General features: G+C 45.3%; 5 protein-coding genes and 1 long non-coding RNA gene across 11 annotated transcripts; 2 read left to right on the top strand and 4 right to left on the bottom strand.

Annotated features, from left to right (window-relative positions):
• Nucleotides 1-1,687: 1,687 nt before the first annotated feature.
• Nucleotides 1,688-10,863, bottom strand: SCNN1A (sodium channel epithelial 1 subunit alpha). Its single transcript, XM_074983596.1, has 13 exons — nt 10,578-10,863; nt 9,633-10,030; nt 9,126-9,381; nt 8,083-8,270; nt 7,073-7,173; nt 6,457-6,620; nt 5,735-5,833; nt 5,455-5,572; nt 5,094-5,172; nt 4,572-4,629; nt 4,378-4,433; nt 2,679-2,754; nt 1,688-2,458 (listed from the first exon to the last, which is right to left on the bottom strand). Exons 2-13 carry the CDS (start codon nt 10,019-10,021, stop codon nt 2,132-2,134), a joined length of 1,911 nt encoding a protein of 636 aa, XP_074839697.1. The 5' UTR covers nt 10,022-10,030; nt 10,578-10,863; the 3' UTR covers nt 1,688-2,131.
• A 45,964-nt stretch (nt 10,864-56,827) lies between these two features.
• On the bottom strand, nt 56,828-96,814 carry FBXO40 (F-box protein 40). 3 transcript variants are annotated; one of them, XM_075001263.1, is made up of 5 exons: nt 96,685-96,787; nt 81,363-81,548; nt 77,898-77,927; nt 66,256-68,142; nt 56,828-62,614 (listed from the first exon to the last, which is right to left on the bottom strand). In XM_075001263.1, exons 1-5 carry the CDS (start codon nt 96,691-96,693, stop codon nt 62,417-62,419), a joined length of 2,310 nt encoding a protein of 769 aa, XP_074857364.1. In that variant the 5' UTR covers nt 96,694-96,787; the 3' UTR covers nt 56,828-62,416. The 3 variants fall into 3 exon arrangements, with proteins under 3 accessions (XP_074857364.1, XP_074857374.1, XP_074857382.1); XM_075001273.1 differs by lacking the exon at nt 81,363-81,548 and having other exon boundaries at nt 56,829-62,614; nt 96,685-96,802; XM_075001281.1 differs by lacking the exons at nt 77,898-77,927; nt 81,363-81,548 and having other exon boundaries at nt 56,829-62,614; nt 96,685-96,814.
• LOC142016872 (uncharacterized) lies at nt 89,015-92,611 on the bottom strand. Of its 2 annotated transcripts, none has more exons than XR_012646404.1 (5): nt 92,121-92,611; nt 91,924-92,045; nt 91,733-91,821; nt 91,557-91,650; nt 89,015-91,466 (listed from the first exon to the last, which is right to left on the bottom strand). It is a non-coding gene; the product is annotated as an uncharacterized LOC142016872 (long non-coding RNA). The 2 variants fall into 2 exon arrangements; XR_012646405.1 differs by having other exon boundaries at nt 91,955-92,045.
• A 19,565-nt stretch (nt 96,815-116,379) lies between the features above and the next one.
• KPNA1 (karyopherin subunit alpha 1) lies at nt 116,380-188,835 on the top strand. Of its 2 annotated transcripts, none has more exons than XM_075001250.1 (14): nt 116,380-116,514; nt 133,028-133,169; nt 136,595-136,702; nt 139,336-139,435; nt 143,960-144,054; nt 146,699-146,830; nt 152,943-153,031; nt 155,760-155,859; nt 162,876-163,039; nt 164,727-164,805; nt 165,964-166,089; nt 179,026-179,153; nt 179,759-179,937; nt 186,645-188,835. In XM_075001250.1, exons 2-14 carry the CDS (start codon nt 133,041-133,043, stop codon nt 186,830-186,832), a joined length of 1,617 nt encoding a protein of 538 aa, XP_074857351.1. In that variant the 5' UTR covers nt 116,380-116,514; nt 133,028-133,040; the 3' UTR covers nt 186,833-188,835. The 2 variants fall into 2 exon arrangements, with proteins under 2 accessions (XP_074857351.1, XP_074857340.1); XM_075001239.1 differs by lacking the exon at nt 116,380-116,514 and adding an exon at nt 131,620-131,637.
• Nucleotides 188,836-197,582: 8,747 nt separating this feature from the next.
• FAM162A (family with sequence similarity 162 member A) lies at nt 197,583-212,530 on the bottom strand. Its single transcript, XM_075001225.1, has 5 exons — nt 212,372-212,530; nt 211,216-211,347; nt 206,587-206,695; nt 203,901-204,009; nt 197,583-197,817 (listed from the first exon to the last, which is right to left on the bottom strand). The coding sequence occupies exons 1-5, from the start codon at nt 212,397-212,399 to the stop codon at nt 197,722-197,724; spliced, it is 474 nt and encodes a 157-aa protein (XP_074857326.1). The 5' UTR covers nt 212,400-212,530; the 3' UTR covers nt 197,583-197,721.
• Nucleotides 212,531-219,772: 7,242 nt separating this feature from the next.
• Nucleotides 219,773-237,060, top strand: MIX23 (mitochondrial matrix import factor 23). 2 transcript variants are annotated; one of them, XM_075001200.1, is made up of 6 exons: nt 219,773-219,839; nt 226,421-226,546; nt 227,862-228,008; nt 232,532-232,591; nt 235,314-235,470; nt 236,771-237,060. In XM_075001200.1, exons 1-6 carry the CDS (start codon nt 219,789-219,791, stop codon nt 236,776-236,778), a joined length of 549 nt encoding a protein of 182 aa, XP_074857301.1. In that variant the 5' UTR covers nt 219,773-219,788; the 3' UTR covers nt 236,779-237,060. The 2 variants fall into 2 exon arrangements, with proteins under 2 accessions (XP_074857301.1, XP_074857312.1); XM_075001211.1 differs by lacking the exon at nt 235,314-235,470.
• Nucleotides 237,061-239,397: the final 2,337 nt, after the last annotated feature.

Genomic DNA, 239,397 nt, shown 5'->3' with positions numbered 1-239,397 from the left:
AGAAATGAATGCAAACCCTTGGCATTTTTCACATGCTGCTCACAGAGCTGGGCTGGCACAGCAGCCTGCCCTCCCCATGCAGCAGTCTGTGGTTGGACAGATGAAGGACATGTGGCAGAACAGAGCTGTGGCAGACCTGTGCCATTCTAGGTCTGTGCTGCAGCACCTCAGGGGAGCCACTGAAGCAGCATCACGGCTTAGGGCAGCTCTGCAGGCTTTGCATCACTGAGGCTACTCTGACACCCACAGCTCCTGAATATGGGAGATACAATCGCCTGCTGAGATGAATTTGGCCCGGAGTGTTCAGAAAAGAGATGAGAGGCTGCAGGGAGAGTCAGATTGAGGCATATGTTATGTTGCAAAGAAGGATCTTAGTAGTGGCCTAAGAGTTCCAGGTAGCCTCTGGAGATGTTGAAAATACTCCAGACCTTAGGTCATGTGAGAATCCTTGCAGGAAGCCCCCCAAGTCTATGCCTCTTAGGTCAACACCTAGCAGCTGGAAGTCTTGACACTCCTCCCTGGTTTCTAGCCTGTGGAGGCTCCCAAAACAGGTGCTCCCAGCCTCCTCCCTCAAGTCTTGTGCAGAAAAGGGAGTTTCCAGCCTGACCGTGGCATCAGGGACAGTGACTGAAAGTGGGGAATCAGCATCTAGCCCAGAGATCGGCAACCTGCAGCTCCAGAGCTGTATGTGGCTCTTTAAGGAGTCATTTGCAGCTCCAGATGCTGACGCTGCTGACTCCTCTGTGGCTCCCTGCCATGCCACTGTTGAAACAGTAGAACAAATTTAATTAACAGCCAGCAGGGTGGCAGGAGGGATCAGGCTGTTAAACCAACTGAATTTAGTTCCTTTGTTTCAGGAGTGGGAGAGCAGGGAGACCCTCACTTGCCCTGACTCCTGAGCGGCAACACTCCTCTGGTGGGCATGGCTCAGCTCACCCCTGCCAGCAAACACCTCCATGCCAGCCTTCCTTCTGTTGGGCATCCATGGTCACCCAGCATAGGCTCCCCAGCCAGAGCTACAGATAGGTTAGCCCCAGGGCTGGTTTGTGGCTGAGGTGGGTTAATCCTGGGGATAGGGGGGCAGATTTAAAGTTGAGAAGGGTTTAGCCTGGGGATGGGGGGGCACGATTGCGGGATGGGGGTAAAGCTTTGGGATAGGGGGACAGATCTGTGGGTGAGGCGGGTAACGCCAGGAGATGGGGGGCAGCTTTAGGGGCTCAGGTGGGGTAGAGCCTGAGAACTGGGGGTGGGGGCACAGAGAGTTGATGCAAACATTGCTCCTTCCTCCTTAACAGCCTATTCCCAGGTGCAGAGTTTTCCTTGTCCTCATTTGCTCTCCAATCCAGGGGTGAAAGTAATTAAAACTTTCTAACTGGTACAAATAATTGTGTGTGCGCTGTTCTGAACATAGGGGTTACAAAAAGTACTGTTTGACGGTACTTATTAAGGACTGTCTCATATTCACACACATTGCAGCTACTGAATTACTGAGTTTTTTACCAAATTGGAAAAGAAGGGCTCTTCTTGCTATTTTGGTTGTAGACCCCTGATCTAGTGTCTGGCCAGAGAATTTGTCCTGCAGAGGGTGAGGTATTTGTGCATGGTAGTACCCTATATACAGCCCAGCCTGGCCTGCTGTCAGGAACACACACAGAAGAACCTTGTTTTTCCTGGTCACACCCCAAGCCCTTTTTAATTAGCTTTTATTCTCAAACCGTTAGACTGGCCAAGTTACTGGGTGCAGAGAAGTGGAATGAAGTTTAGTCAATATCACCCACGTATGCTGTCTCTTCCTCTCGCTGCTGATTCCACAGCAAACACAGACAAGGGCACTGACATCTGTATCATGGGAGATGACCGCAGGGTTCACCAACAGTAGAAAACATAAACTAACACCACCATCTCTCCCCCATAATACAGCAGTCAGCTGCCTCTTGCCTGAGTCCCGCGATCCAGGTGATGGAAGATGTGCACTAGCATGATGGAAATGCGGCTGAGCTGCAAGTGCTGTAGCACCAAACAGGAAATCAGTCCCTGCTCCAACCTGTTGCACGTCTTCAGACCCCAGGAGATGGTGTGTGGTGTGGGACATGAAACTCCTAGACCTCAGTGCGGTGCCTCACCACAGTCCTCACTCCAGTCCAATCTCCACACCCCTGTCCTGTCCACACAGTTCCAGGCTGCTGTAGGAGGGCAGTGTGGTTACTACAGCCTCGACAGTGAAGCGGTGGGGAGCACCGGGACTAGAGGCCTCAGGCTGGAAGGCAGTGTTGTCATGAGCACCTGGAGGTGCCTCCACAGGGGCCGGTAGCTGACGAGAGCGGAGCTGCTGGAAGGCCACGATAAAGGTGATGGCAACGAAATCCAGAATCAGCTCAGCAAGCTCCACCACAGAAAGAACAGAGGAACCAAACCAGAGACTCCATTGATTGCCCAACTGGGAAAGCAGTGTCACCACCTGTGAGAGAGAGAGATCGTGGGAGAGTGAAACTGTGTCTGCGAGAGGACACTCCTATTCCCTCTTGCTGTCAGGATTGCCCACTGAAAGCACCCACAGCTGGGGCATCAGTCACATCTCCTGCCCTGCCACGGGAGGAGAAATGCAGCACTCAGGGAAGCTTTTGGCTGGCAGAGGAGCATGACCGGGGGGAGGGGTAGCTGGAGGATGAGATTTATACCGAGAGGGCCGGAGACTCCCCGTTGGTTTTATACTTCCATTCGTCAAAAAATATGTTCACTTTGGCCACTCCATTCCTGTTAATAAGAGAAAGACATGAGCGACTCTAAATCCACAACCCCTGTACTGCCACATAAGACACCTCATCCTGCACCCTCACCAAACACGTAATGCTTGAAGCCTGCAGTTCCTCCACCCGGCAGCCCACTTAAATCCAGTCCAGCGCTCAAACCTGCAGCCTTCCCCACACCCAGGGCAGCGTTCCTCGGAGATGCTGGTGTGGTATCCCAGATTTAAGATCCCCCAAATTGACCATACACACAACCTCCCACCTAACCCATAAGCCTTCATCACTCCCATACGCTTCAGCATGGGGCATGTGCAGGAGTTTAAACTTGACCCCTTTGGTCAGGGCACAGAAGCTGGCTCTCCCCACCTCCAGCACCAAGTGTAGCTTGTTGCCCCCGCAGCCCTGTCTGAGGAGGAGCTCGCTGCCTTCCCTCTCCACCTAGCAGCTGGGAGGTGCTTCCTATTCTTCTCCCTACCCAGCTCCCGGGGAGAGAGGACTACCCCAGCTCCAGGGCTGCAGCCCTCTCCCTGCCACTGCCCGGGAACTTGGACAGTCCATCTTCTCCACTGCAGCCCAAGGGCTGGGGGAGTACTGTGTCCCTTGCTGATTAATAGGGAGGCCTATGCCCCTGCTTGCCCCATCTTTACTCACAGCCCCAGCTCAGTGCAACAAACCCAAACTTACTACTGAACCAAACTCACGTCCAAGCTCCCAAGCTTATAGAATACCTCCACACTGGGAGTTTGATTCCCTAAGTTCACAATCCGTGCCGGAGACCTCAGCTCCAGCATTACATCAGCGTAGGGTGACCATATCTCCCGGTCCCAAATACGGGACCGGGAGATATGGGGGGGAGGGGCAGCTCCTCCTGGCTGCACCAAGTCCCAGAGAAGCAGCAGCCACGGGCGTTCCCAGCCCTGGAGCCCCAAGGGAATGGCAGCCGCAGGGGCTCCCGCCCCCGCCCCCAGGCCCCAAGGGCCTAAATATGGGACAATTTGTACCTTTTAAAAAATAATTTGGGACACCTTTTTGGCATCCCAAATGCGGGACTGTCCGCCCAGTACGGGACAGATGGTCACCCTACATCAGCCCCTTGTTGGGGACCCTCAAATACTATTTGCTTCATATAACTGAATACTTTGTATGGGAAACCAAACTCTCACCATTTAGTCAGTCATTCTGCCACTTTATAGACCTGGACCCCTAAACTGCTCCCCAGATCTCAACTTCTCATTGGATCAGATCCATTGGTCTGGTCCCAGACCCCTGACAACACTCCTGCCCCATTACTAGGCCACATTTTGGGCCTGCTCCTAGGGGTTCCTGAAGCCTTTTGTCTTCCCTCTCACTAGGTCTAGCCCTGGGCCCCTAAACATGTTCCCCTATCTCCATGGCCAGGTAAGTCCCGCATCTCCCCATCATTCTGTCTATCTGGTCCTGCACTCCTAGTCCCCTGCTTCTCTCCCCATCACAGGTTTGATCTCTGTGCCTGGCCCCAGGCCCTTAACTGCCCCCACTCTCCATTTCTACCCCTCTTTGGTTCGTCTGAGACCAGGGCACAAACCACTGACCCAGAAGCAGATCACTGGGTCCCCTCTCTGACCCTGAGCCCCAGTTCAGGAGCTCTCACCTCTTGGATGTGATATTGTACTCGTTCTGTCGGGTCAGCATGTGGAACACCCAGTCCTGAAAGGCGAACACAAAAAGCAACATAGCTGTACACCACTCTGCGATCCTAGCCTCCCCTTGTTGGGACTTAGTATATGGTGGGATGGGTCTGTCTCCTGGATCTCGTGGGATTACCACAGGAAACCATATACATACCTCAGAGACAGTGGAAGGCCAGTCGGAGTATCCAGCTGACAGCTGATAGTTGGTAACCCTAGAAAAAGACAGACATATTCTTAACCAGAAAGGCTATGGGATCCACAAGGTCCAATCTCAGCACAGCAACCTTGGCACTGGGAACTTTCCCCATATCTAGCACATCTGCCCTACTCCTTACATGGCTGCTGCCTGGAAGTAGCCAAACTGCAGAATCCAGGAGGCGCCCCCCAGACAGCATTTCTGCTTACAACCAGCGTTGCTTCCAGCTGGGAGAGAGGAGGGGGACGTATCCATCTAGATGATAGTTGCTCAAACACTATTTGCCACATACAATTGAATACTCTGTTTGGCAGATCAAAGTCTCAGCCTTTAGCCAGCTCTAGGAATGAGACACTCATAGGCACATAGTGACCTGGAAGTGACCTAGTGGGCCATCAAGTCCAGACCCCTGGTATCTGAGAAAACTATGCTACATAATGGTGCTCATAACACTCTAGTTTTTATCCTGCTGAGACTTACTCGCACGGTTTCCGACATTTGCTGAAACAGCCCAGAACGTTGGTTTTGAATTCCACCTGGAGCTTGTAGTAACAGTGGCCTGAACAGGGGGGAGAGAGATCCACAGTGAGCTCATCCTATCAGTACAGGGAGGAGAATCTCTCGGGTACGTATGTGGGAGCTGCATGCCCAGAACAAGACAGTGCCCTCGGAGGGGCTGAGGCCTCCAGAGAAGGAATCCTCTGGAGGACTTAAGCAGGAGGCTTGGGGAGCTGACAGCAGGGGATGCTGGGAGTGTTTCAGTTTCTAGGGGTTGAAATGGGTAGGTTCAGAAGGGCTTGGGGGTTCAGTACATAATTCCTTCCGCCCTGTCAGCACTTACCCCATGCTATGTGCTTAGTATAGTCACAGTACTCCGCTCCAGGGGGTAAAGGGTAGAAGTAATATGCACAGCCACAGCGCTTCACCATATTGATTTGAAAACAGGAACGAATGCAGACCTGCAAGGATGAGAGGAGACGAGAGGAGAGCTCAGCAAGGGATTCCACCCACCTCAGCATAATCAGGCCCAGCAGAGATCCACTCACAGCTGGAAGTGGCTGAGATTATATCTCACGGAGGGCAGGGACAGGACTGGGATAGTACTAGTGGTGATGGATTACCTGCTCCGTGTAACGGGATGAGTACAGGTTCGGCACTGGCACATCACTGCCATCTTCGGTGCAGTCACTGTAGCTACCCCCAAGGAGCACTGTCATCTCCTGGCAAAGAAGAGCAGCTTGTCAGTCATAGAGTCATAGAACTGAAGGCCAGACAGGACCACCAGATCATCATCCGACTGACCGCAGATCACAGGCCACTAAACACCACCTGGCACCCCCACACTGAACCCAACAACTGCAACTGGGACATCACAACTCTTAGAAGACTGAGCGATTATGTGCCTCATGCCTAGGTAGCAGGGACCAAGATGTCCCAATGTCTGAAGCCCCTACAGCTGCAGGAACCAATGAAGTGACACACACTCACAGCCGTGGTGCCTCCTCTTCCTGCTTGCCACCTTCTAGTACCATCCACCCCCAAAAAGCAACAGATACAATGGTAACCTCCCACTCCTCACTCCTGTCTCATGCCCCAGCTCCTGCCTGCTCTCCACCTCTACCAGCCCTTCCCTGACTAGTAAGGGCTCCCAAGGTAATGTCCTTCCCCTCAGTCCAACCCACTGTTGCTCCCCTCCACAGCTGATGTTCCTGTTCTCTACACGTAATTCCACGGCAACCCCTCCGCTCCTCTCCTGACCCATCTCACCCTGACACTCGGCTGCCCACAGGTGCTCAGTGAAGCCCATGCCGCCTCCCCGCTTGATCGACTCTCTCCCCCTCACCTTTTTCATGCTGATGGAGGTCTCTATACCCGGACGTACGTTGAAACCCCCATCGTCCATGAAGGCTGGTTCGTTCTGCTCATGGACCATCACTCGGGCTCCTGTCACTGTGGACAGCAGTGGGATATAGTCGTGCTGCTCTGTGCGCACTAGCAGAGAGAGGCCTGTAGAGGTTTCAGATAGTGAGTGGGGGATCAGGGCCAGTCACTGGGGTGGGGGAGACAGATCACAACTGGGCTAGTGCGGGGAGAGGCAGAGAGCAGGGCGGGTCACAGCTGGGCCAGAAAAGGGGATCATGGCTGGGCCTGAATTGAGCACGGAGTAAAGGGGCCAGGCCTTGGGGGAGGCAGAGTGCTGGGAATCAGGGCTGGAATCTCTGGAGGCTGCAGAGACATGGGATTGCAAAATCAGGCCTGGAGAAAGCAGACTTTGGGGAGGCATGAGCTTTCGTCAATCCAGACTCACATGGACCAGAGTGGGGGATGCAACCCGCCATCACAAAGGGGAAAAAGCAGAGTAGGATCTTGGTGCTCACAGTTCTGTCCCACTTCCCAGACCCTCCTATTTTAGATATACAGCTGAATGCGTTCTCCCCACCTGCCACAGGGACTCTCACCGTTATTGATCCCAGGCAGTGATGATGTCCATATGCTGTTATTGCCATCATTGAATGTGTAGCAGTTCCCATATATAGGGTGATGGAAATGGGTGTAATTCCTGGAAGAGAAATGAAAAAAATTCAGATTTATGGTGTCCAGGCATGTGGGGCAAAAATTCCTTGAGATGATCAGGGACAGGTATTCTAAAAGGAACCATTCTTTTCACCACTCCATAGAGACGAACAGAAAGCAAAAAAGAAGAAAAGTGTTTGCAGTGTAAACAAGCCCTGAGACTTGGGTCAGAGCAAGGTTATTTGGCATGGTACTGAAACGACTCTTGGAACTAAAGGGCTCTTTGCATGTTAACTGAGAAGGAGCAGAACTGACGTTTGCAGCAGTGGGATACAGGTTTATAAAAACCCCATAATGTAGGCCTGGCTTTAAATTTTCCTGCCTCATCTCCAACCTCTCGGATAAGATATTAATTTAATTGTCTCTTTGGAATCATTTGAATGTAAACTAGAACACCAAGAACTTGCTTTTGTCTTATTATTCTTTCTTCAGCAGCTGCCCCTTTTTCCCCTTCCTGCAAGGGTATGTGTCTGTGGGCTTGTTTACACCCAAATATTGCACCACTCTCAACTGTACCAGTACAGTTAAAGCAGTACAGTCCTGCAGTGGGGACCCAGGTATGCCCATATAAAGATATATAAATGGGCCCACTCTGTTGCATGTACCCATATAACTATTTCAATTACTATTTCAGAAATGAAGGGAAAAGAGCACAGGAATGATCCCATAGCACTAAGGGGGTCAGTGAACCTGAGGAGGCAGGACCCCAAGGGTAGGATCCAGAGCCCATCACTTGAGATTATGGGATCCAGGAGCCCCAGAAATTGAACAAGGGAGAATACCCCAGTTTCAGGCTCAGACAGTGGGCCTAGCAGTGTTCTCCAGTGGTATTTTCCTGTTTTTAGTTTTGTGCCCAGCAAGAAATAGGGAGGTTATTAGCTCCCTCAGCACTCACGCCTTATCACAGGTAACTTCATTGAAGCGGCAAGCATAGATGAAATTCTCAAAATTGGATTCGTCCAGGGCCTTTGTGTTAGGTATCCGTGCCAAGATGTTAATGTAGTGGAAGCTGTACCATTCACGCACAGCATCCACACCTGATGAATACGTCTGGTGGAAACAATCCTCATTGGTCTCGTTGCACTGCAAGAGAAACATCAGCTATCTGAAGGAATCCAGGAGAGAAGGGATGCGGGGGTATACTGCCCTCCTGATCATACCCAGGAAACAAATTCAGATTCGACTTGACAAGTGCAGCTAACAGACACAAGGGGAACACCTCCTCCCCAGCCTGTGATCTGCAACAGGAGGGCAACTTACAGTACAAACTAAGGAGGCAGCAAATCCCAGTGACATTATTGCAGTGGGCTGTGCAGCAAAGGAGACTGTGGAGTATACACAGGAACTTTCAATTCTGGCAGAGGCAGCTCCTCTCTGGGGCTGTATTTCGACTCTGGTCTAAACTTAACATTTAGATCAAACTAGTGACATCACTCAGAGATGGGAAAAATTCAAACCCAGAGTGCTGTGGTTAAACTGACTTAGCTCCAGTGTGCACATGGCTACTTCGAGACAAATTCTTCAACAGATGTAGCTGCTACCACTCAGGAAGGGCAACTACCTACAGTGACAGGAAAACTCCTTCTATCGATGTAGGAAGCTTGTATACTACGCTGCTACAGCAGCGTAGCTGCACTTATGCTATCGTAGCACCTGCTGTGTAGACATGCACTTGCCTAGGTTGCTCCTGCTGGAACTCCACTTAGTTGACTGACTGTGGAGTACACAATACAGGATGGATGGAGAAGGGTGACAATTCTTCCCTAGATCTCTCAAGAGGAGGCTGGGCCTTAAAAGCCTTTTTTTCACTTACATCTTTCATTAGCAGCAGCAACAACTTTTGTCAGACAGTGGTGAGTGGAGACTAGAAGGTTTAATGAAAGAATAGGAGCTAGGCAGAGTCTACAGGATACTGGAGCGAGAGGTATCTGTTCTCACCAGGATGAAGCCAATTTTCCAGTCACTTTTGTCCACGGGAGGACTATTCCCCTTCAGGCTGGCTGGCTCATCACGCTTGTGTCTCCTCAGTGGGTGGCGCTGGACATGGTGCGACAGGCTCCTTTGGCTACGTTTCCAGGTGGACTGAGCTGCCCGATTGCTTTGTACCCGAGACATGCTGTAGTTATACAGGTCCATTAGTGTCTGATGGGTGATACGATCCAGTTCATCCAGTTCCTTCTGGACAGCACTGTATCTGTGAGATGGGGAGAGTGGACACCAGTGTTAGGGCTTGTCTATATTGAGAATTATCCCACCACAGCTATACTTACACCATAATATCATATTTTGCTGTAGCTATACAGGTATATGTCCCCATGTGGACACCATTCTGAAAAACAGTGACTTTCTTCAGGTATAATTACTCTGTTTCCAAATGGTATAGCTATGTGGGGACATCTAAATACCAAATATTTATCCCTGAGGCCCTTGGAGTTTGTCTCATACCTGTAGGGGTTGAGAGTGCACAATGTGACAGCAGGGAAGGTCAGTCTGTCGGAGTTGAGGTTAAGGTTCAGATTGACAGGGAAGCTGAAGTATTGCCTGTAAAGGATCCCAAATTGCCAGTACATTAGGCCAAAAGTGAGGAAGAAGAGCACAGACCAGAAGGCTGTCTTCATTTTGTTCCTTTTGGAGCAGACTAAGCGGATAGCGCCATGGATGGTTGTGTTGTTACAGAAGAACTGAAAGAGTTCATGGTATGACTTGTAGAATTCAATGAGGCCCTCTTGTTCCTTCTCCAGCTTCTCTGCCACTTCCTCCACCTTCTGCTTTTTCTCTGCTTCCTGCTTACACCTCCTCAGCCTCTCCCCCACTGCCACCTTCTCTGCCTTCATGGTTACAACCTAGGACACAATCAGCTTGGAATCAGACAGCATAAAAACCATTTATGTCTACCACAACCCACCTCCCTCAGGTAGCCTCTGCCTGCTAGGACCCTTCATCTGCTCCTCCTCCACACTCTAGCCCTTACACACACGTCCACCTCTTTCCTGCTCCATGCATGAGTCTTCACATGCGTTCACCTTCCTGCCTTAGACCCCGGCTCCCCAGCAGACACCTGTGTTCCTCCCCTTCACCCTGGCTCCTCAACACACACACACCTCGCCAGTTCCCCAATCACTGCACACCCACCAGCTGTCCTCCCCCACAATCCAGCCTCTCTACGTGCCTCATTCCCTATATCCCACCCCTTACACACACACCCCCTCAGCACTCCTACACATGCCCCTACCTCCCCATATCCCAGTCCCTGCATACAGGCACCTGATCCTCCCTCCCAGCCCCTCCCCCTCCTGTACCCCAGCATCCACTCCGGGAAACCCCAGGCTCTGCTGGAGAAGTTGGTGTTTAAAAGCAAGAGCCGAGGCAAGGGAGCAGAAATACACTAACTTGATGCACGTTGGCCTACGCTGCCGTCTCCTCTGAGCTCTCTGGAGCCGGCTCTCCTGGGCAAGGAGGGCTCCCTTTGGTGCTGTCGACCTGCAGCAGTTTCTCTCTGACTTCCAGGCGAGATCTGGTCTCAGACTCCTGGCTCTGCCTCCTGGCAGCTGCTTGGCCTCCTTGGTGGTTAGGATTAGACTGGTTTCTTTCCAGCTCAGTCTAGCAACCTGTCCTGCTCCTGCAGCTTCCAGCAGCTCCCCGCCCCCGCAGCTCGGGGTGGGGGGGGGAAAGAAAAGCCTCGTTAACATCTCAAATCTCTTGGTTCCTAGAGAAGAAGGACAAGGGCGGGCCGGGGCGGGGCAGTGAGAGGGAACGGGCAAGGGGGTGGCCAATGGACTCTAGCAAAGGCCGGGTCTGGCTCGTGTTTGAGAGCTGCTGCTCTGCAGGACAGGAGGTGGCTGGGGCTGGAGGACGCACGTGCGCAGCCCTCGGGGCCTCTCTGTGCCGAACCGCCCGGGCGGGGCCGTGTGACATAGCTGAGCCTTCCCAGGCAAGGACACACGCACACCCCACCCCGGCGGCCGCCTCCCCGGGCTGCAGCAAACCGGTACTGACCCCCACGAGCCAGCTGGCGGCCTGGCGTGCACTTCCCGCGCGCTCCCTGCAGAGGCGGGAGGGGTAAGCGGCGCTGGCGGCGCCCGGGTAGGGCTGCCTTACAATACCACCCCCCCCGCCCCGCCGGGAACACAGTGTCCCAGCGGCGGCAGGAGGAGGGCAGGGCAGGAGAGGACAGAACAGAACAGAACAAGCTGGCGGCACAGCGGTGTCTCACGGACGCGCTGCAGCAGCGCCCTGAGCTGGGCACTCGCGCCTCGACCCCACCAAGCTGGGTTCAGGCCTTGCTCGGGACAGGTACTGCGCTGGTCTCCTCAGTTCCCAGGCCCTTCCTGGGGCTGAGCGCCTCGGCTGGGCCCGGGGAGCTCTCGGCCTCTTCAGTGCTGCTCAGCCCCAAGAGACGCTTACCTGAGGGAGCCAGTGGCACGCAGGACCTGAAAGCCCCGGGAACCCAGCATTGCCTGTCATGCATCGCTAGTGTCAGGAGGGCCCAGTGGTCTAAGGCACCAGACTCACCTCTCACCTGGCTGTTCTGGGCCCCAAAGGGAGGTGTGTGTTCAAATCCCACTCCTGACATGAACACCAACTCTGGCCTGGGAGGCAGCAGTATGCTAATAGCTGAGCTGGGAGTGTGGTGCTAGGTACTGTACAACTGTTCAAGAGTAACAGGAAGGGAGCATTGTTAGTCTGTATTGTAACCAACCAAGCCAGCAGTCATGTAGTACTTTAAAGACTAACAATTTACGTGGTGAGGAGCTTTTGTGGGACAGACCCACTTCTGTCCCACGAAAGCTGATGAAATATTTCAGAGGTTACACTGGAGAAGACAGAATTATTTTCCCTAGTGACAGAGAGGTAGCCATGTTAGTCTGTATTCTATCAAAACAAAAAAGCAGTCACACAGCACTTTAAAGACTAACAAAATATTTTATTAGATGATACATAGTTATTTTCGCTGGTTTGCAGGTGGGGAATTGAGGCACAGAGATTAAATTTGTGCCTGGAACAAGCCTACAACCTCACCTAAATCTGAGTGCAGTGTTTTAATCACACAGGCATCTTTCCTCTGAGAAATCAGTGCCTTCTGGTCCCAGCTGTGGGAAGGGAATATCATCCATTGGGCTAGAGGTGGGTAGATTTGGCCTTCGGACTCCCAAGCTATGTTAACGCTCTACAGCTAACATTGGTAGAGCTACGTCACCACAGCCATGCCATTGTACGGCACACACTGCAGCTGTTGTTTGTTGGCTGGACAGAAAAGAGCCAATAAAATAAAGCCGTGCTCAACAAGGGACAGCAGCATCTCCCACCAATAAAGCACAGTTCATACTGGCACTTTTCATCAGGAAAACTTTTATTGGTCAAAAGATGTGGGGTTTTTTCCCCAGACAAAAGTTTAACTGATGAAAATGCAGTGTAGACAGCCTGCAGTTTGCCACAAAGGCTCTTTTTAGACAGGTGGATTTTTTATTTTCAGTCTATTCCAAGGTGTGTATTTAAACTTATGCAGAGATGTGGATATAACTTTTGGTATTGACACTGTTATTCTGCTGCCTGTTTTTCCATTTGTTTTATGTTATCTGGGAAGGAGTTAAGCTGTACAGAAAAATGCCACTTTTATACCAAGTGTGTCCACACCAGGGAAACGTGATGGAAGCATTACAACTGCATCACTATATTGGTGATATAATCAGTAAAGCTTTCACATATAGACAAGCCCTAACTCACCGTGGCTTGATGGAGTCACTCACTCTCCCCATACCTCAGTTTCCCCGTCTAGCTAATCTTCTCTTCCCAGGAAGCTGCGGTGATTAATGAATTACTGTTTGTGTCCAACTAGAATTTTGTCAGGGGTGATAATAATGACAGTGATTGAAAAGTGCAGCAGGTTTTGAGATACAAAGAATTATTCATTCAGGAAATGTACAGTACTGTGGAATTCTGCCCTTTAGTGTAAATAACTTTCTGTAATCCCAGGTTCATGAATCTTCACTTCTGATGTATTCCACTTTTAGTTCAACAGTGAAGTAAAAGGACATCAAATCTGTGTTGAATGGGCGTTGTTTTGGAACTATAATGAGTAGTGTTCCTGGCAACACATGGCTTTAAGAGGTGTGACAGTGAAGGCTGGGGCTTGTGTGTACTTAGAGCTGTAAAGTGTTGGCTTGACAATGCTGGTGCTGCTGTTAATCTACAAGGAAGCATCAGGGGATGACTTCCTTTAGGGCAGTGGCTCTTAATCTGGGGTGCAAGGCATGCCAGATTTTTTTATCAGGTAAAAAAAACAAATGAAAACAAAATTGAAAACAAATTGAGCACAGGCATGTAAGTACAACTACTTTGTTTCATGAAACCTGCGTATGAAGTCAGTTAGCTGCTAACTGTTAGCAAGTAGGTTACAGTTTACTTCCACAACAAAACTCCACAACACCTCTGGGTAGTACTCGTGTATTTTTGTATGCCTACTGTACTATTATTTGTGGTGAGTAATAACATAAAACTATTTTACATATATTTAATACGCATTTAAAAGAGTATAGACCCACCCATCTCCATTTCTCATTTTTGATCAGGGGTGCAAGAACATTTTGAGAACCGAAGGGGTTCAGGCTGCAGTAAAGGTTAAGAACCACTGCTTTAGGGCAATAGGGATAATTACAGGCCTTCACAAGATTGCATTCAGCTCCCACTTATACCAAAATAACATTGGTGTTTGGATATTAAAAGGTTTTTGTTGTGTCAGATGAACCAGTCTCTATTACTTCCTGGTAGCGAGAACTGTCCAAAATTGTCTGAGTCTTCTGACTCTGAGTTTTTTATTCAGACCTTCTTCTACCATCAGGATGAACACTTATCTCACCCCCTAGTATGTGCTGACAATGAATCTTTGAGTAATATTTTGGTTCAGGGGTCTCCCAGTCTATTCTGAGAGAATGGAAGAGGGATAACTGTCTACGTGGGGTGACCAACAGCAGATGCCTCCTCCCTTGTCTTCTGTGCCCTCCATCTCCCCTAGTGGCCTTCTTGGGACCCCTGAGCCTTGTACTGCCAATGGTTCCTCAGGTTTGCAAATCACTCCTAAAGGGAGTATAGGCAGACCCATGACCCCAAGCATTCATTCTCAGTTCCCCAGGTCAGAGCTCCTAGCAGAGACCTTTGAGGAACATGAGGCAAGGGCTGACGAGGAGGTAACACTTCACACTCTACTTTTCATTGCCGGGTGAGGCTGTACATGCCTCCACGACTTCCATGGCAGATGACTTTAGACAATCCCAAGAGCTGATGAAGCATATTGCTGACACATTTCAAATTGTTTTAGAAAAGCTCCAGGACTCCTGGACACTTTACGTAACTCAGCTTCTACTTGAGTGGCTGTTCCTATAAAAGAGGCTTTACTAGATCCTGCTAAGACCATCTAGCTAGAGCACCTCCTACTTGAAAACATGCTGTCAGAAATATTATGCTCTGGCTAAAGATTTGTAGTTTTTATATTTCACACCTGCTTCACGCCCAAGTCTCTGGTTATAGAAGCAGTTACAGTGTGGTAGACAGCACAGAACAAGACCAACCTCTTTCAGCAAGGGCCAGAACCAACTCAGTCTCTTCGGTCACAAGAGTTACTTCTCAGCAACATTGCACTTCAGAAGAGCAACCCTCCCAGCAGACGGGTCAAAGTGTAACTGTCTGAATTACAGTAAATTCAGCACCTTTACAGAAGCTATGCCAGAGGAACACAGCAGACAATTTAAATGCCATTATAAACTAAGGGCAATTCTTAGAGCATCATTGCAGGGCTCCTTAGGTGCAGCCAGTGCTGCAGTCTGGTCCTTTTCTTCTGTGATCAGGGTGTGATGAGCCTCTTGGCTCCAGCTGTCCAGCTTCCCAAGGAATCTTCAGAGTACAGCTGAGGGCCTCTTTTGATGGCCACAAGTTGGACCTTAGGAGAACGGTGAGTCACTTCACACCTTGAAGGACTCAAGGCCGGGTTTTGGAGGTCTTAGCATCCAGCTATTCCCCCCATTTCACTTCCATCCCTCCCTCCTGCCCACTCTCCCAATGTTTTTCAACGATCCATCTCATGATCAGTTGAGACAGGAGGTTGCTGCTCTCTACACTTAGTCTGTGGCCACACTTGGCCAAACCTTCAAAATGGCCTTGCTAATGGCGAAATCGAAGAATACTGATGAGGCGGTGAATTGAATATTCAGCACCTTGTTAGTAGTCGCACGCTTCCGGCTGCGGCACTTCGAAAGCACCGCTTTCAAACATGCGTGGCTCGGCGCAGCTACACAGAGGTCTTTTTTGAAAGGGCCCCGCACATTTCAAAATGTCTTCATTTCTCGCTTTCGAAGCACTGCAGCCAGAAGTGTGTGAATGCTAATGAGGCACTGAATATTCAATTCAGCGCCTCATTAGTATTCTTCGATTTGGCTATTAGCATGGCTGTTTCAAAGTTTTGGCCAAGTGTGTCCACAGCCCTAGGAACCATACAGCCAGTCACAGTGTAACATAGTGGAATGGGTCTCTATCCTAAGTACTCTCTGGTCCCCAAAACGAACAGGGGAGAGAGACCAATATTAGATCCCAGATATCTGAGCAACTATGTGAAATAACAGATATTCAGGGATGTGACCCTTGCAGTGATAAATCCTTCCCTAGGTTCTGGGGTTTGCATGTGACTAGATTTTCAGAATGTGTATTTATATGTCATGATTTTTCCTTCTTTACAAGAGATTTCTTTTTTTTACAGTTGACCATGATCACTTCCAGTATGGCTTCTCCTGTGCCCTAAGGATATTCTCAGATTATGACAGTCACAGTTGTGCACCTATGTCAGTTGGGGATAATTGTTTTCCCTTATCTTGATGGTTAGCTATGCAGAGGCTTATCTTACCAAGTCATCCTAGTGGCAGTACAAGTGACAAGATCTCTGTTTCAGAATTTAAGTTTCCAACTCAACTTCAAAAAATCTGCTTTGACCCAGATTTCCCAGGGACTTTTCTGGATTCTGTGACAGCCAAGGCTTGCCTGCCCACAAGTAGGTTTGTGAGCCTAAAAAGTCTGATTTTAAGGATTCAGATTAGTCTTCAAGTCTTAGCACTCAAAGACAATTTCTTGTCATGTCATGAGGCAGCTTGCATCTTCATAACCCAACACACCACGTTACATCTTCAGGGTTTCTGGGGAAGCTCAAGACTGTTTCTGTAGCAAACAAGTACAATCTGGGCAAGCAGGTGTCTGTTCTCTTTAGGGTTCTGGAGCCAGTCAGTTAGTGAAAGGACCCTTCCAGAATTTATTGAAACCTCTTCTACCATTGCTATGAGTGCTGTCAAGATGCACTTAGCAGCTATAACAGTTTTTTGTTGAGCTGTCAAAGGCTTTTATTTTTTTCCCCACTCCACAATGTCAAGATTCTTCAGAGGACTGATGAATCTTTGCCTACAAATTAGAGAACCTACTAAAAAATGAAGCTTGAACTCTGTCCTTAATCGCGTTATAAAACAGCCTTTCCAGCCATTAGCTTGGGGGCAGGCAAGATACAGCCTCTGGGCCAGATCCAGTCTGCCAAGCCTTTTAATCTGGCCCACAATCAGCTTCTGTGGTTGCAGAGGGGACACCCTGGGTGCTACCCCCTGTCCCTAGCAAAATCTCTCAGCTCTCATTGGCTGGAACCTGCCAATGGGAGCTGAGAGATTTTGCTGGGGATGGGGACAGAACAGCACAATTTCTCAGCTCCCATTGGCTGGTTTCCAACCAATAGGAGCTGAGAGATTTTGCTGGAGGCAGGTGCAGCACATGAAGCCCTGCCCTGCCCTCCCCTCCCCCCACAGCTCCGTGAGCCACATGGAACAGCCAGTGGGCTGGGGCTGATGGCAGGGGTGAAGCCTGCCTGAGAGTGCTGCTAGCTAGGAGCTGCTTAGGAAAGTATGTCCCAGCCACAGCCTTCTTCAGGCACCGCACCCCAACTCCCTCCCAGACTCTATACCCCTCCCCCAGGCCAGAATCCTCTCCTGCACCCACACCCCCTCCCAGACCCTGCACCTCAATACACTGCCTGAGGTCACAACCCCCTCCTTCAACCAAACCCCCTTAGACCCTTTCTTGCACCCCAGTCCCATACTCCAAGCTCCCTTCTGTACCCAACCTCCACCCCAGTTCCCACACACATTCCATTGAAAAGTGTGGCCCTTGACCATTTACCAACACCTTGGAGCAGCCCCACTTCAAAGATTATTGCCCACCCTGCATTAACTATATGTTCATTGCTGCATCAGCAGTCCATGAAGACATCTTTCTTGATAGCCATCACTTCCGTCAGAAGGGTTGGAGAACTGGGGGCTTTCATGGCAGATTCCCCCTTTAAAAGGGTTTTCAAGGAAGAAGTCTCATTCTGACCCCCATCCTAAATTTATGTCTAAGGTGTCTTCTGAATTTCATATTAACCAGATCAGTCATCTCCTGGTCCTCTCCCACTTGCTCCCCCAAAGCACATCAGATGAGGCAAGAAGGCGTCTTCCATGCCTTTGGGACATAAGAAGGGTGTTAGCCTTCCACCTGGGAGAGACCCAACCTATTTGGAAAGTCTCCTAGACTCTTGAATTCAATTGTTGACAGACTCAAAGGGCCTACAGTCTCCACCCAAAGACTCTTGAGGTGGATCTCTGTGTGTGTTAGTTTTCTTTCATCAGTTTGCCGACATTCAGCCTCCTTCTTAGGCTGCGTCTACACGTGCACGCTACTTCGAAGTAGCGGCAGTAACTTCGAAATAGCGCCCGTCACGTCTACACGTGTTGGGCGCTATTTCGAAGTTGAAATCGACGTTAGGCGGCGAGACGTCGAAGTCGCTAACCCCATGAGGGGATGGGAATAGCGCCCTACTTCGACGTTCAACATCGAAGTAGGGACGTGTAGACGATCCGCGTCCCGCAACATCGAAATAGCGGGGTCCTCCATGGCGGCCATCAGCTGGGGGGTTGAGAGATACTCTCTCTCCAGCCCTTGCGGGGCTCTGTGGTCACCGTGGGCAGCAGCCCTTAGCCCAGGACTTCTGGCTGCTGCTGCTGCAGCTGGGGGTCCGTGCTGCATATACAGGGTCTGCAACTAGTTGTTGGCTCTGTGTATCTTGCACTGTTTAATGAAAGTGTGTCTGGGAGGGGCCCTTTAAGGGAGCGACTTGCTGTTGAGTCCGCCCCGTGACCCTGTCTGCAGCTGTGTCTGGCTCCCTTATTTCGATGTGTGCTACTTTGGTGTGTAGACGTTCCCTCGCTGTGCCTATTTCGATGTTGGGCTGAGCAATGTCGAAGTTGAACATCGACGTTGCCAGCCCTGGAGGACGTGTAGACGTTATTCATCGAAATAGCCTATTTCGATGTCGCAACATCGAAATAAGCTATTTCAAAGTTGGGTGCACGTGTAGACGTAGCCTTAGAGTGACTGAGATTTTGTAAAATGGGTTGTTTCGATGGCATTTTTCAGGAATCTTCCAACAAGAACTTTACAGATCTGTGACATGAATTTTAGTACATAGTTTCAGTAAGCACTAAGGTTTGATTCATATATGTATAGATCAGATACTGCAGTTTGCCGTGTAGTTCAGTCTTCATAGTAGACTTTTCTCTGAAGCTCTCTCCTTTCTGTGGGCACACTGCTTGGGCATCACCTGAAGCGAAGTATCCACAGTGGCACTGTTCAAAGGACACATGCAATAACTAGAGTTCTCTGAGGTGGCCATTTCTATGGGTGCTCCACTACCCATCCCACTTCCCCTCTGCTTGATGTTTCCTCCGCAGGGCTTTTCTGTAGAGAAGGACATGAGTGTGATTCGCCTGTGCACCCGTGTATATCTTTGGTGAGGGGCATGAAGGAGATGTGCAGGGCACATGCATGGGCCACATGTGTACTGATATTGAAATTCTCTGGTTAAAGGAGGGAGAAGATGAAAATGGGCAGGAAGAGGTGGGGTGGTAGTGAAGTGGGGCTTGGGAGAAGGGGCAGGGTACAGCCTGGGGCAGAGCAGCAATGGGAAGAGGTAGGGCTAGGGCTGGAGCTAGGGAGGCAGGGCTTGAGGCTGATCATGGTTTTGAGCACCCTTGGGGCCCAGAGAACGGCAGCTCCTTTGAATCTCTCGTTCTTTGAATAATGCCCTTCCAGGCGCACACTCTTCATCTCACCTCTCCTTGTCTTGCTAAGTCTACACTCTCTAGTGCGACCTCAAGGAACCATATTTTAGATTCTAAACTTCCTTATCAGCCCAAGCAAGTTGGCCTAATAGAGGCTGTAACTTTAAGATATTGCTTTTGATACTCTGCAATTGTGCCTTTTGGACAAATCCATTCAAACACACTTAAAAGTGCTTTACAGACAAGTGCATCTTTGAAAGTATGATAGATACATTAGGTACTAAAGAATTAAGAATTGATGATCATAAGTAAATGTAACAAGAACTCTTGGTAATTTGTAGTGTTCCTTGGTATAACTGCCGAGTCTTCACTCCAGTCTGTGAAAATTGCTTACCAGCCTTCTCTTAAGTGATTCCTACTTACCTGGAAATGTAGAGTAGATACAGTCACCTAGGAGCAGTTCTAGCTTCCTCTTCCACTGCTCCTGCTGCATCCTGGTTCACAGAGAAGGCACACACTTAAGCAGAAGGACTAAGCAGCAACCACCCATAAAGAAAAAGCCTCACCTAATTATGGTCAGTGGAATCTTTTGCATACTGGGGCAGATGCCAGCTTCTCCCCATCTGGGTTGTGGCTAAAACAATATAGTTAATGCTTAACTGAGTGTTTTGACAATGTATTGCTAAATCTCCATCTGAGACAGGTCTCGCCCCTTTTTGGCAATTCCACATGCCTGGGCAACGGGCCCAGGAAAGACTGTGCAGTTTACCTCTCATTCTCTCAGCTCTGCAACTGGTGCAGTTCTCATTCAGTGGTGATACAGGGTTGAGATTGTGTCCGAGTGAAAGCGAAATAGTCATAGGGAATTACTTCTTAAAGGATCAGTTCAATGAGGGATGCTAGTGATTAGCTGGTAAACCTCACCCTAAACAGGTGAGGCTTATTGGTTATGGTTAATTGGTGGGGGCGGGCAGGGGCTGTAGCAGCCCCCTCCACTTGTCAGAGGCAGTGGGTTGTTCCAGCCCTGTGTGGCCCATTGCAGCTGGGGGCACTCTGGCATGGCTGGAGCAGCCCTCGTCCACAGCAGACCCGGCCTGGGAGTGCCGCAGAGAGGGGCGCTCCAACCCACTTCACCCCACCCAACTTGTTTAATTGGTTAACTGGTTAAACTTAATGTTTAACCGGCAAACTAACTAAACAGAATTTTATATCCCTAAATTCAACAGTACACCCCAGTTTCTAATTTTCCCTTCAGAGCTGTAGCCCCCTCGACTGGATCAACGGGAAAGGGCCGACGTGGGATAATTTGACTAATCTATGCAGCTTTTCTTCAGCTACTAAGGGTTAAAAATGGTAAATGAAGCTGTTCCTCACCATGACGCTATTCCAACACCGCCTTAGTGTAACCCTTCTGTTAACGCCAGATGCCTGCCAGAAGGGCCGGGTTCAACTCTTGTGAGGTTTTCCTATCAAGGATACAACCAACCGGCTCGAGCCCCCACCCAGTGGCCTGGGACAATTTCACCCCCGTGCTGGGTGCCTGTAAGGCGGTTCTCCCTCCCCCCGCCCCCCAAGCACAGAGTCTGAGATAGAAATGGCTTGTTTAATGACCGTAACCTACCCCAAGGTTACAGCGACAGATGCAGTATATCTCAGCACAGAAGAGACAAAACCCCTTTTACCCAGATACCATCCCCATATGCAGTAGAACCCAGCCTCTTGCTGGGGCTCTTGGCCCTTTTCCACCCACACACAGTTACAGGGTGTACCCTCTTGCGGTGCAGTCCCAAACTCAAAGCCCACAGATACATCACCAGGGCAATACTAGCTGTCTACTTGTCTGTAGCCTCCCCTTGCTGTCACCAGCCGTCTGCCAGTCGCTGTCGTCTGCCGCCGCTCCTACCAGCCGCCCGCCATCGTCTACCGCCGCCGCCGCCGCCCCTACCAGCCGCCCGCCAGTCGCTGTCGTCTGCCACCGCTCCTACCAGCCGCCCACCGTCGCCCCTACCAGCCGCCCGCCGTCATCTACCACCGCCCCTACCAGCTGCCCGCCGTCATCTACCGCCACTCCTACAGGCCGCCAGCCAGTCCTGCTGTTGTCCACCAGTCCTAACCCCACTGCTTGGGACTGCCCTAAGGCAGAACCCAGTGATTGTAGCTCTGTGTGGCCTCAGCTGCCACTCTGTGATTTCAGCTCTTGGTATCTCTAGTGTGGGGTTTCACAAACACCCTAGTAGCCAGCTCTATCTTTTAACAGGTGGGGAGGGTTAGTCAAGCCAGGCTTATAACTATATGGCCAAGGCATAGGGAGAGCCAAGGCACTCAGCAAGCTGGCTCAACCAGTACCCCTCCCCTTTTCTCTCACAATGCTTTAAACCAGGGAGCCCTGTGTAATCAATGTCTTACACAGCTAAGGCGACTGCCCTGTCCCACACAACAACCCAGAGCATTGGTGAGATCTCACAACTCCCACCTTAAGTGTCAGCTTAAATTGTGATTTTACAACTACATGTTTACAATAGACCAAATCTCATGGCTTACTTGCTACCCATTAGGCTTTGCCTGAAAAGGTATCACACATGCACACCTTTTGCATTCTTATGCAGATGACCTCTGGGAGACTCATTCCTCCCAGCCTTCAGCAGCACTGCATTCCTTCTGCCACATTCCCTACATCCGCCCCCCAGCTGAGAATTTGACATCCCAGCAAAACACTGTTTTGATTATAACATCCACATGAATTCCCCTCTAATGGCCTGAGAAAGCTCACTATGGCTTTTACAAGTCTGTGTGCCAGATGTATTACATCCTCCCCAACTACTCCAGGTGCCTTATAAGTTAGTCTGTTTATGGGCTTTATGGCTCTATCTCGCCTATTGCGGATGGGGATAACAGGGGCAGGGTCCTCCTCTGGCAGCAGGGGCAAGGGGCATCCACCCGGGGACTTCCCCTCCACCCGCGTTGGTCCTTGTGTCTCTTGCTCACAGACTGGGATATCCTGGACAAAAATGTCCCCGTCAGCTAATGGGGGTGTATCTGCACATGCCTGGTTCTCCTCCAAATTGTCGGCAGTTGGGGCAGGTTCATTATCCCAGACTAGTCTTGTTGTGGAAGGAGGGTCCCCAGGCTGGGGCCTAAACACTTTTGCTCTGGGATTCAGTGCCAAAGGTGTTGCCCTTTTCCCAGGTTCCTGCAATAGACTCTGGGATCTGGTTCCCACTCTAGGGTGTTTCATGGGAATTTCATTCTCTTTAGAATCACTCTCGAAGGTGCTGTATAAGGAAAGATCATCTCCACTGCACCCACTGCCTGTGTTGGGTGATGGATGTGACGTTGCACCTGGTCGTATGTTATAGTCCATCTCTGCAGATACACCAACCAACTCTCCCACAGGCAGTAGGAGATTTCTATGTACGGTCTTCATTGGCCCTGATCCGCTCTCAGGTTTAATCTTGTAAACAGGTAGGTCCTTAAGTCTTTCCACCACCAGGTAGGGTGTTGCCTTCCATCTATCGGCAATCTTGTGTTTACCAGCAACCCCTAGATTCCGCAGGAGAACTCGGTCCCCAGGTTGGAGCTCCTGAGGGCGCACTCTTGCATCATACCGGTGTTTGTTACGATCTGTGTTCCTGCGGGCAGCTGCCGTAGCCAAACGGTAGGCATCCCGCAGCTTTTCCTTTAGTCGGGAAACATACTGCAAATGTGTCTCATAGCCTTCCCCATCCCCTGACACCCCGAAACACAAGTCTATTGGTAGTCTGGGCTCTCGTCCAAACATTAGCAAATACGGGGTGGTTCCCGTAGCATCATTCTTTGTGGCATTGTAGGCATGCACCAAAAAAGCAACATGTTGACTCCAGGCCGCTTTCTGCTCCGGGCGCAATGTCCCCAGCATATCCAATAAGGTTCGGTTAAACCGTTCTGGCTGAGGGTCCCCTTGCGGGTGGTAAGGGGTTGTTCTGGACTTCTTTATTCCTGCCACTCTTAGCACCTTCTTTAAGAGTTGACTTTCAAAGTCTCGCCCTTGGTCAGAGTGTATTCGAGTTGGGAGTCCAAACACTGAGAAGTACTTTTCCCACAATACCAGTGCCACAGTGGTGGCTCTCTGGTCCCGTGTGGGGTAGGCCTGAGCATATCGGGTAAAGTGATCAGTTACCGCTAAGATGTTTCCAATATTCTTCCTATCCAGCTCCAGAGACAAGAAGTCAATGCATACCAGTTCCAAGGGTTTGCTGGTCGTGATGCTCTGCAGATAGGCTGCTCTAGTGGGCAGAGTTTTGCATTGAACACATTGAGCACACGTCTCACATTTCCTGCGTACATCCTCAGCCATCCAGGGCCAATAGAACCTATTACGGAGAAGCTCAAGTGTTCGTTCCATACCCAAATGTCCGAAATTATCATGCAGAGCCCTCGTGGCCAGAACCCTGTACTCGGTCGGTAGTACCAGTTGTGTTCATCAATTTTGCAATGGATCTACGGTGACCCGGTGCAGCACGCCTTGTATCAGTCTCAGTTTGTTTCACTCCCTTAGTAGTATTTTACTTCCCGGAGTGGAGGGAACAATGGTTCGAGGGTCTTGCCCCTCTCTTTTTGCGAGTAGGGTGTCACGGATGTCGGCATCTTGCAACTGGGCTTTTTGCCAGTCCACTGCATTGAGCCTAGGCAATGGCGATTGATCCAACGCAATATAGTTCACAGAGGCCGACGGCACACTCTCGGGTGGTAAACCTAGAGTTTCAGCAATGCAACTCTCAGGGGCCTGGGGCTTGTGATAACTTCCATTGCAAATGGCTCTTACTCCATCTAGAGGAATCTCAGCAATCTCTTGTGGCTGCGGGCGTCGTGACAATGCATCGGCGTCAATGTTGCTTCTGCCCGATCGGTACTGTAGGCTGAACTCATAGCTGGCCAAGGCAGCCACCCATCTCTGCCCAGTGGCGTCCAGCTTAGCACTTGTCAATACATATGTCAATGGATTGTTGTCTGTCCATACTTGGAACTTAGCACCATATAGGTAGTCACGAAACTTCTCAGTGATGGCCCACTTCAAGGCCAAGAACTCCAGCTTGTGGATTGGGTAACGGGTCTCACTGTCAGACAATCCTCGGCTAGCGAAGGCCACAGGCCTATGTTTGCCGTCCACGTCTTGGTATAACACCGCCCCTAACCCTTCCAAGCTGGCATCCGTATGCAAGATAAAGGGTTTGTTTGGGTCAGCAAACACGAGGACTGGAGCATGAGTTAGGCAGTTAATGATTTCTCGGAAAGCTTTCTCACACCTCTCATCCCATTGTGATCCAAAAGGCTCTAGAGGGCCATGGCACTTCTGCCCTGGCAGTCTTGAGGGCCCCCCCTTACCCTTGGTCTTAGCCTTGCTCTTGTTGAGCGGGTATCCACGAGTGAGATAATTTAAAGGCTTGATAATGGACGCATGTTCCACAAATCTACGGTAATATCCACTAAATCCAAGAAAGGTTTTAAGCTCTCGGTAATTGTTGGGACGTGGCCATGTGACCAGTGCCTCTATTTTGTCTGGATCAGTACTCACACCTTCCTGGGACACAATGTGACCCACATACTTCACCGATGTTCTACAAAACTGGCATTTGTCAATAGAAAGTTTCAACCCATAGGCCTCCAACCGGTTGAGGACCTTAAGAAGTCTTTATTCATGCTCCTCCAATGTTCTTCCAAATACGATCAGGTCATCCAAGTAAACCAAGACTTGCAGTAGGTTCATGTCTCCTACAACTTTCTCCATAAGACGCTGGAATGTGGCTGGTGCCCCGGAAATCCCTTGCAGCATGTGTTCGAACTGGTAGAACCCTAATGGGCAGATGAAGGCTGTCTTCTCTTTATCTTCTTCCCCCAAAGGAATCTGATAGTATCCACTTCGAAGGTCTAAAACTGAGAACCACTGGCTTCCTAGCAGGCAGTCTAAGGCATCTTGGATCCGAGGCATAGTGTACTGGTCAGTCACCGTACGGCTGTTTAGGGTGTGGTAATCAATACACATCTGGATTTTTCCATTCTTTTTACGGACCACAACAATGGGTGAAGCATATGGGCTGCGGGACTCTGTAATGATGCCATTCTCTGCCAGCTCTTGAAGATGCTGTTGCACATCTTCCATCTCAGAAAGGGCGATCTTCCTAGATCTCTCCCAGAAGGGTCGAGAATCATGCAGCCTGATGTTATGTTCAACCCCTTTTGCACATCCCACTCATGCAGTGAGAATACCTTTGTTCTCTTGCAAAGCTTTTCCCTTAACCGCGTCTTCCATTCCTCAGACAGTGGTGAATCTCCAAAGTCGAATTTTTCTGGATCTATCGTTGGGGCTGGAGTACCACACTGGGTCTTTACCACTGCATCGGGCTCAAAAAGGTCTGCTATCTTTTGCCCTCGCTTTACAACAATATCACGACTCGTCTCATTAGCGATTAGTATAGTCACCTCTTCCTGGGCTTCAGCGGGTAAGGCTATAACTCCACTGGGAACCAGCACTCCTTCAGGAAGGCCTCCATCAGCTGGTTGCTCTACCATAGCTAGAGTCCCTCCGCTGCTCTTTAGCCAGGTACTCCTAGTGAGCACCTCTTGCTCTGTCCTTGCAGGCACTACTATGGGAGTTGTGCCCGCATACCTCAGGGTACCCACTGGTAGTTCAGGCAACTCCTGTTTAGAATCCTCAAATTTTTTGTAGGCTTCAGCACAAAGTGCATGAATCATCAGGGTGCTCAGGTATTGGTCCCCGGCCCGTCGTCTGCAATATTCTGCCAGTACTTTAAAGAGACTGGAGTTGGTCCCTATGAGCACCGACACGTCAGAGATCCCCTTGGGGTCAGGGCATATTAAGGCAACTGTGTCCACCTCCTCTCTTACCCCCGCCACATCTTCTGGAAACTCTAGGTGCACGATGATATACCCCGCATAGGGGTATTCATTCAGGCTGAGTCCACACAGGCCGAGGCCTGTCAATGGCTGGATAGGCAGGTGCCCAAGCCTTTGTTGATAGAATGACTGGAATATGATCGTCACTTGAGACCCTGTATCAAGGACGGCTGTACATTCCACCCCTTCTATTTTCACATTGACTTCTGCTCTAGGTCCTATTAGTCCTCTTGGGAAAGCCGTGGGTCGGTCTCTTCTAGGGGAGCCCTTGCTTCCCAAGGGTGTGGGCAGCTTCTTTCCCAGACCCTGTAGCCGTTTCCCGACTTTTCCCAGGTGGCCCTCAGCTTTTGGTACACCAGTGTTGGATTTTCCTTATTTCGACAGCTTGCTGCAGTGTGTCCTTCCTGACCACATTTGTAGCAGAAGAAGGATCCTATACTTGGCCGGCCTGCAGAAGTAGCTGTCCTGAGCTCAGTCTTATGGACCGCTGCTGCTAGCTGTTCACCACTCCCTGGTGCCCAGGCTGAACCTACAGCACCCCTCAGTTCGTCCACCTGCACCATCAGGTCTTGCACTCTTTGGGCAAGCTCCTCTCCACCGTTCACCATCAATGTTTTGGGGAGTTGCGAGGGGGCCGTGCTGCCATGTTTGGATGGTTGAGTGTCCCCGCTCTCACTGGTGGCCTGCCTTTCTTCCTCTTCTCGGATCTCTTTAATCAATCGCGAATAGCTGGGTGGGGCCGCCAGTCGTTCCCTTAACCGAAGGTGGAGTAGGATTGGGTGCTGGTATTGCGCTCCCCTCACAATTTGGGACACTCGAGTTTGATCCATTTGCTCCGCTGTGATGGCTCCATGCAAGACAACTCTCTGCAGTAGTTTCTCCAACCTCTGAACATAGGTTGATAACTTTTTGCCTCTCTGTTGTCTGGTGCTCAAGAATTTGCAATAAACTTCCTCCGAATCTTCAGTCCTCCCAAAGGCATGATTGAGAGCTTTTAAGCAGTCATTTGCACTAGCCTCCGGATTACCCAGCTTCAACGTGCGAATGACATCCAGCGTGGGACCCCGGAGACTCTCTATCAGTCGCCTTCTCTTCTCAGCTTCAGGTACTGCCCACTCTCGGAGCATTTCAGTGGTATGTTTTAACCAGGGTTCAAACGCTTCTTCCCCGGGTATTGGGACCGCACCACCCAAACATAAGCATAACTTATGGTATGAACTAGATTTATGATGAGGTTGCAGGACCTTCTCCAATGCTTGTCCCAAAGCTTTGGCCCATACATCCATAGAAGGGCCAGGGGCCGATGGTTCAGCACTCAGTAGACTTGACACGTCAGCCATGGTCTTTCCTTCCTGTGTCAAAAAGGCTGTCATCTTCTCCTCAAATACAGCATGTGAAACGGGGCCTGTTGCAAAGGCCTTGGCGATCACAACTTTCAAAGTGCCAGTGGGAATCTTTATCTCACTTGGGATCTGCAAAGAGTCCACAGCTACTGGCAATTCACATAGCACCACAAATGCTTTGTTGTCTACTTGAGGTCTACGCCCCCGTATGCGACACCTCGTTAGAGAATCAATGGCTTTTGTTAGAAGGGCCTCAATTGGGCCATCTTCCATACCCTCAGGTATCGCTAAAACTAATAGACAATTTTTAGGGTCAATACCCAACTCCTTACACCACTCTTCTAGCATACGGCCAGCCATGGTATAAACTCTAACTTATCCCGCAACAACAACTGCTTCTTACAATGTCATATATATATATATAATGTGTGCTTGCGAGGGGTACTACCCAGCAAAAGATATCCCGGACGAGCCCCCACTTATGTAACCCTTCTGTTAATGCCAGATGCCTGCCAGAAGGGCCGGGTTCAACTCTTGTGGGGTTTTCCTATCAAGGATACAACCAACCGGCTCGAGCCCCCACCCAGTGGCCTGGGACAATTTCACCCACGTGCTGGGTGCCTGTAAGGCGGTTCTCCCCCCCGCCCCCCGCCTCGCAAGCACAGAGTCTGAGATAGAAATGGCTTGTTTAATGACCGTAACCTACCCCAAGGTTACAGCGACAGATGCAGTATATCTCAGCACAGAAGAGACAAAACCCCTTTTACCCAGATACCATCCCCATATGCAGCAGAACCCAGCCTCTTGCTGGGGCTCTTGGCCCTTTGCCACACACACACAATTACAGGGTGTACCCTCTTGCGGTGCAGTCCCAAACTCAAAGCCCACAGATACATCACCAGGGCAATACTAGCTGTCCACTTGTCTGTCGCCTCCCCTTGCTGGCACCAGCCGTCTGCCAGTTGCTGTCGTCTACCACCGCTCCTACCAGCCGCCCGCCGTCATCTACCGCCACTCCTACAGGCCACCCACTGGTCCTGCTGTTGTCCGCTGGTCCTAACCCCACTGCTTGGGACTGCCCTAAGGCAGAACCCAGTGATTTTAGCTCTGTGTGGCCTCAGCTGCCACTCTGTGATTTCAGCTCTTGGTATCTCTAGTGTGGGGTTTCATAAACACCCTAGTATCCAGCTCTATCTTTTAACAGGTGGGAAGAGTTAGTCAAGCCAGGCTTATAGCTATATGGCCAAGGCATAGGCAGGGCCAAGGCACTCAGCAAGCTAACTCAACCAGTACCCCCCTCCTCCCTTTTCTCTCACAATGCTTTAAACCAGGGAGCCCTGTGTAATCAATGTCTTACACAGCTAAGGCGACTGCCCTGTCCCACACAACAACCCAGAGCACTGGTGAGATCTCACAACTCCCACCTTAAGTGTCAGCTTAAATTGTGATTTTACAACTACATGTTTACAATAGACCAAATCTCATGGCTTACTTGCTACCCATTAGGCTTTGCCTGAAAAGGTATCACACATGCACACCTTTTGCATTCGCATGCAGATGACCTCTGGGAGACTCATTCCTCCCAGCCTTCAGCAGCACTGCATTCCTTCTGCCACATTCCCTACATTAGGAAACGGGATGGGCTTTAAGGCCTAGCAAATGGGACAAGGGCTCTTCCCTTCTGGCACAGTGGCTCCAGCTTGGATTTTAGTGGTTGATTCCGGCCAGAAGGGACCATGAGGTCATCTAGCCCGAACTTCTACATACCAGCAGCCACCAAATGTCTCCCAGTTCCCCCACATGGAGCCCAATTGCTTGCATACCTGTAGCACGCCTTCCTGAAAGGCTTCCAATCCTGACTGAAGACCCAAGAGAAGGCAAATCCATCACTTCCTTTGGTACCTTGTTTCACTGTTTAATCACCCTCCTGCTTAACAATTTGTGCCTTATTCTAATTTGCATTTCTCTTGTATCAGCTTTCCTCTCCCCCTCCCCCTCTGCATAGGTTCCTGTTCTGTTTTTCTCTGTTCAGTTAAATAGCCCTTTAGCCAGGGGTATTCTCTCCCTGTGAAGGTACTTATGTTCTTTAACCAAGGCCCATGTCAATATTCTTTCTGATAAATGAGAAGAGAATGGCTGCTCTGTGGCAAATATGGTTGCTCTGCTCTCCTTAAGCTGGTGTGCTGAAATATCAGCGTGGTGGTCACAGAAGCACGGGCACATAGGCAGTGGGCTTAGGGTGATCTTGTGTGGGGAACTAGCCCAAGCTACCCCCTCAGAGACTGCAGCCATGCTGCCAATTTTACTAGAAGCATCTGCCCAGCTGCCCTGGAGACATACCCACACTTGCTCACAGTACAGCATTTTCTCCAGTCTGCAAATTGTTTTCCTGCCTTTCCCCTGCACCTTTCTAGTTTTTCAACATGCTTTCTAAAAATACAGACACTGGAACTGGATACATCATTTCAGTACTGAATTCTCCAGTGCCAGAAACAGGACTAAACTCAACCTTCCAATTTCTCTATGCTACTCCACTGGTTATACATATAAGAATGTAATTAGTTCTTTTTGCTACAGCATCACATTGGGAAATCATGTTCCACTGTTTGTCTCCTATGACTCCTAATCTTTCTCAGTCTCTGCTGTCCAGGCTACAGTCTCCCTCTTCATAAGTAGGGCTTGCATTTTTACTTCCTATAGGTATAATTTTTATGTGGCTGTTGTGATGTTCTGTACCTTCTGGGGAGCATCCTGTAACTCCCAAATTCCTCAATTTTATATCATTGTGATTCTACATTAAAAGCATGATGTGTAAGGTATCAGTGGAAAGGTTAGGCATGGCATTAATTGCTCTGTCTGTATATCAGTGGTTTGAGCATTGGCCTGTTAAACTCAGGGTTGTGAGCTCAATCACTGAAGAGGCCATTTAGGGATCTGGGGCAAATAGATTTAAAAAAAAAAAGATGGGCTAAATTCGATGTCCTCCTGAGATCCCTTCCAGCTCTGTGACATGTGTATCGCCATATATTACATTATATTATATCCATATATATATGTATATAATCAATGCATATAAAATTGTGTTTTGTGGTTGTTATTAAAACATGCTGTAAGTTGGTCAATCAGCCAGATTTTAACTCCCCAGAGACAAACGCAAGGAGAGTAGCCAATGCCCAGGTGGGATGTCAAGCAGCTATCAACAGCCATTTTCCAGCAAGGGAAATGTAAGGATATGACCTCACCTGCATGAGGCCCAACCAGGACAATTGCTGAACTTTGCCTGGAAGCTCAGCAGTGACCCCAAACATGCCTGGACTTTCATTCTCCAAGCAAATGGGGCTGAGGGTATAAAAACCAAACACAGGGGTCCATGCTTTGCCTTTCTCCTTCCTCCCAATCCTGCAAGAAACAAGTGCGCTCTGAAGATGCCAACCAAATGGACTGGTACAGATTTCAGAGGCGAAATCTGTATACTATGGTTTGCAACACCCAAAGGGGTGAGAAAAACTGTTTGACCTAGTTGTTACCTAGTCTAATAAGATTGAGAGTTTAGACTGCATATTTACATTTTATTTTATTTTGGTAACTATTCTGCCTAACACAGTCACTTAAAATTCTATTGCTGTAGTCAATATACTTCTTCTACTGTTTACTTGTATCAGTGAATTTGTATGAAGTGTCTGGCAAATCTGCTCAGGTTTTTACAAAAGCTGACATACATCCGTTTTCCACTGATGAAATGACCAGCCAATTAATAAATTAGATGGTGTATTACTGAGGTACATTACTGGGAATTGGGGAGTGGATTTGGGTGGTGCCTTACAATGAAAGATTCATGAATGGTGTTGGAGGCATTCATGCAATCTGGCCAGGTGCTGGGCTCTGCATGTGGTTGGGCTAGGTGATAACAGGGCCTGGAGTGGTTTGCTGCTGACATTGAGAGAGACAGCCCAGACTGAAGAGAGTCAAGGGAGCACAGCAGTGTCACAATATGGTACTGCTGCACGGTTGATCAGGCTGGCAGCAGTCCCATAAGAACTATAAGAACTTAGAGAATGACTGATTTCACAGCAAACACTGCTTTATTGCATGCCATTAAGACACCAGTTTGAAAACCATGTTCAAACTGAACAGGTGGCAGTTAGAAAACAGGGTAAAAGTAATGTACAGCTTGAATGGTTAATGGTCCAATTTAACAGCCTAATTCTTAACCCAGTTTAGCACACGCTCTCATAAGCACACTCACCCTTTTGGCTGGCCAGACCCCAGGTAACGTTAGTTGATTGAGGCAAGAGTCCAACATGCACGACACCCTATTATGCCAAAGTGATGGACTCTGACTTGTGTGGCAAATTGAGGTAACATTTATCTTCTTGGTAGGAGGCAGTGATGTTCAGTTCATTGGTTGTACCCCTCACTTTGGGTGGCGTGCTTGCCCATGACCAATGTTGGAACATCCTGCTTACATCACCCCAGTTCTGCTTGCTGCAGCCATGAGTGATGAACAACAGAGTGTCCTTGGTGTTTGTTTCTTCCTTGTTAACTTTTTATCTGGAAACTGGCCTTCATTTGTGCCGTTCTGCTTTCCTCAGCATAAGAGGGAGGGAGAGGGAGGAGCTATCAGGGAGGCCGAGCACTTAAACCGCGCTAGTAAGCGACCAGGGAGCTTTGCGACCGGGTGCTCGCGAACAGGGTGCGTGCTAACAGGAGGGAGTTTTGAGAGGCTCTCCTGGAGGAGGAGAAGGAAGGAGCAAACTAAAGCACCTTGGGGTAAGTGGCTGCTTATATTTGGGGGTTTTGGGCTTGTGTGTGTTTGTTTGTTTGTTTGGAGTTTGGAGTGCTGAGCTGAGTGTTTGTTTGAAAGGCCGTGTGCTCAGGCAGGCAGTTGGAAGCTGTGAGTCTTGATTAGGTTTGAATTGAAACACCGTGTGCTGATTGGCTGAGCTGTAGGCAGAGGGAGGAGCTATCAGGGAGGCCGAGCACTTAAACCGCGCTAGTAAGCGACCAGGGAGCTTTGCGACCGGGTGCTCGCGAACAGGGTGCGTGCTAACAGGAGGGAGTTTTGCGAGGCTCTCCTGGAGGAGGAGAAGGAAGGAGCAAAATCCTAAAGGAATCAAAATGTTCCATAGAATCATTATGGATAACAATTCATTCCTCTAATATGAATATGGCATTAGGAATATATTACCGACCACCTAACCAGGACAGTGATAGTGATGCTGAAATGTTAAGGGAGATTAGAGAGGCTATCAAAATAAAAAACACAGTAATAATAGGAGATTTCAATTATCCCCATATTGATTGGGTGCATGTCACCTCAGGACGGGATTCAGAGATTAAATTTCTTGATGCCTTAAATGACTGCTTCTTGGAGCAGCTAGTACAGGAACCCACAAGGGGAGAGTCAGTTCTCGATCTAGTCTTGACTGGAACGCAGGACCTGGTCCAAGAGGTAACTGTTACTGGACCGCTTGGAAATAGTGACCACAATATAATAACTTTTAATGTTCCTGTGTTGGGAAGAACACCACAGCGGTCAAACACTCTGGCATTTAATTTAAAAAAGGGGAATTACACTAAAATGAGGAAGCTAGTTAAACAGAAACTAAAAGGTAGAGTAATTAAACTAAAATCCCTGGAAGCTGCATGGAAACTGTTTAAAGACACCATACTAGAGGCCCAACTTAAATGTATGCCCCAAATAAAAAAACACAGTAAGAGAGCTAACAAAGAACCACCATGGCTAAACAGCCATGTTAAAAAGGCAGTGAGAGAGAAAAGGGCAGCTTTTAAAAAGTGGAAGTCAAATCCTAGTGAGGAAAATAGAAAGGAACATAAACACTCCCAAATTAAGTGTCATAATGTAATAAGAAAAGCCAAAAAAGATTTTGAGGAACAGCTAGCCAAAAATTCAAAAAACGATAGTAAAATGTTTTTTAAATACATTAGAAGCAGGAAGCCCGCTAAAAAAGCAGTGGGGCCCTTGGACGATAAAGATATAAAAGGAGCGATCAAGGAAGCCAGTGCCATTGCGGAGCGATTAAATGATTTCTTTGCTTCAGTCTTCACGGCTGAGGATGTTACAGAGGTTCCTAAATCTGAGCCAGCCTTTTTAGGTGACAAATCTGAGGAACTCACTCAGATTGAAGTGACATTAGAGGAGGTTTTGGAGTTAACTGATAAGCTGAATAGTAACAAGTCTCCAGGACCAGACGGTATTCACCCAAGGGTTCTGAAAGAACTCAAATGTGAAATTGCGGAGTTAACAACAGTGGTTTGTAACCTATCCTTTAAATCCACTTTGGTACCAAATGACTGGAAGACGGCCAATATAACGCCAATATTTTAAAAAGGCTCTAGAGGAGACCCTGGCAATTATAGACCGATAAGTTTAACATCAGTACCAGGCAAATTAGTAGAAACACTAGTAAAGAATAAAATTGCAAGGCACGTAGAAGAGCACGAATTGTTGGGCAAAAGTCAGCATGGTTTCTGCAGAGGGAAGTCGTGCCTGTCTAATCTATTAGAATTCTTTGAAGGGGTTAATAAACATGCGGACAAGGGGCACCCAGTGGACATAATATACCTAGATTTCCAGAAAGCCTTTGACACGGTCCCACACCAAAGGCTTTTATGTAAATTAGGTGGTCATGGGATAGGAGGAAAGATCCTTTCATGGATCGGGAATTGGTTAAAAGACAGAAAACAAAGGGTGGGAATAAATGGTAAATTTTCACAATGGAGGAGGGTAACTAGTGGTGTTCCCCAGGGGTCAGTCCTGGGACCGATCCTGTTCAACTTGTTCATCAATGATCTAGAAAAGGAGGTAAGCAGTGAGGTGGCAAAGTTTGCAGATGACACCAAGTTGTTCAGGACAGTCAAAACCAAAACAGATTGTGAAGAACTACAAAAAGATCTCAGCAAACTGAGTGATTGGGCAGCAAAATGGCAAATGAAATTTAATGTGGGTAAGTGTAAGGTAATGCATGTTGGAAAAAATAACCCAAATTACACGTACTACATGATGGGGTCAAATTTAGCTACGACAGATCAGGAAAGGGATCTTGGAGTTATAGTGGATAGTTCTCTGAAGACATCCACGCAGTGTGCAGCGGCAGTTAGTAAGGCAAATAGGATGTTAGGAATTATTAAAAAAGGGATCGATAATAAGACAAAAGATATCATACTTCCCCTATATAAAACTATGGTACGCCCGCATCTTGAGTACTGCATGCAGATGTGGTCTCCTCACCTCAAAAAAGATATATTGGCATTAGAAAAGGTTCAGAAAAGGGCGACTAAGATGATTAGGGGCTTGGAACGGGTCCCATATGGGGAGAGGCTAGAGAGACTGGGACTTTTCAGTTTGGAAAAGAGGCGATTGAGGGGCGATATGATAGAGGTATATAAAATCATGAATGGTGTGGAGAAAGTGAATATAGAAAAATTATTTACCTTTTCCCATAATACAAGAACTAGGGGACACCAAATGAAATTGATGGGTAGTAGGTTCAAAACTAATAAAAGGAAATTTTTCTTCACACAGCGCACAGTCAACCTGTGGAACTCCTTGCCCGAGGAGGCTGTGAAGGCCAGGACTCTATTAGGGTTTAAAAAAGAGCTTGATAAATTTTTGCAGGTTAGGTCCATAAATGGCTATTAGCCAGGGATAAAATATGGTGCCCTAGCCTTCAGAACAAGGGCAGGAGATGGATGGCAGGAGATAAATCACTTGATCATTGTCTTCTGTTCTCCTTCTCTGGGGCACCTGGCATTGGCCACCGTCGGCAGATGGGATGCTGGGCTGGATGGACCTTTGGTCTGACCCAGTATGGCCATTCTTATGTTCTTATGTTCTTAAGAGTCTGGGTTAGTTTTCTTGCCCCATTCAAGAAGCATCCAGCTCCCTTGGATGGTACCTTCAAATGGTCACTTGATCAGAACAGTAGTCCTCAGAACAGCCTTTGTCTGTAATTTATCTTACTGTAGGACTTTCTTCAAGTGAGTTTGTGACAGTCAGGCTCCAGACATCCTGAGGTTTAGACCTGCAAAATGAGCAGTTGAACCAGCAGTTGATTGCATATAAAAGTGTATTGAGTAATGGTCCTTCATAAAACCTTGTGCAAATAGACCATGGTTATGAATTTGTCTTCAAGCATACAAAACAGTGTTTATAACCTTTACTGCAACTTCAGGTACACTTTACACCAGGGCGGAGCATCTCCCAAGGCAGGTGTGTACACACACCTGGCTCCAATTAACTATTCATTATGCAGCCCAGGAAAAGAGAATGAAGGGCCATGAAAATTATTTGAAAGACACTGAGCCATCAACTCAAAAGAGAATTTTCCCCATTCTGAATAATGAGGGGTTGCAATGCCAGCAAAGAAGAGGCTCTTTAAAAGGAGGCTTGAAGCCAGTGTTCCCTGGAAGCTGAGTGCTTGGCTGGACACCCAGGAGAGATTCAGCTGCTGCCCAGCTGATTAGCACAATTCCTACCGCCAGCAGCCTGTGTTTCTATGTTGGTTCACATCTGCATATACACTGGTGCACATAACAAAATTTATTCCAGCCACAGATGGAAAAAATTAGAAGACGCACTTCCTGAAACTGTGATTCTCACCTAGAAACTTAGGGACAGGCTCTGGGCAAAAAGCTACCTCTGACTGCTGGGTCCACGGGTGCGGTTAGGGGCACATAGGAAACTGTTCAAAGCAACAGGTAATTTGTGTTAGATTCTTTTCAAATATGCAAGGGTAAAGCCTGATGTGCACGCCTGGACTGAGGTGGAGACGGATGCAGGAGACAACGATGTCAGAAGCTTCTGAGTTAGAGTAAAAGCAGTAAAAACAAGGGTGATGTCGTAATACTACAGATCACCCAGCCCAGTAGCAGAGGTGGATGAGGCTTTCTCTAAACAACTAACAAACTCATTCAAAACACAGAATTTGTTGGTGATGTGGGACTTTAACTGTCCTGATGTATGTTGAGAAACTAACACAGCGAGGCACAGGCTATCCAGAAAGTTCTTGGACTGTATGGATGAAAATTTTTTATTTCAGAAGGTGGCAGAAGTCACGGAGGAAGCAGTTGTACATTTCATTTTAACAAGTAGGGAGGAGCTTGTTGAGAATTTGAAAGTGGAATGTAGCTTGTGAGAAAGTGACCATGAAATCATAGAGTTCATGATTCTAAGAAACAGTGAAAGGGAGAACAGCAAAATAGAGACAATGGATTTCAGGAAAGGAAATTTTGGTAAACTCAGCGAGCTGGTAGGTAAGATGCCATGGGAAGCAATACTAAGATTAAAAACAACTGAAGAGAGTTGGCAGTTTTTCAAAGGGACATTATTAATGGCCAAAAAGCAAGCTATTCCGCTGCATGGGAAAGATAAAATGTATGGTAAAAGACTGCCTTGGCTTAGCCAGGAAATCTTGCAGGATCTCAGAATCAAAAAGATCATATAGGCTGCGTCTACACGTGCACGCTACTTCGAAGTAGCGGCACTAACTTCGAAATAGCGCCCGTCACGTCTACACGTGTTGGGCGCTATTTCGAAGTTGAAATCGACGTTAGGCGGCGAGACGTCGAAGTCGCTAACCCCATGAGCGGATGGGAATAGCGCCCTACTTCGACGTTCAACATCGAAGTAGGGACGTGTAGACGATCCGCGTCCCGCAACATCGAAATAGCGGGGTCCTCCATGGCGGCCATCAGCTGGGGGGTTGAGAGATACTCTCTCTCCAGCCCTTGCGGGGCTCTGTGGTCACCGTGGGCAGCAGCCCTTAGCCCAGGGCTTCTGGCTGCTGCTGCTGCAGCTGGGGGTCCGTGCTGCATATACAGGGTCTGCAACTAGTTGTTGGCTCTGTGTATCTTGCACTGTTTAATGAAAGTGTGTCTGGGAGGGGCCCTTTAAGGGAGCGACTTGCTGTTGAGTCCGCCCCGTGACCCTGTCTGCAGCTGTGCCTGGCTCCCTTATTTCGATGTGTGCTACTTTGGCGTGTAGACGTTCCCTCGCTGTGCCTATTTCGATGTTGGGCTGAGCAACGTCGAAGTTGAACATCGACGTTGCCAGCCCTGGAGGACGTGTAGACGTTATTCATCGAAATAGCCTATTTCGATGTCGCAACATCGAAATAAGCTATTTCGAAGTTGGGTGCACGTGTAGACGTAGCCATAAAAATGTAAATTAGGAGAATTACAAAAGATGAATTTAAGCAAACACCACATGAATGCAGGGGCAAGATTAGAAAGGCCAAGGCACAAAACAAGCTTAAACTAGCTAGAGACATAAAGGGTAACAAGAAGTCATTCTATAAATATATCAGAAGCAAGAAGAAGACCAAGGAGAGCGTAGGCCCACTACTCAGTGAAGAGGGAGAAACAATATCAGGAAACTTGGAAATGGCTGAGGCACTTAATAACTTCTTTGTTTTGGTCTTCACCAAGAAGGCCAATGCAGAAATGCCTAACGTAAATGTATGCTAGTGGGAAGGGGATAGGTTTAGGGAATAAAATAAAAAAGAACAAGTTAAAAATTACTTAGAAAAATCAGATGTCAAGAAGTCACCAGGGCCTGATGAAATGCTTCCTAGAATACTTAAGAAGCTGATAGAGGAGGTTTCCGAGCCTTTAGCTATCGTCTTTCAAAAGTCCTGGAAGTCAGGAGAGATTTCAGAGGTCTGCAAAAGGGCAAATATATTGTCCATCTATAAATAGGGGAAAAAAAGCACCCCAGGAAACTACAGGCCAGTCAGTTTAATTACTGCACCGGGAAAGATAATGGAGCAAATAATTAAGGAATTCATCTGCAAACATCTGGAAGAAAATAAGGTGTTAGATAACATCCAGTATGGATTTGTAAAGAAAAACCATGCAAGACCAATCTGATAGCTTTTTTTGACAGGATAACAAGTCTTGTGGATAAGGGAAAAGCGGTGGATGTGGTATACCTAGACGTTAGTAAGGCATTTGACATGGTCTCGCTTGCTCTTCTTATCAATAAACTAAGCAAATACAACCTACATGGGGCCGCTATGAGTTAGATGCATAACTGGCTGGATAACTATTCTCAAAGAGTAGTTATTAATGGTTTGCCATCATGCTGGAAGGGTGTAACAAGTGGAGTTCCTCAGGGATCTGTTTTGGGACTGATTCTGTTCAATATCTTCATCAACAATTTAGATACTGGCATAGAGAGAACACCTGTTAAGTTTGCAGATGATCCCAAGCTGGGAGGGGTTGCAACTGCTATTGAGTATAGGGTCATAATTCAAAGTTATCTGGACAAACTGGGTAAATGGTCTGAGGTAAACAGGATGAAGTTTAATAAGGACAAATGCAAAGTACTCCACTTAGGAAGGACCAATCAGCATCATACATATAGAATGAGAAGCAACTGCCTAGAAAGGAGTACTGCAGAGATGGATTTATGGACCACAGGCTAAATATGAGTCAACAGTGTGATACTGTTGCAAAAAAGCAAACAAGATTCTGAGATGCGTTAACACGAGTGTCAAGAGCAAGACGCGAGAAGTCATCTTCATCTCTCCTCTGTGCTGATCAGGCCTCAGTTGAAGTATTGTGTCCAGTTCTGGGTATGACATTTTAAGAAAGATGTGGAGAAACTGGAGAAGGTCCAGAGATGAGCAACAAAAATGATCAAAGGTCTAGAGAGCATGAGCTATGGGGGAACACTGAAAGAACTGGGCTTGTTTAGGTTAGAAAAGAGAAGACTGACAGGGGACATGATAGCAGTTTTCAAGTACCTCGAAGAGGGTTACAAGGAGGAGGGAGAAAAATTGTCCTCCTTGGCCTCTGAGGATGGGACAAGGAGCAAGGGGCTTAAACTGCAGCAAGGGAGGTTTAAGTTGGACATTAGGAAAAACTTCCTAACTGTCAGGGTGGTTAAATGCTGGACTAAATTACCTAGGGAGCTTGTGGAATTTCCATTACTGGAGATTTTTAAGAGCAGATTAGATAGATAACGTACTGGGGATGGTCTGGATCAGTGGTTCTTAACCTGGGATGCACACATCCCCTGGAGGTGCATGATGCCCTTTCTGGAGCTGCAAGACATTCCAGAGCTTTTTTGAAGGTAAATCATCAAAAACACAAATTAAGCACAAGCATGTAACTGCAACTACTTTGTTTCATGAAACCTATGTATTTATTAACATTATACATTTTCAACGATTACTGTAATATACAAACAAAACATGTATTTTCAAGTTTTTAAGTTAATTGTAGTGAAATTATCTGGCAACAAAATACAGTTTACTGCCACGTTGTGGGGTCTTTCTTGACGCGTGCGGAGATGGTGGTGTGGCAGTGCAGCAGCTTTGTTTGAATTCAGTTAGCTGCTAACAGTTAACATGTAGGTTACAGTTTACTTCCACAACAAAACTCCACAACAACTCTGGGTAGTATTTGAGTATTTTTGTATGCCTACTGTACTAGTATTTGTGGTGAGTAATAACATAAAACTATTTAAAATATATTTAATATGCATTTCAAAGTGTATAGGCCCCCCCATCTCCATTTTTGATCAGGGATGCGAGAACATATATTTGAGAACCAAAGGGTTGCAGGCTGCAGTAAAGGTTAAGAGCCGCTGGTCTAGACGGTGCTTGGTCCTGCTGAGGGTGCAGGGAACTGGACTCAATGGCCTCTTGAGGTCCCTTCCAGTTCTAGGCTACGTCTACACGTGAAGCCTACATCGAAGTAGCTTATTTCGATGTTGCGACATCGAAATAGCCTATTTCGATGAATAGCGTCTACACGTCCTCCAGGGCCGGCAACATCAATGTTCAACTTCGACGTTGCTCAGCCCAACATCGAAATAGGCACAGCGAGGGAATGTCTACACGTCAAAGTAGCACACATCGAAATAGGGATGCCAGGCACAGCTGCAGACAGGGTCAACGGGCGGACTAGCACTTCCGGGGCAACAGCTAGCCGCTCCCTTAAAGGGCCCCTCCCACATACACTCAGCCTGCACAGCACGCGGTCTGAGGAGCCATAGGCACACAGACCCCGGGCGCCGCAGTCATGGACCCCCAGCAGCAGCAGCAGCAGCAGCAGCAGCAGCAGCTAGAGGTCCACCCAGCCCTCCCGGCAGGAGCAGGGCTTGCCCTGGCCCATGCCATGTGGGAGGTAGCTGAGTACCTCCTTGCCCCAGGGGAGGAGATGCCCCCAGGGCAGCAGGGCTCAACCCCTACCCCTGCAGCACCCCGCCCCCGCCCCCGCCTCACACGCCGGCGTCTGTGGAGCTACCCCACCAGCACCGACTGGTGGGAGCGGCTGGTGCTTGGGGAGTGGGACGATGACCACTGGCTCAGGAACTTCAGGATGAGCCGGCAGACATTCCTGGAGCTGTGCCAGTGGCTCACCCCCGCACTCAGGCACCGGGACACTGCCATGCGGCGTGCCCTCACAGTGCAGAAACGGGTCGGCATCGCTGTCTGGAAGCTGGCCACTCCGGACAGCTACCGATCCATGGGGCAGCAGTTTGGTGTCGGCAAGGCCACCGTCGGGGCTGTCTTCATGGAGGTAAGAGAACCCACAGGGGGAGGCCAGGGCAGGGCAGGGGGGCCAGAGCAGGGCAGGGGGGCCAGGGCAGGGCAGGGCAGGGCAGGGCAGGGGGGCCAGAGCAGGGCAGGGCAGGGCAGGGCAGGGGGGCCAGGGCAGGGCCACGCACACCCTGCTCACCCCTCATTGGTGCTGTCCCATGTGCTTTCTCTGCAGGTTGTGCGTACCATCAACACCATGCTCCTGCACAGGCTCGTGAGGCTGGGGGACCCACATGCCACTGTCGCCGCCTTTGCCACCCTGGGCTTCCCCAACTGCTTTGGGGCTCTGGATGGGACTCACATCCCCAACCGCGCCCCGCATCACAGTGGAGGACGATACCTCAATTGGAAGGGCTACCATTCTGTCGTCCTGCAGGCCTTGGTGGCCAGCCGGGGACGTTTCCAGGACATTTATGTGGGCTGGCCTGGCAACACCCACGACGCCCAGGTTTTCCAGAACTCGGGCCTGTGCCGCCGGCTGGAGGCAGGGACCTATATCCCCCAGCGGGAGATCCCTCTGGGGGACACCACCATGCCCTTCTGCGTCATCGCAGATGCGGCATACCCCCTCCAGCCGTGGCTCATGCACCCCTACACGGGCCACCTCTCCGCCAGCCAGGAGCGCTTCAACGAGTGCCTGAACCGTGCGCGCCAGGTGGTGGAGCGCTCATTTGGCCACCTCAAGGGACGCTGGAGATGTCTCCTGACCCGCCTGGATGCAGGCCCCAACAACATCCCCCAGATTGTGGGTGCCTGCTGCGCCCTGCACAACCTCGTGGAGAGCAAGGGGGAGACCTTTCTGCAGGGCTGGGCCGCGGAGGCCGGCAGGGCACACGTGCAGCCACCTGCTGCCCCCAGTCGGCAGGTGGACCCCGAGGGGACCCAGGTCCGGGAGGCCCTGCGGGCCTACTTCAACCAACAGGCCGCGGGGTGAACTCTGCCCAGGCCCCCTACTGCCCGCCCCTTCCTCCCCCACACTCCTGCCCCAACGCCCACACCATGGAGCACCCCACCGCCCCCCCCCCCACTTGTCCTGGACAAATGACAGCACGAACTTGTGGCTGAACGTAAATTTTTTTTTTTCTGGCCGAACCTTTTTTTTGGGGTGTAAATAAATATGTGAAGCACAAACAGAAAACTAAGTACAAACGTTCAACCAAAGCAATATGTACACAAATAAAACAAACCAAAGAAACAACTGTGTGGCATACATAATAAAAAGAAAACCAGGGAGGAGAAAGGGGAGAACTATTTACATGGGGGGGACGGGGCAAACGGGGGCACCAAAAAAACAGGGTCCAACTATATACAACAAGGGGGGGGTCACCTCCCGGGCCCCTCGCCCCTATAGCCCGGCACTGGGCGTGCCCGGCCGGGAGCCCCGCCGCGCCTGCAGTCTGGTCCGCGGCTGGGTGGGAGCGGGCTGGACCGGAAGGTATCGGTGCCGGCGAGTCTCAGGTGGCTCCAGGGGTCCCTCGGTGCTCTGGCCCTCGCGGGTGGGTGGTGGGGCGACGGCGGACGGGCCGGCGACGGCCGGAGCAGCTGGTGGTGGGGCTGCAGGAGCAGGCAGGGCGGGCGATGGCTCGGCCGGCGCGGCATGGGGGGCCAGGTAGTCCACGAGCCGGTTAAATGTCTGCATATAGGCCCCCCATGCCTCCTGGCGCCAGGCCAGCGCCCGCTCCTGCAGCTGGAGGTGCTGCTCCAAGACCTCCAGCTGCCGGCGGAGGATGGCCAGCAGCTGGGGGTCCGTCGCCGTCGGCGGTAGTAGGCGCGGGGTCCGCCGTCTAGCCCTCCGCGGGGCCGGTCGTTCCTCGGCCGAGGGGCTGCCCTGGAGTGATGGTCCTGGAGGGCTCTCTGGGACAACTGAGGCCTCGCCGGCGCTCTCTTCCGGTCCTTCTGATGGTGCAGGTGCAGGTGCAGGACACAGGAGAGGAGGGGGAGAAGAAGAATGGAGACAGGCGTTAGTGTGGGCCCCGAGCCGTGGCCTCTGTCCCCCCCGCCCTGTGCTGCAGGTTCCCCATCCCCGTCCCCGGGAGATGCTGCTGTGATGGATGGCGTTCAGGGGTCCCCCTGCCCTGCACCCCGTCCCCTGGTGGGAGCGACTCTCACTTCACCCCGCAGGGTCTGAGAGCAGGAGAGGTTTCTTAGGCCACAGATGGCCAGTTTCTGCCAGGAGTGACAGCACCAGCTGTCGGAAGAGACAGTCCTTCCAACCCGTCGTGGGGAGAAGACCCCAAGGGGGGCCCCTCTGGGATGCAGCTTTCCCCCTCCTCAGGCTGGCTGCCTACCAGCTCTCCCTTCCCCTAGCCTCTACCTGTGGCCCCCGCCCTCGCCCCCCAATTCCAAGCCAGCTCGGCTCCTCCCTCCTGTTGGTTCAGGGCAGAGGTGTCACCTGCCAGCTGTAGCGCCAGGATCCTCCTTTGGCCCTGGGACCTCTTCGGCTCTTGTGGCTCATATGTAGCCTGAGTCTCCCTTTGGCACTCCCCCCACTCCATCACATGCTGCTGCTGCGGGGTGTCCGACCCCCTCCGCCCGGGGGCCCCTCGAGGTTCCACTCCCCCCTGGCCCGGGGATGGGGCATGGCACTGTCATGCAGGGTGGGGGGGGCAGGGGCTGATGGCTGCAGTGCTGTGAGGGCCAGGCCCTGGTGTCCTTGGGGCCATGGCCATGTGAGCGTGTGGGGGGCCCTGGACACATCTCTGTTACCCCCGCCCCTCAAGCCCAGGGGTGTCCACCAGAGAGGGGTACCTACCTGTGGGTCCGCTCCCACGGTCCGGAGATCCCCGGGGGTTGGAGGCCCTGCTGCTGCTCCGGGATGGCAGGAGGAGGATCTGCAGGCTGGATTCTGCAGAGGAGGAGCCCCCCTCCTCCTCCTCCTCCTCCTCCTCCTCCTGCCGCGATGTCCCGGGGATGGCCTCCGGGGGGGGCCCCCGGGGTGTGGGGCTTGCCTCCGGGGCAGGCTCCGGCTGCAGGGCCTGCTGGGGCTCGTCAGCCGAGGTGTCAAGGGTGGCCGGAGGGGAGGAGGTGTGCCGGGAGCCCAGGATGTCCCTGAGCTCCCTGTAAAAGGGGCAAGTGACGGGGGCGGCCCCAGATCAGCTGGCCGCATCCCGGGCCCGGGCATAACCCTGCCGCAGCTCCTTCACCTTACTCCTCACATGATCCGGAGTGCGGGCAGGGTGACCCCAGGCAGCCAGGCCATCGGCCAGCCGAGCGAACGCATCCGCGTTCCGCCTCTTGCTCCCCATTACCTGGAGCACCTCCTCCTCGCTCCAGAGCCCCAGCAGGTCCCGCAGCTCGGCCTCCGTCCAGGAGGGGCCCCGCTGCCACTTCCCAGACTGGGTGGCCCTCTGGCTGGGCTGGCTGCCCTGGCTCCCCTTGGGGGGGGTCCCCTGGGGGCGCTGGGGGGGCTGCTGGCTCGCCATCGCTGCTGGCTGGGTGGCTGAGGGCTGTGCAGGCTGCCTGTGTGTGCAGGCTGCAGCCTGCACGTTGCCTCAGCTTCCTGCAGAGTCAGGGAGGGGGAGGGGACCTTTAAGGGGCCGCTCCACGCGGCCACCAGTGAGCTGAGGGGCTGGAGAGAGCGTCTCTCAACCCCCCAGCTGATGGCCGCCATGGAGGACCCGGCAATTTCGACGTTGCGGGACGCGGATCATCTACACTGTCCCTACTTCGACGTTGAACGTCGAAGTAGGGCGCTATTCCTATCTCCTCATGGGGTTAGCGACTTCGACGTCTCGCCGCCTAACGTCGAAGTTAACTTCGAAATAGCGCCCGACGCTTGTAGCCGCGACGGGCGCTATTTCGAAGTTAGTGCCGCTACTTCGAAGTAGCGTGCACGTGTAGACACAGCTCTAGTGTTCTATGATTCTGTGATGTGTCTTTCTGTTTACTTTCTGTGTAACTTGTATGTATTTGCTTTCCTGCCATCTATGAATCTGTGGGTTTTCTATTAATTTTTTTATTATATAAACCTTTTAATTTTTATGCCAAGCAATCTCTGGTGTGCAATCTACGGTTAGCAAAGTGAACTGAATATAGGGTGCCTGGGCTTGCAGCATTGGGGGTGACAGAACTGATGGGAACAGTTCAAGTGTTGGGTAATTAAGAACTCAGGGGGGACAGATTTGGGGAGACTTGGAACTGGAGGGGCTGTTGGCATACTAAGAAGTAACTCAGCTGGTGAGAACCAAAGTGAGACAAGAGTTGTGGGCTGGCTGCAGGTGCGAGAGATCTGAACTAGAGCTGCCTGGCACCAAGACACCTCGAAGTTACAAAGCAGGTGGGGACAGAGTCTGTTACTAGTCTCCCAAAAGTGAGACCAGCCCCATTAGTTCTCAGAGGGCTAAGCAGCAGGTAGCTCAGTAGGTAGCTCCTCTTGCTGGTGTCTGCTGTGGATAATATGTAGGAGGAGACAGCATTTAAGGAAGGGGACCAGCATAAAACTCCTCTTGATTGGTTGGCTGAAGGAAACCTTGCCATGCCCTCTCTGCGGGGCTCCTGGCCTTAAAGAAACAGTGATAGGATTTCCTTCCCAGCACCCCAAGAGCTTTTCAGTTATCTCTTTTTTCCCATTCCATCTTTTATGCTATGTTTGCACTACAGAGTTATTTCGAAATAACTTTGCGAGCATCTACACTACATGCACACTAGGTTGAAATAAATTTGAAATAGTGAGACCATTATTTTGAAATTGGTAAACCTCATGGCTGTGTCTACACTAGAGAGTTTTGTCAACAAAAGGGGCCTTCTGTTGATATAACTCAGGGAGCATCTACACCCATAAAGCGTTCTGTCAACAGAGTCTCGACAGAACTCTGCTTTTGCCTTGACAGTGCTATCCCTCAAAAATTTGAGGCATAACACTCTGTCAACAGAACACTCTTGAGGGCTTCCGGTTTCTGGTCAGCCTTGTTTGCAGAGCTGCCATGACGCTTTCTGTTGTCAGGGGGCAGTGCAGTCTGGCAGTTCTCTGTTGACAGAACAAGTTGGATGTGTCTACATGAGCCCCCTCCTTTCTGAAGGGGCATGTTAATGAGGGAGTTCTGAATATGCTAATGAGGTGCACCATGAATATGCAGCACCTGATTAGTATAAGTGCAGCTGCAGCTATTAGAAAGTGCCACTTTCAAATGGCACACTGCCCGTGTAGACAGGGGCCTATCAAAACAACCCCCAGGACTTCAAAAGCTACTTCTTCCCATTTGATTTTGGGAAGAAGGGGCTTTGGAAGTCTGGGGGGTCCTTTCGAAAGGCCCCTGTCTACATGGGTGGTGTGTGTTTAGAAAGCGGCACTTTGGAAATATGCATGACTCCCATTATGGTAATGAGGCACTGTGTATTCATGGCAGCACCTCATTAGCATCTGCTGAAGTGGCTCATTAGCATACCTCTTGCGAAAGATGAGGGCTACTGTATCCATGGCCACTATATCTAAACTACAGAGCTCTTTCAAAAGAAACTCTTCCAGAAGATCTCTTCTGAAAGAGCTTCATTTAAAAGAGTGCGTCCACACAAGAAAAGCGGATCAGAAGAGCGATCTGCTGTTTTGAAAGAGAGAATCCACACAGCCCCCCAACCTGTTTTGGAAGAGCAGGGCAGGGATTGAAAATGAAGTCTGTTCTTTCGAAAGAAGGGCCCTGTGGAGCATCTACAAGTTTTCTTTCCAAAGAAGCTTTCAAAGGGGGCGCTTTTCTTGATACAGGAAAGGAAGAGTGATTTTGAAAGGAGCGCTTCATTCTTTCGATTTACTTTTGAAAGAACGCTTTTTGTGTGTAGATGCTCTGTGGGATCTTTCAAAAGAGCCCCCTTCTTTTGAAAAATCTTTCAAAAGAACTTGCTAGTTTAGACACAGCCTTTGTGTGTAGCTGTGTTATAGCTGTTTTGAAATATCTTATTTCAAAATAACTCTGTAGTGTATACATAGCTTTAATGACCTGGTGTTTCTGCACCCACTGTCTTGTGGCCTCTTGTCCTCAGCTGATTGATGTATCCAAGGATTGGATATGGGGCACTATACGAGGACGGTTAGGACTGGGAGAGGTAGGAGTCCCCTTGTTAGGACTGGAGTTATGGCAGGTAGGTTACCCTAATTTAAGGATAGGTTTAGGGGAGGAAGGTCAACCTGTGCTGGGTTTAGGACAAGTGGCAGGATTCAGGTTAGGGAAGGTAGAACACTTTTTGTTCATGTGAGGTTTGTGGCACACATGTGGCACCATGAACTTACAGGAGGTTTGGGACACCAGGGACAATAGGAGTAAGGCTGTTGCAGGAAGGGCCGCCTGACTTTCGGTTAGAATGAGAGGATGGGCTGTGGTTAGAGTGCTTGTCACAGTTCTGGGTGCTAGGTTAAAAAAGAGGTGGTGAGTGTGTTATAGGTCGCTGTAATAAGCCATAAATCCAGTGTCTCCTTTCAGTTGCTGATTTTTAGTGCTAATAGAGCTATAAATGTAAGCTCTCCGGCTTGTCTTTTGACAGCATTATGCAGGTTTCCTGGTAGGCCAGAAATAGAGGGATCATTGTGAAGTGTTCACCATGGGTGTTTTTGGCTTTTATCATTTTCCCATTCAGTTTCATTTGAGAGCATAGGTGTTGGCTGGTTTCACCCTCAGAGTTCTTATTGGGGTGTTTAATGCATTTGTATAGACCCTCCATATGTTGCACTAGGCATGTGTAAGATCAGCGGATCTTGAAAGCAGAATGTCCAGGTAGCAAGTGTTAAAAATTGAGATGCTCTTTCCCTTGGGGATGGTGACTAGTATTCTCTGTAAGCTGTGTGCATGTGCAGCCTCCCAGGAGAGATTCAGATGCCACCCAGCAGATGGGCAGAGCACCCAGAGCTGGCAGCACGTCTTTCTGCTGGTGGTGCACATCCACACATGCATGGGGGTACGTTGCAAAATTTATTCTGCACCTGCACGGAAGAGATTAGAGGTGGTGAGTGACATACAGTTGCATATGCAAGACAAAGCCCCTGACACTGGGATATCTGGTCATCCTACCTGAGAGGGGTTGTGTTGATCATGGTAGCAGTGGAGATGTGTTTACATGCAGAGTTTGTATCTACTGTTCTGGCAGGGTCTCTCTCACCAACAGAAGCTGGTCCAGTAAAAGATAAAGATCCCACCCACCTTGTCTCTCTAATACGCTGGGACTGACGTGGCAATAACTACACTGCATGTTTTTCTGCATGATCCACTCCCTGTGCCTGGGCCAAAGATTTGAATCCAGGAAACCAAAAGGTGAGACTGCAGGTTTCAGTGAATGTGTAAATAGGAAGACTGGCTGGCAGGAGAGGTGTTTCCTTGTTGCTAATAACAGGACTGCTAAGCACAGGACACCTGTCTGTAAACAGACACCTGTAGCCCCAGGGAACAGAGGGATGGTCTTCGCCCATCTCTACACACAAGAGCTGCGTCTACACGTGCACGCTACTTCGAAGTAGCGGCACCAACTTCGAAATAGCGCCCGTCGCGTCTACACGCGTCGGGCGCTGTTTCGAAGTTAACTTCGACGTTAGGCGGCGAGACGTCGAAGTCACTAACCTCATGAGGAGATAGGAATAGCGCCCTACTTCGATGTTCAACGTCGAAGTAGGGACCGTGTAGACGATCCGCGTCCCGCAACGTCGAAATTGCTGGGTCCTCCATGGCTGCCATCAGCTGGGGGGTTGAGAGATGCTCTCTCTCCAGCCCCTGCGGGGCTCTATGGTCACCGTGGGCAGCAGCCCTTAGCCCAGGGCTTCTGGCTGCTTCTGCGGCAGCTGGGGATCTATGCTGCAGGCACAGGGTCTGCAACCAGTTGTCAGCTCTGTGTATCTTGTGTTGTTTAGTGCAACTGTGTCTGGGAGGGGCCCTTTAAGGGAGCGGCTGGCTGTTGAGTCCGCCCTGTGACCCTGTCTGCAGCTGTGCCTGGCATCCCTATTTCGATGTGTGCTACTTTGGCGTGTAGACGTTCCCTCGCTGCGCCTATTTCGATGTTGGGCTGAGCAACATCGAAGTTGAACATCGACGTTGCCGGCCCTGGAGGACGTGTAGACGTTATTCATCGAAATAGACTATTTCGATGTTGGCTGCATGTGTAGACGTAGCCAAGATGACTCACGCTGGCTTTGATGCTGCAATCGAGACAGTGAGTGCTCATTGCCTCCCCGGGAAAGCAAAGGCAGATATGAGTAGGGTGGGAGCTGAGACCCCAGCTGAGCCGGCTGGCGAGACCTAGGCAAGGCAGACAACCAGTGCCAGATTAACTCTTCTGGGGGCCTGGGACTATTAAGTTTTGTCTGGGCTCGAGGCTCTGAGGTGGGGCCAAAAATGAGGAGTTCAGAGAAGGGGCCATGTGTGTCCGTGCACAGGGGGTCACAGGCATCTCCCATCATCGTCCCCCCCACTGCACTCATCATCTGCTCTGTGCTGCTTCTGGTGAGCGTGGGGGCATTTAGCCCCTCCCCCGGAGAGGCACGGCCCGAGCCCAGCACACGGTTTCTAGCTCACACTGCTCTCAGGCTGCACAGCTCCCGGGCCGGGACAGGGAGGGGCGGCGCATGTGAGAGGAAGGGCGGGGGCATGGGCGGAGCAGGGAGTACGTGGTTGGTGCCTCCTCCCTAGAGCCCCCTCTGCAGTCACCGCTGGCTCAGCCTATGGGAGAGGGCTATGGATTGAGGCAGGTGGCCGGGTGTGGGAGGGGGCTCAGGGCTGGGCTGGGGCGCAGGGTGTGGGGGGGGAGTTGGAGTGCAGGGAGGAGCTCAGGCCTGGGGCAGGGGGTTGGAGTGGGAGTGGGAGTCTGAGGGGGCAGTGAGGGTGTGGGAGGGGGCCCAGGGCTGAGGCAGAGGGTTAGGGGGGAAGCTTACCTGGGACATCTCCCCTTAGTTACACCGGCCCTGGGGAGAGAGGGGACAGGTGGTTCTGTGCTCTGCACTGTGCTCACCTGCGGGCATAGGGCCCCACAGCTCCCCTTGGTGGCAATTCTCTGCAGCAGGAGCTGCAGGACAGAGCCTGCAGGCGAGGGAAGCCTGCAGACAGAGCTTCCCAGGGCTTGCTGCTCCAGTCCCGCTGGGGGAGGTGGGAATGGCAGCATGCAGAGCCATGTGCCCCACACACACCCACGTACCAGACAGGGCCAGAATGCAGGGGCTTTTGTGGCTGCAGCCGAAAGCCCTGGGCTAAGGGGACCCCACAAAAAGTGCTGCACCTCTGGCAGCCCAGAGATCTTTTGGCAGCCCACTTAGCCTGGGGCCCTGGGCAGCAGCCACGAAATCGTCTTTCTTAATCCAGCCTGGAGGACAACTGCCAGGCATGCTTGCCTTGTCCAGCAGTGAAAGAGGCCCAGGGAAGGGTGAAGCAGCTGGAAGGTCACTGCTTGTAACAGACACCTGCTCAGAGTGGGGGCTCTGGTGCTTGGTTTTTTTTTTTAATCAAGACCCTCAAGTGCAATGCTCCAAGAAGGCAGGGCTGGAAGGTGACTCCATCCTGGGCAACAGGTTGAGCCCGGGATGGGAGATGGGCTCCTTGCACATGCACGGTGCTGGGACTGAGGTACAGCTGCAGAGGGGCCTGCCAATGTGTGGCAGCACCCTGGATCCTTTGCCAGATGCTGGGATACCAGAACCCACAGAGATGTGACTCACTAAGGCCCGCAGATCACTCCTTGTTCCACCCTGGGGGTAAGGACACCCCAGGTGCTGACCAAGATGGATGACACACAGAGGGATGTGGGATCACTAAGCTCCTCAGACCCTGGCAGACAAGTGAGAGGAGGCAGGGGAAGGATCCCGCCCAGTTTCAGACCCAAAGGTTTCGGGCAGGCAAAAGGGCTGGGCAGGAGTCGGGGGCTGTGCTCCCAGGGACACCCAGCTAGTAGCACTGAACAGACCAGTCCCAGGGACGATGTGAAGCTGCTCTGTGCTGGATAGCAGAAGTCGTGAGTGTCAAGGATTAGTAGAGAGCTAAAAGCAACATGGACGTGTCTGGTGGAAAAACATTTCTACCTCTGTCAAAAGATGCTGTGACATCGGTAGGTAGCACTTGTGGGGACAAACTTGCCCAGTTGGTGCGTGCCTCAGTTTCCCCGATGTGCTGCACGGTGATGGGAAAAGGCTGTTTACACTCGAGCAGGTGACAAAGATGCCTTGTTGACTCAGGTTTGTCTTCCAGGTCAGTGGAGGTTCCATGGAGACAATGGCAAATGAATCGCTGGGACATTTGGTACCTAGGAACTGATGAGATGAATGGCCTCTGCAGGAAGCCAGCCAGGTTTGACAAACAGCAAAAGACTGAGGTGGGACTAGGTCTGACTCACGTCAGAATGGGGACTGAGGTCCCCGCAGATGCCCTCCCATCCTGCTCCCCATTCAGCAAGGAACCGCGGTGGAGAAAGGAGCAACACAAAAGGCAGCTGTTCTGGCACAGCTCTACTGCCGCCCAGGCCTGTCCTCCAGCGGTGCTGTAGAGACCCCAGACAGGAGATGCAGCTGTGTGGAAGGGCTGCTTCTTTCCCGCTCCGGTTCCTAGGTGAACCTGTGGTTCAGAACTCAGTTGTCACTGAAATTGGTATCCGGCGCGGCTGTAGGACAGAGCCCTCCCCAGGTAACGTGGGATGGGGAAGGGACAAGGAGGGCACAGGGGCCCCAGGGCTAGGGACGAGGCAGAGTCATGTGGAGAAATCACACGCCGCTCCTTTAGCTGGTGCCCCCTTTTGTGCCCCTCCCATGTGTCAGGGCCTATCAGAATGGATCAGGCTGCAACTTCCTGCTCTCTGTGCTAGCCAAGGGCTTTGTGCGCTATGTTCCAGACATCTGCTTCTGCAACACTGGCTGAGACACTGCAGACCAAGAGGGTCAGGGTGTGTGTGCTTGTTTCCCTCTGAGCATACAGGTCTTCCTTAGGTGCCTACTTCATGCAGTGTGACTGAAGGGAGCTCGGGATGTGACACAGGGAGGCGATGAAGCTGAGTGGCTTATCTAGTGAAAGAGTGCTGACGCATTGATGGTGCCCTGCCAGGGGTAGGTCCAGAGCTGTCCTAGAGCACCGGGTCTGTGGATCCGTGACAAGGGCCCCCTGACCCAGGGCTGTGTTGGTGGCAGGTTAGAGTTAGGGCAGGTAGTGAATCCATGGTTACGTTTGGGATTGTGGCAGGTAGGGTCCCCGGGCACAGGGTTAAGGAAGGGCGCTCTATCCTGGGGTTACAGTGGGGGACGTTAAGCCCCATCACATAAGGCAGGCATTAGGAAAGCTAGGGCCAAGGTCATCCTTAGGATTTATGGGGCCCTGCACAGGATTATAAAATGGTGCCCCACTGACCCCAATGTGTTGAGGGGGCACAGCTCCTGGACAACACTTGTGCAGGGGCTGGATTGCTCTGCAACACCCTGCCCGTTCACCCACCCCAGAGAGCAGGGAGTGGGGTGGGGAAACATCATGGGGGGGCCCTGCTATCCGTGACGTGTGGCAACCACCCCCCCACCCGCCCTGGACCTGCCACTGAGCTTTCTACTCCATCCCTCCCCCCTCATTCTGTGAAATTGTACAAGCCTCTCTTGGGCAGGGAGGAAATGGAGCTGGAGCAGCCACAGCAGTTGAGCAGGGCTCCTCTCAGTTGGCACCTGACAGAGACGAGCCAGGGTGGGATGGTAGCCCAGCCCCGCCCCACCCCGCCTCCCTCCTTCCCAGAGCAGCCCAGGGCACACACAGCACACAGCTATATGGGGCACCCAAACATTTGTTGCTCCACGTTTTCAGGTGCTTCAGCAGCTGCGTATTTCGTGTATGCGTAGGGATGGTCCTGGATAGGGCATTTGGTGTTAGGGTGAGGGTTGTGGCCAGTAGGGTCCCCGACTTAGGTTTAGGCAGTGTCTGAAGAAGTGGGTCTGTCCCACGAAAGCTCACCTAATAAACTATTTTGCTAGTCTTTAAAGTGCTACTTGACTGCTTTTTGTTTTGCTTTTCTAGGGTGAGGCTTGAGTCAGGTAGATTCCTTACCTTAGGGTGAGGGGAGGTAAGGCACCTGGCGATGGAGTTCATGTGACAGATAAGGCACCTGCACATCGGGTTATGGTTTTGACAACAAGGGGCCCACTTGTGTTGTGGCAGGTAGGGCCTTCTAGGCTAGCATTAGGGGTGGATTAGGTAGGGCTGCCCTGACCAGTGTTAGCTGTGTGAAAGATGCAGGTCCCTGATTTCAAGGTAGGGACAAAGGAGGTAGCGCATCCTGGCTGTGGATAGGGCGGTGCCAGGTGGGGTCATCTCACTGAAGGTTAGGGAAGGGGAGGTAGGGCACCCAGTGCTCAGGTAGTCTTGTTGCAGGTCTTGCTCCCAGACATGGGGTTCAGATTAGGTTACCTCTCTTAAGGCTTCTTGTCCGAGCATTAAGAGAGAGATGGAGTGGCCTCCTTTCAAGTACAGAGCCGTACACACCCACAAGATGGCTCCATCTAGCGTTGGCTGGCTCCATCTAGAGTTCTGTTTGAGATTTAAGGTTGCCGCTTATTAAGTAGGGTCCAATTAAAATATTCAGGCTGTGGGTCTCCCTGTGAATGATAGGGTGTGGTCCCAGATTTTTGTTTACACTTACCGTGGTTACAAATTGCAGAATTAATCAGCTGTGGAAGTCCTGTTTTTCAGCTGAGTGCCTCCACTGGGGCTGCCCATAATGCACACAGTCCTTACCAACTAAATCCACAGGGTCTTCACTGTGAAGGTGAAACCGTGGAGCACCTCTTGTGGGTAAAGTCTTCCGCTGTGTATGCTGTGCATAAGTATTACAATACTGTTCCCCATCAGTTTTCTCGGTGGCCAGCAGAATCTGGCTCGTAGATGCACATAGATCTTATCCAACCCAAGATGTCAGAGGTCCTCATGTTTCATTTTAATACAACTATGAAATCGTTGAGGTAAAACAAATTGCTTTCTGATGTGGGGGTTAGGCTGCTAGTAATTCTGTGTAAAAGTCAGTATGCTGGGGAAAGTCACCCAAACTAATTTCCTTAAAAACAACAGGACCGTAGCTGCTAAGTGGCCTCAAGATTCTGACATGACCAACGTTAGCACTGGGATATTGAGGATCTCCTTTACTATTGACAACATGAGGCACCTGGGACGCCAGGTGGGTGTTGCCTGCTCCCGGGTAGCTCAAGCAGGAAAGGGGAGGGGAAATTAAATTTTTAGAGGTACTCCTGGGCTCCTTCTGCCACCCCAAATTCTGCAGCAAGAAAGCATTCATATCCAGGTTTCATGTTATTGAAATATGGATTATTTATCTGAGCCCTACTGAGACTATTTCTAAATGAGCTATTCCAAAAGAGCTATTCCAAAACAGCTTATTTCAAAACAACGATGCTACACACAAAAATGCATTTCAAAATAGCTCTTAGCTGTTTGGAAATAGCATGTCGGATACTTATTGCCTATTTTGGAATAGTCCCACTGGAGCCCATTCTGGCTTATTTCAAAATAGCATTATTCCGTGTTTTAACAGCACCTATTTCAAAATAGACATTAGTTCTCCTGCAATGAGGGTTACCAATTTCGAAACAATGCACCTGCTATTTTGAATTTATTTCGAAACAGCACGTGTGTCGTGTAGATGCTCACAAAGTGATTTTGAAATAACAGCTATTATTTCGAAATAACTCAGTAGTGTAGACGTAACCTCAAGGAGTTTGTTAAGCTCATGGTCTAACGTAAACCCAACCACACTCTTGTACCAGCTAAGGGGTCAGGGTTCTGACGTGAAGATTGCGGGTACCACTATCTATCAAGTGCTATGAACAGTGAAAATCATCAGGAATAGCATAATTTTCAGTCAGTGAGGTGACTCCCCTTAAACGCAGTGTCTATGTTTATGAGAGTAACTAGAGACTTTGATGCGCAGTATATCCCCAAGGGAGTTGATACTCTGCGTGAAATTTGCTGCAGCCTGTGTTTCTGCCGGGCAGTTACCCAACGGTGGGGACTACCCCAGCTAGGACCTTGGTTTTACAGCTAAACTGAATGCTTTGTTGAAACAAAAGGAAAGACGCTAGTAGAAGATATGACAGCCATTATTACACCAACAGCTGCTCAGCTGCCACCATTCAGTCTGTAGTATGATGTACTTAGTCATCCTGTGAGAGAGTTGGAGACCCTAAATTCTTCCCTGGGATTCCTCTCTGGGATGAAACCTCTCCCTTATGTGAGTGACTGGGATCTCTGCCCCAACATCTGCAAGGCTTACAAAACTTCGAGGGAGGAGCACCTCCACCTCTGATGAAGATGCTGATAGACGGGGCACACTACGGCATGCAGAAAAGGAACATTACTTTACTCCCTAGAGGTGTTTGCCAAGGAACTGGATCTGTAAGTTCCCTTTTTGCCCTGCCAATTAGCTGTTCCTAGTAGACAGCCCCAGGAGAAATCTGTTTCTGCATAAAAAAGGACAAATATTTTTTGAAAAAAATCAATATGTACACAATCAAAAATTTAAAAGGAAAATAATTGATAAATTTTTGCAAAAGAGAGAAATGGGGTCTTTTGAAAAAAAACAAAACTTTTGGCATAAAAATAAATACATGTTAGATTTATGATGGATTTATGTTAGAAGCCATACAAAAGAAATATTTTTGGAAAGAAATGCTTTATAAAAAACTAACAAATATTTTGAAACAATTTCTATATTAACATTTTTATTTAAAAAGCCTATAAAATTCAGTTCAAAATAAGGGAAAATCAATTATATGTAAAAAAAAATCCCTTAATTTTTTTTTAAAAAGTGCCCTTCTTTAGAAAAAGCTTTCAATCTAAAAACAAATTTCCCCTTTGTGTTAAAATATGTCTCATGTTAAAAATATATTTATTACTCATGTAAAAGCAAAAAAAAATTTACTGTGTTAAAATATTTTTCCATTACCTAAAAATCACATCAGTTAAAAAAATGCCATCATATAAAGTAATTTTTGGTATATTAAAAGTCCACTTTTAAAAAATCTTTTCCTACTCATGTTAAAAATAAAATTCTGTCATATTCAATATACCTTCTGTAATTAAAGTTTTCCTCCATAATAACAATTTTCCCTCTTATAAAGGAAAATATTTTTGTCTCTTATTATTAAAAAAGTTCTCCCTCATGCAAAAATATTTTCTCTCATGTATTAGGTGAACTAAATTTTCCTTTGTAATCAACGTTTTTTTTCTTCAATTGAAAAAACAAATGTCCATCCAGAAAATTAAAACGTGTAAAACAAATAATTTTTAAAAATCTTCTGTCATTTAGAAGAAATTTCACTTGGTTTAAATGCATTTTTCTCACATAAAAGATTGTTTTCTCTTGCATCAAAAACAATTTTCCCAAATGTAAAATCCATAATTTTTTCTCCCTCATGTAAAAATAAAATTTCTATCATTATCTCTATATACATTTCCCCTCTTGTAAAAGAGTGCTGTTGCATAGCACATTTTTTCTTCATGTAAAAATACCGTCGTGTTAAAAAAAATTCTTCCTTTATTAATATTTTTGCACATCAGAAAAATTATTTTACCCTCATGTCAAAAATAACAAAACAATTTTCACTAGTGTTCAAAAAGAAACACAAATAATAAAAATACCTGAAAACAAAATCATCTAAAAATCTTAAGAAACAAAATTTCCCTCATGTAAAAATATTTTATTTTGTAAATGCATAACCATTTCCATTGTGTACATTTTTTGTTGTGTAAAAATAGTTTATTTATAATAAAAAAGAAATTGGAATATAAAAATATTTTTCCATGTGTTAAACAAATACCCCATGTGTAAAAATAAAATATTTTTTTCTCTCATATAAAAGAAATATACATTTTTCCCTCCTTAAAAAGCAACAGTAAATAAATAAACATATTATCTTCGGTAAAATAAATAAACAAATTATCCCACATAGAAAAAAAAAATTCCCCATGTGTAACCCTAGATACTTCACTGTGTAATGCAATAGAAGTCAGCAGATGAGAGATCTGAGAAATTATTGGGATGACTAAAGCCCCAGTGCATAGGAGCTAGGGGGAATTAAAAGGCATGGAAGAAGTGGAAGCAGGGGTGCTGAAACAATCTTTATAGTGGGGGTGCTGAAAGCAGAAAGCCGGTATTTGGGTTGGTATTGCCAGGGGTAGTGACCAGCATCTCTGGGAGGAAAAGGATGTGATTTAAAAGGAGATTTGAAGAAATGAGAGAGCTAAAGGGTTCAGGGTGAGGCCCCAGACACCTTGCAACCTGTATTCCTACCACACATGTAAAAGAACATGGGGCGCTTGTCAGAGGAACAGCTTTGTTGTTCACAAACTGTAACATTCTATTAGCTATAAAAAATAATACAAAACTTAGAAATGTCTTCACAATGGTGCCTTTCCTTTTGACAACCATCCCCATCTTACGACGGCCTGAACAGAACATCTTCCTTTTCTAGTGGGGGAGACCAATACATTTTTGAAGTGTTGTACCTAAACTATAGACTGAAAAAGAATTGTGCAACCTTTGTATAATGGGAGAACTGGACCATTGGTTAAAGAGGAAAGTTCCTAAAGGTCCCTTGATTAGAACTTGCCAACATTTACACTCAAGCAGATGAACACTTCTCAATACCAAATTTCTTTTCTGAAGCTAGTACTTCTACAGCATCTCTTTCTCTTAACGTCTTGCTGAGCATCTGGTTTTGGCAGTGGGCAGAGCCAAATCAGGCCTACTCCTTTTGCTCCTACAGGAGCAAAGAGACATTAGATGAGTAAAGTTTTGGGAACTGAAGGAAGAAAACACCCCCATCAGCTGGTGGTTGAGACGTAAGTATGCCATGGGAGCAAGGTCGTGGAGATAACTTCTGATAAGTGAGATAAGTTCAGTGCAGAGGAGAATTATGAAATCAGGCTGCTGATTCATGATTTGTTGGGCATGCTGCACTCTGACCAGGAGACCCCAAAAGAATTAAATAGAGAGTTGTACTGAGACTAGTCACAGATAATTGTTACGTAGGAGCATTTAAGGGATTGGAGTACAAGCCGAAGAGCACGAGCACCATAAATGTGCATATGATCAAAAATGATCTCGAAGGGCCCCAGAAAGGGAAAAAAGGGGGTGGGGAGAGGGGAACTTCCTGAGGAATGCAAACTGCTCATTAGCGAACATAAGAGCTGGGGCTAAAGGAGAGGCACTAACATGGCTCCTTTCTGACCACAGGGCATGGCAGGGGTGTTGAGACTTGTCAAAATCATAGGGTGTTGGAAAGTGTCAAACTTATACCACTCACTCACCCCAACTACTTTTTTTCTCCTGACCTCGCCATTCAAATTACCTCTTCCCAAACTTCCGACTCACACTCCCCTTTCTTAAAAAACAAACAGTCTCGTAGCACCTTAAAGACTAACAAATTTATTTATTAGGTAACAAGCTTTCGTGGGTAAGACTGACTTCTTCTTCCCCTTTCCTGAACTCTGTGCCCACCTGACTCTTTCCACGCCATCCATGCTCCTTCAGCTTTTGTGTATCCATTTCCCTTTCCTACCTCCAACCCCACCCCCTACCTTTCCTGTCACTCCTTGCTACCTCCACGACTGCTCTGACTTTTATTCATTCACGTTTCCTAAATCCCACCACTTCATATTTACCAAGTCCCATTCCCCAGTGAGAAGAAACTTCTGTCACAGCCTCAGGGCAACTACATCTGTCTCTCGTCCCCTCCATGGTAAACTCCAGGAGTTCCTCGTCAGGTCTCTAGTCTCCTGTTATTACCATGAGCATTGTCCCACTGCCTTCTGACAACAGGCTTTAAGGCTGCACGTCTCCTTGCTTTGCCCTGTGAAATCCCCAGCAAGCCAGTTTGTCTAAAGGCCAGTGCGTGTGGTTTGCTTTCTTTCTCAGGGCTATGAACAGTGAGGCCTGGTCAGAACCTAAAACTTAATTCAACCTTGCTGCTTCACTCCGGGGTGTGAAAAATCCATGCCCCTCAGAGATGTCGCTAAGTTGACGTAAGCTCTGTCAACTTAGCTACCCATCTATATGTCCAGTGGATTTAGTACAGCAATAGAAGAAAATCTATCCATTGCTGCAATGAGCATCAATACTAGATGTTACCATGATATAGCAGTAGCTGCTGTAGCATCTGCAGTATAAATATACACTATATTGCAGTGGTTCCCAAACAGTGGGTCACAGCCCCAAGTGGAGCAGCACCATCAGCTGCCAAATAGGTAGATGATGCCATATCCTCCGCCCAGGGTAATAGCACACACTGTATGTGTAAAGTCAAGCCACACACACAAAGAATGCCATTTTGCTTACAAAATGCTGCGATTCGTACAGTGTGACCTCGTGTGCTCCATACATGTTCGAGTTCTTGCTGCACAGAGGACTCCATGTTGTAAGGCACTTTTAAAAGGCGTGTTCCATGCTATATGGGAAAATGGGAAACAACATATGTGAAGATGGGATCATGCAGGGAAAATGTTTGGGAACCACTGCTGTATTTTCAGTACTTACAGAGAAAACATATAAAACAATAAAAGAATGTATATGCGTACTAAAAGCTTACCAGAGGTCACCCCCAGGACTCAGGTAAATGTCAGTCTTTCAATGCTCACAGTTGGGCTTGTCCTCTAGGGTTCATGTTCATGTTAGTTTGCAGATCAGGCACCAGAACCCCAGCTGGACAATTCGCCCGATGCTTTACAAAGCTTGGGACTTTGATTGCTATTCTCTGGGAACAGGTAATGACCAGTTGATGGCCCTCTCCTCAGGGCCTACTTGAAAAGGCTGGATTTTTGCATAACTGCAGTAGCTGAATTTACATGAACCACTCCTAGCTAACACCTCTGGGAGAGACGTGTTTGTTAAAGCATCGGAGAAAAAATCCTCTTTTGTCACTGGAGTGAATTCTATATACACATTACTGTGGCACAGATGCAGCACTTTGGTGTTGTCATGCCTGAACCTGCATTGCAGTAGCTGCAAGTCACCACACAACCCTTTCTAAGCAAGCACATTTATTGCTAAGGTAGAAATCATTACAGAGAAAACCTACACAAAAGAAGAAAAGCACCCACATGCTTACAAATAATGCATTAGTGATCACCCTAAGTCCAATTTACAGGTCAGTCTCTCAAATCTCACAGCTGGATTTCCCCCGGGCTACACGTTCATGTCAGTTTTTAGATCAGGCACAAGCACCCCAACTGGAAGGTTCAGCTGTTTCTTTCTACAGCTTGGGCCATTGATCTCCAGTCTCTGTCAACAGGTGATCACCAGTTGATAGCCTGCTCCTCAGGGCATAGCTTTGACAAGACCAGGTTTTTGCATAACTAGTGTGGTGGAATTTACATTAACCGCTCTCCATGGATTTCTCAGGAAACCCACTTACTACACTTTTAAATACATTCCTTATTCGTCCCAGATCTCACCTATGCCATAACTTCAATGGGACCGACACACATTTCAGTCAAGACCCAGAACAGACTGCGACTTTTGCTCTTTTGAAATAATACAGGTGATTAAAATGGGCTCAGGACTTGAAACCCAACATTCAGATTCAGTCTTCCTATTTGAATCCCTTTGTAGCAGACAAGTTGTCTTACAAAAGCAGCAGGTGCTCAGCTTCTCACAACAGATATGGAGTGGGGGGACACTGATGTCAGAAGTCCTGTGGCACCTTATAAACTAACAGATATTTTGGAGCATAAGCTATTGTGGGCAAAGACCCACCTTTGCCCACGAAAGCTTATGCTCCAAAATATCTGTTAGTCTATAAGGTGCCACTGGACTTCTAGTTGTTTTTGAAGATACCAACTTGGCTACCCCTCTGACACTGATGTCACAATGTCTCTGTATAATGAGAGGTAGAGCGGCAATGTTCTCTGGACTTAATGCAAGCAGATCAAAGCTGGAATAATATCAACACCATTGGTCAGATCCTGAAAAGATATAAACTGCCTTTCATGGTGCTATTTGACTTTGAACCCGCTGGTCAAATGAGAATCATTTGGAAGTTTGAGTATAGAAACCAGGAATTCATGTTTCTAATGCTGCTGGCTCACTGCATGACATTAAATATAGTATGTCATTTAGGGCAAATTTCTCAAAAAGAGACTTTAATTTTTGCTGTAATTTTGTATAACATTTTTTGCTTTAAGTATGCACTTAAATGCAGTCCAGAATAGGGATACTGGCCTGAAATAGGACCTCAAATCCTTCTTCCTCAAATCTGTGTTTGTTACGGTTTGATGCATTCCTGCATCTTTGAAAAAACACCTATACAGCTGTAACTGATTTACCAACTTGGAGCTTGCTGTCCTGTGCTTTTGCAACCCACTACCCTTGCTATCGCCACATCTGTCAGTACTGAGGCAGTCTACCAAGTTCACACTGAAGGGGTTTGTCTGTGTGCTAGTAGTTGTGGATGCTTCTACTTATGAACAGGGATGAGATCTATCCAAACTAGGTACTCTACCTGCTTTCCTCCTTGAGCCACAAAGTATGGTGACAATAGTTTTTGTCTGACTTCCACACTGCCAAGCTGGCTGCTATAAACTACTACTACTACTACGTAACCCTTGTACTCAGCATGGAGCAGAGGTCATCTACAAGTCTCCTCCACTTCACTCTGTCTTGGGACAAAACTTATAGATAGCTCCAGGAGTACCCAGTTGTTGTCCTTCAGTCTCAGTAGATCTTGTCCACGTTGTCTGAGGTCTTCCTCTTTTTGAATTTTCCTTGCGAGTTCCATGTGAGAGCTTGATGGACTATGCTGGATGATGGTTTTCTGAGAGTGTGGCCTAGTCATGCCACTTTCTTCTCTTGATTTCAGTGTCGATTGGTTCTTGTCCTGCTCTGTTCCAAAGCTCCTCATTTGTGATGAAGTCTTGCCATTTGATGCAAAGGATGTACCTCAGGCATCTGTTTATGAATGTCAGTAGCTGGTGATTTGAAGACTATTTAGTACACCAGGTCTCGCATCCATACAAGAGCACCTCTTCACATTTGTGTTGAAGATGGACAGTTTTGTCTTTGCGAACATTATGTGTGAACTCCATACGGGATGGAGAGCGTTGACTCTTATCACTGCTTTCTCCAGGTGGCTCTACTGACAAGCAGGCATGTAACACAGAAATAAATAGAAAGTCTGTGATATCAGCCAGCAGCTGAGTGAAGTAATGCATTTTTGTAATATTGCTAAAATACTGAAGGAGGATGATGCACCATATTCTAAACAGAACAGCAAAAGGCATTTCCATAGAGAATTTTCTTATGTGGTGCCCACGTAATAATCTCCATATCCTAGATTCCAATACTCCTCTGAGTGACCTGGGGGAGGAAGCTGGGGGATGTATTCAGGATCCATGCTTGAAAGTTGAGACCAAGCTATTTTGAGCCCGCTTTTGGGTTCCACTCATGCTGGCCAGCAAGAATGGGTCCTTCTTGTGTTCCACATCATAGAATGGACAAATCTTCAGGTGTTCAGACATGGAGGGAATGTCACTGAACTGCCAGTTGTGAACAGGGGCAAACAGGCTGCTAAACTGCCAGATCTAGTAAGTGGGAATAAAAGAGAGAATACAGGAGTGTTAATGAAAATGCAAGGAGGTTTTACAAATACATCTTTGTTCAGACATTAAAACGGACAGTCATTACCCTTAATTGACTGGACTAAATAGTGGTGTCATGACAGCATAGGTTGGTGCAATGGTGGAACAATCAGATCCTGTATCTTTATATACACGGTCATGTTACACTCTCCTTTTTGTGAAAATATACATAATTTTCCCAAACAAAAAGTATATTAAAATGGCAGTAAGCTTGGGAGTGTGCATGAGTAACATATAGGTAAAAAAATTAGATCAGTACTACAAGTATTCCTAAACTCTGCATTATAGATCTATGAACTTCAGAATTAACATGTTACAGAAATCCAAATATATTTGAATTATTAACCGATATATGTATGATGGAAGTAGTACACATCTCATAGTATTATGCATATGGTGTGTGTGTGTGTGTGTGCGTTTGTAAAAATAAAATTGGGAAATATGTTAACAGAATGTATCCTACTCCTCCCATCCTCTCTTCACCCATGTCAAATATCTTACAAGGCTTTGCAGAGATCTTCCATCTGCTTCGAGTATTTTTGCCAGTCAGTGTAAATCTGTAGCACAGACCTGCCTTTACTCTGTTATTCAAAGAGTCAACACTCTAAATTTGGGGAGAATATGTTGTATTTTTCATACCAGACAAAACCATGCTCTAAGTGCAAAATGGAATTCCACAGTACATGACTTCTTGAGCTGTTTCTTTGTGGGATACAGTTTCTGAGACACACTGCTCCACTTATTCTTCTCATTCAGTGCAGACCCACTTTGGTACAATGTCCCTAGTGTACAGGCCAGAAATGTTTTCTCTTCCAGGGACACTGAACAAGAGCAGTATTGACCTAGCACAACTATATCCCTTCAAATCCAATCGGAAACCTGAGGGAGCAGAAGGTAGAAGGGCTTCTCAAGAGAGGCCATGAAAAACCTAACTCTCACCACCTTTAATTTGTGCAGTAAAACTTCTGTCTTGCAAACAGCATTTCCTCAAGAACCACAAGAGCAGGCAGGCTGACACTCTCATAAAAGTAAAACCGAAGGCATGACAGTGAACTTAACACCATACTCAAAATCAGTGGCCTGAGATGATATCTAGAAAAGGGTTGAAAAATGACTTTGTCATTTTTGTTATTTCTCACTGTGTTTCATTTTTTTGCTTTTTCTCTTAATCGCTAGGTATGCTGGCAACAGAGACTTTTGAAATGACCAGAGTAGATTGAACACCAAACTATTGTTCTATTGAATCTTTTCTTTACCCCTGTGGTCAGAGATGGAACACTAGACCAAGCAGCCCATTGCTCTGTCCTAGTTCATCCATTCCTGTGTTCTGGAACTCATAGACTCAGATTCTAAGGCCAAAAACGGACCATCAGGATCATCTAGTCTGAGGTCCTGCCTGTTGTAGGCCACAGAACCTCACCCACTCACTTTCGTAACAGACCCCTAACCTCTGGGTGAGTTATTAAAGCCCCAAATCATGATTGAAAGGCTTAAAGTTACAGAGAATCTGCCATTGACTCTAGTTCCAAGCAGCAAGTGACCCATGCTGGGGGATCGGGGGGAGACTTCCCTCACGCTCCCTGGAAGCATTGTGGCGCTTCCCAGGAAGAGGCAGGCGGGAGCAGAGGGCAGGAGGGGATGGAGTACGGGCAGGGAAAGGGTGGGATACAGGTGGAGTAAGCATAGGAGAAAGAGGGGCATGGGTGGGGAGAGACTGGAGCAAAGGTGGAGAGGGAGCAGGACAGGGACACATGGCCGGCACCCCTCCAGAACTCCCACACCAGTTGCCTCTGCATGTGGCACATGGCCCTGCCCCTGCTCCTCCCTGCTCTGTCCCTTCTCTGCGAGGCCCCCACTGCCTGCTGCTGCTGCTGCTGCTGCTGCTGCTGCTGCCTAGTAAATTTTACTTCTCTCCTCCACTCCACCCCAAGATACATGCGACTCACTGTATCACTCCTTACCCCCGTCCCTGTGGAGGCAGGGGAGTGAGGAGGGATAGGGTGAGTCAGAAGCAGGCAGAGGGGTGAGGGTTTGGCAGGGGAGTGAGGAGGCAAGTGACAAGCCAGCTGGGGCGTGTCTGGTGGTGGACAGGAGGGGTAAGAAGGTAGGCAGGGGTGGGGTCTCATGGCTGGTGGGGGAGTGAGGAGGAATGAGGCAAGCCAGTAGCAGGTGAGGTAGATGGTAGTCCCCTGACATCCCTATTCCTACTCAATATTTCTTTTCTTATATATCCAAAGCTCGTATTCGTTTGGTTATGTTCTCACTGAAAGTCCTTTTCAGAGTCGCTGCTCTTTGTGATACTGTCCTCCATTCTTTGTGACCCCCAATCTTTTTCTGTCCAGATGTGACCTTGTACATGTAGTCACAATGAAGAGCTTGTCTACACCATGTGTTAGCCTGCACTGGGGGACAGAAGTTCTAATGGGCACCAGCATGTTTGCACACACTAGCCCATGGGCACCCTGCTAAGGACACACAAAACAGTTCCCTCGATGTAGTCCAGTTTCAAACAGTAATACGTTAATGCACGTGAGGGCGCCTTTTGTGTACGCCAGCTGGTGCCATTGGAATTTACATGACAATGCACTAATTTATCACATAGACAAGCCCAAAATCTCCAAGCCTGTTCAGTCCTTGACCTCTTGTGAGAGTAACAACAAAATCAGTATCATGCTGTGATGGTGAATTTGTGATGGTGACACCAGTTGACTGGTGAAGCGCAAGACTTCTCTGCGGTTAGGCGGCTAACATTCAGCTTTATTGAATTCAATAAGGCAACAGATGAGCCAAACTGGACACTGGTAAAACCAGGTCCAGCAAGGCTGCTTGATGCAGCTAACTCTAGTATTTTATACCCTTACGCAAACAAAGCCCAGTGCCAGAGGCAATTAGTTAGAGAATCGTAAATCACTTCTCAAGGGGAAACCGTTATCAGCAAAGAGAAACAGGTACTGGGGAGCTGGAACCTTAACTCCAAACAGTCCATTAACGCATTCCATAGAGCTCATCCTGCCTGCCATTCCCAAACGGGTCAAGGAAAGTACAGGCTCTTGTGTGCATGCAGAAGTGAGGGATGTGAAATGGCTTCTTATACAAGATGGTTTCCACATGACTGTGAGCCAGAGTAAGACCTGCCAACACATGTCACTTAGAGCACCAAGTAGGTAGCAGGTGGAAGTTTCAGCCATTACCAGCCTGAGCTAGTTTTAAACTTAGAGATGAAGGACTTCCTGTCCCATGCCTGACACCTTAAGCAGACAACAAAGCAAAATTTCATGATAACCCTGTAAATTACCAATCTGTGAAAACATTAGGAGTTGATGTGAAAATCTGGGCTCCCTTCACAATCACCATTACTTGCAAATATTTCACTTTTGCCTTAAAAAATAAGAAGTGGTCATTTCAGGTGATCTGTAAATGCTGAACAGAACCCAAAAGAAGTAGAAGCCTAATTTCAAAAAAGTTCTTTGTGAGTTTTATATGTCAGGAAAGCCTAGTTCACACCAAATAAGAGTTTGTGTGTTATATTTGAATGAGACTTTCCCGCAAATACCTTTTGTGTCACAAACACTACTGCCACTTGCCTTTTTGCGAGCTCTCCATGAAGTACCTCCATGAGAATATCTTTTTTTCTCCCACAGCAGGAAGACCATCCCTCTCTCTTGAAGTAGAGTGGCACAGATATCCCTCATCAGGAAAGACACTTGGGACAGCTGAGATAAGCTGAAGCTGTCCAAGAAGCCAGCAATATACTGTAAAATTTCCAGTGGAAGACTGCTCAAGGAGTCTTTATTTTTTTGTTGCTTATTTGCTGCAAAATTGCATTTCTGTATTTCAGAAAGTGTGGAATCAACTTCTGGTTTCATAGCTAATGTATCAAGGTGTTGGCTGTAGATAAACTTTGCCTTATGACCAACAGGATAGAAGCGGTTTTGAACAAAAGTACATCCCAAGTAGGCAAGTGGACAGCGATGCTGGAACCAGCCACTTAGACAGGACTGGATATCAGCATGGACATTCTTGAAATGTGAAGGAAACTCGTCTCTTCTAAAGAAGTGATTGCAAGTGAATGTGAAGGCTGAGCAGCTTTTGTTATGTCTTCTGGTCACACACTCAGTATGAAGCTCCACATGGAGTTCTGGTGGACTTATTATATCTAGAACATCTGCTAGGACAGCGCTAGAGGAGAAGGGTTCCACCTGAAAGTTGTATGTCTGCGTCCCAAAATCCATGAACAGTCCATCAATACTCTTTGCTTCTGAGATCTCGTGACCTTTCAGTTCCTTTTCCAATGCACACAATAGTGTGGCTTTGGCTATATCTGCCTGAGGACATTCCTCCAGGCTCATCTCCAAGTCTGAGGTATCCACTGACTTGTCCATCGTTGGTATCTTGTATGCCTGGGTGTCTCTTAGGCGTGCTCTTTTACCATGATAGCTAACAGGCACTTTGAATGTGCAGACAGTCTTCACTTCATGAGCCTCCAGGTTCCCATATACAAAGTCTTTCTCTCTTGGTGTGCAGGCAGCTAACTGACCAAAATGGATGAGCATTCTCCCATGATGTACCAGATACATGTTATAATCCCCTACGTTAACTTCTTTTTTCAACCTCTCCAGGATCCCGTCTTGCCAAGGAGCCAGGCCTGTCTTTTCTGCACCTGTAATCACTTGGTTGTCTTTTCCTTTTGGTTCTTCCACAGGAGCGGCTTCCTTTTTTTTCTCTGTTGGGTTGCCACTGCAAAGAATCTGTCCTGTTTTCTTGTAACTGCCCTCACCCCTTTTTTCAGAGTTCGCTGACAAGCCTGTTGCCTTCAAGGCTGAAAGCTCTTTGCTAAACATGTTCTCCCAGGTTTTGTAACTTGCTAGATCCATCCCCTCCTTATCCTTTGCCAATTCCTCACGCTCCTGCTGATTAAGTTCAACCACTGGGCCACCATCTTCTCTAGAATCACATGCTTCTCCCCCCATGGCTCCTTCATCCAAATCTGCAGCTCCAGGTTCTTTCATTTCGTCATCTTTTCTCCATTCTGGGAATAGCTCAGCTATTTTCAGGGTCCTAAAAAGAATCTTCTGGTCTCTGAGGGCCAGGGCTGTATCCAGACTCTGTTCATTATGTGGCTCCTTCAGAATGTTCTTATGGAGACTGGTTTCTGCGTCCACATTTGGCCAGCGATTCCATTCCATAGAGCAGTGAACCACGCTGGCCGGACAAACCTGAAGATGCTTTGCCAGCTTACAGCGGGCCATGGAAAAAGGGCAGCCATAAACTGAGTTGAGGCATGAGACCTCTTCTAGGGGACACAGGAGCTGGTGTTCTTCCTGTTTGCACATATGAAAGGCAGCCCCGCAGCGGGCACGGCAGTTGATCACTATGCAGGAGACGGTGAGCTCGATTGGGACTTGGCATTGCCGGTTGAAACATTTCTCACAGTGTCTGTGGTGTCCAGGAGGAGTTTTCTGAGCTCTGCCCTGTGAACATCATGAATAAGAAAAGCCAAAAGAAAACAGTTATTGCCTCGAGAAGCAAGACTGGCCACAGACACAAACTGCCTGACTCCTACAGGCCAAGTCTTAAAAAGTTTTAATCTGAAGAGTGATTATATATACATAATACACATTGACTTGTCAGTTCTGGTCCCTGCGTGTGGCAGAGTCATATCTGTTAATGATGGTGATTTAAAATAAACCATTTAATAAAATCTGTACTCTTGTTAGTCCAGCAGAGCAGCACAACTCTGAAAGCTGGTTTCTCATCCTCCGTTTGCATCCGTTATTCCAACCAGCTAAAGGCAATGTGACTACACAGATGTAACTGAGCACACAACAGAGCCTTTTGGTCATCTGTGCAGATCACTTCCATGTCAAGAATAGGAATTTATATGCACAAAGTTTCCTTCATACTGTTCAATCAGGAGGCAAGGAATTTCCTTCTCCTCATAGGAAAAGCTAACAGATGGTTTAACCAATAAAGCTGGTTGCTCCCTTATGTCCACATAGATGCTGCACTGCTAAACTTACGTCTTTCTCCAAATGCATAGCAGCATGGCTCAGATTGTGTGATGTTCACATTGTCTTCTCCATTGTCTTTAGAAACCTCCCCTGAGTGTGAAACTGCTTACGTTAAGATTTATTCAGTCAGCATTAATTTAATCTGGTCTGCTGACTGGCTCCTCAACCTAGCCTGTAGATGGCACCTGCACACGTAAGGGAATGGAGACTCTTGAGGTATTTCTCCCATGTAACCCTCCGAATAGAGTCATAGATTCCAAGGCCAGAAGCACCTTCTGCAAAAGGATTTCACTTCCTACAAAACATATTCCATAGAATTTTCCCAAAATAATGCTTAGAGCACATTATTTTAGACAAATATCCTATCCTGATTTAAAAAATAGTCAGTGATGGAAAATCCATCAGAATCCTGGGTAAATCGTTTTAGAGGTTAATTACCTTCACTGTTAAGAATTTACACTTTCTTTCCAATTTGAATTTGTATAGATTCAACTTTCAGCCACTGGCTTATGATATACTTTTCTCTGCTAAACTGAAGAGCCCATTATTAAATATTGGTTCCCTGTGTAGGTGCTTGTAGACTGTAACCAAGTGACTGCTTAATCATTCCTTTGTTCAGCTGAACAGATTGAGCTCTGGCTAAAAGGCAGGTTTTCTAATCCTTTAATCTGTCTCATGCATCTTTTCTGAACCCTCATCAATTTATCAGTCATGCTCTTGAACTGCGGACACCAGAACTGGACATTATATTTCAGCAGCAATCACATGGGTGCCAAATACAGAGGTAAAATAATCCTTAGACTTCTCCAGATTCCCCTGTATATGCATCCAAGAATCACATTTTTCTTTTTGTCTACAAGGTTGCCTTGGAAGTTCATATTCAGATGATTATCCGCTATGAACCCCAAATCGGTTTCAGGGTCACTGCTTCCAAGCATATAGTCCCCCATCCTGTAAATGGGGTTTACATTCTTTTTTCCTAGATGTATACATTTAGCCTTATTAAAATACATACTGTTTGGTTGTGCCCAGTTTACCATGCAATCCAAACCACTCTGTACCAGTGACTTGTGTTTGTCATTATTTACAACTTCTCCAATTAATGTACAAATTTTATCAGGGATGTTTTTCTATTTTTTTTCTTAGCATATGCCTAAGAAAAGATCCATGCTCACCCTTAATAGAAACCCCCTCAATGTCTTACAGTTCATTTTGAGACCTATCAACTTGCCAGCCTTTAGTGTGTTCTGGGTTAATTTTATCTTGTTCTAGTTTTTTAATTAACATGTTTTGCAGTACCATGTCAAATTCCTTACAGAAGTCTAAGTATATTCAATCAATACTATTAACTTTATCAACCAAACTTGAAATCCCATCAAAAAGAGATACGTTAGTTCAGAGTTTTCAAAAACAATTTGGCCATGGAACACTTTTGGGCACGGACTACATTGATGGAACATGTACATGCTGGTCGTTGGAGGATGGGAGGAGGGTTCACACCAAAAAATTGCCACACACAGTGCTCAAAGTTGATTTAAGAGTTAATTTTTTATTACAACAAGAAGTCTTGTGGCACCTTATAGGCTAACAGATATTTTGGAGCATAAGCTTTCGTGGGCAAAGACCTGCTTCATCAGATGCATGAGTCAGTTTTTTTATCAGTTTTATCAGTTTTTATCAATTTTTATCACTTTTTTTTTTTAAAAGGAACTAAACATAACAAGTGAAAATCCTCTGAATGAACTAATGCCCTTCTGATAGGAGGATGGTTAACAACCCAGTAAATATAAAAATTAAGTACAAACCCAAAAAAACCCAATCTGTGTAGCAGCCAAAAGAAGAATGGTCAGTGCTGTTCTTTTGTACAAAAATAGAAAGGACAATATTGTTCAAAAAAGGACTGTCCTTCCTTAAAGCTTAAAAAAACATCTTTATGAAAAAGCAACACAAACAAATTAGGTATGGAAAATATCTTTAAATGTTGTGTTTTTATAAATGTGTTATTTTTACAGAAAACTACTGGAAAATAAAAATAAGTAACATTTGACAGTTTTTTTAATGGGAAGATTGTTTTTGCATCTCTGTTTTGGCACAAGCTATATAATAACTATACTATTATGAATGCATTATAAATATTAATATACCTACAATCCAAATACTATTCAAATACCTTAGTATTTTCATACACACATAATTTCTTATCTAATATTTTAGAACAGAAAATATCACTAGCACTGAAATTTTTTCACGGAACACCTACTTGCATCGCGCGGAACACCAGTATATCTATCAAGGAGTTTCTTTATAAATGGAGTAACATACGGTGATTAAGGTAACAAAGGGCTTGTCATTCAAGTAATTGAGGGATTACTAGCTGGTCATGACAACTTTAAAAATAACAAGAAGTCCTGTGACACCTTATAAGCTAACAGATATTTTGGAGCACAAGCTTTTGTAGGCAAAGACCCGCTTCGTCAGATGCCCCACGAAAGCTTATGCTCCAAAATATCGTTAGTCTATAAGGTGCCACCGGACTTCTTGTTGTTTTTGATGATACAGACTAACTCAGCTACCTCTCTGATACTTATCACAAGAAAGTTGCTGAAACAGGAAGATAATACAGCACTTCCCTTGCCCTAGTCACAAGGCTACATTTCAACCTGGTTTAGCCCCATATTTAATTTGTGGAGGGAAAAGGCCAATGCTTGTCAAGAAAAAATTCAGTTCCTCACCTTCTTGTAATTGTTGTTCTTCAAGATGTATTATTCATGTCAATTCTAGTTGAGGGGAAAGCACAGTGATGAGGTGGAGGGATAATTCACTGATAGAGCACTGACCTTGTAAACCCAGAGTTGTGAGTTCAGCCCTTGGGGGGGCTCTTCAAGGGTCTGGGACAGGTTAGTTTTATAGTGGGGTGAGAGATATCTCAGTGGTTAGAGCATTGGGCTTGTAAACCCAAGGTTGTGAATTCAGTTCTTGAGGAGGCCTTTCAAGGGTCTGGAGCAGGTTAGATTTAAAAAGAAATCTGCCAGGATGGTGATAGGTCCCGCTATGAATGCAGGGGACTGGACCTGATGACCTCTTGAGATCCTTTCCAGCTCTATGAGATATGGATATCTCCATGTTACTAAATGCTCCAATGAGCCATGCACATGCATTTGCACAGGAACCAGAATATTTTCCCCCAGCAGCTAGCTTTAGGGTTGGCCTCGGCACTCTCTGAAGTCGTGGACACTCATGGTGCCCAATATTGAACCCTGCTGACCTGCTCCCACCTCAGTTCCTTCTTGCCAGATACTCCAACAGTGGGGAAAGGCTTTGGGTATTGGAATGGACATAAAGACCAGCGCTCAAAGAATAAGAGTTACAAGAGGCTGAGTAACCATTTTTCTTCTTTGAGTGTGTGTTCGCGTGCATTCCCATCTACTGATTCAGCAGCCCAAGTTCAGGTGGTGAGGCTGGAGTTTTGCACTGAATGTAGCACAGTGATCACCTGGCAAAAGTGTGGATGGAAGACCAGGTTGCTGCCCTGCCAGTTTACTAGGTAGGGATCTGTGCCAGGAATGCAGTGGAAGATCCCTACATCCTGACAGAGTGTGCAGTGAATAGAGGTGCGGCCACTCCTGCAAGGTTGTGCACGACGCTATCCAAGTTGAGATGCATTGAGATGATACAGGTTGACCTTTCATTCTGTCTGCCGCAGCTGCGAATAGTTGGGCTGACTTTCTGAACGGTTTCATTCTCTCTGTGTAAAAGGCCAGTGCCCTTCAGACATCCAGAGAGAGAAGTCTTTGTTTCAGGCTGCTGGAATGCAGCTTAGGGTAGAATACGGGGAAGATGTCCTGTCTGATATGTACCTCCAACACCACCTTCAGGAGGAAAGCAGGATGACACTGGAGTCACACTTTGTCCTTATAAAATATGATACAAGGGGGTTCTGATGTTAGAGCCCTGAGCTCAGATATCCTCCTGGCTAAAGTTATTTCTGCCAGGGATGCCACTTAGTAAGAGAGGTGTAGCAGGGAGCATGTGGCCAATGGCTGAAATAGCAAGTCCAATCAGCCGAGACAGGAGTAGGTTGAGGTCTTAGGTGGGCAAGGTTGGCAGACAATGAGGGTAAAGTCTGTCAAGGCCTCTTAAGAATCAATTGACCAGAGGGTTCACAAATCCTGAGTTGGCCTTGTGTGTCCACATGGGGTGACAATGCGGTGGCTAAGTGAACCCTCACTGACGAGAGTGAAAGTCATTGCTGTTTCTGATGAAAGAGGGAGTCCAAAATAAGAGGCACTGAGGCCAGGATCAAATTAATGTCAGAGAGCTCTCAGGCAGTGTGCCTGGCATGCGAGACCTTCCGGGCACACCTATCGACAACGATGCACCGTGCAACAGCAGTGCCAACCAAATTAAAAGTCTCTCCCACTTGGTGAGGTAGGTGGCTCTCATAGAGGGTTTTCTGTGGCCAGGGAGGATTTGTCTGATTTGATCTGAGCAGGAAAGCTCCATTGGATCCAGCCACAGAGCTTCTACACCGTGAAGTGCAGCGACTAGAGGGTCAGATGATGGAGATGTCCATGATCATGCATCAGATGGTCCAGGAGGATCAGTAGGAAGACTGGAGCCTCCACTGACATGTTGAAGAGGGGTGTGTACCAGTGCTAATGGGGCTAGGCTGGTGCTATAAATATGACCTGAGCTTGTTCCCGCCATATCTTGAGTACCTTGTGGATGAGCGGTGTGGGTGGAAAGGTGTGCAGAAGATGCCCTCCCCATGGAGGAGAAATGTGCCAGCTGTGCAGTCTGAGCTGTGTTTTATGAAGAAGCGGAAGTGCTGAAACTTCCTGTTGTGCCATGTGGCAAATGGGTCCATCGGGGGAACCCCCCACCTCTGGAAGATTGAATGTGCAACATCTGGGTGAAGAGACCACTTGTGTCCATGAAATGACTGCCTGAAGCAGTCTGCCAACCCGTTCTGTACTCCGTGAAGGTGCAACATTGCAGGTGTATCGAGTGTTCTACCCAGAAGTCCCACAGGGTGAGGGCTTCCTGGAATAGGGGAGAAGAGCAAGCTCCCCACTTCCATTTGTCGATACGCAACACTGCTGCTGCACGGTGTGTCGTCGCTGATAGGTGTGCCCGGAAGGTCTCGCGTGCCAGGCACGCTGCCTGGGCTCTCTGACATTAATGTGGTGAACTGGAGACCAGAGACCTTGAGTCCTGAGGTTCCCCACGTGGGATCCCCATCCCAAGTCTGATGCCTCTTTCACTAGGGTCAGGGACAGATGGCGGGGGTAGGGAAGGAGATTCCTGGGCAACCCTGTGGGTTTATCCACTGCAGGAGGCAGTCGGGCACCGGCAAGTCAGCATCATGATCCTGTCCAAGGGGTCCCAGGCTGGGCAATATGCGGACGCCAACTATGAGTGAAGACGTCCGAGTCTGACACGCTGCACCACGTAGGTACACGCAGCCACATGTCCCAGAAGCTTCAGGCAGTTCTGTGCTGTGGTGGTGGGAAACTGCCTGAGGCCTTGAATAATGCTGGTCAAGGCATGGAACCTTACTTTCGGTGAGCGTGCCCTGGCTTGGGTCGAGTCCAGGGCTGCCCATATAAACGCTGTCCCCTCAGCAGGGAACAAAGTGGTTCATGCCTCATCGAGAAGACCCCAGTTGTCATAGGCGGCTCTGATGAATTTGACTTGAGTTTCCACCTGAATCCCAGAATGGCCTTGGATAAGCCCATCACCAAGATATGGGAACATCGGTACCTGGTGCCTGTGCAACGACATAGCAATGCTGTTTTGCGCTTGGTGAAGAGCCAAGGTGCTGCTGACAGGCTGAACGGAAGAACTGTAAACTGGTCGTGGTACTGTTCTGTTCACCATGAAACTGAGGTACTTTCTGTGGGGCTGAGAAACTGCAATGTGGAACGTGCCCCCTCAAGGCAAGGGCAGCATACCAGTCTGCTGGATCCAGAGAGAGGAGGAGGGCAAGGATACCTTGCACAACCTGAATTTCTTTATGCGCTTGTTGAGTTCTCCCAGGTCCAGAATGGGCCTGAGGCTGCCGTTGGCTTTTAGTGTTAGAAAATACAGGGAGTAAAAGCCCTTGGCCCTGTCGTCCTGAGGAGCCTCCTCCATTGTCCCTGAAGAAGAAATGCCTGCCACTCCTGGATAAGGAGTTGCTTGTGAGAAGGTTCCCTGAAGAGGGATGGGGAAGAAAGGTGGAAGGGTGAGAGGGTGCAGAACTGGATGGAGTATCCCCTCTCTACCGCACGGAGCACCCAGCAGTCTGAAGAAATATAGGACCATGCATGGTAGAAAGGAGACAGGATGAGAAGGCAAAACGGGGTGGATACACTTGGGGATCTGGTGCAGAATCCTCAACTGCACCTTCAAAGGGCCTGCTTCTCAGCTGATGAAGGTGTTTGCTGGTGAGAGCCCAGACCTAAGGGTGGGTGTGGCCTCTTTATGTTGCCCCCTTCTTCCTACATGAGCCTTCCTGGCAGTTCAATGGTTGTTAGGAGGGCAGAGGTGGGCCCAGCGTAAAGTGTCTCCACTGTGAAGCGGAAGTATAGAGTCCTTTAGGCTCTGCAGCCTTTTGTCTGTTTTGATGGAGACTAGAGCCACGCCCTCAAATAGACGGCTCTGAATAGTTTGTGGGACCTCATGTAGCAGGCCTGAGACCTGGAGCCAAGTGCCTCTCCATATGGCGATGCCTGTGGTCATGATGCATGTACCTCTGTCTGCTGCATCCAGTGCGTCTTGTAGTGAGGCATGAGAGAAGAGCCTCCCTTCCCCCACCAGAACCAAAAACTTGCCATGGGAGTCCTGCAGCAACAACTCTGTGAATCACCATTGCACCTCGTGTGTCATACAGGCTGAACCTCTAAAACCTGTGACTCTCTGGTCCAGCATCCGTGGCCCAGCGTGACCATGTACATTGCTGGACCAGAGAGCCATGGAGCCCTGAGAGTTGGGGGTCTGGGAAATGGGGTAAGGCAGCATATGGCTGTGGCTCCTAGGCCCACTGCAGGCTGCTCCTTCCATATTCCCAGCTGCAGGCCACGGCTCTCTGGTCCTGCCGCCATCCACTGCCCTGGCCATGGTGCACCACTCTCCAGCTCCAGCTGGGCTGGGGAGCAGTGTCCTGCGGCAGGGCTGGGGAGTAGCAGACTGCAGCCAGGGCCGGGGCCAGGGCCAGAGAGCCACAACCTACAGTGGGGCGAGAGAGCCACGGCCAGGGCTGGGTAGCAGGAGACCATGGCAGGGCTGGAAAGTGGGGGACTGCAGTGAGCCGGAGCCAGGGTTGAGGAGCAGTGACCCAGAGCAGGGCCAGGGAGCAGGGGCCAAGGCCAGGCAGTGGTTAGCAGCTGGGAAGGGAGCCTGGGAGCTGGGCCAGAGGCCAGCTGGGGATGGACCTACCCTGATCCGACAAAATCCCTGGTCTGGGACTGCTCAGGTCCCCAAGGTGCCGAACCAGGGAGGTGGAACTTGTGGCTGTACCTGCTGGCTGTGGCCTGCTGCTTGGAGACGCGGAGCTGTAATCCACTGGTGGAACAGACCTTTCTTCCATAAAGATCTAGCCCAGGCATGGGGAACCTTCTTGGGTTGGGGGCATCCGACCCATAGGAAAATCAGTTGGTGGCCTCCCAGAAGAAAGAAAACCCGAACTCTCATTGAGGCGAGAAATAGAAAAACCTCACAGGTGTGGCCCCCAACCGAGAAGCAGGAAACAAAGACGCTACCCTCAAACTCCAGCCCCCAGGGCACAAGGAAGTTCTAACAAACTGTCCCTGCCAGTAAGAAGGAACAGAGGAGGAACATGGCAGGGATCTATATTGGGCGTCATGAGGGCACAACTCCAGGGGGTGCCCAGGCTAACCCTATGGCTAGCTGCTAGGAGCAAAAATATGTTGTCTGCCATGCGTACGCACACGCACACACACCTGATGGGCACGCACAGGAACAGGGGCAGCCGGTTTGCCAAAATTTTGGTAGTGCCCAGAACACCCAGAGCCTGCACCACACACGCACCCTGCCTCTTTCCCCCACGCCTACCAAACAACTCTGGGAGGGAGTTTGGGTGCTGGGTTCTGGTTCTGGGATGGGACAGGGGTTTGAGGAGCAGGAGGGGATGCAGGGTGTTGGAGGGACTTTGGGTGCAGGAGGGATGAGGGATGAAGCGCTGGGGGAAGTTTGGTGCTGGTGGAGATCTGGAGCGAAGGCTCGGGGGTGGAGTCAGAGGATTAGGGTGTAGTCTGTAGGAGGGAATGTGGGGGCAGAAGGGGGTGAGGCGTGCAGGCTCTTGGCTGGGCAGAGAGGTGGGGGTGCTGGGGGGAGGCTCTTGGTGGTGCAGGAGTTTGGGGGCAGGACAAGGTGCGGGGGATGTGTCACGCGTACCTGGGGCTCTTCCCTCTGGCAGTGGCTCCTGGTGGGGGAGGGATTTCTGCATGCTGCAGCCTGCCTGCCGTCCAGTGTGCTCCTGTCCTGTGTGACCCCACAGCCCACCTCCTGTCCCCTTGGCCCCTCACCTCACCACCTCCAGCAGCGCAGCAGTGCTAGAGCAACTTCCTGCTGCTCACACCACTCAGCCGCTGGCATAGGAATCCCTGTGGCCAGGAGCCAGAGGGAGGGTGTCCATGCGCTACTCCAGCTGCTGAGAGCAGTGCATGAAGACACGCACACTGTCCCCCACCCAGGGGCTGCAGAGAGGTGCCAGCAGCCACGGGGACTGAGTGGCAGGAAGCTGCTCGAGCCCTACTGTGTTGTCAGTGGTGTTGGAGGGGACACCTGGGGCATTTTAAATTGCTGGGGACCACCAGGTGGGGCTGGCAGACACATGGGGAGGAGGCATGTACGGGGCATCAGGTTGGACTGGGAACATGTGGGGTGGGGGAGCTCAGGGGAGTGGCAGATAGATCCAGGGAGAGACCCATCCTCAAACTTTTCTGGAGCCCTGTCCCAGGCCAGGAATACTCCTGGTGCTGGGATACCATGGGCCCATACAACTCGCTGCCAAGTCACACGAAGAAGAGCTCAAAGAAGAACGGTATTTAAATTTATAACCAGTGCCCGCCTTCTCCTTTTCCTTTGCTACACAACAAAAAAGGTGGAAAGTTGAGGGACCTTTCAGCTTGTCAGGATGAAGGAAAGGATGGGGACAATTTTACTGGAAGTGTTGTACAAGGAAATCACACATGCTTTCCAGAGGCACCTACCATAATTCCAGCAGACTGTCTTGTTTGCCTCTGAGGAAGAAATGCAAATAGTTAGTCAACTAACCAAGGCTTCTGGGTTTCAGTAAATGACGCAAAGACAGTGCTGCCAATGCCCCTCAAGAGCAGCGCTAGCCATTTGGCTGTCCAAGGTGGAAAATTTTTTCAGCATCCCCTCTCCCTCCAGAAGCTGATCAAGAATGATGATAATAATAAGCGCTTTTTTGGGAAGAATAAAAAAAAAAAGGAGCTGGTACTCAGCCAGTCGTGCAGCTGGGGCTGCCAGGGTACCAGGACTCAGTACCAGCAAGTACCAGCCCCCAAAAAAGCACTGATCATAACAATTACGATTAGGAAAGCTGAGCAGCACAGAGGTCTGCTGGTCCCTGGAGATGGGGGCTGAGATCAACAACACTGGCTGATCACCCATAGAACCAGCCCAGGTGCTCCAATCTCATTGCTATGCAAGAAACTCAGGCCCCACCCTCCTATCCCCAAGCATAGCAGGTGTTTCATAGGAAGCAGGCTCAGGCCCTGTGCAAAGACAGGATAACTAATCCTTCTGCACTCACATTCTATGAACCCTGCTGTTCACGCCCTTCCCCAGGAAGAAGGGGCATTTTCAAAATTAACAAGAAGGAATTGGAAATGCTACTACTATGGCCAGGCAGTGGACCTACATAGCACATTACATGGTGGGGTCTGTGGTCACTGTAATACAGCAGTGTCCAAAACAAATGTAATGGATAGCCACAGCCCCCCACTACCAGGCGCTGCTGCCTTCCACCAGGTACCAACCCCACCCAGCCCAGCACACACCCCCGCGAGATTGCTCATGGGAGCCAGGCCAGGGTTGAAGCCGTGCCAAATGAGCCGTCCCAGGGCTGAGGCCATATTGCTCGAGCCGCCCCATGGCTGGAGCCTGCCGGGGCTGGAGGTCCCGCCTCCACTCCTGCTGCCACGTGGTGCGGTGCATGTGCAGAGCAGCCGGAGGGGTGCCCCGTGTTCACCACGCGCCACTTCCCCATTCAACACACGTGGCGAATGGGAAGTGTATTGGACACCGTGACTATAATACATCCATCTTCAGTAAAATTTGACAGATCTGGATCCCTCAACATCTTCTGCTTAGATTCTCGGCTCCCATAGGATCTGCGGCACTGATGCGGAGAAAGCCCTTGTTCTCTCTGCCAGTGACTAACGCTGCATGCTGGGGCTTAAAATTCCTTCTTGACCCTCTGCCCTGTGATCCCCTCGCACTGAACCATTAGCCTTTTTTACTCAGTCTGTGCCTGCACGCAGGGAAAGAGCCAGTTTTAGCAGATTTGTCAGCGTCCGTATAGATTATTAATACGTTTTCATTCCTACAACAGTGAAGACAATATATTCCTCTCCTTGCCTGACGGAATGGGACCATCACCCTTCAGGAGAATTAGGCCCTATCTGGCCCATGACAACCCCGTGGGCTACAACTGAAAGTGGTGCCCCGTCAGCTAAGCAATAATGAAGCGGCTGAGCTGTACAGGCAGAGGCAGCTAGAACAGCGCAAGCAAAGACTGCTGAAAGGCAAGGGATGAGAAAGGAGCTCTGCTGAGAGAAGCAGTGCAGAGCAGGCCGGCAGGACCCATTAGGTAAGCAGGGGAATGGCCCTGTTACTGTAGGGAACTCTTTTTGCTTATAAATTACCCTGGTGAAATGGGCTAGTGAAGGGAGCAGAGTCCTTGCTCCTACTCCTTTTGCCCAGAGGCCTGCCTGTCCTTGAGCGCACCTCTTCCACTCTTTTGTGTGGCAGAGTCCTTGTGGCTCCAGCAAGGTGGGGCCCAGGATTCCTGGAGGTTTGACCCCCAACCTTGTTGTTGTCACCTAGGGCAGAGTTTCTTAAGCTTTTGGAGACCTTGGAACACCAAACAATAATATTTTTTATGCGGAACATCTATGAATGTTTAAAAAAAAATTGTTGTCAGACCGAAAAAAGCCAAACAGCAACACATACAGCAAAAACCAAATGAAGTAATTTAATCAGGTATCATAGCAATGAAGAAGTAACATTGTGTCTGGTTTTAATAATGCAAACTATATACCCTTAGTGTATGACATCGAAAAAAGTATCAGACGCTTCGCAGAACAGTTTAAGAAACACTGACCTAGGGCAGGGGCAAGGATGGGCTCTCTGCCTTGGATGTTTCCCAGACCCCACTGCATAAAGGTCAAAGCAAATGCAATTTATTAAACAGCAGTCAGTTAAAAAATTGAAGAATGGGAAAGATTAAAGGAAAACATGTCCCTCCACTCTGTGGCACAGGGACATCACAAACGGCAAGCTGTTGAACATAAGGGAAGTTAAGAATCAGTTCCTCATGTGCAGGGGTTAGAAAGAAGAGCCATGTTTTCCAATTCCATTAAAAAACTCAGCAATTCAAGAGCTGCAATGCATGTGAATATGAGACAGTCCTTAGTAAATAAAGTCAAACTGTACTTTTTGTAACCCCTATTTTAAGAATAGTGTAGGCACAATGATTTGTAATGTGATATGTGTTTACTGCAGGACGTTCACAAATTTTTACATATTCTGTTTCCTTACACTTTACATGTGTGTGTTTGTACCACTGTCTTCCTGACTTTCACTCCCACTCCCAAACCTTCTCTTTCTCTGAAGGATGCCAGCAGGTGTTATCCAGCAGTTTGAGATCCTATATAGTTTGCTATTTAGATATGAGTTTTTCATTTTTGGGCTTTTAGACATTCATTGTTTATCGAAAATAATCAGGAGGGTTGTTTGGGTTTTTTGTTTTGTTTTGTTTTGTTTTGTTTTGTTTTTTACTTTGCAATTATAGCATCAGGATCCACAAAGAATAATAGAAAACTAGAAGTGGAAGGGACCTCGAGAGGTCATCGAGTCCAGTCTCTTGCCCTCGCAGCAGGAGCAGTACCATCTACCAGTGCTGTCAGAAGGGTGAGGTGAGTGAGGAACTCTCCTCAGGCGCACAGCTGCAGGGGTGCGGCTAAGATGGCAGTGGTGCCATTTTTAAAAGCCATCTGAGCAGCGCCGTCTTGGTCACATGTGGCTCTTTAAGAGCCATTTTGCAGATCCAGATGCTGCCGCCTCCATCTGACTCCTCCTCTGGCTCCCTGCCTTGCCGCACCACACTGAAATGGAACTCAATTTAATTGGTTTAACAGATGGCCACTAAACCAATTAAATTGAGTTCCATTAGTTTAGTGCAGCAAAGTAGGGACTGCCCATGGTGCAGGTGGAGACCAAGAGGAGCCACTCGGAGGAGGAGGTGGCAGCAGTGGTGGCCTGGCAAAGGAGTAGCCAGGGCAGCAGCGGCAATGCACTGGTGCTTGGCTGCTTGTGTAAGGTAGGGTGGAGGGGTGGAGGGAAGAGGCTTGGGGCTGAGCGTGGGATTTAAGCCGGGTGGCAGTGGGGGAGCACCTTGGGGCCGAATGTCGAGACAGGCATTATACCTGAACAGGGAGAGGTGTCACACTGCTGGCAGGGGTGCCGGGTTTTGCTGACAAACTGTCAACAAAGCGCATTTTGCATGTAGACGCTCTGTGTTTCTTTCCGAAAAAAGCCCAGTGTTGCTGGAAAAATCCTCTCGTGTAGATGTGGCCTAGGTGACTTGTCGGGAGGGCTGAGTCCCAAAAGACCTGGTAAGAGAGAGAGAGAGAGAGAGAGCCCCCAGGAGATTCCTGACAAGATCCCCTTGCAACACTTCAGCTTGACACAAGAGGGTGCGACAGGTGGAGCACAGGGCACTTTACATAAGATCCTTACATAAGATTATTCTGTCATTGTCCATTATGGAGTTTCCTCCACCTTCCTAGTGAGCATGTTGTACTGGAATAGGTGCATCACTTATCTGGTTCAGTTTGGCAGTTCCCACATTCACATACGATAGAGATAAGATTTGCCTCTCTTGGAATTTAGTTTTATCTGCATTTGAAGTGCTCAGAGGAGCAAGAGACTCCAACCCATTTATTTTGTACTGTGGCAGTAGTACTGCTGCCCTCATTCTTGTCGTATTTTGTTGCAACTGTAATTTCTACAAATAGTCTCAGCCATGACTTGCACAAGGTCACAGGAGGGCTGGTGTTCAGATACATCAATAAAAAGTAACATATGGACAATAGTTTCCACTGGGAGACTAAATCTAGGACAGAAATGAGTGATAGCTATCTGAATGGGGAACAAAGCTTGTAAGCATCTAGGTCAGTAATGACCTGGACAGGTCCCCCAGTCCTCCACCAACACAGAAAATTCTTTTTGGAAAGTTTCTGGGTCTGACTTTGCTCTCACTTATATGAGGGTAAATCAGAACTCCATCAAGGACACTGGAGCTCAATTGTAAGCTGTTTTCATTATAAGTGGGTCTGAGTCAGATCTGTATTTTAATTTGGACCCTAATTTTATGTGCTTTTCTAGCAGAACAAGGATTTTGCATATCTTTAATAGCAAAATGTTTTTAAGTACATTAGATGCTGGAAGCCTGCTGAACAACCAGTGGGGCCCCTATTTGATCAAAATATGAAAGGAGCGATGAAGAATGACAAAGCCATTGCAGAGAGATTAAATGATTTCTTTGCTTCAGTCTTCACAGCTGAGGATGTTAGGGAGATTCCCAAACTTGCACCGTCCTTTGTGAGTGATGAATCTGAGGAACTGTCCCAGATTGAAGTGTCATTAGAGGATGTTTTTGAACAAATAGGAAAACTTAACAGTAACAAATCACCGGGACTGGATGGCATTCACACAAGAGTTCTGAAAGAACTCAAATGTGAAATTGCAGAATTATTAACTGTGATTTGTAACCTATCCTTTAAATCAGCTTCTGTACCCAATGACTGGAAGACAGCTAACATAACGCCAATGTTTAAAAAGGGCTCTAGAGGTGACCCTGGCAATTACAGATTGGTAAGTCTAACATCAGTACCTGGCAACTTAGTTGAAACAATTGTAAAGAATAAAATTGTCAGACACATAGAAGAACATACTTTGTTGGGCAAAAGTCAACATGGTTTCTGTAAAGGGAAACCATGTCTTACTAATCTATTAGAATTCTTTGAAGGGGGTCAACAAACATGTGGACAAGGGGGATCCAGTAGATATAATATACTTAGATTTCCAGAAAGCCTTTGACAAAGTCCCTCACCAAAGACTGTAGTGTAAATTAGGTTGTCATGGGATAAGAGGGAAGATCCTTTCATGGATTGAGAACTGGTTAAAATACAGGAAACAAAGGGTAGAAATAAATGGAACATTTTCTGAATGGAGAAGGGTAACTAGCGGAGTTCCCCAAGGATCAGTCCTAGGACCAATCCTATTCAACTTATTCATAAATGATCTAGAGAAAGGGGTAAGTAGTCAGGTAGTAGAGTTTGCAGACGATACTAAACTGTTCACAATGGTCAAGACAAAAACAGACTGTCAAGAACTTCAAAAAGATCTCACCAAACTGAGTGACTGGGCAACAAAATGGCAGATGAAGTTTAATGTGGATAAGTGTAAAGTAATGCACTTTGGAAAAAATAACCCCACATATACATTCAATATGATGGGGGCTAATTTAGCTACAACTAATCAGGAAAGAGATCTTGGGGTTATCGTGGATAGTTGTCTGAAAACATCCACTCTGTGTGCAGTGGCAAGCAAAAAAGCAAATAGGATGTTAGGAATTATTAAAAAAGGGATAGAAAATAAGCCACAGAATATTTTACTGACCCTTTATAAAACTATGGTACACCTACATCTTGAATACTATGTACAGATGTGGTCTCCTCACCTCAAAAAAGATATTTTGGCATTAGAAAAGGTTCAGAAAAGGGCAACTAAAATGAGTAGGGGTTTGGAATGGATCCTATATGAGGAGAGGTTAAAGAGATTGGGACTTCTCAGTTTAGAAAAGAGGAGACTGGGGAGGTATATGACGGAGGTATATAAAATCATGAGTGGTGTGGAGAGGTTGAATAAAGAAAAGTTATTTACATGTTCCCACCATATAAGAACTAGAGGACACCAAATGAAATTAATGGGTAGCAGGTTTAAAACTAATAAAAGAAAGTTCTTTTACACACTGCGCACAGTCAACCTGTGGAACTCCTTGCCGGAGTAGGCTGTGGAGGCTAGGACTATAAGAGAGTTCAAAGAGCTAGACAATTCATGGAGATAGGTCCATAAAAGGCTGTTAGTCAGGGGGTAGGAATGGTGTGCCTGGCCTCTGTTTGTCAGAGGCTTCAGATGGATGGCAGGAGACAAGTTGCTTGATCATTGTCTTCAGTCCACCCCCTCTGGGGCACCTGGCACTGGCCACTGTTGGCAGAGGGGATGCTGGGCTAGAAGGGCCTTTGGTCTGACTCAGTAATGACCATTCTTATCTTTCAGTGAATATGTTTCCTAATTTAAAAGGCAAAAGAGGATTTAAAAGAAAAATAATTTAGCAGGCAAAGTCCACCAAGGGCTTTAAAGCTTTTTTGTTTTGTTTTATTTTTTCCTGTCCTTGCACATCATTTTATTAGTAATAAGAAGCTCCATATTCAGACGTTAAGCTGATAATTTTGCCAACACACAATAGATCTCAGCTCATTTCCCAGTAGCTTTTTCAGCTCTGAAACGCTTACAGGACATACAACTTTCTTTGTCAGTGAAGTCCAAAAATAAAATTTTAAGGCATACACAAAGCAGCTGTGTTAAATAAGAATGCAGTTTTCTAAAGCTAACCATATTTGAAATTTAAAATGAGCTTTATTACACAGGTTCCATCCAACCAGCAAATAATTACGGAACAGAATAAAAATGAAAAGTTTAATTGAACCATGCTGAAACGGTCCTCTTAGAGACAGGTAACCCTTTTTTTTCCCGTTTGCTGCCCTGTTCCCAACACAATATAACCACTGGATTCTGTTTTTCTCTTAATTCTCTGAGGAAGTGGGTTTTACTCACAAAAGCTTATGACCTAATAAGTTTGTTAGTCTTTGAGGTGCCACAGGACTTCTTGTTATTTACCAAAGTGGACAGAACATGGCCACTAACACACATCCGCTCACTCCATTTTAGTCGCTGAGGCGTAGACCCGTCAGTCGGTAGCTTCTTCTTGTTTGTACTAGGGAAGTCCCATATTTAAGCTGTCTCATACATATCCTGACTTTTTTAAGAAAACGGGCAATTTGTCCCGATTTTGCAGGGCTCCTGTTCCCCTGCACCCAATGTCTTGGGGCAGCAACTCCTGCTGCTTGGGAGCTCCTCTGTGGGGCAGTTGCCCCTTTCCTTGGCACCCATGGTGGCAGCTCCTGCTGCCAGGTAGCCCCTCCAGGGGGCAGCTGCCTCATTCCCTGACATCCCGCCCTACACAGAGGCAGCTTCTGTTGCGGGAAGCTCCTCTGCAGGGTGGCTACACCATTCCCCTGCCCCCTGCCAGGAGGCTGTGGAGTTCCCATCCCTGGTGCCTCACCAGGAGGCGTCAGCCCCCATCACTGAGGAGCACTGACCGAGAACAACAGCCACCCATCCCCGGAGGCGGATGTCCTGTATTTGCCATAGGGCGATGTGGTCACCCTACTTCTTGTTATTTGTGAAGCTGCAGACTGACGCTTCTAACCCTCTGAGACAAAAATGGAGTGAGAGGCCGTGTTCTGTCCACTTCGGTAAATAATGTTTATTTCTAGATTGTCAGGACAGTAAACCAAGAAGGGTTTAAAAATATACAGCTCCCATTTTAGCAGCAGAGCTGCCTGTCTCTGGGGCAGGTCTATTTGGTGTCGATAACTTATACTTTATAAAAGAATTATAAGTTATTTTTCACTGAGCTTATCTTAAATTAAATCAGCTGTAGTTGCTGGACCAACAGCAATGCATTTGTTTATTATGTTAGCTATGTACAGATAAATGATAACTTAAGACGGAGGTGAGTAAACGTCTTACGTTGGGCCCCCCCCTTTTCATCCGTACAATTAGCCAAGCCCCCCACAACCTGTCTAATAAAATCCAAACCAATGGAAATTTCTGTTATGTTGATATGAAAAAAAAAAAAAAAAAAACCAACCCGCCCCGCCCTCAGCATGTGCCTGTCTATGTGAGACAGCGACATAAACTGCAATGGTGCAAGGACAATGCACACAATATAGATGGAGGCAAAGCATGTTTGAAGAGCCACCTTCCCCAGCCCTCCCACTATTTAGAGAGCCCTCCCAACTCCAGCAGTCCCAGGTAGTTCATGCTGCTGTTTCAAGAGCCTGGCCCAGCTTAGGAGAAAAAACAACAGCAGCAGCTCCCTGGGGTTTAAGAGCCTCCCCATCCCCCCACCTTTTCCAGCCCTCCCACGCAGCCTTTTAAAGTGAACGAACTAAACAAAAGATCAACACAATTGTACTTAAAACGAAAGCCTGGACTCTGTTGGGAAGCTGACCCAAGGGGCTGTGCCAGTAAAAGTTTACCCCCACTCTGCAAAATGTGAGGGGAGACCAGAAATGACAGCAGAGACTGGGGGGGACAGGGAGGCAGGCAGCTGAGCCAAGAGAGGCTGCAGGGAGGCAACAGAGCGCTCCCACAGGTGTGGGGGACCGGAAATTAAACCAGCCCTCTGCCAGGGAGCAGGCAGAGAGCACACGACCACAGCACGGCTGGGCACAGGAGCTAAGGAGAGAAAGCGGCAGGACCCCGCGGGGACGGCAGGGAGCTGATTGTGCTGAGCCTGCTTTTGAAATTTTGTACCCCCCCCAAGGGGTGTGCCCCCCACTTTGTGCACCCTGACTTATGACATGGAGTTCATATGTCACGTCCAAGATATCACTGTCAAGTCCAATGGACGTTCTCTTTTGATTAACAGCGTAACACTGGATTCTGATGGAAATTAAGAAAAAAAAATCTTCCCAAAACATATACAAAGGGTGGGGAGCCTCTGGTCAGCAGGTCAGATGAAGATTCTTGCTTAATTTTACCTGGATCATGGCAGTTTTCTGTGCTGTTAGCAAGAGATCCTGAGCCTTCAGTTCCTACCTTGCTGGGCTGGAGCTGTGAGCATCACTTCCAGGTCATGGTGATCAAGGAAGCTCACCACTTTGATTGCAGGCACCACCCCACAGCTCTCATTGGCCAGGAACTACAGCCAATGAGAGCTCTGGGAGCAGAGCCAGCTGCAGGCAAGGGCAGCATGTGGAGCTGCTGCCTCTCACATTTTTTTCCCAAGAGCCACAGGGCCTTGTCAGCTGCAGGTTCTTCTGGGAGCAGCAGTCATGTGGGGCTGAGGTAGGTTGGGAGCTTGCCTTAGCCCTGGTGTGCCACTGAATGTGGGCAAAGACCCACTTCATCAGAAGCATGGTGGCTCTTTGCCCACAAAAACTCGCCAGCTGATGCTCCAATAGATCTGTTAGTCTATCAGGTGCCAGAGGACTTCTTGTTCTTACGGATGCAGACTAGCCCAGCTACCCTTCTAATACTCAAAAATAGTGTTATGTGTAAGATAACAACAGAAAACATTTCATAAAAATGGTCATTCGGTGAAGGATGGACAGCGCTCACTGAACAGTAACTATGCGATATTGCTTTGTAGCTTTGTTATTCAGTTTGTAGCCCCATTTGAAGAGAGATTTAAAAAAACTGGGACTTCTCATCTTAGAAGAGAGGAGACTAAGAGATGGATATGATAGAGGTCAATACACTCTTGACAGGTATGGAGAAAGTGAATAAGGAAAAGTTATTTACTTGTTCTCATAAGAACTAAAGGACACCAAACCAAATTAATAGGTAGCAGGTTTAAAAGAAACAAAAAAGGAAGTTTTTCTTCACACAGTGCAGTCAACCTGTGGAACTCCTTGCCAGAAGATGTTGTGACAACCAGGAGTTTATCAGCGTTCGAAAAAGAACTAGATAAATTCATGGGGGTTAAGTCCATCGGTACTTATCAGCTAGGATGGGTAGGAATGGTGTCTCTAGCCTCTGTTTGTCAAAGCCTGGAAATAGATGACAGGAAAGGGAATCACTTAGGATAAGTCTAGGCTTGCAGGAGCCAGGGCTAGTCAGTTTCCTGGTTCCCAGAGTGGTGGGGAGCCAGGAGGCAAAAGAGACAGCCTGGTTCCTGTCTCCTTACCACTTGCAGGACACAGGAAACTGACCAGCTCATGGCTGTTCAGTTTCCCGGATCCTGCCAGTGCAGGGCAGGTGGGAGTCAGGCTGATGCTTTGTTCCCAGCTTCCCTCCACTTGCGGACCTGGGAAATTAAAAGTTTTCCCCGTCTTCCCCAAGCAGCGTGGCTGTCAGGCTGACAGCCATGTGGCTGAGAGAAGGCAGGGAGAAGGGGCTGCAGAGCAGCTTCAAGTTGCGCTTAACTCACGTTAAAGCAATTTACATGGAACTTGAAGCCGTGTATGTCAAGAGTTTACTGTGTAGAGTTTTTTTAATGCAATTGTGACAGATGCAAGATCTTGGCATGTAGAGACTTCAAAAGAACATGATGTTGAGATGTGCCAGATACTACAGGCATTATGATTGATTGGTAATAAAGGTTTGTATTTGTAAATGTTGTATGTTTGGGCTGGTGTTAATTCCATGGGTGAGGGTTCCCAAGCTTCCCCCAAAAACTAAAATCAGTGGTGGATAACAGCTACAAGATCTGCTCAACTCCTGAGACGTATCATCTCTTGGGGGAATTGTGTGTGTATATATACAGGTTGAGACCAGGTTCAAGAGGCCCAGGAGCAAAAGAATTTACGGAATTAAGGGTCAGCCTTAACTAGCTAAATCCCTCCTTTTGACTCAAAAACTGACAGGATGTAATGAAGATGGCAGAAGATTTAAAGGACTGAAACCTTCCAGGGTCTCCAAAAGGAAGACACTAGTGGTTGGGCTTTTAGAGATAGAAGAAGAGAAACTGCAACTAGAGAGGGCAGACAGTTTGTAATTTGATGATAGGCTTTCTCAAATGCTTTTGTCTTGAAAATAAATGTATTGTGCTCAGTAAAAGTTGCCTGGTCACTGGTAATCCTATCTCCGTCTCCAGGAGAGAGCAAACAGGCAAGGCTGGACTAAGGCTAAACCTGTTAGAACAATTGCCGTGAAATACAGAGACGCCAGAACCCTCCGTGGTTGGTCTGGACTGAGAGGTGAAGGTACCTGCCCACACAGACGTGAAGGCCGGAGACCTGAGATTTAAAGGGGCACCCTTGAGACTACAGAGGAGCACTTACTTCGAGAACTGAGACAGTAATTTCTAAGTAGCTTTTTAATGAAAAACAAATTTATTTCTCTGAATCCTCCATGAGTCAAGTGACAGGCAGCTCCCACATGCCAGACCTCTACCTTATGACTAATGGCATAAATGCAAACCGTAGCTGGCTATTTCGTCTCTGTGTGAACCAGGAACACTAAGGATGAGAGAGGGTTTGTCAGAGGAGTCACAGCTACCTATGTGCTAGATAGCAAAGGAAAGCTGAGATTCAGAAATTCTGGGTTCAGATACAAGCTCTGCAGAGGGGCATTCTCTTTAATGTTAGGGTGTGTCTACACTAGGAACTAACTTTGAAGCTAACTTCAAAGTTAGGCACTATATCCAAGTAGCCAGCAGAGAGTCTACACCCCTTTTCCCTTACTTCAAAATTAACTTCAAGGTAGGGAGCCTAGCTTCAAAGTCCTTACTCCATTCCCAGGAATGAAGTAGTGCCCTACTTCCAAGTTTAACTTCCAAGTAGTGTGTGTGTAGACACTCAACTTTGAAGTAAGCAACTTCAAAGTTATTTTTGTAGTGTAGACACAGCCTTATAGACATTTCGGCCCCTATGCCCCAGCTTCCATCCCTGTTTCTGTTCCTGTCTAGTCTCTCCTTTGACTGCTATTCTCCCTTTGTTCCTATTTTCTATCCCCAGCTTCTGTCCATATTACCACAGTCCCTCTTGTCCCTACACTAGTGCCCTGGTCCTTTTCTTCTCCTATTACTTCTAGCCCCACCTCTGGTCTTTACTCATTAGAGACAGGCTGTATGCTTGTCGTCTTCCACACTGCTTGGACATTAGCAGGTCCCTGGAAGCACAGAAGAGACAGGCCTACTGCTCTCATTCAGGATAAATTCCATACTTGAGTAGTAAAGACCTCTGTACTCTTCAGCATCGTATAAAGTGACAGTTTTCCATGCCCTGTTTTGGTTTATGGCCAGCCTGCGGAACGCATTTCTGGACACCTATGCATTTGATCATGTGCACGTTTTGAAAATGCATGTTTTGTTTTTTAATGGGAAACATTAAGGTTTCTTGTGTGCTTATTTTTTAAAGAGACATTTGAAAGGTTAGAAACTTTTTTTCCAGGATAAAATGAGGTTTTAAGACATTTTAAATAGTTTACTAAACAGAGGAATCCAGTATGAAGACAAATGTATTAGCAGACCTTTTAAAGAGAGTTTGATACATTTCTTGAAATAAATAGATGAAATATTAGTAACAGAACATATGTTTGTACAGAAAAGAAAACTGGGCTGGGATTAAGCAAGATACAAAGTGAGAGAGGCTGTAGAAAAGCAAAAGCCTTCCAGCCTGTGACAGAAAGAGAGAAAAAGTGAGAGAGGCTGCAGAGTTTCAAAATACCTGGAAAGCAAGAAAAGCCTGTGTTGCTGACCGAGAGGCAGAGAAGAGAAAAGTGTGTGTGTGTGGTGGCAGGGGAATAGTACACCCATTCAGCTGTTCCTAGACAAAGCTAGTAATTCCAGGACAGCCACAGGTCTTGCCTGAGTCAATCAGATGCTATTCTCTAGATGCGTTAGAAGTGAATGTTTCTGAATACGCCAAGAGCTGTGTTATCTCTGATTTTTATCGCCTCTGACCAGGATGAACTTTCTCGTGTTGCACATCACTTGCATATTGATGCACATAACAAAATTCGTGATGTGGGGTTGGGACCAAGGGGTTCTGAGTGTGGGACCGGCCTCCGGTGGTTGGTGTGCAGGAGTACAAGGGCTCTGGCTGTGGGTGCGGGCTCTAGGGTGGGTCTGGGTTGAGGAACTTAGGGATGGGGCAGAGGGTTGGAAGCAAATGCGCTGGCTGGGGAACAGGCTCTGGGGTGAATGGGAGGTTTGGGGAGCTGGGAGGGGGGCTCTGGGCCGGGGGTTGGATTGCAGGAGGTGGTACAGGCTCTGGGCTAGGAGTGTGGGCTTTGGGATGGGACCATGGAGTAGGGTTATTTCCAGTACAGCACTATCTCCAGATATGAAGAAGTGTGTCTGCCCCATGAAGGCTCATCACCTAATAAATTACTTTGTTAGTCTTTAAAGTGCTACAGGACCTCTGGTTTGTTTTGTGAAGATTCAGACTACCACGGCTGTCTCTCTGCCTCTAAAACAGACAATCATAGCAGTCTTTACTGCATTTGTCTGTCATGTAGGCCTCACAGTGACCAAAGAGCTGACCCTTCAAGCAGTGGAAAATGGTTTTTACAACAGCCCTGACACTATCAATCTTAATGCCATCTTTAATGATTTGTTGTCCAGACTCCTTCCTTGTCAGTCTTTTTTTTTTTCCCCAAAAAAAGTGTCTTCATGCAAAACCAGCATGTGCATATGAGGTTTATTCTTCTGAAAGGCTGGCTGTCTTTGTCTGTCAAAGGCAAAGAAAAAATAGGGTTCATATTTTTTTCTTGTTGTGGTAATTGAAAAGTAAAGCAGAAAAGAAAGCCACTCCTTTTACCTTGTCCATTCCATCTTCTGTTTCTGAACTGTTTTCATCCTCAGGAGCAACTGTTGGGTACTGCGTGTCTCCCCATATTATCTGTCTTGGATTCCTGTTGTTAAAAACAAACGTATAAATGTATTTAAACCTTTATGATTTTAAATTAATTTATTTTAAAATCTCAACTGTTTTACCTCGTCATGCACTGTAGGCTCAGTTTTGAATCTTGTGGCACCTTGCTGCACACTGAAGCCATGACTCCGGACAGACCTGATTTGGTTATCTGGCAAAAAAGAAAGCATATTTTACATTTTTAATATTTTTGTTGTGTGTGAGAGCCTAAAATAAAACAAAAACAAAACAAAACAAAACAAAACAAAACAACCTTTGTTGCCTTTTCATAACAGTGTTGCCACCTGCATATGAATCACTGGTCACTGCTTCACTGTCCTCTGAGGATCCCATAGCTGCTACATCGAGACGTATAGGTGGCTCCTCTTTCTCCTTCTATAAAAATATAAAATTATTTAACTGCTTTTAATTTTGCAACCATTTGTTATAATATAATATTGGATTCCTTACCTCTGTCCCAAACAGTGCCTGCCCCGTAGCTGGCAACGGATCTCTCTGCAGCCTGTCCTGAAGTACTTGTGCATTTTTTCCCCCATTTTGAACCAGACTCTCGCTGTTTTTTCAGTTCAATATCTGGCTGGAATGTGGGGTTTGGTAATCGGTACCGCTTCGTCAGCAAAGTAAGTGCATATGGGTTGTCTCTTTCGAGCATATGCTGGTGCACTAAAAGACAATTCAGGCTTCCTGGAGTCTTGTAAAAGGTCATGCTCACAACCTATAGGTTCCCAATTTAAAAGTTCTTGCAAAAAACATGTTTTTATGCGCATGGATCAAGCACACACTGATTGGTTAGAATATTTTAAATGACGTGTTTAGCAAAAGAAAGGCTTTAAAAATAATAATAATTAAAAAAAAACCCAGGGCAGTGGTCGATATCCACTCCTCTAGGCACATTATAACTGGTTCAAACAACAAGAACTCCTGTGGCATCTTACAGACTAACAGATATTTTGGAGCATAAGCTTTCGTGGACAAAGACCCGTTTAATCAGAAATGGGTTTGTGCCCGTGAAAGCTTATGCTCCAAAATATCTGTTAGTCTATAAGGTGTTACAGGACTTCTCATTGTTTTTGTGGATACAGACTAACATGGCTACCCCTTTGATATTTATAACTGGTTCAGGAAAATGAAATTCTGGGACATATCTAACGAATAGCTTTTGATTGGCTCTGGCAAGGGATTCAGCTTATCTAAGGCTGATTGTCCTGGAATTACTGGCATTTGGCTAAGTGACAGCCAAAGACATAAGCCGGTTTCTTCTTCCCTTTACAGTTTGATTAGTGACACAGGCTTTTCTTTCCTGTTCTAAAGCTTTCTCTGCAGTATTTCTCACTTTAGATTCTCTCTCTTAGTGCAACAGGATGAAAGGCTTTTATCTTTCTCAGCTGTTCTGCAGGCTCTTTCTCTCCTATGTCTTCTTTAAAACAATTGCACTTTATTTTTCTCTACAAACACTTATTCTGTTATTAATGCATGATGCCTTTATTTTAAAAACATTATTTTTCTGACTTTATTGCAAAAGAACCTAAGTCCTTCATATTTTTTCTAAAAATGTATGTTCTGTTACTAATATTTAATGCTTTCATATCAAAAACTGATTAAAAAGTATTCTTTTCTGTAAAAGGGCCTATTCATGTTTGTTTCAACCCTTTATTCCTCTGTTTACTAAACTTTAAATGAAGTGTAAAAAGGCTATTTTGTTCTGAAATTCTTTTCTTCTAACATTTAAAATCTCTCTAGTGCAAGAACGCACTCAAGCAGGCTTAAATATTCCCCACAAAAAAGAAAGCTTCAAATGACTACTGCATCAAATGTGCACGCTTCCAAAAGGATGGGACATAAACCAAAAAGTGGACATGGAAACCTGTCAAAACACATGTGGTGACGAAAAGTACATAAGTCTTTACTATTTGTCTGGAACCGCGACCACCACCCAGTAGGACCAGTTGCAGAGAAAGACCTGGGCAGCCCTGATAGCCCTTAGAATGCAGTATGCTCGGTTGCTATGTGGGATAACCATTAATGCAACACATCAGGAGCTATTTAGGGACAGAGTAGTGATGTCCAATAGAAGTTTGTGGATCACCATAGGCCCGTCCCTCTGCTCAAAATAAATGCCAGAAATACCCCACCTGCTGGTGACTCACCAGAGCAACCGCTGCCAGTGGAGCCACCAGAATCAGAACCATTGGAGCTGCCGGCACTGTGTGAACCATGCCAGGCCATAGCCGCTGGGCCACAGGAGCTGTGCGGCTCTGGGCCAGTGCCGCAGAAGGAGCTGCTGCCACTTCCACCACATACTTGTCCCACCAACTGGTGTAGCACGTGCCTGGAACGGGCACAGGGCGCTCCACCTGTGCAGCTCTAAGGAACTGCATTTTGCCACACTGTGGCGTCCAGTTCAGCACATGTGGGGTGCGTCTACACTAGCCGGCTACTTCGAAGTAGCCAGCTCAATGTCGAAATAGCACACGGAGCGTAGACACGTGCTGTGTGCTATTTCGACGTTGAAATCGATGTTAGGCAGTGAGATGTTGAAATCGCTATTCCCATTCGAAGATGGGAATAGTGCCATACTTCGATGTTCAATGTCGAAGTAGAGCGTGTGTAGATGATCTGCATCCTGCTATGTTGAAATAGTGGGGTCCTCCATGGCGGCCATCAGCTGAGGGGTTGAGAGATGCTCTGTCCAGCCCCTGTGTGGCTCTCTGGTCACCACATGCAGCAGCCCTTAGCCCAGGGCTTCTGGCTGCTGCTGCTGCTGCTGTAGCTGGGGATTCATGCTGCATGCACAGGGTCTGCAACCGGTTGTCGGCTCTGTGGATCTCGTGCTGTGCAGGCCGAGTGTGTCTGGGAGGGGCCCTTAAGGGAGCGGCTTGGGGCTTTGCTGGCCCCTTATTTCGACGGGGAGCGCTTGTGTGTGTGGACGCTCTGCATTTCCTTCTGGGGCAGCTCCTTTCGATGTTCTCCGTCGCTACTTCAATGTTGAATGTTGATGGCACCAGCCCTGGAGGACGTGTAGACGATACGCGTCGAAGTAGCCTATTTCGATGTTCTTGTGTCGAAATAGGCTACTTTGACGTAGTGTGCTAGTGTAGACGTAGCCGTAGTAAATGGCAAACATATTGGACGCTGCGGGGACAGAGCATACTCAGTGCAGATAGCCTCTTCGGCAAATAATGCTGCCAAACTCTAGCTCCTGAGGCCTTGTTTACATTTCAAAGTTAGGCTGGCTTAAAAACATCACTCATGAGAGAGGAAACATTTACCCTATGCAATATAGCTAAGACAACTTAATCCCCAGTGTAGACAACCTGGGACAGGAAGAATTCTTTTGTCACCGATTTTGGACAAGTAGATTTACTATAGCAAAGAAAGATCCCCCTTCTAAAGTGCTTATGCTACAGTGACACAACTGTTGAGCTGCAGCTGTGCCACTATAGGGTTTCTAGAGTAGACTTACACTTACTGTGTACAAACTGTTTACCCCCTCCCCCACTTTCCCCGTGCCAGAGGATTATAACTGGGGCAAGTTGTGTCAGATTTTATAGGAATGACAGAAGGCAAAGCCCTGGTACCAGGGTTACTCAGTCTGCCAAATTTAAAATTCCTCTTCCATAGCATGCCGGGGGTTGTGTTTCTAAATAAAACAGCAATAAGGATGTTTTAACATTGCTATTAATCTAACAAGAACATTACCAATATTTTTTAAATCGTGTCTAGGGAAGGCTGACTGGCAGGTTTTCACTAAAATGAAAAAGCAAACAAAACCAAAAACTTAGCTTAAACCAGATATTGACATGGAAAAGCTTTGCTACAAATGGTTAAAATTTAGCAATGTTACTAACAACTTAATGTCTTATAATGGAGCGTTCACTGTTAATTAACCATAACTAGGGTGCTACTGGTTTTGCTTATAATTAGTACAATGTTACCTTTAGAATATGTGCTAAAAATGTGAGGTTTTGCATTATCTCCCAAACAAAAGTAACTAAAATGGGTAAGTCATAGGAACAGTTTGCTTCAGGGCATCACAAAGTTACTCCTGCGGAGAGAAGCCAACCAGAAACTGTACACAGTAGGGACTAGGATCAGCCAAATCAGAGAGTGTGGTACTGGGGGGAAGGAGTAAAATGGGGCAGTCAGCGCCATCTGTCCCACCACATCCTAGTCCTTGCATAAGTGTGAGAACTAGCAGTTCCCACAGCACCCCCACATCATATGTACGGTCCCAGCTGCCAGCCCTGTGGCCAACCGTCCTGGTTGCCATCCCTGTTCCTGAGGCTTCACTCCCAGCTTCAGGCCTACCCCCAGCTGTGGCTCCAGCCATGGCCCCGTTACCCTTATCTGTGTCCCCCAGAGACACAGCCATGCTCCAGAACACAGCTCAGGGATGGTGGGGAGGAATGGAGACGGTTAAGAGCTTTCAGGGCCCTCACAATTAACAATGTTCCAGTGCCGCTGTGTAGTGGAGACCTTCCTCTTCAAACTGGGCCATGTGCTGCTAGTGAACACTTTGGGAACATTTGGCTGTGGGGTTTTTTGTTTGGGCTGGTTTGCTTTTGGTATGGTTTTATTCTAGCCACCCAGACTGCCTGGCAGAGTTCAACTTTGATTTAGGCTTGACTGTGCAGTCCAGGTTGAACCTATCTAGTTCAGCACTCTCATCTGGCAACTTCCATACTCTGGCATGATTTTAGATAGCCGGATGACCACTTATCAAGGGTGCTGCCAAGTTTCCTGTGTTCCCATATAGTTTGTTTACAGTCACCAGCCCTGGCTCTCAGTGTTCTGGGCTGTTATTTGGCTGTAATTTACCCCAATGTCTTCTAAGAGCCCAGTGAGCAGTGGAAGTGTTGGTAACGCTGCTAGACAATATTCACCTCCCACAGTCCAGCAAGTTCTCTGGTTCGGCACTGGTCAAGTCCCGAAGGTGCTTCACTAAGGAGGTTCAGCGTGCATTAGCATAAGCTCTGATTAACAAAAAGATTATTTGCTATTTGCAGCACCTTACCTTGATCATATAGTCGCTGTGATTGTATCCAAGACAGTTGTCCTCTTGGTTTTGCTCGGCAGTGTTGAAGAGGGGTGATTAGGGATAAGTTCTTTCTCCCTGCAAGCCCAAGTAGAAAGGCATATCCAGCGCTTTGGGATGTTAAAAATAAAACTAGTACACTGAGCAACGTGACCACATGGCTCAGCTTACAGACCTGTCCTTCTACTGAATTTATTAACAGTGTTGTTGCTGGAGTGATCTTTAATAAAGAAAACAGGAGAAAAGCTGAGTCGTTTCTTTAGTACTGGCTGGTTAGAGAAAAGGGCAATTACACTTTTTCATAGTTTCCTAGAGTACTGTACTAAACTGTTTCAAGTTGCCTGGAATAAAAATGTGTATTTCTGCATCTTTAGAACTTGACTCTTCTTATTGCCCATATCAGACTGTGTCTCTTGGGCAATGTCTAGATTGCAGGCCTCCGAAGGGAGCCCGGAGGTCTCCCAAGAGAAGTCTGCTGCTCTGGGAGCCTTCTGCCAACATCCTGGTCATCCTTGTTCCATGAGGAAGAAGGGATGTGTCGGCAGAGGGAGTTTTCCCAACATTTGGCCCTGTGTAGTTGGGCCAAATGTCGGGTCAGCCTCTCCTGACAGAACTGTCAGCAGGAGATATGCCAATGTGTTGTGCAATTTGTGTATCTTTTGCCAACAGATCTCTTCAATCTAGACATAGCTGTAGTGGCCTAGTTATCACTATATTCTCTGACCCTATACCTGCTAAGTCCAGTAACACTAAGGGCTGGCATCCACACTGTCCAGTTTTGTCAATGCAAGTGACACCAGTGATCAAAAACCGCTGTAATTACATGGCTTGAGTACGTTCACAAAATGCTCCTACTGACAGAGGACACCTTCACTTGGTCAGTGCTCTAGCGCCGATGATAAGAGCAGTGCTCCGTGGGTAGCTATCCCATTGTGCTATTCGCCAACGTCTGCAGCGAGAAGTTGGGGCAAGGTGGAGTGCATCATCAGCATCCCATGATGCAGTTTTCCATCCCGTCATTCCGTGGCTTTCCAACCACATTTTACAGCACTTTTCAATGGCCTCTGTTTACTGTGCATCCCCCATCTCTGTATGAAAGGATGGATCCCACACTGTTCTCTACTGTTGTTTCGAGCACACTGTGGGTGGTCATGAAGTACATCATGAACTTAATTTGAACAAGAATCAGAGGTGCCTGGCCTGCTACGCGTGCCCTGGAAAAAGTCGCTGCCCGATTACTTTTGGCATTCACAAAGCCGCTGAACATGGCGGATGGATGAATTCAGGTTTGTTTCAGGAAACGAGCACTGAGTGGTGGGATCACATGGTTGTGCAGGTCAGGGATGATAAGCAGTGGCTGCAGAACTTTTGGTGGGGGGTGGGGGGTCACTGAAACTGATAGCTCACTTCTGTGGGTAAGCAAGAATGCAAAGGTGCATTTCCTGCATGTGTGCAGCTTCAAACTGGGTCACTATGCGGCTTGTCTATGTGCCTCTTTGGTCCCTAAACAAGTGACTGCTGATTGGCAAGGGAAAGTTTCCTACAATGGGGGAAGGCAGCTGAGTGAGGTGATAGAGAAAGCCTTGGGGCGGTGCTAGCCCTCCTCCAAACCACTTCACTTTTTGTTTATGGCCTCCACTGCTTGCTGTACCAGCAAGGAAAGCAATGAAACAGAGGCCACTTCTCTGTCTACTCGGCAGGCTCCGCAGTGGCGTCTGGTGGCCATGAATTGCAACTGCCAGTTACTTCTGCAGTCCAGCAGAATGCATTCAGTGCGGTCTGCAGGAATGCATGCTGGGTGGCCTTCAGGCATGACAGTCACATCAGGTGAATGGCATTTGGCAAGTCTACTGGTAGCTAGGAGAGTTACGGTTGTAAATTGATTTCTAGTACTGTTATGCCAGGAGCCCCCAGCTGACACTATTATAAACAGGCATACGAGTTTTTTCTGAGCGTGGGAGTAGTGTACAGTTTTTGAAAAAATGTTGTATTGGACATTCCCCACAGTTAAGGTGGAGAAGCCTTTTCTGTTTAAAGGACAACTCTTCTAAATGCTGTAAAATCCATATTGTTATTTAAATTTCTTGAAATTTGGATGGCTTCATAGGGGCGTGGTGTCTGGCTATTGAATAAAAGACACCTGACTGACATAGCTATGTCATCCTAACTTTTATGTGTAGGCCAAGCCTCAGTGTTTGAGCATAGCTCAAGTACCTGTGCATTATAGTGAAAAGGCAGAGAATGAGTAGGTGTATTATCGGTGTTGTGGGGCATCACTCAAAGAGGGGTAGAGTTAAAGTTGCATAGGCCTTACTTTAACTGTCTTTTTTCTATTTTTCAGAAATTGGAATTTTATTGAACCTGGATTGTATCCTTCCAGAATGTTACCATCAGGCTCTCTTAATTCTGTGTTAATGAAGTTTTCTGCCATTTAATTTTCTGACCCAGATACATCTGACAAAAGCTGTGGCAAAACAATAGGAGCAGTCTGAACAGTATTTTTTATTTTTGTCTGAAATAAAACATTTAACAGACATTTCCATTCTAATATGCTGTTATACACAATTTCTTAATGGTGGATTTGGTGTTACAACTCCAGTATCAGAGAGGTAGCCGAGTTAGTCTGTATCTTCAAAATCAAGTCCTGTGGCACCTTATAGACTAACAGATATTTTGAAGCATAAGCTTTCATGGACAAAGACCCACTTGGTCACTCCAGTATGTTAATTAACTAACAGATATGGAACCAGTGCATGGGACTTAAGGGCTACGTCTACATGTGAAGCCAACATCGAAATAGGCTATTTCGATGAATAACGTCTACACGTCCTCCAGGGCTGGCAACGTCGATGTTCAACTTCGACGTTGCGTGGCACCACATCGAAATAGGCGCTGCGAGGGTACGTCTACACGCCAAAGTAGCACACATCGAAATAAGGGTGCCAGGCACAGCTGCAGACAGGGTCACAGGGCGGACTCAACAGCAAGCTGCTCCCTTAAAGGGCCCCTCCCAGACACAGTTGCACTAAACAACACAAGATACACAGAGCTGACAACTGGTTGCAGACCCTGTGCCTGCAGCATGGATCCCCAGCTGCCGCAGGAGCAGCCAGAAGCCCTGGGCTAAGGGCTGCTGCCCATGGTGACCATAGAGCCCCGCAGGGGCTGGAGAGAGAGCATCTCTCAACCCCCCAGCTGATGGCCGCCATGGAGGACCCAGCAATTTCGACGTTGCGGGACGCGGATCGTCTACACGGTCCCTACTTCGACGTTGAACGTCGAAATAGGGCGCTATTCCTATCCCCTCATGAGATTAGCGACTTCGACGTCTCGCCGCCTAACGTTGAAGTTAACTTCGAAATAGCACCCGACGCGTGTAGCCGCGATGGGCGCTATTTCGAAGTTAGTGCCGCTACTTCGAAGTAGCGTGCACGTGTAGACACAGCTAAGAAGATTCAGTATTGTTCTTGGGTTGGTGAGACCAATAACATTTCTTCTTCTTGTGTGTGGCAAATCATTTCTTGTTTACAGAACTTGTTGCCAGAAGTAAAGGATTTTCACAGCTTTATTTCTTTTTTGTGGCTTGCGACAGGCACTGAAGGCTATATTCAAAAAAGGTATTTAGGCATTATAACTAAAATACAAAGAATATAAAGTGAAAATGCAGATGCAGAAAAATCCAAAGGTATTACAAAAAAGGATGGTAAGGACAGATAAAATTTATTTAGGGACTGAAAAATCTCAGGTGTGCCAGAGACATCTTACACTGAGCTCAAATGAACAGTGGCATTCAGGAAGCTGTTAACGCTTGTTGCATATGCCAAAATATACGAGCCAAATACAGCAAAATCATGTTGGTGACAGAAAAAATTATCCCGTGTAGCAAAGTCAGCATTGACTGGTTTACATTGACTGATTACGCATTTGTCATAAACTATTATTCTCATTTCCCTAAAATAGCCTTATCAGAAGATACTACGGCTAATCCATTTTTGCTACACAACCTATCTGACATAACAATAGCTGTGTGTACACGTGCACGCTACTTCGAAGTAGCGGCACTAACTTCGAAATAGCGCCCGTCACGGCTACACGCGCCGGGCGCTATTTTGAAGTTAACTTCGACGTTAGGCGGCGAGACGTCGAAGTCGCTAACCCCATGAGGGGATAGGAATAGCGCCCTACTTTGACGTTCAAAGTCGAAGTAGGGACCGTGTAGTCGTTGCGTGTCCCGCAACTTGGAAATAGCGGGGTCCGCCATGGCGACCATCAGCTGAGGGGTTGAGAGACACTCTCTCTTGAGCCCCTGCGGGGCTCTATGGTCACCATGGGCAGCAGCCCTTAGCCCAGGGCTTCTGGCTGCTGCTGCGGCAGCTGGGGATCCATGCTGCAGGCACAGGGTCTGCAACCAGTTGTCAGCTCTGTGTATCTTGTGTTGTTTAGTGCAACTGTGTCTGGGAGGGGCCCTTTAAGGGAGCGGCTTGCTGTTGAGTCCGCCCTGTGACCCTGTCTGCAGCTGTGCCTGGCACCCTTATTTCGATGTGTGCTACTGTGGCATGTAGACGTTCCCTCGCAGCGCCTATTTCGATGTGGTGCCGCGCAATGTCGAAGTTGAACATCGACGTTGCCAGCCCTGGAGGACGTGTAGACGTTACTCATCGAAATAGCCTATTTCGATGTAGGCTTCACGTGTAGACGTAGCCACAGTGTGAAAATAGCCCGCAATTTAGTGGGTAGGTATTGAAGCATTTTGCAATAAAGTACAGACTTAGGCAGGTAATTGTTGGTTTCCATTACCCCCAAACCAAGCAGCTGGTGGAAAACAGTTGTGAAAACAATGAAGTATCCACTAAAGGAGACGGCAGAGTTAGGCTCTGAGCTGTATTTAGCCCAGTGGAATTATGAAATGGCACCAATGACGCACCTGCTGACATCTTCGACAGACAACAGAAAATAAGAATACGCGCACGTTAGATGCTGATGTCACAGTCACTGGGGACTTGCAGATGCTGTATATAAAGAGACAGACAAGGCAAACAAAAAAAATAATGATTTGGTGTCCGGAGAGTGGCCACTACTTCGTGAAAATTATGCTGTGTGTCTGGTGGGAAGCAGCAGTACCAGAAAAGAAAGTCCTGCGGTCATGTGAGGTTATCATCCCTAGACTGACATAAGCAAAGGAGGAACAGGTGACAAACCCCAGAAGGGGAGGCCACTCAGGGACACTCAGTCAGCTGTTTTGTCTGGGACAGTTTCAGACAAGCTAACAATTGCATAATATTGAGATAATGGAGTCTCAGGACCTGGAATAATCAGAAGTACAGTAAATCTCAGGTGAGCCAGAGAGATTTTACACTGAGTGCAAATGAACAATGGCATTCAGGAAGCTGTTAATGCTTGTTGGATACAGGCCAAATTCAGCAAAATCATGTGGGTGACAACAAAAATTAGCCCATGTAGCAAAGTCAGCATAGACTGGTTTACATTGACTGATTATGTATTTGTCCTAAACGACTATTCTCGCTTCCCTAAAATAGCCTTAGTAGAAGATACTACAGCTAATCCTGCCACGTCCTGACAATAGTAATGCTGATGTTCCCAAGGAGCCCCAAAGGTCCACAGGACCCTGCAAAACTCCTCAAAAGCAAACTGAATACTTTAATAAGCTTGGCTATTAGGCTGTTATTAAGTGTGTGTGTGTGCTGCATTGATTTTTAAAGTTCTGCTGCTATTGAATTTTGTGTTGACAGGGAAGATGTGCTATTGGGAACTGTAGCTTTAAGGTCTGAGCTTTCCAGACTGGGAGCACGGGGCAAGGTGCTGTGAAGCCCTTGTTACACACAGCCAGCTGGAATCAGAACTCAGACTAAAGGAGTGTGTTTGCAAGCACCTCAAGCGCTGTGTGATAACTGAGCACCATAGCACATCAGTTATTCCTTGAGAGTCTCAGCTTTACTTTTAAAAAGTTTTTAGCCTTCATGGGTAAAGAGACAATGTGAACCCTCAGCATGTCAGCATTATAAAGCAAATAAAGAAGTGCCAACATTTAATGTTTAAATCTTATTTGAAGCCAATAGCATGATTGTTTTTAGGGCTTGGCTCATGATATTGCATGCAAGCCACTCCTCATGAGTCTCGGCACACCTTTATGTCAGGTGGCAGGTGATCTGGTGGACCGCAATAATGACCTGCAATTGTAGTTCACAGCCACCAGAGGCCACTGTGTTTTCTGCAGAGCTGGCAGCCCGCTTGTCTCCCGATCACTCATTTTTGGTTTGAAACAATTTTTTTGTTTAGAAATTTAAGAAGCATATTTATATATATATATATATATATTTAAAGGACTCTGTGTGTGTACACACACACACACACACACACACACACACACACACACACACACACACACACACACACACACACACACAGAGACAGTGGTTTTTTTTTGTGCCATACTGAGTACCAGCACCTCAGCAGCCTCAGCCATAGGACTGGTTAGGGCAGTGAGCTGGCTCCTTTTTTTTTTCAATACAAAAAAAGGCATTACATGTGTCAGAATCTAAACAAAATGTTTCAATCAATTTGAATCTAAAAAGTTTTTGGACTGTCAATTTGTGAAAGTTTTCAAGATTTTGCAAAATACCAAACATTTGCCTGAGACAGGACAGACAGTTCCTACCCAGTTAGTCCTGGCTCTCCCAGCAAGTAACCAGCCCATCTCCCTCCTGCCCAGCAATCACAGTGCCACCACAGATCTCACACCAAGAAGCTCCCATCCAGCTGCCCCACAGCCTCATCCGCAGCTTCCTCTTCTACGAGCCCTGCTGTCCTTAGCTTCTCTCCAAAGCCATCCAACTGCCTCTTGACATACCCACATACCTAGTCACATAGGCACCCTCCAGATGCCCCTCTAGACATATGTGCAAAGCCAGATTTTAACCATGGCCCCGTCTAACTTTACAGACCCCCACAAAACCAGCCTCTGTCCCATCTACTTCATGGACACTGGTAGCTCACAGATATTTCCAGTTTCTACACAGAAATCCCTCACAGCCTAGTTTCCTCAACTGCTCTCCTGACAGCCTTGCAAACTCATGGTCTCTCACCTCATCATGATGATGAGCCTGAGATGATGGGGTGTCCAGGATTTCCAAGTTTATGGATCTTGGGTAGCAGGTAGAATAAACCTGGTTTGGGTTCAAGGGGTATGTCTGTGTAAATCTGTTGCTGTGTTTTTATAGGGATGGTCTTCAGCAGATGCTGTAGTTTCTTTGTGTATTCCTCAGTGACATCCTTGGACAGAGGCCTGTAGAATGTGGTATTGGAGAGTTGCCTGGCAGCCTCCTTTCAGTAGTCTGTCCTATTCATGTATCGGGGGGGTAGCTGTGTTAGTCTGGATCTGTAACAGCAATGAAGGGTCCTGTGGCACCTTATAGACTAACAGAAAAGTTTTGAGCATGAGCTTTCGTGAGCGCAGACTCACTTCTTCAGATGCTGGTCTTGGAAATCTGGAGGGCCAGGTATAAATAAGCCAGAGCAAGGGTGGGGATAACAAGGTTAGCTCAGTCAGCAAGGGTGAGGCTTCCTACCAGCAGTTGATCTGGAGGTGTGAACACCAAGGGGAGGGGAAGCTGCTTTTGTATTTAGCCAGCCATTCAGAGTCTTTGTTTAAGCCAGAGCTGAGGGTGTTGAATTTGCAGATGAATTGTAGCTCAGAAATTTCTCTTTGGAGTCTGGTCCTGAAATTTCTTTGCTGTAGGGTAGCTACTTTTAAGTCTGCTACTGTGTGGCCTGGGAGATTGAAGTGCTTTCCTACGGGTTTTTGTATATTGCCATTTCTGATATTTGATCTGTGTGCGTTTATTCTTTTACGTAGAGACTGTCCAGTTTGTCCGATGTATATAGCAGAGGGGCATTGCTGGCACATGATGGCATAAATTATATTGGTAGATGTGCAGCTGAATGAACCCACGATGGTGTGGCTGATCTGGTTAGGTCCTGTAATGGTGTTGCTGGTGTAGATATGTGGGCAGAGCTGGCAACGAGGTTTGTTGCATGGATGGGTCTCTGAGTTAGAGTGACTGTGGTGAGGTGTATAGTTGCTGGTTAGGATTTGCTTCAGGTTGGCAGGTTGTCTGTGGGCAAGGACTGGTCTGCCTCCCAAGGCCTGTGAAAGTGGGGGATCATTGTCCAGGATGGGTTGTAAATCCCTGATGATGCGCTGTAGAGGTTTTAGCTGAGGACGGTAGGTGATGGCTAGTGGTGTTCTGTTGGTTTCTCTCTTGGGCTTGTCCTGTAGTAAGAGGCTTCGTGGCACACGTCTGGCTCTGTTGATCTGTTTTTTCACTTCCTCAGGTGGGTATTGCAGTTTCAAGAATGCGTGGTAGAGATCCTGTAGGTGTTTGTCTCTGTCGGAGGGGTTGGAGCAAATGCAGTTATATCTCAGTGCTTGGCTGTAGACAATGGATTGTGTGGTGTGTCTGGGATGGTAGCTGGAGGCATGAAAATAGGCGTAGTGGTCAGTGGGTTTACAGTACAGGGTGGTATTGATGTGGCCATCGTGTATTAGCACCGCGGTGTCCGGGAAGTGGATCTCCTGTGTGGACAGTTCCAGGCTGAGGTTGATGTTGGGGTGAAAGTTGTTGAAGTTCTGGTGGAATTCCTCCAGAGTCTCCTTCCCATGGGTCCAGATGATGAAGATGTCATCAATTTAGCCTAAGTAGAGGCGGGGTGTTAGTGGACGAGAGCTAAGGAAGCACTGTTCAAGGTCAGCCATGAAAATATTGGCATATTGAGGGGCCATGCGGGTACCCATAGCTGTGCTGCTGATTTGAAGGTATATATTGTCACCAAATCTGAAATAGTTGTGTGTGAGGATAAAGTTACAGAGCTCAAAAGCCATCAGATGTGCTGTAGCATCATTAGGGATACTGTTCCGGACAGCATTTATTCCATCTTTGTGTGGGATGTTGGTATAGAGAGCCTCTGCATCCATGGTGGCTAGGATAGTGTTTTCTGGTAGGTCATCAATGTATTGCAGTTTTCTCAGGAAGTCAGTGGTGTCTCGGAGATAGCTGGGAGTGCTGGTGGCATAGGGTCTGAGGAGAGAGTCCACATAACCAGACAGTCCTTCAGTGAGAGTGCCAATGCCCGAGATGATGGGGCATCCAGGATTTCCAGGTTTGTGGATCTTGGGTAGTAGGTAGAATAGCTCCGGACGGGGCTCTAGAGGTGTGTTAGTATAAATCTGTTCTTGTGCTTGTGTAGGGAGTGTCCTGAGCAGATGGTGTAGTTTCTTAGTGTATTCCTCGGTGGGATCTGAGGAAAGTTGTCTAAACTCCTGCCTGCCACACAGAGCCACAGCAGTGGTACCACTAACTCAGCCAGCAATATCGTCAATCTGTCCAGCTACATACTCAGCTCAGCAGAAGAGTCTGCTCTTTCTCGGGGACTCTCTTTTTGCCCCACCACCAGCACAAACATAATACAGTTCTGCGGTGATCTGGAAGCCTACTTTCGCCATCTCAGACTCAAAGAATACTTTCAACACAACACTGATCAGCACACTGTTACACAGACACCCTCCCAGCAGCACAAGAAGAATAACTCCACATGGACTCCTCCTGAGGGTAGAAATAACAGTCTGGACCTATATATAGAATGCTTCTGCTGACACGCACAGGCAGAAATTGTGGAGACACAGCATCGTTTGCCTCACAACCTCCGTCATGCGGAACGCAATGCCATCCACAGCCTCAGAAACAACCCTGACATTATAATCAAAGAGGCAGATAAAGGAGGAGCTACTGTCATCATGAACAGGTCTGACTACCAGAAGGAGGCTTCCAGACAACTCTCCAATACCAAATTTTACAGGCTACTTTCCTCAAATCCCACTGCTTCTTTTGAAATGGCTCTTCCCTTCTGGTTTTAGGAAGAGCCCCTTCTTTTGAAAGAAGGAACGTGTAGATGTTCCGTGGGCCGCTCTTTCGAAAAGCAGTCCTATGTGGCGGCAGCCAGCTGAAGTACAGAGACGCCTTTGCCAGCACAAGTGGGGCTTTATGGTTGGTGTGTCCGGCCACTTTTAAAGATGTAGGGACCCAGAAACCCCATGGCAGGAAGCTGAGAGTGCGCTGGCTGCAGGAATCCCATGAGCCTCCAGCAGCACGCTCACCCAGCGATGGCAGAGCCTAGCAAGGCACCTCACTGGCCCCAAGGCCAGCTCCCAGGACCACCATGTTCCCCAGGTGTCCCCTCCGACCCACCAGTGCGATCCCCAGAGGGCAGCCAGGGTCTGGAGAGAGGTCCCCCTCATGGAGTGAAGGGGAGATTAAAGACCTTCTAGGACTGTGCAGGAACAAGGAGATGCTGCTCTACACCAGTGGCTGGTGCCAGAATGCCACAGCCTTTGTTGGGCTGTCGGTGGGACTGAGGACCCAGGACTACCCCCTGTATGGCCGACCAGGTGAGGTTGAAGGTAAAAGAGCTGTGGCAGGCATACACCCAGCTCCAGGGACGTGTCCAGCCACTCGGGGCAGTGCCCACCAGCTGTCCTCACTACAGAGCCCTTGATCGGCTACTGGGGCCGACAGATGCAGCCAAGCTGAGGCTATGCTGGACATGGCAGTGCCCAAGGCGAAGCCCCAGCTGGTGCCTGACAGAGTGGTTCACAATCCAACCACTTGTCAGGGGAGGGACAATTTTGCTTGAACTAGCACTAGTTACTCTAGGAACACAATTGTACTTATGAGGGATAGATCACTGGTTTGAGCATCGGTCTGCTAAACCTCGAGGGGGTCCATTTAGGGATCTGGGGCAAACAGATTTAAAAAACAAAGAAGGGCTGGTGCTTGGTCCTGCCAAGAGGGCAGGGGACTGGACTCAATAACCTCCTGAGGTCATTTCCGGTTCTAGGAGGTGTGTGTGTGAGAGTTATTTTAAAGTTTTGTAATCAAAGGCAAAAGACTGATCTGACAGTTCTAAAGGTTAGGTCAGGTGTGTGAATTTGGGGAGTTATATAACTCTTTGAGACATGATCGTCCGTGATACTTTTGGGATTAATCAATATTTCCGGGATGAATTTACTGCCACATGCTCACAGAATGAGAGTGGCACAGATAATACTCCCTAGAAGTGCCCCAGAGTTACCGTGTGCAGGCAACATAAGCACTCCACTCCAGTCCCAGGCTGGATTATCCATTAGGCACAATACACACAGTGTCTATGGCCTGTGAAAAAATTTAGGGCCTATGAAAAGTTTAGGCCTTAAAAAAAACCATAATTTACTTGAAAATAAGAAATAAGAACTGCTAGGTCAAACTTAATAATTTTCTGTCTTTAGTCAACAACTTACAGGCACAGCATCCAATATTTACTTTAATTTACTAAAATTTAATTTAATTTAATTTAATTTAATATTTAATTGTGGAAAAGCAGCATCGCTTACCCCATAACCTCAGCCGTGCAGAACGCAATGCCATCAACAGCCTCAGAAACAGCTCTGACGTTGTCATCCAAGAGGCTGACAAGGGAGGTGCTGTTGTCATCATGAATAGGACAGCAACGAAGGGTCCTGTGGCACCTTATAGACTAACAGAAAAGTTTTGAGCATAAGCTTTCGTGAGCACAGACTCACTTCTTCAGATGCTGGTCTTGGAAATCTGCAGGGCCACGTATAAATAAGCCAGAGCAAGGGTGGGGATAACAAGGTTAGCTCAGTCAGCAAGGGTGAGGCTTCCTACCAGCAGTTGATCTGGAGGTGTGAACACCGAGGGAGGGGAAGCTGCTTCTGTATTTAGCCACACAGGAGATCCACTTCCTGGACACCACGGTGCTAATACACGATGGCCACATCAATACCACCCTGTACCGTAAACCTACTGACTGCTACGCCTACTTTCATGCCTCCAGCTTCCATCCCAGACACACCACACGATCCATTGTCTACAGCCAAGCACTAAGATATAACTGCATTTGCTCCAACCCCTCCGACAGAGACAAACACCTACAGGATCTCTACCACGCGTTCTTGAAACTGCAATACCCACCTGAGGAAGTGAAAAAACAGATCAACAGAGCCAGACGTGTGCCACGAAGCCTCTTACTACAGGACAAGCCCAAGAGAGAAACCAACAGAACACCACTAGCCATCACCTACCGTCCTCAGCTAAAACCTCTACAGCGCATCATCAGGGATTTAGAGCCCATCCTGGACAATGATCCCCCACTTTCACAGGCCTTGGGAGGCAGACCTATCATTGCTCACAGACAACCTGCCAACCTAAAACAAATCCTAACAAGCAACTATACACCGCACCACAGTCACTCTAACTCAGGGACCCGTCCATGCAACAAACCTCGTTGCTAGCTCTGCCCACATATCTACACCAGCAACACCATTACAGGACCTAACCAGATCAGCCACACCATCGTGGGTTCATTCAGCTGCACATCTACCAATATAATTTATGCCATCATGTGCCAGCAATGCCCCTCTGCTATATACATCGGACAAACTGGACAGTCTCTACGTAAAAGAATAAACGCACACGAATCAGATATCAGAAATGGCAATATACAGAAACCCATAGGAGAGCACTTCAATCTCCCAGGCCACACAGTAGCAGACTTAAAAGTAGCTACCCTACAGCAAAGAAATTTCAGGACCAGACTCCAAAGAGAAATTTCTGAGCTACAATTCATCTGCAAATTCGATGCCCTCAGCTCTGGCTTAAACAAAGACTGCGAATGGCTGGCTAAATACAGAAGCAGCTTCCCCTCCCTTGGTGTTCACACCTCCAGATCAACTGCTGGTAGGAAGCTTCACCCTTCCTGACTGAGCTAACCTTGTTACCCCCACCCTTGCCCTGGCTTATTTATACCTGGCCCTGCAGATTTCCAAGACCAGCATCTGATGAAGTGAGTCTGTGCTCACGAAAGCTCATGCTCAAAACTTTTCTGTTAGTCTATAAGGTGCCACAGGACCCTTCGTTGCTGGTACAGATCCAGACTAACACGGCTACCCCCCTCCGATGCTTGACACCCTTCCGTAGGTTAGCGATAGGCACACTCCAGTCCTTAAACCCTCCAAGTATTGCAGCCCTTGGTCCCTTTGGACATTCACAGATTCACTGTTTCTAAAGAAACAGAACCGCTTCGTTCACCATTTCCACTTCAGACCACTGCTCGGTTTACCCTACAGCACTCCTAGGTTTCTAATGAAAACAAGCAAGTTTGAATGGGGATTCAAACGGGGACAAATGCAGTTATTGGAAACAACCGGTTAAGTAAAATGATCCATGCATTCTAGAACATGGATATCTAAAATTCAATTATGAGGACACTCATGACTTATGAATGCAGCTCACCTCGTATGCTTGTAGTGCTTCTTACCTACAACCCTTTTGTACAGATGCTGCCAGCTTGCCTGCTCCGTGATGGATCCAGTGTGTATATCTGCATCCCCTAAATACCCAAACTATCTCCTGTCTTCACTCAAACAGGATCCCCTCCTGCTTCATGTAAGTTTCCTTCCTTGAAGGATTTCAGTCTCTTGCATAACAATTGGCTTATTATGAATACAATCATGTACTGTGCAGTTTGTAACACACATGGAGATATGTGTGTTACCTCCTGATGACTTAAGTCCCAGACCTTAAGAAGATAATATTCAGTACTGATACCTAACTTTTTAAATTTTATCCCATACCTACATTTCACAGCAATCAACAGAGACCTCACATGCCCCATTCAGTGAAATAATACAGCTATCTGATTCAGAATATTTCTGTAAAACTTCATCTCCTGTTGTCCTCTGCCAGTTGGCACCAATGGACTGCTGACTCTCAGTAGGTTTCTTTCAATCTGTTTAAGCTAGTCAAATTTGTATAATTAAGTCATCATTGGGCCACAGAAAACAAGAGATTGACTCATAGCCCAGGGGATAGGACCCTCAGCTGTAAATGTTGAATGTGTAAATTCAAGTCTGTATTACAAATTAGCTAGAGCACAGACTTGAAAACATATCTACCACACCCTACGTGAGCAGCTAATCATTGGTTACAGTTAACGTAAAAGGCCAACATAGTGACTTCAAACAAAATTCCATGTACTCCTTAGAGCTCCTTGCTACAATAGATAATATGGGAGGAGTACCTGCTTCCTTAGCCAGCCTGCGAAATTAGTCTTACCTGCTTTCTGCAAGGTCTCATCCTGAGCAACAGCTCTGATGACCAGTCCACATTTTATCTGAGGCTGGACAGTTTTTAAAGAAGAAACAAGACTGAGATGTACAAATATCTAGTTTTGGACTTTGCACTCCTTTTAGTCAAATGCTTTGAAGAATTTCTGTAAGCATCATATATCACCCAGCTTTTTATTCAGTTTGTAAATTTACCTTTGTAGTTGCAAACATGATCTGGGTACTCTTGGAGGTGGGGGTGTTTTTTCCAGACAGCTTTTGACAATGCCAGTCTGTGGGCGTAACCGAATGTGCCCTTGTCATCACACCGAACATCCTAGTACAAGAACTGTTGTGCAAACTATGCCTTGTGAAACATCACTTGAAAATTAAGAACTTGCTGGTCAATAATATTATGATGAAATGTTTGTAGCAATATATACATAATTAAATCCCCCTGTATGATAGTAACAGAGAGGTAGCCATGTTAGTCCATATTCTATCAAAACAAAAAAGCAGTCCAGTAGAACTTTAAAGACTAACAAAATAATTTATTAGGTGGTGAGTTTTCATGAAATAGGTTTTTCCCGTGTGATGTTATTAGCATAAAAGGTGTTCAACAGGTCTAGCCTAAAAACAAAGCAAGCTCTCCTGTCCTGTAGCACCTTAAAGACTAACAATTTTATTTAAGTAATGAGCTTTTGTGGGTAAGACCCACTTCCTCAGATTTGATGCAAAAATGATAATGCAGGGCATATATATAGCAGGAGGGGTGGTGGGGAAAGGAGAAAAATGGAGTGGAAAAGAGCGGAGGGGGAAGAGAGTCACCTATCATTAATAAGACCTGTGGAAGGAACAAATTAAGTGGAATGTGTGCCATTCCTGCAAATATCAAAGGTGGGCAAATTGTCTTTGTAATGCACAAGATAATTGAGACCCCTGTTGAGTCTCCAGTTAAAGGTGTCAAACTTGCAAATAAATTCCAATTCTTGTCTCCCTTTGTAATAATACACTTTCCCTCAGCAGCATGGGAGGGGGCATGAGCACTGGGCTGAAGCTGGAGCCCCACAGTGGCATGGGCCAGAGGCCCCCCCTACCCCCAGACTCAAGCCTTGTCTACAACACTGGGGCTGGAGAGCAGGGCTCCTGCCATGCTGTGGGGCTGGAGTGCAGGGCCACAGCATGTGGCCCATGACCTCCCCTGGAACCACAGCTGCAATTCGGGGCTGGAGCCCCTGCTCCCCCACAGAGCCTCCTCTGCAGGGCCACAGCCCCCCTCCCTCCAAGCTCTTCCGCATGGCTGAAGGGCTCCTTTGGAGCCCCACTGCAGCATGGGTCCAGAGTCCCCCCTTCCTCTTCTCTGCAGGGCCAGGATCAGAACCTCCCTCCCTCCTGAGCCTCCTCCATGGGGCTGGGGCTGGGCCTGGGCCAGAGCATGGGGCTAGAGTGCAGGGCTGAAGGCCTCCCTCACTGCCCCAGACGTGGTGTGGGGCTGGGACCCACCTTTTCCCTCCCAGAGCCTCTTCAACAGGGTCAGGGCCAGAGCCCCCTCTCCCGTGAGCCTCATCCATGAGAGTCGGGCTGGAGTCCTGCCACAGTTTCCCTCTGCAGCACCAGGCTGTGGCCAGAGTCCCCTCTGTAGTGGGGGGCTGGGGCTGGAACCCCCACTGTGTTGTAAGTAGGACTTATCATTGACTTTAAAAAGTATCACTGGGGCCATACTGAGATCAAAAGGTCAAATGTTGGCATTCTGCTTCTGAAAGGCTGCTGACCCCTGATATCAAGCAATGAAACAGCAAGGAACTGCCTTGATGGAATCCCCAGAGTATAGGTTGCCTTCTTCACCTTTTGCATAAAATTTGCTTTTTGGGTTTATCCTCAGAAGAATCCACTTCAGAGTTTGACTGGACTATAAAAGCAAGAGACAAAAATACCTCAACATATCTCTCCGTTCTCTTTTTCACTGAAGACAAAAAAAAACTACCCCTTGGAATTAGCAGGGGAATGGAAGAGGAAGGATCCTGACCCTAGAATTTGGTCAGCCATATTACAGGGAGCATGTGGTAAGGATCTGACCTTGAACTAAGTCAAGCTAGTTAAAATTTTTTTTAGTCTCTCAAACTTATTTCTTCTGTAAATATTTCTGTCATTGCCACATAATTATACTCATGTAAAACCCATCACTTTGTAGGTACATAAACTTGTTCTACTTTAATCTATACACACTAGTACTATGTAAAAACTAAAGTGATAACTCCACGTAAAGTAGCAGATTATAGGGTACTGACTAAGAGCTATGGATCTTCAATATCTCAACTGTCTGGAGAGAGACAGACATTGCACAACACACACTTTTAGGAAAATCTGGGACAGGGAGTGTGTTGGAGTCATCCTTCAAATAGTAACCAAGGATAGTGGAAGCCAGAGCATGTCTGGAGTGTTGCTGGCAGGCTGCAGATATATACACACATGCTTGTAGGCTGTTCATGAGTAATCCAGGTTGGGGGCTACAACAGCAAAGCCTTGCGAGACACCCTGGATTGCAGGATAGGCAGAGTCAAAATCCTTCACTACCCTGATGGCATCAGGACATATGGCAGCACTTTATGGTCAATTTCAGACAACACACACCTTCTCTAATTACACTTTTTACACCTATGCACTGCAGCCACAGCCTCTTCCTCCATTTGAGTGTATTGACACTCGGTTTTAGTTAGCACAGCTTAAGCCACTGGTTTACAGTTTTGACCACAAACTTGTAAGAGCATTGCACCAATACCCTTCTTAGAGTAATCTATGGACAACCTTAGTTTTCCATTTATTGTCACAATAGCTCAGGGCTAGAGCCTTTTTCCTAAATTTCTTCAGTTAAATCTTAAGGAATGTGTTTGCAGATCTTAACAGATGTCTTTGCAGAGTAGTGCCCTGCATTGCTAGTCAGGAAACGAGGTAAAAATAAATAATTCTAAGGATCTTTATACTCATGTTAGGGAAGGCATGTTCGTGATGACCTTATCCTTACTGCGATTTACATGCCCATCTTGCTTTGTTCAATTCTCCCCTAGGTATGCTATTTTCATTACACAGAATTTACATTTGTTTGCTTAGCTTTAGCCCAGCAACTGCTTAGATACTCTGGTCAAATTCTATTGTTTTTTGTCAGATCAAAATGTTTTCCACATAAACGTTAGTACCGTATGTACCATCAAAATATGTTTTCCAGTGAAAAGTTTTCAGAGTTAAGCACACCCAAAACAAATCTGCAGAAACAATGTCTTACAAAAGGGTACCGAATGTGCAGAAATGCGTAATCTTTAATGGCCATGTTGAGTCAGACCAAAGGTCTCTTTACCCAGTATTCTCTCTTCCAACACTGGTCAATGCCAGGTGTCCCAGGGAAATGAATAGAAGAGTTAATCAGTAAGTGATTCCGTTCCATCTCACCCATTTCCAGCCACTGACAGAGACTGGGGACACTATTCTTACCCATTCTGGCCTCCATGAATTCATCTAGCTCATTTTAAAACCCTATTAAAGTCCTGGACTTCACAACATCCTCTGGCAAGGAGATCCAGTGGTTGACTGTGTGTTGTGTGAGGAAACCTGATACCTATTAATTTCATTTGGTTACTCATAGTTCTTCTGTTATGGGAACAATAATTTGTCCTTATTTATTTCCTCAGTAGCAGTCATGATTTCGTAGACCTCTATCATATCTACCCATAGTCTTCTCTTTTCTAAGATGAAAAGTATCACTTTTTAATCTCTCCTATGACAGCCGTTCCAGACTCCTAATCGTCTGTTACTCTTTTCTGAACCTTTTCCAGTAGTGCCAAGATAGCTTTTTCTGAAATGAGATGACCTGATTCGTATCCAGTAGTCAAGATGTCTGACAAAACTGCTCATGCGTCAAACACACAAAAATTCTTACCTTATAGGTAGTGGAAAATATTTCCTCTTTACATACAGTAGGGTCTCAACATTCACAAGGGTTCTGTGTTCAGAACACTAGCAAATGTTGATTTTTGTGAATGTGGGGGAGGTGTGTGGGAGAGAGGCTCGGAGCCCCAGGAAGCGGCAGCCAGGGGCACTCCCTACCCTGGAGAGCAACAGCTGCCAGTGCACCCAGCCTGGGGCCCCAGGAAAGAGGCAGCTGCCAGCACTCTGGCCCCAGAGCCCCAGGGGGAAGCCATGGCAGCTGCCGATGCTCCCAGCCCTGGACCCCCCCGGGAGCAAGGCCACTCACAAATAATTGAATTTGTCAATGTGGCATCTGTGAATGTCTAGACCCTGCTGTAATTATTTATGACTGTTCGGTCGATACATAAGCTGCCACACTACCCACTCTGGCTTGAGGTACACGCTGAGCGCACGGAGCCTATTCAGCTCCCTTTTTAGCCTCTGCCTTGGGAAGGAGGTCAGGGAACTTCCTAGAAGCGGGAACACGTGACAGTTGGACTTTTTCAGCCTTAGTCTGGTCACTGGTCTGGCCTGTGGTGAGAGCTTCCCCTCCCTTGAGCACAGCACACCCTTAACATTTTCCACTCCCCCGCACCACCCGCGAGCGCACCCTCTGAGGCATCTTAAAAGCCCAACGTTGATTCGGGTATAAGCTTTGCTTTGCCGGGCTGGAGCCCGCTTGTCCGGATCCGTTTGGAATCGCCCGAGGGTGACCGGTGGGGCCAGAAGAGCGCAGAGGCCCCAGCACCTGAATATCCCCCTCCTCCAGCTGCTGCCACGAAGGGGGGGTGGGGACCCCACGGCTACGTCTACACGTGCCCCAAACTTCGACGGGAATAAGGGGACTTCGAGGAAGGTGGCGTCCTTTCGAAAAGGAGCCCCGTCTGGACGCGCCGCGCGGCGGCAAGGCTCGTCAATTTCGAAGCGCCGCTGCCGCCCGCATGCTAATGAAGCGCTGAATATGCATTTCAGCGCTTCATTAGTAAACTTCGAAATGGCCATTTGCATGGCCATTTCGAAGTTTGGGGCACGTGTAGACACAGCCCACGTAAGCCTGGCCCCTCCTGCCCGCACTGCCTGCCAGCGCCCACGGGAGAGCAGGGCGTTCGGGTGGGGGAGGGGAGCCAGCTCTGTGCACGGCCACCGTGTCCGCAAATCCGCCGCAGCCCCCCGCCCCGCTTCACTCCGCCCTGCGCCGCCGCCTGGGAGCCTAAGGCCCACTGAGAGTGGGGGAGGGGCTGGAACCTCCGGCGGCGCGAGCCCCCCCTTCCCCATCCCGCCGCAGCAACACAAGGCGCAGCGCAGTGACGCCACCAAAGCCCCGCGTGCTGCGCTCCCGCCTGGCCGGCCCCAGCCGGGATCGCGACGGGTGGCGACGCGCAGGAGGCGCGCTGCATTCTGGGAAGCTGGTCTTGGCGGTTGGGCGCTCCGTGCGGCCGTTTCTCGCGGGGAGGGCCGATAGCCAAGCCCGGCACTCGGTGGGCTGCTCAGCCGGAAGGACTCTCTCTCCCAGCGGCCTGTGCGGCGGGGCCGGAAGCTACGTATCGCGAGGACACCCGCGCGCAACTGCAGTCCGTGCTGCTGCGGCCCGTTCGGGGGCAGGCGGGAGGGAGGGGCGCCCGCCGCGCGCCTCGGGTCCGAGAGGAGTCACCGCGGGCTGGGCCGGGCGGAAGGTACTAGGGCGGGGGGCGGACCCCGGGGCTGCCTTCGCCCGGCGGGGCTGCAGCGGCCAAGGAAGTGGGGGGGGGGGGCGCGTCGGTCGCGGCAGCTGTCGGGGAGCGGGGCCCGTACCCGGCGGTGGGGCCGGGCTGCCTGCGCCTGTCGCGGGCGGGTGGGGCTGGGGCGCTCCTGGTGGTGAGGCTAAGTGCTGTCACCCAGCGGTGGTGGGACCCTGCCCCGCCGGGCCGCGAAGCCCCCTCGCTCCAGCACGGGGAAGCGGGAGGAGGCTGGTAAGGGGAATGACTCCACCCCAGGCTGCAAGGGGGTCCCCCTATGCCGTTCCCTGCGGACCCCGTCACAATGTGGGTCTTATCTTAAGCCCCTGTCAGGTACAGCGTGCAGCAGTGGTGGTTCTGCCTCCCTTGTCAAGTGGGGTGTGTGGGAAGCCTCGGCATTGCTGGGCACACAATAGTTGGGATAGCAGCAGTTCTCTGTGGGAAAGTTTTTTGTTTAGTATCCGCAGAACATTGGCTTGGTAACCTGCTAAGGCCATAGCTTTGGCAGCTTTATACTTAAGCTTGAGGAAAAGACCTCTGCGAGACTTGAAGAAGGTTCCTTTAGTTACTTTTGAGTTGCAGACCGTTAGCTTTTCAGTCGTGTGTCTGGACACTAAAGAATTCTCTGCTGCCATTTAATTCCGAAACTCCAACTTCTTATAACTTCGAAATAGTTCGAAAAGTTGAATTGTTTTGGTGAAAGTGAAGGCAATAAACAAAATGCTTTTCCAGGTTAAAAATTGAGTTTTTTTTTTTTTTTAAGTGGAATACGTCAATTTTTTTTGTCCATTAAGCTGGTGACATTTTCAAACTCTGTTCCCTGGATTGATAGAGAAAGATAGCTACCATAAATGTTTCATGTTAGGATGGTTTTGAGGATGACACCTACTCAAAGAGCCCACCATGTTCGTAATTCACCTTTCCAAATTAAGGTTGAGTGCTGGTTTCAGAACTCACCACAGAAAAAGATAACGTTGCATAGAGGATTTTACTGTCAACTGAGCAAGTCCAATGAATGGATGCAGGAACTCATCAATGAAAAGATGTCAGAGGGGTAGCTGTGTTAGTCTGGATCTGTAGCAGCAACGAAGGGTCCTGTGGCACCTTATAGACTAACAGAAAAGTTTAGAGCATGAGCTTTCGTGAGTTAACTCACTTCTTCAGATGACCAGCATCTGAAGAAGTGAGTTAACTCACGAAAGCTCATGCTCTAAACTTTTCTGTTAGTCTATAAGGTGCCACAGGACCCTTCGTTGCTGCAATGAAAAGATGTGCATGACATATAATGGAAATGGTTGGAAAATTGTTCTGCAGGCTACAAAGCTGGTGCAGGGGAAATGGGGTCAATAATTCCCTTTTGCTCAAAGGTCAGTTTCCTGGTAGCTTTCACAGTGAGGAGTACTACTTTTGCTTTGGTGGTGATAATTTAATCGTGGAGGATGCAGTAGCAGGAGTCAGAATGCAATAGAAGTAGCCTTGAGTCAAGTATCTCTCCAGAAGTGGATATGGTCAGTCTTTCCATATCTTTATGAAGAGATCTAGTAATGGCTTCCTTTCCCAGTGAAAAACAACAGTCATCTCTGAGGATTAAGGAGGCCATTTGTTTTCCATGTATTTAGGTCACCTGACCATTGTTTAAGTATCTAACTGCACTGACACTGTTTAATAATGAAGCACCTTTTCTTTCTACTATCTACATATCTTCCATTTTTATTGCATTATTATTGCTCTCTATGTACATTTATTCATGCTAAATCATGCATATTAGTTGGTTTCTGCTACAGACCCCAAATTATGGTAGGACACTAGAATAGCTGCTTCCTTGTGCACTCACCTATCATGTGCTGGAAATAAAAGCTATATGATCATGGGGAGACTGCAATTTGCATGACATGGTAGAGGTCTCATAGTAACATGTCCTGGAAATGTCTAAACATAGGTGACAATTTCTAACTCAAAAAGTATTGCTCTTGACAAGGGCGAATTCTTTATTAGATTACCTCTTAGCAGATAAAGAGGAACCTATGACAGAACTAAAAATTAATGGTATCGTAGGTACAGATGCTCACGACTTGGTCACATTTATAATATACAGGCAGAATGAGGTCCAGAGTTGGTGATTTCATAGGGTCAGTTTCAGGAAGCTGAAAAATATATAAGCCATCTCAGCTGGGAGGATGAGTTTAATCTGAAAAAATTTGAATGATAATTGGAAATCCTTTTAAGAGCACCTTAATACAGTGTTTCCCAATTTTACTTGGCCACGGAACCCTTTTAAACTTGAAATAATTTTGTGGAACCCCGTTCCCAGGCTCTACTCCACTTGGCCCCCCCAACCTGCCCCACCCGTCTCCAGACTACACCTCTGCTCTCTCCACCCATCCACAGCCCCTCCCACTCCCCTCCTTGCCTGCAACCACCCCCTCCCCATTGCTTGCCACCAGCCCGGCTTTTCACACACTCACCTGCTGGGAGCTGCGCTGTGCTCCCCACTGACAGACCAGCACAATCCTGCAGTGGCTCCCTTTGCCGGCCTCTGACTGCAGTGCCCAAGACCCCTTCATCCAGCGTGGGAGTTGCACTAGTTTGCTACCAGTGTCCCTCCTGCTCGCTTTCTCTGGCTGTCCTGGGGTGTCTTCGGAGTGCCACTTTGGGCGGGGGGGCACTGCTCCCTGTTTCTCTAGTGGGAGGGACCCACTGCCAGCAGCCGCTTCCCTAGTGCGGTCAGTGAGAGGCGGGCAGAGCACATGTGGGGGTGCCCTGGGCTCTTTACTGCGTTGCCCCGCAGCGTTCTTGGGAGGGACCCAAAAGCAGGGCCCAATGTAAGTTCCCTGCTGCCAGCTTACCATGGAGTCACAGTGGCAAAGCCAGGCTGATCAGATGGCTCCTGGCTGGGTGAGGATAAGGCGTACTTTAATGGTAAATATAATTATCCCATTGGAACAATTTTCCGAAGGTTGTGGGAGATTCTACATCTATGACAATTTTTAAATCAAGATTTGGGCTATGTCTACACTAGCCCCAAACTTCAAAATGGCCATGCATCTCTGAGCAGATGGGAATAAGGGGACTTCGAAGTAGGCGGGGTCCTTTCGAAAAGAAGCCCCATCTGGATGAGCTGCGCGGTGGCGAGCCATGTCAATTTCGAAGTGCTGCGGCCGCCCGCATGCTAAGAGGCGCTGAATATGTATTTCAGCGCTTCATTAGTAAACTTCAAGATGGCCATTTGCATGGCCATTTCGAAGTTTGGGGCTAGTGTAGACATAGCATTGGTGTTTTTCTGAAGGTTCTGCTCTACGAATAATTTTTAGCAAGTTCTGTTGCCTTTGTTATAAAACAGGTAAAACCTGAGGATTGCAATGGTCCTTTCCTGCTTTGGTATCTATGAATTCTAGGTAGTTTTATTTCTTGAGTTCTGTGTTGTTTTTCTTAGATAACTCGGAGATTGTCTCTTTAGGCCCATTGTTAAGACTATCTGGGGCGTGAATAGGGGTGTACACCAAAGTGCTGATGGGTAATTCCCCTGTTTGGATTAGGGCTGTTAATGTTTAACTGGTTAACAGGTAAGCCTTCACCCTAAATGGATGAGGCTTACCAGTTATGGTTAACAGCCAGCCCCCTGCATGTTGTGTGCAGGGGGTGTTCCTCCAGCCTTATAGCACCCATGAGGACTAGGGGCACTCCAGCACAGCCAGAGCAGCACTGGGCCTGGCACAGGAACATTGTTGACCAGTGCACTCCAGCCTGACTGCAGCAGCCCTGGTCCATGGCAGCCCTGGGAGCACTGCCGGCAGGAGTGCTTCAGCCGAGCCACAGCAGCACCTGTGTGTGGCGGGGGGACGACCTCTCTAGTCCAGCCAGGCTGGAATAGCCTCTCTGGCCCTCTTCCCTCATCCCCTGCTTATTTGGTTAACCGATTAAACTTAACATTTAACTAGTTAACTAATTAAAAAGGTTTTACACCTGTAGTTTGGGTGCTGTGGGTATGAAGTAAAGGTTCCTAGTTTCCATTAGTGTAGTTGTTGGCAAAAAACTTAGTTAACACCACGGTAAAGATCCCTGGTGATAGTTTATGCCCTTCTAGAATGTAAAGTTTAGCCAAACTCAGACTTCTGAAAGCCAGGAAAGACAGAGTGACATTAAAACTCTCCCTTCTATTAAGACCCACCGTGCCCTTAACACACACACTACCTTTTCACTGTAATGGGCAGGTGCCATCTGCGTTAGTCCTTGGCTTGCACACTGACCTTACGTCCCCAACAGATTACCACACTTGTAAACTTTAATAGCCTCTTCGTGCTCTCTTACAATTTCTTCATATTTGCACCCAGGTTACCATGTAGCCCTTCACTATCCCTTGCTCATCATTAAATCCACACACTTCTCTCTTAACCTTACCTCTCTACTGACAGTACTCATTTCAAGATGACTTCAGTACAGTGCTACTGGTACAACTGACACAATTCTGTATTGAAACAATCCAGACTGGAATCTCCAGGTATATAAGTACACTTTTTCCATTGATAACATGGTAGGTGCTGAGGAGGAGCAGGGAGGGAGAGTCTCAGACCCAGGTTTCCTCATAAACTAATCACAGGTCTTCCAAGTTGCTTCAACTTCTCCACAATTTTACAACTATGCCTAACACAGTGAATGTTGGAATGTGTGCAAATAATTCTCAGTGGATATTGCCAGCTTGGGGCAAGTGGATATTAGGGGGTGTTTACTTTAACAATGTATTTCCTGGTTTTCAGAAGTCTGCTGAATTTGGTACACTGAAAGGTTGTGCACTATCACTGGGCAGCATTAATTCTGCATTAATGGAGCTTTTTCTATTAAATGTAGATAGCTAAGCCCTCAGCTTAGGATGTTGTGTGCAGTTTTAGTGGGTTCAGCTAAAAAAGATGTGAATTGAAAGAGAAGCAGGACCAGACACAGATGGGTAGTGACTGACAATATTGAGATTGCTTGGAAGGAAGACTGTTAAAAAGGAATATGATAAAGGAACAGCAAACTGAGTGGCCACCTTCACTCTTTGTCAAAATACAAGAGAAAGGTGGAATTCAATAAAATTGAAAAGCAACACATTTAAAAAAAAAAGATCAGCTTCCCCTCATTATTTTCAGTAAAAGTTACAGACAGGTACAGTTTTGTTTGTTTGCCCAGGACTTACCTGTTACTTTTACCCAAAAGTAACTGTAACAGTCTTAATCTTATTTATATAGAGATTTGTACATCTATATAAATATAAACAATGTTTTAAAGTATGCCCTGATGCAAGGAGATTTTGCTGACTTCTGACTGCCAAGAAGCTCTCCTGTAAGCTGGTTATTTTATCATTGTCTTTCTCTTTCCTGTGAAACACCAAGTACTGTCCAGTATTGGAGACAAGATATTGACTAGGTATACCGTGATCACTCCTGGCATTCGAATTAGCATGTTTCTGTTGTCAAACACTGGTTAGGTGGGAGGTTTTCTGTTAATTTGCATAAAGATGGGCTTATGGTTGATAGTATATAAGGGTAAAAAACAAAAACCACCCACAGGACTGTTCAGTTATTCTAAACCCAAGCATTATAAGCTCAGGACATTCAGTGTTAAAGCAACACAGGTTCATATATGGAAATACAGAGTAAGGGCACTCAAACAACTTCAGTTGTTCTCTGTTGTGATGCCATGCAGTAAGCATATGCTTGATTAAAGGCATATTTTAATATTTGTGCTGCTAGATTAGATGAAACTGACTTCTAAATATACGAAAGGGCATGCATAGGGTTTAACAGCTCAGACTGGAGTCCCAAACCCTGTTTTCACACCATGAGGTCCTATAGTGAGCCCACCAAATTTCAGTCACTTGGGAAGTCACCTTTTCCTTCTTAGGGAAGAATGCCAACCAGTAAGTATTTGCAGGGCCACAGGGCAGTCTTTTCAAAGCAGGTAGCAGTCATTAGTCATCTAGAATACAGCATGAGAAAGCACTTAGTTTAGCACAGAATAGATGTGCTTAAGATCAAGACCAAATTGATAAAAGTAATGGTATGCCATTGCATTAAGTTTGTGGTCCATTTATACTCTTTCTGTCCCAGTCTCTGTCTTCTCAGCAGCATGCTTGAAGCAGTCTGTTCACATCATTGGCCTTTATTCTTCAAACTCAGCCACGTCCAGCCTCTTTAGGCTTTTCAGTAGTTGGATGTTAATTGCTTGGTCCTTGGCTCTTTCATTGTTAACAAGGTATTGCATACACATGTATAGACTTGTGCCAGTTCTTGTTAAACTATTTGTGTTGGAACATGACAGTTTGTGACTCAGACCCTTTGCCCTTCCCTCCCTTGCCCCAGGGAAGAAAATAGCTCTCCTAAGCGCTCATTGCTGTTTCCATGTGCATGATATTTCACAGGGACAGTGTTACTCTTGGATTTTATCCTAAGTTGTGTCTCACTTTGTTTCAGAATTTCATATAAATCAGACCAATCTCCTTCGGATTTTCTCTTCCAATATGCCGTGTAATCTGGGGGAAATGAAGCATCACATGGCAAATATAGGATGACCATTTTCCTTTTATTTAGATAACCTAGATGCATTTCTGAAAGATTTTGTGCGATCTGTAGTATTTGCCAAAACACTTAAGGGAATACATATATCCTCTTGGAAGGTTATCCAATAGGGTTTCTGATTGCATAAATTCCTATCACTGAGAAAGAGTTCCCTGTTCATATTAGAAAATGTGTTTCAGTTGCAGCTCCTGCTGCCTATTTAGCTAATATTTCTCTACCTGTACAATGCAGAACAGCTATATGGGGCTCAAGCCACACAATTAGCATTTACTGTTCCCTCCTGCTAATTGTGATAGGGCTGTCCTGCAATCACTTGTCAGAGAGGACATCTCTTATTTACCTCTGAGCAATTACAAAACTGCTTGTTATACACCAAGAATGGAATCCATGTGGCCAATATATTTAACAGAATCAGTTACTGTATTGCAGAGTAACTGTCAATGTTTTTCTCTCAACTACAGTGCTCTGTGTAAACTTCATTCAGATGAAGACTTTGACAGATTGGCTTGGAAATTATTGCCACCAGTGCTCTAAATGGAGGAGGATCAAGTGGAGAAGGAATAGGAAAGGACAGAACTGAACAGATATTTGTGACTTACAGAGGAAGGTGAACCAGGAGGCATTTAAACTGGCTGGTAGTACCTAATCGCTACCAGGCACTTATTGAGCTACTTCTAGAGAATATCTCTGAGGGTACGTCTTCACTACCTGGAAGAATGACCTGGTCAAGGTTGGTCTTCTGGGGTTTGATTTTGTGTGCCTAGTGAGGACACACAAAATCAAACTATCTGTAGTCAATAGTAGACCCCTGTACTCCTCAGTCTCGTGAGAAGTAAGGGAGATTGACAGGAGAGTTTCTCCTGTCAGCCTCTCTCAGTGGGGATGGCCAGGTAAGTCTATTGTAGGTAAGCTGATTCCAGCGTGCAATTGCCGTATTTGGAATTGTGTATCTATAATCGATTTTAAGATCTCGTATAGACCTGACTTGAACGTTCATGCAAAGCAAGTCACTGGGAACATAAGTGAAAGTAGCTGCTTGCTTTGTGCTACAGAGATGTGTGAGTTTTTCAGTCAATTAAAGAAGTCCCGTGGTCCTTATCAGCATATTAAGTGGCCAGAGATTTCTGTTTGCAGGATGGTGTGCAATCTCCAAGAAGTGAGGATACAAGATGTAACTGATGAGGTTACGAACTCAGCTGGCAAGTCTCCATTGATTCATAGACATTTTTCAGGACTGAAGAAGACTGTTAGGTCATTTAGTAATTTGATGTCCTGTGTATCTCAGTTCATTTGATTTTTATGTGGTTACTTCTGTATTGAGCCCAATAATTTGTTTTGTTAAAGAATATTCCAGAAAGGCACATCTTTCAGTTGGGGGCATCAAATGAGGAATAATCCACCACTGACTAGTTTGTTCCAGAAATTAATGGCTCTTACTGTTTAAAATTAGGCATGAATTTTTAATTTCCATCTGTCTGTCTTCAGCTTCTGTCCATTCACATTCTTGTGGGGTTTTTTTGTGCTAGGTTAAGGAGCCTTTTTATTTTTCAGTATTTTCTCCCCATGCAGGTACTCATGGCTGTGGTGAAATTGCTTGCTCTTTTTTGGAACCTAAATAGAATTTAACTTGAAGACTTTTTCTCTGCCTTAGAGTGACTTTTGTGGCTCTTTTGAGAGATTCCAAGGGTAGAAGGGACCACAGTGATAGTTGTGATAGTACCTCAACTCCTGTATAAAAAAGGCCAAAGACTTCCCAAACTAATTTATTTTGGATTAGATCATATCTTAAACTTTTGTCAGTGATATAAAATACACCAAGACCTTGGCTAAGTTTCCTCCAAGTCAGTATTTCTCAACCAAGTGTTCGTGTAGCCTTGGGGTACACCGAGATCTTCGGGGGGGGGCGGGTACATCAACTCAGCTAGATATTTGCCTAGTTTTATAACTGGCTACATAAAAAACAGTACAGTCTGAAAGTTCATTCGGACAGTGACTTATTTCTACTGCTTCATATGCCTTACACTGAAATGTAGGAACAATATTTCTATTCTGGTTCATGTCTTTGGTAATAAGATGGTAGAAAGTCAGCAAGCTTTCAGTAGTAGTCTCCTGTGATAGTTTTTTTTTGTTGTTGTTGTTGACATGCCAAGCAAATCCTTCCCGCAGCCCCAACCCAGCCTTGGCCCAGGCCTGCCCTGGCTAGGGGAGAGGTGCTTTTCCCATGGCTCTAGCCTTGGAGCTGCTGCAGTGGGGACAAGTACCTCTGGCACCCAGCTCTTAACACACCATAATCTTGGGGCAACTTGTACCCTAAAATACTCATCCCTGTTTCTAGCCCAGAGCCTGTACCCCACCACAGCCCTGAGCCTTTCCCATACTCTGAAACCTTTGGCCCTGCCCCGGCCATGTGAATTTTGTTGTGTACTGCTTATGGAGGTCATTTGTCTCACATCTTCTCCATATTGGTGCATATAACAAAATTCATTCTGCATATGTGTGGGAAAAATTAGAGGAAGCACTGAACCCTGGGTAAATTGTTAGAGATTAATTATACCCACTTTTAAGAATTTACATTTTATATTCAGTTTGAATTTGTCTAGCTTCAACTTCCAATTGTAGAATTCAAATTCCAATTATTTGCTAGATTGAAGAGATGTTTATCAATATTTGTTCCCCAGTTAAGTACTTATAGATGACAAATCATTCCTTAACCTTCTCAGGTGTTTTTGGTGTTCATCAGTGTTTTTCTACTTTTCTTCATTTCTGGATCTTTTTGGAAATCTTAGATACAGTTTTCAGACCCCAGTTTGAAAGTCACTGAGCTAAATAGAGTGGGCTCCCTGAGTCTGTTACTATAATGTATGCTTTCTAACCCTTCAGTTATTCTTGTTTCTCATTTCTGGATCAAAACTTAACTTTGGTGGGACTTGAACCCACAACTTTTAAATTTCCCTGGTTTCTCTAAAATTCCAGTGCACAATTGTGCTATAGAGCCAAGTGTTCGACATCAGCATTTGCCAGCATGGAAATTCAAAGATTATTTTAATTCACATGGAGAATGTATTTATAAAATTGGGGGGTGGGGGTGGCGGGAATGTTTTCAGGGGTATCAACACAAACAACAGACCTTTGGTCTGCCCTATATCAATTCTTATGTGTCAGGGCTGCCTCCCCACCCTGACACTCTGAGTGCAGAAAGTGGAGGACTGCAAAATCTTTAAACATACCTTGCCTCTATAGGATCTGCTTAAACAAAAACTCCCCAAGGTCACAGATCTCCTGACTTCCTGGGAGGTAGCTGCCACCACCCAAGTGAGAAAACCCCTCTCTAGAACTCAAGAAGACACAGAATCCTAGGGCTGGAAGGGACCTTAGTAGGTCATCAAGTCTAGCCCCTGGCCTGAAGCATGATCAACCCTAACTAAATCATCCCAGCCAAGACTTTGTCAAGCCAGGACTTAAAAACCTCTAGGGATGGAGATTCCACCACCTCTCTAGCTAAAGCATTCCAGTGCTTCACCACTTTCCTAGGCCATTTCTACACAGGCCGCTTCCTTCAGAAATGGCATGCTAATACATGGAGCAAAAGATGCTAATGAGGCGCAGATGCAAATTCCCCACATCTCATTAACATAACATCACATGATTTGGAATCCGGAAGATGGTTCTTCCGGACTCCAAAACACCGTGTAGAAGCGTGGCCCCGGGGGGGCTTCTGGAAGGAAGTTCTTCTTCCAGAGGCCACTTCTTCCTGAAAATTTTTGGGAAGAAGGGACGTCTGGAAGGAGGACTTCCTTCCAGAAGCCCCCCCGGGGCCACGCTTCTACACGGCGTTTTGGAGTCTGGAAGAACGGTCTTCCAGACTCCAAATCACGCATCGTTATGCTTGTGGGGCATGGGGAATTTGCATCTGTGCCTCATTAGCATCTTTCACTCCGTGTATTAGTGTGTCACTTCTGAAGGAAGTGGCCTGTGTAGAAACGGCCCTAGTGAAATAGTTTTTCCCAATATCCAACGTACACCTCTCCCTCTCTAACTTCAGGCTATTGGTCCTTGTTCTGCCATCTATCACTACTGAGAACAGCCTCTTTCCATCCTCTTCAGAGCCCCCATTCAGGAAGTTGAAGGCTGCTATCAATCACGTCTCACTATTGTGCAAACTAAATAAGCCGAAGTCCCTCAGTCTCTCGTCATAGGTCACGTACTCCAGCCCCCTAATCATTTTTGTTGCCCTCCATTGGACCCACTCTAATGGATGCACATCCTTTCTATACTGGGGGCCCAGAATTGGACTCAATACTCCAGATGTGGCCTAATCAGTGCCAAATACAGGGGAATAATAACTTCTCTAGATTTGCTGGAAATGCTCTTTCTAATGCACGCCAATATGCTGTTAGCCTTCTTGGCTACAAGGGCACACTGACTCATGTCCAGACTCTCATCTACCATAATCCATGTATCCTTTTCTGCTGCTTATCCATTTGGCACCCAGACTGCAACAATGCTTGGGATTCTTCCATCCCAAGTGCAGGACTCTGCATTTGTTCTTGTTGAACTTCATTGGATTACTTTTGGCCCACTTCTCCAATTTGTCCAGGTCACTCTGGACCATATCCCTACCCTCCAACGTATCTACCCTTCCATCTAGCTGAGTGTCATCCCCAAATTTGCTGAGGGTGCAATCCATTCCCTCATCCAGTTCATTAATAAAGATGTTGAACAATACTGGCCCTAGAACCGAACCCTGAGGCACCTCACTTGAAACTGACTCCCAACCAGACATTGACCTATTGATCACTATTCGTTGGGCCCAACCATCTAGCCAGCTTTCTATCCACCTTACAGTCCATGTATCCAATCCATACTTCCTTAACTTATGGGCAAGAATGTTGTGGGAGACTGTATCAAAAGCTTTGGTAAAGTCAAGGTATATCACATCCATTGACTTTCCCATGTCCACAGAGCCAGTTACCTTATCGTAGAAGCTAATCACATTGGTCGGACATGACTTGCCATTGGTGAATCCATATTGCCTACTCTTGATCACTTTCTCTTCTTCCAAGTGCTTCAGAATGGATTCCTTGAGGATCCTCTCCATGACTTTTTTGGGGGCTGAGGTGAGCCTGACCGGTCTATAGTTTCCTGGATTGTCCTTCTTTCCTTTATTAAAGATGGGTACTACATTTGCCTTTTCCAGTCATCTAGGACCTCTATGGATCTCCATGAGTTTTTAAAGATAATAGCTAAAGGCTCTACAGTGAGATCTGCCAGTTCTCTCAGTACTCTTGGATACATTAAATCCACACCCATGGATCTATGTGCATCTAGCTTTTCTAACTAGCTTTTAACCTGTTCCTTCCCCACCAAGGGCTGCCCACCTACTTCCCATACTGCATTGCCTAGTGCTGTAGTCTGGGAGCTGACCTAGGTGAAGACTGAGGCAAATAAAAAAAGCAGGTACCCCTTGGGATATCTCCTTGGCCGTGTCTACACGTGCACGCTACTTCGAAGTAGTGGCGCCAACTTCGAAATAGCGCCCGTCACGGCTACACGTGTTGGGCTCTATTTCGAAGTTGAAATCGACATTAGGCGGCGAGACGTCGAAGTCGCTAACCCCATGAGGGGATGGGAATAGCGCCCTACTTCGAAGTTGAATGTCAAAGTAGGGCACGTGTAGACGATCCGCGTCCCGCAACATCGAAATAGCAGGGTCCGCCATGGCGGCCATCAGCTGAGGGGTTGAGAGACACTCTCTCTCCAGCCCCTGCGGGGCTCTATGGTCACCGTGTGCAGCAGCCCTTAGCCCAGGGCTTCTGGCTGCTGCTGCTGCAGCTGGGGATCCATGCTGCATGCACAGGGTCTGCAACCAGTTGTCGGCTCTGTGGATCTTGTGTTGTTTAGTGCAACTGTGTCTGGGAGGGGCCCTTTAAGGGAGTGGCTTGCTGTTGAGTCCGCCCTGTGACCCTGTCTGCAGCTGTTCCTGGCACCCTGATTTCGATGTGTGGTACTTTGGTGTGTAGATGTTCCCTCGCAGCGCCTATTTCGATGTGGTGCTGCCCAACATCGAAGTTGAACGTTGACGTTGCCAGCCCTGGAGGACGTGTAGACATTATTCATCGAAATAGACTATTTCGATGTAGCGTGCACGTGTAGACGTAGCCCTTGTGGGGTAACCCCAGGCACTTAACCCTTCCATAGGAAAGATCTTGAAAACAAAGAGGAAGAAATTAAACTGTAATATGATAGCTGACCATTCAGTCTGAGGCATGAATATACACAGACTCTTCTCTAGGACATAGGAATTGAATGATTGCCTTAAAAAAAGTAATTCATCCACAAAACGAGATGGAAAAGTACCAACCAAGTAACTAAATATATTTAGTTGCTACACGTAATAAAAACTCAAAACATTCCATTTGCAGCACAGAAAATTTCTTCTCTGGGATGCATCTTAGAAATTACAGAGTATGTGGGAAAGAACAATCATTAGCCAGCCTGAGAAGTCCTTCACCAATTCCAAAATAACCACAATCCGATCACGTCTAACATTTCCTTTCTACTTACGTATCCATGCTCTGATTATGATGTGGCCAGGGTATTTACTGGATTCATTCAAGCTGTTTAGGATCAATCATTTGTGTCTGTCTCCTCTGTATCAGCCACACAGACAACAGACCCCTCAGACTGAAATTGTTCTCAGTTCAACAGAATCTCTCTTCCTCACATTGGCTTATCTGGCAGCCCCCCATAGAGAGCACTCTGGTAACGCTTTATGGGCATTCATTCATGACATTATGTAATTTTTTTCCCCAAAAAAGCATTTGAAAGCATTATTAATATTTTTAAGACTTCAACATTTTGTAGGGAAATAAAGTTATTTAGCGATCTGTTTGTGGACCTTTATATTTTAAAATTAACATTTCCTGAGGGATTTGAGCGGAGTGAGGTGGAAGAGTAGTCATCAATTATTGTAAATTCAGGTCTTACGTTAAATTCAGTCCAGTCTATGAATGACTAATCTTGAATACAGTAGTTCTGGGTGACAATTTAAGAGAATAATTATGCCTTCATTGCGCACTCAGCCTGGAATTCACTTGGAATAATATATAAAATGGATCTGAATTGTCTCCAACATGGAATCTGTCAGGGAACCACAGCTGAACCCAGATGCAGTTCAGTGCCCTCAGCAGATTCAGCTAATGCACCTGGGCCCCTGATTGGTTGAAGATGCCAGCAGCCCTTGGTCTCTAGCCACGCAATACCCATGGCATCAGGTGTGTTTCTGGTCTTGTACCTGGTCTCAGCTCCTTCCTTGCTCCTGCCTCTAGCTCCTTGTTCCAGACCCCCACTTGTGGTTTCCTCCATACTGGTTCTTAGTTTTCTGTACGTTCTTCGGCTGTTACTCTGACCCTTCACTTCTGATTCCTGACTCTTGGCTCCAGTTTGCCCTTGGACTTAGTAACTGGGCTCCTGATTTGGGCTGTAGCCACTTAACCTAGTCATCTGTGCTCCATTAGTCTAACTTCCTGACTGTTACTTTTCCGCTTAGCCACCATGACCTGGTCCTTAACAGAAGCCACTTCTGGTCTCTGGGATTTGATTAGCATCGTTACCAAAAATATTACCAGGTGTCAGTAATTTAAGGGACTGTAATGAAAGAGAGATGCCTTAGCGTGTTTTTAGTTAAGTTATGGTAACATCTTTGTTATTATTTGAAATGCCCTCAGGTGAGAATTGACATACTACCAGCTAGATAAGTATTTCTTAAATTTCTTGAGAGCCCAAAAGACCAAACAGTATTTTGAATGTGGAATCCTTATGAAAATTTTCTTCATTTAATTAAAAAAAATGCCAACACACTACCAACCAAACACAAAAAAACACCATAGTTTAAGAAATGCTGAGCTAGATAATATTTGTCATGTACTGAAGTGGAAGATGAGCTTGTCTTACACTGGGATGGGAGATTTTTCAGAACCTACACATAACATTATATTCTTATTTCTCCATTTTGATTTCTTCAACCTGAGAACTTCAAAGCCTGCGATACATGTGCTTGTGAAAATTTTTGGATTTTGGGAATGTATAATTTGCCACAAGAGATGGAATCTCTGGTTATTGTCCAGTGGCCCAGAGAAACTTTGTAAGCTCCCTGTAATAAGGATTCAGTGTACTGTGTAACATGCAAACTAAATTGGACAGCAAAAGCCAGCTGAATTTTGTACTACAGTACTGTGGAAATATGTGGTATGCTGGAATTTTGCAGCTGAATCGGAAACATTAACAAAGTAGGAATTTTATGTTACAATCTTAGAATTCTAAGTGAAATGTTAGAAGGGAGAAGAAATGCACTGCAAATGTAAGATCTGATTTACAGCTGAGTGTTTTAAATGAAGCTTTTACTGACTTCAGCAGGTTTTTGGATCATGCCCAGTATCCCCACAGTTCAGCACATATACATGAAACTCCATTAAGCCAGATGGATGCCATTACTGTTGATATTCTTAGTTACCCATGCGGAGACAAGGTATTTGTACTTGATATCATAAACAGCAAACTTCAAAGATATTCACTGGTGTTTCCAGTGAAACCACATCATTATTTCATCCTAGTTTTTTTTCTTACAAACTGTACCCCCAGAACTTTAGAATGTACTGACAGATGAAGACAAGGGAAAAGAAATTAAATTCAGGTGAAATTTGAAAAGTTGGAGAATTGATGAAATGGGGTGAAATAGGAAAGCTACTCTAGATAGCAGCGTTCACAGAAGAGAAGGTATTTGTGCTGTTTGTAAGAAGACTGGGTAGGGAAAGTGATGTGATGGAGGAATTAACATAAATTTTCTGAGGTTAGCTTGGTGGTTTTTGGAAATGAAGGGGGGAAAACTTTTTAAATGAGAGAAATTCAGATAAAGTAGCTTTTTAATCCAATAGGTGCTGGGTAACAGAGTTCTAAAACGTTAGTAGTCTTAAAACCCAAATAAGCTAGTCTAAAGTATCTACTTTAACTTGTACCAGAAAGTAAGACAATTTTGCATTTTAGTATTAGCTTGGACCCTACAGGAGTCTGCAGCCTGCGTCTCATTAAGGATTTCTTTGTGGCTCCCAACACTGTAAATGCAAAGTTTAAAAAAAAAACAAAACAAAAAACACCCTTCTGATTATTTTTGATAAATGACGAACATCTAAAATCCCAACAGTGAACAAATCCTATGTAAATCGCAAACAATATGTGATCTCAGAACGTTTGATAACTCCCCATTTGATATGTGCAATGCATTGTGTGACATGAATCTGTGTTTTAATCATGTTGCTAATAAAGTCTTGATTTTGAAAAGGAAAAGGAAGCTTGTGGCATTCCTTCTGTGAAGGGAAGCATGCATTTTAAGAAAGAAAACAAATTAAATGTGGCGTAAAATTGGCATAATTAAAGTGGGTTTGGAAGTGAAAGTCAGGAAGACAGTGGTACAAAAACACATGTAAAGTGTGAGGAAATAAAATATGTAAAAAGATTTTGATCTTTGATGTAAAAAGATGTTCTGCAGTAAACAAGTAAACATTACAAATCATTGTATGTTCTAAGGGATACAGAAAGTATGGTTTGAGGTTATTTATTAAGGACTGTCTCATATTCATGTGCACATTTTTACCAGAATGGCTCTTCCTGCTGTTTTGGTTGCCGGCCCCTGTAGTACTTTGATGCTGTTGCGAGTCTCTGTATGATATGTGAAGTATACGTCAGTCCTGTGAACTCTTCCTTCCTTCACTTAAAAGTCTCTTTTTCTAGACACACTAGTCAGGATGGTAACAGTGCCTGGAGGTATAGCTAGCTACTGCAGTAATAAAGATAGCGTTGGAAACAGTGTGTTCCTGAAGAGGAATCTCTTCATATGACTAACCTCTTCTTTTTAATTGTAGTATTCTAGAAATCATGACAACCTCAGGAAAAGAGAACTTCCGATTGAAGAGCTACAAGAACAAGTCTCTGAATCCTGATGAGATGCGTCGTAGGCGGGAGGAAGAAGGTCTTCAGCTACGGAAGCAGAAACGAGAGGAACAGGTACTGCAGAACTCTTCTCTGTAGCTACAGACAGTCCTCAAAAAAAGGCTTTTATTAACAAAGTCTGCCTCACTGGTTATCCCTAGTGGAAGTTTGTGCTTGCTAGCTTACTGGTGATTACAGAGCAGACTTCCTTGAGAGTGGAAACCAGTTGTCCTAATGCGTGGTTGCTCCTTGATCGATTGAAATCACATGTGCTAGAGCCTTGGTTCTGCCATGATTGTGGTGTAAGTTCATACTCTAGACTTGCTTTTGAAGCTTGATATGTTGAATAGGGAGTTTAAGGATTTTGTGCCCCCAACTGATTCAGAATCAAGAGAGATTCTGAAAACAATCACTGGTTTCCTGTTACCTCAAGAAAAGGCATTCTTTGAGCAGCGACACCAGGAGCAGTACGTTGAATAGTACTAGAGGTCTTTATCCTTGGGATCTTGTCTGGTATAGTTGGCCACCCTCAGCTTCCGCTCTGCCCTAGGTGGGTTTTTTTTTTTACAGTCTCTTGCCTTTGGGTCCATTATAATCTTACTGTCTTCAGCAAGAATTCAGCTTCTGGGGTCATCTCAGAGCCCAGTTTACAAATCTTTGGCCTCTAGTCTCTACCTTCCTGCTCTTGATTCCACTGCTGGTTGCTGGCTAGAAGCAACACTTTAGGAACTTAGCTCGTATCAAACTTGTAATTTCAGTTTGCCCCCAGTCAGTGGGGGGAGGAAGAAATTAGCAACTGCCTCAGGCTGAGCTCCCCTTGCTGCTGGAGCTGGTTAGCATCCCCTGTGAGGGACAACTCCCCCTCCTTCTTGTGACAAATATCCCTCTTTTAAGCTGCATTTCTCCAAATGGAGCATATTCTGGTGGTACATCCGACTGGCACTGCCTGCCTGCAGGAACGTTTGTTAATCTTTCAACGTGTAAGATGGGATCTGTCCCATAATAGATTCCCTCCCTGTGTTATCCCTCTGATGTATTTATAGAGTGTAATCATATCTCCCCTCGCAGCCTCTATGTAACTAGGCTAAACAACCCAAACCCCTTAAATCTTCTCTTCTAAGCTAGTCTTAGGAATGGAGAACCTCTCTTAGTAGCCCCTCTTTGCACATGTTGGAGAAACTGGAAACTTTGAGATGGATTATAGAATCATTTGAAACTGGAATTGGAAGGGACCTTGAGAAGTCATCATGTTCAGCTCTCTGCCCTCACAGCAGGACCAAACACTGTCCAACCCTGATAGGTGTCTGTGTAACCTGCTCTTAAATATCTCCAGTGATGGAGATATTACAACCTCCCTTATGTTTAAAAGCAAATGACACTGCAGTTCGGGCGGTTGAAACTTGTGGAGCTAGATTGAGGGCTGAAAGTAGCACATTTGGTTTTGTAAAACTGGATCAGGTCATCAGTCCATTAATGTCAGAGGAAGAATACCGCAAATGCCAGTGTCAGACTTTCAGAGAAAACTGGGGCTCATGGGGAGCAAGGGTTACAGATGCACCTACTTGATTTGTGTTCATGAGAGATTAGGAAGAAGTTGTCTTTCCTGTCCTCTACAGAATGATATTGATTATCTCATTCGTAGCTTATAGAAAATATTACTAAAGATAATGAATCAGAAGACAAATGCACTCCTCTTTAAAGTCTAGCCCATGTCTTTGATTCTGATCTCTTTAAGGATTAGCCAATCTGTGTCAGTCAAACACTGTAGTACAATTTTCTTTTTATCTTAGATGGGTTGACTGGTGGGATCACTTTGTAACCACTTGTTCTTGTGTTAATGAATATTGTGTAACACAGTAGTTTGGTGCTGGCACATATTGTTGTAATTAGTAGTTTTTCAGGTTCTGTTGGCAGATTCCATTTGTGCAGGTTCATAATTGGAATGTAAATGCCATCTCTGGCCTGGGGATACAGAATACGCTGGGATCCCCCTGCTCAGGGCCGCTGGCCTCCCTATCACCGGGTTCTGCCTGGTCCTCTGCCTGCTAGCCTCTCAACCTGGGGCTCCCCGGTCCAGTAACATCTGTGGTTCTGCCGCACTACAGATGTTGCCCGACCAGAGAATCCCGATTTGGTAGTGGTGCCACCTGTAGTGGCAAGCCCATAAAAGTACATATATCATTTATAAACTTAACATATTATCTTTGAATCTTTTAGGCCAGTGTTTCCCAAACTATGTTCCATGGCAGTCATGTTGTGGGATTTGAATAGGTGTTCCATGAAAAAAATTGGATGCTGGCAATATTTTTCCTTCTAAAATATTAAATATGAAATTACATGTGTATGAAAATACTAAGGTGTTTTAATAGTGTTTAGATTCTAGATCTATTAATAACAACACATTCATAATAGTATAGTTGTTATGCAGCTCGTGCCAGAACAGTCAATTTGGATTGTTTCGACATGAGTCGTGTTCAGAGAAATCATGTGATGCTGCAGCCGATATGAGGATCCAATTCTGCAGCATTATTCCTAATATTAAGCCGTATTGTGATCAAGAGATGCAAAAAAAACCTCTTCCCATTTAAAAAAAATCTGTCAGTTACTTATTTTTATTTTCTAGTAGTTTTTTGTAAAAAATAAAGAATTTATAAAAACACAAAATTTAAAAATATTTTTCCATGCCTAATTTGTCTTTCATTTGTTTTTCATAAAAATGTTTTTTTTAAGCTTTAAGGAATGTTAGTCCTTTTCTGAATATTGTCTTTTCTATTTTTATACAAAAGAACGACAGTCACCATCCTTCTTTTGACTGTTTATATTGATGTTTTATTTCGGGTTTGTACTTAATTTGTAACTTTTATACTTAATCATAGGGTTGCTAACCCTTTCTCTTATCAGAAGGCCATTAGTTCATTAAGATGATTTTTTTAACTCCTTTAACACAACTTTTGAGTATTACATGTAGCAATTTTTTGGTATGAAACCTTCTGCTCCCGACCCACCCTTCCTCCTCCCCTACCTGTGTTGCCTTCCTGCTGCCTCCATGTGGCTCCCCTCTGCCGGCATTTCAGGGCAGGGAGGGAGTGGAGGAGGAGTCAGGCGGAGGCGGCTGTGTCTGGAGCTGCAAATGGCTCTTAAAGGGCCAGATGCTGCTTGGGCGCAGATGGCCAGCTGGCTTTTAAAAAAAAAAGTGCTGGAACAACACTTTGTGGCATTCTAGCAGAAAAAAAGCCGTGTGTTCTGTCAGTATATTCCAAGCTCAAAAGTGTTGCATGGCTAGGTTAGTTTGGGTAACACCGTTCTGGGCTTCCTTAACATTTGTCACACCTCAACATAATAGTTTTTGAATATTTCATGTGCACTTGTCACAACTTATTTTTGCAGTGATTAGATGGACATGGGTGTCAGTGCTCTTGCCACCTAATATGCTTTTCTGAGTGTACATTAGCTTGGGATTCTATGCTGCTGATACTTTGGATTTTTTTTTCTTTTTGTAGTTATTCAAACGCAGAAATGTTGCTTCAGCCGAGGAAGAAGCAGAGGAGGAAGTGATGTCAGATGGAGGTTTTCATGAAGCTCAGCTGAATAACATGGAGATGACTTCTGTAAGTGAACATCACACTTTCAGAATTTCTGCATGCGTGTATGTGTGTAAATGGCTAGTTGATAGGTAGGTGGATAATGGTAGATAGTTCCATACACAGAGTTGGCACTTTAAAAATCAATGGACAGTTTCCAGATATCTCTCCAGAGAAACATGAAGGAAAGACTGGTTGGTTGATTTGCAAAGAAAACTGGGTAAAGTGTGCTGCCCAAAACAGCTCTTCATGGATTTTGCTCTTGAGGCTGAGTGATGCAGAGAAACTTGCCAATATATGATTTAAAATCACGATTTGTTTAGTTTGGTACAGAACCCACTAGTTACATTCTTTCCCGGAAACTTACTGGCATAAATCAACTTGGATATGATTGCAGTGTAAAGATTGGCAGAAGCAGGTGACAAGTGTAATAAACTGAGACCAGATTCCACAGTAAATAACAGATTTTTTTTTGTATTTGTCCACGTTTCAACCTTTATTATGGCAGTTATTTATAGCGACTGGCTTCCTTTTTTGTATAAATAATTGCATTGGAGGAGCAGAGAGGTGACTTGACATCAAGACGCTCCACTTTAGTGTGTCCTTAAATATTTAAGGTATAGACACTTGAAATCAAGCTCAGGGGTCACAGTTGACTGCTATACTCTTTGTGAGATGTGAGGAGTAAGCGAGGTCAACAGGTGAAACTCTCCCGCAGACCTTCCTCTGTATAGACAGACAAGCTAGCCGAGCACAGATACGTCGATTTTTAGCTATGCAATTGACATAGCCAGAATTGCATATCTGTGATTGGCCCTCTCAGTCTAGTGTAGACATAGGTTTAGTTGTTTGTGTAGACTCAGCTTTATAGCCAGCTAGTCTTTCTCACTCCCAGTCTATCAGCACCCCTTGCACCTCACTCTGCAAGTCTGTCTGGAGTTTGATTAGGGGCCCACTAATCCTAACCTCACTCTCACTCTAAAGACTAGCAGTAAAGTTACTGCCTTACTCTCATGTTATGAGCGACCAAATAGTGATTTGAGTGATTGCAAATATCTCGAATTAGCAACCATGGCAATCTTGGAGAGAGAGGTGAAATGTAACTCCCCTCTACTCCTAAGTTATATGGCAAGATGTAGACTAGTAATTCTTCATTAGTGGAAGTGCAAATCAAGACAAAGCTCTAGTACAGTGTTTCTCAGTTGGTGTTCCGTGGAACCCTGGAATCCCACAAAGTGAAATTAGGGGCTCTGCAGCCACAGCTCCCTGCCTTGCAGCTCTGTCCCTGCTGCTGCTTCTCTGCGGCTCCCTGCCAGTCAGTGCCCTGCCACAGCTGGTAGGTGGGGTTAGATGTATCCTGCTTTGTCTTGACTCAGACCCTTGGGACTCTAGAATCGGAAGAGCAGAGGTAGATTCATCTTCCATGCTTGTTGAGGTATTTGAGCAGGTTAGGGCCTGGGGGGTGTTAACCTGTGGGTGGATTTGGGGCTGAGAGGGGTTAAGCCTGGAAGTCGTGGGCAAGTTTGGGATTCAGAGGTGTTAAGTCTGGGGATGTGGGTGTGTGTAGAGGGTTGATGTGAACATTGTTCCTTCATGTTTAAGAGCCTGTCCCCAGGCACAATGTTTTCTTTGTCCTTATTTTATCTCCAATCCAGGGGTGAAAGTAATTTAAATTTTCCAACTGGTACAAATCATAGTGTGTGCACTCTTCTTAAAATAGGGGTTACAAAAAGTATGGTATGACATTAACAACTAAGGACTGTTTTGTAGTCACATGCAGTGAGGCTCTTGAATTATTGAATTATTGGTTTTGTAACTGGATTTGTACACACTTATTTTTGTGCACATTAAATATGATTGTTTAAAAATGTACAATTAAAACTAAATGTTGGTCTTATTACCTTGTTTAGCATTTGTTTAATTATTATCCTTACTTGTAGTCTACTTGTGCAGCTCTCTATATGAGACTGTTACTAGGGGTTCCGCAAATTTCTTTCAAGTTTAAAAGGGTTCTGTGGCCAAATAAAATTGGGAAACCCTGCGCTAGTATGTTTATCACTTCCATCTACCTCCCCTTAGAACAGGACTAGCTTCTCCTTCTACCTGTGACCCTGCATGTGTGGTACTGTGAAACCATTTTTTCCCTGGTGTGGACAGTCTCCCGATCACAGTTGAGGCACACTGATCAGAGTAGTGTGGGAAAGATAGCACTTCTGCTGTGATGTTCATGCTCAGGAATTCAGGCCTCAGGATTATGTCTTTCAACAGAACTAAAATAATTTATACTTTAAAAAAATTATAGGTTTGAGGTGCAGTGCTTGAAAAATGGCTTGAAGGAAACAGTGGCCAGATCTAGACAATAACTTATCCTAGCCAACCGAAGCTGATCTCTCGTACCCATAAATACCGTATATCAATAGCTGTACTACTTGAATCCTCAGCATCTTTCTGCTGCTAAGAGACTGCTGATTATATGATGGTTTTGTGATGTGGGAAAAGTCTGATAATTTGGCTCATATAGCTTAAAACAAAATTTGGATTTTGTCTCGCTTCTTACATAGACTCAAATTCAATAGCACAGTTTGGCAAATGTTATTCTAATATTTTCCCTCTGAATGCAATCCTAAATTTACTAGTTTGCTTTCCCTGTGTAATCCCAGAGTGCTGTCATCACCTCTGATATGATTGAGATGATTTTCTCTAATAGCCCAGAGCAGCAGCTATCAGCCACTCAGAAATTCCGGAAGCTACTTTCAAAAGGTGAGTACTGAAGCTACTTGGAGTAGTAGTAATGTTGTGTGTGTATGTGTGTGTGCGTGCGTGGGTGGTGGTGGTGGGGTAAGGGTTCACGGACAACATACATTTTATATATTCCAACTAGTAACAGGATGGTGGATTGTTTGTGACATGAAAGGTATCTTGGCACCGCACTCTTCAAACCCCTGCTAGTCTCACTACATATACTAGCATCAAGGCAGTAACACTTTCACAACATGTATAGGAACTTTTTTGAACCTGTTTATTCAAAAACTACAACCCTGCATCTTGAGCAAATGCCTCTGGAGTTTCCCACTTGATCATGTCCATCAGGGAGTGCTGGTTTAGAGCCTTTTGGAAGACATTGATTATTAAGACGACTTGAATGCCCCAGCTTAGAATAAAATGTTCAGTGTGGCAGGTTAAAAGTTTCTGTGGCTTTGACTGTTCCTGTCTTGCTGTTGTGTCCTTCTGTTTGGACTCTGATTCTCCCCCATCCTTATTCTTTATTACTTTAAAAGAGATCTTAAAAAAAAAAATAATTTCTCTAGTATCTGGCTTGCTCTGTTCCATGGCATTACTGATATAGCTCTTCGCTGTAATCAGTGTTGCGTGCTTCTGGGACACTAGCCCTCATCAAGGTCACAGTCAGCTTCTTATCTCCAACTGGATGGCTTCCCACCTCTGGGACTGCAGAATCCCACAGCAAGTTGGGCTTTAAAATTTTGTGCTTCTTATAAGGCTAAAATGTTGTTGGTGACCAACTGGTATGCCTTCAGCACTTGGGAACAGGTCACCTCTTGAGGCAGAAATCCACCTGTATTAGCTTTATCTTTTCATCCAGAAGAAAGAGATGGTCAGTTTAAAGTATTCCTTTATACTGCTTTTCATGGGTTTCTCATGCAGTGGGGCTTCTGGTACATGGACTGAAGCAAAGGAATAGAGAGTATTGTTACCAATGGATAGCCTTATAATTCAACTTGTACAGGTGCCATAGGCTTTCTTGTATAATTTGTGTGTGCATCCCTCAATCTGCGTCTTGGGTTCCCATCTGTAAAATAGGGATATTTTTCTACTTGGCAGGGCTCTGTGAGGGTAAGTCATTGGTTTATATTGTGGTAGCACCTAGAAGCTCTGATCAGGGTTTCGTTAGGCTAGGCACATGCGATACAAGAATCCCAGACCCAAAGAATTTATAATCCAGGGTAGCGAACAAGTGAATAAAACAAAGAAATAGAAGAAGTTGAAGAGGCAAGATAAAAAGTGAAATGGCCACATTTAGTCACCATATTCGTTATGTTTGGAGGACCTTAGCTAGGATGGTCATGGGGGACGGATGAGTATGCCGAATCAGGTTTTTAGGACAAGAAGGAACATTTGTGATAATCTGTTGTATAACATAGGCTATAGAATTTTACTTTGTAATTTCAGTGTTAAACTCAATGTCTGATTGAACTAAAGCTTCAAAACAAAAAAGCAGTCAAGCAGCACTTTAAAGACTAACAAAATAATTTATTAGGTGGTGAGCTGTCTTGGGACAGACCCACTTCTTCAGACTATAGCTATGGTCTGTCCCACGAAAGCTCACCACCTAATAAATTATTTTGTTAGTCTTTAAAGTGCTGCTTGACTGCTTTTTTGTTTTGATAGTATATCGACTAGCACGGCTTTCTCTGTGGACTAAAGCTTGTCTTTTAGAAAGATGCTCTTGATTAAAATATTTCAAATGGAGAATTGTAAATGGTTTCCAATTTAAATTTGCCAAGCTTTAAAATATAACCATTGATTTTTGTTGTGCCTTAGTCTGGGAGAATAAAGATCACTCTACTCCGCTAAATATTATAATCATAATCCATGATAATGTCACTTTGTATATTTCTTCAGTAACTAGGTAGCAGTCACTGGTAGAGACAGTGGACAGCTCTGGTTTTGGGGATGTTGAGCAACTGTTTGGAAAGTCTGAGCTTGGCACCTGGAGTGAAAGGGTTGCTTTGATTATAGTTCTGTTGATGTTCAGCATAGTATGTACCCTTGTCTTTGTTGCATTTTTTTCCACATAGAGGCTTTGGCATGTGCTGCCTTGTTGGTTCTGGCTATAGATCTTAGTGAGATGGCTCTAGTTCTTCCCTCAGGGGTTAGAATAATAGATGATCATCATCCCTGAATTGTCCTGTCTGCCAACACTTTTCTGCATTCTTCTCTAGCCAGAATATATGCTGGATCAAAGTCAGAGGTTTATTCTTTGATTTGACATTAGCTGTTTTGAGAGAGTGGTCCTGAAATGTTCATTGCTCCTCCTTGGGTCTTAGTCTTTTAATTAGACTCTCAGAGAGGGGAATGACATGATTATTATAGGACATGGAGTACGATTACTTAGATCGGGGCTGATGGCTATTGCCTTTGCAGGGCCAGAGAAACCACATTCTTTAGAATCCTATTTTGAATCTTCTAGTAGGTGGGTATTGCCGATAGTGACACAGAAAAGGCAAAAGTATTTATTGAAATTTATTATTCTGCATTTGGAGAGAAACAAGCTGATGTATTCATATCTTGGAATAAGAAAATACTTTCTAGTCCATCAGTAACTACGGAGGATGCTGAACAGCAACTGCTAACATTAAACATCTCTGATTCAACAGACGTGGGTAATATGAAGCAAAGAATATTTAAAAATGGCTGAGAATTTCACTCTATTGTTAGTGTTTATTAAATAAATTTTGGAATACTGGGAAAGTTCTGGAAGTCTTGAAAGAGTTAACATTGTATAATATTTCAAAATGGTGAAAACAATTATCTTTAACTATGATGTGGGGCATAATAAGGATAGAAATGTTGATTGGGAATGCCTTGAGTGCAGTCTATATCAGAGGGTATGGTAACATAATTAAAACTTTATTATTATGATGATGATGATGGAAAAAGGGTTTTATCAAGTAAACTTTTTGAATGAGATTATAAATATGGTTGATAAAAGGAATTGACATAACATACATACCTTTTGGTGTGGCATTTGACATTGTCCCATATAACATTCTAATTTTAAAAAAGTATTGAAGATCAGTTTAGCTGGTATTAAATAGAATAAAAAGTCATTAAATAGATGTCAATGCGTCTGTAGATGGGGAATAATTATCTTATGTGGCTGTTTCTAGAGGGGTGCTTGTTGTTCAGTGCCATTTAATATCATTATTAATAACGTGGAAGAAAATAAAATTGTGCTGGTCAAATGACAAAAACTGGTGGAATGATAAATGATAGAGGTTAGTTCTACAAACCAATTAGGACCGCTTGGTAAAGTGGGCTCATTTGAACAACATGAATTTAAGAACTACCAAAAGAATCTAGGAACAAAGAATGTAGGTCACATTTAGCAGATGGGAGATGGTACCCTGGAATTCAGTGACACTTAAAGACTTGGGATCAGTGGAAAATAACCAGTTGAACATGAGCTACTGCTATGATTCTGTATCTATGCGGGCAGACTCGATTCTTGGATATATAAGCAGTGGAATGTCAAGTAGGAGTAGGGGAGTGGCATTATCTCTATATCTGGTGTTAGACTTTTGCTGTAGAATAGTTTGTTCACCTCTGATGTCAGCACTTTCACAATGGATGTTGAAAGCTTGGAAAAGATTCAGAAGGTGCTACAAGAATGCTTTGAGATCTGGATTGTCAGCCTTAAAAAACTCAGCCTATTTTTGTTTACCTGAGAGAGCAACTTGACTGTGGGCTCATAGTGATTCTTGGAAAAGAGATTTCTGATTGTAGATGGCTCTTGATGCATTTTCTACTTGATGAATGAGATCCAATGGTTGAAAACTAAAGCAAGAGAAGTTTAGTCGAGAAATATGATGCCAAATGTCAAATGAGGGTAATCAGCCATTGGAACAAGTTTCTTATGGGTGTGGTGGATGCTTTGTCACTTGAAGTCTTTAAATAAAAAAAAAACAGATATTTTCTAAAAGATAAATTAAATGGCAAGAAGAAGTTATGGGCATGCTGCAGAAATTCCTGTGGAATGCTTTAGGGCCTATATTATTCAGGAAGTCAGGCTTTGGTTGTTACAAAGCTCCCTTGTGGCCTATACTATTAAATGAAGAGGAGGTGATTTGGGCTCTTTTGTTCTTACAGCAGCAAACAAACCTTGGATCTAGGTGATGCTTATGTAGTACAAACATCCAGCTGTTCCACATGTTAAAGTATAAATTTTCAGAGGTGGTATCGTCAAACTCTTGTTAATGAACAGTAGTTTTTCTTTTTCATAAATGATCGGTTGGTTTTCTGAATTGGTGTCTTTTCATGCATGTCCTCTCTCCTCCACACTTCCTGAAATCATGGTGGTAGAGTCCACTTTCTATTGCAGATATAAATCCTGGCCCTTGAAATGGGCAAAGTAACGTTGGTGTCAAAAGTAATTTTGTTTGACAAAGAGCAAAATTATCATAATGGGATTTTGATGTAGTCACTTGAGAATGTCCATGCAAAAAAGAGATTCTTGTATCTAATTTTACATTCTGTTTTAAACAGAGCCTAATCCTCCAATAGATGAAGTGATCAGCACGCCAGGAGTGGTGGCCAGGTTTGTGGAATTCCTCAAACGAAAAGAAAATTGTACATTACAGGTGCACAATATTTCTTTCCCTTTATTTTATTAATGGAGTTGACGATGATGAAAATTAATGTTGGGATGGGTAATTGCTAAATAGCAGCATTAAGCAAGCTACTACTTTCCTCCCAGGCTATGACAATAGAAACAAAATATTAACTCAAAAGGATTCCTGTGATGCTAGTTTGAGGTCTCTGAGAAGAGGCTGAATATGACAGGTTATAGTATGGTGGCTAGAATGGGACCATTGCTCTGACTTTTTGCTGTTTGAGAAGCAGGGTTTGAATGCAGGCCTGGAAAGGTGAAATACCAGTGAACTGTCCCACAGGGTCTTCCTTCTCCTTTGGGTAATTGCACATGACTATTCCACTTAAGGAAGGTGAATGTCTGGTACACAAGAGTTGGAGATTTTTCCTTTGGCATGACCTGCCAAGGTGGTACAGGTAACCCCTACTGCCTTTTGTTTCTGCACAATCATCTACAGTGCAGAGCCACTGTAAGTCCTTCTGAGTTCCTTCTTACCATTTCCTATAAGCAGTTGTGTAGCAGCATAAGGCAGCAGAGGGTGCATGGGCCACCTTGACAAGTGTCATTGATGGGAAAAAATCTCCATCTCTGGTGCACTGTGCACACCTGAAGTACAATGGATGTGTGCAACACATGTCAAAGAACACGTTAAATGAGCAGGTTAGTAACTGGTTTTTATGCTAATCCAGAATTAAGTATTTAGATCTGACTACAGATGACTCTCATGGTGATAAAGGTAGCAAATGTGAAACTTGAGTTGGTTTTGGAAAGTTAATATTGTCAAAAGCCTATCCACTGGGAATCCATCTCACTCCAGTTCATTGCAGCTGGATTTTTTTTTCCTGGTTAGTAGAAAATACAGAGGGAAAGGAAGAAAATATGGCCTAACCATACCAAACGTATACTGATTATTTGCAGTTTAGTTTAATAAAATACATGAGAGAATAAATGTTCTTCCAAAATTCATAAACTAACGGGTGCAGGTTAAATAGTGCATATGAAGTTCTGTACAGGCCAGGGTTCCCTTCCTGTGCAATAGAAGGGTGTGATATGTTCAAATCTCTTCACACAGTACTTTTGCGCTAGGTGGCCTCTACTCTCAGGGGAAATACTACGGTTTTGAGCATAGTATCCCTATGGATGTTCCACTCTCGGGCCTTGTTTAAACTTGCCTGCACCATTGTTCTACTTATAGCCCACAAAGCGCTTGTCTACACTAGCTCCCTACTTCGAAGGGAGCATGGTAAATAGGGAGATTATTAATGAAGTGCTGTGGTGTGTATGCAGCACTCCATTAAGCTAATTCTCTCCCGTGGCAACTTGAAAGCATTAAACTTCAAAGTGCCAGCTTGCACGTAGCCGCGGCTCACCCGCCAGTACTTCAAAGTGCCTGGGCAACTTCAAAGTCCCTTTACAAAATATTGAGGAGTAAAGGGACTCAAAGTGCTTTGGCAACTTCGAAGTACTGGCAGGTGAGCCGTGGCTATGTGCAAGCTGGCACTTTGAAGTTGCCACAGGGGAGAATTTGCTTAATGAAGTGCTGCATATGCACCACAGCACTTCATTAATAATCTCCCAACACCCTCCTTACCATGCTCCCTTCGAAGTAGGGAGCTACTGTATACACAGCCAAATAGTGTAGCTGAAGGTGACATACTGCAGAAGAGGAGGTGATGTCTCCTGTTCTGTTTACTGGCAGATGACTTTAAGCTTTTTCCAGGAGCTAGCTCACAGTGTGGCAGATGTATTATAAGTGCCATTACAAGAGGTGACTCAATCACATCATAAACTTATTGGACATTCTACACTCCTCTGCATTGTTCCAAGCAGCTCTCCTAGTTATCAAAGCTCTCTGGGACCTTGCAAAGCTCAAAAGGTGGACCCTGGCATCTGTCCGGCCAACATGTAAGCAGGCCAATAAAAAATAGTATGTGCAGGCGAAAGATACAGAATTTCTTTTCTCTTAGATAATTGTGGTGGTAACTCAGGATCACACTAAAACTGTGTGTGCATGTGTATTTAAATAATCATACACTAAAATTCTAATGGTGATACAGAATGCAGGGATAACTAAAGAAATATTATATTCGTTATTGTAGAATATCATCAGATCATAATTAGAAGGCAACATCATGTAAAGAGGATAGGAAAATCTTAATCTTCATTCCGAATGGATTCTAAAATGACACCCCTTTCCTCCATGTGTCAAGTAGACTGGTTTTGAGTGCGTGTTCGGATAGACAGTGGAGCAATGCATCGGATAGGGAGACTACAGGAGACCTGAGAGACTCAGAAGTACACCTGTTGGGAAAACTCATAGTGGAGTCCATTCTTGCAAAGACCAAAGGGAATGCAACAAAGTGAAAGCTTCTGTGGAACTTCGTAACAAAGATAAATGGTGGCTGAGATGTTATGGAAAATCTGATAGTTTCTCTAAGTCATCTCCCATATTGATATCTTTAAATGTACATTCCTTTTCTTGAAAATGTTTGTAAATTTACCCTCCAGTTAAATCATTTATTTACACCATCATTTTCAGAAATGCTTTCTTTTTATAGGTGTTTAAACTTTTGCTACTTATGTATGCTATTGAATGATGCTAGTGAATGTCACCTCTGTATTTCATTTTCTAGTTTGAAGCTGCATGGGTGCTGACAAATATTGCCTCGGGAAATTCCCTTCAGACACGGATTGTGATTCAAGCAGGAGCTGTTCCTATCTTCATAGAGCTTCTCAGCTCAGAGTTTGAAGATGTACAGGAGCAGGTAAAAATCAAGATAAATTTCTTTGATTCTTTCCAGACAAGAGCTCAGGCGGTATCTAGTAAGAGAATCCAGTGCTTCTGGAGGGAGAAATGAATTGGGAGGACAGTTTGTTATAATTGTTTCTATTTGTGATAGACATGGTAACTTGCTAATGTATGCATTTGTAACTGCCCCTTTCCTCCTGTCTTGCTTTTTCAAGATGTTATGTTGCACAGTAATTTCCTGTGGTCAACGTCAGCACCTTACAAGGAGGTTGTATTGCTTTGTTTGTATTTAAATAAATACTTCAGTAATGTACAATACTGATCATTGTGTTTCTCCTGTACATAAAGCATGAATGAGAATTCTAGCTTGCTTTCTTCAACAGAAAAGAATGAGTAATATTAAAGTGTGTTTGTGGTGTATCCCTTACATCTTAGGATAAGACTAAAGTGAAATAATACAGCACTCAATCTTTGGTCTGTGCATGATAAATATTCTGCAGATTAATGTATTTTAAGGCTATCAGTGGCTGTTATGATAATCTAGTTTAACTTTGTGTAATAACATCGGGCAAAAATTTCACTCAGTATTTTCTGCCTCAAGCCCCCACCTTGTATTTGAGCTAGACCATATATTTTAGAGGGACATCCAATCTTGATCTGAAGACATCAGGTCATGGCAAATCCACCGCATCCCTTGATAGGGTGTGCCAATGGTTAATTACAGTAAACCCCTGATATGCAGGATTTCCAGTTGTGCTTACCTTGCATTAAGACGAGTTAAGCGCAACCTGTGGCTGTCTGCTGGGGGAAGCCAGGTGGACAGACGACTGCCGGTCAGTTTCTGCATAAGTCGGGGTCTGCGATACTCTATTTAAAAAAAAAATGCACCTTATTTCTAATCTGAATTTATCAAATGTCAGCTTCCAGACACTGGATATTGTTTCTTTGACTGCTCAATTAAAGAGCCTCTTGTCTTCTCATGTTGCTTCTTATAGACACGGATCAGGTAACCTCTTAACCCTCTCTCTTGTATAAGCTATATAGATAAAACTTTCCTAACTCTTTCACTGTAGGGTATGTTTTCCTAAACTCAAATAATTTGCCTCTGTTCTAATTTTTCAACATTCTTTGTGATTTGAGGTCACAAGACCTGGATACAGTTGCAGTAAACGTCTTTCACCAATGCAGTGTAAGAAGGGAGGTGGCATCACCTCTGTATACTTGATATTCCTCTGCTTACTTTATCAAATAATTATATTAAGACCTTTAGCAACAGTGGCTCACTGGGAACCTTGTTCTTTAGAGTGACGATTTTCCATTCTGTAAGTGTGACCTACTTTCTGTGTTCTGAGATGAATGACTCTGCATTTGGCTGCGTTAAAACGCATTTTTAAAAGACCACATTTTGACAAGGGATACAGATCACTTTGTGTAATTGATCTCTTCTTATTATATATGGTGCTGCTAGTACTGCAGACATTTAAGGTTGCCTAACATTTTCCATGAGAAGACCCTGTTTCCAGTTGCTTAGTTTTGCCAGACTTGAGCTGTTTTTGCTTAAAAAAAATCAGGCTAGAAGTCTATTACCAGCTGAATTATTCAGCAAAAATTCGCCTTTTCTGCATTACTACTGGCAGTTCTACTGTTTCCATTTAGTAATAGACCAGTACCATTGCTGAATTTCCTTTTGTTCTACAATGAAGGTAGTTCACCATTGGAATAATTTAAGGGTTCCCATGGATTTGTCTGTGCTGACAATTTTTTTTAAATGAAGATTGGATATTTTTTCTAAAATATATGCACCTAGTATAAAGAGGAATTATTTTGTGGCTATTCTATGGCCAGTGTTCTGCCGGAGACCATTCCATATGACCACAATAGTTCCTACTCATCTTAAAATCTATTAATCCAGTATATTTAAATGTCGTACTGTCCTTAACCCTGCTGGCATATTTTCTCAGTGTCCTTTTGCATCAATTACCACTCTCCACAATTTCTAGCCTCTGTTTTATGTTTGTTGCTGTCAACTTCTTCTATTTTCCACTTGCTTTTATTATAAAAGCTGCTGTTGCTTCCATTAGGTCAGGTTTGGTTTGTTTGTTTGTTTTTAAACCCGTCTGGCCTTCTTAATTTTTGAGATTGGCTTTTGGTACATCTGGTAAAATGCTCTTAAACAGTTGCCAATTATCATTCCTTTTTTTTCCTGTTTCAATTCTTTCTCCCATCTCATTTGGCCAAATAGTTTCTAGGTTGGTAAAATTGACCTTTTTTAAAGTACTAAGTACACATTATTGTACTGGTTTGGACGTCATTCTCCTTTCACATAACAAATATGGTCAGGTGATGGTCACTTGCACTACTACAGGTTGAACCTCTCCAGTCTGGCTCCCTTGGGATCTGACCAGTGCAGAATGAGAGAATTTGGTGGACCATGAGAGGTCAATATTGTCTAGCATATTACCAACACTTCCACTCCTTACTGGGCTCTTAGAAGACATTTAGGGATAAATTAGAGCTAAATAACAGCACAGAACACTGAGAGCCAGGACTGGTGACTGAAACAATCTTTATGGGACCACAGGAAACTTGTCCACACCCATGTTAAGGTGTCATCCAGCTAACTACAATCATGCCATATTACGGATGTTGTCAGAGAGTACGCCAGACTAAAGAAGTTCAACCTGCATCACTATTTTTCGGTTCCGCAGTGAATTCTTCTTTCTGTCAGTATAACATCTCTTTGCTGTATGCAATACTTCTTGAGTTATAAAACTCATTGGTAATGTTTAGAAATTCCAGGGACTCTTCCATACTCAGAGCATGAGATCTCCATGATCTGTCACTTCAACTGAAGTCCCTGCTGGATAATACTGAGTTTTCCCTACATGTTATATAGCAGCAGGTCACCATGTTGTCTGATATGATTTGGTGGTGTGTAGGTAACGCCTACTGGCATACCATCTTTCACTTTATCTCTTAAATCATTAATTTAAAAACATTGAAGATCTTCTGAGTTGTCAGTGATTTGGTAACAAGTCACAAAAGGCCCTTTTGTTCCCTCAGTCCTTCCTAAATAAGATGCTAATTGTGTGAATCCTCCTACCAGGCTTCAGTGATACCAACTAGATCAAATTTGTTTGTAAGTGACCATTTCCAGTTCTTCTGGACTGTCTCTAATTAGTTCACATTTTTCTTAAAGTGTGGTATTCAGAGCTGGGGGGTGCTGTACTCTAGCTGAGGCTTCGTTAGTGCTGATTAGAACAGAACACTTACTCCCCTTTGTTTTACTTTCAGGTTTCTTGTTAGTACAGTCTAGAATGACATTCACCTTTTTCTCCTCAGTTTTATCCTGTTCAGATACATTCAGTCTGCTGTGTCTACATGGGCACAAATCTTCAAAATAGCCATATTTCAAAGATTACTAATGAGGCACTGAATTGAATATTCAGCACCTCATTAGCATTAGGACGCTTCTGGCTGCGGCACTTCGAAAGCCCGTGGCTCGGAGTGGCTACACGGGGGTCCTTTGCGAAAGGACCCACCCCTTTCGAAATCGCCTTATTCCGATCAGGGATCGGGATAAGGAGATTTCGAAAGGTGCGGGGTCCTTTCGAAAAGGACCCCCATGTAGCCATGTGCTTTTGAAAGTGGGGCTTTTGAAGCGCTGCGGTTGGAAGTGTCTGAATGCTAATGAGGTGCTGAATATTCAATTCAGCGCCTCATTAGTAATCTTCAAAATGGCCATTAGCATGGCTATTTCGAAGATTTGTGCCCGTGTAGACACACCCTCCATGATAAACTATAACTCAGCTCCTTCTCTTCAGTATGATTACCTAGCCAGTCATTTCCCAGTGTGTTTGTGCATTTGACTAAGTGCAGTGCTTTCAGTTCTCTTATTGAATTTCACTTTATTAATTTCAGACTACTACTCCAATTTATCAGCATCATGTTGAATTTTAATGCAGTTTTTCAGAGTGCTTGCAAGTCCTTCTAATGTGGGTATTTGCAAATTTTATAGGTATACTCTATGCTTCATTATCCAAATCATGAATAAAAATATTGAATAGTACTGGACTTAGAACGAACCTGTGTGGCACCTCACTTGATACCTCTGCCTTTCTTAACAATTAACATCGATAACTCTGTTTGAGCATGGCCTTTCAACAAATTGTGCTTCAGCCTTTTTCTCATTTTGTCTGGATCATATTTCCTAGTTTGCTTATTAAGATGTCCTATGGGTCAGTTTCAAAAGACTCATTGAATTCCAGATATGTCCTGTCTGGGTCCTCCTCCCCACATCCACTAGGATGGTTACCCTGTTGAAAGAGATTAGATTAGTTGAGTATGATTTCTTCTTGACAAATCTGTGTTGGCTATTACTCCATACTGAACAAATTTGTTCAAGTATCTTGCAGGTATCAAGTTAGACTGAGCGATAACTATAATTCCTCAGGTCCCGCTGTCCCCCTTTTTTCTGTTATAGATGTTATGTTCTCCTTTCTCTAATCCTCTGGTATCTCACCCATTCCCTGTGACTTTGAAAGCTAATCTCTAATGATTCAGAGATTTTGGTTAATTTAAGTACTAGGGTGAATTTCATCAGCTCCTGCTGACTTTAGTACATCTAGCATCGAAGTATTCTTCTGTTATTTCCCTGTTTTTAATGTTGTTTTTAAGCATCTGGTCTCAATTAACTTTTTAAGATAATGTGTAAAAGGAACGTTTCAGCCTTCTGTGTGTCATCAATTATTTGTCCTCCTACTCTTACGAGTAGACCTACATTTTCTTACCTTGTTCCTACTTCTCATGTGTGTGCAGAACCTATTCTTACTATGTTTTATATCCCATGCTAGTAGTAATTCATTTTGTGCTTCTATCTTTGGCTCTTCTTTTATACTCATCCTTTGCAGTTTGCTTGTTTTCACTTTTTGTGTGATTCCTTTTTGATTTTCTGTTTTTTTAAATAATACCTTATGCAGCCATATTGATCTGGAGAATAGATTAGAAGAGTAGCAAGAGACCAAGGTAGCCTGCTGTTATGCCTTAATATTTTTAGACATTGCCAGCTCTTCTGAACTCCCAGTTCCTGAAGATTTCCTTCATTGGAACCATAATTATGAGTTCCTTGAGCTTATTGAAGTCTGGGATATTTTAGGTCTCTTTACTTTCCTGCTCTCACTTCTGCATTTCCTTAGAAACATGAACTCTAATTCATTGTCACTTTCACCCAAGTTGCTTTCCACCTTTTGGATTCTCAGCAGCTTTGCTCCCCATTAGTCAGAATCCAGTCTAAAGTAGACACCCCATAATTGCATCCTCCACCTGCTGAAACAAAGGTGTCCCCAGTACATTCCAAGAGCTTGCTGGACAGTCTGTCCTTATTTTTCCTACCATATATGTCCATTGTAGACAATATTTTCGTTCTACTTCCCTTGGTTCCCTTTACAAAAGTATTTGCCAAGGGAGCTATATGTTTCTTGAGGTTTTTTTCCCCATTGTTCCCAATACGGTCATGTCTATCCGGGTGAGCAAACGTTTTATGTTGAGGGCCCTCCTTTTTGTCCCTGCAGTTAGCAGGACCCCCCCAACCTGTCTAATGCAATCAACACCAGTGAATATTTTGGTTATGTTCGTATGAAAAAAAAACTTTTTGGCATGTGTAAGAAAATATGTAGAATGTAAAATGTTATTAATTGGTATGCAAATATAAATACAAATACATAAAAACAGTAAAATATTTCAACATTTTTAGTGAGATGGATGAGCGTGAACCCTAGCAGCCAATTGTGCTGTGCCCCCCTTACAAAATTTCATGCCGCTGAGGGGGCCCATCCTCCACTTTGCTCACCCCAGTGTAGAGCTTGCACGTTCTCTGTTACTTTTAGGAAATGCTAATATTGCTCTGGCCCTTGTTAGTGAGAACATCATTTTCTTGGTATTTCTAGAAGAGCCAGTTTTTGAGCCTGGCTATATCCATACTTCACAAGTGGAATATATTTGCCTCCTATAAGTTATCTAGGACGTCAGCCTTTGCACAGTATGTCTCTTATTCTGACACACGCTATAAAGGAAAACTTTGCTTGAGTCACAAAATAAAAGCAGGTATTTTGTTTGTTCTTTCTTCACAGGCAGTGTGGGCACTTGGCAATATTGCTGGAGACAGTACCATGTGCAGAGACTATGTGCTGGACTGTAACATCCTGCCCACTCTATTGCAGTAAGTCTGTTTTGAGAGAGCTTGCATTTTCCTTAAGATATTGACAGTAGTACTGGAGATCTATGCTGGCCAGACATTACGGGACAACCTAGGCAATTATATATCGTATGTGTAACTTCGCAGTTACTTGTAGTAGGTTTAAGACTAGATATCGGTAGACATAATTTCATGTTTAATTCTATATACTTTTTTTTAAAAAAAAGTATTTAAAAACATCTTATTTCAGTAAAAAAAATTATTTTTAAAAAGTTATTTTTACCAATCTTCATACCAGAGTGTAGGTCCAGCTTCTGTAGATGTTCTCCTGTGTCTTGCTTATTGGTCAGCAGTTCTTCTTACACTGGGTTACAGAAATGAGATTTGGAACTGAAGTGTATTTGGTGAACAGCCAATGCAGAGACTTGAGCACAAGTGTGTTTTGCTTAACACACACTGCTGCATTTTCTGACAGTTGGAGCTTTTTCTCCAGAAAGAGCACATAATGCCTCTACTCAACAGAATGACTCACCCCTTTCTAAGTGTTACGGTGGAGTCCCACACTAGTGCTATGGTGCTGAAATCCAAGTCAGCACAGACTCTCTTCTCAGCACAAAAACAGCACTGCATCCAGTAATGAGGATTTTGGCACCAAGAGTCATGGCACTGAATGCTCTCGCATAAAGATCCTTAGTTCCAGCCGTCATCTGAGCACCACTGGAGTCTTTGTGTTTGGTAGTATACACCCACACATGGGTACTAGATTAAGCCTAAACCGCCAAGATTGAAGACCTGCGCCTCCTGCCGGTGTTTATTCTCAGTCACTAACAAGTGCCAGCATTGCCTCTGCTTCTTGGAACACATCCAAATTTCATCCAGCTGCAGTATCTGCTAGTCCTTCCCAAGCCATATCTGAGAAGGCCAGGCTCTCTGTGTCAAGAAGCACCTCTTGGATGTTGCTATGAGGCCTCATTCAGTCCCAGGTCAGGGAAACCCCCTATACATCAGCCTGAGAAACCCAGCAGTGCGCCTCCAGTTCTGGAGATCGATATGAACCCCATGTCCATGCCTGGTGAGGAGGCAAGGAAGACTGTGTGTAAGCATGGTCTTATGTCTCCTTCCAAACTGAGGGATGATGAGTCTTCTGCAAACTCTAGCTACGTAGAGGCAAAGCGTTCCAAGGCACACAAGTATGATGGGAAATCACTCACAGTATCAGATCCACCATTATTGACCCCGCATGTCATCAGTTTTAGCCTCCCTTAAGACAATGATCCAGTGTTTCTGGGCCAGTCATCTGCTGGGGTGTTGGCTTCATTTATGGAACAGATACAGTTAATGCTGGTGCCGTCAGAGAAAGCACCAGCGCTGCATGACAAGTTAATCCTAGGGGAACAAAGATGTCCATGCTTTCCTCTGACATCTGCACCGAGGCCATTCAAATCTCCTTTCTCAGACTTGGCGACAATCAGGCAATGCTTTCGCTTGTCCTCCTTTTGGTTCACATGCTTCCCACAGTACTGCCATTGGAACTGGGATTCGAGTTCTTGCCATGGGAGCGTTCAGATGGGAATACAAGGGTTGCCAGTTTCATAGCGACTGTATGAATACCCAAAAACATGGACTGCAGCATGGTGACGCCTCCTTTCCAGCAGCAGGAACATCATGGGTTGCCCTTCCCATGATGCCATCAGAAACATCTCTACCAGTTCTGTCTTACTGGCCCTAATGGAGATTCTGGCCCCAGCACCCACCCTTTTGGCAAGTGAGGTTTGAGGAGGCACTCCAAATGCAGTAGAAATGATGAAATTGCAAAAATGGTTGGCAAAGGTTAGTAGTGTTCATGTAAAAGACTTAAACTTCTGTAAGGCTTCTCACTTGGTGCCACATTACATTTTGATTAAAAATGTAGAACAATATAAAATTAACATGTTACACTTTAAATGGATTAAAAACTTACTGATAGTGTTGTAGCCTTGTTGGTTTCTTTCACTGAGACATCTGCTTTAGAAACTATTTGGGGGAAATTTCAAGGTCTGCATTACACAGAAGATCAGACTAGATGATCACAATGGTCCCTCCATCATGTAACAATCACACAAGGATTTAGTTAACGTGTATAATGCTGGTGGATTAAATGTGAAACTGACACACAATGGCTTGTTAAATGAAAACATTTCACTTTCCTGAAGATCTTGTTTGCCAAAGAAGTTGTTCAATTGTAGTTGCTATTCTTTGTGTAATTTGTTAGTTGGCTCAAGCTCTTGCAAAGATCTGTTTTCATGAAACTGTTCAGCCAGTTGAAGAGCCTAGTAGTTTTTCCTTTCACAAAGGCTATGATTGCTTGTTGTTAGGCCATCAGAACTGTTCATGAAAAACAGGTTGCTTGACACAATTGCTATTTCTTTTCTAAAAGATCCTAAAGTCATTGTCAGTTGAGAAGTCAATTGATAATTTTCGTGGAAATCCTGTTCTGTAACAAAATAAGCAGTTACTTTGTCAAACATTATTTCTGGCACATCACAAATGATAGTGGACTGATACAGTCCCCAGGGTGTGGCTGTGCAGATGGGGGAGCATGTCTGATTGCTTTCTATTTCACCAATGGCAAATGTTTAATGTAAGCTTGCTAAGTTGGACTTTGGGCCACCTTGGATGCTCCATGCACCTGAAATAACAGTACTGTAACGTGCTTTATTCTTGGACTGAGTTTAGAAGTAAAGACCTTGACTGTTTTGTTTTTAATGTTCAGATTACTTTCAAAACAGAACCGTCTCACCATGACCCGAAATGCTGTGTGGGCTCTGTCAAATCTCTGCAGAGGGAAGAATCCTCCTCCCGAGTTTGCAAAGGTAAGAAATGTGGTAAAGAAATTAAAGATTTAAGAACTAGTGAAATGGTGTCCGTGAATAAGGAAGGTGTTTGGCTTGTGATGTTTAGTACAAAGTAGTAGAAATGTTTAGGACTTTCCAGATTTCTGTTTGAACAGACTTCTTACAAATCAGGCTTGTTTTTTAGTGTGCTTAATGCTGTTGAATGGTATATAGATTACCAGTTTGGGAAGTAAAGTTCTTCCTCGACTGTCCCCGTGGGTGCTCCACGATAGGTGTTGGGCTCGCCCTGGCATCGCAGGTCGGATCTTTTCAGCAGTTTCTGCCGGACCGCGCATGCGCCGGCGCGCGCTGCTCCCTTGCGCACTCCCAGCCGCGTGCGCGATCCGGTCCCCGCCAGTTCCTCTTTAACCGCCATCGGCTGCAGACGGAATCCGCTCAGGCTACGGCCAGAGTTAGCGTATTTAATGTTTTTAAAGTGTTTAGAGCTTCTTTTTCAGTCTTTCGCTTAAGTTAGCTTGTTATTGTTTTCAAAAAAAAAAAAGAAAAGAGAGTAAAAAGTAAAGTTTTACAGCCTTAGTAGCGAGCGGAGCAGCGGGGGCCCGGGGACGTAAGGCCGTTAGGCCTCCTGCCGCGGCAGGCTGAGTCCGAGAGGGGAACAGGCACAGAGAAGGTGCTAAGTACCCTATTAACAACTCAAAGACTCACCACAATGTCCTCTTCAGGATTCAAAAAGTGTGAGTCATGCTGCAAAGCGATGCTGGCCTCCGATGGGCACAGAAATGCTCCTTCTGCGCAAAGCTCACAGCCAGAGCAAGGAAGGACAGAGAGATGCGGCTGAAAATGCTGCTCTTTGACAAGGCCCTCCAGCCAGATGCGCCGGAGCGGCCTCAGCAGCAGGGACCCGCAGGGGCCCATAAAAGGAAAGCTGCTTTCCTAACCCCATCAGCGCAAAAATGGAGGAAGCTTTCACCAACCCGATCCCTGCTGGCAGCCACAGCGAGCAGGACGGGTGGAGCACATAGCCCCCAGCCACAGTCACAGCTGAGCGGTGGCGGCGCGGAGATGCACGTGGCAGAGGCTGAGCCTCCGATAATCAAACAGCCTCCCCGCACCGCGGGCAGGGTGGTGGCCAGGCAAGTGCCAGAACTGGCAGCACCGCAGCTAGCGGCACTGACCCCCGGGGAACCGGCGGTGCAGAGCTCACAGGCACGCGGCTTGCAGGCACCTGGGGAGACCACCCGTGCGGCACAGCAGCGGAGCGTGCCGAGCGCGGCGCAGACAGCGGGGCTGAGATCCCCAACGCGGAAAGGGGCGGAGCCAGCCCCACAGGGGAGGGGAAAGGCAGCGCAGAAAACCCGGCACCGCAGCCCTTCTCCAGACAGGGCTGCAGGGCTACTCGCTCTAAGCCCTCCACTTGTGCTGCGGACTCCAACGGGGCGGCAGGGGTCACCTCCAGTATACCCTGAGCCCCCATCCCCGTTCCTACAGCCAGCATCACCATGGCTCGGACCACTATCGCCCTTCCTGGGCTTTGAACCCCTGGAGTACTGCCGCAAATCAGTCTCTCCATTATCTCAATCACCCAGACGATCTCGCTCCCCCAGACGCAGGGGGTATGCGCCTCCAGAGTGGTCCAGGTCTCCATCTCCGGAACAGTGCCCGTGTTGCCATGGTCGCCCCTATCACGCGGGGCATAGACACCATAGGCATACTCCCAGGGACAGATCCCCCCAGACGTTTCAATATCCCCGAGGGCAATCGCGGACGGGGACGGAAACGCAGATATCTCAGGGGGAGTTGATTCTGGAACCCCGAGATTTTCCCTCGCAAGTATCTAGCGAGAGGATGTATCACCATCAGCAGGACCCAGAGGGGTCCAGAGAGGCTTACGCTAGTGGTTTCTCGCTATCTTCCCCGACGAGGTCACGGCCCCAGGGGACGTCCATCCTCCGGACAATCTCAAACAGTTCCAAGAGCTGTTTAAAAGGGTGGCCTACACGCAAGGCATCCAAACAGCAGAGGTGCTGGAGAAACACCATAAGCTCCTTAAAAACCTGAGACCTTCGGCCTCTTCCAAAATAGCTATTCCGCTGATGAAGCAATCATGGAGTCCGCCACCACAATATGGCAGACCCCTGCGTCCACTCCGCCTATAAACAAGAGAGGGGATAAGAAGTACTTCGTCCTGACGAAGGGCATGGAGTTCCTGTTCAGCCACCCGCAACCAAATTCTCTGGTGGTGGAATCGTCTCAACAGAGGTCGAAAACTTCTCAGTACAAGACAGGGGGAACAGACAAGATGCCAAGAAACTAGAGTTGTTCGGCAGAAAGGTCTACTCCTCCTCTGCCCTACTGTTGAGAGTGGCAAATTATGCAGCGCATCTAACGAACCATAATTTTGACAACTACTCCAGGCTGTCTTCCCTCATGGACTCGCTTCCAGAGGACACGAAGCCAGTGCTCAAGGCCATCGTGCAGGAAGGCTATGCAGCCTCGAGGACAGGAGTTCAGATCGCCCTAGACATAGCGGATACGGCAGCACGCTCAACAGCTACGGCAGTGGTCATGAGCAGGGAGTCCTGGCTCCAGACATCGGGTAATCCGAGGGGTCTGCAGGCGAAGATCGTTGATCTCCCCTTTGACACGCAGAAGCTGTTTGCAGTATCAACCACAGCGTCCCCAGTACCACAGGGGCTACAAGCAAGGGCGACATCAACAGCACCAACAGTACAGAACTCCCAGGCGACGTTCTCAGCAGGGCCAAAGGCCACAAGTTTGACACACAGATCGAGGGCTGCACTATCACTACCATCGCGCAATGTCATCCGAAGCTACTGTTCCACCATCGCCTACGACCAGTGGCAAAAGATCACCACAGACAAATGGGTGCTGGAGATCATAGCCACGGGTTACGCGATTCCCTTCCAGTCGCTCCCACCGCCACGACCTCCACCCAGACCCCACCTAAAGGACGCCTCCCACGAAGCGAGACTCAAGCAGGAGGTAGGCCATCTTATGCTTATAGGGGCAGTGGAAAGGGTGCCGGAGCAACTCCGAGGGAAAGGGTTCTACTCAAGATACTTCCTCACAGAGAAAAAGACAGGAGGCTGGAGGCCCATCCTAGATCTTCGAGGCCTCAACCGGTACTTGCGCAAGCAACGCTTTCGGATGATCAGGGTCGCCTCTATGCTTACGGCACTGGACGATGGAGATTGGTTCGCAGCCATCGACTTACAAGACGCGTATTTCCACATAACTATTCACCCGGCTCACAGGCGTTTTCTCCGGTTTATGGTAGGCAAAGAACATTTTCAGTACAAGGTTCTGCCGTTCGGCCTCTCCTCGGCCCCCAGAGGCTTCACCAAGACGTTGGCACTAGTGTCAGCCTACCTGCACAGACAGGGGGTGTTTATATTCCCATATCTGGGGGGGGAAAAAAAAAAAAAGACTGCCTACTGAAAGGGGCCTCGAAGGAGGAGGTACTTCGCATGATACGCGTCACAGCAGACACATTCTCTTCGCTGGGCCTGGTCATCAATCTGGCAAAATCAAAGATAGATCCCGCACAGGACATAGAGTTCATAGGGGCACGTATAAATTCCATCACAGCAAGGGTTTATCTACCGGATGCCCGCTTTCGCGCCATTGGTTCCCTCGTGCAAGTCATCACCTTCAGCCCTACGGTGCCGGTTCTGACGTGCTTACAGCTGCTGGGCCACATGGCAGCAGCAACATTTGTGGTACAGAATGCCCGATTGCATAGGCGCAGCATGCAGCACTGGCTGGCGAGCATCTACAAACCGGCAGCACACACCGTCCACAGGGTGGTGTCGCCCACGACAGAGGTGCGCAGATCCCTGCAATGGTGGGTGAACCCCAAGAACATGCTAATAGGGGTGCCCTTTCACCAACCACAAATATCTGTTTTTCTCACTACCGACGTCTCCCACATAGGGTGGGGAGCACACATGGGCGAAAAGGTGATGCAAAGACTGTGGTCCTCCACGGAACAGTCACTGCACATAAATATACTGGAGCTCAGAGCAGTGTTCAATGCCTGCAAACACTTTCGAGACCATATACAAGGCAAGTAGTCGGGATCAGTACAGACAATATCTCCACCATGTTTTATATAAATCGGCAAGGAGGAGCTCGGTCCCGTGCCTTATGTGCGGAAGCAGTCTGATTGTGGAACTGGTGCATCGCCAACAATATAACCTTGAAAGCCTCGTATTTACCAGGTGCTCACAATGCAAAGGCAGACCAGCTGAGCAGGCGCTTTGCACTCACACACGAGTGGCAGATCCGTTCCGATCTGCTACGACCGATTTTTCACGCATGGGGATTTCCCCAGATAGACCTGTTTGCCACTCAACACAACAAGAAGTGCCCACAATACTGCTCCAGGGCAGGACTGGGACGGGGGTCCCTGGGGGACGCATTCGCGATCTCGTGGAGGGGCCCCCTGCTCTACGCCTTTACTCCTACAGTGCTTATCCACAAAGTCTTGCAGAAAGCCAGGAGAGAGAGAGCCCGAATGATCCTAGTAGTCCCAACGTGGGATCGACAGCAATGGTTCCCTTTACTCCTGCGCATGTTGGACCGTCCACCGATGCCCCTCCCAGTGGCGCCGGATCTGCTCACACATGCCCAGGGGTCCATAGTGCATCCACACCCCCGAGGCCTGCGACTGCAAGCATGGTTAATCCATGGCTCAGCTCCCTAGAGAGCACGTGTACGGAGGGAGTGCAACAAGTCCTAGAAAGTAGCAGGAGGACTTCCACCAGGAAGCTCTATAAGCAAAAATGGATTCGATTCACTGCATGGTGTTCTACCAAGCAATTAGCCCCCTTTGCTGCGCCTATACATGTAATACTAGAGTATTTACTGGACCTCAAGAGAGGCGGACTCTCCCTATCCTCGTTGAAGGTCCACCTTGCCGCTATATCGGCTTTCAGACATGAAGAGGAAGGGCACACGGTGTTTGCCCATCCCATGGTTACCAGGTTCCTCAAAGGGCTGGTAAACATATACCCCCCTCGGAAACCGCTTCCACCTTCGTGGAGCTTGGACCTGGTGCTTAAGGCGCTAACGGGACCACCGTTTGAATCCTTAGCCACGGTTTCCCTCCGTCTCCTTAAGATAAAGACGACCTTCCTTCTTGCAATCACGTCAGCTCGCAGGGTGAGCGAGCTTGCGGCATTTATGGCAACGCCACCCTGCACAGTAATTTCCAAGGAGGCGGTAACCTTACGGCTGCATCCAGCCTTTGTTCCCAAAGTTTCTTCAGAATTTCATATTAACGAACCTATAGTTTTACCCTCATTTATCCAAAGCCTCATAACTCCAACAAAGAGGCGCGCCTACACCTTCTGGACGTGAGGAGGGCGCTGGCTTTCTATATAGACAGGACTAAGTCCTTCCAGAAAACGGATAGACTCCTAGTCTCTCTCACTCCCAAATCAAAAGGAGAAGGTCTCTCTTCGCAGCGAATCTCAAAACACATCGTATCCTGCATAAAAATGTGCTACGAACTTAGAAAGACTCCTTTACTGGCCCCGCCCAGGGCTCACTCCACTAGGGTGGTGGCGGCATCAACAGCCTTTTTCAAGGGCGTTGCGCTAAAAGACATTTGCAGAGCGGCGACCTGGTCATCCTATGACACCTTCGCCAAGCATTATGCCCTTCACAGGGTATTCCAAGAGGATACCCGTCTCTCGACAGCGGTCCTCTCGGGGACAAGCTGTACATGATCCGATTACCCACCTCCTATCTTGGGTTACTGCTGGGTAGTCACCTGTCGTGGAGCACCCACGGGGACACTCGAGGAAGAAAGAGAAGTTACTCACCGTAGTAACGATGGTTCTTCGAGCTGTGTCCCCGTGGGTGCTCCACCACCCGCCCATCCTCCCCGCTTCGGATCTCTGTTTAGTATTTTTCAGGAGCATCCAAGGCGGTTGGTCAAGGAACTGGCGGGGACCGGATCGCGCATGCGGCTGGGAGCGCGCAAGGGAGCAGCGCGCACCGGCGCATGCACGGTCCAGCAGAAACTGCTGAAAAGATCCGACCTGCGGCGCCGGGGCGAGCCCGACACCTATCGTGGAGCACCCACGGGGACACATCTCGAAGAACCATCGTTACTACGGTGAGTAACTTCTCTTTCTTGATTCGTAGACTCAGGCATAGCATATAGTTAGCTGCAGTGCATGTTTCTCCCATGTCCTGCCCTTGCCAGTATGTCTCACCTTGAACATGGACACCACCTCTAGAAAGAGAGGGAGTTCATTTTTCATGATCTAGTAACTCTTTGAGGGAGTTCATTTGTCATGATGTAGTAATTCTTTGCCCCCTCTGCTGAGGCTAACTGGTTTGGGGGTGGGGTGGGAGGATGTATTAGCATTGGATGAAATGATGTTTTTTGTGATATGTGGACAGCTCTCCCCAAGGATCTAAAATGAGACCTCTGGGTCCACCTCATAGGCAACTTGTAGAAATGGGGTTTTTGAATGGTTAGTATTTTTTGGAGCAACGTATTTTTATGGAAAAAATCAGCTTCCAAACCAGTCCTGGTGACCTTGTATGTGGAATGAATGCTCAGTTTTACAGACGGACCGTTAGTTCTTCCATACAGTTTGCATGTTCTCCTGAAAGAACTGGGCCTCCCTGGTGCCAGTTAGTCAACTCTGTGGAATCTGTCTGCGGCTCTGAGCTCCTGAAACTCAAGTCAAACATCAGGCAAAGCACCAGTTATGAGTGTATAATGCAGGTTGGGGGAGAAGTGGGGAGTGCAGGGAGATATGTACTGCTGAATCTCTGATTGTGTTTGTGCTTCTAAGGTGGAAGCAGGATTCACTCTTGTTTCGCCTAGTAGATTGGGCACAGGAGTATTGATTTAGGTTCCCTCGGCTTTTCAGAAAGAATACCTGAATATTCCACTGCTCAACAGTCAAAAGCAGGATTACCTGGTATTTTCCCAGCTTTCTTGGCCCTTTGAGTTCCACTATTCATACATCTACTTTTTCTATTTAATGTAGGTTGCGCCCTGTCTGAGTGTGTTGTCCTGGTTGCTCTTTGTCAATGACACAGATGTACTAGCTGATGCTTGCTGGGCCCTGTCATACTTGTCTGATGGGCCTAATGATAAAATCCAAGCTGTGATTGATGCAGGAGTGTGCAGACGACTAGTGGAGCTGCTGATGTAAGAACTTCACTTTGAACAATGTATTACTCGCTGTTACCTCTTCACATCTTCTCAGTCCACCTTCCTACAAGTTACATTAGGTAGAATTTCTTAAACAGCAGGGTTAAAAAGTCAGTTTCCTGATTTAAAGAGAGCTTGTTCACCTCTTGTACAATCCCTGATCTTCTCCAAGGCTGCGAGAGAAGTCATCAGTAGTAAGTGGGTGAACCTGAGGACCACAGACCAAGGTCAATTCTCAGACTTGGTTGTTACATTTCCCATACAGTAAAATGGGGCATGGGAGAGCCTGGGGGATTGGGTTTTGAAATCAAATTCTGAACAACGGTGTTTAAAAACTGGAATCAACGTTTTCAATCCCTGGTACCCGAAGTTAGACTTTTAAAATCATTTTCAGGCTCATAAATAAAAGTGGACTGATTATTTCGAACATGTAGATTCCCCGTTGCTCATGGTGGCTTTAATGGGAGTTGTGGGTGATCAGCCCTTCTGTACATTTTTAACTTTTTATTTTGTTTTGGTACTTGTATATGGACTCAGGAACCTGATATTAGGCACTCAGGTTTACAGATTGATGCTGAATTTTTAGGAAAAATATTAAATATTTCGTATTGAATTATTGTCTAGACTATGGGCAGTACTTTAAAAAAGAACTCAATTTTGAAAAATAGCTTTTTAAGGTACCCATAAAACTAAATTTTGTTACAGCAGTTTATTTTATACTGAAGTTAGGCCAGCAGTGGACAATCACGCTTAGTGAGTGGGCCATGACTGGCTCTCCTTCAGCTCAGAGACCCGCAGGACTGAAATCAGTCATGTGCATGAGCCATGACCTCAAGAATAAGATTAAATACCTTAACACATGAGACCCTGAATATTTCAAAACAAGTAGAAATGCTATAATCCAGTGGTGGGCAGCCTGCAGCCCACAGGCTGCATGCGACCCATTGGAGCTGCAGGTGCCTGTACACACTCGCTCTACCTGCTTCTGCCCGTACCTCAAGCTCACTGGGGCCCCACACTTACCTACTCCTTCCTTTTCTTCCCAGCACTTTCAGAGCACCATGAATTGACTGGTTTGCACCCCATATTCCCTGCTCCCCACCACCCCCCCCCCCAGCTTGAATACCAGGAATGAGTTGGTTCATGGCACTCCAAAAGTGCTGGAAGGAGGGGAGGAGTAGAAAAACAGGTGGAAATCAGGCAATTCTTGACACACTGAATGTTCTGAAAGGGAGGAAGAAGAGTAGGTAAGTGTGGGGTCCAGCATGATTTTAGTTAGCCAAATGTCCACTTATCATGGGCGTGGCCAAGTTTTCCCTGGTGCCATAAAGTTTATTTAAAGACACCAGTTCCGGCTCTCAGTGTTCTGTGCTGTTCTTTAGCTCTGATTTGCTCCTACATGTCTTCTAATTGCTGAGTAGGCTGTGGAGGTGTTGGTAATGATGTTAGACAATATTGACCTCCCATGGTACAGCAAATTCTCTGATAAAGCGCCAGTCAGGTCCCGAGGGTGCCAGACTAGAGAGGTTCAACCTGTAGTTTCAAGCTTGTCTCCAGCTCAAAAACAAACTCAGTAATTTCAGTCAAACTTGGCAGGAAAATTCTGCTAGGGCTAGCTAGGTGGCAGTGTGAGCTAACAAAGAGTACAGGAATGCTTAATGTAAGTCTTTGTTTTGAATTGTAGGCACAGTGATTACAAAGTTGTATCTCCTGCTTTACGAGCAGTCGGGAATATTGTGACCGGGGATGATATCCAGACCCAGGTATGACTTCTCCTGGTACTGTCTTGTAATACCATTTTCCTTTCCCTTAGTTAGCAGGGGTAATTTATATGGTTACAAGCCTCTACATTTTCCTTTTATTGAAACTATCATTTTTTGGAGCTCAGAAAGGGAACTGGTGATGCTTGTTGCATCGACGCGTGTTTTTCAAGCTTCCTTGCGAGCTTCCTTCATTGCGTTCATCTTAACCATGTTATTCCACCCCTGGGTTCCCATGCAGGCATGCAGATGCTGGTCAGTCTTGAACAGCAGCGCCCTCTGATTATTCCATACAAAAACGGCCTGGATTTTGTGGTGGTTCTGTGATGAGGCTTAATGTCCTCCATGCTCTAGGCTGAAGGAAGGAAATTCCTTTTTCTTTGTGATGTATGTCAAATCTGAAACCCAGGTTCCCAACCCAAAAATAAGTGTATTAGTTCACAAATGGTTTATTGTGTACAAGAAAAATCATTTTGATGGACCTTTGCCAGTCCCATAACACTGGGTTCAGATCAGAAACACTCTGCTTCAGTTTAACATTAGTGATTGAGAGAGTTGGATAATTTTTGTGATTATTATGGTGCATTGTTCGTACCCAGTATCTGAGGGTTATGTTAACATTACAACTACCAGCTTCTTTGGTATATAACTCAGTCACAGAAATGCATTCTGGGGAGGATCTTGCTGTTCACAGCTGTAATCCAGGAATCAGCTATAATGTGGTACCAAGGCTCATTCGCTGTGACTGCAAGGCATGAAACTAGAGAGCCAAAGAAATGCAGTGTTGTTTTCTTTTCACAGTGAGGTTTAAACTTACCCAGAATCCTTTGTGTTCATTAGGGCCACATTTGGCTCCGGGACCTCACATTATTTTAGCTGCCAAAGAAATACATATTGATCATGTGGTCCCTGCACTAAATCACTTATTTCTCTGCATCAGCTTCCTTATCCATAAAATGAAGACAACAATATTTATTTAAAGGGATTAACTGCTATTTTTCTGAAACACTTGGGAACATCTGGTAAAAAGTGCTGCATAAGATGGGTGCTGGTCTTTTCCTTTTAGTGGTTACCTGTGTTTCAAATGGCGGTCTATTCTGGACACAGTCTAAGGTCTTTCTCTCTCTCTTCCCCTTTCCACCCCCTCTCCTCCCTTTTCAGGTAATTCTGAATTGCTCAGCTCTGCAGAGTTTATTGCACTTGCTGAGCAGCCCTAAGGAATCTATCAAAAAGGAGGCATGTTGGACAATATCCAACATTACAGCTGGAAACAGAGCTCAGATCCAGGTAACCTACCCAGCTATATTCCTTCTGTGGTCTTTGTCCTTCAGTCTAGGAGGAATGCCCATCATATGGTGTTGCACTTTTAGTTTATGTATAAGTAGAAGCAGGCTCATGACCACCCTGTAGCTGTGGAAGGTTTATCCGAGCTGCCATCTCTGCTATAGAATGTGCTACCTTAAAACATCTTAAACTTTTTTGTCAAATTCAGACTCTGGGTAGGGGGGAAAAAGTTATGCCAGAAAAATGTAAAAGGTTATTACTTGCAAGAAAACAACATTGCTACATACAATGGAGGGGGTAGGGAGGACAACGAATGATCAGCAAACAATTAAGCACCAGGCCCCTGTGCTCTTTTATCCCCTTAAGATCTAACGTTGAGTCTCCTTAGCAAATTTCTGTAATCAGTTTAAGGTAATCAGCCAAATTTTGGTTAAACACACAAACACTTCTTGACTTTACCACTTTATCTGGAAGTCCACTCTGTCAAATACTTCCTTAAATTCTTCTGGTCTATATTCCATCAAAACGTATACCAATGACCACTGTATCTCGTTTTAGCTTATCCAATTCAGCTAAAATCAAAGATGCTTTTCACTGAGACATTGAAAGGCACTGGTCCTCAAACCTGAGGATTTTCCCCTCCCTGATTAACTTTTACTATCATGCTGTCTTCAGTGCTGCATTGTGGGAACAAATGTCATTTGAAGGCCATAGCTGCTCTACAGAGCCTGTGATGGCAAAGGTATATACATAGCTCCGCTGGTACAGGCACCCCTCTTCCCTGCCATATAATCACATCATATATACCAATGGGAGGGTCAGGTCCACTGGCACGATAGTACTATTGCCTCAAACAACAACAGCTATGGTGACAGATGCACTGTTCTGTCAGTATAATTGTGTCTGTGCCGGTGGTTTTGGGGCTTTGAGTGCAGGGTTAGGACTGTCCCTTAGAAATAACTCCCCAGAATTGTCTGCTCCAATCTGCCCATGTGACAGACCACAGGTCTTGCTTTGTGGCATTGTTTTCACAGGATTTGAAAAATATTTTACATACCTTTAAATTGCCTCATTGGTTTTGTGGTTTTGTCTTAAAACTGCCTGTGACAGATGGCAATTTCATGCAGTATCCTGAATAAACTTTTACACCATATTGAATTAGGTTTCATATCTCTGGGGTCCACTGCATTTAAAATACAATTGTTTGTGCTGTTGTAGGCTTGTATGTAATTTTTTAAGGATGTGACTAATATAAATATTAGACACTTTAGAGGACTGTTTGGAGCAACGTGTGAAGTGTGTTTCCGAAGAGGTACTTGGTGAGGCCTTTTGACACTAAACCCTGAGGAGCAACCCACTGTATACTGATTACCTGCTCCTGGGGTCTCCAGATCAGAGACCCCCTGGCCTGGATAAAGGACAGACTAAACTTATCTTGGGCTTGTGAGTTGTGAGCTGAGTCTGTTCTGTACTTGCTGACCACAAAAGGGTTCGGGGTTCTGAAAGACTCATCTGAGTGAGCCTATTTTGGAAACAAATTGGGGTGGTGATTCTTATTATGCATGTAGGTTTTTATTATTTTAATATTTTCTCTGTAATGGATTTAATTTGAACAATAAACTAAGCTTGCATAGGAACTGCTGGGTGATAATTTATAACTGTTGGAACTTACCCCATGGACATCTCTGAGGGGAGAAGCAAGCAGGCCTGTTTAGGCAGATGATTTTTTGCTGGGAATAACAGAGAAGGCAGGTTTTAGAGGTCGTCCTGTTAGTCCAACCCCAGAAACTTGTTTTGTTTGGAGTTTCCCAAGGTCAGCATATTTTCTCTCCCCATCCCCTATGAGGAGCAATTTAGGGTAGGCCCAGCTGTTTCACACTGCATCCTGTTTTTGAAGTTTTTTGCTTGAGGATGGCAACTTTCCAGTCTGAATGTCCAGGGAGGTTAAAATGTTCTTGCACTGGTTTTTGTATGTTACCATTCTTGGTATCTGAGGCGTGTCAATTTATTCTGTTGCCTAGAGACAGTCACTTTTGTCTGCCGCATACATGGGACAGACCAGAGTGTGTCTACACAACAGAATAAATGGGTACAACTTTTCCTCGGTCAGACAGCAGGTGGTGAGGAAACAAGATGCTAGGTGGCATATGAATGAGGTCCATACTGAGAGAGTTTAGCATGCTCCATGGAAGTTCCCTTCTCCCAGACTGCCTCTTTGTTCCTACCTTAAAGTGAAATGGATACATATTTACCCTTGTCTGGACAACCTTCTCATTTACTCTGAGTTCAGCAGCCATTTCTGAGGATTTTTAGTGACATGGCTTTGAGTGAATAAAAGTGGTCAGGCCAGTTACAGCCCAGATTAGACACGTACTCCAGGCCGAGTATATCCTGTCTCATGATATGGACCATCAACTTCATGTCTCCGATTCCAGATGATTCTTCAGGATAGTGGTGTGTGTGTGTGTCACTGTTTTTAAAAAAAGAAAAGAAAAGTCAGAAACCTTCAGCACTGCCTTGTTCATGTCCTGGGCAAAAGCTCATTGTCGATTGCACAGGGCTTTACATCAAGAAGAAAGGACAGATTCAGCTGGCTCTGCAAGACATAAGGGACTGCATGCTAGATCTAGCCTTTAAATGGCTCCCAGAGAAGGCTGGAAACTTATTGCTGTTTGCGTTCAGGTCAAATTGGAAAACCAGAAGAAGTGTAAATGTGAGATGTGAGGTAAACATACAAAAACAAAGGCTGTGACCACCTGTCTCAGAAGTGTTCAGCCTGATCTAGGTGTAACTGGAACCTCCTCAAACTCTCAACACACAACCAAAAAACTCAGGGACATAGCCTAAACAAATATCCAGCATTCTCCAGCTCATCATCAGAGGAGTTGAGAGTAAGGAGCCACAATCACTTAGTTTAAGAAGGTGAGGAATACCTGCCTAGCATCTCTGAGGAACTTTAATTGAAAAAAAGTCTATGTATCACTTGAGTTTAGTTTGTTCAGGAAATGAACATCAGGAAAAATGACGTGGTTTTAACATAATGATTTGAGCATGGTGCTCAGTATGTTTTTTGAAAATACAAGTCATTGACAGTGGGCACACTGACTTTGTAAGACACCCACAAGAATCTTGCTGAGGTTTGTTTCTCATATCAGTCCTCAGACAATATGCTGATTCTTGTCACGATATTGATCTGTATTCTAATATCCACCTTTCAGCTTCACAGCTGGCAGGTCTCTTCCCCTTCTCTCTGAAAACAAATGCCTAGTTGACATCTTTGTCTCAGAGTTGGCATGCTCTCAGTGAATCCTCAGTTTCACATTCTGTTGAACATGGTAGTTTTTTTGACCTAACTCCATTCCTAAGGCACCACAATCTTCCTCACATGATAAAAAGTATAGTGCTGCCCATTTGTTTGAATTCAAACATCTTAAGGAAGTAGCAAAGCATAGATGTGAAGAGAACCTGCAAAGGACTGTATAGGTGTGGTATTCAAAGTCTCAGGTAGAGATCCTCTCATCACTATGCATTCTGCAAAAAGCAGCAATATTGGAGTGAAGGGGTGGTGTGGGGTAATCACACACATCTTATTAGGAGGACTACTTCGGGGCTTCCATATCCACACTTCCTCAGATACAATAACGTCAACATTATCATCCGTGGTGATGCATTATTTAATAGAACGGTGTTAGGGCGCAGGGAGCCCATATAACCATTAAGTTCTTTCTCAGTATTACAGGTATAAATCGAATCCTCTGTCCTTCCATAGAGGTTACTTTTACTGCTTTTTACATCCCACTGTGAAGCATGTCTTATATGGAGGAGATTGAGAGAGGAAAAATTCTGTCTTACTTTTGACTCTCTGTTCTACGACCTTCTGTCAGTCTGAACCTTCCTCAGGGGCTGCCACATGTCCAGAACGAGTAGGGTTTTTGGTTGGTTGATTGGGTTCAGGTTTTTTGGGCTATTGCACACTTGTTCTATTTGAAAAGGACAAGTGTGGGTTTTCTTTTTGTTTGCCTTTTTACCAAATCCCTAAATTGCATGTCAAAGCTTTGCTGCCAATGGTTTAAGTTGAGTAGCATTTTCATTGTGTTTTTTTCTAATGTTGGAGGCTGTCGTTCTGGAGAGATCCTCCTGGAGAGCAGCTACAGGCCAGTCTGAAAGCAAAGATCTTGTCTGTCTCTGGTTACCATGGAGACAGGAAATAGCCCACTCTGCAGGGTATCTGACTTAGAATCCCAAAATGAAAATTCAGAAATAAGGCAGAATTGTCTCCCTTCCACCTTGATTTAAACAGTCCTTATAACTGAGTTAGTTTTTTTCCCCTTCCAGAGATTTGGTTTTATTCACAAAAGAAACTTAGTGAAACACCTTTTTGTGAGCCTATAAATGTAGACGCTCTGGAACCCCACTCCTGCATCTGACGAAGTGGGTCTTTGCCCACAAGAGTTTATGCTCCAAAATATCTGTTAGTCTGTAAGGTGCCATAGGACTTCTTGTTAGTGAAAAATAGAATCCAGTCCAGACCTCCCCCAGCTCACCCCCCAAGTTTACCTGCTCAAATGCTTCCTTCCACATGGCTACTTAGCCTACAAAATGGGTCCCTCCTAGAGTTACTCCAGTCTTGATAACCCAGTTACAATAACCAGCCAACTACACCCTTTAGCAAAACTCTTGTAACTATTTCCCAGCAAGAATACCTTCTTACAGAAATGGGAGTTTCAGGCAAATACGGCTGACCTGATCTTTAAAGAAAAGATTATAAAAAAAAAAAAGTTCCTATTTATTTTCTTTGTTCTTAATGGGTTTTGACTTTTGAACGTACCTTGCAAAAAAAAAAATCAGCAGGCAGAAACCAGGCCTAGGAATGTTTAGGCTAAAAATTCAAATTTTGCAGAAAGTTGAGCATTTTAATGCATGTTTGTTGTGCTGGAGTCCTTGGTTACCAGCATATCAGATTGAGCTGTACTGGTACAAATGTATACGTGATTTAACTAGTGGCTAATATTGTCAGTCTGGACCAGGCCTTAGAAACATTAATAGAAGGATTCCTAAAACTTTTGCTAGCACTCTGGGAGCAATCACTCTCAAGGCAAAAAAAAAAAAAAAATACTAGGAATCTTCTCTGCTGTTGTACACTGAGTAGAGAATTCAGTATATAGGTTGAACCTCTCCAGTTTGGCACAGTTGGGACCCTGACCAGTGCTGAACCAGAGAATTTGCCAAACCACAGGAGGTTGGTATTGTCTAGCAGCATTACCAACGCTTCTACTGCTTACTGGGCTCTTAGAAGACATTTGGGGTAAATTATAGCTAAACAACAGCACAGAACACTGAGAGCCAGGACTGGTGGCTATTAAACAGATTGTATGGGACTGGGACTCTTGGCCACATCCATGATAAAGTGGACATACAGCTAACTGAAATGATGCTGGACCATGGATGTTGCTGGTCTAGAGAGTGCCAACTTACAAGTTCAAAGTACGTTAGCTTTACCTCAACCTTATTAATTAACTAACAAAAACTACATTTAGTGACAGTTAAGATGACATCAGGACACATCCCATCCACCCAAATTCTTTAAAACATGAAAATGTGACGTTAAGAAGAAAGACTCCTGCATTCGTATCCACTTTCATGTTGCCTACAACACTGTCATTAACACACTCCAAAGGCTTTCACGTCCCAACTGCGAAAAAACAAACAAAACCTATCCCAGTTTCATCCAACAAACACTCTTGTCAAACAACCTTAACAGTGACTTCAGCAGAGTTAAATTACTTACAAAATGCGTGAAATCTGACAGTCACATGTATAAATGATATAACAGCATATGAGGTCACCGTTAAGTCTTCTGTCGAATTGGACTGCCTTTTGGAGTGTTTGATATGTTGTCGACTGTGTTGTAGGCAGTATGAAGATGGAAAGAAACGCAAGAATCTTTCCCTTTTTTATTTCCATACTTTGAAGTTTCCAGTGGATGGGGTGTGTTCAGATGCAACCTTGCCTGTCATTAAGCATAGTTTTTGTTTGTTAATTTCTTAATTTTTATGCAGCTTTAGGTGTACTTCAGTGGATAGCTCCCCAGAGTCAGGGAGAAGGGGAGCTGCACCTGCCTGGGAATCAGAAGGAGAAACTGCGCTGCTGAAGCCAATCCTGACTGTCGACCCTTCTGAAGGGTATGAGAGGCTATAACAGGCCTCGATAAATGTTGTTTCTATAAACCTTTATTCCCATTTAAAAATTACTGAAAGTAAGTATATCAAGAGCAACTCTCCATGGTTAGCAGTGATGACATGACCTGTCAGTCTGTCATCACACACACTTGAAATGCACTATCACTCCTCATTGGACTTCTGCAAACTGGATACAGCTAGGTGTGGCTGCAGCAGCAGAGTACCTGCATTCCACCAGCAGGTCTGCCTATTCAGTTCCCCCTTCTTCTAGGTGCTCCATCCCTGCCACCAGGAAAGCATATCAGTTAACCTTCAGTGGATGACATATGTAAGTGTCAGGTGCCATCTTGTTCGACCTGGGGAATGGAACCAAGGACTGCCAGAATTTTAAATCATGAGGTTTTGGGTTGTGCTAAAGAACAAGACTCCACCCAAAAATAGACTCTCATTTTCTTAATTGGGCACTGGGGAGGCCAACAGAGGGAGCAACACAACATACACATTGACCTGTGGATTACACAAGCAAAATGGGTAACTGAAATGTGAAAAGCATGTTTCTGGGGAATTCTTGGATCATAGTTTATAGATAATCCATATAAGAAGAATGTCAGGAATGTCAGTCTAAGTCATACTGAAGACTGTCACACTTTTAGAATCAGTGTCAGGCAAAGAAACAGGTTCAAGAATGTTTGAGGGTTCCCTCTGTTCAGAATATCACTAGGCTGAATCATCATTGGGTTTTGACCTCTATTTCCATCCCAATTTTACATTGTCAGCCATTTTGACATTACAAATTACACTTGTGCAGGGAACACTTACAGTAAATATGTATCTGCATCATGCCAAAAATCTGTGTGTATCTGTGCCATGATAAAAATCTGCCCAGATGCGGGGTTGCTTAACCCAACTGCCACAGCTATATTGGTCACCCACACAAATCAACACAAAACAATCACCATAGAACCCTCTTGCTCTTCCCAGGGAAACACATCAGCACAGCCATCCACACAACAAGCAGATACAATATCCCCAGACATGTGAGCCTCATATCCCTTATAAAGTTCGACCATGCAATTCACTATAAATTTCCAAACACGATTCTAACTGCCACCACCAGCTACAACTCAGCACACATCTCCCAGTGCAAAACACTCACATTTGCCAGCCCTCGCTCATACTTAATATGAAATCACAAATGTGAGCAGCAAAGGAATGAGTCATCACTAGTCACAGTTAAATACAAAACCTGTGTGAGGTCTTCTCACTGTGTGATTCACATGCAACCATAACATGCCCCACATAAGTGAGTACCAGGGTTGGAATCCCTTTACTTTCAGTTCCCTAGCATAGACTCTTGCTGCATGAACTACACCAGTAGCTTGTATTGTTAATTCCTTTGTAGGCAGCTGCTAGAGCATTTGAGATATTCTTCCTCAGTAGGTTACGCAGCTTTTTCTGGTAGTGGTAGAATACTGATGAACAGGAAACCTGGAATCTATCTCTGCCCCTGAGTGATTAGATGTGGTTTGCGATGAGAGAACTAAAACTGGTTTATTCAGTCTGAAAGCAGTACAGTGCAGTGATGACGTTTGTTTTATTTACGGGCCTCAGTTCTATTCCTGACCATGTGCAGTGATCTTGCATAGGTTCTCTAGTAATTTACTTTTTAAAACGGAATGGGGTTTATGGGCTTACTGAATAACAGATGGTCATAACTGGGATGCGAGTAGTGAGATCTACTGGTCAGAGCTGGAGCCAGGCTGGATCCTTTGTTAGGAGGTTAGTGGCTAAGACATGTCAGGGAAAACCAAGGTCGGGAGGCAGGCAAGGTCAGCTTACCAGGAGATCAGCAGCAGTCAGTAGGAGTAAGTATCACAAGGGAGCCAGTCTGAAGCATGGAGAAGTGAGCTGTGAGAGCAACTTTTGTGTTTTTTGTAGCAGGTCATTGCATGGCAGGTTGGAGCTTACTAGTGGCAGAGAGTCCCTGGCATCACCCCTTCCCCAAACGGCATTCTCTGGCTGATTTGGGGCCAGGTTTTCAGGATGTTTGTACAAGCATGAGGGTGTGTACATTCTCTGCAGTTGTGCTCCTCAGGACTCTATGACTCCAAGTCAACAAGGTACAAGAGCTGCCTCATTTATGTTTGTAGTCCAGGATTTTGTGAGCTACACATTCCTCCTGGCCTTTTACTAGTACAGATAGAAAAGGTGTCCAGGTCCTGCAAGGGAAGGTTAGGTTGCCAGGAGATCAGAGTCCAAGACCAGACAGGGCAAACCAGGAAAAAAGGCAGGGTCAGATGGCCAGATCAACTGCATGCAGTAGACACAGGAACCACAGAGGAAGCAGTTTGAATCAGGGAGATCCCAGTCGTATGGACAACTTTATGTTCCTGTGCTGGGTTTATATAGAAGCTGTGAACCAGTAAGGACACCACCACCACCTGCCAGATGGATTCCAGGACTAGGGTTCTCTGTTGGAATTCATCTCCCATCCTGATAAAAATTAGCGGGTCACTTGTGTGACATGTTGGAATTTACTGCCCAAAAGGGGTTGACCATGGTTCAGAACCTGTAGTTCCTGACAGGTGGGTATTGAAGTACCTGGACAGATAGAGCAATTAGAAGAGCTGAGCTATGCATTCCTATTCTCTTCTTTACCAGTTCAAGAAAAGCTAAGATTCTGTCTCATTCGTTCAGTCTCTCCCTTTCTGTATTTCTGGGTGATGGCAGAGCATTTGCACTATGGCAGATATTTCCTCATATGTGATGAGTCTGGCTTTGTGCGTATATTCTCCATTTTTTGCAAAAGTGTATAAAATGCTCTGTAGTTACATGCTGCTTATGTGCTGAATTCAACAATATCAGTTATATATAGTTGGCAACACTGGACTGCTAACAGTTTCCTTGCTGCAGAGATTGTCTTTTACATCTGTCTCCCAATTGGGAAAGATTTCTGAAGCAGTAAGTTCCATTTGTTTTGACATCAAACACAGATTTTTCCTCCTCCCCAACCCTAGTACCAAACAGGCACTACACCGAATTCTGTCCTGTTTATGCATGGTTATCACAGAATTGTGCACACCTCTTTTTAGAAAGTCAGTTTCATTCTTTTGTTTATAAAAAGTTAATTTTAATAAGGATTTCTAGGAACATTTATTAGTGAGACATTCTTTTAAGCAAAACTAAAGTTTTTCCCTTTGCGGAGGACAGAAAAAGGGGATGGAGTGTTTGGGAAGCAAAAGAGGCCCTTAGTGTATATTTTATGGTTTTGGTAATGCATCCAACACACAACTCCTTTTTGGGATACCTTAAAATGAAGAAACTTTGCTTTATTTTCATATGTGGATCTTTTTCTAAAACATTATCTTTTAGGATATTTTCTTGAAATATGTAAGCTTGGCAAACAAAGTCGTTAAACAAGGAAAACTTGTCCTGTTTTTAACACGTTTTTTATCCGCTTGCTCTTATATGTACACCTTGCTCTTTTTTAGTAATTGCCTTTAAAGTTGGCAATTAAAGACTCTTATAAAATATTTTGTTCCAGGTACAAATTAGTTATTTATGTGGGTTTTTTAATATAATATGTTAGAAGCACATAATTCCAGGGTGTGTGTAAATGGATTCAGAGGTTACAAATACAGATTTTATTTTGAGATAGCTTTCATCTGTGATACTTCCAAAGCCTTAATTATATGCCTGCAGCTCAAGATAAGTCTGGGTATGTCTACAATTCACATTTGCTGTACAGTAAACTTTTTCATATCCAGCAGTCCCAGGATGGGGAGATTGATGGATATTCAAATATTCTGGATAATAGAGAGGTATACCTAGCAATGCATAACACTAAAGTAAAACAAGATTAGATACTAAAAAACAAGCACAAATGTATGCAGAGTGCTTTATTGTACACTGTAAACTTATACTGTATTTATTTATTTAGTATATGGTTAAAATGCCAGTTACTTGAGCGTTCTAGAAGGTACTATGCTGGATATGAAAGAGTTTACTGTAATTGTCAGCCCCTGTAGACATAATAGCACTGATTGAACTACTGCATTAAAAAGACAGTGAAACCACAGAGATGCCTTAAATTACAATTTTGTGGTCTCAGGCAAGATTGAAGTGTAGATAAACCCTCAGTGACATAAAAGGTGTAAATAAATTAAAGGAATCCTTTGTTTCCTATCACAGAAGAAACCAAATGAAAACAGGCACATGAGCTGCCATGGTTTAACCATAATTTCAATTAACATAATTGAACATATCATAAAATTCAATGACAGCAAATTTATGATGTATAAAACTATATTACCACAAACCATTTTTGCATCGATATTGATACAAAACATTTTCAAGAATGGCCATTCACTTCCTGAGAAGAGTGTGGCATCATGGGCATAGAGCTCTTAAAATGAAATCTGCAGGACCACTGTGTAGTCTGCCATCCCCGTTCCCTCAAAATGCTGGAGCTGACATTCTCTCCTTTACCGATGAGAGCTTGTTAGAAGGATGTTATGGAGGGTGATGTCCTAGCAACCTAGTATTTCTGCGTGGTTAAGTTGAACCCTCCCCACATCCCAATGGGTACTGTCACTGGCTTCTGCTATCAACTGTGAAAGTTGACTTTCTAGTGCCAGGGACTGAGAATGAAAAATACTGGTCTGTCTGAATTTTCTTTCTGGAATCTTTTGTCAGCCTCTCTTGTACGGCTGCATTACATCTAGAGTTCTTCTGATCATGGCTTACTTGTTAAGTAATTTTTAAAGGGAAGTGTGTGTTCTCATGCTTTAAAGAACCACTCAAAATCAGAGCCAAAGATTTGGCGGGCCTCTAGCTGCTGTAGAGATGGGGCTTACGCCCACTGGGAAGACTTTCTGACAAGAAGGATTCCAGACAGAAAGGTCTGAGTTAAGGCTGGTTTTCTATTCCGCATCAATCCATTGGATTTGAGTGGATTTGTGTTTTTTTTTTTAAAAAGTTATGTGGAATTCCATATTTAGTTTGTAGGGGCTAGATAGAAATAGTCTCTGAACATGTGTGTGGAGTGCACCAACGGCTCCTGCCCCAGTGATTGGGTCATGCCGTGTGGGATTCCTAGACAATTCTATGAAAAATACCTTTAAAAATCATAAACACTAGGACTGGAAGGGACCTCGAGAGGCCATCGAGTCCAGCCCCCTGCCCCAGTGGCAGGCCCAAGTACTGTCTAAACCATCCCTGATAGACATTTATCTAACCTGTTCTTAAATGTCTCCAGTGATGGAGATTCCACAACTTCCCTTGGCAATTTATTCCACTGTTTGACCACCCTGACAGTTAGGAACTTTTTCCTAATGTCCAACCTAAACCTCCCTTGCTGCAGTTTAGGCCCATTGCCTCTTGTTCTATCCTCTGAGGCCAAGAAGAACAAGTTTTCTCCCTCCTCCTTATGGCACCCTTTTAGATACCTGAAAACCGCTGTCATGTCTCCCCAATGCAAAGCATCCTCCTGTTGGAAAATCCTAGAGTTGAGGTGTTCTATATAACAATTCTGCTCCTTTTTTTGGATATATATTATGGTTGCTTTTACGTGGTCACTCACTGTTTTTACTCTAGGACCAATGATCACCTCATTCAATAATGATTTGTAAATGAAACTTGTATGGTAAATGAAATGGTGTCCCATAGGACCCTTGACTCATTTAACTTCAGGAGAAGACTGATTGAAAAAAAATAAGTGAGAGTTGCCCCTTGCTATTCAAACAGTATAAATAAATAGGTCTGAGGAAGCGCTCGGGAAGCTTGAAAATTTGTCTCTTTCACCAACAGAAGTTGGTCCAATAAAACATATTTCCTCATACACCTTGTCTCTCTGATGTTCTGGAACCAGATAAAAATAAATATTGAACAAACTGCTTCATTCACGGAATATCATACATCAAGTGCGCTTGACAATAGCTATTTTTAATGAAATATTAAATTTGTTGGACCCCTGTACACAGATCTCTGAAGAGGAGTTGGGTTTGTCTAAAATAATTTGCCTTTCTGAATTCCATGCTAACTTACATTTTTGGCTGGCAATTTTTCAAAGGAATCCTAAGCAGCTCCTCTTACTTAAAAATGTATACATGAGTATATCAAAGACTTGTTGTAATGCTTGAAGCTATGGCAGGTTCTAGGAGGTTTAATTTGTCAGTTAATGCAAAAGGCTATTTCCCAGGGAAAATTATCTGAACTTTAAGTCACTTACAAAATATGTGGCTAACCATTATTAGTTTGTATTAAACAGTTAACCATCATAAGGGATAACTGTTGTTTTGCTTTTCCACAATGAGATTCTCCATACACTACTTTTTTACAGGTGGTTCACCTTGATATATTTTCTCTATGCTCTGTTGTCTCACTTTACAGCAGTTTTGTGCAACTCAAAGATTTATCAGACTTTCTCCTGTACTTTTTGGTATAATGACTTGAGAATTAAATGGCTTGCCACATGCAGCAATAATGTAAAAGACAGCCTCCCATTGCCAATAAGGCCTTATTCAGTAAAAGAGAAGGGACCATAGTTATTTCAGTTATTAGTTTTGAAAACTGGTAGAGTGAACGTCAGCTGGAATGGTAAAGGGGGCTTATGAATAAAGCTGAATATTGCTGATTAACACCTAAGGAAGCATCTTATTTTGTTTACTACATTCTACTGAGGTTTGGAAGAAGCTGTAAGCAAGAAAGCTGTATTTCTGTTTGTAGTTGATGCTCTGAATTTGCTCATTTCCTTTTGCAGACTGTCATAGATGCCCACATTTTCCCAGCCCTCATAAATATTTTGCAAACAGCTGAATTTCGGACAAGGAAAGAAGCTGCTTGGGCAATAACAAATGCAACATCTGGAGGTTCTGCTGAACAGATCAAGTAAGAAGCAGTGATAACTGTTCTAAAAGTTTGAATGAATGTAATGCTTTTACATGAATGGTACCAGTCTAAGAGCCCTGGAGCAGAAAACCTCTTTCTTGAGAGCAGGCTATCGAAGTGCCCGGTTTTGCTATGTTGTCTCTTTCTGGTGTATCTTGCTCCTCTTGAGTGGTCTGAGGCCATTTCTAGAGCTGAGTTCAGTTATGAATAGTGCATTCAAGCCTTGGCCTTGGCTGAGAGTGCCCATGATTAAACCATTTGTGAGGCTTGTGTTTGTATCAGGAAAAGCTCTCATTTCACAGAGACCAACAGCAGGTGAATTATTCCAAGGCCCATTTCCCAAGTTAGGCAGTCCTAGTAAATTGTTTTTACTGGTTTATGTACATGAAGAAACCCTCTTCAAATGCAGTCTCAGTTTTTACATTTTTAAAACTGAACTGGTGGAGGCCCACGTAGACAAATTTTACCCAAGTGTGTTAGTGTCTTACCTCACTATTTTGGTTCTTAGTCCTCTGCACTAAACACTGGCTAATATGTTCTCATAAATCACCCAGGTTACTTTAATATAAGTGTATGACCATGCTTGTGTACGGTGGTTTTTTCAGGTACTTGGTGGAACTGGGATGTATCAAACCGCTGTGTGACCTCCTTACAGTAATGGACTCAAAGATTGTGCAGGTGGCACTTAATGGGCTGGAGAACATCCTGAGGCTTGGAGAGCAAGAAGCCAAGCGTAGCGGTACTGGCATTAATCCCTACTGTGCTCTTATCGAAGAAGCATACGGTAAGAGCAAAATCTCTGTAGAAAACAGGTGTTAGATGGCAGTGATCAGGAGCCCTTTGGGTATTCAGCGACTTGGGAGCTGTGCTTTTGAGTACTTCATTATCATCACTCATTGTAATTCCCTGAAGAAGAACTGTGACTAGAGTGGTGTCCATCCAGCAGTGTGCTCCCTTTCCTGGCTTACCTCTACCCACATACAGTTTGGAGGCAGTTGGAGCCATGGTACAGTCTATACGAATGAGTAGCTGTGGCACCCTTGCCTGGGGTGCCTTTTGGACGGCACTGCTGCTGTAGCTTCCAAGCTGGATTGATTGCAAACAGCATGCAGGGTGTATATCACTCTCAGCTGTGTTTGTGTGTGAGTTTCAGCCAGCCAGCTAGCCCCTACCTTGACTCTTTGCAACATTGGGTATAGTGCTGGGTGACTTCAATTCACTCTGTCTTAGATTTTCTCCAGAAATCTGTCACATCCTGCTTAGCCTTCTTGTGTGAGCTAGGCAATAGAAGAATGTTAGATTTGTTAGCTCTTTAAGGTAATTTCAGTTTATTATTTCAAATAGTTGATCAGACAGTTCAGTTTAAACAGGCTGGATCAGCTAAAACAGCAAAGTACATTATTTACGACAAAAAAGATTTGAAGTGAATGTAAGTAATGAGGCATAAATTGGCTGTAGCTACAAGAATAAAGGTGAAGCAACTAAAAGTAGTGCCTCACTATGAAAATCAAAGCAGAGTTTCTGTCAGCAGTCTTACAGGTCAAACTTTGTAGAGCAGGACCCCTTCTTCCATTTAATTGTTTCTTCCTTTGTCCCTCCTTATGTGATGAATTGAAAGAGAAGGGAGGGTCCATTAGGGTGGTTATTCCTCCTTGTTATAGTGCCATTCCTCGTCTTAGAAAATGTTTTCAGCCAAGATTCAGAAGACTGTGTCTATGTGTAAGGCTATTCCTCGCAGGTTTTCCCAGCTGTTTGACTGCTTTTCTGCTTGATGACTGTTTACTGCTGAAGTGCAAATTAAGCAGAACAGTCTTTTGTTTGAGACAGATCTCTTTGCCAGCCTTAGTTTAGAATATGTGTTAATAACATTGTACAGAGAAATCTTGTAAGTGCACATACAGGTTGCCTCACATTTTATCAGGGCAATATCGATAAGCAGATTAGCTTTCAAATGATAACCTTATGAAACATATCTATTCAGTATTATTACAGTAGTGTGTTGGATATAGACATTGGGTACATTCTATCACAGCAGTATATGGAAATTTGTTTGTTACTGTTTGGGCCAGTTATGGGCAAGTCTACAAAGCACACTAAGCTTGCGCTCAGCCTGAGATTCAAGGCCAAGCCCCGCTCCTCCCCATGATGCAGAAATTAGTGTGGCTTGAACCAATAACCTCTCTTGTCTTGCGGGGCGGGGTCAGAGCCTGAATCCCACTATGGCACAATTCAGAGCTTTAGCATTTCACAGAGGGGACATAGCTCAAGTTGAGTTCACTAGACCCATGTATGGACAGTGTCCCTGAAACCCCATGGGATGTGCTTTCTAGCCCTTCAGTTCCAAACTTGTTTCTCAGGAACTGGAAACAAACTCCAGGTTTAAAAACAGCTGCTCAGTGTTTAAACCTTCATTTCCATGTCAACTGCTCACCTGGAAACAACAAACACAGTCAGAACTCATATGTATTTCCTGGGACCAGCAGCAGGATGAAGTCCTACATCACATGCATGACTAGCCAGCCAGAAGAATGCAGCTGGATTCTATTTAACCTCTGAGATGAGGCAAGCAAGACATTTGACTTCAGTAAGAGCATGAGAAATAAGTGTGCGTGTAAAACAGTACACAAACGACTGGCACCCTTGGAGACTGACTGGATGGCAGATCAATGCAGGGTGAATCAGAAGGCTGAGGCAGACTACCAGAAGGTCAGAAATGTTAATGGCACCTCCGGGAACTTCCCCATCTTCCCGTCTCTCTTACAGGGACTGTGATCATGTACTGGGAATGACACTGAGCCCCAGTGGTGTGTGACACTGAGTGATGGTGGTGACTTGTTACAGGCGCTACCTGAGGAGAGCCACTGCCAGAAAAAGGGCAAGAAGTCACATTGGATGTGAGGCCAGTACTGAAGAATCCATGATGCTGGAGTACCTACAGCGCATCATGTGCCCACGCTTAGGGGTCCTCCATGGGGGTGGCTCTGCAGAACTGGCATCAGAACAAGAATCACAGCCTGATAAGTTCTGCTGCTGTGTTTGTTTTTATTTATATGTGGATGGGCAATATTTCCACTTCTGGGCCTCTTAAATTATTAATACAACCCAGGATGTCTGCCTGTTTTATTTAGGGTGAGACCCATGCCAGTCCACTTAGCCCTCCCTCCTGCAATCTCGCTCCTCCTCCCCGTGGCTAAATTGGATGGAAAATGGACACAGCAAAAGGAGGAAAATATACATAACCTGTTATAACAAGCAGTCCTGTAGCACCTTAGAGACTAACACATTTATTAGGTCATGAGCTTTCATGAGGAAAACCCACTTCCTCAGATGAAAGAAAGGAGAGGAAAAACGGAATCCAGGGTTTTGTACAGTGGATGGGTGTGGCTATCACTTGATCCTGGTGGTGCAGTAACAGTTTCATAGATGCATTGCGGATTAGTCTTTTCAGCTCTCTTTCCTGCTGGGGGATCCTGACACCTGGCACAGATTAAGCCATCTCCTAGCTGCAGCTGATTTTTCTCCCCACCCCTGAGCCAAGGAGGGAGATTCTGGGGTGTGACTGTCTCCTAAGTTTGCACAAGGGCAAGGAATGGCCTTTAATACCCACTTGCAGCTTCTGAGTCCTTCCATACATGCTCTGTGTCCATGTGCCCTCATTCAGGCAGTGCCAGGTTTTCTAGTTTTCTTTGTTTCCTCAGGCTCATAGGGATAGTGGGTGCTACAGTGATACCTCCCTATCAAACTTCAAACGTTTATGCACTTCAGTGAGCTCCTTCTGCTAAGCCCTTTTCATCAGGTGAATGAGGACATAGTCCATCTTCTATCCAGCATTGTGCTCTGACTTGGCTCAATCTACAGTGTCTGCCTTTGAGTCTCCTTCCCCTTTGGACTCCCATATATTCGCTAAGAGAGAGGTTAAGGAATAGCCCTCAAAAAAAAAAAAGTGTGTGGGGGGAAGGAAGTATAAGGAACACTCCAAAGGGGCAAAGGCGCTGTCCACAGGGGATGGAGAACTCTCACTGTTCCTTCTCTGAGTCTGATAGTGGCGAGGAGTAGGCTTTGATCCTAGTGACCGGATGGAGTGGAGCACCTGGGATAACTTGGAAGATGCACGAAGCATTACTTTGCTTCCTGGAAAAGGGCCACCTCTTTCTGTCTGGAACAGTGCCACTTCCAGCATGTCGTCTCTTTTTAGCCTATTCTTTTTTTGACGATTTAAAAAAAAATATGGGCAGACTTGCAGTAGTCGTCAGCATGTGTTGGGGAGTGGGGATCTAGCCAACAGTTACTATTTCTGGAAGCCTTTGTGCTGGCATTAATGGGTAGTTTTGGGGCCTCAAGTTCCAGACAGTACATTGGAAGAAAAATTCCCTGACCTTGTTGCTCTACTGGGCAAACCATTTTCTTGCCAGCCAGGGCTAAGTACTTCTTCCATCCAACAGGTCTGGAGTTGTGAAACAGCCTTCTCCACACTTTGAGTGAAAGCAACAGACAAAATCATCTTACTCTCTAGCGTACAAGAGTCCCTTCCAATTGTCATCTCAAGCATAGAACCTAACTTCACCAAGCTTGTGTCTTAAAGGAACAGCCATCTGACAAATGGGCAGCCAGGCAGTTAAATGCATGCAATAACTAAGTTCAATACATTTTGTTTTGGTTGTATTGAAAATCAGGGAATTTTAAGAGTGTTTGGTTATAGTCATAGTCAAATATTTAATACTGTTGTATGTGAGTTTTTGATGGGGCGGTGGACAGGCAGATAGTTGTCTTGTGGCTCTTTTGGTTTATGGTGGTGCAAATGTGGCTCCCACATCTCAGAACTGTGAGTACCGCTGACCTAGACCATCCTTGACAGATTATCTAACCCATACTTAAAAACCTCCAATAAAGGGGGTTCCACACCTTCCCTTGGAAGCCTGTTCCAGAGCTTAACTATCCCTGGCTGTGTCTACATTACAAAAGTAACTTTGAAGTTGTTTACTTCGAAGTACAACTTTGAACTGAGCAACTTCAAAGTTGAGCAGCTATGCACACCCTACTTTGAAGTTAAACTTTGAAGTAGGGCATGACTCCATTCCTAGGAATGGAGTAAGGGCTTCCAAGCTGGGCTCCTTACCTTGAAGTTAACTTGGAAGGAAGGGAAAATGTGTGTAGACTCTGCTGGCTACTTGGAAGTAGTGCCAAACTTCAAAGTTGACTTTGAAGTTAGTTCCTAGTGTAGATACACCCCCGATAGCTGCAAAGTTTTTCCTAGTATCTAACCTCAATCTCCCTTTCTGCATATTAGCCACATTGCTACTTCTCTTACCTTTAGTGGGCATGAAGAATATCTGACTCCCCATACTCTTTATAACAGCACTCAGCATATTTGAAGGCTATTATCAGGTCCCCACTCAGTCTTTTTATCAACTAAACCTGCCCAGTTTTTAACTTTTCCCCACCAACCCGGTTTTCTAAATCTTTTATTACAGGTCGAATCTCTCTTGTCCAGCACCCATGGGACCTGACTAGTGCCAAATGAGAGAATTTGCAGGACCACAAGAGATCAATATTGTCTAGCAGCATTACCAACTCTTCCACTGTTTAATGGGCTCTTAGAAGATGGTTAGGGGTAAATTAGAACTAAATAACAGCACAGAATGCTGTTTACAGCCATCGGTCCTGGCTCTCAAACTTTACGGGACCATGGGAAACATGGGCACACCCATGATAGGTGGCCATCCAGCTAATTAAAATCATGCCAGACCACCATATGTTGCTGGATGAGAGTGTGCTGGACTAGAGAGGTTCAACCTGTATTTTGTTGCTCTCCTGTGGACTCTCTCCTGTTTGTCCCCATCTCTTCTAATGTACAGTGCCCAGGATTGGGCAAAGTTGGCATCTCCTGGCCTAGTTGATGTATGAGAGTCAGTTTATTTCAGTATGTCATTTATATGAATGTAAGCTAATGAAGGCTCCGCACATGCATCCACCGATCAGGTAGACATGGCTGCATAGTTTTCCCACAACCTTCTTTCTATCCTCATGCTTCTCTGGCTTTTTCTGTTCTGCTGTTCTCCATGGCTTTGACTGCAGACCAATAGCTCTGCCACCATCCTGATCTGGCAGCAGTTTCTCATGTGCTTGGATTGATTTGGGCAACAGTTTGGTGAACTTTGATAGTGTGCTTATATTGTTTAATTGGCCTTCATGGGTACATGCTCTCTTTTTCAACTGTCCATAAAATATGGCCGTGGGGGGATCACATCTCATCCAAACTGACCTGCCTGCAAAGCTGTGCCTGCCTGATTTGTGATCCAGTGCTAACCATGTGGCACTGGTCCAGGCCTTTGATGTTTGGTATGCTGTTCTGCTTGCTCAGTGTTATAAGATGCAGACGGCGCCTCTGAAAATGCTACCAGACCTAATTTTTGTCTTGCCTCTGTGTGCAAATCTTGTTTTCAGGGTTTAAAATGCACCAGATCAAAACAGGTCCCAGATCCAGGAAATACATTTCTCAAAAAAACAAGCTGGGTAGCTGAGGGATGCACACAGCAGTGCCAATGGCCACAAGGTGGGAGGGGGGCTCAGCTCCATTCACCCCCCAGAAGGGGCATGGCCAAGGGCAGTTAGCCCTCCTTCCCTCAGAGCCATGGCACTTCAAAGGGCCCCTTGGCAACTGGCCTCTTCTCCCCCAGCCCCCTGGTCAGCAGGCCTAGATGCCCATTAAGACTGCTCAGAGAAATGTGCCTCTGCTTTACTGCTTTCCCCACCTGCCCCAGCCCTTTGGGAAGAGCAGCTAATCAGACCTAGTGCAAAAGGCAGCCAGAATTTTCCTCTGGCACCAATAACACTCTTGCAGGAGAGACAGAGAGAGCAGAAAAAGCCCAGTCATTCTGCTCTCCTCTCCCCTCCTGTGAGTGATGGGACAACTCTCTGTTCTTCTCCAGGCCTGAAGCGGGAGAAGGGCGCCTGCTGCAGTCCTCCCATGCCTGGGAGAGGGAAGGGAGGTACCCCAGGAGCTGCAGGGAGTGCAGAGGTGCCAGTGGTGGTGCAGAACTAATACGTTGGGGGAACAGCATTAATCTGGGGGTTGGTTAACAGAAATAATTGCTGGGCAGGGGGAAGAAGGAAGATGAGAAGGTAATAGACTCTCACACGTTTGTTTTCAGATCACTTGTTTTAAATGCTGTGTGCAGTAGTTCAGCTGCATTATACATGTCTGGTGCACAGATGCACTGTGAAAACTACTGCGACAAGCATGTCCCTAACCAAGTCTAATCATGAGACTGTTTCTTGGCCTTGCAATTCAAACCCCGAGAGCTTCACCTTTTGATCTGGTGGTGCGTTGGGAGATGACACATGTAACAGAACAGTGTCGTTTTGGTGGTAGCGGAGGAGAGCCAGGTCATTCTGGAGGTCGGGAAGTTTTTCTCTAGTGGGTGGGCTGGAGAGACCCTGTCTGCCTGCCCCTGGACTGAGCTATGCTTTGTTTGCTTCTTTCTCCTATAGGCCTGGATAAGATTGAATTCTTGCAGAGCCATGAGAACCAGGATATCTATCAGAAGGCCTTTGATCTGATCGAGCACTACTTTGGGTCAGAGGACGAGGACAGCAGTATTGCCCCACAAGTGGATCTCAGCCAGCAGCAGTACATCTTCCAGCAGTGTGAGGCTCCCATGGAAGGATTCCAGCTCTGAGGTGCCCCATGCTATCTGCTTCTCGACCCAGACAGCCCTCATGTAAAGCCTCAAGTCACCTGTGGAGTGATTTCAGTGTTGTCTTTAACCCCTTACTGTCCCCGTCTACCTGGGTTCCCTTCCCATATGCTTCCCTGGTGCCTCCTTGGATGCCTTTGTGAGCTGCATTCAGTCCTGACACACACTCAGATTTTGCTTTATGTGCCAGCCTGGGCCATTGGCATAAGGAACACATCACTGATATCGGAGTAAACTGTCCCCTGCACCTACAGGCGCCAGTGGACAACCTTTCCAGTTACTAGGTACCTTGAACACAACTGAATCTATCCTGTTAAAAAACTGAACTCCCAAACTGGACTCTACATGCCACTCGGAGATCTGGACTTTCTTGTTCTCACCACCCAAAAAGGACTTATAAGTCAGTCTTATCACCTCCCTGAAAGCAACTTTCCTACCTGGCTTCTAGAATGGAGAAACTACTGCTCTGCCCCCATCCCTAACCCAGCATAGCCTCTGTAGTGAAGTCAAACCCTTCCTGACTTCATGCTCCTGACTCTGGTCCTCACTAGTTTAGCCACAGATGATATATCCCAGCTCCCCCTTTCACACATGCACATACACTTTTACACTTTTCTATGCAGCTTAACTTGAACTGGTTTCTGTTCTGTGAATCACCTTTTGACGTAAAACTGGAGTGTGCTAAACTGTCAGCCTGAGGAGGACTCTAGCGATAGCTCTCCTGACTACTTTCAGCCTCATGAAAGAGAGCTTCCTGTTTAATGTCCATCCTGGCCCATCCTGCAGAACAGAGCCCTCCTGATCAAGGCCTGGTTAACAAATATACTGTGATACTCCATCCCAGCCTTCCGTTGTCCCCTCGCTACTCTAATGACCCCAGGTGAATGAGCACAGAATAAATGGAAGTGCATGACAGCTGTCATTTGCAGCTGTAAATGGTCCCTCTGCTAACAGTGAGGTTGGTGTTGGCTCCACAGCTGCTTGGGCCACAAGCATCTTGATGCAAATTCAGCTGCTGGCTGTAACTGATTCTCCGGGCTACCTGCTCCCTCCCGCATATCTCACGCCATCTGGGACCTTGGCAATACACATTTTCCTCAGAGTAAACATTTCAAAAGTTGCCCCTACTGCAGTGTCATGTGTCTGCGATAAATCCTATTGGCAAAACTGTCTACAAGATCTTTGTTCAGCTTCATTCAGTGACAAGACCCTGCCAGAGCTTCAGCTACTCACAGGACACAGATTTAAAAGAAGTGCTTATCAAACCGCTGAAAGGCCTAAGCATCATCTTCCTGAGATCCCTTCTTTAAATACAGTCTTCATTTGAGCATGTGCTTTAGGATGGAAACTGACCTATGTGGATATTGAAGAAAGCCACCTGTTGCCTCCCTTTCTAATCCATTCAGGCTTCACCTTGTGTTACGTTTTCTAGTGCTGCTTTGTGCTCAAAGAACATGTAGTTTACTGGACTTGACCTGTAAATTGACTTCAATTATTTGTAATTTTAGAGATTAAATTAGGTGATTAATTTAAAAACAAAACAGAAACCCTCAATGTTGCCTTTACATCATATGATAAATAATAACTTTCTTTCTTGAAGAGTAACTTGAACTGTTTCTCTTTCTAGAAGCACTGATTAGTAGCAAAATCTTGGTTTGTCATTTGGATTTTTTGTGCTAGATTTTAAGTGTAAATTAACAATAACATGTCATCTCTATAGACTTTGTTTAAAATCATGTACCTTTTCTTGGATGGTATGAAAATGCTACATATTTTGTAAACAAATATAGACAAAGTGTGTGTGTGTATATATATTGTGTATATATAGATGTATTATTCTATATGTATACGCACACACACGCACACACAGTGTGTGTGTTTTTTTCCCCCTGCTAGTGAAAACAATGTGGTGCATTGTTGTATATCCTCCCTAAGGAAATGACAGTTTCCTCTAAATAAGTGAATTAAAACAAAGTCCATTTAAACTGAGTGGCTTGCCTTTCTATGTAGAGGACCCGGCTAGTGTTTCTGTTACTTATGATGGTGGGTATGTGAATTCAGAGCAGAAAGGAATCCATATTTAATTGGCAGCAGCATAGTCTCATGCAGGGAGCCTGGGACTGAGTCAGGACTCTTGGTTTCTGTTCCCAGTTCCCAGCATGTAGGGTGTGCAACCATGGGGCAGTTACTTCACCATTTGTACTTCTCTTTATCCATCTACAAATGGGGGTACAAACTCATATGTGAGATCCTCATCTGAGTACCTTATTGGCCTATGGGTCTTATTTCTGCCCTTCCTCACTCTTTGGCCTTACCACTGTTGTTCACCTTCTAACAGCCTCTCTTTTTCAAGCCTCACTTCACAAAAGGAAGCACACACAGCGACCAAATGTCACACATCTGGAAACTATCCTCATCTCTGCAGCTCAGCTTGTCTCATGCATAGCCGAGCTAGAGGCAGGATCTGCTTTTCTTCCTGTGGCTGCTGTGGAACCTGGCAGAAAATGAAGCTCCCACTTGATTCAAGCAGAGAAGGAACAGCAGCAGCAAAGATTGGCAGGGACAGAACGTATGGGGGACTCTGAACTACCCACAAGCTTCGGCCAGAATCCTATCTCCTGGCCTCGCCATGGACCATCCAACTTGCTTCTTTTTAAGACCTATCAAAACAAAAAAGCAGCCAAGTAGCACTTTAAAGACTAACAAAATAATGTATTAGGTGATGAGCTTTCCTGCGACAGTCCCACTTCTTCAGATCATAGCCATACCAGAAAAGACTCAATATATAAAGCACAGAGATCCAAAAATTGTTATCCAGATTGGCAAATCAGAAGAGCAGCGTGATGGTGGAGGGTGGGTGGGATGGGGAAGTTAAGAATTAGATAAAACATCAAAATATGTAAGAGAGTCCTTATAATGGGTCAGGTAGTTGCTGTCCCTCTTCAAACCATGTGTTAATGTGTCAAATTTGAATATGAATGTTAGTTCTGAGCATTCCCTCTGTAGACAGTTGTTAAAGTCCCTTTTCAGTTGAACACAAACTTTCGGGTCTTTAACAGAATGGCCCACTCCATCCAAGTGCTGGCTGACAGGTTTGTGTATTTGGACATTTTTGGTGTCTGTTCTATGTCCATTCATTCTTTGTCAAAGAATGCAGTCTGTCCTGAATACATGGTGTGTGGGCATTGTTGGCACATGATGACATATATGATAGCTGAGGAACAGGAGACTGTGCCTGTAATTCTGTAATCAACGTGCTTAGGTCCAGTGATAGTAGCTCCAGAATAAATATGTGGACAAAGTTGGGAACGGGCTTGTTGGAAGGAAAAGTTCCAGGATTAGCATTGTTGTGGTATAGCCTGTGGTTGCCAGTGAGAATCCTATAAGGTTGGGAGGTTGTCTGTAGGAGAGAACAAGACTGTCATGTTGGGCCTTCTGGGGTGTGGCATCATTATTTAGGACAGGTTGTAGGTTTTTAATGATGTGTTGCAGTGGTTTGAGTTTAGGGGCTGTAGGTAATGACAAATGTTGTTCTGTTATTGGCTTTTTTGGCCTATCTTGGAGCAGTTGGTTTCTGGGTATTCGTCTGGCCCTGTCAATTTGTGTTTTTACTTCTCCTGGTGGGTAATTCAAGTTTATGAATGTTTGGTAGAAATCTTGTAGTTTTTGGCCTCTGTCAGTAGGATCAGAGCAGATGCAATTGTATCTCAGGGCTTGACTGTAAACAATGGATCATGTGGTGTGTGCAGGATGGAAGCTAGAAGCCTGTAGGTAAAGTGTAGCAGTCAGTGGATTTCTGGTAGAGAGTAGTATTTATCAGGCCATCAGTGATTTGTACTGTAGTGTCCAGGAAATGTATCTCTTGTGTGGAGGAATGGCCAAGGCATAAGTTGATGGTGGTGGGGTGCAGATTATTAAAGTCTCTGTGGAATTCTTCTAGAGTCTGTTTACCATGGGTCCAAACAATAAAGATGTCAATGATGTATCATAAGTAAACAAGAGGTAATAGGGGACGAGAGCTGAGAAATCGTTGTTCCAGGTCAGCCATAAATATATTAGCATCTTCTGGGGCCATGCGGGTGCCCATTGCAGTCCTACTAATCAGGAAGTATAAGTTATCCCCAAATCAGAAATAATTGTGGGTGAGAACAAAGGTATAGAGGTCAGACACCAGATTACCTCTGGTAACCTCAGGGATGGTGTCACTTTTTAAGACCTGTGCAATTTAATCTGTTCTAGGACAAGCACAGGGGCCTGTCAGTACCCTTTGTGGGGCCCTATGCCAGATTTGGCAACAGGCTAGTCTTTTCCTTCTCAAATGCCTGAGTCCAAGAAGGATGGTGCACTCTGGCTCTCTGTGGGGCCACAGGCACAGGGCTCCTAGATTCATGCCTGATCCAGGAACCACATTGCTCTCATGGGCAGATTGTTGAATGTGTTTCTTCCTAGGACAGAGTGGGGTCTGGTCAGGGTGTATCACGTCCATCAGCACGGACCCCAGCCACAGCAAGATGACTATTACTATGACATTATTGTCTGTGCTGAGAGGTGGTACTGGGTTTCCGTTTCTTAGGCTGCAGAGGTTCCCCTTTTTGAGTAGCAAAGCACAGCCAGCCTGCATGACAGAGGAAGCAATGTGTTCCCCAAAGACACACCCTAAGTAGTGGCGAGGTCCAAGTTACCACACTGAGAGCATCCCAGAACGTAATGCAGAACTACACATGCAGCCCATCGGTACCCAGAGATTTGCTAGGGGCCATTAGAAGAACTTCTGACAACTCAGCTAGGAAAGAAGGTTCTCATAGCCAACTTGGTTGCCCACACTGACAGTAGGGAATTTGTTCCACCTGCTTCCTTCAGCCAGACTCGGCTATGGGGCATGTATTGTGGGTGCCTATTTTATTTCTTGAAGTAAATGTGACCCTAAGACTTCTTCCAGACCAAACCAAGATCTATGAATTAGCATTCTGACTTGTGGGCCCAAATAAGGGGGTTTGTTGGGGGTGCATTGATAGGTCTCCAATCAGGCAAATCAAGTATCTAAGCCAGAAACCTTCTTTCTAGCCCTTAACAATTGGTTGATTAAAAAATGGTGCCTGGAAGCTGCTGACAGTGGGAGAGAGGCTATCTTGTTTGATGATCCCATCTGGGAACATCGATTCGTCACTACTCCCCTAAGAAATATGGAGTTTACTTTACCTGTGCTGGTGCTCAGGTGCCTACAAAGACAACACTACATCAACAACCATTCAGAGAGGAGCATAAGGACAGCCCTGTGGCCCTGCCTTGCTTTGACATCTAAAACCAAACCAGGACCAGAAGAATGTAAATACAAAACGGTAACATTTACGTTGCTAATGAACTAAATTTCTTTTGCATTAATTTTTTTCGGATATCCTCCCTAAGGAAATGTTTCCTCTAAATAAGTGAAAAATCAGTAGCATCTCCCTTTGATCTTTATCCAATATCTGAGTACCAAAAATGGTTTTACTTGAGTGAAAAATACCCATTTTAACTGATTGCTCATTTTAATATGAAAGGTTAGAAGAGAAACTTCTGTGATTTTCAAGTGAATCGGTCCATCTAGGTCTGAATTTCTGGGTCCCTTCTCACTTTGACAGTTAAAGTAAAGCACCTGCTGCTGCAGCTGATGTTTTCTTGGAGTGTGTGTCTTTGTTCCTTGAGCATATGTTGCCATGTTTAGTTGTACAGATGAAAAAGTCCTTTGTGGGCATTGTTTTAATTATTTTATACACTCCTCTGGTCGTAAGGCAGGACATGAACCACTTTCTGCTAAATCCTGATGCCATGTATCTTCCAGTCATCAGTTCAATGGGGGTGAGTATTAGAGTTTATAGTGTATAAACTCAAGAATAATTTAATTTTTCTTGGATCATCTGACAAACTTTTAAGCAGTATTTGCCTTTGCAGCAATCTCCTGAGTTGCCAGCTTGACAGCTTTCAAACTTTTTTTTTTTAATTTTCAAATTTTATTAACTGACAAGTTGTCAGAACACTAACTAACACTTGAAGGAAACACTGATCTGACAACACATGTAGGAAACCAGTGAAAGATTCTGAGATGACACAAACTGACTCTTAGCAATTTCAGCACAGGCTACAAAGACTCTTGAGGAAGTTCTGAAAACCTATGTGAGCCACATAAAATGTGAGAACGCCACATGGGCTTTTGTAGCCTTAAACAGATGGGGTTTCAGGAAAAACACCAGGAAGCTATAGGTTTGATTTCAAGGCAGGCTTGACCCTGTCTTAGGCATAAACTAAGGATATGGCTGAAGAGAGAGCTTGTCCTTATGACAGCCATATAAGGAGGATCAGCAAGAACAGCCTGAAATTATGAAATCCTCATCATGGAAGTGATTGCAACTAAAATTACTCTCTTTAGAGACACAGTGACGCTGTCAAAATAGGTTCTAAAGGCAGACCTCTGAGTCAACAAAGAACAAAAATTAAATTGCGTATAGGCACCAGAGCAGATGCAGGAGAGTAAGGCTTGGTCTACACTAGACCCTCCAGTCAACTGCAGATATGCAAATCAATGTATCTGCAGTTGACTAAGATCCACCCTCACTGACAGAGGTCAATGGGAGCATTTGTCCCTTCAACCTCCCTTTCTCCTCCCAAAAACAAGAGAAGATGGAAAAGCCACCTGTTGGCAAAGGTAACGCTAAAATGGAAGTCAGGTGAACTCACAGGACTATTTGAGAGTCCTGATGATTCTAAATGGAAGTAGTCCAATGTGCATAATTTTAGTGTGATAGAGTGCTAATTTGTGGGCTTATGCTGCAAGAGAAAAATCTCTTCCACTTTGACTTGGACAGGGCTTTAATGAACTCCTGCTACTCACCAAGATTGTTTGGACCTCTTGGGAGCATAGTTTCATGAATTTTCAACCAGCAATCATCCATGCAGTAAGGTGGAGAGAGATGAGGTCTACACTAGGAACTTACATCGGTATTTTTGTCACTCAAGAGTGTGAAAAATCCATGCCCCTGAGCAATGACCTAATCCCTGCCGCAGACGGTGCTATGCCCATAGAAGGGTTTCTCCCAGAGGCAGATTTCTGGCATTTTTTCCACGAGCACAGTACCATTGTCACTGAAGAAGTGCCCTCAGTTTGGGTGGGAAAGGACAAACAAATCAGACAATTCTTGTGCCCCTACTTGAAGGCTAACAAACCTGCATGTGGCTTAGAACCTAGGTATTTCTTTGCAGCAAATCCTCCAGCTACTAAAAAACCATCTACATAATTATACTACATTTTTAACTGCCAAAACTCAGGCAGGTTGAGTGAAGCTAAGGTCGAGATGGTGAACAGGATCTGCCAGGAGAGCAGCAGAGAGACACCCCTTTTATGCCCAGAACTGAGAGAACAAGGACAGCCAGGATGCATATACCTCCTACTGGTACTGTTGGCAAAAGTTGCCAACTCAAGTGCAGTAGGTGTATGGATGCCTAGAGTGGAATTTGTGGATGCACAATCTCTTTGAACTGGGAACGGACTATGTAAAAGGGATTGCCTGTTCTGTTCATTCCCTCTAAGACACCTGGCATTGGCCACTGTCAGGAGACAGCAGATAGGTCTGGGCAGATCTTTGGTCTAACTATGGTGGTTATATTCTTATGAAGGAGAGCTTTGGGGAAATAGGCTGAGACAAAAACAGAGAGTGAGGAAAATTCTGCCATGAAAGCCTGTAGCTAGCGTACCTTACTTTCATAGCATATCCATACTTTCAGTACCCTTTCCCCCTACACCCTCTAGTTATGTTTTAGCTTCATATACTACTTTTTTTCTCTTATTTCCTATACTGAATAAATACTGTTTTAAAGGTATTGGAATTGCTGACTATCTTAGTAGGGACACGTGTCTGCTGAGCACCCGAGTGCCAAGGCAGCTGAGAATAGGGGAGAGCGCATAGCCTCAGCACTGGTACAAAGCAGGGCCTATTCAGAAAGACTGCTGGTATGGCACACACTCATCCTAGAGACCCCCCTCGTGCCACAGCATGGTGATGAAGCTGTTTTTTTCCCCACTGTGGTTCCTTTGTTCACTCAGTCCAGAATGGGCTGCTGCTTCCATGGCCTAATCTGACAGTCAGGTCTCATCTCCATCCTTTCTCCTTCTGGGATAAACAGAAAAGTCAGCGGTAAGCAGAAAAGAAGTCTAGTGGCCTCTATGCCCAGCCCTGGCATTTTTGGTCTCTTCCATGCCTGATACCTTTACTTTTTGCTGTTCGTGTGGGGGAGAGAGATGGGAACCCTGCCCTCCTCCCCTTCCTCTGGGTTCTGTTTTAAAGTGGCTAAGGCCTGTTCCACCAATCCCCTTCACTACTTTCTAAGCTGCTCCCACCCTAAACCTGTTTGTCAGAGTCTTCACAGGGGCAGCGTTAGCAAAGCTCCATGAGTTTAAATGCACCCCTAGCGCTCAGGCCCAGATGAACCAATACACACTGAACGTACATGCACAAGGCTCCCGCCTCAGGTTTGACCACCATAGTGGAGGGGAAACTGAGCCAAATTTGACTGAGCAGTGGTGTGATTTGGCACTTAGATTTTGCACCTGTCATTGATATTACAGGGAACGACTTGCCTGCAGCACTCCAGCCCAGGCCCCATTGTTGGGCCAGGCCCACAGGGGCAGGGTCCTGATATGCAGGTTGGAAGCTGGAGGTATGAGAGAGGTCAGGCAATATCACTGAGTGGCAGCAGTATCAGAACTTCAGAAGAGGCAACATGAGGCACTGCCTATTCCATCCCTACAGGCATGAGCGCTCTCTCTCAATGCCTCCCTTCTCCCAAACCCTGGGCTGCACCCACTAAAGCAGCTCTGTGGACTCTGCTGCCCCATCGAGGATCTGTGGCTCCTCAAGTCATCTTAGCTGGTTACAGCAGCACTTCCTGACAGCAGCTTCCAGCCATCTGAAAGCTCACATACCATGCAGTTGCTCTCTTTCACCTGACGGCAGCTGGTGTTTTCTTCCTTCCCCCAGAAGTCCCTTGGATTAGGATTGTATTTCAAGCAGTCTCAGGCAGTTCTGCTGCTTGGGAGCTGGGGTTTAGGCCAGGTCCCTTCTCAGCTGATCCTACCCCTGACACACACACATCCACCCTCTTCATTAGGTGGGTTCAGCAGGCAGCATTCTACTGCCAGAGCATGCCCTACAACAAGGGAGGTGACAACCTATGGGCACGTCCCCCACTGGAAGTGCACCCCACTGTCTGGGAGAGGAGAGTCAGGCTTGGAAGTAGCCTCCTAATCACCTTTAGGTAAGTGTGGGTGCAGGGGCCACCGCATGGTATCAAAGCAGTAAAGAAAGGAACTAAAAGCCAAGTTCTGTCCCTCAGCTCTGTTGTAGCTTCAGTGACAGATCAGCAGCTGGATTTTTAGATCTCTAGCCTATTGCCCTCTAATCATCTACTCCAAGCCAGAAAGTCCCAGTGTCCATCTCTTCTCATAAGGAAGCTGTCCAGTTCCACTATATCCTTTCAGAAATGCACAGTATGCAAGATGTGGGTGTACCAAGACTATACATGCACAGGCAATATTCTTGTCTTAGTTATCCCTTTTTTAATGATTCCCAGCCTTTGTGGTTTTGACTGCTGCTGTAAACAAGAAGATGTTTTCAGACAACTATCAATGAATCCAAGATCTCTCTCTATTTTGATTCCCTCATTTCATAAAGTTGGGTTGTTTCCCAATGCACATTTCTTTGCATTACTCAATGCTGATTTTCACATTTTGTTGCCCAATCATCCAGTTTTGCAAGATTCTTTTGTAACTCTTCTCAGCCTGCCTTGCATTAACTCGAGTAGTTTTGCAACATCTGCAAGTTTTGCACCTTCTCCAGACCATTTATAAATATACTAGAAGATTTATCCAGCATTGTTCAGGTCCTCAAGTTTTGGTTTTCTTCATTTAAACCAGTGCTTTGGGGTGGGGCTGTGGATCAGAGGTTCAGTATGGAGGCTGCATGGGGAGAAAGAACAATCCCAGAACTCTCTCACTACAGCAGCTTGGGGCCAGGTGTGAAGTGCCGGTCCATGGTCACTGTAGCTGCAGCAGGCACAGCCAGGAGAGGGTTGCACGTCCCCCCACCCCCCCAGCTGTGGGACAGACAGACACACAAACTCAAGTAATACATAGCTGACCCTTTTGCCACCCCCTGCAACCTACTGCTCCAATTGGGCTATTAGCTGTCCCAATCCCCATCTCCGGCCCCTTGCTGCTCCCCTGTGGTCATTATACAGTATTACTGTCCCTGCTTTCCATCCCATATCCCCTGATGCCCCATGTGGTCATTATAGAGCACAGCCCTCCCTTTCCATTTTATGAGAAACAATCACAGTTCAGGCACATCTCATGGTCCTGGTGCTCCCAAACTCTCACCCTGGTTTAAGTTTTGAAAAGAAGACGCCACACCCCCAATTTGGTGGTCCTGGCTCTTACCATTTAGAAATTCTTGAACAGACACATTCACAGACAAACTCTCAAATATATAGTAGATTGAAGACGACTCGTCCCAGTCCAGACAGTGGGGGACACTATCACTCACTTCTGTCTAGTCTGAAAACTGTCCATTTATTCCTACCCTCTGGTTAAAGGACAGGAAACAGTTACTGATCCATAAGGGGACCCTCCTTTGCACTTTCCTTGTTCTTTTAAGCTGTTCAAAACAGACATTTTGATGGTAGTCCAATAAGAGTATCAAGACAAATTTTTAACATTCCTATAAAATAATTTATTTCTTTTCTGAAGCATTAGGGCAGTGGAATATAACATACAAGTAAAGCACACAAAGATCTACCGCTCTCTGGTCAATGAAGAAAGCATCAATTTGTATCCTCCTCTCCTAGGGTTTGGCAGATGCACTCGAAGCAGCCTCCTCTCTCCAGCGAGCTTTTCTTTCCATGTTTTGGATTGTCAGGGAGTCATGCCTTCTGACAGCCTACAATAATATGATAAAGGAAGAGCTCATATGTTATGTATATACTGCAGAGATGAAGTCTGAAGCAGCGGTGAACATGCCATCTGGTAGTGTGACCGAGACGTCTCAAGAATGCTCCCTCATTGAGAAACAGTTCCGATGCCTAGGTGCACTGTTGCAACAAGTCACCATCAATGCTAGGAAGAGACTGAGGTTAAAATAAATTCTGAAGACACAGAATCCTGGGATTCTTTTAGTTAATTATTTCCTTAGGGCTAAATTAAGTCAGTGTTCTGGTGGCTCTGTCAGATGCTTTTCCTCTATCTAGTCAGTAATAATATATCTCTCTCTTCCTCAAAAGCCAGGAGAATTCAGAAACAATATCCCTGTACCAACTACTGCTATGGTTAAGATCTGCTTCCATTCTACTCCTCCTTCCTGCATATTCATAACTCTCCAAAACGTTGCCCTCTAAGGCTGAGCCTGCCTTTGGTTGGCATAAACAGGTCTGTGCCACCTTTCTTCAGGATCTTTTCATTCATATTGCTTAAATGAAGAAGTTGGCTTGAGAACTGAATCTTAATTTGAGGTTTACAGAGCACTGTAAAAAAAGTAATTAAAAGCATAGAATATAAGGACAAAAATATGGAGTTATGAATTAGTTAAAGCTAGAAAACTGGTGAAAGTAACTATTTAGGTTTTCAAAATTAAAATACGCAACCAGGATAATAAGGATAAGTGTTATGTTCTATCATGGGATGGTGACTTTGATTAAATTTTTTAAAAGAGCCCTTCAGAACAGGGCCTCATTTGTGACAATTGGTTACCAACTCTGCTGTTACTAACATGGTGGGAGAATGGGTAAAAACACAATCTAAAGCAAAACAAAGTAATTTGGTCGATTACTTCCATGCCAATTCACCAAGGTCTCCTTCCCAACAGATTTTACAGTAGACAACCCTTTTAACCTACTTACCAGTAAATTATATTAGTCCCAGGGTCTGACTAACACTCCTAAATACATAACATACTACATTTGTGAAGACTGTATAGGTTTAGTGCAGTTTAAGCAGCTTCTATGTTGGTCTTTTATTTCTGTATGCACCTAGAAGCTGAAAGGCAGTATGAGACCATTAAACACAATAGTCACATGTATAGTGTACTACCATCTTAGTTAACAACTTGCTCAGTTTCAAAGCTACTTTACAGCAATTTTGATCAAAAGCACTTACAAAAAGGACATGCATTAACTCTGACAATCTTCAGATCACATACAAAAACAGGTGTACTCCCTCACTAATTAGGTACCCAGTTTCAGGAAGTGTTAAATTATCTGATTTAAGTAGTCTCCCAGGGGTAGTCATATTAGTCTGTATCTTTGCAAAACAAAGCAAGCAGTCCTATAGCACCTTAAAGACTAAATTTTATTTATTAGGTAATGAGCTTTCATAGGTAAGACCTGGCTTCATCAGATTAATTTGATGAAGTGGGTTTTACCCACAAAAACTCATTCTGTAATAAATAAAATTGCTAGTCTTTAAGGTGCTACAGGACTGCTTGCTTTGCTTTGAGAAGTCACCCAATACACAGAGGGAGAGAAACTCTTTTTACTACCAGATATCTGCTCAGCCATTAGCTCGGTTACTATTCACAGCAATCACAAGTGTAGTGAAGGACAGACACAACTACAGTACTTTTTCATGCCCTAATGGACAACCCAAATTCCAAAGTGTTGGAAAATACTTAGCGGTGCCTATCTGAAACAGATACTTGATGCCACCAGGAGGACTCTCATCTGGCCAGCCAAAGACCTGTCGTCTCCTTTCCTTTTCGGAAGCAATATGCTGAAGGAAACAGAAGTTTTATTTCTGCTGGTTAGTCCATCTTAGTCCCCTTCTTAGCAGTCATGGCATAGACCAGTCAGCTGATGACCAATACTTCTTCCAAAGATTCAATCTACCCAATCAAAATGAGAGTTCTTCTCTCTCACCATCCAGTCAGGGACCAAGAACCATCTTTAAAGTTCTTCCAATTTTTTAAGTCTTTTGGTCAACACATCTTGTCAGTCTCGCTTGTATAAGACAAGTTAGGGCATGGCTTTTGATACGCAAACTTGGAACACACTTTGAACACAGACTAGTTTGCTGTAGTCATCAATTTACTGCCACAACTCGCTTTTTGAGATCCTGTTGTGATGCATCCCTTGCCCATTTTCAGTTGTGCTTGCTCAAGTTTGTTTCTCTATTAGCACTCTGTTAGCCGCTGAAGCGTTCAGTTCAGTGTTTGTATAATTTATACAAAGTCCCTCTATATCAGTGGTTCCCAAACTTTTTGGCATCACGCCCTCATTTTGATTTTTTGAGAAACCCTCACGCCCCCCACCTCTTCTTTACCATCATCCAACCCCCCTTTAACAAAAAAATTCAATTTGTGATTTTAAATAAACACAAAAGCTTGATATAAAAATGTTATTTACAATTAAAAATAAGTGCAAACATTTTCTTGGCCCCTTGTGGTTGCCTGGTGCAGTCCCAGCTGGCCAGCTGCCTGAGCCCCATGCCAGCCTCCAGAGCTGCCCGTGCCAGCCACTCACCTGCCTGCCTGAGACCTGCACTGCCAGAGCCGCCCACCAGCCATCAGGGCCAGCCATCCACCTGCTCACCAGCTGCCTGAGTCCCGTGCTGCCAGGACAAGCTGCACACCCAACAGCCATCCACCCCAGTCGTAGGCCAGCTGTTCAAGCTGCCTGCCCAAGCCCAACACTGCCAGGGCCAGCTGCACACTCAGCATCCCGAGCCGCCTGAGCCTCACGCTGCCGGAGACAGCCGCCCGAGCTCCATGCTCCCAGGGCCAACCACCCACCCACCAGCCTGAGCCACCCAAGCCCCATGCTGCTGGGGCCAGCTGCCTGAGCCCCACACGTCACGCAAGCTGGTCGCCCACCTGAGCCCCGCAAGGCCTGCAAGCTGCCAACCCGAGCCCCTCCCCTGCTCTCCCACAAAGCCAGACACCCCCAGCCCCGATCTAACCCCATCCTCCTCCTCCTCCTCCTCCCTCCAACCCACACTCACTCCCCTTTGCAGAAGGCAGCCAGCTCCATGTGGGTCCTTGCCGACTGCCTGCTTCTTATAGCAGCTGCGCCGGGTCACCCACGTAACATGGCAGAGGCTGAGAGCTGGAAGCAAAGGCCGGCTCTTTCTTCACGTGGGGGAATGATGAGAGGGGAGCTGGGTCACCTCATGCCCCCCCCCGGAATTCCTTCATGCCCCCCAGGTTGGGAAACCATGCTCTGTATTCTTTAGTGCTCTGTAAACTTGTTTCATGGTTCACTTTACAATGTATTCAGAGATTTCAAAGCCAGAAAGCCCCACTCAAATCATCGAGTCTGTCTACAGCAGACCCTTGAACTTCCTGAAAATAATTTCTAGAGAAGATCTTTTAGAAAATTTTACAATTTTAACTTTTAAATTTTAATTTTAATAAATTTTTAAAATATTCCATTATGAAGAATCCTTCATAAATACCAATACCAGAGACTTCATGAGTATGCCACAGCACTACTAAGTTCGCTGAATATTTTCGAATAGATTAGTAAATGGGACTGGCCTATGAATACTTCCTGATGCCAAAACTAATATAATATATATCGAACTAGACCTCCTTCCCATACTGTGAAGCTTTTTATCTCATGAATATAGACTGCAGGCTATTCAGGGCAGGAAATGGCATGTAAAGTGCATTTGCACACTTAATGGGGATCTGCTCACTTGAACACTGTAGGTACCATAATTACAAGCAATGCTAATATGCTCAATGCTGTTTCCTTTCAGGCTATTTTCATTAGTGCTTCTTGGAAATAATAGTTTAGGGATAAAACTACTGGATCCACTCGTATCATACACATTTATTAGTGACATCAGAGACCCATCCAAAGTATTCTGGGTATTAGGAACATTTCTGACAGAATGTTCAAATGTTAAACACTGACTAAAATATGTTTTTAGAAATAAAAATGGCCGCACTTTTGCGTACAGCCATACAGAATTTAGCACACTGTGTGTGTGTGTGTGTGTGTGTGTGCTGCAAATCATGAAGCACAACCATCTGCGTGGCAGGAAAGCTACAGAAACAGCTTACTATGCACTTCCAGCTTTCAGCGCTATACAAGAATAAAAATCAAAGCAATGGTGGAATTAAAGGGAAGATATAAAAATATCTACATTGCCTTCAGTATTTTTCCTGTTTAACGATCTGCTTTAGAAAAGGGGATGTTTTCGCCACAACAACTATTTGGGGCACAGCCCCAGCTGGTGTATTTTGTCATTGCATCACTAGGACAATTTACCAAGGACTATGGTGGATTCTGCATCGCTGACAATGTTTAAATCAGGTCCGGACGTGTCCTCTACAAGTGAGATGCTCTAGGAATTATTTCAGGGCGGTGCCGTGGTCTCTGTTCTACGGGAAGTAAGACTAGGTCATCACAATTGTCCCTTGCAGGTTTGGAACCTATGAAATCGGCCCAATGGCTAAATATATTCTCACTTAAAAATGTGTTTTATTTCCAGTGTGAATTTCACTAGCTTCACCTTCCAGCCATCTGACCACGTTATATGTTTCTCTGCTAGAGTGAAGAACTCATTATTAATAATCTGTTCCACATTTAGATATTAAAATATTATTGTCCCCCCTTAAATGTTCTCTCTGTTAAGCTACATACATTGAGTTGAGTCCCTCTCAATATGGCACATTTTTTAATCCTTTAATTGTGCTCTTGAATAATTGAAGTAAAGTCGCTTCAAGAAATGGTTGCTGTCCAGGAGGCCAGAAGAGAGGTGTACGTTTTCCATTTCTGTTGTCCTTGCACAATAGCGGGACGCTGCATTATGTGTCTCAGCTGAGTTTGTTCACTACTTATCAAAGTTACAGTTCTGACTATTGCACTCTGATCAAGACTCGTTATCAAAAACACACTGTGTGGCTTAAGGTCCTTTTATTTATCATCTTTCAGCACGGGTATATTTTGGTAACTTGAGAGCAGAAGCATGCTTGATTGCAAAATACTAGCTTTATGTCTTCACTGTGTCACTTAAACTAAAAGAAATTAAAATGGATGTAACCCCTTCCCTAACAGGATTACTGGTGAGGTGAAACCTGTCATTAAAGTTCACAATATTTTGCCCAAAGCTGTATCTTAGTCAATGTCCCTTTTTATTTCTAATCTCATTTAGTCAGATTCCATTAAGTTTCCTATGTTTTCACTACTGAAAATGGCATCATGTTCAGTCACGGGGGGACCCCTACTTCCTGGCCTTTGCACACTCACACCTGGCCTTTGCACACTTGCTTGTGCCCTTTGGGTGCATCTGCTTGTGCCGCGTGTGTGCGCGCGTGGGGTGTATGGGCCTCTCTGGGTCTGCACCTGCTGTGTGTGGGCTGCACCTCCTGCTTCTGTATGGGGTGCTGGAGGGCTCCATGCCTGCAGATGCTCAGGTAAACAAAGTGTCTGGCAGCCCACCAGCAGCTAACCCTGACGAACCATGTGCAGCCTGAGGGCTGGAGATTCTCACCTGTCTGAGATGTATTATACAGAACCTAATCAATGGAGCATCTAAATGACTGTGAGGGGAAAAGCCGCCATTTTCTTCTGCCTCATTTATCTAATGGGAGAGTTCTCATCCCAAAACTCCTCATAAATCACTTCTTGGAGGTACTTGAGAGCACACTGCAGTCTCTCTTATTTTTATCCCCCTACTAGGAAGTGACAGGCACTCCCAAATCACAGTGAAACTGAAACAACAGAAGTGGCACACCATCCCTCCTCTTACATACGCACCTTCAAGAGCATTACCTCAGCCAAGAACCAACATACAGGAAGGGATAAAGCAGAAGTGTACACACTCCCACAAAGGCACATCTGCTGTATTAAGAAATATAACTCTCTCCCAGAAGGGCGCGTGTTGGTGTTCAGTCAGGAGCTGAGTCTTCATTTTAATTTTTTTATTGCTTTAATTAGTATTTGTTTTTACTTCTTTACTAATCTTAAGAGAGCTGAAGATTACAAGATAAGATTCAGCTCCAGTCAACTATCCAACTGTACTCACTCGCTTTCCTTCAACGACCATCACAGCACAACCCAGTAGCGTCAGGACAATCATCAGGTAGCTGATTTTCACACGCAATTTATTTTGTGCAGCATCGACCATCTCATACCTCATGAAGCAAAGGAAAACCCAAATCATTATCAGAGACCACAGCGAACACCTAGTCTATTGATATCTCTTCTCTTACTGATAAACAAGAATCCATACAATCTAATCCCAAGAAACTATCATTTGCACAGGGCTTTTCATCAGCAGCCCCCAAAGCATTATCCCCATCCCCCAGACAGAGGGAGGCAGCTTGCCCAGGACCACACAATGAGTCATGAGCAAAGTTGAGAACAGAACCTGGACTAGAAGTCTATAATTAAACTTCCTTTCTCCTGGAACAGCTCTCAAGAGGATCTAAGTGAAGATGGTGGATTGTTTATGCCAGCAAGTATTTGCCACAGAGAGACTCTTGCAAGCTTAGCTAAATATACCCAACATGCAGTTACATCATTTGCTTTTGAACATTTGCTGCATGGCCTACTATTTAACTCCTGAGAAGATGAGCCCCCTACAAGGCCAGCTTCAGTCATCTTGATCTTCCAAATGCCCTTAACAGAGGGCAAAGTAAAAGAAAAGATTTGTGTTGTAAACACTTCAAGATAACCTATGAACAGGAACTGAGGCTGGAGAATTTGCCTTGCACTGAGAGACGTAAGGAACTCTATTAGAATTCTCTGAAGGTGTCAAGTGTGTGGACAAGAGTGATGCAGTTCATAGTGTGCACTTAAGCATATATAGTATATTTCCTGCGAGCCCTCTAAATACGATGACACTTGCACATTGTTTAGGAGGCACACATATACAGACAACTGTTCATCAGCCACTCTGGGCACTGCAAGAAAACTACTCAAAATAATAAGTCCTACATCCTACTTTCCAAATGTATCAGTGGCTCCACTCTGCCATAGAATGACACAGTAGTTCAAATCAAACTTCTGGGCCAAACTATTTCTGTTATGTTGTTGCCTTCCAAAAACATTATTAAATTTAAAAAATGATGTCACCATGTTTTTGAACAACAGATGTTTTCTCCAATTTCCCTAATGTTATCACAGAAACTGTATCCTGGCCTAAATTCGTTCCTGTCAAATTTCAGGTGGATTGGTTTAAATGTAGCAAAGTGAAGCTTACATTGCTAGCCTTGGTTCTGCCTTAGTACTAGAGAGAGGAGATACCATAGTTAATGTTCCAGCTGTAACATTTTATGTTACCAAGTGCTCTTGTGAAATTCTTCAAACTGAAGAATTCAGAGACTGAATCAGGAATGGCATAGCAGAGCCTCTGTATGGCAGAATCCTCACTGTTACTGGTCGTTCTCATCAGGTAATAAATATAAAATTAAACTAGCAGAGCATAAGCAAAACATTCCATTATTCTGCTGCAGGCTCTTCAGCTTCCTTAAAACAAGGAAGAGTAATCAAAGAGCTCCAATCAGGTAAGCATTTCTGTACCACTCTGTTCTGCTATTAATACACATATGAGGACCAATAAATGTACTGGCCACTTAGATACAGTGCTGATTTGAACCTTAAGATAAGAATTACAAAGTATGTTCTAACGCTGCATCGTGTATTACACAGGATGGACTATGTTTTGAAAGGAATTTTCAGATGTGTTTATCTTCCCAAAATGGTAAAACGTTTAATTCGTGTAGGGTTCACTTTAACAAAAGGATTTTAGGCCAACACTGTCAACACAACTCTTTCATGGAAGTCCTTATCAATAATATTCATGTCAGGTGTAATTAGTCAAAGAGGTTTTCTTAACAATAACAAAGAGGAAGCCGTGCTAGTCTATACACTATCGAAACAAAAAGCAGTCAAGTAGCACTTTAAAGACTAGCAAAATGGTTTATTAAGTGAGCTTTCGTGGGACAGACCCACTTCTTCAGACCCTAGCCAGACCAGAACAAAGAAGTGGGTCTGTCCCACGAAAGCTCACCTAATAAACCATTTTGCTAGTCTTTAAAGTGCTACTTGACTGCTTTTTGTTTTGATAGGTTTTCTTAAGTATGACTTACATTTCATCCTGCCTGGACAGATAATTTAACTTTCCTGTTCTCATAGACTAGGACAGTATTCGCATTGGGGTTGTAATTGCTGCAGAGAATTTTTGACAGTTTTTTTATTTTCAGTAGAAGCCTAATCTACAATTTGCTTAAATACCAAGGGAGATTGAGCTCTCTCTCTCCAGGATTATAGTTGATGATGATAAATATCATTTATGAGCATATTTTTTTAGGTGACATTTCAATACTTACTGAGTAACTTGTCACAAACAAACGTAAAACACATTTCATGGACTTCTTAAAAATATCAGGAAAACACTTGCATCCATATTAGGGTCTGCAAAAGTTTCTTTAAAATATTTTATGATGAAAACTAGCCGGTTTGGGATCTCCTTTACTGAAATGACTGCTATTTCATCTTCTTTAGGCAAATCATGAGGAAGCTAACATAGGCAACTATATGCCATCCACATCAGGATATGGAGATCACAGCAGTACTACATTTCAATCAGATCATATTCCGAACATCATGCCTATTCAGAATCAATACTCAATCCTGCATACTTTCATTCAGTACCTCATTCCTCAGCAGGCATATATTAGTGTACTTATTTCAAGATTGGCACTTACGAGACAGTCTCTGGTATATCATCTACTTTTTTGAAACGGCCTGACCACAACAGAACCTTCTTTTCCCAGTCTGAGGGCTTGTGTCCTGGCACTCTGAAGGTGGGATGCCCTATAGCAAATACAGAAGCGAATATACAGAACAATCAGAGCTTAATAAAACTCTCAGGGTGAGCAACACAAACCTGCTGCTGTAACTAAAGAGAGACTAGAATTATCACATAGGAATTCTCTGAGAAACAGTAAGGGCTTGTGGAACTGCACTGAGCTTTAAGCAGAAAGCACTTTAATCATGGCCCCGTGTTCTCTGCAATTCTGAAGGCACAAAATATGTCTCAAACTCCACACCTTTGACAGAATCATTCTCCAAATCAAAGTATTCATTTTTTTAAAAAATATTGTGGTGCTAGTTCCCCGCTGCCTTGCGCTTTTTATCACAATTTACACCTGTGAAAAGCTACATTAGCTACATTAGCCAAGGACAGCATTTTTCCAAACAGCTAGGCATAAAGGACCAGCTAGGGCAAGAGGGATCCAGAGACTCAGCTTTCATTAAAATGTCTCCAGTTGCCATGGTTGAGAAGAAAATCTTTTAAAATGTGATTCGAATGTGACCACAGCCAAAGTTTCTACCTGTGTTTGTAGAACACAACTGCGTTAAGTCATTTAGTCAGGTGCTCATGTGCCAATGATAACCATTTAGATGCCAACATTTGGTTAACTATCGCATGGTTTTTCCAAACACGTCAGGAGAGGAATTATATTGTTAACAGCCTATCAATGTTTTCAATTTCAGCAACATATTGTGACAGTGAAGAGGACGAGATTGGTTTTGTTTTCCTGAAGGCAGGCTTAGCTTTCAAGGGTCTAAGAAATACTTCACTGCTGTGACATACTGGTTAAGAGTTCTACTGTACTCTGCCATTATAACCTGGGAGCATTTTACATCTACTTTGCACAGCTAGAAATTACTACAAAAGAATGTGAAAAAGTAGTAAATCAGTTCTTGTGTTTCTAGCCTTCCTCTCTGTGAAGACAATCTTGGAAACATGAATCAGGCATAACTAATGCATTCTGTCATTCACAGTTGGTAAGTAGCCATCAAACATTATCGGAGACACAAGAGCAGCCCACATTTATCTCAATGAAATACTATTTTATCACTAGCAATTTTTCTGCTAATCATTATAACAAGAACATTAGTAGGATGTAAACATTCCACAGTTTCAAAAGTGAATAAACAGTATTTTTAAAAAGATTATATAAAGTGGATTTTTTCAAGTTGAATAAGACTTATAAAAAGTAAACCTATTTCAAATTAATGTAAGTAGTCAATTTCAGATTTAAAATTAAAGTCATTTGAAGTAGGTAGTATAAATATTCAACAGTACAAGTTAGCAGGTAAAGTTTTAAGGACAGCCTATTGAACCAGTGCAACTCCATGCCTAAGCACCAGGATGCAGTTTGTTGAAGGGCTAAATCATCTTTTAACAGCAATAACTTCTGACGAAACAGATAATATTTTCTTCATTTCACTCAACTTGTTCAGTTTATTGATGAGTTCATTCAAAGGTAAGAAACAAGTTCAGTGACAGAAAAGGAGAGCTTGTTTTTCCTCTTCCAATCTATGAATAAAAACTAGGCATGAGGACGAAATCTACTACAGGTTGAACCTCTCTAATCCAGCACTCTCTTGTCCAGAGTTGGAGGACCACTTATCATGGGTGTGGCCAAGTTTCCTGTGGTCCCATAAAGTTTGTTTACAGTCACCAGTCCCAGCTATCTGTGTTCTGTGCTGTTATTTAGCTGTAATTTACCCCTAAATGTCTTCTAGGAGCCCAGTAAACAGTGGAAGTGTTAGTAATGTGCTAGACAACAGACTTCCTGTAATTCGGCAAGTTCTCTCATTCAGCACCAGTCAAGCCCCGAGGGTGCTGGACTAGAGAGGTTCTAAAATCCCAAAGAACATGCTAAATAGAAACAAATTAGTTAAATTTATTAACTATAGATAGAATTAATACATGTATTATACATTTAAGTAAACAAAAAATGCCGTGATCAGCATGCTGGATACCTACGACAAAAGATTAAGGGATGTGTGTGTGGGCAGGGGGGAAGTGTTTAGGTTATTAAATAAAAGCTAATAGGCTATTTTGTGCATTCTAACTGAATTTGAATTTTGATCCAAATAGAATTTGACACATCATTACAAGTAAATATTAACCACAACCTAATAAATAAGAAATTAACCCTAAAAAAATTAAAAATTAAGAAACGAATGAACAGATGTTAAGCTAAGCGCTTAAGTAAATGTGAATAGATCTAATATAGCTTTCTGACTAATGAAGAGAAGCCCCAAATTTAAAACAAAGAGTATGTCTGGCCACAGATCAATCTAAAACAATGAGAATCAGCCTTTCATTATGGAAATAACTAAAGTGCTATCATAAAACATTATTAAAATCGTTTCAATAAAATATTCTACTTAGTGATTTAAATTGTTATTAAAGTGTTTTGATTTAAATCAATCCATCCTGAAACACTCTCCCCCTTGACTAGGGTGAAATTTTACATTAATATCAGCTGCTGAACTTATTGTTGTATTTAATTAAAACTCATTTTAAAAATGTTCAGTGAAAGTGCTACAGAACTTCCCATCTGTCACATCAGAGCCTCACGGAATCTAAGTTCAGTGTGCTATGGAGCATAAGCCTTCACTCTACCTGGGCATATGAAGAGCTCTTCCTAAGAATACTAGTTAAACCATATGCCAAGCCAGTGAAAGTTGACAAGAACTTAAGTTGTTGGCATCATAGGGCACTGGCTCAGACCCTCAATGCCTCTCTCTTCCAAACTCGTGCCCTCAATCCATACACAAGAAAAATGGGTGATTTTTGGTTTGTTTTCAACAAAATGTGGCTAATACCTCATAACAGTTGAGCTTCCATCCATCAGCGCTGACAGACCAATAACTGGTCTGCTATACAGCAGGTCCAGAATAGATTATCATAACCATCCAATCTAACCTTGAAAAAAATTGATACCAAACCTGCCACGGACTTGAAGGGAAAAGGAATCCCATCTTTAAAGATGAACTAGGTCAGTGACAAACTCAAAATAATCCTGCAGTGCAAAGGAAGCACCCTTATAGTGGATCACTACCTGCTGTAAGAAGGGACATACTAGGAATTCTCAAGTTTGCAGTGATTCTCAACACTATCACAATGCTCACAGATACCTATTGTGGGAATGAAGTGGCATTATTGTCCCTAAAAAGAAAAATCTTTCCTGTGACTAAGAAGACAGTCTTGAATTTAACATCTACATCTAATGTGATTTTTTTTAAGTTCTGTCAGAAGACAAAAATCCTTTTCACAGTAGCAGGGCCTTGCATCTGTTCCACATTCTTACTCAGGACATCTTGGCTATTCAGATACCTGCTGAAGTTTTCATTATGCAAGGAATGTTGCATGTTCTGAGCCAACCTGTTGGCTGGCATTGCTGTGAGCTTTTGAACTACAGTCAGTCCTCAATGTAAGTTGGTCCAATATAAGTTGTTTCTCATTTACACCACTGAAACTTTGAGGAACATGATGTAAAATTTCAGAAAATGGAAAATTAGCATACCATACCAGCATCCTCTGCAACTCTCCTCTGTCTCATACCTCACTTAGGATGAAAATGCTTTAAAATCTATTTGGGTTAGGATAATTTATTTAAATGCTGTTTAAAATGTTTTAAATTTATGCATGGTAACATCCAGTAAAAAAACTGCACATCGGATAAAAATGTTTCAAAAATGTACTTTGGGTCAGAATGTTTTCTTTAAATATTATTTATAATGCTGTAAATTTATGGTATGGTAAGTGAGAGGTACATTAGGGTTTAATGGTCACACAGGCAAAATTTATGATCTTATAGTCCCTATCCCCTTCTATTTACATTGTTTCTTATGGGGGCAAGTTCCTCACTATATTTAATTTCACTTTGGCTACATCTACACCTACAAAAAACTTTGAAATGGCCATGCTAATGGCCAGATTGAATACTGATGGGGCACTGAAATGAATATTAGGATGCCACCAGCTGTGGTACTTCAAAAGTGATAGGAATAAGGGGATTTCAATGTTGGCAGGGACCTTTCGAAAAGGACCCCCATGTAGATGAGCCACAGGTGAGCAAACTGCAGCACTTTTGAAGTGCTGCAGCTGGCAGCATGCTAATGAGGCGCTGAATATTTATTTCAGCACCTCATTAGCATTCTTTGATTTGGCCCTCAGCATGGCCATTTTGAAGTGTTTTGTAAGTGTAGACACCGCCTTTCAGTCACAACTTTCCACTCCCTATTCCTGAAGTATACCAAGGACCCTCTGTACCACATTTCTTCCCAGAAGTAGCTACATTTCAAAGTAATTAACGTGAACCTAAGTACAGTTTGGACACTTAGTCAACACTTTTAAACCACATTGTGAAGAAGACCCTTTGGAATGAATGTTGCTATATGAATGTAAAACACCTGATCTATGCTCTTGATTTCATGATTGTTTAGGAGTGCCTCAGGCCTATTCCTCAATCTGGCAGGGACACTAACAGTAACACTGATACCTCTGAATCTTAGAACAAAAAGCTTACCTCCTACTTCAGGCTTTTGTTTGCTTCCCTCCTGTGATTTACTGCAAAAACTTCTCTTGACCTTCAGATCCATTCCTTTAGTCGGGCTCAGAAGTGAGGGAACTTTCCTTTCCAACATCCTAGTAGCTCTACCTAGAAAACAGAAGAAAGGGGCTATACTGGACTGAACAGCAGCCACAGGTAATGCTGATCATTTCAAAGCAATTCCAGTGACCATGCAGATCATACAGCACTTAGATGAGTTGAGCTTTAACCAGAAAACTGTTTTAAACTTTAATTACAACAGACCTGGTCATCCATTAGTTTAAATAAAAAAAAAAACCCACAACTCTGTGAGCACATATGCAAGCTCGTGTGTTCATTTGAAGAAATTAGAAAAAAATAAATAGATTTCTAATGTGTAAGTTGGGACAGAACACCAGAGTTTGAGTGGGGGGAAAGAAAATGTGGCATGGCCCACTGAGCTTACACACAACCCTCCACAGACCTGCAGCATAGAAACAACTTCCTAGACAAGGACCCTGTGTCTCAAGAGTGCCTCTAAATCACGGTTTCTTAAACTGTTTTCCCTGAACAACTCTCCGGAGTGCCACGAGTGTCTGGAAACAGACACTGATGGTGTAAATATTTTATGTTATTAAAACCAGATACAATGATGTTACTTCTTCATCGCTATGGTATCTGATCAAATTACTTCCTTTGGTTTTGCTGTGTACGCTGCTGGGGGCAGGTTGGTTGGTTTGGTTTTTGGTCTGACGAGGACGGTTGTTAAAGACAATTTTCACGGGTGTCCTGCATAAAAATATTATTGTTGGGGGAGGGGGGTCCGAGGGCTCAAGTCGTTTAAGAAACACGGCTCCAGGTACCGCTGTCACGCCTCGCACGGGTCAATCCGGGCACGGCTGCTCGCAGGCAGCGCGCCAGGGTTTCCCCAGCCTGCACCATTACGCCGGGCACAGGTAGCGCCAGCGGGGCTGCCGGGTTGAGCCCAAGTAGAAACGCCCGTCAGCGCTGGGGCAGCGGCGCGGCCCGCGGAGCTCCGAGCGGCCCCAGCTCCCCAGGCCGGAAGCCACCGCAGCCCAGCCTGCAACGCAGCAGCTCCTCGCTGGCTCCGGGCCCGCGGCTGGGCTGGGCATCGCCCCACCAGCTCGCTCACCGGCGGCGGCGGTTGCAGCCCTCCACATGGTGCTGGCCCGGGCCGCGTCCAACCTCCGTCCCTGCGGGGCCGCGTCTGTCAAGCAGGGCCGAGGCGCAGTCACCGCCAGCCGCGACGGGCCGGCAAGAGGGTCAATCTGCGCCGAGTCCCAGGACGAGATGCGCCCACCGAGCGGGCATGCGCGGTAGCGGCGGGGGCAGGGGCGGGGGCGGAGCGGAGGCTGGGGGCAGCCGAGTGACGGGAAGGGACTGGAGAGGGGCCAAACCAGGCGCAGGGGGAAGGAGCTGCCGCAGCAGGGCGCCGGGGGGCAGGGAGGAGTAACGGTTCCCGCGGGGCGCGCCCTGGCCGGGTGCGCCGGCAGCTGTAACGCACAGACGGGCTGGGACAGGCACCGCGCGTCCTGCGGGGCTTCTGCAGCTTGACATGAGAGGACTCCATTGACCCAGGATGAAACAGAGACCGGGAGTGGCTCGCATCTTGCAAAAGCAGCTTCTCTGCCCTGGGGGTTAATAGCTCCCCATCAGACTCTGACAATGGCTCACATCCCCCTGTCTGATCTGACTTGATTTTTCCTGTTTTGATACCTGCTATTGATAATGGGCCATTTCCACCTTGCTGAATAGAGCTTGTCAGCTCTGGCCCTCCCTCTTATTGGGACCCCACTCTTTAAATACCCCTCTGAAACCACCCTCCCACGCATGCATCTGATGAAGCAGGTCTTTGCCCACGAAACCTTATGCTCCAAAATAGTTGTTAGTCTATCAGGTGCCACAGGACTTCTTGTTGTCTACAGAAGTGTCTACATTGCACTTCTATCGGCAGTACTCTGTTGAGGGGTTGCAATGCTTCAAATTTTTGAGGGACAGTACTGTCAAAGCAAATGCAGAGTTTTGTCAAGAATCTGTCAACAGAATCCTTTACATGTGCAGGCGGTGTATTCAGCTTTCCTGCACGATGTTCTGAGCAGAAAAGCCCATGCAACATTTCACAGGTACCAATTTTCAAATGACAAAATTTCATTACAGGTACATGGTACAAGGTTAAAATTTGTTACAGTTATGAGTTAATTTAATAACAGGAGTTGTCAAATATCTAAGCCTAATCAACTTTATCAGTAAGAGACTATTATTCCAAAATGAAAACTGCATGGAGAAAGGAAGAACAATATGTTACCACTGATCAGGGAAACAGTTGTGAGGTTGACCAACTGAATCACTGTGAGCTTCACTCTGCCTCCATATATGCTAATGTTGAGGGTTTCATCATTTGTTTGCATTCTTTCTTATCCTTCTTATCTATTACCTTTGACATATTTTGAAGACTTTTTGCTAGGCTTGCACAGCCTCTACAGTACCCAGGACAAAGTTTGTAGCTAAGTCATTATCCTGTGTTTCGTCATACTCCAGAATTCAGCAAAACACAAGTCCTTCGCCAGTTATAGTTTGGCCAATAGTCTCAGAGGGGTAGCCGTGTTCATCTGTAGCTTCACAAAAACAACATATAACTACAGTTATAGCTTGGTAGAGAGGGCATTAGCTAAACATCAGCAAAATAGTTTGTATTGTGCTTGTTCTTTGGAGTATTTGTATAATGGAGAGGATACTACTTCACATCTTCCCTTGGTTACACAGTTTAATGTAAGTAAAAGCATTTTGGAAGAGCTGAACATGAACAAAATTAATAGATATGCCAAAACATGCTGAAATTGGCTCACACTATAAAGCTTATAGACTTTATCTGGCTCCACACATTTTTGCAAAATGGAAGATCTATAGGTGTATGTCTAGATTACAGGGATTTGTCAGTAGAAGTTTGTGTCGGAAGATATCTTGCGACCAAACTTGTGTTGACAGATCACAGCCAGTCCACAAATTGGACTGAAAGAGCAATCTGCCGAGTCTACAGAAAGCGGTTGGACTGCCCGGCCGTTCTATCAGCAAAACAGCCACTCGGTACCACAGCACACATAGTTGGCAGCGTCCGGGAGGCCTTTTCTGTCAACAGAAGGCCCCCCTGGAACATCCAGACCAACATTTTATTTGTCAACAGTGGTGTTCTTCCTTATGGCGAGTGGGGTACAGCTGTTGGCAAAAGTGCTGCATTCTGTTGACTTACTGTCAACAGAACGCACTTGGAAATTTGGATGCTCTGCAGGTTTTGTCGATAAAATGGCTATTTTGTTGACTAATCCCTTTAATCTAGACATAGCCTAGAAGCCAGACACAGTGGAATACATAAAGGCTGGAAGATTGAGTGCATTTCTCAAGCAAAAGTACAGCACCTAATTATAGTATAATTTCAGCATGAATGTAAAGAATTCTAAATATAATATACTATTCTTGTCCGTTACTAGCTATATTCTGATTTTGGTTACCGAATATCTCCTTTTTAAACACATTTATGCTACAACAACCAAATTCAATGCTTATTGAGTGCATTTTGCTTGTGAACTGAATGCATCTATTTTCCATTAGTTAGCATAAAACAATTTACATTTCTTGTTAATTCTGTTTCTGAGAGGAATATATGTTGTTTATAATAGTCAGTTTCACAAATCTTGACAATGTCCACTTTTTGTGTTGTAACTAATCTGCAGCAGTTAGCATTGTAAGAACTATGAAGACTGAGTTTTTCCATTTTATCAGCTACAACACTAGGGGGTCCGGTTCATTTCAGTCAAGGAATGTAAGGTGTCCTCCCTGCTTCCCTCTGTCCCGCTCTTGTCAAAAACATTTTTTATAATCAAAAGAATTAAAGTTTGATAGCATCTTGGTATATCCTGCTGAGCTCACAGAGCATGTTGGCCTGTCTGTACAGTAATCTCATCTAGGAACAATGTAGGTAGACTGGTGGTGGTATTCTTGTCTTATTAGAAGACAAGATCCATATTTTTGGTTCTTTAAATTGCAAATATTCCTTTAATCTCAGTTTCTGCTTGCTTGCTAACCACACACGATGTAAATCTGATCATTTACAATGTGCTTCCAGAAAAAATGTAATTTACAAATACAGCATTGTCTTTTACACTTTTTGACATTATGATGGAAATATGAATGACTCCATGACTACAATATACAGAAATGAGTAAGGACACAGACAGATTGTAACAAAATTATTTTCAGCTCAGTTAAAATATTGAGATACTGTGTTTCAGCACGTGTAAATCATTTGATCCAGAAACATCCAGAAATAGGGTGTAGCAGTTTCTAATCATGCTCTGTCTTCCTGAAGCTTTTATCCACCTGGACTGTCACATCCTGGTTTTCATCCAATAGCTCAACCAGTTAGGCCTCAAGTGGGAAAATTTTATCAATATATCTGCTTAAGACAGCGCTGTGATATCAGTACAAGATTGCACACTTGTCTACTGGTGAGAAATGGATTTCCTGCAGTGTGTTTTAAATGAAAGGAAATCAACGACATTTCTATCAAGATCTGAAGAAGTGTGATGTTGTCATGCCCCCCCCAGCTTTATGAAAATTGGCTTATGAATATGCATAACTCAAAGATGCTTGAGGCAAAATGCATCATGTAACATAACATTTTTAAAGTTATGATCCACTGAATCTGTATATTCTATTTTGTGCATGTATTGGAATTTAGAAATATGAAGTGTGATCTGTTCATAGTGCTAATGAGGGCCATTACTGATACTCTGGAAATTTAATGGCCCAGGACTCAAGGTAACATATGAATGTTGTTGATCCTGCCAGGACATGTGTCAAAGCCATCTGATGCTAGAATCCATTTTGGAGGTACAGTAAACTCTTTCATATCCGGTATTCTACCATCCGGAAATCTCAAATAACTGGCATTTTAACCATAAATAAACTTTAGTTACATTTTCCATAAGTACAGTATGGTGAAAGTAAATGCAAATACCTTGTTTCTTAATATCTAATCTTGTTTTTCTTTAGTGTTATGCATTGCTAGGTATACCCCTCTATTATCCAGAATATTTGAATATCCTGGGTCTGCTGAATATGAAAAAGTTTACTGTAGTACTTTTCCACTCAAGGTGAGAAAAGTTTGAATTGATCACAAGGAATTAGTGCACGGGACAAAGGGATATAAAGGCAGGAAATCAATAGTCATAGTTGCCAAATGCACGGAGAACCACACTTATCACCCTAGATGTCTGTTGCAAACATCTAAGACTAAAGTGCTGATATTTCCCTATTTGTAGCACAGCAAGCTTAGGTGCTTAATTTAAGCGTTGCAAATTGCAGTGATATTCCATGGATTTTTGAGATCCTTAAAAGTTAAGCATTGTTTCTGAGCATCATAATGGCAATATCTCTTTGAAAACATAGCCCTGAAGACTTTACCTCACTGCTAAAAAAGGTGATTTTTTTTTTTTAAACTTCAGGGTGACAAATATGAAGGAGCTATTCTGAGATAAAAACACAGTGAGGATAAGGCATTTCTGTTGCAGCAGACAGGAAAAGGCCTGAAAAATGTCTGAAATAAGATCGGAGAGCAATGTACTACTATATGGGGGGAAAAAAGTGCAGATTTTTTGTGGGAACTTGTTCAATATGTTTAGCAGTGACAGGGGGGCCGGGGAAGATTGTATAAAGAACAATAGTAGATTTCCTAACAGCCTTTGACTAAATTGTGTTCATAAGTATTCCAATCCTTTATACTATTTTCAATGTGCATTAAATGTTTGTTTACTATAGAAACAGTAATCTATAATGGAAGAAGACTACTCAAGAGATGACAACTCCAGTCAGGGTTTTACATACAATAGTTCTCAAGTTTAACTATATAGAGTGCTTTTGCACATTACAAACTACTGGAACAACCAGTTTCACACATACAAAATTGGAAACAGCCACGTAGGAAGGAGTACTGCAGAAAGGGATCTAGAGGTCATGGTGGATCACAAGTTAGATATGAGTCAATAGTGTGATACTTGCAAAAAAATAAAGAAAAATTAACATAAGTCTGGGATGTATTGACAAGAGTATTGTACGCAAGAAGTAATTTTTCCTCCTCCACTCTAAGCTGGTTAGCCTCAACTGAAATATTGTGTCTCATTCTAGATGCCACATTTCAGGAAAGATGTGGACAAAATTGAAGATGGCCAAAGACGAGCAACAAAAATTATTAAAGGTCTAGAAAACTGAAATAATTAGATTTATTTAGTCTACAAAACACTGAGAGAACACATAAGTTTTAAGTACCTATAAGATCATAACAAGGAGGAGGCAGATAATTTTGTTTCCTTAAATTCTGATGATAGGATGAAAAGCAGTCTTAAATTGCAGCAAGGGAGGTTTAGATTGGATATGAGGAAACACTGTGTGTCAGGGAGGTTAAGCACTGGAACGAATTGCCTAGGGAGGCTGCGGAATCTGCATCATTGAAGATTTTTAAAAGCAGATTAGAGGAACATCTGTTGGGTTGTCTAGATGGTGCTTGGTCCTGTTGTGAGGACTCGATGACCTCTGGAGGTTCCTTCTAGTTCTAGTATTCTAAGATTGTTTGTGTGCCTATTTAAAATTGAGATTTCACAATGGTAGAAGTTGTGATGGAAGTGTCCCCATCCATCACATCATGCTACCCAGTTGACCATAGTATGGGGAAAAGTAGAGAGAGGGCTGGGAGTACTCCTGGCCATGACAACTTATTAGCTCCTGGACTGAGAACATAGGAGCTGTGTCTACACAACCTCCCTACTTCGAAGCGAGGATGGTAAGTAGGGTGTTGGGAGTTTATTAAAGAAGTGCTGTGGTGCATATGCAGTACTTCATTAAGCAAATTCCGCCCCCCCCCTCCCCCCATGGCAACTACGAAGTTTTAAACTTCAAAGTGACGGCTCACGTGTAGCAGCGGCTCACCCCTCGGTACTTTGAAGTGCCCGGGCAGCTTTGAAGTCCCTTTACTCCTCAAAATTTTGGAGGCTAGCCACAGCTAGTCACAAGCTGGCACTTCAAAGTCTAACACCTCTAAGTTTCCTGGGGTGTGTGTGTGTTTGCTTAATGAAGTGCTGTATATGCACCGCAGCACTTCATTAATAAATTCCCAACACCCTACTTAGCATCCTCCCTTCGAAGGAGGGAGTGTAGACAAGCCTGGGGAGAAGAGGTAGCAAACAGTGACAGGTTGGCCCTCGTTTGTCATAACTTGCTACCCAGACCAGCATATGAGAAAAGGCAGAGGAGGGTGAAAAGTAAGAGCTAAATGCGATATGGATGCTCCCACCCATTGCTATCTTATGGGCAAGAAGATGGGGAAAGATGAAAGTAGCATTTTATGACAAGTTTGTTGCTATCCCTCACAACTTGCTACCTAGGCCATCTGATGGGAAAAGGTAGAGACAGCAAATTGTGACATAGCAGCAAAAAAGAATAGTTATACATCAAAAACAGCCACCAGCTGCACACCCCTTGCAAAGGTGCAAGGACGCAAGGACAGCAACCATTCCCGTAAATGTGTTTGAGGGCCCAGGAGTTTAGACTGGGCCCGCTAAATTTTTCTAAGCGTTTTATGTATATCAGTCTGCACAAACCACTAAGAGATGGGTGAGGTGCTGCAGGGTAATGTTTGTGCTTCCTGCTCCTCCCACTTCCTCAACCCCCTTCCCTTTTGTTGCAACACTGTATTCTATCAAAACAAGAGGCAGTCAAGCAGCACTTTAAAGACTAGCAAAATAGTTTATTAGGTGAGCCTTCGTGGGACAGGCCTACTTCTTCAGGTCCCACGAAAGCTCACCTAATAAACTATTTTGCTAGTCTTTAAAGTGCTACTTGACTGCTTTTTGTTTTGATAGTGTATAGACTAGCACGGCTCCCTCTCTGTTACTTGTATTCTGTGTGTGTTGGAATGGCACATGCAACAAGGTATCACAGCGAGGCTGGGTGAAGCATGGGCACCAAATCGGTGGGTGCTTAGGAGCTGAAGTACCCCCAAGAAAAAGCAGCGAGGGCTCAGCATCCACCAGCCAGAGGCTGTTCAGTAGCTGGCGGGGAAGAGGTGCTTGGAGACGGAGGGCGCAAAGCTGGAAGTGGAGCGAGGGCAGTGCCCTGGCCTCCGACCGAGCAAGCCTGCAGCGGCCATCGGGCAGTCTTCTTGCACCGGGCTGCCCTGTGCACCGGAGCACCTGCAAGCGGCCGGCACCGTGGGGGCCCGGGAGCAATCTGGTTTCCCACAGCTGTCCCCGCTCGCAGCCCCGTCAGTGGCACCGGGGGAATGTCTGGCCCCTGGCGGCGCGACACCTGCAGCTCGCTCCCCGGGGAACGATGCACGCCAGGCACGGCGGAGCTGAACGCCCTGGCGGGGGCTGCTTGTCACGTCCCGCGCTCTCAGCAGGACCCAGCCGCGAGCGCGGGCAGCCAATCTCGTCAGACGCTGCCGGCGCCCGCCGCGCTGCCCGCTGATTGGTCGGCGTCGGGCTCCCGGCCTTTCCAATATGGCGGCGCCCAGCGGAGCGAGGACTTGCGAGGACTTTGCCGAGTTCCAGGTACCGGCTGGGCCCGCGGGGCTGGCTCCGAGGCCGAGAGCTGCGCGTGCGGGCGGCCGGGCCGGGAGCGGTTCCCGCCCCCAGCCGTGAGCTCACGGGAGCGGCGGGGAGCAGCCGGCGGGGGCCCACGCGGAGCCGCGGGACAAATGGTTTCTCCTCCCTCCCTCCCGCCCCCTCCAGTTCCCCCCCGCGCGGGGCCCGGAGCCCTGAGGGACAACGGGGCGCGAGCTGCCGCCGCCGCGCACAGGGGAGGGAGCAAGGCGGGCGGGAGCTCCTCCGCCCAGCCCGGGAGCGTGCGGGCAAGGTGCCCTCTCCATACAGGGGCTCCTTCTCCGAGGTGTGGGAGACAAGTGCCCAGCGCGGCCTGGATCTTTCCTGTCCACTGAGCAAAAAGCACTGTGGGCCAGAGCGCTCTGGTCCGGCGTCTGGGCGTCTGTCTTAGCGGTGTTGCTAGTCGAGAAGTGCTGCAAACCTGCCTCTCTTGCAACTAACCAACGTTACAGTCTTGGCAAAACTCTTATATGTAGACAAGTCTTGCTATGGTATCGGAGCACAATTAGGCAGCGCCCAGAAGGTTGGGAACTCTGTGTTGTTTTCTGTGCCATAGAAGTTGTAGCTAGTTGTTTTTGGTTTTTTTTTTATTTTCCCTTTATTTTTATTTGAAAGGAGGAGCTCTTACTCAGCCGGCTCCCTGCTCCACTCCTGTCCTGTGGCTGGGGCTGCCGAGGTGCTGGCACAAAAAGGCACTGGTAATAGCGCTGTTGGTGCTAAGATGTTAGTGAGATGAGGTGGGGGTGGTGATATCCTTTATTGGTCTGATTTTTGGTTGGTGAGAGAGACAAGCTTTGGAATGACATACAGTTCTGAGACTTGAAGATATTAAATGTGCAGCAATCTTTCCCCAACCACGTGAGTGTACACGCATTTTGCTCTGTATACCTGAGCTGCAAACATGAGGCCAATTGCCTTGAGTATACAAAAATCACTGCGAGGCATCACAGCTGAAGCATTTGCATGGTTTTCTGCCACCACCACCTCCCTGTATTGTCTCACTTGAGTCTCGTGAGAATGGTTGACGTGCCTAGATGTGAGATGCCATTAGCATTCAGTTGCAGAAACTTGTAGGAAGTCTTTGTGCTTTGCACATTACAGTATTTACATATTTTGTTTCATTTTGTATGCAAATCAGTGATCATAAATTGAATAATGAGTACAATGATTAATTGACTAAGGAATTGAATAAACAATTTTAAAATGCCTCCAAAGCATGTGAGCAATGAAATTGCCAAAAGGGCAAGAAGCGTGACACATATGGAAGATAAATTAAAAGTTCTTGAAAAGTTTGCTCAAGGTTGAAGTGATTATGCTGTTGAGTATTTCTTTGGTGTTAATGAAACTACAAGTCATACAATAAAGAAAAATGAGGATGCTATTAGAGACAGTGTTGAGAATGGTAAACCAACATCTTTAAAAGTGTCTTGCATACCATGTGAATCACTCAAAGGAAAAAATGGAAAAGGAATTGAAGATTTGGATGGAGAGGACCAGAACTAGAAGAAAATACCTCTTAGTACACACGTCATTCATCATAGAGCCAAATTAACTTACAAGCATCTCTTTGAATGTGCAAGGGAGGATGGTGCAAAAAAGCTTCAGGCCAGCAAGGGCTGGTTTGATAAGTTTAAAAAGCACTATAATCTGCATAATGGGAAATTAGTATGGGAGGTGGCATCAGCTGATCACGAAGCAGCAGCTCAGTTTTCCAACTACATCAAGAAACTGAGGAGAAGGGCTGTTTGCCAGAAGAAGTTGTCAATGCAGAGAAGACCGTCCTTTTTGGAAGCGTATGCCTGAATGCACATTTCTCGCAATGGAAGGGCGATTGGCTCCAAGTTTTAAAGCAACAAAGGCTAACTCTCTTAATTTGCACAGACGCTTCAGGTAGCTGAATGATAAAAACCCATGTGCTCTTAAGGGCAAAAATTTAAAAAAAAAAAAACCAAAACCTTCCCAATTTCTGACAAACTAATAGAAAAACGTGGCTACCTGTTGCACTGCTTTTTTGCTTGTTTGATTTTGTTTTTTGACTGGTTTCACAATTGCTTGGTTCATGAAGTTGAACACTATCTAACCAAAAACATTGTGCATTTAAAATGTTGTTGATTCTGGACAACGCACCCAGTCGTCCGGACTCAATACTGTTGGCTCACCCTAATGTTGAAGTTTGTTTCCCCAACCCATCCACCCAATACCACTTTACTACTTCAACTCATGGATCAGTGTGTGTTAAAAACGTTTAAGAATTATGCATGTATGACCGCATTGAAGAGATCATTGAAACAAATCCACAGCTTACAATGAAAGATGTGTGCAAAGGATACATCATTGCAGCTGCAATAACCTTAATAAAAGAATCCCTAGGTGACATAAAGCAGTCTTCTCTTAATGCTGTGTGGCTGAAATTCTGGAAAAAGGTAGTGAAAAATTTCATTGGTGTTTCTGCATGTGAAGACAAAACTTTAAAAAAAAAAAAATTGTAGTGACTGCAAAATGTTTGGGAGGCTTTGATGTGGAGTCTTATGAAGTTGTCAACCTGCTTGACGCTCAGGCTATGTCTACACTTTGAGAGAGTATCAATTTTAAGGCATTTAGCCTGACTTTACCAAGTGCCTGTGTTAAATGTAAATTCCATTGCCTCGATTTATGGAGCACTAAAATCAACTTAATATTGATATAATGTCATAACCTGATGGGTGTGGTGTTCAGGTTGAATTTAAAATTCTGAATGAAGGGTAAAAGCAACAAGGGGTCCTGTGGCACCTTATAGACTAACAAAAATGTATGAGCATAAGCTTTCGTGGGCAAAGACCCACTTCGTCAGATGCAGGTGATACATGAATGAAGGGTAGGGAGGAAGCGCCATGTCTTCAAATTGAATCCGTTAGCTTCCAGAGATGTCCCGTATGTGCCCTACAGTGCTCCACAGTTCTCTGTTCTGGCCTCTTCCATCTCCACCGCTGTCAGGTGCAGAGGAGTTAGGCAACAGGAATGTGTTTCAATTTGGTATCTGGAAGCCTGTGTCTGTAGGGTCTTGAGAGGCTGAAAAATCTGTCTGTCTTTGCTATTAGCATGGCTGTGGGTCTGTGGTTCTGTGTCTACCTCTGCTAACTGTCGTCTTTTTTTCTGCGCTGCCTGGTGCCAGCTACTGCCCCCTTACACCACATGGCAGCTAGGCTGTGGATGGGGTCATTCTTGGACAAGAAACTTCTTTTCAGACATCTACATTTTGTCCTGATCCCCTCCCTTCCCTCCACCCAGAGGTGCCCCACAGTCTGGAACTTTCCCAGAGCCAGAAGCATCATGTGGCTTGACCCCAAACTAATAAAAGGACGTGCTGCACAAGGTGCCAGGCAGCTTGCATGTGGTAAGGGTCCTGTAGCCGGCTGGGAGAAGTCTCCCTCAGCAAACACTATTATTGGGCAACAGAAGAAAATACTTTGTCACGAGTGGCTGTCCTCTCAGAGCAAGTTTTTTGTATGGGTTTTATCCAAAGGTCGAGAGGCTGGCTGTAGGCAGGGATCATTTAGCCACCCAGGGGAAGTCTCCCTGGGCAGTCATGATTTTCAGGGCTGGCTATGGTCAGGGGTCTTTTATTGGCCCAGGAGAAGTCTCCCTTGGTGGACATGGTTTTCGGGGACTGGGTATAGTTGGTGGTCTTTTAGCCATTGGGGGAAAGTCTCCGTCAACAAACATGATTTTTGGATGTTTGGGTAACATGGCAGGAGAATAAAATGTGGGAAGAAGTCATCAGATACCCATAGCTGCTTGCAAGGGAATGCTTACCCATGCTGCATCACTGAAAATAACCAGTATGCTACAGGTCTCAGGGAACTGTGGGATGGGTTCCCACAATACACTGCTGCAACAGTCGATTTTGGTGATTTGTGTGTGGCAGCAATAAGTCGATTACGTGGGGACCCTGTGGGAAGGTGAGGATACTCAAAATGTAATTGATAAGATGCAGCGTTAATAAATCGATTTTAATAAAATTGATTTTAGCTCGTAGTGTAGACGCAGCCTCACTTTCAGGAGTTAACGGAAAAAAACCTGTAAGAATTCAATGACATCTAGTGACAATGACAGCGAAGAAGCAGGAGGATTTGGGACCAAAAGTGCAGCTGACTTTAGCTAATCTTAATGATTTTTTTGCTCCAAGCTTCAAACCTGAGTGATCACACGTTAGAAATCAATACTTTAATGGAATAAAGCCTGACCTTTAGAGGAGGCTTCAATGAATTACTACAACCTTACCAAGAGCTACACAAAGATCTTCGTAAGCAGACGAGTCAGCCTACGCTTCATGCTTTCTTCTAAAAGGTAGAGAAAGGCACTCCACAAGAGCTCTCCCATCAGCCATCATGCAGTATCTCAAGTGGCTGCTAAGTCAGCCTAAGCCTTGCTTAACAATGGCATACATCATTGATGAAAGATGTTATCTCAGGATCAATGGTACCTGTACTGTACATAAAATTTGATTTATTATTGTAGGTTGGATTTGAGATGTGTAAAATGTCATGTACGTTACCTTTATTTAGTGTGTTGTCGTCTTTGTTTGACTTTTAGAGGATGTAAAAATATTTTTAGGTTTTTTCGTACATTCCGTCCTGACTGTGGTTCCCTAACCCTATTTTTCTCATATGGTCTTAAGTTCCTTGAATGCAAATAACCTTACTGCAGAGGTTTTCAAGAACATCGTGGCTGGGGAGGGATTGCTGTAGTATTTTTTCTAATTTTACCCACCTTGTCTCTCTGACATGATGGTTCATTTAATTGATGTTCAATTGACAGAGAGCATCCAGAAGGCCAAGACCCGTTGTTCTCTTTTATTGTCTGATGCTTTGTCTTCAGTGCTCGGATTATTTGGCTTTATATTTTTATATCCCTTGCTAGATAATGTGTGGTTTGGCATTCATGTTCACATGCTTGGAACTAGAATTTTTATGCAGACTCTCTCCATAGCTTTTAACCCAGAGTGAAAGTAAGAAATATGGGTATTGTCCTATCACAATATGGATTCCTGCTGGCTTTTGCTGCAGCTCAGTCAGTTGTTGCCGGAGCTATGCTCTGAGGTGCACCCCTCACTTTTGCCTCTGCTTTTAACAAAATATTCAGAATTCCTGCATTCCTTGTCTCTGTTTCAGTGGATATAAATGAATATTTGAGATGTTAAGTGTAACCCAATGTTTAGATTTCACATGATGGCAGGTATAGAAGTATAAAGGAAAGATTTAAGGCAACCTTATATTTATATGGCTGAAGTACATAGACCTCCGTCTTGAGGAAATGATAGGCTTGCATGTAGTCTTAAATTATTTCCTACTGGAAGAACTTCTCTAGATTTTAACATATTTCTAGGTACTTCAAATTATGCTACTATGCTGCTATTTTCAAAATGCCCTGTATATTTTCTAGAAAAACGAACAAAGAGCAAATATTTTCAGCAAATAAATCTAATAAGGTTGTCCATTGGTACTGTTTTCTTTCTTGGTTGCAGTTATGAGAGGGGTGTGTTGTATTTAAATAGAGGAAAACAAATGAACAGATTTCTCACTGCCTTCTTTATCTGGTCCATTGCATGTGCAAGCTTGTAAAGGTGTATTCTAGGTGAAGAGAACTGGTGTTTAAAATATTAGTGGCACATCACGGTACTTCGTGTCAGGTTTCATGGGGGCTTTTTACATTTAGAATGATAATAAACTACAAAATGTAAAATGTATTTATACCAGAAGCCCAGGGGCTAAAATCTGCGTGTTTCTCTAGCAGTTCTTTTAAGATGCTATAAGGCAGTGGTGGGGTTTTTTGCAGTGGGATTTGCCATTTTGTTGCACCTTGGTGCCCAAAATTTTGGTTACTAATTTGCATTGCCATAATGCTTAGGAGCCCCATTCATGGACCAGGGCCCCATTTTGCTAGGTAGTGTACCAATACAGAACAACAAAGAGCTTTCTGTGCTTCGTTTGTAGCGGTCTCTTTTTCAACTTTCCTCCAAAAGGGGCATTAACTGGGTTACAGCACATGCACCGTATGCTGCTCTATGGAGTGAGGCAACAGGGCCTTCGAAAGCCATAGATGAGTGTCCAGGTTCCTGTCAATAAATTGAAAAACCAGAAATGCTGGCCATCCACCTTGAGCTGCCTCCATGACAGCACAGTAGCTCATTGTAGAAAGATAAGGCTCTGTTGAAACCAGCCACAAGTACCTCCCTGGCACACACATTGAGGAAACAAAGGGGACCCCACAGAAGTTACCTGGGGATAAGGGGAGTGGACCTGAATAGCCTAGAGAACAAAGTGAGAGTACTCAAGAGTCGGTAGAATATTTTTGTCTGTAGTCCATATTCAACACAATATTTGTCTGCAAAAAACTCCAGCAAACAGTGTTTCCTGGGTAGCGGGGTTTTGAGTTTTTTGCTATAATCCCCAGATAGCACAGCTATTAAAGTTAAAACATGCTTAATTGTACAGTTTCTTTAATTTCTTTCTCATTCACATATAAGCAAGAATTTTTATTTTTATGTGCAGGAATTGCTCAGGGTGATGCGGACAATAGATGACAGAATAGTCCATGAATTAAACACTACGCTTCCAACAGCTTCCTTTGTAGGGAAGGTCGATGCCAGCCAAACCTGTAAAGAGCTCTACCAGTCTGTAAGTGCATCTGTTCCATTACAGTCTTTTTCACCCAATTCCTGATACTTGATCAAATGTAGTGTTCAAAAAACAAGATAATCTATTCCTCAGCTTGTCACAAATGGGTGGCACAGAACATAGTCCATTATGCACCCATGACTGGTCTACTTGGATTTTTTTTTTGTATATGCAGCCAGTCCCCACACATGTAAGGGCTGTTTTACAACAGATACTAAATGCAGATTTTTTTTTGCTTCACAGTAACATTCTTGCAGGCTATACAACTGACCTTATCTTTTGAACAGTTCGTGCATTACACCGTCTAAATACCAAAGCTAACATTTTCTGCAGTATGTTTAAAGCAGTCTGCTTCTGTAAAGCTAAGGTCTTCACCTTTTCCTCTGTCTGATACTACTTGTAAAATTCAGTTACTTGGTATTCTGAACAACTTTGCTTACTAGGACATAAACTAAAGAGTCAAAACTGATTCTTACGGGATCACAGACAATAGATTCTAAAGATGACAACATCCACTGGATGTGAAACCATTGTATCACAGAAACTGCTGCCTGGAGCAGTTGAGCCTATAAGGTGGTAGGATGTGGGTGGAAATCAGGCTTGTATATAAGCCTTTAGCTTGCATTATGTACAAGCAGAACCACTAGCGCTGTAGTGAAAATTCTACTGTGCTGTTGTACCCTCCTGTTGTCGGTGGGGTGGGGTGGGTGCGGGAGATGGTACAAAAAGACTTGCCAGGCCCCTGGGCTAGGTGGGGGGGTGCTCCGTGCTCCCAGAAGAGGTGGGGGCTTGGGTGGAAGGGGCATGGCTGGGGCATCCAGTCCTCAGCACTGTTCAGAGTGTGCTGTACTGCACCTGTCTTCCCCACAAGCAGCCCTCAGAGCTGCCCAGGCCTCCGACTCCCACCATTCTTATGGTGGCTGAGAGCCCTGGGCCTTCTGAATAGCTAGGTCCCGGGGCAACAGAGAGACCAATGTAGTTCTGTTGCTGCAGTTTGTTTTCTCCACCTGCCTTACAATATCTTATTTCCAATTGTATACATCTCCCAGTGTATGGGGAGTGGGACCCACTTCTGAGAGAAGAAATGTGTATTCTCTCCTTGTGATGTAGAGAAATGAGAATCTGCCCTGTAGGCCAAAGGATAGGTGAGCAGTTGTGATAAGACTGCTATACCAATAAGGAGCACGGTTATTGTTGATGCACTGTGAGACTGAACACAGCCTCTCTTTTAACTTATTTTTGTAATTTAGAGGCTTTTTCTTGCCACAGGTCATTAACCAAGTTAATCTGATTTTCATTTTCCTTCTCCGATTAGCTGATGGAGGCTCATGCCAGCAGAGAGAAAATAATCAAAAGCTGTATTGCTCAGACTTCGAATGTAGTAAAAGCTCTCCGAGAAGAGAGGGAGAAGGCCCAGGATGACATAGCATTATTAAAGCAGCTCAGGCAAGAACAGACAAAGGTGAGTGATGGTGCTTCCAGGAATTCATTCAGGGAGAGAGAGAGGGTTGGTGCCTCAGTTAACTGATTTATTTCCATTGTGAAGGTCTGTCGACCTGTACTGAGTTCTGGCTCGTACAACCTGGCTACTTAGTGGCTTGTTGATGAGATGACTCCCTTCAGTCCAAAAGATAGGACTGTCCATATTTTTAATCTATAACCTGTTGTGAAAACACACAAACACAGTTCACTCACCAAATCGTAGATGACACTCTTAACCAAATAACAGCTTTTAAGATGTGGTGAATGTTCCTTGCTTAAAAGAGCAAGTGAAGCAAACGTTTGTTAAAGGTGTCCTGACAGCGCCTCATATCCTTTCAAACTTGTCTGCTAAAATTTTCTGTCCTGGAAAATCAGGGAAATGAACAAAATGCAAACACCAGCAAAGAGGGCAATACACAGCTCCCAAAATCTTAACTCTGCCCCCTTTTGATCTCTGACACAAGAAGTGCTTCGGGGAGCCGACCCTACCCTCCACCCGCACCCCCTCTGTTAATGAGAGCTCAAACTGTTGTCACTAGTGAGGTTTGTTAACCTATTCCTTTGTCCCTGTACCAATGATGCTGCATGAATATAGTGAGTATGGAAGTGTATGAACTGACGTGCTGATATTGGGATTTGTGTGAACACAGAAAAACTGACAGTTTTTACTAGACTGGGTAAAATAATGTTCTATTCTTATTGCTATCGCTGAAGGGGAAAGTTAGGGTGGTGTGTGGTATGGAAAGCATTACTGTAACTTTCAGAAAAGAATAAATTGCATACACTCACGTGTCAGTTTGGAAGGTCTTGAGGCACTGCTAGGTGATTGTAAGTCTCCTTTGACCAAGTTTGTGTTAATGTTCCATATTTTTAGAAGAGGTAGGGTAGTGGCAGGAGCATGATGAGAGGGCTTAGGAGCCCTTCAAGTACCAGCTGTGCCTTCCTCCAGGCTCCTCTTGGAACGAGTAGCACTGGAGAGGCCATAGAGAGGAGAAAAGTTGGTAGCTGATCAACACTGAGAAGCTGAACTGAGGGGACTGTCCAGTGAAATGTCCTTGATGATCACAGCCTTAATTTTTCCCTAGCTGTGTGTGAGGGAAAGAAAACAAAGTTACAGACATTTATAAATGTTAAAAGCATTTTTATGGTTAACCATATCTCAGAAACCCTTTGACCAAATCATCCAGAGTGAATTGATTTAAATCACAGTTTAAATCATAAAAGAATCATTGATTTGAATCAAGTTACCAAAAAAGTTAAGACTGGCTGTGCCTAGATTGCACTTAATTTTGGAGTAAGATACATTGAACTTCGTGGCATTTCTGTTTTATAAGAAGAAAACAAGTACAGAATGGAATTCTGTTTGAGAAGCCGAGTCATGCTCAGGTAAAATAGGGAACAGAGGTATAGCATCACCATTATGGTCTGTGGTCACGATGCCCCACAATAAGGGGCATGTATTATATAATATAAAGTAAGAAAATGACATTTAGTGGCAACTTGAGATTGCTTTTACTACAGTTCTTTATTGTAAACTTGTCATAGATTCTAAACATAGTTAAATGAGCCACAAGGATTAGCTAAACCTTTTTCTAGCAATGTCCAACACACCAAACAGCTTGGGAATTTACTTGTCAAACACCACTAATATTAAAAGGCAGAGAGAGAGTCTTAAAGAATGATGCATTTAAAAGTGAATTATTTAAGTTACTAACCAGTTGATCAGTTCAGCCACGTAATTTTCTCTCTAAGCAGTTTTCCTTATGAGGTTTCATCCATACGTTATCTTCTTGCATGGCTTACACTTGACATGTTTTCCTTTTTTACCCAAGGAATGAATTTCTTCAGAATATTCCCAGATAAGGCCTCTCTTACAACCAGAAGCCATGACAGTCTTTCTATGGCAGAAGTGTGGGGGAATATAAGAGCCCTATGTGTGTGCTGAACAATGTCTTCCCTTTTTCTTTCTAGTCTGCTCTGTAAATTACCCCGAGGCTCATTTTACACTAGGTATCAGAATTTTGCAGAATGTTTAGGCGTAGAATTCCCCTGGGATAAACTGTGCACTAGAGCTGTGCCATTTTGAATTTGAATTTCCCCCTCCTTGAAAGTGCATGAGCAGAATTTTACACAGTATTCTATATGAGATCTTAACAGTGCCTTGTGCAGTGGGACCAACACTTCTTTCTGAAAATCCATTACCTGATATACCCTAAGGTCACATTTGCATTTTTCACAGTTGCATCAGCACGGTGGCATGGTTCCATGAACATGACTGTAAACGGTAATATGCTTAGCTTTCTTGTATCACTGTTGCTTTTGACTGATGAGTCCACAGCTTGTAGCAGAAATTCTTGTTGTTAGTTCCAAAGTAAATGGCTTTACACTTTGCACTATTGAATTTCATCCCATTTCAGTTACTCCAGTCCTCAGGGTCATTCAGTTCTTGTATAAATATTCCAGTCCCCCAGCAAATTGACACTGTCTTCATTTGATGATATCGGCAGAGTTCATTAGCATATTAAATGAGTTTGCTTCCAAAACTATTTCTTTGAAACTCCACTAATAGCCTCACTCCAACCTTGATAGTTCTCCTGTCAGGACAACTTGCTGTCTTTTGCCCTTCAGGCAGTTTCTTACTCAATTTATTGTTGTGATTATTCATATTTAGTTATTTCTGATATGGGCACCACATCATGTGCTTTATTCTAGCCCAGATGTGTTAGATCTATTGTATTTTGCTTATCTGGAACATCAGCAATCTTCTCAAATTAAGCTACTGGGCAGTAGGCTTTTGTATCCACATGTTGCATTACAGTCAATATTCTACATACCTCTATATATTTAGTAATCCTTTCCTACAGATTTTGTTCAAAAACCTTGTGTACTATTCAGGGCTGGCAAAGAGGTCTGTAGTTGCCTAGATAGTTTTCTCCCCTTTTCTTAAATATAAGTGGTTTATTCTCTCCTTATTCAGTACTGACTCTAAATTGATAGATTTATTAAAAATCCTCACTAGCAGACTTGCAGTCTCATCTGCCACTTCTTTCAGTATTCAGGAATGGAAACTATCTATTCTCCTGATTTGAGCAAATTAAGATTGAAGTCTTCCACCTGCAGTGTGCTAATCTTCACTTCTGTATCCACTGCCTTGTGTTCTGTACTGTCACCTTTATTAAAAATTTGCAGCAAGGTATTAGTGACACTTTCATATTCTTCCTTTTCTCTTTTAATTAAATAACTACAAACATCTTCCTATTAATTTTTTGCAAGGTCTAATTCATCTTAATTATAACTTTGTTCCTACATTTTTCTGCCCTCCAAGACATATAGTTGTCTTGGAACACTCCCTTTCCCTGAAAATTCTGAGTTAATTCCTAATAATTTCTGAGAAGGTAATTCATCAGTTAGGTGTGGAGCTCTCTTCTACTTGCTCCTGTATTCCCTTGCATGGGTTGTAAATTCCCAAATTGTTTGCACATATGACTTAAAAAAAAAATTCCGAGTGTTCCAAATGCTCATCTCTGAGTACTTTGGTCCCAGTAACTGCTGGAATTAATTCCTTTAACTGCCCTTTTGAAACCAAAAACCCTAGTAACCAACCTCATTTAGATTATCCTTCCACTTTACAGTGATCGCTCAATGCAAGATTATTTTCTATGGCCTGTTCTCATATAATGTCCTCACCATAGTTTTCTCTAAAGCCTGGGCAGCTGTGCATGATGGAATAAAGGACTGTGCACCTAATTAGCGGAGCCCTGGGGAATACACGTATGTAAAGTGAGGTGGTAGCCTTGGTGGGAATAGTGGGCAGTGGGGTGATGAGTGGGAGTGGGGAAATTTGTGAAGGGGGGGGAGGGATAGCTCAGTGGTTTGAACATTTGCCTGCCAAATCCAGGATTGTGAGTTCAGTCCCTGAGGGGTCCATTTAGGGATCTAGGGCAAATAGATTAAAAAAAAAAAAAAAGTCTGTCCAGGATGGTGCTTGGTCCTGCTGTGAGGGCAGGGGATTGGACTCAATGACCTGTCAAAGTCCCTTCCAGCTCTTTGAGACAAGTGTGTGTGTGTGTATATATATATATATATATATATATATATATATATTTATATGTATCTCCATACTGAAAATGTGTCTGTATGATAGGCTTTTGGAAGTATACACATACACACATTATTTGTACATACAGTGCCTGTATGATAGGTTTTTGGGAGTATACATATGCGCACACACATGTTATTTAAACATACGGCTCACACTGATATTAATGACCAGTATGACCCCAGCTTCTGCTGAAGACCTCACATATGTTCTTAAAAGATTTGAAAACAGTGTGCTAGGTGCAGTGAGTTTGTCAGGAGTTAGTTACTGAACAGTGCACCTTTTCCAGTTCACACCAAGGCATTTTTAGGGTCACATTATGTGAATTGCCAAGACTGTGTGGGCCTGTTCTTTGATATTTGTCTCTGAATGATGTCTGTCTTCTCTCATACTTCTTCTTGCAGTTGAAGCTGATGCAGTCTGAATTGAATGTGGAAGAAGTAGTAAACGATAGAAGCTGGAAGGTAAAGGAGCAAATATTTGTTTTATTAAGTCTGTGATATTATCCGTTTAAACTGATGTGTAACCATAATGCATTTTTGAGATATGAAACAAATGGAGGGGATGCGGGGGAGAAATAAGGTAGGCAGACCTAGGGAACTGGCTTGAAGTTCACACTTTTGCCTCCCCCCTCAGCAGTTATTAACTTACAGCTAATGAACCCTTCAACTGTACTGGAAAGGAAAAATGAGAACAGTCTGAAAAGTAGGTGTGTGTGTGTGTGTGAGAGAGGGGCTTTGCAATATATCACCTGCATGTTCCCTTTTCCGATTCAGTTGGGAGGACTAAAAGCTGATGCCCTTTGTTTAGTGGTCTCTGGGATGTAAATTGGTACATCAGTGCGTGTCTTAGGGGACAAGTGTCTGTTTCATAAACACCATTACATTTAGCATTATTTGGCCTTCTTGGGAGCCATCTCCCTTGGTGACACCTAGGCAAGAATTAGCCAGGAAGACTGAGCTGCTTCCTACTGCCAGAGAGTTTCTTCATGTCAAGGTGGAGGCATTCTGGTGTGGTGAGGCACTGAGGAGAGAAGTTTTGCTGCCCATACTGTGTCTTTCTGAGGACAAAGAGGCCTTCAATTAATCTAGCATCAAGATCAGTTTAAAGCCAGGAAGTGAATCGTAGAATTTTTGAAACTGGACAAGTACTAAAACTTTTGGACATCTTGCTCCTAGAATCTTCTAGTTCAGAAGTAGCGTAGAAAGCTTTCTTTGTCAGCTAACTCAGCCTCCTACCTCATTCCATTATTCTCTAAAGAAATTAGATTGATTTGAGGCAGCGAATACTAACATCAGGCCCAGCTGCATGAGACCATCTGGTCTGGTACTCTGGAGCCAAGTGCCAGCCATCCTATCTAAGGCTACTTCTACACATGCCACCTCCTGTCAGAAGTGACATGGTAATGAGGCAATTTGAAACAGGCCAATGAGGTGCTAAGGTGCATATTCAGCACCTCATTAGCATAATGGCAGCCACGTGACTTCCTAAGTGCAGACTTCAAATTGCAGATTGAGATTGTAGATGGGGGCAGCTTCGAAATAGGCGCCCCACTTTGACATTCCCTGACTCCAACAAAAGTAGGTCAGAGGAAGGGAATGTTGAAGTGGGGCACTTATTTCGAAGCTGCCCCTATCTCCACTGTCAATCTGCAATTCAAACGCTGCACTTTGAAATGTGTGTGGCTGCTATTATGCTAATGAGGCACTGAATATGCATGTTAGCACCTCATTAGTCTGCTTTGAATTGCCTCATTACCATCCCACCTCCAGTGGGAGGTGGTATGTGTAGAAGCAGCCTTAGTAAGCTCTGACCAGTGATAATTGTACTCCTTTTTAAATCCTGGAATTCCCAGGAGGTAAAAAAGAGGGATGTGCAGCACAGGATATATGCAAAAGATATGGGTTTTCTTTTGTTTGGTTCACGTGACAGTAGGGAGTAAGAAACCAGGAATGGGATTTTATCACCAGTGCTACTAGTGTCTTGCTGTGTGATTGAGTAAATCTCATTTCTTTCTGGGACATCAAAGTAGTCTTTTGTAAAAAGCTTTAAACCCACTGATTGAATTAAAGACTGTTAGTCTGTTTTGCAGCTGGGCAGTGTTACAAATTGTTGCATAATTGCCCAGTTTTGTAAGCAGCTGTGCACCAGTATTGAAACTGCCATTTTTTAAAACAAATTCGGCAGCCTTTGACAGAAAAATAAACTTACAAGTACAAATGAGTGCTCACAAGTATAAAAGCTGGGTGCAAAATAGGGGGTTTTTGTTAAGTGAAATTGTTTTCACTTCAAAATACTATTCAGAAGTTTGTCGTGCTTTTGTCCAAAAGCATTACCAAATTGGTCATTAAATTTTTGTTTCCTACAAACCAGGTTCTTAGTAAAATCAGTTTTATAACTTTTTATTGACAACTTAATTTTTTTTTAAAAATTGTATTGTCAAACTTCATTCAAAGTATTTCAGACTGTTCTACCCAATACATTGGTCTGTTCCTCAGCCTGAAATAGTATCTTTGAGGGAGATAAGAATTGTTCCCATTCATATAAGTGAAAAGCTAACTCTGAAATAAATAGGAGATACGGCATTTTCAGAGAAGCGTGAGTTATTTTTCATTGAGTAGGGTGACCATTCATCCCATATTGGGTGGGATGATCACATATTTGGAATGCTAAAAAGACATCCTGACTTATTTTTTCAAAGGGACCAATTGTCCTGGGGGTGGGAGTGGGAGTACCTGCAGCTGCCACTCCCCCAGGGTTCCGGGGCTGGGAGCACCCCTGGCCACTGCTTCCCACGGGCTTGGTGCAGCTGGGAGGAGCCTCCCCTCCCCCCATATCTCCCTGTCCCGTATTTGGTACAGGGAGATATGGTCACCTTATCATTGAGTGAAAGCTGTCCTTCAGGCTAATTATCTTTCCCTCATTCACTTCGAATTGGCAGTGACTAAGAAGTTAATACTGTGCCTGTGAAGAACTTGGAAAGTAGTTGTAACCTAGCAGAAAAAGGGTGCTGTTTTAGGGGAGCGTCTATGAGTAGAGTTTGATTGATTTATACCACCCATCTAGCTAGCCTGGACCAGATTCACAGAGAGACATAAGTGCCTAAGTCCTATATTTAGGTGCCTCTCAAAGTCCTTGATCACCTGTCACCTAAAGATTACTCAGAGCCTACATTTCTGCCATTAGGTGCATCAGGGACTTGAAGTTTCTTCCTCTGGGCATGCACACTGCTGCTTCAGTCTTGGTGCCCAGGTGCCTAGCTCATGCTGCAGCCCCAGCAGGATCCTCAAACCAAGTGAAACTAGGCATTGCCCTGCCTGTCTTGCCTGCAGAGTCCACTCTGGTAGGTGTTCTCAGAGCACACTGAACTGCACACAAACTTGGAGGGGAGGAGAGAACATACCCATGTTTAAATCTCTCGTCAGGCAGATGGGATTGAGCAAATCTTTGACAGTGGAATCTGAAACTACACATTGCAAACTTACAACCGTCTGCTAAAGTTGATGGCAGGCTCTTAAAGCTTCCCCTTTTCCCTCCCAATGCTAGGAGTTCAATCAGAGAGCATGGGACTGTTGAAAAGGACAACTGTGAACAGTTTTAAGCACTGCTGTAAATGCCTTGACCTTCTAGTTGGTGGTAAGAATCTGTGTAAGGCATGCATTACTGCTCTTGCTATTTTAGATTTTAAAAGGCAAGAGTTTGATCTGGTTATTACTTAAAAAATCTCCGTGATAAACTGTATTATTGCAGGAAGAGTTACTGAGTAATACCCCAACTTGGTTCCATCTAGATCAGGGCTTGTCTGAACACCAACTGGAAACAATAACTAATCCAGTTGTCAATTCTCTTTTGTTATTTTTCTGCATAAGCATTATTTCAAATAATTTAAATTGACTTCTATCTCAAGCTCCAGTTTATTAGTATCTTCTACAAGCCAGTGGTATTTAGTATGAGTCCTCTGACTGGGAGAAAGAAAGTTCGCTTTAACAGATTTTAGCCAGGCATATTGCTGAAGGTGACTTGTGCAGGTGCCAGTGGTGCTAATGTGAGCACCTGGAGGACAGACTGCTATCAGGTAATTAAAATTGTTTCATCCAAAACCATTGAATTGATTGCAAACTGTATATGATAACTTTCAAAGCTTGTGCAGCCTGGTGTGACCCATAAATGTAGCTTGCATTTCACCCTCTATAATGCCCCACCTCCGATGTGCACCATGGCATCTGTTGTGGTGCAACACAACAAATTACCTCAAAAAGTACAGAATATTTGTGTTACAGTGCATTTAGACTGATTGCACGTACTAGGCTCAGATACTGGAGCAAGTTCTTTTCCTCTTGGGAAACGTGCCGTGGGTTAGTGACCACAAACTTCTAGGATCTTAATTTTGTCTCCTTTGAAAGTGAGCACCTCTAGCAATATGCAGGCTCTTTGCACCAGGCTGCAAGTGTTGGAAGGCTGACCTGAAGGGAATGTGAATAGGTCAAGGGTCTCTGTGAATGGCAATGATCATCAGGGCTGCAAGGCCACCATTCCTTGTTTTGATACGTACACTGTAGACAGGGAGAATTGCCAGGTCTTGTCCTAGCTTCTGTTGTGTTGCGGATGACAAGGAATGACTCCCTTTTATTTTGGTCTCCTAGGTATTTAATGAGCGCTGCAGAATTCACTACAAGCCTCCGAAGAGCCAGTGAAGCAAGGCTGCTTTCCCTGAAGGTGTTCTACAATCATGAAGGCAGAGCTGAGGAGACACGGGACAAGCTGTGAGGGACCCTTCCAGAACCAGGAGAACCCAGTCTCGTTTTGTTTTCAGACTCACCTCGTTGAAATCTCGTGTTCAGCTGATTCTCCTAATTAAGAGAAACCAACTCCCATTTTGTACAAAATGTGAAAAACTAATACATTTTATAGCTATTAAAAACTTCAGATGGAATGGGGGTACTGCCACTTTCTTGAGTTCCCCAACCGACAGCAGCCCTAGAGGGGTAGGAGATTGTGAAAGAATTGCTCCCTCCATTCTTGCACCAGGAAAGTTGCCCTGTAATACTGCTTTCATGACCATGGTGCATAAATCTAGTCTGCTCTTGAGTGTGACCTGACATGGTCAAAAATTATAAACTTTATAGTTTCAAGTGAGTTTAGTGCTTATGAACATAGGAAGCCTAAAGGCTTTGTCTTTAACCGGCTCCCGCAGGCAATAGTGCCATTATGTTGTACCCAGACACAGCTCTACCAGTACGCTTCAGTCCTGAACTGCAACATGCCCTACTCCTGATTGCCCCAGTCTGGTTCTGTAATATCTCCTGATGCAATTCTGGGACTCGGGCCATCACTGCTAAATGGAACAAATGGCATGGCAGCTGTGTGGGCACAAGAATGAGACATCCAAATCCTTTTTTCACCTCTGACGGTGCTCACTGTTGAAAATATTAATGTGAAACTCATTTAAGTAGGAGTTGGACTTAAAATGTACTTATTTCTGGTATCAGTGAAACTGGCCATAATGTTTAGTACCTAAACTTTGCTTAGAAGATGAGCATTCTTTATATGCAGCTCAGGATAGGAGATGTCCTGTTGACTATCTAGTAATGAAAGCCAGTAACTCTCACCCAGTGTAAGTCCCAGGAGTGGGACTACTGGGTATTCAGGGGTAGGTATTTCTGTCTTCCCTAGTGGAGCTGTTAGTAAAATACCTGGTTTTTAAAGTTTCTGGATCTGTATTGTGTAGTGAGATGACACAGAAATATGAAGGGGAAGTGAGTACATAGGAGAAAATGGAAGTTATGTTGAAATGAAGTAAGGAAGCTGAGTTTTGAGGGTAGTGAAATTGAAATTCCAAAGCAGAATAAAAATGCCTCTTTTTGAGGCTCTAATGTTTAGAACCTATGTAAAGATTTGGAGAGCTTGGACAGAAAAGAGCTAACAATGTGAATGGTCCATGCGGCAATTTGAAATCTGACTGTTGGCATTGATCCTGGCCTGGAATCTGACTATTCAGTGCTTTGCTGCTCTCTGCCTCAGAAATGCCCATGCGCTGACCCTTGGACTTGACTGCCTGTGCCAGGATCCTGACACTTTTTACCTTAATATCCGTAAACATAAATGGCCTTAATGACCTTGCCTTAATAGCCATAAAAGTAAACTCCTCACCCCAACTACCATACCTCCTCTTTTTAAAAAAAAAAAAAAAAAAGCAAAAAAAAAAAAGCCTTTGAAAACTTGCACAATTCACACTTTCGGCAGTGGTAAGTTTAAGACCCAGTATGTGTAACCATTCAGGTTGGCAAAAACTATATCCTGTTAGGAACCCAATAACTCCCCAACACCACTGTCATGCAGTCTGGAACTGTTAATTTTGAGAGCCTTCACCAAGCCAGCTACGTAAAACTGGTAGTATGAGCTAGAATTTGATTTCACCAACCCAGTAATAAGTGTGAGCCCTCAAACTACTGCAATAGTTTTATAATGGAGCTGCAGACATTCTTTAGATTCTCCAGTCTATCTAGCCACCTAGGCAAGCTGGATTGTGACAAATGGGCTCTTACACCAAACATCACAAAATATTCAGGTTGCGCTCGTTCCCAAGAGACCAGTCTCTCACCGAGTCAAATATGCATTCTAGATTTCACACTATAGATAATGTTGATAGCCAATTCCCTGTTAAGCTATAGTAAATGAAAGGTTTAATAGCTAAGAAAAAGGAATGAGAGTTATCGAGAGGGTAAAGCAGGTGAAGTACAGGTAAGTAACAGTTAATTTTTTCAAATGGTGCCAGAGATGGAGTCCTCTGCCAGCTTTCCAAAAGTCTCCCAGGGCTGCCCAGAATAACTCTGGGGGTCTTCATGGTGAGTTCTGTCTGGTTAGAATTGAAACAGCTGAGAGATGAATAATTCTTCACTGAGTCTATGTTTAAAGCTGCGTCTTACAGACCCCAAGCTAAGAGCAACTGTCCCTCCATCACGCATGATGCCGCAGGAAGGAACACACAAGTCTTGGTTCCTTGGTCTAGTGCAGGGGTCAGAGCGGCAACATTTGACCACCTGAGTTCTATGTACCTTTGGTGTGCATGATACTTAACAGTCCTGCTTACAACAGCTTCATTAACAAATAAACTAAGATGCAGAGCTTTACCGTCTAGGTTGTGGTTAGTAGGATTAGCTGGTCTTTTGTTAATCCACAAGTGGCATGGCTTTGAGCAAGCCCAACTGCATGGGGGAAGACGGGCTGAGCTCCCAGCTCTCCTGCCGATGAAAATTGGCTCACATTCCAC

The sequence above is a fragment of the Carettochelys insculpta genome, chromosome 1 (assembly GCF_033958435.1).
Source record: "Carettochelys insculpta isolate YL-2023 chromosome 1, ASM3395843v1, whole genome shotgun sequence".
Taxonomy (NCBI): Eukaryota; Metazoa; Chordata; order Testudines; family Carettochelyidae; genus Carettochelys; species Carettochelys insculpta.
The sequence above is the reverse complement of the archived record's forward strand: the minus strand, read 5'-3'. Positions and strand labels throughout refer to the sequence as shown.

Excerpts from the sequence above, each read along its gene's own strand:
- FBXO40 (XM_075001263.1), bottom strand. Across the intron at positions 77,928-81,362 it reads TGACACCTCTCCCTGTTCAG|AGGCAAACAAGACAGTCTGC; the intron begins GTATAATGCCTG and ends TTTCTTCCTCAG. Across the intron at positions 68,143-77,897 it reads GACAGTCTGCTGGAATTATG|GGCAGAGCTCAGAAAACTCC; the intron begins GTAGGTGCCTCT and ends TGATGTTCACAG.
- SCNN1A (XM_074983596.1), bottom strand. The coding sequence starts at position 10,021 with ATGAAGGCAGAGAAGGTGGCAGTGGGGGAGAGGCTGAGGAGGTGTAAG. Across the intron at positions 9,382-9,632 it reads TGCACTCTCAACCCCTACAG|ATACAGTGCTGTCCAGAAGG; the intron begins GTATGAGACAAA and ends CCCATCTCACAG. Across the intron at positions 4,630-5,093 it reads AAATGTCGGAAACCGTGCGA|GGTTACCAACTATCAGCTGT; the intron begins GTAAGTCTCAGC and ends GTCTTTTTCTAG.
- MIX23 (XM_075001200.1), top strand. The coding sequence starts at position 219,789 with ATGGCGGCGCCCAGCGGAGCGAGGACTTGCGAGGACTTTGCCGAGTTC. Across the intron at positions 219,840-226,420 it reads AGGACTTTGCCGAGTTCCAG|GAATTGCTCAGGGTGATGCG; the intron begins GTACCGGCTGGG and ends TTTTATGTGCAG. Across the intron at positions 232,592-235,313 it reads TAAACGATAGAAGCTGGAAG|GTGCATCAGGGACTTGAAGT; the intron begins GTAAAGGAGCAA and ends TTCTGCCATTAG.
- KPNA1 (XM_075001250.1), top strand. The coding sequence starts at position 133,041 with ATGACAACCTCAGGAAAAGAGAACTTCCGATTGAAGAGCTACAAGAAC. Across the intron at positions 144,055-146,698 it reads AAGAAAATTGTACATTACAG|TTTGAAGCTGCATGGGTGCT; the intron begins GTGCACAATATT and ends TTCATTTTCTAG. Across the intron at positions 146,831-152,942 it reads TTGAAGATGTACAGGAGCAG|GCAGTGTGGGCACTTGGCAA; the intron begins GTAAAAATCAAG and ends CTTTCTTCACAG.
- FAM162A (XM_075001225.1), bottom strand. The coding sequence starts at position 212,399 with ATGTGGAGGGCTGCAACCGCCGCCGCCG. Across the intron at positions 206,696-211,215 it reads ACAAAAGCCTGAAGTAGGAG|GGCATCCCACCTTCAGAGTG; the intron begins GTAAGCTTTTTG and ends TATTTGCTATAG. Across the intron at positions 197,818-203,900 it reads TGGTCGTTGAAGGAAAGCGA|GCTGTCAGAAGGCATGACTC; the intron begins GTGAGTACAGTT and ends ATATTATTGTAG.